Source organism: Filicampus tigris, chromosome 4, assembly GCF_054856515.1.
Source record: "Filicampus tigris isolate MCC_2025a chromosome 4, RoL_Ftig_1.0, whole genome shotgun sequence".
NCBI classification, from domain to species: domain Eukaryota; kingdom Metazoa; phylum Chordata; class Actinopteri; order Syngnathiformes; family Syngnathidae; genus Filicampus; species Filicampus tigris.
This window is the reverse complement of record NC_141220.1, coordinates 28030982-28260519: the sequence shown is the minus strand read 5'-3', so window position 1 is coordinate 28260519 and position 229538 is coordinate 28030982. Positions and strand designations below refer to the sequence as shown.

At 44.0% G+C, this 229538-nt stretch overlaps 11 protein-coding genes and 2 long non-coding RNA genes across 31 annotated transcripts; 10 read left to right on the top strand and 3 right to left on the bottom strand.

The window, feature by feature from the left end:
- Positions 1-2624: 2624 nt before the first annotated feature.
- Positions 2625-17324, top strand: phf21ab (PHD finger protein 21Ab). Of its 8 annotated transcripts, none has more exons than XM_086028125.1 (18): positions 2625-3078; positions 4446-4485; positions 5376-5427; positions 5571-5660; positions 7398-7430; positions 7516-7581; positions 9015-9167; positions 9881-10117; positions 10813-11145; positions 11234-11344; positions 11416-11467; positions 11578-11657; positions 11765-11825; positions 12385-12626; positions 12847-13002; positions 13245-13320; positions 13408-13511; positions 14685-17324. In XM_086028125.1, exons 3-18 carry the CDS (start codon positions 5386-5388, stop codon positions 15318-15320), a joined length of 2472 nt encoding a protein of 823 aa, XP_085884251.1. In that variant the 5' UTR covers positions 2625-3078; positions 4446-4485; positions 5376-5385; the 3' UTR covers positions 15321-17324. The 8 variants fall into 8 exon arrangements, with proteins under 8 accessions (XP_085884251.1, XP_085884250.1, XP_085884252.1 ...); XM_086028124.1 differs by having other exon boundaries at positions 2626-3078; positions 11231-11344; XM_086028126.1 differs by having other exon boundaries at positions 2628-3078; positions 10816-11145.
- A 1504-nt stretch (positions 17325-18828) lies between these two features.
- st8sia2 (ST8 alpha-N-acetyl-neuraminide alpha-2,8-sialyltransferase 2) lies at positions 18829-34948 on the top strand. 3 transcript variants are annotated; one of them, XR_015086464.1, is made up of 7 exons: positions 18829-19069; positions 22772-22819; positions 24057-24194; positions 24425-24682; positions 26991-27284; positions 30185-31929; positions 34368-34948. XR_015086464.1 is itself a non-coding variant. In XM_086028133.1 (6 exons), the coding sequence occupies exons 1-6, from the start codon at positions 18906-18908 to the stop codon at positions 30480-30482; spliced, it is 1200 nt and encodes a 399-aa protein (XP_085884259.1). In that variant the 5' UTR covers positions 18829-18905; the 3' UTR covers positions 30483-34948. The 3 variants fall into 3 exon arrangements, 1 of the variants encoding a protein (XP_085884259.1); XR_015086463.1 differs by having other exon boundaries at positions 32748-34948; XM_086028133.1 differs by having other exon boundaries at positions 30185-34948.
- On the bottom strand, positions 34341-39626 carry fam174b (family with sequence similarity 174 member B). Its single transcript, XM_086028134.1, has 3 exons — positions 39008-39626; positions 37109-37240; positions 34341-36120 (listed from the first exon to the last, which is right to left on the bottom strand). The coding sequence occupies exons 1-3, from the start codon at positions 39322-39324 to the stop codon at positions 36117-36119; spliced, it is 453 nt and encodes a 150-aa protein (XP_085884260.1). The 5' UTR covers positions 39325-39626; the 3' UTR covers positions 34341-36116.
- A 1153-nt stretch (positions 39627-40779) lies between these two features.
- On the top strand, positions 40780-50126 carry LOC147149264 (uncharacterized). 2 transcript variants are annotated; one of them, XM_086028135.1, is made up of 7 exons: positions 40783-40961; positions 41124-41166; positions 43274-43599; positions 44916-44981; positions 45102-45167; positions 48333-48389; positions 49858-50126. In XM_086028135.1, exons 1-4 carry the CDS (start codon positions 40955-40957, stop codon positions 44933-44935), a joined length of 396 nt encoding a protein of 131 aa, XP_085884261.1. In that variant the 5' UTR covers positions 40783-40954; the 3' UTR covers positions 44936-44981; positions 45102-45167; positions 48333-48389; positions 49858-50126. The 2 variants fall into 2 exon arrangements, with proteins under 2 accessions (XP_085884263.1, XP_085884261.1); XM_086028137.1 differs by lacking the exon at positions 48333-48389 and having other exon boundaries at positions 40780-40961.
- Positions 50127-50555: 429 nt separating this feature from the next.
- On the top strand, positions 50556-78885 carry chd2 (chromodomain helicase DNA binding protein 2). Of its 4 annotated transcripts, none has more exons than XM_086028123.1 (38): positions 50565-51729; positions 54766-55009; positions 55931-56063; positions 56227-56320; positions 56654-56767; positions 57923-58105; positions 58467-58606; positions 59583-59808; positions 60132-60232; positions 60304-60345; positions 60421-60596; positions 60681-60805; positions 61147-61363; positions 62019-62108; positions 62682-62872; positions 62985-63173; positions 63907-64069; positions 64148-64300; positions 65728-65799; positions 65949-66098; positions 67097-67245; positions 67314-67410; positions 67505-67597; positions 68869-69039; positions 69670-69842; positions 69920-69961; positions 70584-70723; positions 70808-70946; positions 71020-71170; positions 72115-72237; positions 72307-72426; positions 72559-72699; positions 73443-73559; positions 73647-73825; positions 73925-74024; positions 74105-74285; positions 75021-75264; positions 76031-78885. In XM_086028123.1, the coding sequence occupies exons 1-38, from the start codon at positions 51671-51673 to the stop codon at positions 76305-76307; spliced, it is 5499 nt and encodes a 1832-aa protein (XP_085884249.1). In that variant the 5' UTR covers positions 50565-51670; the 3' UTR covers positions 76308-78885. The 4 variants fall into 4 exon arrangements, with proteins under 4 accessions (XP_085884248.1, XP_085884249.1, XP_085884246.1 ...); XM_086028120.1 differs by having other exon boundaries at positions 50566-51729; positions 55931-56017; positions 56259-56320; XM_086028121.1 differs by lacking the exon at positions 56654-56767 and having other exon boundaries at positions 50566-51729; positions 55931-56017; positions 56259-56320.
- Positions 78886-80726: 1841 nt separating this feature from the next.
- Positions 80727-109385, bottom strand: rgma (repulsive guidance molecule BMP co-receptor a). Of its 2 annotated transcripts, XM_086028790.1 has the most exons (7): positions 109284-109385; positions 102712-102846; positions 99644-99786; positions 93158-93236; positions 89534-89649; positions 86747-87264; positions 80727-83217 (listed from the first exon to the last, which is right to left on the bottom strand). In XM_086028790.1, the coding sequence occupies exons 4-7, from the start codon at positions 93169-93171 to the stop codon at positions 82558-82560; spliced, it is 1308 nt and encodes a 435-aa protein (XP_085884916.1). In that variant the 5' UTR covers positions 93172-93236; positions 99644-99786; positions 102712-102846; positions 109284-109385; the 3' UTR covers positions 80727-82557. The 2 variants fall into 2 exon arrangements, with proteins under 2 accessions (XP_085884916.1, XP_085884915.1); XM_086028789.1 differs by lacking the exons at positions 99644-99786; positions 102712-102846; positions 109284-109385 and having other exon boundaries at positions 93158-94502.
- On the top strand, positions 89364-178028 carry LOC147149259 (uncharacterized). 2 transcript variants are annotated; one of them, XR_015086554.1, is made up of 4 exons: positions 89364-89750; positions 122393-122640; positions 122757-122900; positions 177169-178028. It is a non-coding gene; the product is annotated as an uncharacterized LOC147149259 (long non-coding RNA). The 2 variants fall into 2 exon arrangements; XR_015086555.1 differs by lacking the exon at positions 177169-178028 and adding an exon at positions 134557-135783.
- On the bottom strand, positions 148720-154106 carry LOC147149261 (uncharacterized). 2 transcript variants are annotated; one of them, XR_015086676.1, is made up of 3 exons: positions 153975-154106; positions 151536-151701; positions 148720-149230 (listed from the first exon to the last, which is right to left on the bottom strand). It is a non-coding gene; the product is annotated as an uncharacterized LOC147149261 (long non-coding RNA). The 2 variants fall into 2 exon arrangements; XR_015086675.1 differs by lacking the exon at positions 153975-154106 and adding an exon at positions 153750-153864.
- On the top strand, positions 171493-173083 carry c4h11orf96 (chromosome 4 C11orf96 homolog). Its single transcript, XM_086028661.1, has one exon. It carries the CDS (start codon positions 171688-171690, stop codon positions 172069-172071), a length of 384 nt encoding a protein of 127 aa, XP_085884787.1. The 5' UTR covers positions 171493-171687; the 3' UTR covers positions 172072-173083.
- A 448-nt stretch (positions 178029-178476) lies between the features above and the next one.
- On the top strand, positions 178477-193629 carry ticrr (TopBP1-interacting, checkpoint, and replication regulator). Of its 3 annotated transcripts, none has more exons than XM_086029339.1 (21): positions 178477-179668; positions 179862-180099; positions 180650-180882; positions 181256-181493; positions 181656-181797; positions 181914-182029; positions 182142-182345; positions 183218-183363; positions 183458-183591; positions 183696-183789; positions 183963-184045; positions 185445-185675; positions 185769-185856; positions 185999-186071; positions 187365-187496; positions 187585-187675; positions 187787-187845; positions 187919-188196; positions 189685-191662; positions 192013-192141; positions 193182-193629. In XM_086029339.1, exons 1-21 carry the CDS (start codon positions 179009-179011, stop codon positions 193268-193270), a joined length of 5436 nt encoding a protein of 1811 aa, XP_085885465.1. In that variant the 5' UTR covers positions 178477-179008; the 3' UTR covers positions 193271-193629. The 3 variants fall into 3 exon arrangements, with proteins under 3 accessions (XP_085885465.1, XP_085885464.1, XP_085885467.1); XM_086029338.1 differs by having other exon boundaries at positions 181914-182038; XM_086029341.1 differs by having other exon boundaries at positions 178478-179668; positions 181914-182038; positions 183458-183558.
- A 490-nt stretch (positions 193630-194119) lies between these two features.
- Positions 194120-205318, top strand: LOC147149257 (creatine kinase U-type, mitochondrial-like). Its single transcript, XM_086027792.1, has 12 exons — positions 194120-194377; positions 194673-194787; positions 195072-195128; positions 195217-195477; positions 198453-198651; positions 198803-198898; positions 199768-199989; positions 200106-200191; positions 201970-202093; positions 202680-202814; positions 202898-203023; positions 203569-205318. The coding sequence occupies exons 4-12, from the start codon at positions 195332-195334 to the stop codon at positions 203680-203682; spliced, it is 1248 nt and encodes a 415-aa protein (XP_085883918.1). The 5' UTR covers positions 194120-194377; positions 194673-194787; positions 195072-195128; positions 195217-195331; the 3' UTR covers positions 203683-205318.
- A 3179-nt stretch (positions 205319-208497) lies between these two features.
- pdia3 (protein disulfide isomerase family A, member 3) lies at positions 208498-215002 on the top strand. The gene is made up of 13 exons (XM_086027742.1): positions 208498-208818; positions 210140-210218; positions 210310-210427; positions 211100-211207; positions 211705-211834; positions 211922-212038; positions 212174-212299; positions 212538-212720; positions 212807-212915; positions 212993-213121; positions 213206-213285; positions 213403-213460; positions 214400-215002. Exons 1-13 carry the CDS (start codon positions 208685-208687, stop codon positions 214511-214513), a joined length of 1485 nt encoding a protein of 494 aa, XP_085883868.1. The 5' UTR covers positions 208498-208684; the 3' UTR covers positions 214514-215002.
- A 1223-nt stretch (positions 215003-216225) lies between these two features.
- ppib (peptidylprolyl isomerase B (cyclophilin B)) lies at positions 216226-219727 on the top strand. Its single transcript, XM_086027743.1, has 5 exons — positions 216226-216500; positions 217874-217987; positions 218803-218896; positions 218980-219164; positions 219343-219727. The coding sequence occupies exons 1-5, from the start codon at positions 216366-216368 to the stop codon at positions 219463-219465; spliced, it is 651 nt and encodes a 216-aa protein (XP_085883869.1). The 5' UTR covers positions 216226-216365; the 3' UTR covers positions 219466-219727.
- The last annotated feature ends 9811 nt before the right edge of the window (positions 219728-229538 follow it).

The window sequence follows — 229538 nt, the reverse complement described above, 5'->3', positions numbered from 1 at the left end:
GGCTCGACGCTGTTCCTTTTCTGTGCCGCTGATGCTGATTTGCAGCTTGAGCCTGGCGTGGTTCTTTTGAAAGGACCTGCAGGTGAGTTCACATCCATCCGATCGCAGATGGCACACGGAAAGCGTTTTTCTCACAGACCACGTTGCGGTCGCTTTCCCCTCGCCGACTGTAAAAAAAAGGCATCAAGTGTTTTCGTAAACTTAAAGCGGAAGTCAATGCAAAAATGTTTTTTTTTTTTTTTTTTTCAAGAATAGGTTCTATGCAAGTCCACTGGTTTAAACTGGGTATTCTGATAAACATTGCATTAGTGGAATAAGAGTTTACCCACTCGTTTTGGGCATCTACGGGGGCAGCCATTTTGTCTTCTGTTGACTGAAAATGGCATCACAACTGCTCGCGACGACCGATCGCGGCTCAAATTCAGAAAACAGGTCAGCCGCGATTGGTCGTTGTGAGCAGTTGTGAGGTCATTTTCAGTCGACAGAAGTGACAAAATGGCTGCCCCCACAGTGGGCTGAAAACGAGCGCATTTTGCTGCTTAACTTAGATTCCACAAAGGCCAAATTAATCAGAATGCCGTGTTTCAACTCGTGGGCCTGCTGGGAACATATTCTTGAAAAAAATCTGTTTGGATTGACTTCCTCTTAAAGGACAAAATGTGCTTTATGTAAATGGCAAATGGAAATTCAAAAATTGCACCTAACTATGTTTGGAAAACTGATTATTGAATATCAATGGCAGTACGTTACCATTTTATAGCCTTAAAAAGAAAAACAATCGCATACTAAATCTCACTCTTGAGGGGGGAAAAAAACATTGCTATTAAGTTGTTGGTTTTTTTCAAAGCGTTCATCCCTAGCGAGAAGAGGCCGTTACGAGATTGGAGACCATGTCACATTTCATACCTCAGAATGATCAAATATTGTCTGTCTTTATGCCCCATCTAGAATCGGAGCTCTACGTCAACTGACGAGAGAAGGGACCCAGAAGTGGAAGACGTTCCTTATCAAATAACATTTCCTTATTTTGCAATAAGTATTTTTTATTTCAAACTAACGCAATAAAAATGTAAAAGGTGCAACAAAACCCGAATTACATTGTGTTATTACGCATCATCATCATCATCATCACGACGGTAGTTGAGTACGGACCGGAAGAAAAAAGGTTCAAGTGCCCAGCTCTGGTCACATTCCTTCAATAATTGACCAACAAAAGCATTTAACACGTTCCAACCAACAAAAAAATCCTGTGTTTTACATAAACATAAAAATGATACAACATCTCCTTTACAAAATGCAGTGGTGCCTTCAGGTACAGGTTATAATTTGTTTCTTAACGCATTGGTATTTGACACACTCCTGCCCGTGCAATTATTCCGTCGCTGCCCCGCCCTTTTTAAACACGTTTCTTCATTTGCACACAACATTGGATTACTATATAAAAACACAGTCCAAATAATCTTGACTTGCACCTAATTTATTCTTCTGAATGATGCATTACCGCCATCAAGCGATATTCTTCTTCCCCTCGACGGTAAAAAAAAAAAAAAAAAAAAGGTGAATTGATGCGGGCCGGACGTTGTGAAGTTCGCTTCCGCCATCTAGTGGTGGGCTTTTGAATGGCTTTCACTTGCCCGCATCTCGCGCCCACGTTTGCCACTTGTTTCCCAAAGACACTACTCTCCATGGAATCGGGGGCGTAACGTGGCTAATGGGTGGGCCTGCAAAAAATCAGGGTGGGCCCGAATATTTCTCTTACTGAGCACAATCCTCCTCTCCCGACACATCGTATATTCAAATAAATTGACAAACTGAATAATACTGAAGTGCAGATCGTCCCTAGTCCACCACAATTATGCCTTTCTAAATCCTCAATAAAATAAAAGAAATCACAACGAAACACATTCAAAAATACTTTAATCGTAATTTACACTAAATTTGAAAGTCTATATATTTTTTCCATGAATCTCACTTGGGTGGGCCTGTGCCCACCCAGGCCCACCAATGGCTCCACTTTAATTGATCACTCCAAATTGCCCCTAGGTGTGATTGTGAGTGTGGATCTTTGTCTCCGTGTGCCCTGCGATTGCCTGGCAACCAGTCCAGAGTGAAGCCTGGCCGCCCGCCTCTCGCTCTAGTCGGCTCCAAGTCTGCTGCAAATCGGCTGGGACCACGGACGTGGCTGGGACAGGCTCCAGCTCACCCAGGCGACCTTCTTGGGCGAGGGAGGAGAAGCGATATAGAAAATGGATGTAAGGGTGTAGCGGCCCCTGCTGGAATAGGTGAAGAATAACAACGTGAGTAAAGTAGTGCTAGTCGTGTAATTACTAAAGACTCATGAGTGGCTCCACGTATGGAGAAGCACCCGATTTATCCCGAAGTGTTGAAGAGTACTTCGATCAAGCTTTTCGAGGATTTCTTCCAGTTAGAAGGCGACCGTACACCACTACCGTACAAAAACGGTTTGCAGATTAAATGCGCCCATGTTGTAATCGATACAATAAGTGAGGGCGGACGTGTGTGTTGCGTGCGCGTACGTGGAAACGCTCGCGCGCTCACGAGCACTTTCGGTAGTTTCACTGAGTTTACATCCGGGTCTTTTCCCTAGGCAATGGGAGTCGCAGCACCGCCGTTCCTTAGGCAAAGTGAAATAAATTCGCCGCACCGACACAAAAACTAGTGCGCTTCGGGAAGACATCTTTTAGCGGGCCGGCGGGGACGATCGAGGCCGTCGGACGAACTTTCGGAACCAGTGTCACCGATGTCGACGACTCGGCGGCGACCAAAGCGGCTTTATAAAGAAGGACAAGTAGTTTTACTGGGTCTTCGTGTAGCTCCTCGGCGGAGGGATATGAGCTGTGCGCAGGCTGAGCTGAATGAGATTGAACAAGAGTTCTTGTTTTGTAGCTTCAGTTTGTGTCTTTTCTCACGAATTTGCCCAAACTACGTCCAAAATTGAGCAACTAAGTCAAGGTGCTCGGGAAGGAGTGAGTGGGACTCTTTGTGGGCTCTTGTTCCATCGCGGATCGGCTACTTGGAGATATATATTGAATTAATCTGGAGGAGGACTGCTGCTGAGTAAGTGCACATCGAGCTTTTTCATTTGCTAACTTTAATGTCGTCCTCGCTCGCCCCGAGTTGACGCGCGTCTCGTCTCCGTGTGCGTGCTCGCGTGCGGCCTCCGGGCTCTTTTGGGGGGCCTCGTTGCGCTCTTTGCTGCCTCTTTGCGGCTTCTTGTCGGAGTTCCTGCGGAGGAGGAGGAGGAGGAGGACGAGGACGAGGACGAGGAAGAGGCCGACACAAGTTGGACAGCCAGAGGCGGCTCGTAGCCTGCCTAGCAGGGGTGGCCGCCTTTGAGCCACCTCGAAGGCGTCCTTTAGCCGCCCGTTGGCCGTCGTGCTCTCGGGCGGGCGTCGGAGCGCGCTCCAGCCGGCCTCCACCTCGGCTCTCCCGTCTCCTCTTCTTCATCTTTGAGGGAACTTAGCCGCGTTAGCTTGCCAGGCTAACGTGGCGCTAGCGTCAGCTAGTTAGCGAGCTAACGTTAACGTCCACTTGTTCTCCGACATTGGGCGCTACTGTCACTTTGGACCTTCTGGTCCGGGTGAGGCTTAGAGCGCCTGCCGGAACCGACGCCGGACGTCACGGCGGCGGCCCGGGCTGGTTCGGAGGGTTCGCAAGGAGAGCTGGAGCATCCAGCGGGCGGCCATGACTGAGACGCTTATAAAACATTTATTGGAGCACTTGACTCGAGTGCTTGGATCACAAAGTGAAACCTCCATTTTAACATCGTCCGTGTTGGCGGCCCGCGGCGGTTCCTTGACCGCTCGGTCCTCAGACCTGACGTCCCATCCCGGCTTCAATTACGCCAATTAACCCGGCGGCGGGCGGGCGCGCGCTCGCCCCCTACCTGCACTCACCTGTGTGCCCTCCAGGAGTGACGTGTGCAACTTTTCAACTTGGAAAGCTTTCATTGGGCAGGTTTACTTGCAAGTTACACAAAAAGTAGGGGGAACAAAGCCTTGTTTTTTAGTTCAAGGGAGTCTAAACTGATACAAAGAAATGCAGAGGGGGAAGGGGGGGGGGGGTGGCGTTTTAGGACTTCATCGGTAAATGATTTCTGCCTTTGCAAGTGTCATAGCTGGCCAATGCACAATGGTACAACTGTACCGCATCACACCCTTTCTAATAAATAGAACTTAAATGAAGTTGTGAACGTCTAGCAATATCGGACCAAACTGAAGCATATTTATGGGATTCATTTTCTCAAAGTTTTGTTTGTTTGTTTTTTACCAACCAATACACTCATCGTGGTCGATTTGACTTCTGGATCAACCTATTGACACGAGCTAACGTCAGTCTCCGGTGCCTGCTGGTGTATTGATGGTTTATTGATTAGATGTTGAATTAGTTGATTTAAATCGCTGTCGTGTGCGCTTGTTGTGCAGGGCAGGGCAGAGGGGCGGAGTCCAGTCCCACAGCCGGGTGGTGAGTCCCCATTTATTCCATCAAAGTGCAAGAACGACACTCAGTGCGTTTATGGATATTGTGTATTTACATGTAACATGAGGATAAGCGGTATCGATAATGGATGGATGTTGATTACCTAACGTTGCGCACAAGTGAAATGCCACAACTTTTGTCAATGTTTTCGTCAGAGCACAACACAAAAGCATGCATACGTGGCACATTCTGCACTGTCATGAGTTGTTCGATCGGGGCCCTTTGGCACATATCATTGGATAGGCGACTTGAGCTAGGCCGTTGTTTCGCTGTGAGCCCGCCGTCTCTCTCGCTACGGCCTTCCCCTATCGATGACACGCTTACTAGTTGAATCCAGTTAAGACCGCGGGAGTCACACATTGTTAACATGGGCTAAGATGATATGAGAACGAGAAAAGGCTCCATGGCTGGGTACACTTTTGGGCATCCATGAAATAGTTCAACTGAGTACTGTATATTGTCGCTGTCATGTGAAAAACACATCTCCATTTTGATTTTTTTTTTTTTTTTTTTTAGCTTCACACGAATGGTGTGACGTCGCGTTAATGTGAAAATGAGAAAAGTTTGCCAAACTGGAGAGAAGTGGTTTTCACAGGACAGCGACGATATGCAGTAGAGCTTTAAAGATGAAAGGACCGGCGGAAGTTCCCTCGGAACTTTTGTCAGTAAAATAGAAGGAGTTAAAAGGCGAACGGGAAACAACAACTCAGCTCTAGACCAGTTATGTGGGAATAGCCTCAGCTGTTAATTGATCACCACACACCATAAAGAGTTGTCAAATGAAAGGTCAAAAGCGCTCTTGACATGTAAACCAAAATGTCAATTTGGAATACTCGAGTATACAAATTTGGACCACTGTAATGTCTTTCTCACAGCAGCACGTTCATGCTTCAGTTGGATGCTTTTCCCACCGGAGACGGCGTTCAGGTACTGTGACCTCATTTGACCTTTTTTTTTTTTTTTTTTTTTTAGCTTTATGAGTAGGAAAAACATCATGTCTACATAGGTCACGTTGCTTTGGCAACACTCTGAAAACTGCTCATTTCTGCTTTGTGCGTTCAAACGTTCAGGCTGATCCATCAGCTGAAAGACTGACTGCGTCAATGATGGAATTACAGACGTTGCAGGAGGCTTTGAAGGTGGAGATCCAGATCCATCAGGTGCCACTCGTTTGTCCTTCACTGACTTTGCCCCATGACTTTTGCCACACTTGCTGCTCGAGGAACCGCTCCGAAAAGAAGAGTTTGTTCAGTTTTAGCAAGGGTGGTGAAAGAATTCCACGCAGCCTGTGGGCTATTTGCGGTCCAGACGATGATATTTTGCGGCCCTCTACTTGATATCAAAGTTGAATCTTCATGCGGGCCCCACCTTTTTTTTTTTTTTTTTTTTTTTTCTAATTGTTTCCCTGGATGTTTTTTTGAATCACTTATGGACTAGCATAGCTACGGTTGATGACAGTTTTTGTCGCAGCGTAATCCTGTAGGGACACAAAGTGGAAGGAAAACCAGTCCCAGTCGGGTCCCAGTCGGGTCTTTTTCAAAATGGTTGTGAACAAGAACTGCCAATTTCAAACAAAACAAGAGACGTTGTTGATGTGTTTTGAATGCACAGAGAAAGTTGGCGCTGCGCAAGCAAGCTGACGTCATGACTCAAGTAGACTTGCTGAGGAGGAGACAAAGTAGCGAAGAGATGAGAGAGGGCACCGGGTCACCGATCTTGTTCACAGTCTGAAGACCCGTTCATGTTCTGAATTCCTTTGAATAAAGATTGAGACAGTTGGAGGAGCTGTACCTATTTGGAAGACCCAAACCCCTTTTTGTGGAGTTCTTGATGCGGCTCAGACAAACTCAAGACTCAATCTACAGCGCCCCCTCCCCACATAAATTGGGTTAGGGACCCCTCTGATGAATAAATTCTTTATCTGGAAGATGTGTGATAATGACATAAATAAAAAAACTGGGCAAAATTTAGCATAAGAATACAATTTAAAATAAAATGAGATGTGCATATTTGAAAAGGAGTAAGAGCTAAAACTAAAAAAAAAAACTACTTGTTTATAGCCATCTATTTTTTTTTTGTGCTACTGAATACCTTAACTTTTTTCTCAGTAAGATTTAATGACAGTTTATTTTGATCAAAGCAACTCTACCTGCACTGAATATGTTAGTGTCGCCAGCAAATGTGACAAATTTCCCTAATTGATTTCTTGCATATGTCATTGATGTACATCATAAATCATTTTGGACCCAGCACTGACCCTTGTGGAACTCCACACATAGTGTCCATGCAAATGGATTGGTGCTCCCCTACTTATACAAATTGCTTCCCGTTTCTGAAGTTACTCGTAACTGCTCCACTGCGAGTCCCCAAATAGCATGTTGTTCTCATGGAAATGCGCATATTTCATGTATTATTGCATCCAATACTTTGTTTAGCTCAACGAATACCACAATAGCATACTGATGGCTAGCTTCAAGCAACTGATGACCGCTGTCGACTTCATGTCATGCAGGTCGCTCGCTACCGTAGCTTAAAGATGACCTACTTTTCTCTTCTTTTTTTAAATAACTTTTTTTTTTGTGGACGTGAGGCTGATAGGATGCGCAGGCTGTTGTGTACTCTAACACAAAATACTGGATCATAATGACACGCTTACGCACCCCAAAAACACCCGCTGCGCCCTTGCGGTCGACTTGACCGTCATCGTATTCAATTGAGTATTCTGTTTTTAAATTGAGCTTTTACACAAGGTCCCAACTTCATTGGAATTGGAGTTTTGTTTGTCCCGCCCATATGATGAAAAGTAATAGGTGTGGCCGTTTCTGTTTAATGCCAACCAGTGGTTGTGCTGACTTGTGTGTGTGTGTGTTTGTGTGTGTGCGTGTTGTTGCCCACAGAAACTGGTGGCTCAGATGAAGCAGGACCCTCAGGTGAACAAACTCGAACAAGCGGTCACGTCGCTTGTCACGTGACCGAACGCTTGCCTTTATTTGTATTTTTTTTGTTCCTCTCCAGAATGCTGATCTGAAGAAGCAACTTCATGAACTCCAGGCAAAGATCACTGCGCTGAGTGAGAAGCAGGTAGAGACACGTGCACACGTTCACGAATTGACGCCGTCATGCTAGGTTCGGACTCGACGGCAAATATCGCCCCGCGTGTCTCGCGTGCCTTTGTTTTCGGGCGAACGGCGGCGGTGGCCCGTCCCCAAAAAAGTTTGAATGTCGTTATGCAATCTTTGGTTGACAAACGCTATCTTGGTTGACAGTTGAACAGCTATAAACTAGGGAAAGAGCGATTAGCGGCCGGGCCGATTATTGGCGCCGATATTCTGCATTTTGATGAATATCGGTATCGGCCTTTTTGAAAAATTTGATGGCCGATAATAAATCCATTTAAAACTGTGTTAACTTCAAGGCACTATTTGTTGAAATGTTCAGTTCACTTTATTAGAGATTCTACTGACCCTGGGAACACTCTGCACCGTTTGGTTTTGTTTGAAATCGAAACAAAGATAAGTGACATTTTGAAATTTTGGAGGACTTTGTTCCGTCAAAAACTATAGGGAGCAATTGTTTCAGTTTTCATGTCACTTTTGAAGACATGCTGATGCCCCTGGGAGCGCCCTGAACTTTGTTAGAATTTGACTACAAAGATATGCATCTTTGTCAAAAATGTATAATAATAAAAAAGATCAACATTATGCAAATCTGAAAAAATGCTCAACAAACATGCGTAAAGGCATTTCAACAAAGGTTTTTAAGAGTTTGTTTTATTTTTTGATGCCAATATTTTCCTTTTTTACTGAAAATGAATATCGGCTCCAAATATCGGCTGTCGGCCTCCTTGACTACTGACAATCGGCATCGGCCCGGCAAAAAAAACATATCGGTCTATCGCTACTATAAACAAGTCAATCCACTCAGCAGATACACCAACGTCCTGGCCACATGCTTGACCGTCGACAATCGCGAGTCGGCAAACCCCGTCAGAATGGGCCAAGAAGCACATGTCGCCGCGCCGCATTCGGTCTGTCTGACCGCGTGAACTGCGTTGACGATATGCGGGAAACGCACCGGCAGGAACGCTGGACTCGCGTCGGGCCTGACCGCGGCGTGACATCTGTAGGATATGTTGTCTTTTCGAGCTCTTGCTATTTTGATTAGGCCTGCCACGTAGTAGCGCTTGACCGACACGACGCCGTACTTGAAAACACTTTGAGCTCTTTCCAGCGTGTCGTTCTCATCGCGCTGGTTTCCATGGAGACCAACACCGAGACAGGAGCATGGAAATTGCCGGGAAAGGTCACAAAGAGGTTGTGTTAACGTTGCGTGTGGAGGACAAACTCCGTCTTTGACATACCAACAACACGCTTGTGCTTCTGACGCGGTGGATGAGGTCCCTTGGAAGGTGGCCGGCGCCGCGGCTCGTATTTTCCAAACGCGCCGGAGCGTTTCACTTCAAATGAAGTGTGGACATGACGACTTGCGTTCGCCCGTCTCTTGTGTTCCGACAGAAAAAGGTGGTGGAGCAGCTGAGGAAAGAGCTGCTGGTCAAGCAGGAACCAGAAGCCAAAGTGCAGCTGCAGGTCCACGCGCCTCCTGTAGGGGGCGATGTCAAGCCCGCCAACCTGGTGCAGACCCAGCAGATTCCTGGAGGACTGCAGCAGGTTGCAAACACACACTCTTGAGTTTGATGGCATTTCGGCCATCATCCACGACGCCCCAAATGTCGCTCTTGGTCTTCGTCAGGAACAGAAGCGCTCTCTTCTGATCCTGAAGAATCCCAAAAAAGCAACTGTGCAAATTATTGGAGGAGCTAATAGTAATTTCCCCCCCCCCACAAGATTGTCATTGCCATTTAATATGCAATTATTTTGTCAAGGTCCTCGTCTCGTATATTTTTTTGGAACAAACTCAACTAATCGTGTATTCCAATAAACAATGCTGATTTATTATCCACAAATGGTTTGGTCCTATAGGCTAGACTCGGCTAAAATCAACTTGACCAAAGTGGAGCAAACTACGTGTGGCGTAAACAGAAGTCAAGAAGTCAGACGACGACAATCGTGCAAGCAAATGTGGCGTGATCGCGTCAACTTTTCGTGTTTCTTGAAACATTATTAGGGAAACATGTGGACTGCACTTCTTCTTAAGTACTGCACTTAATGAAATATAAAAATCAATCAATAAAGTATGCATATATAAAATAAAGCCTACCGACCGGCCGAATTGTACCCGAGGTTTTTGCGGATTTAGCTTTCTTCCAAATTGCACTTTCCTACTTTGCGATGCCGTTTGAATTAGATTTTTATTTGTTCAAGCGTAGTCGAGATGCACATTTCCAAGTTGTTTGACTTTGGTCTTTGTCCGACTTGGGCAGACGCTGACGGTTACGCCGGTCCTCACCACCAAGACGCTACCGCTGGTGCTGAAAGCTGCCGCCACGCCCTCGCTGCCCGGCTCCATTCTGCCGCAACGCCCGGCCACGGTCACCATGGTAACCACCGCCATCTCCAAACCCGACTCGCACAATGCCCCCATCAACCTGCAGGTGGCGGGCAAACTAAGCGCTCACAGCTTGGAACCGCTCAGGCTCGTTTCCAAGAACGCCATGCTGGTAAGTGTGTGTGTGTGTGTGTGTCTGCATGCGTGCGTACGCGTGAATGCCTTGACAAAAGGCTGTGCAGGTGGCCGCCATAATCAACAAAAACTGACATATGACACAGTGTTGCTTTAAAATAACTTTTTACAAATATTATCAAAAGGTCTTTGACTGTGTTGCGTGACATTTGTCATCTCCCGGAAACACAATTGTGTAAAAAATTGGAGCGTACCTAGACAACAAGAGGCAGACGATAGTTGAGATTGTCGCACGTCATCAATTAGTGATGTACAATTCATCGAAATTCAATTGTCATTATTACACGAAAACTACGATTAATATTCATTTATAGCCAACGCACTTTGTTCACACAATGAATTTATACATTTGCAGCTTTTTTTTTTTTTTTTCATAACTAATTTGATAAATTTGTCTTTATATTTTTTCTGTACGTTTAAACATTTGATTGTTTTGCACCAAAAAAATAAATGATCGTTTGAATAATCGTGATTTCAGTCACTCCCCCCAAATAACCGTGATTTCATATTTTTTTCGTAATCGATCAGCCCTGTCATCGAAACAGTCCCAACCTCGGTTTCGGAATGACCAAGTCGACGAACAATTTGGTTTGGGCGCGAAGCAAAAAAAAAAAAAAAAAAAGAGCCGGCTTGAGTGCCGCTGCCGTTTTCTGATGGGTTGCGGTTCGTCAGCAGGTCAGACCAAAGCCCGCCTTGCCCGCCAACGTCCCCATCGCCCCCGCCCCTCCCCCGCCCATGATGGCGGCGCCCCAGCTCCTGCAGCGGCCCGTCATGCTGGCCACCAAGCTGTCGCCGTCGCTGTCGTCGGCCGCGCCCATTCACCAGCTGCGCATCGTTAACGGACAGCCCTGCGTCAAGACGGGCTCCGCCCCATTGACGGGCATCGTCATCACCGCGCCCACCACGGCCGCCTGCCTCGCCAGCCCCGCCCGGGCGCCCGACCCCGCCACCGTCCCCGCCCCCGCCCAGCCCCTCCAGATCAGCGCCGTGACCGCCGAGCCCAAGGTAAGGCGACGCCGATGGCGCGGCTCACACCCCACCACCCCCCCCCCCCGGGCCGGTCGCGTGACCTCTCGCCGTCCTCTCTCAGCAGACTGTTAAATCGGGAGGCGCAGCCGAGCACAAGGTGGCGCTCACGTTCCCCTCTTCGTCGACTCCGCCCTTGTCTCCGCCTCCCAGGCCCAAGAAGGAGGAGAGCCCGGAGGTAGGCGACGGCCGAGGACGTCCCCGCGGCGTCCGTCGCGCTGCCTGTCTGATTGCGCGTCTTTCTTCTAGAAACTGGCCTTCATGGTGTCCTTGGGCCTCGTAACGCACGACCACTTGGAAGGTGAGCCTCCGCTCGGCGCCGCGGCAGCGCCAACACGTTGCGCCCGTCTCGGAGCGTCGGATTGGGCGACTGTCGCCCGCGCGCTCCCGACACATTGCCACTCTTTGCAGAGATTCAGAGCAAAAGGCAGGAGAGGAAGAGGAGAACGACGGCTAACCCGGTCTACAGCGGCGCCGTGTTTGAGCCTGAGGTAAAGGCATCGGTGTCGCGCCCGAGACGCGCCGCTTAACCTCGGCGCCGGCCCGACGCGCCACTTGGATTCGACGACAAACGTCGTGCTTGCCGTTTGTGTTTCAGAGGAAAAAGAGCGCTGTGAGTTACCTGAACAGCCCTCTGCACCTGGGGACCCGCAAGAGAGGTCGGTATAACCTGGCGACGGCGAGCCGTCTGCCCGGCGACAAAGTGCGCGACTGACGCCGCCGCGATCTTCTGCGAACTGGCAGTCAGCGGTCAAATAAGACTTAACAGCGAGTCGGGGCCGAGGTGTCCCCACGGGTTCGGACTTGTGCGTCCTGTCCCCCGTGTCTGTCTACGTGCCGCTATTAACACGCTTCCCGTCCTCGTCACCTTTTTCACTCACTTTTCACCACTAACCCGCTCGCCCAGCGTGCGGCCAGGCAAGTCGGGTCGCCCGAATCAATCGTCGAGCGCGCTTCCGGTCGCTCGAGGGGCGCGTCCGCGTATCGTAACCGTACGAGTCGCAGGTGCGATCGCCGCCTCTCGATTCCGTCGAGTGCCGGAGGAGCTTCTATCGAGTTGCGGCGGCGCGCGGCTCAGCGAGCATGATGGCGGCGTGCGCACTAACACTGTCTGTGCTTCTGACTCCTCCCCCTCCCCCCCCCCCCCCGACCCCGCCCCAACCCCTCCCTTCCCCACCCCCCCGCCTCACGCTAGCCAACGACGACTCCCTTTCCAAGGTATGTCACGCAGACTGTTGTTGTTCTTCCCCCCTCTCCATCTTTCTTTTTCTTTTCTTTTTTTTTTTTCCTTTTTTTTTTTTCTTTTTTTTTTCTTTTGTTTTCCGTCTTTGTCGTCTGTCTCATTTCACCCAGGTCGCCCACCCAAATACGGCGGCGTCCCGGAGCTGGGCTGCCTCACCCCGACCTCCCCCTCCAGCCCCGCCCACCCCCTCCCCCTGCCCAGCCCCAGCTCTGGGGATGTAAGTAACCGAGGGGGGGGCGGAAGGCCGCCGTCGGCTCACTAGTCTGTCAATCATCCACCCACATGTCATCAGTCTTACAAAGTGAACAGCCTCTCTGCCAAATTAACGCGCATCACCGCCAGCCCCCGACTAAAGCCGGCCGCTCCGCTGCCTGGTGGGCGGGCGGGCGGGCGGGCCAGCGGGCGGGGCGACTGATTGGTCCAATTCTTGCTCGCAGGGAGACATCCATGAGGACTTCTGCACTGTGTGCAGACGCAGTGGCCAGTTGCTCATGTGCGACACGTGTTCTCGTGTCTATCACCTGGACTGCCTGGAACCGCCCCTGAAAAGCATTCCTAAAGGCATGTGGATCTGTCCCAAATGCCAAGATCAGGTAACGGCCCGCTTTAGGACTGTTCAACCCTTTGTAAGCATCCACGCCGCACACTTGTCCCGTTCGTTGTGTCACGCATCCGCCCGCTCCATCGTGCCCGTCCGCGGCGTCGGCCTCGCCGCGCAGGCCACGGCCGTCGCCGCGCTCGCGCCCCCGCACCTCCCCCACCCCCCACCTCCCCGCTCCCCCGATTCCCGCCGCGTCTTCTCCCGTGCCTGACGAGCGTCAGCTTCTCTCGGCAGATCCTCAAGAAAGAAGAAGCCATTCCGTGGCCCGGGACGCTGGCCATCGTCCACTCGTACATCGCCTACAAAGAAGGTGAGCGGGCGAGCGGGCGCCAAGGCGCCAAGGCCCCAAGGCCCGCGCTTTAGCTCACAAATGTCGTCTTCCTGCTTGTTTGCGCAGCGAAAGAAGAAGAGAAGCAGAAGCTGATCAAGTGGAGTGCAGAGCTGCGGCTGGATCGCGAGCAGCTGGAGCAACAAGTCAAGCAGCTCAGCAACTCCATCACGGTAAATATCCATCCTTTCGTTTGTCATGCTAGGCCAAATTGAAGTTGGGAGCGAGCTCCGGATACGCCGCTGCTCGAGTCAAGTCAAGAGAAAAAAAAAGCGGAGAAGTTAAGGTAGTCATTGACACGCTCGTGGAGCGGTTTGTTCAATTTGAACCGGAAGACGCAAATCGCATCGCGGAAGACGATCTGCGTCGAGTATGAATTTACTACGTCGCACGCGCAGCCTTGTGAAATAATCCAACGTGGGACAAAATAATGCCCCCGCGAGCTAAAAAAAGCCAAAAAGGAGCAGGCGTGGAGAATGGGGCGGCAGGAAGTTGGCGTGCCTGCACTTGTTTACAGCTGCTGACCTGCCAACCAAGTTAGCATTAGCCAAAATTTGAGCGCAACCACCGGCCACCTGATCCACGAACAACGTTCAAACGTTTGTTTTTTCTGTCGGGCGGAGAAGGAAAAGCCGTTCCTCTTCGTGTTGTGGGGCAGCACGCCCTTTTCCTCCTTCTGATTGCTGTCTCGCAGTTGGCAGTGGTGCACCAGTTCTTACTGCAGCTCAAAATGTCACATCGTTATGGAATAACAGCAGAGACATTTCAATGACATAAATATTCCCAAAAATCAATGTAACTCTATACATATTTTTTTGTTCTATTATATACATATATATAAATATTGTCGTTATGTTTTGCAGAAGCCTGTATTTAGCAATTTAAAAGAGACGTTGTTCACAAACGCTGTCTATCCACAATTGGTCTGTGAAGCAAGTGCAGATTTAAAATATTTTTGGTAGAATATCGTCAAATTATCGTTATCGAGTTTCTTGAAAAAATATCAAGATTTTTTTTTTTTTTTTTTTTTGCCCAGATCGCCCTCCCCAACCTATATTTTTCTTGCTTAACCCAAAACCGGCGGTGTTATTTTTGGCGGTAGCTCAACTCATTTAAATCGGGGACAGCTGAAAAGACTTACCAGTACCAGTGTAGTCACAAAGCACATTCGACTTGTGTGTCAAGGTAGCCACTTTATCCTGAAAAAAAATACGATCCATTTGCTCCCAATTGTACTTAGTCAGTGTGAAAAGTGGGCCCGGTTATTGCTTTGTTTTTGTTGTCGAGCGGCGACGTGGGTAAGCGCTTCCTTGTTGACTCCTCCGCTCGTGTCTTTCCTCCGTCAGAAGTGCATGGAGACCAAGAACAGCATCCTGGCCCGCCAGAAGGAGATGCAGCTGTCCCTGGACAAGGTCAAACATCTGGTCCGCCTCATCCAGGCCTTCAACGTCAACCAGGTGGTGTCCGACCCCAACGGCAGGGACGTCCGAGTCCAAGACGCCGCCGCGGCGCCGCCCGAAGCCGAGTCGGCCTCATCACAAGTCGAGCCGACGCCGCCGGAGGTCGGGGCCGGCGACGCGGCGGAGAGCGACAAAGCTGCGGAGCGAGCGACGGAGAGGAGCGAGACCGCCGCCGGGGACGCCGACCGTCGCGCCGGCCTCACGCAGGGCCCGGATGATAGGGGAGGAGCTAAGACGGAAAGCGGCGTACGGGCGGAGGAGGGCGCGCCGGAGGCCGAGACTGCCGCGTCTCGGCAGGCGGACGCGGCCACTTCGTTGGAGGCGCCGACGCTCGCCACCGCCAACGGGACGGGCGCGCCGCCGCTGCACCCCTCCCCCCCTGCGGACGCCGCCGCCGCCGACTCTGAGAACAAGACGGCCGCCGCGAGCCCCCCGGAAACGGCGACGCGAGACAAACGGGACATCAGCGACAGCAACAGCAAAACCTCAGAACCCTCCCAGCATTGTGTGCCAGCCGAGTGAGCGTCGCCTTCGCGTGGAATACGATACCGGAAAAAAAAAAAGTTGCCAATGTGTGTAAATGTCGTTTGTTTGCGTCGTATCGTCAGCCTGTGTCGATGGTAGATAGCGGCCTGGTCGCGCGCTCGCGGCCACTTAGCCATAGACGTTGTCATGGGAACGCTCGAAAGGAGACCGAATCCATCACACCAGTGTGTGCCTGTCCCGGCGGTCGGGGGTTGGGGGGGGGCGCGGTCGCGGAGAGGCGAGGGGGGGGGGGGGGGGCGGTCGCCTCGGAAAGCGCTCCAATTGCGGTCGGCGGCGTCCCCCCCCCCCCCTCCCCGCGTCGGACCCCGCTTAAGGTCAGTGCTCTTCAAACAAAGAAGTGCTTCAAGCGGACAAGGAGCACGACATCATCGTCATCGTCTTCATCGTGGTCGTGATCCGACATGGCTGCCCGGGACCTCGCACCGAGAGCGCCGCCCGCCTAACTCGCTGACGCCGTCACTTCTTTGTTTGAAGCGTCCAGGCCCCTCCCCCACCTGCTCCAGAGACTGTAAGCCCCGCCCGCAAAGGCAGGCGCGGAGGAGGCGGAGCCAGAGCGGAGTTGTTGTTGTGAGTCGTCATTGGTGTGTCCGTGTGATGTGCTTTTGTTTTCCTAGGACAACGTGTTCACGTCTTCCTGGTGTTGGGAAATAAGTGCTTCGTGTTTTGCTCCGCCCCGCCGCCATCTTCAACTGCCAAACGCATCAAATGCGCCGGGGGCGGAGCCAAAGCTTCAGCTTAACGGCGACAAAAAAAAAGAAAAAAAAAAAAAAAAAAGCACAAGTTGGTTTCTTCTTCTGGTTCTGTAATGCCACCTGACTCCTCCCACTTTGGAGGAAGCACAAGAAGAGCCTGCAGGGGGCGCCGCTCACTTCCCGCTGCATCATTCATGGTGCCTCTTTTGTTTCTTTCTTTTTCTCCTCTTTTGAGGCCTCATGACTTGTGTCAGCCATTTAGTATATATCATGGTCACGACTCCGCCCCCCCCCCCCCCCCCCCCCAGTAGGTACCTTGAGTGCCTTCTTCGATTTGTCTCGACTTGCACTGTGACGCGTGGACCCGCCCCTTCACCTCATTGGCCGCTCAGTGTTTTGCTGCCTTAAATGTTTTTGTTTTTTTATTATTTTATTTAGTTTGATTTTTTTTTACCTGATCAACTCGCTCATTGAGGGGTCAAAGGTTGCCAAGTCTGCCAGGTTGTCATGATGACAAAGCCCAGGCGGTGATGCACTTTTTCACTTGAGCAGTATTATAACAAAATGTGTGACCCCGCCCCCCCAGCCTCCCCTTCATCAATGCATGCCTTCTTATGCAAATTTTCTACACAAGTTAATGATGCATTCCTGTTTGTTCATTTTGCATTTGGATTTTAATTTTTTGGGGTTGGTTTGGAATGGGCGGAGCCAGGAGTAGCGGTCATCTGAGTGGGCGGAGCAAAAAAAGGGTCCATTCATCCAAAGAACACAGATGACACGCCACTCATGGGAGGGAATTGCGGCGTTGCTCCAAGTCCGAAGTGTCCGTTTGCCAGCGTCCAGTCATGACTGTGGCCTTCGAGTGTTGTCCTCACGTGACCCTGTGATCCCCACACCTGACTTTTTTCTTTTTTTTTTTTTTTTTATCTTCCATGTGCTCAGACGCATTGTAGCGCTCCAAATAAAGAACAAGTGTACATTGGGAATCTTTGTATAATTGTTTGTATTTTTTCATAATTTTGGAAAGGAATGTGTTTATTTTTTTGGACTTGTGTTCCACATGTGTCTTCTGTTGGCCATGTTGGTGGGATTCTTACCTCTGTATTGAGCCTCCTCTTCTTGTGATGATGATAATGACGATTATGATGATGATGACGATGATGATGATGCAGTGTTTCACTAAATACTGTTGCTAGGTTACAGGATGGCACCAGCCACCACTAGGAGCATTTGATCAATTTCTATTTATTTATTTTATCAGTTTGCTAATAAATCCTCAAAACCATCACTCTTGGGTTGTTCTTTTCGCCTGACAACAACATTGACAATTGAAAGAAAAGAACTCAATACAACTTTATTCATATGGTGCATTTCACAACAGCTACAGCTGTAAGAAAGTACGTTACATACAACAACAAAATAGCAACAAGTGAAAGCAATAAATGAACACAAAATACTATATACGGTGGAGTAGACCCCGGGAAACAGAAAACTGTCCCTATTTTCAAACCAGAAGCCTACTTTTCAACCCTATTTTGAAAACCTAACTCTAATTTGGAACGCTAACCCTACTTTGAAACACCAACTTGAAACCCTACTTTGCAACCCTAACCTGACTTTACAACCCTACTTTGAAACTTTAACCCTGGTTTGAAATCCTACGTTTGAAACCGTAATACTAGTTTAAAATCCTACTTCGAAACCCTAACCTTAATTTGAAACCCTAGTTTGAAACTAACCCTAATTTGAAAGCCCAACCCTACTTTTAAGCACTACTTTGAATCTCTAATCCAACTGTGAAACCCTTCTTTGAAACCATAACCCTAATTTGTAACCTTAACCCTACTTTGCAAAGTATAGGGTTGGGGTTTCAAATTAAGAATTCAAATTCAGATTTCAAATTAGGGTTTCAAAGTAGGGTTAGGGTTGCAAATTAAGATTTCAAAGTAGGGTTAGGGTTGCAAACGGAGAATCGTTCCCCATCTGCCAAACTGCTTGGTGTCAAGTGAATTGAATTGAGTTCTGTATCTCAAATTTTGGCGAGTAAGTCCAAATTTAAAAAGAAAAAAAAATGGCCCAACGACGGCTCAATTGTATCTCGAAAAACTGGGTCACTCGTCGCTCAAAGCAGCACTGTCTGTGAAAATTTGAATGAAGCACTGTCATCAGGTACGGTGGACCCGTCACTAGTCCCAAAGCGGAGCATAGCGGCCAGCCGTATAGCCAACATCTGCGTATAATTGATTAAAAAAAAAAAAAACGTCAAAAAGACGCAAATAAACATGAGATAAACATAAACACAAAAAATGGAGTGAAACGGGGGAAAAATCCCCCCCAAAACAAAAATATCTCAATAAAATATTTATAATAATCTAAAAATGTGAATCCGCACGTGTTGAACTGCGAGTATGCGAGTATTTGTATTCCATTACATTACAATAGTAGTGAGAACTCCGCTTGACCAACTGAGCCACTGTTTTTTTTTTGTTTGTTTTTTTTTTCAATTAGCACGCTGCACCTTTAAGACAGCATGTGGTCCACATCATCATCATCCCCCCCCCCCCCCCCCTCCCGCCTGCTCCACATACATACACACGCCTCGCAATCCAACCCCCCCGCCGCCTCTGGAGGTGCCCGCTTTGAAAGTTGGACCGGGGAATTAGCACTTACACTGGAGACCACAGCGCGCGCGCGCACACACACAAGGCGGAGAACTCGAAGGAGGGGGTGGGCTCGTCCAGATTGGACTGCAGCATGTGTGGGAGGGGTTGGCCGATCACAACAAAGAGACACGCACACACGCACACACAGCGCGCGAGAGGACCGACGTAGACATGCGAAGGAGAAGAAGGTGAACGCAGAGGGGGGGATGCCTGCTGGCGGACTGGCGGCGGACCCCCGCATGCACCCACAAGCCCGGATCATGACGCCCACGTCACGCACGCTGCTCTTCCTTTTTGTCACACTACTGGTGCTTCTCCTCATCGTGGATGATATCTCACAAGTGGAACACGAAGGAGAACAAGAAGCCTCGTGAGTACACGCCACTCATTTTCCTTGTCGGGCTGTGTGTGCGCGTGTGTGTGGGGGGGTGCGTGTGGGTGTGTGTGGGTGTGTGTGTGTGTTCAACAGTCAGAGTTCCACAGGCTCGTGTGCACTTCTGAGTTTTAGAATACAGAAGCGCCTTGAGAGTTGAATTGGTCTCAAAACATCTTTCACAATTGAAATGAATGGCAATGCGATTAATCCGTTCCAGTACCCCCCCCCCCCGCCCCAAAACAGCAACATTCAATTTTGAACTCTTTGAGCGCCATTGACGTGAAACGTCGTCAACGAGAAATCCTAACGAGAAGCAATTGTTGTTATTATTTTGATGGAAATGGGCGGAGAAAAGTTTTGGCTAGCACTGATTTGATCATTAAGCCAGTAGAAAGTAAAATCTAAAGAAAAACAAAGCACTAACTATGGCCAGCAGATGATGGCACCATTGGGTCTCAATGTGGATGCTTGTGAACATGGCGGATGTCTGGGAATGCGACTGTTACAAGCAGCTTGTGATTGATCAAAGTGTTTGTCACGTTAAATTTACAACAAAGAGTGACAGAAAAGTTTATAAATAGAGGCAAAGATGTAATGTACATGCATACATACACCCACACATGCATGGCACAATACACACACACACACACTACTAAATACTACTACTTCTACTAAATAGCGTGCAAATAGTTTCGTTTTGTTAAATGTAAAATTGTTACACTATTTGTAAATACATTATGGTGCCAACAAAAGCACATCGTCATTCATCTTCAAGAAAAGTGACTGTTCAGATGTTTGAGGTGTCACCAAAGCAAAAATTCTTAGCATATTAGCACTTCTTATTATTAGCTTTAGCACCGTATAGCACTGTTATGTCTTCCCACCAAACGCTTGTTTACTTTTTGGTCCAAAATTGTACACATAACATGAAAAAAAATGGCGGATTTTTGCTCCTTTTCTGTCTGTTGCAAATTTGAACAAATTTCGTACAAAGCAAGCATTGTAAAAGACAGTCAAATGTTCTGCCCGCAATTAATATCTTTACTGCTGAATGCATTAAAGTAGCGTGAAGCGTTATTTTGTATTTTCTTAAATAATCGGCTGATGAATCCGTTGTGGGGAATCTTATTGGGAAAAACGTCGCAATCAGTCAAGCGTCGGCCTCAACAAAAGCCACATCTGTTGGTCCCGAACACTAAATGTGAAGTTGCATATTTGCGGCCGGTTTATTTGTACATCTGCCACAGCTGATACGGGAGCAGCCTATACGCCGGCCGTGTCCCCAAGGGCTCGCCTATTTGCCTTGCAGCAGCTTGCAAGTGGGATCGGGCTACAAAGCAAAGAGGGCAACAGACTGCAAAACAAAAGGCTGCTCTTTCATTCCTTTTTTTTACCCTGGAATTGAATTTTTAAGCAGTGCAGCGGAAATCACCCCAGTCACACACACACACACACACACGCACACACACGTTGAGAAGCGCCCCACTTGCATTTCGCACATGCAACAATTCTTAATTTAGCAGTGGTTGCCATTAGGATGCTCACATTTCCCTTTCAGTTTTTGGTTTGGAGTGCATAATGTGCTCGTACGGGCTTGTGATTTGTCACGGGAAAACAAGAAGATGAAGAAGAAGCACTTTGACCGCCGGCTGAATGCAGCTTAATACAATTACAACAATGGAGGTTGTGGAAAAAAAAGAGGGGGGGGGGCGGGGGGGGGGTGGATCGCTTTACCTCCACGTGACTCGGCTACAGAGCCTGTGCACACTAAAAAAGGTTTTGGTTGAATTGATTCAATTTTATTTTGTCAAGTGGTTGCGCAAAATAAAATCATTTGGATCCAGACACATTTTTTAAGTCGTATAGTCTATTTTAAACAGGTAGATTACATTTTTTAAGTAGATGTATAGTCTACTTAAAAAAAGGATCGGGGTCCAGATGATTTTATCTCGTGGAACCACTACGAAATAAAATAAATTCAGTAAATTCAACACATTTTTTTGGTGTGTTTTTTTTTAAAAAATTCGGTTAGTTTTAATTAGTTTTCGTTAGTTTAATTTTTTTCAAAAATGCATTGTTTTATTATGAGTTTTAGTATTAGTTTTATTTTTTAATACATGGCATACACTGAAAAAAATACAGTGCATCATTTACTCAATTTTATTTCGGCAAGTGTGGTTGTACAAAATAAAATCATCCGAATCCAAATCAATTTTTAAGTCGACTATACATCTACTTTAAAAATGTATCTGGATGCAGATTTAATTTGTGCAACTACCTGACAAAATATAATTGATTAAATTCACCCAGCATTTTTTCAGTGTATTTGTCAAGTGCAATAAAAAAGACCTCTAACTATTGTGTAATAAAGCAAACAACAATTCTCAAACAACTGTTTGACTTTTTTTCTTCTGTACAATGTACAGCGATACTGAAAATCAAAACAAACCCCAAAATGCTCCTGTATGATGTTCATTGACTAAGACAAAAATGAAGGACATTTTCACCATAATAATGACAGTTAGTTTTAATTCGTTTTATAAACGTATAACTGTAGTTTCACTCACTTTGTTTTTTGAAAGCCCTTTCATTTTACACAATTTCATGAACGAAAATGTTTGTTCAGTTCTTAGTTATTTCTTTAGTTTGTACTATAATAACCTTGGTCCAAAGTTTAGGCTTATTTCACACAAAAAAAGAAGCTAAAGAGCAAATTGTTCACTGCAAAGCAGAACTGGCTCACAGAATCGCACGTTGTGTAAAAGCTCAGGTGACGATTAATCAGGGCTCACCTGTTTTCTCAAGCTGAGCCGTGATTGGTCGGTAACTGAGCCTGGGTAGTTGTGATGTCATTTTCAATCGACCGAAGTGAGAAAATGGACGCCCCCTGAGATGGCTAAAAACGGGAGGATTAACTCTGATGCCACAAACGCAATATTCATCAGAATGCCTTGTTTCAACTAGTGCGGCTCCATAGAACATAATATTGTAAAGAAAAATGTTGGAATGACTTCCCCTTTTAGGGTAACTTTGAATTTTTGACATTTTGATTTGAAAATGGAATCATAGTTTGTGACATCGTTAGCCTAATCGCATAGTTGCCTCGCACATCTTTTCACGCAAACAAGTCCAGTTGCCTCGACTCAATCTACGCAGACCTAAGGAAAAAACAAGCCCATTGCTTATTTTTTTATCGATATTGTGGAAGTAAGTTAGAAATGACTTGTAGGCAATTATGCTATTTTGCTAACGCTCTATTTGGGGTTTAAACTATTAATAAAGGCAATTACTGTCCAAAAAGATTTGGAGGGATCAATTGCTCTTTTCCCCCCCCCCCACACTTTAATAGAAGAATAGCAAGCATTGACTGTCGCCTTAATATTTGCAGCTCTTTCATTGGACGTCATTCGATTGTTTGTGTGCATTCTTAATAAAGTGGCCCATAAAAGCACAAATGTGCATTGAGTGGATTGAATGTGTCTCCATTATGGTGACGTGTCTCCTCATTGCAGCAGCAAAAGAGCCCATGGTGGATGTGTCTAAAAATACCCGCTTAATGCCTGCCTTTCACCTTCACTCGTTCTCACAGGGCCGAAGACGCCTCCACAAGTGTGGATTAGTCACGGCGCGTGATTCCTTTTATTAGCATCCAAGACACAACTTATGAGGCTAATTGTTTTTGTTTTTCCTTCTTAGAAACCGCGACCGGTCAAAGATGAAGCGGCTCTTCCCGAAACCGCGCAGGTGCGTAACGCAATCCTCGGCGCATGCAGACACACACGCGCATGCTTAGGGTGTGATTGAAAGGCACCGCGGTGGCTGATTGCAGTTGCCAATTCCTTGACAGCCTTGAATAGCCAACGAGTGCTTCTCGTTGCGGATCTGCTAACGCTTGATTTGGAGGAGGCAGCTGTCGCGCCCGCCAAGACGTCGTATTGGCCGTCCGCAATATCCTGCAAGTGACGTCCAAGTTACTCTAATTAGCAGAGGTGGGCATTCGTCGGCGCTTTAGTCCGTCCGTCCGTCGGTCAGCTCTCGTCTGGATTTCAGGCCGGCCCAGTCAGCTCGAACGGCGTGGAGAACGGACTATCGCGTCACACGCATGACACGTAGCCAAATACAATAAACATAAAAAATCAACCAGTGTTATATACCTTTTGGTCTCACGTTGAGGCAGGGGCGTTACCGGGGAGGGGGGGGGTTGGGCAGTGCCCAGCCACGGACACTCTCCGCCCACCCAAAGATAACTGGATGTTGGATGTAGTTCTAAATATTTTTCCTAATATTTTTCCACCTGTATGTCCATAGTGTTCAGTTATGGACGTCTTCTAAGTCAAATGACATGAAATCAACTTTTATTTGTTTAGCCCAAATCACGACAACAGTTATCTCAATTAAGGAGAAAACAAAACATGTTTTAAGGTGCAGCCGCCCTACGCTGGATTTCGACCTACTTGAGCACTGTAGCACTTTTTTGCCCCCCCCCCCCCAGGTAAGACTAATGCCCACCCACACCTGGCATCCCGGTAACACCACTGCATTGAGGTGTCACATTGTGCGTGTGTGTGTTGTTTTTAATGTTTTTTTTTTTAATTCATTTGTCCCCTTGTGCCTGCGCGTGACGTGGAAATTATGTTCTCGACGCCGATTGGCTTTCGCCGACGAGCGACGGACTGGGACCGCCCGGGTCGGCCTGAAATACTGAGGAAAACGTAGTGACGGACTGACGATGCCCACCTCTGCTAATTCCGAAACTTCGCCTTTAGCAACCGCCCAAGAACTGCCGCTGATGAAAACGTTTCCGTCTCATTCTTGCATGCCGTTGCTTCTTTTCATAACATAATTGAATTCAATTGGTGGTTGAATTGAATTAATTAGTCTCTGGTAGTTTGACCGTTTACAACCCAATTCCTTTATACTGTGCTTAATGAGTAAAAAAAAAAAAAAAAAGAAATAAATGCGGTCTTGTGTTTGCATGTAGAAAGACGGCAAGACGCGTGGCAAGCACGTCATTGCCGAGACTGACGGCAATAAATTCCCTTCAGCCGGGCTCCAATAACAGCGCCAAGCTCGCATCGTCCGGCTGGAACTTCAACAGGACCCTCTCCAAGATCATCAGGTCATTCTTCTCGTTGCACTCGACAGCAATTCTTCCCCCAAAAAAAGAATGATAGAAAATGCCATAGATGGCCATTTATGTCGCTGTAGTTATAAAGCTGAACATAAACGATGGCTATTTGAACACGGTATCAGCAGATGTCGACAGACGGTGTTACAAGTAGAACGCACGCAGGCATATATTCTTTATCCTCTACACTAGTGCAAAGGTGGCTTGTTGTAATCTCGCAGGAAGAACGTGCTGAGATACCTGGACCCGGAGCGAGACATCTCCATCCTGAAAGGCTCGCTGAGACCCGGAGACGTGGTCCACTACGTCTTTGACCGCCGCAGCACCACCAACATCTCGGAGAATCTCCACCGTCTTTTGCCAAGCGTGTCGCCCATGAAGAACCGCCGCTACCGGCTGTGCGCCATCGTCGGCAACTCGGGCATCCTGCTCAACAGCAGCTGCGGCTCCCAGATCGACTCCCACGACTTTGTCATCAGGTACCGCTTGAACTCGGCGCCGCAACCGAAGGGCCCGTTGCCATTTTTTTTAAATTTTTTTTTTTTAAATTCAGTTCCCATTTCGTAAAGTCAAAGAACAAAACGAAAAAAAACAAAGCAATCTTTTGTGTCAACAACACGAGATTTGAGGTGCTTTTATTTATTTGCCTTTTTTTCCAAACTGTTTTTTAGCCGTTTTTTTTAACAGAAATTGTACAGCCATCCAAATCTATACGACAATATGAATAAAACACACGGGAAGACTCCCTTCGAACACAGAACGTACAACAAAACACTACCCCCCCAAAAAAAAACCAGCCTCCAATCGCTTCATTAATACAAGCAAATACAACCTTTTCAGATACAGGAAGTCAATGTCGTACCCATTGAATTAAATATGCCTCTCGCCCTTCTTTCTTCGGAGTAAACTTTGTTTGGACTCCAACTTGAAGAACTTTAACATGGGAGGTTCCACGTCATTCATGCGCGGTGCGCACGTTTCCACTTTGACTCGCTTGCGTGGCAACATGCAGGCTAAAGTGGGCCGTAATTGAACTGGGAAAAGCAAATTGGCTTTCGTTTTATCCCCTCCTGATTTAATTGGCATTGGCAAGAGAATCACTTTTAATTCGGGTTTGGAGTGCTTGCTCCCCACGTGGAAAAAGCAAGTTTGAAAGAGGCCGCTCAAGCTATTTTCATCATGAATTCAAGTTTGAAAGGCACCGTAATCAGACGGAGCGCAATTAAATGCACAATTATACGTCAAATTGGATCGTTTTTTTTTTTTTTGCCTGCTTTTTCAGATAATGCCGCGCACTCCCGGGGGTCCTGTTCTCATTTACTCTCGGTTTGCGTGTGAGCGCGAAAGCATCATCCGCCTCGGATTAGTGTTTGGCTTTAATCACAGGAATGGCAGATTGCGCTATTCATCACCATTTTTTTTTCCTGTCAATGGAGGGCAATAAATCTGTCAGCGGTGCTAATGTGATGGCAGACGTAAACAACAAGTGTCCCGCTTGGTATTCTGGGCCCCTGGCCCCACTCAAAGCGACAGGAGATGTAACATCTGGCGGATGTCAGCATTGGCATCCAGCTGATTGATTGCTTGCTGAAGAAGGGCCACAACCTTTTTTTTTATTAAGTTCTTCTTTTCAGATTTTTTTTTTGGTTGAATTCTACCACTGTATGCTGTCTTTTCTCTTGTCTTCTCCTGCATGCTGATGAGTCAAGGTCGTGACTCCCCAACACGTCCGGCATAATAATGACGCCAATGGCTTGTAACGGTTGGCTTGGCTGAAAGCAAACAAAAGGGACGGCGGAGCTTTTCTTTAATAAGCCCAAGAATTGACTGGGCTGGCCGCGTGTGTCACGCAGCCGGATCCACGGCGGCTGACTGTGTTCAGAGTCCGCATTGAGAGCATTGACAAATGGGCAGTGTGTGAGGTCCTTTTGAAATCTCCACACAAGAAATATCGAAATAGCTATCAAATAATGTATATACAACAACAACAAAAAAACATTTCTGATGGTTGCCTGGCAAATAGTGATGGGAACATGAAGCTTCAAATTTGCTCCATGAAATAGTTGTTGTATTTTTTTTTGAGTCCTCTAGATGGCACTCTCTGCTCGACATTGGGCTGAAAGCACACTGACTCGCCATTATTGTGTTTGTGGAATAGGAGTTCAAAAAGCAAAATCCAGCTGTTTTTAGCCATCTCGGAGGGCAGCCATTTTGTCACCCCCGTCGACTGAAAATGACATCACAGTTGCTCCTGAGCAGTTGTGATGTCATTTTCAGTCGACATCACTGAAAATGACATCACAGTTGCTCCTGAGCAGTTGTGATGTCATTTTCAGTCGACATCACTGAAAATGACATCACAGTTGCTCCTGAGCAGTTGTGATGTCATTTTCAGTCGACGGGGGGGTGACAAAAGTCCCTTTATTTCAGCCAACAGTGCCAACTAGAGGAGTCCAAAAATGCGACAACTGGTTCATGAAGCAAATGTTCATTTTCCCACCGCTACTTGCAGACAATTGACGAGGACTTACTACATACACTGAAAGTGTTGAGTCGGGTACAGAACGGGTGGAAATAAGCAACCGCAAATCCTCCACAAAGTCAGGAAAGGGAGCCGATTGCCCTCACCAGCGGCGACGCGACGATTTTGGCCGGAAGGCGGACGGAGCGAGGCGGTTGCCGATCGCAGCGCTGAGCGAACAACGAGTAGGAACTGAGAACACTTGTTTAAGATTCCGCCGCGTGCGTGGAAAGACTCAACGTAGCCTTGCTCTCCTCATTCCGAAGGTGCAACCTGGCACCAGTTGACGAATACTCCCCCGACGTGGGCCGTCGCACCAACTTGGTGACCATGAACCCGTCGGTGGTGCAGCGAGCCTTCCGGGACTTGGCGGACGACGAGTGGCGGCGGCGCTTCGTGCGGCGCCTCCAGAGCCTGAGCGGCAGCGTGCTGTGGATCCCGGCCTTCATGGCCAAAGGGGGGGAGGAGCGCGTGGAGTGGGCCCTGCGCCTCATCCTGCGGCACGCCGCCCACGTGCGCACCGCCTTCCCCTCGCTGCGCCTGCTGCATGCCGTCAGAGGGTAAGGCGCGACCAAGCGGGCGGCGGGCGAAGCCAAATCCGCCGGGCCGGCGCTTGTTTAGAATTTTGATCAGTCGGGCAAAACAACACCACACGGCCACTCTGATTCTGGGCACGAGCGAAGTGCGAGATTCCATTTTTCTAAATGTATTTCAGTAAAGCCAGGGGGAGGGGGGGGGTCGTGATCGAGCCCCGCCACGATCGACGGAGCTGTAGACAGCCGAATCGGATCGTAAAGCATCAACGCCGTGCGGCCAGCATAATCGTCGGCGCCGGGCGGAATCCTCATCACATCCCTTGTGAGGATTCCACCAGATTGTGCCAAAGTACTACTTTTAGTACTTGGCATAAACATGAAAACAAATGGACGGGATTTTTCACTGAATAGGTTCTAATAAAGTCCGTAGAGGGCAAGAATGACGGTTGGGCGGGATTAATACGCAGCGCTTGCCAGTATTGATGAAAACTGCTGCAATATTATCGTTGCCAGGGACGATGTTGTCTCGTTTGACGGAAGGCGGTCTTATCCTCTCAAGCTTCCTAAAATGCCAAGGTGATCCCTTTAATGAGGTCTTCAGAGTCCAACGGCGGTGACCTTTGACTGATCCGCAGTCAGCATTTCATTAATTCCCATCTGAGGAAAACGTGAATTTATTGAGACAAGAGGGGAGGGGGGGGGGGGAGTTATCGATTTTCCGTGCGTCGAAATGATTCTGCCCGACGCTGAGACTTTCTGAGCGGCACAACTAACGAGCAGGCTTTTTTCAGTCTGCTATTTTTATGTTACGTGTCTTGATTTTCGTTTCCAGCTGGTCGGAGATTTCGTTGAACGATTCCAATCCGCCGTCGCCTTGGGGCTGTTTATGAAAAGCCGCTGCTTTTTTTTTTCTTCTCTGCGTTTTTGTCATTACACTGCTGCTGCGGATCCTTGCTTCCTTCTTGCCCTCATTAAAAAAAAAAAGAATCACCTCTGGTCAGAGAGCAAACGATGGCGTTTGACATGAGCCAGCTAACAAGCGCGCCACAACTTTTGCCATTAACCGTCTGCGTGCTCAGCATTTTGACTCCCCTGAAACGTTCTTGCTGACGGACGCCAAGGCCTTTGTGCTTTTTTTTGTTTTTTTTTTGTTAGAAGGCTGCAAAATATATAAGTGCTTCCCCAATCTTGCCATTTTCCAGCAAGCGACGGCTATTATGTGCCCGGTGCACAAAATGCAACTAAATGCCGAGATTTTTCACAAATAAAACGGACCTACTATTGCATGCGCAATCCGCAGCTGAAAGGCCAACATCATTTTCAAATGCAAAATTGTCGGTGAGCTTGCTGACAAAAGTGGACAATGACAGGGTGGACATTTTCCCGCCAGCGCAAATCAGAAAAGGCGATGCGCAGCTGCGGGTTTGTCCGGCCGCAGGCGCGCATTCGGCGGTCAAGTCCAAGTTTTTGCGCCGCTACAAGCCACGTGCACACCAAGGTTGTTCCCATTTGCGAAAACTAAAATTGAAGAAACATTTTCGTTAATATGTGTGCATTTTTGGCCACTTCCTATAAGAAGTCCGCGTTTCATTACCCTGCAACGTTGTTTTTGCAAAACACCTGATGGGGGTAAAAACAATCGCCTTCTTTGGGGAGATAATTAAACCTTCTTCTCCGCTTGTTAGAATGCCAAATGACCTTTTGTGGTATTGGATTTTCAACGTGCGCATTTGCCCTTCACGCCACATGAACGCTTTGGAATAACACGCAAGCTCTGCGTCAACAACGTGACGGACGCACGACTTGGCTGCCCGCAGGTTCAGTCATGAACTGACAATAAAGAGGCCAATTGGCCATAAGTTTACATTTGTCATATAGCTTACTCTCCAAGAAGATTCACAGATTTTAAAAATGAAAAAAAAAAAGATTTCAAGCTCATGGTAGGAAAATGTATATAGGCCTACATCTGTAGAATTTGATAGTTTCTGCAAATAAATTCTCAGAAAAAAAAATCAGGCTGACCAATAAACTGAAAAGGGCACAAGAAAGTGGATGCAGAGGTAAACGATGTGCCTTCTGCCCTCTAGTGGAAGAGCATTTCATTGTGCCACCTGTCACTAGCATAGCTAGCTGGCACAGATAGATGAACAACAATATCATGTGTTGTCAATAAATTATTTTCAGACCAATTTAGTGAAATTGGATCATTTCCAGTGGCAATCTGGTCTATATGACAATGACAAACGTGTGTTTTGGCTCATAAGCGGAGAAAGCCCCAGAAACAAACAAGAACTGAAAGCTGCTGCAGTCAAGGCCTGGAAAAGCATTTGAAATGTAGATTGCAACAGTCTGGTGAAGGTTTGATGGACTTGTTGTGAAGTAAGGGTTACACCACCAAATGTTAAATGTTACTCACCAGAAGATAATGTAACTACGTCTGTTCCAATACTTTTGCTCACTTGAAAAATGGGTGGCTTCAAACAAAAGGTACTCTGTCCTGACTTGCTTATTAACACATCGAGACGTAAATACCATAAAAGAAAAACTGGACTTCTGAACTTTTGTCCCATTCATCTTTTGATCAGAAATCCAAATGTCTCCAGTGCACTACAAAATCGAAGTAAGTGACCGTGCCGTTCCCATACTTTTGAAGGGGACTGTATCTGCGTTCAGATTTTGAGATGCTCTGTGTAGGCTAATTAAAACATTTGGCTGTGAGGATTTTACTGATACTTTTTAAAAAAAAAAAAAAAAAAAATATATATATATATATATATACACACACACACACACACACACACACACACACACACACACACACACACACACACACACACACACACACACACACACACACACACACACACACACAGACCGGCTGGTTTTGGTGCCGTCCATTCATAACTTGCTGTCTTTGTTTCTAGGTACTGGCTGACCAACAAGGTCCACATCAAGCGTCCGACCACAGGGCTGCTCATGTATACCATGGCTACGCGCTTCTGCGAGGAGATCCATCTCTACGGCTTCTGGCCTTTCTCCCACGACGCGGCGGGCAAGGCGGTCAAGTACCACTACTACGACACGCTCAAATACGAGTACACTTCCAGCTCCAGTCCGCACACCATGCCTCTGGAGTTTAGGACGCTAAACGCGCTCCACCGACAGGGGGCGCTGCGGCTTCACACCGGCAGCTGCCATGCCGAGGAGCTCCTGAGCAACTAGCCGAGTGGAAGATCACCATGGAAACACTTCCGGGTCTGACCACGCAGGCTATTCTCACGTCAGCTTTCGTTTGTACAACGTATTTGCTGTTAAGTGCAAACGTTTTAAGGTTACGATTAGAAAGAAATGTTGACTAAAGCTGTGGCAACATGTGAAGACATATTACCCAAGACGCAATGGTTCTCAAAAATCAAACAAAATCAATCAAAGTAGCTCTCTAAGTACCACCATCATGACCAACATTCACTAGCAAAATAGGCCTCAGTGGTCATCAAAAATGAGGCAGGTTTAATTCCTAAAAAGTAAAATTATTTTAAGCCACAATAACTTTATGCACCGTTTGCTGTGCTCAAATATAGGGGGTGGACGGATTAACTGCGCTGTACAAAAGTTAACATTTTTTACATGTTTAAAAACAAGGAATTCTTAAAAGATTCAGTACAACTGAACTGTACTTGGGCTGTTTTTTCCCTTTGTACCACTAGAGGGAGCCCGTGTACCACTAGCTCACTCGCGTCTTAACTCATTGAACATAAATAGAGGGGTCCACTACAGTGCGTGATTCACAGTGGTGACATAACACGAATGTTGAAATCGGTTGTTGCACGAGTCATAAGTGAAGTAGTCATTTGTGTGGGGGGAAATAATTTAAAAAACAAACACTTGCAGGCCATATAGTCACTATGAAACAATCAAATGAAAACAGGGTAACCGAGTGAACTTTCTTGTGTTTCACGAACACGTCTTACGCCACTGCACAAATCATTGTGTTCCCTTCATAGCTTCGTAAATCGGGACTGTTGTAAAGCGAGGAGCCCGTGTATGCTTGTACAGCAGTGTCTTGAGGTACGATTTCAATTCATTCCGTGACCACGCCACTCAATACTCGTCTCTTTAATCGTCTGTCCCTTGTGAAATGAATGGAATCCATTGGAATGGGATGCCATTAATCCAATTCAGCCCCCCCCCCAAAAAAATAACCCCACAAATCATTTTGTAATGTTTTTTAAGAATGGCATTAATACTCTATTATACAGGGAGTCCATTTTACGAACGAGTTCCGTTCCTACACTGGCGATGTAACACGAATTTCCGCGTATGTCGGATTTAACCGTTTAAGTCGAAATTTACGTCAAAATACTTTGTATAAAAACCGAAAACACATTAAAATAAAAAGCAGAAGACGCAGTGGTTAGCATTACTGCTGAGAAGTGGATGGAGAAGGGCGAGAGGAGGGCGAAAAAGATACTGCCGGCGCGCAGACACGATCCAGACACTCGTGCGCATGCTCAACCGCGAGGAATGCTGGTCTTTGTACTACAGGAAGTGCTTGTATGCGGAAGTGCGTTGTTTGGCGCGAAACCCATCGCAAATACATAAGCAGAGGTAAACAAGCACAAAAGCACACTTTTGGAGCGAGGAGGAAACCGGCTGCTTGATTCATGTGGTGAGTGACATGAATATCAAGTGTTTTATTAACAGTTGAAAGTAACAAGCGAAAATGACGTTCATTTGAGTCATGATGCCATGTGTCGCCGTGCGCAGTGGGTTATTCAAATGCCGGAGCAATTCTGACCGCTCAATCATGTAAACGGGATATTCAGAATGGTTCACTAATCAGACTTTTGACTTTAACCCGAATATTGACTGCATGTAAACGTAGTCACTATGGTGCTGGGGACAAATGGAGGAGGATGCACGGGCGTCGTAAAGTCGAAACGTTGTAGGTCGCGTATGTCGTAATTCGAGGACAGCCTGTACTGAAGTCATAAAAACATACAGTAGAAACATAATTAGAATGTAAAATAACAAAATATTATTTTTGCCAAATTTGTTTTTCGCAGATGATAAAGAATATATCCCTGTGCATACTGTTAAAATAGGTTTTGATTTAAATGATGAATCATTCCCCTTTAAAATATATGAAGGTCGACATGCAATGGTCTTTTAGTGGAGAGATAAATACCTCATTTACAGTACTCATAAATTCATATGTACGTAAAATGACAGCAGAAAACTCTTTCCGTTACGCTCTTCAACTGAATCGTCAAAACAAAAACTCTTAAGTCGGGTCGCTCGTATCTCAAGGCACCACTGTCTTTCGAACGAAGGGTAGAGAGAATTCGCAATGCAGAGAATGAGCGGATGGGTTTCAAACTACATTTACAATTCTCCTGCAGCTTACCACCAGATGGCAGCACTAAAACCAGACTCGAAATCTAACAAGGAATCCCATTCATGGTGATCTCTGACTTTTCAAAACAGGGCCCTACTTTCACAACGTTATGCCGAACCAAAAACGTCTAAGGGATCATCTTGCATCACCCGGGGAGCCAAATGAAGAAAGGGCAGAATGTAGTAAAGCAAGTCGGAGTGTAGCAGCTGTCCACACAGCCCTGTTTGCACACTTTGCTAATAGTCAACTCAGTGAAGAGATTGTCACGAACACCAGCTCTTCCTCTTCACTGCAATGGCTAGAATGTAATGTTTTTTTTAAATGAATGTATAGGGACTATATTCTTAGAATTGAGTCCCTTAATGTGCTTTAAATCGACATGCAGTTTTTCTTCCGAATTGAGGTGATGAATAAATCACATAAGTGTTGTGTGGATGTGATTTTATGTGGGTGAATTAAAGCTGTTGTGCCTATAACCAATGTACAGTATTAACCGGGCAATGACGGGCAGTTCTGTCACAAACCAAGCAGTATTAGGGCCGCACTAAAAAGAAAATAATAGTACGATGAAAAGTGAAAGATATTTGTAAAGACACCAGTTAGCGAGGGGAAAAAAAAAAGGTTGCTTTTATAGAATAAACATTACAAAGTGTCATATTTTTATGATGAGGACCTATAGCGGAAAAGTAATGCGAGCATAAAGTGGTACTAAAAAAATTGGAGTAATTCTTCAGTTCAAATGAGGAAAACAGTAATTGAAGTGAAAAAAAGAAGTCGCAGTATTACAAGAAATGCTATCATATGATAAAGTATACGAAAAATATGTAATGTGATAATAGGGAATTAGAGAAAAAAAATTGAATTATATAACTTTTCAATGAAGTCAGAAAATAGAATGTTACTTATTTTACAATAGATCTGTAATAACAGACCATAGAAATATGGGAACAAAGGTGTTATTTTAGAGCCGTTAAGACAATATTTGAGGGAAGTCGGAATATTACAACAACTTTATCACAGTGACTATTCTCACATCATTGTTTCCGTGTGGTCCTAATACTCAATGTTTAAAAATTTTGCTTTTACTTTTTTTTTTTTTTTTCCAAGGGATAAAAGGGGATCCTGGAAAATTGTTAGACATTTGACTTGCCTGTCTAGAACTTCAAAATCTGAAAAAAAATTAGAACAATGTTCATTTTTCATGACGTAAACTTTTCCATTATTTTAGGGTTAACTTCCAAGCTTCTGTTCTTTAAATAAATTAGTGTTTTTGCTATAGCATTTAGCTTTTTTTTTTTTTTGCAAGGCAACTTATGTAAAGGTCGGGGAACCTTCAGTCTACCGGGGGCCCGATCAAATGATCAGCCAGGCCGTTAAGGTTCCCCGCCCCCCAGTTGTGATGCTTTGTGTACCGTACATAGAAGTTATTGTTGTGACAGGATGCGCCTCGCACCATTAACAATTAAGTTCAGAATAGACATGAAAGTCGCGCGGCAGATGTCAGCAATCTGGAGGCAAAGAATGCCACCGAACTAGTGGACAACAGATTCTAGATGTTCAACCACAACAATTGTATTAACATTTTATGGCTCTTATGTAAGTGTTCATTTATGACAACATGAATGTGTTTTTGTCACGCAAAAAAAAAAAAAAAAAAAAAAAAAAAGTCTTAAAGCGACAAAAACTTTAAAACGTGTTTTATTTCACAGATGGAAACAAAGGAGGCCACGTGGCGACATTTAAAACTCTTTGTTGGAAACCAAGCAGGGATGCCTTTCAACTCCATTCGTAGGTTTAACAAAATTAGCTCCACTCTTCAAAAAGTAAAACGGGTTGTTTTACATGAAGGATTATAAGGAGCAGATGATTCTGTTCAAAGAAAATGCCACAATAGATTCATTGGTTGAACTGTTTTTTTTTTTTGTTTTTTTTACAAAAGGGACAGGGTAGGATAGTTGGCCAAAGCCACTTCACATGTGCTGTACATTCAGATCGACGTTTTGCTACAACACAATACTGGAATGAATAGTGGTTGTGGATGGAAAAGAAAAACAACAGCAATAGAACAACAATAGAAAATGTGAATCATCAACTTTGTTTTGACATTCAACCCCGCACTCCTGTTTGTATGTTCGGCATAAATGACGCTGCATTTTGAACGGAATAAAGTTTTCAAGATACCGCTTTTTAAAGAACCAAATGGCTGAACAGAACACAGACTTTTTGCATCAATGTGAGTAATAGCTTGAACGACAACACAAGTTTCAGTTATTAAAATGATCTTCTCGGAGCTGACGCACTGGTTGATTATTTTGAGGCTTTGTACTTCAACATATTTCAGAAAGTGTTTCACATTGTTTCGTTTTTTTTAATCCATTTAAATTATTTTTATAACCATTTTGGGGACCGCATTTGCTGAAGTGAAGCAAATATCAGAAAAGGGCAATATCATATTTTTAAGTCTTCACTTTTAGATTAACAAAAACATATTGTTTGTGTAATAGCAGAGTTGCCTAAATCGACTTGAACTTTTTCAAAAATATGTGGGGAAAAAAACCCAGATTCAATTAAAAAATAATCCAGTTGCCTGTATTCAAATTTTGAAAAAGCCTGAGGAAAAAAAAATCTTCACAAGCACATTGGTATTTTTTTTAAAAATTGACATTGTGACAGTAAATTAAAAATGACTTGGGCAATGATGCTACAATGCTAACAACATTCAATTCAACTTTACAGCCAGTATTCTAAAGTAAACGGTTCCCCCAATCTAGTGATGAAACGTGACGCGAATCGTGGAACTGCTCCACAGTATGCAACGCACACATCCATGAGGGGAAATCCCATCACAAAACCGATTCTTGACATTTGAATGATTTTGCCTGAAAACGATACGGTTTATTTACCCAACGATACAATGACCGACCTTGAAAACAATTGTTAATGTTTGAAGACACTCAGTCTTGATTTGGTCAGCACTTGATTAAATATAACTGCAAAAAAAACAAAACGTGTATGGCATAAAGACCCAAATATATGATAGTCATAATAACCTTCTGATATGTAAGCTACAGCCAAGATAGCAGCAAAGTAGTTCACACACACGATGAAAAATATATATGCTTACCCTCTAGTAACAGTGAGCGTTATGTGCACTAGCGACTGGTTAGTCGACGTATTTGGCCCGGAAGTCGAGTCAAAATTGCACAACGTTGATAGTGTTTTGCACATACGAAGCTTCCGGCGGCTCTCTATTCACAGATATGACAACGTTGGTATCGGTGCGCGTGTGCACGAAAAAAATGCAGATGCTGAAAAACGACAGGTTGTTCCCATGTTAAGCGTAGTGAGACGATTCAACAAGTCACCAGTCAAGAGCCGTTGGGAGACCAAACACGAGACGTCACACGGGTTGATCCAAAGAGGAAAGAAGGTCGGGCCGATATCGGGCCGAGTTGGATTCACCTGCGAGAAAGCAGACAAGTGTGTCACTACCGTTCGTCTGATAGCAAAGTGAGTTCGACAGGAATGGCCGGTCAACAGGACGCCGTATCTTCCCTTGAGGAAGCGCTCATGCGGGAAGGAACAATAGAAAGGACGGAAGGGTGAAGCCTTATGTCAACGTCACATCTCAACTGCTTCTCGACAAACATGAGCGCTTTTTTTTTTTTTTTTTGTAGCACGAGGCAAAGTAGGTCAATTCAAACAACGCCACTTAAGTTGGCGCCTGACTTAAAAGACTCAAGGTTGAAAGTGTCTCTTATTACAACGCCGCCTCAGTTAAGTGATAAGTGACCCCAGAAGGACGAATAACGACGTACACGACTTGGTACTTGCTAGCTAAACTAAAAGGCCTTTTTAAGCAACACATGCTTTTGCAAGTCGTCCAAACAATTTTACAAGGTCTGAAAAACGCAGTGCTTTTCAAAGCACGCCGAGCTGGTATCGGAGCGGGATTTATAAGCTTAACAAGGCAGATTTGTCAAATTCTGTTCAACCAGCAAGATGAAGGAAGCTAACGCGGCACTTCCTGTTAGCGCTCTTATATTGAAATCTATTCACGCCACATCTGGTGCGCCACTCATCGGCCTGACGCTAACTTCATGAAAGCAACAGTAATGAAACGGAAGAAACTAACGGGCGGGCCGGAGTAGCGGCCCGAACGGCGTATATTGCAGCCGGGCCCAGCGGGAATTCGCCAGAACGTCCAAATTAGTCACTCGCCTGACGCCGAGCACGACTGAACTGGATGCTGGCCACTCGCGCCCTCGCACATATACCCAACCTAGCCGCAACAGAAAAGCCCCGATCCCCGGCGCAAGATTTTGAGGCGCCACATAAAGTATAAGGTACCCTACCGTTCGTCACTGCACCACAAGCAACACGGCGCCATCGTCAAAGAAGAAACGCACTGAAGGAAGACGACGACGACGCCACCTTTTGTAGAGCAAACCTGTAATTGACGTCAAACAGAGTGGAGTCGTCCTCGTCGTCATTTTCGTCGTTGAGGGGGGCCATCTCGACTCGCTCTCCGGGTGTCGTGATGATGTCATACTTCCGGGTTTTCCGGATTCTCCTCCCAGATCTGTCCCAAAAAAACAAACCAAAAAAAAGCATTACATTAAAAGACATTATTATGAATGACTGTACAGTTTAAAACTAACAATTGACAGTGAGGGAAATCATTATTTTAATCACCTGCTGAATTTGTGAGCTTGCTCACACAGAATCAAACTAAGAGGTCCTCGATGGTCATCTCCCAGACTTCGGCGATATAAATTTTAGGCCGTTAGGAAATTTCAATACACTTATTTGGATACGAATGAACGTTTTCTCACGTTTGACATTGTGGCCCACAGGACTGTGAGTCCGCCACGCTTATAAAACTGTCCAAAAACATGAGATGACTTCAAAGAATTCCGGTTAGGCCGTCACTGCTTGTCGCAAGATGAAAATACAGACCCTGACATTTGCTCCAAAATTCCCTCGCATCACATGGAGTCAACACAATCACATGCTCCAAATTCAGCCAAATGAGGCTTCACACAAACTCTTCAATCACGGGTGGCAAGCAAACGGCGCCGGTCACATTCTCATGCCATATTTTGTAAAACGATGGTTTGTTCATTATGAAGGTTCTCCTAAATTAATTGTGCTTTTTCGCATTAAGACTGGTCCAGCACCAGGGGCAGAAAACTGCCTGGGCCCCCCGAAAATGTCTTTAAAACTGATTATTATATCAATTCACAGCATTAAAAACACAGAAAAATTCTTAATCTACCTTAATAATTTCCCCTCCTCATGCAATGGACTATTCCATTTCACTGTGCTTGATTTGTAAAAAAAAAAACAACAACAAAAAACAGGCAGGTTTTTTTAAAAATCAAAAAAATAATAGGGGTGCAAGAAAACGTTATTTGAATCAGAATAGGTTTTGATTTAACAGTGTTCAAGTGCATCAAATCAAACTTTCCACTTTCAAGTATATCAAGATATGCAACACATGATCTTTTATTGGAGGGATACAAAGTTGGAGATATCTGAAATATTCTTTTGACTTGGCAAAAGTGAATTACGGGTATCCGCAACACACATCCAGTCCAGCTGTTAAACGTTAGACGGGGTGCTGGCCACACTAGCACTGCTGTCGGTGCCAGTCAAGCAAAGACGTAAGGAACGATATTAAATTCACATTTATGTTCTTACCAATTACTTTAAGTGCATTATGATAAGTCCCTTGTTAGATAATAATCATCAAAAAGGATTTTGAGGACTTTAATCCAGCTCAGGAAATTGAATTTTCTCAAGTTCTCACTCTTTAGTTAAAGATGAACATGAATAGTCAAAATATTTGCAGTATAAGGATGGAGTGGGCTCCCAAATGACTACCTACGTGATACTTGATTAAGGTCATTTCTAAAACCAGTCTCACTAAATGTTATTTTAGTAATTTCAGAAAGCCAGACACCGACGGCTCCAGGATTTTTTTTCTCTCCTGGGTCTAAAGGGGGGCTTGAGCGATACATACTCTAGGAGGGCTGAGAATATAATTTTGAAATGTAGAATACCAAATAAAAGAATGAAGAGGCTTGACTGGACCTAAACTTAGCCCCCACCTAGTTAATTTCTTCACTTTGTTTTTAAATCTTTTGTTTGTTAACGCGTTTGGATTTTGTCTGCTTTGCATTGCCGTTGAATGTCTTCAGCTGTTGTTTGTAAATGCTTTTCGGTGTTGTGCTTTTAGTTGTGTGAAGCACATGAAGCTGTCTTTTGTAAATGTGCTATATCAATAAAAATAAAAAAAAATCCCTTGCCTAAATACGGCCTAATAGACTCAGCGGGGGGTCCTTACCTGACCACTTTGAAGAGCAGGCAGGTGATGAGAGCCCCTGTCACCACGCAGGTGAAAATGACGATGATTTTGAGCGTGGGCAGATGCGTCATGAGGGAGGAAGTTGGGGATCCGACGGCCGCGTGGGTGCCGGTGCCGTTGCCGCCGCCGCCGCCGCCGCCGCCGCCGCCGTCATCATGTCGGAGGCTGACGGATGCCGAGGCGGCCGGGGTCGCGTTCGACAGCGAGACGGGAGAAGAAGACATACTTCGGGGCTCGCCGTCCACGCTCCAAAACGCCGCCACGATTAAAGTTAGAGCTAAATAAAATGTCGCCATTGAGCCGAAACGGAATACTGCAGGCAGTTCCTCCCCCCCAAAAAAAACGTCGCGTACGCAACGACAGCTGTCACATTATTGCGATTTACTTTTTGCTATTTTACATAACGAAGACACAAAATCACATCTCCGCTATAATCCAGATTTACACTTAATTTAAATATCTGTTTTTTAACTTGCATTTGATCCTGAAAAGTCGTTTCCTTAGAGCGAGTTAGAGGTAATACCTTCGTGCTCGTATTAGGAGATTGGGATTATCCACCTCCTCCGGAAACACTCAATGGACGGCCCTCTTGTTCCTTGCGTGTGACGTATGTACTCCGGTGACGCCTTCAGGGGAGACTCGGAATTGCCAACATCCAGGACTAACGTCACTGGTTCACGTAATCTTTTAAATGAAATGATGCCATTTGTGTAACTCTGCCCAAAATATCACGCGGAACACCATCAAACAAAAATGTTTCAGAAAGAATAATGATGTAGTCTCACAGACACATTATTTGTGATGAGTAAATAATTTAAAAACAAAAAAGTGACGTAGGATAGCCTCGGAATTGCCATTATCCCAAACTGACGTCACCGCTTAAAAGTCAGCATCAGAACGTCAAAATCAAGTAGTGGTCCTTTAATGATGTGTTGCAATTGGTTAACTGTAAAAGTATCATTAAAACTTTACTGCTTCTGTGACAAAAGCCCCCCATGAAAACAATAAACGGGATGAGAATCCTGTACCTAGAAAACACAACATGATGCACATCTAGTCGGACAGACACTTCATATTGTGGTGGTGTTTAGAGCCAAAAAGACGAGAATTATGTCGATGTCCCAATATTTATGATCTTGGCTGTATTTTCAACTCAATCTATCCTTGTTAAGGTAAACGATTTACGCTTGTAATTTCCCACAGAATATGAAAGCAACATTTGTTTATTAACTATTTGGCAGTGCAGAAACAGATGCGATTTCTCAGGGTAGCTTTGGGCGAATGCTTGAAAGTCCCAAGCAAAACTTTCGACAACACAGTTTACTCATTAACTAATGCACATCTTGTATTGCCAGGCAGTTTGCTCCTCAAATGAGGAGAGTCCTCTCGGTGTGCCTTCCCTTAGTATGTGTTCGGTTTCAGTTGAAGGAGTCCACCAGATGGCAGCACAAGACGTCATTTCCCCCCGTGCAATTTGATCAATGTTTTTCCATTGAGCCATACTTCTGGTGGTTACATATTCAATTGCAGTATTTTCGAAAATAATCTATTCTCAAAGGGACAAATTACTGGGCACGTTAACTGGGTTGCTGTTTTTTTTTGTGTTTTTTTTTCAAGCTTCTCTTTGGATATCATTTGCTGTAATAGGATGCAACCTTTGCATAAGGAGGAGCTACCGATAGGACAGTGTGACCTTTGTGCACAGTCACACTATCCCGTTTCAACATTCAAATCACTTTTGAAGACTGTTTAAACTCATTTAAGAAAACTTCCTTGTGTTTCATAATCCTCCAGTCATCCCGTAATGGCAGGACATTTGCATTATAATTGGTGGTTAAGACATGAGCTCTCTCTGTTGCTTTGAGCTAAATGAGATGACAAGTGTTCCATTTATTCTGTTAGACAAGTTGCAAAAGAACAGTTGGCATGCCAGGTAAGGTGTTGTGAAAACCGTCCAACCTGGATGGTAACGCGATGCATGGTAGGGAGTTTTTAGAAACCATTACACCAATGAATGTAATCCTGTTTGTGCTGATTTTGCAAGACACGCCTTCACACAACAGTATGTGTATTTACATGCTCTCTTTGCTTGCAGAATTTTTTACAACAACGCCTTTAATTTCGTGGACCAATATACGGTAAATACATAACGTCTACACAACCCAGCTCAAATGTCTTGTTTTTGTTATTTAAGTGTTATTTATTTAAGACTGAAAAAAAAAAATCGTTCTAGGAATGGATGTAAAAGTTGAAAAGTGGGCACACCCTCTTAACTGGGGGTGGCTATTTTCAAGACATATTCCAATCTTTCCAAACTCAGGATATTTTGTTCTCATGTGATACTAGGTTGAACTTTTTGTCCATAATTCCAAAAGGTCTGTTTGGCGCTGTGTTGGAGGCTGTTTTTCTTCAGCTAAAACTGGGGAGATGATATATGAACAGTTCCAAAATCCAAATATGTCAAACAAACAACAACAAATGTAGGGAAAAGTCTAATAGAACAGCTGAGATGAATTTTGGATTAATCCGAGGCCTTCCAAATGGTTGCAGGTGTGTGGTAACTCCCATTTAACATGAGTATGAATGTGATTGGTTAATTCTGAACACAGCCAGATCCCCAGTTCTAAGAGGGTGTGCACACTTCTGCAACCTTCTCTCAGTCATTTATTTCTACTCCCTCTGTTGAAAATATGTTTTTCCCTGAAATGAGTTGTACAATCCACTATATGTCGCAATGCATTGATACCTGACGCCTTTTGCGAGATAAGCACGTAGTTCCCCCTTCAAACCGGTTTTACTGGCCACAATGTTCTCTCATCTTACAATGGCTACATTTGGACAGCCCTTACAGGCTGCTGCTGTTGCCAGGCGGAAGGTCTTTTTTAAGAGCTCTTCCTCATGCAGTGGGCATGCGCGGCAGCGTGGAACATCTGATTGGTTAGCAATGCGGGTGGAGTGCATAGCAAAGCACAAGCTCCAACAAATGTTGCACTGACTCAGCAGCCAGTTAGCAAGGTTTGGATGGCACTGTTGAACTTAGTTACCATGCAACATTAGCTTCAAATGGTGAGGACTTGGGGAATAATATATTGGATTAGTAAAAGGGATTAAAAAAAAAAAAAAATCATCAATAACGCAGCTGGGTCTCTCTCCAATTTATCTTTACAACCATCGTTTTGCGTCCCAAAACAGTGAAACCAAACCAATCGTGCTATGTTTTTGTTTTGTTCAATAACAAATAACACAGTTTGTTTGTGGCACTTTCAAACCTGATTCGGGGATGCAGGTGAAAGTGTCGCCAACTATGTTTTTTCGCTACGGTCCACTTGAGTCGAGTTTGGCCGCATTGCTCAGAACATAGCGGTGGAACAGTCCAATTGCGATCGAGTCAATGCCCTGAGAATGCAGGCTGTTTCATAAGTCTATGTCACTTTATGTCTGTTATGATATGACAACCCAACTTCTATTTCCTGGAAGCCATTGATCTTAAGTTTTTGTCGCAGAAATTTGAGCACAAAAATTCAAGAAATTTGTTTTATTAAGATTTTCACAAATATTCAATAATATGCGAGCCCTTTTGCCAAATTCTATCTGAAATCTGCATTGAACACGTGTCCACGATTCATTGTTATCAAACTCTCCTTTGCAGTAAACAGCATTAAACAGTAATGAAATCAGTGCAAACCACGTTTTACACAAAAAGTAAAAACACTGATTGTGACTGTAACAATGGCCTGATGAGACCATTGCAGCAGAAAAGTTGAAGATGCCACCTTTCAAATGGGTTTTTGTAAAGTGACAGATTTATGAACCAGCCTGTATGATGACCTGGATGACAACAGGAATAAATTTATTAAGGTGACAATGACCCCCCCAAAAAATCTCTTATCCTACTGACAACACAAGTGGAGTACTTGACATGATAATGATAACTGACTGACGTTTAATCAACGTTAGGATATATATAATTTGAAGTTTGAAAATGAACCAAATAGCTCAAAATAAGTAAGTAAAAGTAAAATAAGTAAATAACGTATTTCTGCCAAATAAAGTGCTTGATAAAATTTTAAATAAAATGGCTTGGTGGTCATATCCAATAAAATAGCCATTTTCCTAAAAAAGATGTAATTTGCAGTTAAACATTTCTTTTAAGCCATCGCTTTTACTTTAGCTTCCCCTGAAGTCAGACAATATCTGCCTTTAATGAAATCTAAGTATAGACCATGTGTGTTCGTGGTTCTGTAGCGTCAGAAAACAACAAGACAACGATGTTAGCAGCCTTCGCTACGTTAGCGGCCATTGCTCTCGCTACCAACCACCAGGCAGGAGAGGAAGTGGAGCCTCGCTTACGTCGCTGCGAGGCGAAAAGTGGGCAGAGCCGGCGAACGATATGAGCTCGTCGGGAGGCGGAGAGGAAGGACACACGCAACACAGCAGCCAAGCGAACAACATCGAGAGGGGAGCTCAGCCCAGCCATGCCGCTCAAATGGTCACCAAAACGACGAAAATGGCCAGAAAACAGCACGCCGAGCGGGGCAGACGACGGCGGATAATCGCAGCCGAGGATGTTGGTAAGAAAACTTCCAACAATTACACGTTAAAAGGCGGGAAAGCGCGTCGACCGGGTGGACGAGACAAGATGGTGGAAAAGGGCTACTGGTAGACGCAGTGTTGTAAAAGAAAATGGCCATGGGGTGCTGGCTGAATTAAAGTCAACCAGTTAGACGACGAAATTTGCTCGATATTGAGTGGTTTTGCGTGTAAAACAACGTATTTGCTTGCCCTAGATTGTATTTACATGGATGCTATTTGAAGAAGGGTCCTTTTCTCGAGGTTTCTTGTCGTCTTTCAACCTACGCATTTAAAATTGGCTTTGTCCTTGAAGGGACAAATGCCCTTGTGTGGTTTTTGTCGAATAAAAGCAAATTATTCGGCAAATGTTTCCCATTTAAACCGTGTGCACGTGCTTTGTGACAAATCCTTAATGAATATGTGTGTTTTGATGGTTTTCCCTTTTATAATCATTTTTAAGGGTTTTCGTCGAATTGTAAATTTCATTAAATGGCAAAAAATGACATGTTTTGATACCATATGATCGAATATGCAGTTGAAGATGCATTGTTAAGAGATTTTCCTATATCTTACACGATTTAATTTGTTTTAAATATTTTTTTAAATCTTTAAAAAAATTATTAATACTATCTAAATAGATTTACAACAAATGACGAACTGGGTACTCCCACAATGCGTTGCAATTGGTATGTTCATCAAATAAAGCCCCTACATGTTAAAATACTTTGTATATCTGGAAATACAAAATAGGGTGTTGGCTTTTAACCCTTAAAGGGACTGCATGGAGATTTAATTTCAATTTTCCCTTACATATTGCATCTCTTTGTTACATTAAATCTGCAAGAAAACCTTTAGGCACCATTTTGGAGAACACAAACACAGATTTATGTTGAGTTAACTTGAAATATTGTACTAAAATGGGGAAAAAGACAAAATGTCCTTTAAAACCACAATCCCATGTACAAGACTGTTGGTTTGTGACACTTGTAGACAATTACAACTTGATGAAATACTTAACCTTAAGTGAATCTCAAACTATATATTGTTGGATTTAAGAATTACTCCACATTGGGGGGGAAAAAATGTCTTCGCTCACAGATTCCCTATAGGATTCTACTGTAGAGAGCAAAAAATAATAAGCCCCCAAGAGATATTAAGCATTTACCCACTAACAAAGCACATTGCCATGACAATTAAACAAATTTTAATTGCATTACCTAAAACGTTGGGAATGTTATTGAAAATACCTTAAAACAAAATGCCTTTTTAAAAAATGATAGTACTTATAAAACTGCAACCATTTTGTATTTCAAAGGGATTCCATTTGGCCGATAACACGGTGCGGTATAGAAGGACCACATCGCCTGACCCAAAGAAAATGGTATGTGTTTTTTTGTCCTTTTCCATGTTTAGTATCTTATTTACTGCCAGTTACATGCAGCCACTAGGGTGTGCTATTGGCTTGTTTCATCTCGTAACTCAAACCTTTTGTATTTTAAAGGGTTGACGTCAAGGCTACGAAGACGTTAAGGATGGATTTGTACGATTTTCTCTCCAGAGTAGAATTGTAAGTGTTTTTTCAAAGACTCAAAACATCTTTTCAAAATACTCTTTGGCAATGAGCTGTAAGTTGAACACTTTAAACAAGCGAGAACGGAATTTGAAGAGTCCGCTAATAGAGTAGAGTTTTTTTACTAATGTACAATTCCGTAACTACAATGTTGCTAAAACATGTTTCCCGTTATAACATCTGTGCTACGATTTCTTGCATTTAGGTAATAATGAAATATGTTAACGTTCCATTAGTTGTTACATAATCTTTGTGACTGATGTTAAATTACTGTAATTTCCGAACTACAAAACGTACCCGATTAAAAGCCCCAACATCTAAATGTAGCCAGAAAACAAATTTGTGTTTGCATTGTCCGCTTTCCTCTACGTTATTACAAGGGGTATTTGCAAAGAAAGACGTCTCGCAGATGCGTTTTTATTTAGAAAAAAATTGTATTTACTTAAAACGCCGGTAGATGCTTATGTTTCCTCAAACAATGCTAAATGCAGCTAATTACACAGTAAAGTGCTGTGCTTTGGTAACCAGTTTGTTAGACTTCTAATACTAGCCTGTGAGGGGATGTCGCACTACAGCCGAACTTGCTGTCCTGCCGTCCGTTTCCAGCGATGCTGGGAGTCGGTCACCAAATAAACAACAGAGATGGTCGCACTGCAGAGTTGGCTGCATTTATGGCACTCGTTCCCTATACTCATTAAGCTCGACTCAAGATGCTTATTTTCACTCTCAATTGCTCCTTAAATAGCCACGCACTGCTACACATACAACCTTTCGCATTACTCTCTCTAGGCAGCTTGCTCCGCATGCGTGCGCACTCCAAGCATGAATGGCTAAAGAATATTCAGTATGAGGCCGTACTCAGACAATTTTATTGGTCCACTGTGACATGTTCGCGAGACTCTGGGTAAATCTATTGACGGCTAGAAGATCGTCAATTAAAATTAACAAGTTAACCGCATCACATTAAAACCTGCAGCGTTCAGAGAGCGGGGGGAGGGGGAGTAGCATCTTATTGTCAGGAAAATACGGCAGTTGTGGCTTCATCCTTTGACGTTTTCGCTAGTTACCTAAAAATGCTCAACAAGTTCTAATTATTCCGAAAATGGACAGTGTTTCCCTTGTTACCAAATGCAATTGACAACGATCTCATTGTCATTTAAACACGTTCAGAGCAATGCCAAAAAAAAACCTTTGTGAATTTTTGGTATTCATTATGCCATCACTTTTAATCCAAGTGGAGTTAAAAATGATGGCAGTTTTCCGATAAGGGCATTTTGTCTACCAAATAGAATTTTGGCTCAGGATGACGTTTTATTATTGATTTCAACGGAAGTCAGTATCACTTCAACAAGATTATGGAATCCTTTTTGACATTGTCAGTGATGGTGGGTGATAAGAGTGCACTGATCAAAAATTTCTGGCTGATTACCAATCTTTAAAAAGCCTGACCTGCTGATGCGATCTTTGCCGATCTTATTTTTTTTCTCCCATAACCAACAAACACCAATGTTCTAATCTTTATTATTATTTTTTTTATTGTAAAACATTGAACATTACCTGTGAAACAATACAAATGGGTTGTTTTCACTGCACATGAAGTAGCTCTCAAATAAAAATGAAAAGCCCATCTCAAAGCAGAAGACAGTTGCTGACTTTACAGATCTATGCGGAGGGAGATGAGGTCATTGGACAAGATCGGATTTGTTTGAAAGGATCAGCCGAGTACAGATTTCCCCCCAAATTGAAGGACATGTGCGACAATCCTGATTCCGTCTGATGGATTGGTGCACCCCTAGTGGATGGGCCATTGAAGATTATTACAAATCTCACAATGCGAAAATAAAACAGAAGCAACATCACCTGAACGCAAACTACACAAGGTACCGATATGGCCTGAGCCAAGCCGTCATCAAGCCAGTGGTACGGTTTTCACCGACGTTTGGGCGGCATACAGCAGTAGCCGTCTAACTAGCATACCAACGGGACACGGTGCAACCTGCAGATTATTCACCCACGAAGCAGACAGTTGAAACCATTCTGGAATCACAAATGACCTAGTAGCCAATCAAATTACCGAATTATTCCGGTGAATATTCTTTTCCGTTGTCTTAGGCAACCAGAACAGTCCAATTGCGATCACGTTCCCTGAGACATGAACTGGCCCAACGATGGAGGAATGTGCACGGTTGTGGAGATTACCAAATGGTCCCAATGGCTCACTCTAGTCAATAGGCCCAATAATTCTCAGTGATGGCTAATCAGAAACGAGGCACTGAGTGCAATGGCTGTTAGCATGAGACGCTTTTAGCTTTAGAACCTTCTTGGCAAATACGTCTTAAGATTCTTCTCGCTTATACCTTCAAATCTTAAGTCTTCATGTTCCCAACTCAAGGAACGATTCAGGACCCTTGAAGACTTTTGACTACACTTGACTGAATCGCTTTGAAAAGAAGTTTGACTTTGCCAGCACATAAATGTCATACCCGTTAATCCCAGTAGTTATACAGCAAAGTATCTCTTGAGCAATGCATACACTGTTATTTTTGGACACTTGGACAGACACAACCTTACAAAACCAAAATGTCTCCTGCCCTACAAATGTCTAATTTTGAAGGAAAGCGCACAAGTATACAAAATATACAAATATACCAAATTTGAGAAAAATAAGTTTAGTATATAATGTATTTAAGAAAGAGTCTGAAGCTTTCCCAGTCCATAGAAATTGTAAAATGTTACTTCAGAACCTTGATTGCAGACATCCGGATCTTGACTTTATAACCATGGACTTGATGCACAACGGATGGATGATAGACAACTCGGTATTAGTTCTGAAAAACTATGCAGCACTACTTTGGAAATTATAAAAGCTTTCTAAAAGCAATGCCTCCACAATGGGCCACGAATGTTTTTTCTAAAAAATAAAATAAAAAAAATAGTTTCCAAAGCTGCCGGTCAAGGCCTATAAGTCTGATATCGGATAATGTTTAATACCTGATCAGGTTCTGTCTAGAAATGTATTTTGTCAGTCAACACAATTGTTGAAACCTCATTAAGCACAGTGGTGAATTCAAAGCTTCCAAGACGGCCAACTTAAGTAGTTATTTTATATCGGCTCATTCTAATTTTGGATATCACTCATTGTTGTCCTCATCTCTTCCACAGAGAAGACATGGACTGGTATGAGGATTTTTCATATTGGGATCTATAGAAGACAGCTCTGTAAGTTTTTTGTTTGTGTGTTTTTTTTTTCCTCTTATTATATTTTGGGTTTGCAAAAGGCGATCATTTTAAATGGAATCATGAGATTTCTTTTTTAAGACGATGCTTTACATTAGCCGACAATACATCCAAATGACGTTTACTTTCAATTCTAAAGACTGGCAACAGCCTTGGCTAGTTTGCAGCATAAAAATTCTACGATAAGCGTCATTTCAACGAAACGTGTGCGGTTCAGTTCAGTTTTGGCAGAAAATCACAAACTGACCCACTCTTCAGCACACTTTTGTCGGGGCTGGTTGAATTGGCGGTGGGGCCAGGCACTGCTGTCTCTTGATTGGTCAAGAGAGAATTGGCCACCATTGGGAAGAAAATACAACATACCATTAGAAGAGAAAATACAAATTCCAAGATTTTTCTGTTCCCTTTTCATTAGTGCCCTTGGCCCATGTGACTGCACGTTTGGTTTAAGAATTTTTGTTTACTTGGTGAATTCCGCCATGTGCATCTGAACCGTACCACTTGCCGGATGTGAGTAGATTTACCTTTCCCTCTGAATGAAATGTTATTTGCCGCTGTCAATTTTTTAAAAACAATGCTGGATTCTGAACACTACTGGTTTTGCAAAATAGTAATTGTAATAACAGAAGGAATAGTTGCGAGTTGATGATTATAAAATATCTCACTCGGTCTACTTTTATTACGAGCGTCGGTAGTAACGTAGTTCGGCGCAGCAAATCAAACACAAAGTCAAATTCTTTTGTTTTTGTAAACTTTGCAAATTTTATGTTGTCGTCCACCCACCAACGGCATCCCATCCTTTTCTGCATCAGCTTTATATTAGCCTGAATTTCAAAGTGGATAAATACGTGGACTAACCAAAACAACCTGGTGGTCAACTTTCGCTATCTCAATTTGAGAGGCTAACTAATCAGGATTAAACAGTTTATTTGAAAATCTTAATTGGCATGAAATAATTCTAATAATCAATCCTTTATCCAAATGAAATGCAAACCGGAGGTTTTGCTCTTAGGTCAAAAAGCTCTGAACCCCAAAATTAATTGGCAACTTAAATTCTTTTGTGATTTGTATTCACGCAATTACTGAAACTCGTAACCCATGAAAAATGTCTTTGAATCTGATGTGCGCTGTTGCTAAACTGTCGACTTCCTTGACTGTCGAGAGTCGCTTGCCTATGTTTTTCCATTTTTATGTTGATTGTCTTTTTCTGGCATGAGTGGGTACTGCTGTTGAACAGTATTACAATGGGCAACATGAAATTTTGTCTTGGCCATACATGTCAAACCTCTAGTGGTCAATTGTCGAATTGCTTTTTTGAATAGTTATTAACATTTCACCACATCAATAGTCTACTTGAGCTTTCGATTTTTGCTAACCGCGGGACAGTGAGTGATCATTTGACATGTACTGTGGGCTTACGAAATGTTTCCTTCTTTTTTGTCTCATCAAGACCCCATTCAACTGGATTTCGCTGACAATGGAGACAGCGTTAAAACGTGAAGATAGCGTTGTTTAACGTGAAGATGGCAATTTTTGACAAGCGGAAACCTTTTTTGATGACATTTTCTATGGATTTTTGAAAAGATTTTACAACACCGTGGACATTGGAACAAAGTTGCTAGTTGTGTTGTGGACTTACATTTTCACTGTTTTTGAGAAACACAAAATTGGCAATTGTACATTGGTATTCATGCTGTTTTGAATAAAGTGTGTTCTGTATTTTTCGTGGCTTTGTCTTCTTAGATAATCTGCTGTTTTGGCACAGTATTTTGAATTTGATGACATCCCGAAGCTTTAAAATGTGTATTTCAGATGGCTGCGGCAGTTATTTTCAAATAACTTGGTAATTATAACAATGAAGTTGGAGGTGAATGATCACAGTTATATAGTAATTGCTCTTTCAAACATTAGTGTTCTGTATTTATGATAAAAGCTGTAAAATTTGTTATGGTGTCATTATTCCTAGTGGTTACTCAAAATAAGATGTTGCCAATTGAATAAAACAGTGAAACAAAGGCTCTGAAATAGTTAAACAGCATTTCGTGAGAAATGAAATGGATTCCTACAGCTCTCTAAAATGGCTTCTGGCTTTTCTTCTTCCTGTTCATGCAGGAAGTGATGCAATTGCTGCAAAAGGGGGAAAAAATAATGTCCACTCTTCGTTATTCTTTGTCCACTTAAGTGAGCCGAACACTTTCACTTTCGGCCGGTGCTCGTTACATTGCGATGAACATACTTCGACGTTTCTATAAACGAAAAGTTAAAGATGAAGGGGAGGGACTTCCACATCACCTGAGTGTTGGCTCAATGAAAATAACGTCAATCAAAGGCTTTCAGAGCTAGGAAGGAGCTCTAGATGGCGGATGATCCTTAGGAAGGCTGCTATGGGCTGTCGTCATTCCGTTTTTCTTGCACCCCTGTGTCGACTGAGGCGACGTCCTGCTATGTCCAAGTGATGCCTCGGCTCACTCGCTCGACGTTTTGACGGGTTTGACGCCGTTTTCGCTGGGCTTTTGTGGCCGTTTTTGCGCGTCGACGGAGCCGTCTGCCGTGGGAGTGCTCGCCGTTGTTTTCCATGCAGGGCTCCGGCAGCCATGGCGCGCCTCCATTTTTAGAGTGCTGCTCGCCTCTTGTCTCGCTGGCGCTTGACAGCAGAGCACGTTCGGAGAGGCCTACGATGTATTTAAAACGTGATTCTTTTTGTATTTAATTACAAATAATTTACTTTTTTGGGGCTGCCTGTGCTGATTTGACGTTTTATTTAATTTTGCTACCGCGGCGAGTCGAAACGAAATAGTTAATCTATCGATACTACCTCGCTATGGGATTGCTCTGTTTACATTGTTTTCTTTATTAATCCCACATTTTCTTCATGTATAACTATTTGTAATGGTGGCATTTTTTCTGATGACGCAGTTAGAATTAATTGATGCGATTCGGCACTTGGACAAATAGCTGGCATATGTGGGCTAATGGAGTAGCATATGTCTTGAGCAAGTATATTTCGTGTATATATAATATATATATATACATGTATATATAATGATCAATCATTTGTATTTAATTCCACTTTCCCTTCTCACGTCGCATCGCTTGGGATTTAAAGTGCATGCAGTGGGGCGAAGGCAATCTTGAGGGACTTGTGTGCTACTTTATGCCTCCTGGAACTTTTTGACACGAATACCAGGACACAGGATCATCCCTCCCAAAGGATATATACACATATACACACATTTAAAACATAAACACATTCTTCTTCAACAATGAAGAACAGAAATAAAACGCAAGGGGATGAAGGATCGACGCAAAGCAATGCTTCCAGGTATGCAACTCTATTTTTTTTTTTTTTAAATACACTCTGCTGAACTTGTTTACCTTGTCAAGCATGGTCGATCACCTGTGTGTGTGGGGGGGTGGGGGGTCATGGGCATTTGCATATGCGTGCCCCTGACGAAGTGCACTACTGTCACCAATGACCTTGCTATTGTTTAATAGCCACACCCCGATGTTCGTAGCATTTGTTAGTGTCGTGAGCTTGCAAGGCCCCAGCGTTGGAAGATTTACCTTGGAGATGAATGCGATCGAACCTCCGTCCATCCGAATGCATTGCATGCTTTGTGTTGTTTCAAATCATTTCTTCACCTTGCTTTATTTACCTTACAACAACACGGCCTTGTATTTCTCCTTTGGGCTGCATTGCGCCATTTTATCAACGTTATTTGACCCTAAAGAACGTTTTGGATTGTAACATGTATTTTAATGCAACTTTGTTCAACATTGCTCCACGTTTATGCAAATGAACGTGGATCTACACTCCAAATGGTAAAACTTTTTTTGTATTTACTAATTCTGGATTTCCGGAGATAGATGGATGAACTAATTTCAAATGAACTTGTCAGACATTTAAAACTTTTTACAAGTGTGGATGCACTTTTCAAGTTGTGTTGAATCGAAACTCATTACCATCAAACAAAAGCACACCGAGTGTCTAAAGTGATTTGCATGATCGCCACTCACCGTTTAGCCTTTTTATTGATTTTAATGAGCCTATAGTTCTTGTCATGTTTTTGCTTCATTAACTTGTAGACTTCAAATCAGGTCTGGATGACTTTCATATCAGCAAGAATGTATTTCAACTTAAAACTTAGCTATAGTATTGTGTGGATATTTTTCTTCTTGTGACTTTACACGTTTAATCAAGAATATATCAGTGTAACTTTTGAGCTAAGGTACATTGTGTGGATACTTTTTTGTGACTTAACACTTTGATTCACATTTAAATTATATAGCCAGTAGGCCTATTCTAGTGTTGACATCTTCCCCAACTTTTCTCAATAAAGAAACTAATCACATCATTTGCACAATTTGTTTCATTTGAAAATTTACTTAAAAAAAGGTAAATTGAGGTGTTTATGTTCCATGCTTCTTTAAATGTAATATTTGCAGAAACATTTAAATATTTACCATCATAATGTCTGCTGTGTGCTGAAGACATTCATTTTTTACATAAACTACTGAATACACTCGAGCACACTAACTGTCCATTCTCACTCGTGTGTATTGTGCACTCGTGGCAGCCATTTTATGTGGTTAAACATTTAACTGATCTTATTCCTGTTTGGCATCAAACGGCCTCTTCTTTACACATTAACATTGTGGGAACGCAGCAGGAAAACTAACCTGAAATGCAAAAAAAAAAATTAAACCTCTCGGAATGAGTAAGTCACATTTAGTTAAATATTGTTTTAAAATCTCCAAATGGCCCTCGCTCTCCCTGCTGTGCTGAGTTCGTTCACTGACTGCATGTGGGGCTCAGGAACCGGAAGTGCTCCTTCCCGCAGTCTAAACAGAGCAAATGCGATTGGCTGAACTTGTCACGTAGCAACGCATTGACCAATGGAAACTCGAGATTCCATCAGCCGTCCCACCCTCATTGTGAGTCACTCAAAGCGGAAGTCGCGTTCTTCCGTGCGAGGTCATCGCAAGAGGTCGTGGAGTGTTGCTACTACAGTCATAGCCCTTACCGTTTTTTAAATGGCCAGATAAACAATTTTAAGAATTATTTGAGTGCTCAAATTCTGATTAAGTCACAACACTTTCATATTAGGGATTTTAATTTATTGTTGAATGGCGCCCTCATGTGTTCGCGTGCGGAATGACAGTAGACAGATGTGACAGGGTTCTTTGGTCCCCCCCCCCAGTACCCATAAACATCGATTTAATGGTGTAATGTGACTGCCATTCCCAAAATACATCTAGAGTCAGTTCTCATTTATATTTCTGTGATAGATATTTCAAGATGGTTGATTGTGTCGATACATTACTCAGTCAATTCGGTGTTCACGTCATTAATGATGGTACAGTATAATGAATAAAATTAAGTGTTAGATGAGAACTTGACAGGCCCAGTTTTCAGTCTTTTAATCTCCCAATTTACTTATAGAAAAAGCAAATGACAATGCACCACTGAGTGCAAAACACCTTTTGCCTTTTTGAGACTTTCCTTTTGACACCAAACAAGCTTAGAACTGTAGAACATTTTCATTAAAAAAAAAAAAATCAGCATTAACTTGTATCAACTCCCACAGATAAAAGAGACATATGTGTGTGTATATATATACTGTATATGTGGCTCAAAACTACTAGTGGCGACTTCCTTGTGTGCCTTTAATATCCTTTGCCAAAGATCATTCTGATTCTGAATTGAACAGTTTTCAATTTTTGTGCGATGGCACACAGTGAAAAAGGCCTTGACAGGGCTTGCTAATAGCACAATTGCACTTTTCACTTTCTTGGGAGCCACACAGAGGGCTAGTAATCAGGAAAAAAGTGCGAGTGACCTTCACGATGTGTAACTGAGCATTCCAAGTGGATGCCAAGAAGCACAGGTAGCAAATTTGTCAGAAAATTCTCTTTGTTCCATTTGAATTAGTCCAATTTTTTCGCTTTACTTGAGTGACGGCTTATCTGAAGCTTGCTCGTCCCTCAAAATTTATCTCGCAACACACAAAGAAAAAAAAAATCAAGAAAGTGAGGGCGTGTTCCTCCAAAAGCTCTTTTTTGGGGCACTCACAAGTCAAGGTACCACGGTAATTCGAAAATATTTGCAAAAATGTCCCTTTTGTCCACGTGTACAGGGTCCAAACAGTCATTCAAATGTTCAACAATTGAACAGAATAAAATGGCTCCACCCTGTTGGACGCCATTTGCTGGTACAAGTAAAAGTGAAAAAAATGGAACTGACAAATCAACTCCAAATGTTTGATGAATCTGCCGTTATGACTTGCACGCGCATCAAATGCAGAAGACCAGCGTGTGAAGACGCAGCTTGAAACGGGCCGTGTTCTTGTCCCCGCAGCAATTCGGCCTCGGAAGAATCCAACCGCTCGGCGTCGGAGTCGGGCAGTCAGTCCGAGAGCGAGCGCGGCAGCGATCGCGGCAGCGAGAGGCGGCGGCCGCGCCTGTCCGAGTCCAACAGCTCCTCGGCGTCGGAGAGCCGCTCGGGGAGCGGGAGCGAGTCGGCCGAGTCCAAGAGGCAAGCAAGCAGCGATCTCAAAGACAAGCCGGTTAAGAAGAAGGAGCGTCTCGCTGATGTCAAGAAGGTAAAAGGAGCACCTGCCGCTCGTATCTTTGTACTCTACAAATACGGTGAACGGTATGTCAAAACAAAAACTACACAGCCCTGCCCAAGTGCTCGGTTTTTATGATATTCAAAAAATGCAAGCGGCTTGACTTCAACATATTGACGAGGTCATTTGTACTTGACAAAAACAATTCCGTATTGATGAATTACGTGTTCAACATGCAGGAATGAGTAGGCACGAAGCTACGGTGATCATTTTTTTATCCGTTGATATTTAGTAGTTGAATATCTACAGTTTTTAAATCATGGTTTTTATTAATTGTGATTTCAATATTCATAAAAAATAATCAGGATTTTTTTTTTTTTTCCTATAATTGCCCAACCCTAATATGGACCTATTCTTGATTAAAACGGAAGTCAACCCAAGCATTTTTTTTTCCAAGAAAATGTTCCCAGCAGGCCCACTAGTTGACAAAAAGTCATTCTGATAAATATTGCGTTTGTGGAATGAGAGTTAATCCAACCGTTTTTAGACATCTCGGGGCGGCCATTTTGTCACTTCTGTGGACTGAAAATGACATCACAACTACTCAGAGCTCAAGTAACGACCAATCACGGCTGACCTGTTTACTGAAGCTGAGCTATGATTGGTTGTTATCTGAGCCCTGAGGGTCTGTGATGTCATTTTCAGTCGACAGAAGTGACAAAATGGCCGCCCCCACAGATGGGTGCATTAACTCTCATTCCACAAATGCAATATTCATCAGAGTGGCTTTTTTTCAACTAGTGGGCTTGCAGAAAACATATTCTTGAAAAAGAAAATGTGCTTGGGTTGATTTCCGCTTAAAGGTCATGAAGGAAATGATGATTTTGCCTGAATTTTGTTAGCTTTCAAAAGTCTAACCTGTACATTACTAGTCATTCTTATTTTTATTTCCAGATGTGGGAGGAGCATCCGGACATGTACGGAGTCAGACGGTCAAATCGCAGTAGACAAGAACCATCTCGCCTGAACATCGGCGCTGGGGTAAACGCAAGAAATGCATACGAACGCTGCAGGCGCTCATCGCTCTGTTTTTGACGGACTTGATGTTCTTTCGGCTGCAAGTCATGCGACACTTGTCGGCCATGAGTGTAAAACAAAGCAAATAGTGAGAATGGCAGCGTGGGACAAGCTCATCTAACGCCGCTGCGCAAAGTACACTTTTTTTTTTTTTTTTTTTTTTCCGGAGACAGGGTACTTCAAACCTATGTCAATGTTTTTGCAGGGTAGCAGCGACTCCGAAAGTGAAAGTCCAAAACGGAAAAGCTCTCGCGTCAAAAAGAAGGAGTGAGTATTGGCGAACGTCTCATATACCGCATGAGTCGCTCAAAGCATTTCATTCCAGTCACAATGTCATCGATTACATTTGCACAGCCTTTTGACTTAGTGCTCATATTTTATTGATCTTCATCATGTCTTCTCATTTGCAACTGGGTGTCTGTTGGCCAAGTTAAGTGCAGTCAGCCGGGTGATGATGTCATCGCCATTCTGATCATTTTCCAATTGTGTGAACCCAAAAAAAAAAAAAAAAAAAAAAAATGACAAGCTTGCAATTCGTTAAAAGTCAAACAGCGGTGACGGGCCGTGTGGGTGAACTTGTGGCATCTCTTTGTTGTAAAGTATCTGGAATGATGATGATGATGATGATGATGATGACGAGGAGGAAGCTTCCGGCAGTACAGACAGTGAGCAGGAAGAGAAAAAAGTTAGATCCAGACGACTTCCTGCGAGAAGGTAAGAGCTTAGCGAGGCCTGGCCGTCAGACAGCTGGTCATCTTCATTCCATGTCGTTTTTTTTTTTTTTTTTCCTTTTCTGTCTGTTACGTGGGTGACTTGAAGCAGGAGTGGGAACATTTAAAAACCCATCAAAAAATAAAATAAAATAACTACAACAAACCTCAGAGGCAAAACTCCCAAAACACATCATTGTCATAATAATCTCATTTGCGAGTTTGTTGCGTGATACAAAACGTTCTATTATTACATACTTTATTATATACTACATATCATTATGTACTTTATGTATTTGATCGAGATGGTAAATGGAGTGCACGCACTTCCGTTATCTAGCGCTTTATATACGCCGTACGTTCATATTCATTTCATTTGGCAACTTTTTGGGCTGTGCCCCGAGTTGAGTTGCAAACGAAGGCCAAAGCTGAATTTTTGGGGTCGGAAAGCATATTGTCGTCGCACAAGAAACATTTGGATGGCGCTCGCTTCTACGTATGTGTGACGTGACTGCGTGGGGAGTGCGCATATGCGAACTACGTAGTGATGTAGTCGCATGTTATCGGAGCTTTACTAAAAAAAAACGCATCTTAGACCAGCACTGCCAAAGCAACACCAACATGCCGTTGTAGTCGGGGTGTGAATCTCTCCACAAAAGACGATTTGATACGATTCTCGAAATGTCACGAAACGACTCAAGGACGGTTCGATTTGAAAATGGAGCGATTCGGTTCGGACTCAATAAGATAGATTATGATTTGATTCGATGTAGTTTTGGCTCAGTTCGATAGTGTATGATTCAATTACGTTTTTGTTGTTATTTTATACGCATTTGAATGAATTTGTCAGTACTGTAAATGTGCCACATTCCTCTATCCCTCCAATAAAAGACGATTCGATGCATATCTCGATACGTTTCAAAGTGGAACGATTTGGTTCGATTCGCACCTTTTAAATTAAAAAACGTTTTTCCGGTTCAAAGCGGTTTTTGCTCCACCCCTATGTTGTTGCCCTGCTGGTAGCTGGTGACACCAGCAAGAAAAAAGTTCCTCACTCTTGCTTTAAAGAAGACATTTCAAATTGTCTTTTTAATTTTGCTTTGGTCGCCAAAGTGGATCAACCCTTTTCCTTTCCTTTCTGCTGCTTGCTCTGTTACAGACCTCAGACGAAATCATCAAACAAAAAACTGTCCCAAAAAGCTCGAAAATCCAGGAAACAGGAATCCTCTCCAGAGGATGAGGATGACGAGGAGGACGACGATGATGACGATGACGAGGATGATGACGATGATGACACTCCAAAGAGACAAACTCGTCGAAGAGGGGCAACTAAAGTCAAAAGGTGTTTTTTTGTTTGTGTGTTTGTTTTCTAAGGCTGGGGGCAACATTGCTGCAAACATGCCGATGATCCAGCATTGTCACCTTTTTACCTTGCTACAGCCATAATCGGCCATTAATTGACAGGCTCACAAAAAGGCTCCTCCCCTCAGTTCAGCATTGGTGCCAATATGCCACCTTATGGTACCGATGTAAAATATTGATATTAGACATGGATTGGCCTGAGCAAAAAAAACAGTCAATAGGTGAAGTGCCAGCAAATGGCAAAGGATAGGAACAACCGCCCCCCCCCAAAAAAACAGGCAAAAGTCAAATTTTATGCGGGGGGGTCGCCATATATCATACGTGCTGTTTCCTTAACGTAGCTATAAAGAAGATCAACATGACTTTGAAACGGACTCTGACGATCTGATCGAGATGACGGGCGACGCGTGCGAGGAGCAGCAGGATGACGACAGCGAGACCATCGAGAAAGTCATGGACACCAGGATCGGCAAAAAAGGAGGTGCTTACAAACGTACTGCAAATAATGCGTAGCGGTACATCAACGAGTGAGCCGATTTCAGAGTTTTCAAAATATCAGCCATCGTTTTTGCGTGAGTTGCGAGAGTTTGCTAGCTTAATGCTAACACGCAATGCACAACGCCATACATGGGCTAACGACGAATATTACAGCAGCTTACTGAGGAGGTGTGACCATCTTCTTGGTGGATATTACTCGCTTTTATAAAGCACAATACTGTAGAGTGAAATATTTCGTATAAAAAACATTTTGCAAAATCTTTTTGTGGTGTTTTATGGGGTACTGGAACGGATTAAAGGCGTTTGCATTCATTTCAATAGTGAAAGTTGATTTGTAGAGGTGCAACAATTAATCAATTAATGGACAACCGACTGACTATCAGATGAATCGATAATTATTTCATGCTGATCGAGTAATCGTTTAGAGACCTTGTTTAAACAATCTGTAGAATGTTGTGATTTTTCAATGCTCGTTCATTAAAAAAAAAAACGCTATTAATTTCAGTAATGTGCAAAAAAAATGTTCTATCACATCGGCATATATTTTTTTAATACAATCGTAGGTGAAATCATCTCAAATTATATTGGGGCTCGGGTCCCCTACAGGATCGCTGGCATGTCTCGCCGCCATCTTTGCGCTACTGAAGGAGACAAACTTAGCAAACGTAGTTCCTAAGCATCATGACTACAGCCATGTGTAACAAATGATTGCATTTGTTCTGTAATTTGTGTAATTCCATTTCTTAATGCTCTTAATTTGTCGTTTGCGTGTCTCTGAGGCACCGAAGTGCGTTAAAATGAATTTGAAATTCCAAGTAAATAAAGTCCAACAACACGACTTCAACCATTTTGGGTTCTCGCTTCTTGCTATGCCATCTAGCTCCTCACCTGTAACTGTTCAATTTCGTGCAAAATGAGACTCACTGGTCAACGTGATTTCTGTTCTTTGCCATTGGTAGCCACGGGCGCTCCCACGACCATGTACGCCGTGGAGGAGAACGGCGACCCGTGCGAAGGCTTTGACCCCAACAGCGACGAAGGGGAAACGCAGTATCTGGTCAAGTGGAAGGGCTGGTCTTACATCCACAACACGTGGGAGAGCGTCGACTCGCTGACGCAGCAGAAGGTCAAGGGCTTGAAGAAGCTGGACAACTTCAAAAAGAAAAATGACGAGCTCAACGCATGGTGAAAATGATTTGTCTCCTTACCAGGGATGTAACGATTCACTGAAGCCCCGATGCGATTTTCACTTCCCGATTTCCGATTCGATGTTTAAAACATCACTACCGTGCTCGTCATGCCACGTCTCTCATTTGTTAGGTGTTGCTGTATAGGGCTTGTGAGCGCTCAGATGTTCGGGTTCGATTCGTCTCGATCCGAAACGATTATTCGATTCATCGGTTTGAATGGATTTTTAATCGATTTTCGATCAATCGTTACACCCCTAGTCTCTACCCATCAAATAGTAGGTGAGTTGTTTTAAAAGTGAACCAATTCAAATGATTTAGGTTGAAGAAGGCGTCCCCTGAGGATGTTGAGTTCCACAACTGCCAGCTGGAGCTCATTGCAGACTTGAACAAGCAGTTCCAGTTTGTGGAGCGCGTCATCGGTAAGAGCCCGACCGGTCACGGCGCAGGTGTTTGCGTACGAGTCCATATTCATTGGATTTGTCCTCACCAGCCACCAAAACGGGAAAAACACACGGATCCTCCGACTTCCCGTGTAAGCGAACGCGCGTCGGAACAACGGAAGCCAACGCAAGACGCCACCCTCACTTGAGCGTCTTTGCCCTTCCAGCTCACAGTCACAAGTCGTCGTCCAACGAACCCGAGTACCTCTGCAAGTGGATGGGCCTCCCGTACTCGGAGTGCAGCTGGGAAGACGGGGCGCTGGTCATGAAGAAGTTTCAGCGCTGCATCGACGGCTTCTTGAACCGCAACTCCAGCAAAACGGTCCCCTCCAAGGACTGCAAAGTACGAGGCCAGCCGCCGCTCGCGTTTTGCTCTGGAGCCGACAAACTGCGCTTCATATTCCCTTTCGTTCCCGCGCTTTCGTAGGTGTTGAAACAAAGGCCGAGGTTTGTTGCTCTGAAAAAACAGCCCGCGTATATTGGGGACGAGAACCTGGAGCTGAGAGACTATCAGCTGGCTGGGCTCAACTGGCTGGCTCACTCCTGGTGCAGGTACCGTTTGTTCGAAAAAAATCGTGTGATGTCAAAAACTACCAAACTTATCTTGGAGCATATTGCTTGTCATGTACACAACACTCTCAGCAAAAATGTGCCAAAAAGAAGAAATCAGCGGTTGAGTTCTTAAACGCACCCAAAGCACCTGCACGTGAGGCCCGCCAGCAGCATTAGCTTGCCCCGTCGTAGCCTCAATAACACGCTGCGCACAAACTCGTGTGACGTCGCACGCGGGCAAACAAATCAACCGTGTTGACTTTTGATCCCGATCGCTCTGGAATGGTGTCCACCTTTAAAGGAGGCGTGTCAGAAAGGATCCCTCTCGTCCTCATCTTCAGGTGCAACAGCGTCATTCTGGCCGACGAGATGGGCCTGGGAAAGACCATCCAGACCATCTCCTTCCTGTCCTACCTCTTCCACCAGCATCAGCTCTACGGGCCCTTCTTAGTGGTGGTGCCGCTGTCCACGCTCACCTCCTGGCAGAGGGAGTTCAACACCTGGGCCCCCGACATGAACGTCGTGGTCTACCTCGGTGATGTCATGAGCAGGAAAACGGTAGGCCATCGCAAACACTTTACAACACATGTCACTGACGAGAAAAAGAACTTCTGATATATTTCAAGGGACATTTGTCGTCACTTTGAAAAGGGTAAAGGTAGACCCCCCCCCCAAAAATCTGGAAATGAGCCTTTTCATTTGGGTTGTAGATTTTCATTTCAGCCTGGCAGTCGATAATTTGCCAAACCAGTTTAAGAATATGTTCCCAGCAGGCCCACTAGTTGAAACACGGCATTCGGATTAATTTTGCGTTTGTGGAATATAAATTAAGCGGCAAAACGCACTCGTTTTTAGCCATCCGTGGGGGCGGCCATTTTGTCGTCTGTCGACTGAAAATGACATCACAACAGCTCACGACGACCAATCGCGGCTGACCTGTTTTTGGAATCTGATCCGCGATTGGTTGTCGTGAGCAGTTGTGATGTCATTTTCAGTCGACAGACGACAAAATGGCCGCCCCCACGGATAGCTAAAAACGAGTGCATTTTGCTGCTTAGCTTAGATTCCACAAACGCAAAATGAATCGGAAATATGTTTGTGTTGACTTCCGCTTTAAGGAGGGTTGTGATCAGAAAAATTTTGGTTACATTTTTGTGTTGAATGAGTCGGGAATGGCTGATCATCCGTGTCTCGTTGCTTCTTCTCCAAATAGATCCGCGACTACGAATGGGTGAACCACCAAACCAAAAGAATCCGTTTCAATGCACTCTTAACCACTTACGAAATTCTCCTCAAAGACAAGGTGGGTGCTTGTTTCGACTGTTTTCCTTTAAATTCCCTTTCACAAAGACGGCAGTTTTTTGTTGTTGTTTTGTTTAAATTGATTTGAATGGTTTCTGTGTCATTTTGGGCTGCCGAGTCAGAAAAATCACAGCCTTTGACTTGGCTGTTGTTTTTCACATTGATATATTTTGGACGATTAATTAATGTCCTTTTGGCCATTTACGAAATGCGCTTTGACCGTTACGAAAAGTAGTGTTTGTGTTTTTGCGTGACAAAAATCTGTTGTTTGCACATTGTATTTTTCCTCAATTGTCACATGAAACATGATTTGCATGTCGAATGCTCTCTGCGATAAGGATTGCCGCCTGAAACATGCTTGAAACGACAAATTCAGCCTCATCAAAGTTGTCGCATGAAGTGAAAATGTCCAAACTTGCGTATTCTGAGCACTTGCGCAAAAATACGGACTATCCGTTCCCCCAAAACCAAGGTCATTTTGGGATTCTGCGCCATGAAAATAGCCTCAAACGTCCTTGCCACCAAAATGTGTGTTGACGGGTGCAATGGGTGACAATGACAGTTTTTCCTCCAGGGGGTCCTAGGAAACATCAACTGGGCGTTCCTTGGTGTCGACGAGGCTCACCGGCTCAAGAACGACGATTCCCTCTTGTACAAAACCTTGATGGAGTTCAGGTCCAACCACAGGCTCCTCATCACCGGCACGCCGCTGCAGAACTCGCTCAAAGAACTCTGGTCGCTGCTGCACTTCCTCATGCCGGACAAGTGCGTTCCCCTTCCACGACGTCTTTGAAATCCCGCAAACGAGGCGTGCGCACGTTCCAAAAAGACTGTTGATATTTATCTTTTTTTTTTTTTCAATCTGCCGTGCGCTCAGGTTCGACTCGTGGGAAGATTTCGAGGACGACCACGGCAAAGGAAGAGAGAACGGTTACCAGAGTCTTCACAAAGTGCTCGAGCCCTTCCTGCTCCGGCGTGTCAAAAAGGACGTGGAGAAATCACTTCCCGCCAAAGTGGAGCAGATTCTCCGCGTTGACATGAGTGCGCAGCAGAAACAATTTTACAAGTACGATTCTGTGTCTCTTTCGATTGTGACCTGCATTGTAGACACCCGTTTTTAGCTAGCTAAATGGGGGCGGCCATTTTGTCACTTCTGTCGACTGAACTCACAACTGCTCACGACGACCAATCACGGCTCAGAAAACAGGTCAGTCGTGATTAGTCGTCGTGAGCGGTTGTGATGTCATTTTCAGTCGACAGAAGACAAAATGGCCGCCCCCAGGGATGGCTAAAAACGACTGCATTTTGCTGCTTAACTTGTATTCCACAAGCGCAAAATGAATCCGAATGCCGTGTTTCAACTAGTGGGCCTGCTTTAAAGCGGAAGTCAACCCAAACATATTTTTTTCAAGAATATGTTCTATCCAAGCCCACTAGTTGAAACACGGCGTTCTGATGAATATTGCGGTCCACCCGTTTTTGGACATCTCTGTGGGCGGCCATTTTGTCCCTTCTGTCGTCTTAAAATGACATCACAACTGCTCAGGTAACCACCAATCACGGCTGACCTGTTTTCTGAAGCTGAGCCGCAATATTAATCAGAATGCTGCCGTGTTTCTGTTTTTTTATGCCAGCTGGGGATATATATTCTTTGAGAAAAAAAATGTGCTTGGTTTGATTTCCGCCAGGCCGCTCTTTTCCCCACCACTGCTTTCGATAGGCACGTCCCCCAAAACAGGAGTTGAACTTTTCTGACGTTTCCAGAATACCCGAAGTAAGTTTTCTTCTTTGACCCGCAGGTGGATTTTAACCCGCAATTACAAAGCTCTTTCCAAAGGCACCCGAGGCAGCTCCTCGGGCTTCCTGAACATTGTTATGGAGCTGAAGAAGTGCTGCAACCACGGCTTCCTCATCAAGCAGCCCGAGGAGGGAGAGCCCGAGTCGCCGCAGGAACACCTGCAGGTAGGCGTTGCCGATGGGGCCCTTTGCAAGCGCGTGTCGCGTCGCCCGCCAAAGGCCGTGGTGTGGTTTGTGTGCTAGGCGCTGGTGCGGGGCAGCGGGAAGCTGGTGCTGCTGGACAAACTGCTCACCCGCCTCAGGGAGCGAGGCAACAGAGTGCTGATTTTCTCGCAGATGGTTCGCATGTTGGACATCCTGGCTGAATACCTTGCCAAGAAACGCTACCCCTTCCAGGTAGGCTTCACCTTTTGCCGTATAAGAAGTACGGCGAGAGAGAAATGGAAACTCGTATGTTGTGAAGCGTGGAAAATTCCAACGGAAAGGGAACTGGACAAAAAAAAAAAGAAACTGAAAATGTTGAGATTTTTTTCAAAATATATTGTTGGCCTACTAGCATGATTGCCCAAGTTATTTTTAGCCTAATGTCACAATCTCAATTAAAAATCCGAATGTGCTTTTGAAAAATGCCGTTTTTTTTATGTCTGTAGATTTCCAGTCATCCGGCTCATGGCAATCTAGAAAGGTTGAATTGACACAACCAGATTCTTGTTGCAGTTTATGAAAAACATCACCGATGGCAAATGTGGCAACGGTGCGTTTAGGCTCGCAATAATGATTTGATATATCGCCCCCCTCGCCGTGAAACGTCTCCTCGGGATGCTCTGCTAAAATCGGCTGCATCTTTACTTAAACACATCTTTCAACTCTACGCCTGCAATGAAATTATGAATACATATAAGATCATCAGAACATGGTTTAGATTGTCATGTTTTTCTGAAAAAATAACATTATTATTATTTGAACCCATTAAGGCCTCAAGAGCTGTTGCGTTTTTCTCCCTTTAAAGCCGGGAGAGCGTATACGTCATTTTCTTTTTTTTTTTAATCCAGTTCTCGGTCTCTTAGCCAATGAAATGCATCAGAATATACATGTGATGTTGTCGGAGGATATCCGTAATTTTTTTCGAGGAGTAATGAAACCACAGTCGATAGCGGGAGCTCTGATATAAGTCACAGCAGCGATATAGACGACACGCTCGCGGACTTTAAAGCCGTGAAACCATCCAAACGTGTTGTATGCTTAAGATATACGTTCGTAGTCAATGACGATTTCAACGTCTTTGTAAGAGAATACAAAATGGTAATCACCACTCGATTCCTTTAATTAAAATAGTGCTTCACTTACATCTTCCATTGAAACAGTAAAAATGAATAAACTCGGGCCTGTGTGAAAGCCACATGCCGAATCTCTCCAATTCTTTTGGTCTGATGTTTCTATCTTCTACGGGGGCTGAGATATGAATTATTTTGGAGGTGGCGAACATGTCAAACTGTAAAACTTGTGAACAGGAGATACATTTTTTTTTTTTGTGGTTATGATGTAAATCTCATAAAACCGCTATAAAAACACTCGCGTTCATCTGCGTTCATGCTGACTTAATGCGTTAATGTTGACACGGATCAAATATCAACCTTGTGGCACACATACTTGGCCAGTTGGCGAGTTCATGTGGTTATTTATACCAGCGACTCGTTTTAAATGGAAGCGCCGGCAGGACGCTCGGCTTCATCCGCGTTAGCTGGAAGAAGCTTTTGTTGCGATCGAGCCGTGGTTCAACATTGAGCGAACTCTGGTGTTATTTGTCTCGTCCCCTTTTTTAGCGGTTGGACGGCTCCATCAAGGGAGAAATTCGAAAGCAAGCACTGGACCACTTTAACGCCGAAGGCTCAGAGGTATGTTGAAGTCTTGAGCGCCGTTTGCCAGTAGTTTCAAAACTTTGTGACCTTGTATGAATGATGCAAAAATGATGCCCGACTACTTTGAATTCTGTTGCCTGTCCCCGGAGGTTTTGTTTGCTCACGGAGCACCGTATGTCTTCCAGGACTTTTGCTTTCTCTTGTCCACGAGAGCCGGAGGCTTGGGGATAAACTTGGCCTCGGCCGACACCGTCGTCATCTTCGACTCGGACTGGAACCCTCAGAATGACCTGCAGGCACAAGCCAGGGCTCATAGGATCGGCCAAAAGAAGCAGGTATGCCGCGGACGGGAAATTCGCGCGTCTTTGGCATCACGTGAATAGAATTAATGATGGCCCTCCCGGAATTGCTGTGTAAATTATGAGTCTCCTCAACCTTATTCATAGAGCACTTTCAAAACAACTCCCAACTGCATAAAAAGACTCCAAAGTTTTGAAAATGGACCGAGAGGGGGGCCTCCCTAACATTTAGCGGGAGAGGTCAAAGAGAGGAACCGGCAACGGAAAACGTTTGATGTCCTCTGAGGCGCCCGCTTAGTTCTCGGTACCTCCAGTAGCAAATAAAAGAATCTTGAAATGAACAGAAATGCCAGAATTGGTGTTATGTGCTCGATCTTCCGAGCTCCAGTTAGTAGGCGGGCAGCAGCATTTTGGAGACGCTTGAGGGAGGACTGGCTGACTCCAAAATAAAATGCATGACAGTAATCCAGCCGAGATGTAACGAAGGCATTGACTGTTTCTAAGCGATGTCGGGAAAGGAGAGGCCCAAATGCCTACGATTGAAATTTGAAAAAATAAAAAATTGGATTCAACAACAGATGTTGTGTGTAATTTGCCCCTCCAATTTAAATTCCCCGGCACGATTTAGAAGGTCCACTTGGACCAAACACCGTAACTTCTGTTTTCTTTTCTTGAAATTGAACAAGTTCAGTGCTCTTTTGCTTGGACAGAGATGTGACAGCGAAAGTCAATACCATGCTTTCTCAAGATGGAAGCCAGCAAACAGCACGGGCCTCAAAATTGAACCCTGTGGAACACCAAACGACTGGCGAAGCCTACACAATGTCATATACAGTCAAAGTTGAAAACAGTGTTAGGAAAGTCGAGTCAAGACTCAGTTCATCAATGATGTCATTGATATTTTTTTTCAGCACAGTTCCCCAACTTGACCAATCGCCTAGTTTGTGATAGTGTGTTCAATCACTTCTTCTTCACCCTGAAGCCGTCTGGTGGGATCCATTTGGCCTTTATTTGTGCTTTTGTCCCGGCCGTAGGTGAATATATATCGACTGGTCACCAAGGGAACAGTTGAGGAGGACATCATCGAGAGGGCCAAGAAGAAGATGGTTTTGGACCATCTGGTCATCCAGCGAATGGACACCACCGGCCGAACCGTACTGGACAGCAACTCGGGCACAACCAAGTAGGACCTCTTGGGAGTCACGTCAATGTGTCGATGGCCGACGATCACACAAATGTCCTTCCTTCCAGTTCGAACCCGTTTAACAAGGAGGAGCTGACCGCTATCCTCAAGTTTGGTGCAGAAGAACTCTTCAAAGAGGCAGAAGGCGAAGAGTCTGAACCTCAGGTAAAGTTATTCATCGCCAGTGCGCGGAAAGCGCGCGGCTGATCATTTGAGAAATCAAAGTTGTCGTTGTCGTTGTCGTTGTCGTTTTGTGCAGGAAATGGACATTGACGAGATCCTCAGGCTGGCCGAAACGAGAGAAAGTGACCAGGGCCAAAGCGCCACCGATGAGCTGCTGTCACAGTTCAAGGTGCCGACACCTTCATTGTCTCGTTTTCTTTCGCTTCGCAAATGTTGTCATATATTCTTGATTATAAATGGAAAGTCGGGCCACAAATTTGATCTGTTCCTTGACTCCGTAGTTTATGCTTGGCTCAATAGTTTGTTTCACGTTTGCTGATCGATTATGAAGAAAATAGTCATCTTGATTATTTTGGTAATAATTTCAATTACAATTATTCAAATGATTTTTTGGTACAAAACAAGAACATTTTTAACACTATAATTATGGAAGTTACTTTTGGACCAATCAAAATTTATAAAATTAGCTGTTATTTAAAAAAAAAAAAATGTATAAATTCAAGTATTATTTCCTTGTGTAAACAAACATATCGTCGCTGTCCTGTGAAGAACTCTTATCTCCAATTTTGGAACCTTTTTTAAAATGTTCACATTACTTTGTCTGTAACGTGGAAACGCCATTCATGTAAAAAGAAGAAAAATGAAAAAAAGGTAGGAAATAAGTGTTTTTCACGGGACAGCGACGATATATTAATAATAGTTTTTTTACGAGTATGCCAATTTTGTAATGGTGTAGTGTAATAATCGTAATTGTAATTGCATTTCGATGAATTGCACAGCCCTAGGAAATGCAATCTGTTCCCGACCCAGAACAAAGTCCTAAAAAGTAGATACAAAAAAATAAAAAGATACCAAAAATATTTGTAATTGTTATTCGTGCTAAAAATGAACACCGTGCAATCGAGAAAGAAATGAAAATAGGAGTTTGTGAAGAAATAGCACTTTGTATTTGCGAGCAGATCGGCGTACACGCTCGTAGCCTTTTGCCATGCTGTCCCATTTACTTTCACCACGGATGCCACGGGCCCAAAAATTGCATCGTGGGAAGAGGCGGCCATTTTGGGCCGACGGTATCCACGGTGACAATAAACAGGGCTGTGTAGTCACGCAGAATTAAAGTCACCATGTTAGAATGCACGAAGCGGAAGGCCATTTCCGACACTTGGACCAGCGAGCTCTTGCGCTGTGGCCGCAGGGCAAAGCCGGACGCACTTTGACCTCTCTCGGCGTGCGGCGTCCACCGAGGATGAAGGTGGTTTTTTTTCTTTTGCTCCGCTTGTCGCTTTCCGTGCATCTACACAAATTTGATGATTATTGCGATCGTGCTGACGGTAGCCGCACCGAGGGATGATTTAGAGCACAATTGAGCTTTTCCACGCTCATGTTCACGAAATAATGCGTCAACCGAGATTATCTGTTTCCGTTTTCTTTCTTCTACAGGTGGCCAATTTTTCCAGCATGGAGGAGAGCGCTCCCGACCTCGAGGAGAGGCCATCTCGGGAATGGGACGACATCATCCCCGAGGAGCAGCGGCGTAAAGTCGAGGAGGAGGAAAAGCAGCGGGAAATGGATCTCTTCATGCTGCCCAGAAGCAGGAGCTCCAACAAGCGGGTAGCGAGAGACCCATTGTCGGCCGGGCCGATTATCGGTGCTGCTATCGTCCTTTTTGGAAAAATCTCATGGCCGAGAATCAATTCGTTTAAAGCTGTGTTGACTATTTATGTAAAATTTCAGCTAACGTCATAGATTGTACTGACCCTGGCAACGTTCTGCACCTTTGTGCTTTTGTTTGAAATCAAAACAAAGATAAGTGCAATTTAAACATTTGTGTCATTTTGTAATTTGGCAGAACTTTCTTTACTTTCAAAAATATAGGGAGCTGTTGTTTAAGCATTTAAACAAAGTTAAGAGTTGTCTTTTTTTTTTTTCAATTTTGACGCCAATATATTCCTTTTTGCTGAAAATGAATATCAGCTCCAAAGATCGGCGATCGGGCCTCCTTGACTACTAATAATCGGTATCGGCCCTGAAAAAAAACACATCGGTTCATCTCCGCAAGCGGGTCAGCGTCCGATCAAGCGATCTAGCCTCGACGCACGCATTTGATCCGTTTAAAGCCGACCTCGAACCTCCGCAAAAACAACGCAGACTTCATCGGTTTTAATAACGTGGCCGTTCGTACCCCGGGCACCGATCAAGAAGTGAAAGTGACTTCCCCCCCTCCCCCGTCTGTGGCGTCAGGCTCAGGCCAATGACAGCGACAGCGACGTGGGCTCCAAGCTCAAGCAGCACTCCTCCGCCGGCTCCGACAGCGAGACGGACGACAGCGACGAAGATAAGAAGCCAAAGAAGAGAGGTCGGCCCCGAGCCCGCAAGAACAACGTGGAGGGCTTCAACGATGCCGAGATACGCAGGTCGGACGTTAATAACGCCGCTTCGGGTGCGGTCCAGCGCCGCTCGTCTTGACTCGTCATGTTCTTCGTCAATGCAGGTTCATCAAGGCTTACAAGAAGTTTGGAGCCCCGCTTGAAAGGCAAGTGCACAGTTGCAAACAACAACAACAACAACAACAGCCCTCCATTTGAAAAAACACCGTGTCGCAATGAATTGCTGGGTCACAAATAAGCACCTCACCTCAAATAAAGGCCTCGTTTTTTTTTTTTTTTACCTCTCGAAAAAGATCAATTTAATTGACTTCATTTAAATACTAACGATTTTCAGATTGAGACGCCCGGTACTCTCTGCAGTTGAGCGGTCGACTATAGAATCACAACACACACCACCAGCGGGCCACGCGTGGCATCTGTAAAGCCGACATTTCACATTATTAGGATCTGACTCGGCATCACCGTTATTGGTGGGGGGAAAAAAAAATACACACAATTAAGTTGTCTCAGATTACAGCAACTCAAAATAAAAAGGTTAAGGTCATGCAGGGAGCGGTTACGCAATGGAAGGACAGCAGACATTCATGACTTATTCTTGTTGTTCGTCAAGTTCATGTAGTTGGGAACATTATGAAACAAACGAATGAATTCAATTGTACAAATAACAGCTGGCTCAGAAATATCGGCGCGAGCATGTTGTTGAAATGTAAGCGGGCTTTAGCGGCAAAGGCGCCGCACCTCCAGTAAGGCATGTTTTGGCGCGGGCAGGTTGGAAGCCATCGCGCGGGACTCTGAGCTGGTGGACAAATCCATCGCCGACCTGAAGCGACTGGGCGAACTCATTCACGGCAGCTGCGCGGCGGCCGTGCAAGAGCACGAGGACAACCTGAAAGAGAACCCGGTGGAAGGTAAGCGGACGCACTTGCTGCAAGCGACGCTTTTTTTTTTTTTGATTTGGGGAGGGGCGGAGCTGAAAAACGTTGCCGTTGCAGCCAAAGGTCCCGGCAAACGGCGGGGAATCAACATCAAGATCTCAGGGGTGCAGGTCAACGCCAAGTCCATCGTCCAGCACGAGGAGGAGTTTGAGCCCTTGCACAAAGCGGTGCCGTGCGATCCGGCCCAGCGCAACGCGTAAGCCGGCCGCCGGGCCGTCGGGCCGTCGCGCTGCCACGCGGCGGATTGACTTTGCTCGGCCGGCCCGCAGGTTCAAGCTGGCGTGCAGGGTCAAGGTGGCCCACTTCGACGTCGACTGGAACGTGGACGACGACGCTCAGCTCCTGCTCGGAATTTATGAGCACGGATTCAGCAACTGGGATCTGATCAAGACCGATCCCGACCTCAAGCTGGCCCAAAAGGCAAGTGCAGTAAAACGGGCCGCGACGCAAATAGCGAAAATAGCCGAGTCGTTGAGCCCCTGTCGTCTGCTAAAAAAAAAAAAAAAACAGCGGTAAAAAGTGGGGATGGACCGATTATCGGTTGAATCGATTATGCGCGCCAAAAAGTCAGATACCGATATTCATCAAAAATCGGACTTTTTTTTAAACATCTGATGACCGATAATAAATCAACTTAAAACTGCGTTAACTTCAAAGAGCTATTTGTTGAAATGTTCAGTTCACTTTATTAGAGATTCTAACTGACCCTGGGAACACTCCGCACCTTTCGGTGTTGTTTGAAATCAAAATAAAAGATGAGTGGAATTTGAACATTTCTGTCATTTTGACGTTTTGGACAACTTTATTGACTGTCGAAAGCCATAGGGAGCGATTGTTTCAGTTTTCATGTCGCTTTTGAAGACATGCCGATGGCACTGGGCGCTCGCTGAACTTTGTTAGAATTTGACTACAAAGATATGGCTCTTTGTCAAAAATGTATAATAGTAAAAAACATCAACATTATGTCAATCTGAAAAAAATGTTAAAAAAACATGCGTACAGGCTAAGCTAAGAGTTTTCATGTTTCATTTTTTGATGCCAATATTTTCCTTTTTACTGCAAATATGGGCTCCAAATTATATGTCAATTGTACATAGTGTTTTAAGTCAATTTATCGGTTTCATTATTGATATTTTCTTTATATCTATATATTATTTATGTCTATATTTACTTCTACATGTATCACAGCCTTTTATAGTTTTTTGTTCTATTTATTGTATTGTTTGTAAAGTACTTTGTTACAGCTCTAGCTGCTATGAAATGCGCTCTATAAATAAAATTGTATTGTATTGTAATGTGTAATAATCGGCATTGGTATCGTCCCTGATGAAAATTCCAATTGCATCTCCGTTTTGCCCGTCCAGATCCTGCCGGACGATCCGGGCAAGAAGCCGCAGGCCAAGCAGCTGCAGGCGAGGGCCGAGTATCTCCTCAAGCTGCTCAAAAAGGAGCAAGACAGCGCCGACGTGTCGAAAACGGGCGACGAGGTGAGCCGCCGACGGCGACGACGACGGCTCGTCGCCGCCGCTCACCTCTCCCGCCTTCTTCGCCGACAGGTCAAAGTGAGGAAGAGGAAGCCCCGGGTGAGGAAGGACAAGGTGGTCAAGGAGGAGCAGGGCAACAGCGTCTCGTCGCCGCGCTTGTCCGACAATCCGTCGGAAGAAGGCGAGCTCAAGGTCGGCGAAACCTTTCTGGCACATTTGCAGGAAATGTCCAAGTGAATGCGGTTGCGGAAAATATGTCGGCTTAGGCCACCCCCGCCACCGCCCCATTGTAAATAACCCCCAAACAACTTTGCATTTGAGCAGGAGGAAGGAGCAGAGAAGTCCCCCACCAAGAAAAGACAGAAGAAGAAGGACAACAAGGAGAACAAAGAAAAGCAGGGAACCCCCAAGAAGGAGAAGGAAGGCGACAAAGACAAGAAGGGCAACAAGGCCCGAAAAGACAAGGTCGGTCATTCACTTTTCGGCCTCGAATACCTTGGCACGTTTGCCAGTCGGATTTCAAAACAAAAAACAAAAAACAAAACATTTGGATGAAGTCTTTGTGCTGCACTCGCTCGCTCACACATTCCAAGTTGTGCATCCTAAACAGCAATACCTTGATGGGCACTTGAAGCGAAATCAAACAGCGAACATAAATACGCAGGAGAAGAAGTCAAACAATAATTAAAAAAAAAAAAAGAAGAACCGCAGCTTGTAGCAACCTGTTTTTCACTTTATCTTATTCCATCATCAAGATTATTTATATGACCATGTATGGGGAAAAAAGATGTCGCAATCAGTTTTTCAATTGTATTTTGTTTTATTATTAACGACACGACCTGTTTTCGCAGTTGCAATCTGTTTCATCGCTAATTAATTCATTGTATTTTTTTTTGTTCTTATTATTGAAACCACTGTTGGTATATTTGCAACACAACATTGTCTTTCATTTGCTGAACAAGGGGTAGAGGAGATTTACAAGTTCGTCAAACTTCAACCTACTCCTTTTGAGTTTCAATTGTGATTTTATTTTGTTTTAAGCATGCTCACATGCTGAGAGGGAGGGGGGACCCCGCCCCCCCCCCCCAAAAAAAAAAGCACACGGCTTTGCTTTGAAAGAGAAACATTCCGAAAAGCTTTATGTGTGCGGAAAGTCTCATGCTTTTGAACTGCTGCTTGTTTGAATGCTGTAGTTTGCCTGTTTTTAGGCTAAAGCAGCCAAAGGGAGGAAAAGCCAAGGGCCGGTTCACATCACGGCAGGCGCCGACCCGGTTCCCATCGAAGGAAAGGAGGACGACGAACTGGACCAGGAGACGTTCAGCATTGTGAGTTTTCAAACGAAAGCGGCCCACTGGTCTTTTTGGGGTGGCGCTCGTCCCATGGGAACCGTCTCCGTCCGTCCGTGCGTCCAGTGCAAGGAGCGCATGAGGCCGGTGAAGAAGGCCCTGAAGCAGCTGGACAAACCCGACGAGGGCTTGTCGGACCAGGACCAGCTCCAGCACACGCGCACGTGCCTGCTGAAGATCGGAGACCGCATCACCGAGTGCCTTAAAGCCTACGGCGACCCCGAGCACGTCAAAACGTGGCGACGGTAAGGCGGCCGCGCCTTTGCAACGGGGCGGCAAATGCCCTCGCCTTCTCTTCCAAGAGGTCGTGACCCAATGGTTGGCCGTTGTCATGTTTTGCACAGCAACCTCTGGATTTTCGTGTCCAAGTTTACGGAGTTCGGCGCCCGCAAGTTGCACAGGCTCTACAAAATGGCCCAGAAGAAACGCTCCCACGAGGAAGAGGCAAGTGGCTGGCCAACGCGCGCTCCTCACCCTGCGCGGCGCCTCGCCTCGCCTCGCGCTGACCTTTGGCTCCGTTGCAGAAGGAGCACAAGAAGAAGGACGAGCCCTCCGGGAGAGGGAAAGCTTTCCGGCCGGACGCTTCGGCGTCCAGTCGCGACTCCGCGGGTCCGCAGTCGGCTTCGTCCCACTCCATGCAGTCGGGCCCGCACGGACACCACAGAGAGTACAACATGGGCGCCAAACGGCACTTCCCCAACGATGGTAAGACGCGCTTAGAGGTTGCCTTCAATTGAACTGAACTGCACTTAACAAATCTACTGTCCTGGATTTAAAAAAAAAAAAAAAAAACAAACAACCAAAAATAATCCCCCGTAACATTGTACCATTCAAACATTAAAGCAGCACTGGGCAAGAATTCGACCTTAATAAATAAATGTTCACAACATATAAAACATTGACTTACAAGTAGTTGAATGGGACTTTTGTCATGCTCTGGATCGTTTTTACTGCCACTAAGCAACTTCAATACAAATGTCTTGAATTGCTTTACGGCATATTCACTTCCTCCTTTCGCTACAAGGATGGAAACCGATTCGAACGTCGACGCGCTATTACTGGTGTCATGGCACGAGCCCCAAAACAAACAAAAAAAACAAAGTACATGAATGACCTCATCGCTATTCATCTTTCACACAGCCGCCGGAAATAGAAATGTCATTCAGTCCAACTTGCTCACAGTCCAGAGGGACAGGTTTCCAATCGGGGCGCCGGCCTTCCTGGGTGGACTTTGCCCTTATGTGTGTGTCTATCTTTTATGAACCTTGGGTTGGACTAGTTGAATTTTGGAGCGGCTGGGTGTAAATTACTCGTGTTTTTGTCTCAGCGCTCCTCATTGGGGACGATTAGCGCGCATAACCGATAGGATGGGATCTTGACTTCTCAGCCGTATCGGTTTGAACGGAGTGAGCCCACCTGGCCGTAATTGTGCTCACACAGACCGGGGCGACTGGCAGAGGGAGCGCAAGTACAATCACCCGGGCAACCAGTCGTGGCAAGGCGAGCGCCATCACCCGTACGACGGCCACCGCTACAAGGACCACTACGGCGACCGGCACGCCCACGGCGACTCGTACCGCAGCGGCGGCGGCGGCTACCGCAACAACAGCTCGCCGCGCAAGAGGCCCTACGACCAGTACGGCAACGACCGCGACCACCGGCCGCACCGGCCCTACTACGACAGGTAAAGACAAGCAGCATATTCATTCAAAATAAAGAAAAAATCATAATAAGCACAGGTGCTAAATGTACTGAAGTAGGACTTATTTTTCCTATTTGTGTTTAAAAAAACAACAAAAAACTTGTCAAATAAGCACTGACTCAACTAAAAATTTTTGAAAAAGGTAACAACTCTGAAATTAAATCAGTCCATTATTTTGTTCATTAGACAATCAGATTTAAAAAAAAAAAAAAAAAAATCATTTTCTTATTTACATCCCTTTAATCAAAATGGACAGTACAGGAAATGCACAACCAAAAATGAATTGTGATTCGGTTTTGGTTCATGTCAGAAAATCAGCAGAAACGTTGATGATCGTTTTCCAAAAGTACATTAAATAAACTGTCAAAGCACAATTGCCAATCGATAAATTGTGAAAAAATATACCCCAAAAAACGACTAAAATATCTAAGCCACTTGGGAAAAAAAAAATTGTTGGCCATTGTTATCAGTCTCGTGTATTGTACATAAGTTAAGTAAAAAATGATACCTATAAACAAACCGTTGTACAAATTAAATACAACTGAAGCGTACTTCAACCAAATATACTGTAGTGGATAAAAACAACGATGGGACAGTTTGAAAGTTGAGTTCATTGATTCACGCGCCACTAGAGGGAGCCAATGAAACGCTAAGTGAAATGTGTTGCCACACTTTAGCCAAAAGATTAGCCTACTAGCTTGAAATTTAGCGTGAATCAACGCGGGCCCCCTTTTTTTTTTTTCTTCAGGCACCAGGACTCCAAAAGAAGGCGTTCGGACGACTTCCGCTCCAACTACCACCACCAGGGCCGCGACGGCCCCTCTCAGGACTTCCGCCGGATGCCCGAGCACCGAGCCGGCCCTCCGCCGGGCCAAGACCACTACAGCAGACCTTTCCTCTTGGACAAGCCCCCGCTGCCGGACCCGCGGTCCCCGCAGGCCCAGAAGTCCCCGCATGACTCTCGCTCTTCCCCAACGGAGCCCAACGCCCCGCCCGAGCCCACCTGGAACAACAGGAAGACATAAAACCTTTGTAGTGGACCAGTCATAAGCTTGATGCGAGCAGACAGTGTTGGCCTCAAAGGCAGACAACAACCATCTTCAGTGAAGTGACCGGACAATGTGGAATGGATGCTTAGTCCCATGGACTACTTTCTTAGGGTGGCTTTAGGACGCAGTGAACTGTTGACTGACCTTAAAGTGCCTGATTTTTCCTTTTTTTTTTTTTTTTTTTTTGGAAAGCACGACAAGGAGGAATTTTTGCTGATTTCTGCGTGTTAGCTTTAAATGTCATTGGTCAATGTGAGTACAAAATGGTGTCATCGCATGCCCTTTTCTTTTTTCCTTTCTCGGAGCAGCATTTCTTAGGGTTGCAGAGTGGAAGATTTCCCATAAATTTCAAATGGGCAGTCTTGGAACTATTCCAGATTAGAAGATTTGCATGGGAATTAATTGGGAGGTTATCTTAATAGAAATGTGTCATGTTTAGGCATCACTGTAAACAATCATTTTGTTTTGTCATAAGCAGAAATCTATTCAGAATAAGAGAGCTCTCCTCGTGAGGACATTGTTCATATTCAGTCCCCCCTCCACCCTTTTTCCACAATTATGTGTGAATCAAAAAAAAAAAAGAAAGCAAAAGGATGAACCGAGCACTCTCAAGACAAGGTAGAAAAATGGTTGCTTTAATACGGATTATGCTAAATCAACTTTCCACATATGTTTAAGTTCCGTGTTTAAGAGTCAGTCTTCCATTTTGAAAAATCTTGGTTTATTTCATAAAATTTCCATGGAAAGTTTCCAACTTTCCAGAGTCGGCGTCAGCACAGAAGCACACGCTGCTGCTCAGTAGGTTTGATAGTGTTACGTTTTCTGTCAACAATTCACTATTCCATGTATTATGTTACTCACTTGCACATTTAATTCCCATGGAAAGTTCCACCATGAAAAAAAAAAAATCACTTCATTTTGCAACTGTGGCATTTGTTGCAAAATGGTGGCCAGAGCCAGCAGTCAGGGAAGAGTCAATAATGCCGCTACTTGTCCTCCAAAGTGGCGTTTCCCCCAACCTTTCATTTTCGGAACATTGTTGACAAAAAAAAAAATCCAAGGAAAAATGTCGCAAAAAGTACTGAAATCATTTTCAGTTTCCTCACAAATGTTCTTGTTTGCACTCAAAGCTGTTGTTACTCTGTTGTATTCATGGCAAAACATAGTTTAGGGTTCCATCCTGCCATCTAGTGGCTGACCGTCGAATTGTTCTGCTTGACAGCGCAGTACAGTATTTGCAGTAACAAAAAAACTTTCGCATCAATTAAGGGGCGAATTTCACACCGTGGTTAGGAGTCGCGCACAGGAACGCATTTTTTTTTCTTTAAAGCTACCGAGGAAGGCCCCCGTGAAACTGAAATGGAAGAAGCAGTATTTATTGCATCATCACACTCTGATGACCGTGTGTCCCCTCACAGTATTGTTGAATGAATGTGTGTTTGTGTTTGTATGCTCTTCGTGGATTGTGCGCCATTTCAAGGACACTTAACTCCCAGTGCCAAATGCGGCCCTCCATTTTATGTTCCCCCTTTCCTCACATGTATCCCGTTTGTGCCTTTATCATTGGGCGCTGCAGTAGAGGGGTCCTTGCACACGACTGTGGGGGAGGGAGGCTTGCTGTTGAGTATTTAAAGCCGATGGGAGGTATTTTCGTGTGCGAGGGTATAATTCAGCTTGCTGTGCAAAAAAAAAAAAAAAAAAAAAAAATGTTCATCAGGGGCAAAAGTCACACTTTGACTGTGCATGTGTTAGTGTACTTGGTTCAAATTTTGTGTCGCAAAGGAATGGAAATTTCCTTGGAAAGTTAAGGAGGTAAATTTGGAAATAATAAGCATAAATTCTGTTGAATTCCCATGGAAAGTTTTCCAATTTTAAAAATTTCCAGGATTTTGCAACCCTAATCGAATTTGTCAGCAATCCGACCAAATCTTTTGAATGAGTTCATCTTTGAAGGAACGCTGGGAAATGGCCACACCGACCCTAAAATGGCCGCCTTCTTCGTCTTTTCGGGCGTGGCTTCTTGAGACTGTTTGGTGGGTCTGCTCTTGGTAGACATGCCTACCAAATTTCATGTGGCTCAGTCTAACTGGCTTCATAGGATGAATTCTCTTAATGAGACTATGAATTATATGTAAATTTTCACAAGTACAGAGAATTTGAGTGTAGAAAGTCGCTGAAAATTCAAAGTGGATTTTTGCACTGTTAGATAAAACAAATCCCAACAAATGTCCTAGAAATGCTCCTAATATATAAGAAACGTGTAATAAAACATTGAAGGACATTGCATGGAATGGCTCAGCGAAGTGAAAACTGGCGAAGGGACCGTGTATCGAAGTGGTGATCATCATGTATTGTACTGTATGTGGTAGAAGTACAAAAAATGTGTTTGCTCCTCTTCTTCTTCTTCCTCCACCACGTCAAGCCTGCGCCAGTCCTTGTATGATATGTTCTCAAAGAAAAAGTCTAAATAATTTATATTTGTGACAACCACTCTTGATGAGAAATGCTCTTGTACATAAGTTTGGACATATGTAATAAACTTTGTTACACTGAAGGACATCGAGTTGGAGTCCATTTGCGACTAATACTGGGGGCGGGGGGGGGGGGGTAGGGGCATTTGTGTTGTGTGTAATTGCACATCCACTACAGTGTGTGGACAGGGAGTATAAACAATGTTAGTTATTCAGCAGATTTGAATGTAAATATTAACGAGGATGCAATGATATGCAGAGAGGTGTATTTATAACAATTGTTATAGACAAATATTTATTGTCGCGGTGGAGAGTTGGGGGTCGTGGAATATTTTCCTCTTCCTGGGGGTGTTGGTAAAAGAAAATAATTGAGACGCACTGGACAAATATAAATGAATGACAAATAAAACATGTAATACATACATATCAAATATATAAGTAAATATATTATAAGATCAGAATATGTGAGGCGCGGTGTGCGCGCCTTGGCCACCAGGGGGCATTGTAATACTAAAACGTGTCTACACGGAGACGATGACAACAGAGTAAGCCACAGAGATGAGAAGTAACAAAGTACAAATACTTCGTTACTGTACTTGAGTAGTTTCCACAGTACGTTTGACTTTTTTTTTTTACTAAACTATTTATTTTTTTGATTACCTTTCACTTCTATCCGTTACATTTTAACACGAGTATCTATCTTACTAGACTGTGATTGGCTCCATGTCAAGCTGCGACATGACTTGCAATTGGCTAGAACAACCCGGAAGCGTGACGCAATACTGGCCGCCACTCCAGAGGCTAATTTGAACGTGAGAAAAAATATATACATTGAACGTGGGAAGCACAACCCTGCCGGGTAACAATATGAAAGAAGGTTCCATTTCTTGTCTGCGAGTGGACTGAGGAATTCAACAGTGTATGTACTCGACGCTGGACGAGCCAGTGGCTCAACTGGCCGATGTGCACGCACATGTCCAAAAATGGCAATTGTTGTGAACTGTTGAGGAGATTTTGGCAGAGCTGGGCGTCGTCCCTCCGTCCCCGTCCTTCATATCTAAATGCTTACATCCTTTTTTTTTGGTAACATAATAGTCACTGACTACATGAAACCCCCATCGAAAGGATCAAATCCCGCTGCGCACAGGTGAGACCCAGTCTCAGTTTTCACACAAGGACGACTTCTTTTCCTGCATCAAGCATGGTAAGTGCATGACAAAATCTTTCACAGCAGTATGCCACTATAATCTGCCTCAGCTGCATGTGGGAGTTGTTATTGCTATTATTATTAGTAGTAGTAGTAGTAAGCACGGCAGGACTGATTTTCCGCCCGAGAAGGGCACACATGGGGTTCAAAGAACATTGAGAAGCAGTTTCTGCTAATACTGAAAATTGTAATTGTAACAAAATAATGACAACATAAAAAAACAAACATCTGCAGCGTTAAGAGGAACCTGTATATGTGTGATTGTTTGTCTATTAGAATGTTGGAGTGAGATAGTTTTAAACTTTTAAAATGTTAATTGAGTGATTATTTGAATGAGTACTTTTACTTTTTTTACACCAGTAATTGTACTTTTAGTCAAGTACAGAATGTCAGTACTTTTGCCATCTCTGATATGCGAGGACTCCAGACTAACTTTTTCACGACAAGCACAATGGTCCCTAACCTAAAAAAAAAATGTAGAAAATGAAGGTCGATTTACCAAGTAAATATTCACGCCAGTAATTCTCACTGCATTACTGATAAACGGGCTTAAGTGGAATTGAAGTTTTTCAGCAACCAAAAGTGTTAAAAAAATATTCTTTTTTTCCCCAACCAGCAGATTTACTAGCGCTGTCTCAAATTTGAGTGTCTCCTTACATCCAGTAGGGGGCAGTAGAAGACTGACACACAGTATGCAAAGTCACCTCAGAGACAAAGTTCACTAACATGACGTTTTCTTTTATTCAATAAATAATTGACATTATAAACGGCTGGTGTGTGTGTGGCACCACTTTTTTTTTTTTTTTTACATACAGCTTGATCTATTTGGGCATTTCCCAGCTGTTATTATTATTATTAATTCCTTTTGAAGTCCAAACAACATCAACAACAACAACAACACGAGAGCTGGATAAAAAACATAAAGTGCGTTCATTTGGCAATCATGAGCAGCGCAAAACACAAACGTTTAAGATTGTGTTGTGCGCTGTCCATGTCTCTGCAAAAAAAAAAAAAAATCTCTTAAAATGATATTTCACATTCACAGTAAGTCAAATCAATACAACTCACACACACACACACACACACACACTTTATGTACAATCTCACATCAGCTACTATAAAAGTCACAATACAAACCACATCTACAAACACAAGATTCAGATTCCACAATACAATCACTTAAATCGCGTCACTGCTCTCGTCAAAGCACCCAAAAACAAAAAAGGCGGGCAGCAGTAACAAATACTTCAGTGTTAACATCAAAGATGAATAAGAGCACAGCGGAGCGCTCCTGTTGAAATCGGGACTAAATGCTTTCTTGAACGAGAGTGTCGCTCTCAAAATGCTCTACGTACAGTCGCAAAGACGTTGGCACGGAAGCTTGTTTCTCTTGCAAAGACTCAAGCCCTCAAATCACTTCTACGTGAATTATTACGCTACTTGCTGCATTTCCTCAAAGTGCGACCTCTGTCCGATACATGCCGTGTTTCCATTGAGCCCCGGCTAAAAAAAAAAAAAAGACATTAATTGTATATTTGTGCTCTAAACGAAAGGGTGTCAAACTCAAAGCCCTGGGGGACACCACATCATTTTACGTAGCCCACAAAAGCAAATTAAGTCTACTTAATGATTCTTGACAGCTGGATTTGTTTTCATTTTGACGGAGAATCTGTACAGAAATTGCCATTTTTCTTCACTTGGAACTTTTTGGGAGTTTTCAGTATACAGGCAAGTCTGAATTTAGAGTTGCACACCTCCAGTGTAGTACACCACATTGTGTCGCAACGTGCCCGGCACAAATAAAGTCAACTGGAGGAGATTCGGTTTAATGAAGTTATTAAATATGTTGTGGTGGCTACTTTGCCCTTGAAAGTCGGCCGAAGTTTGCAGTCGGAATCGCTAACGGACGCTCTGGATCAAAGACGAGATCGGTCTAACAAAAAACGAGTTTTTTATTTCCCCCCCCCCCGTACAAAAATTGTTATACGGGCGTACACAATTTGAAATGATCAAAAAATGTATCAAATACGGGGAGGGGAAAAGGTACAAGTTGACAGGTATGAATATATTTAATGATTGTGGGAGGGGTAAAACAATTTCGAGATTGATTTTTTTTTATATGGTCTTTCTATACCACGGTTTTCTCCGGATCGAGTGTGGGTCTGTAACGCATCCCCTTGATAAAAGGGCGTTCACCGTATGTTTAGGATGAGGCCATTATACCTTGCTGTGGTTTCGCAGTCGTAGCGGTCCTCTGAGGTGAAACCATAACGGCAAAAAAACGACTTTGACACCGTTTTCCTTCTCCGGGCTTGGGTTCGACGGAGGATGCGCAGAAATCCATCAACCGTCCCGCCGACTCCAGCGGATGTAAATCCCGGGTGGGCGTTGGCAAGTCTGGTGAGGGTAAAACAAGAGCGTTGGGCTAGAGTTGCAAAATTCCGGCAATTGGCGGGAAATCCTGCGTGAAATCCGCCGTAAAGCGGCCGCCCCTTTCGCAAGCCGACAAAGCGCCAGCGCTGGCGGACGGAGGACCGTGTTCAAGTGGCTATTGCGCAAGCGTGCAGCACAAGAGGACGGCGAGGAGGTTGAGCAGGAAGCGTTGGGCCGGTCCGTGCGACGCGGCGCGGCTGGCGAAGGCGTCCTTCGCAAAGATGTGATAGCGCTTGCTATCGGAGTGCAGCGTCTTCACGTCCTCCAGGGCGTAGTAGGCGGCCATGGTGAAGTTGATGTCGCCGGACGACAGGAGGTCGAAGACGCACGAGTGGAAGTAGAGATCCTCCACGGGCAGACGCTCCTTACACTTGGCCTTGGCCGACTGGTAGGTGAACCTCCGGGGGGGCCCGCCGGCGGCCTGGCCGCGCACCTTTTTGAAATCGATGCGCTGGTTGGCGGGGCAGCCGTGCAGACACAGATACAAGTCCTGGTCGTCGTCCTCCTCCACCGAGCGCACCACCTCCTCGGGCATGCGCACGGCGAACGTCAAGTAGCGGCCCACCTGCCGCACCACCACCACCGTGCCGATGTAGCGGGCCTGAATCTCCACGTGCTGGCCGGGCACCTTCTCCACCACGCGGAGGGCGTTGGCGCCGTGGCGCTCGCCGCCGTTCTTGGAGCCGTCGGCGAAGGCGGCGGGCAGCTCGTCCGTCTCGGCGTGATACATCTTCTGGTCCACGCACTCCTGGAAGTTCTTGAAGATGATTGTCAGCTGCAGAAGGTGACCGGGGGGGGGGGGGGGGGGGGGAAACCACACGGTTACTCGCTGGAGTTTCTCTGCAGAAGTCTTGCGATACTTCCGCATTGGACGATAGAGATACCAGGTATCGGGCTGATATCAGCCTTAATTTAAGATATCGGGTGTTCGTGGAGGCTGCCGATATCAGCCACCAATACTTAACGCGGAAGTCAACGCAAACATATTTTTTTCAAGAATATGTTTTATGCAAGCCCACTAGTTGAAACAGGGCATTCTGATAAATATTGCGTTTGTGGAATAAGAATGAATGCGCTCATTTTAGCCATCTCTGGGGGCGGCCGTTTTGTCTTCTGTCGACCGAAAATGACATCACAACTGCTCACAAGCACCAATCACGGCTCAGATTCAGACAACGGGTCAGCCGTGATTGGTCGTTGTGAGCAGTTGTGATGTCATTTTCGGTCGACAGAAGACAAAATGGCCGCCCCCGGAGATGGCTAAAAACCAAGTGCATTTTGCTACTTAATTTATAATCCACAAACGCAAAATTAATCAGCTGTGTTTCAACTAGTGGGCCTGCTGGGAACATATTCTTGAAAAAAAAATGTTAGGGTTGATTTTGGAAGTACTCCAAATTGGAAACTTTCGATGGGAATCATGAAAATGGATTGGAATTAACTGGGATCTTTTTTCTTCTTTTGTTAATTTTAATTAAATCGACCAAGTGACAACTCAACTCAAAGAACTCATTGTTGGGGCATTTCTACGTCAAGGGACCGACGGGCTTCGATCAAGTTGTTTTAGTCACGATTATGATCACATCTATTTCCCTCAATTATATTTCAGTTCCCCAGTAAGAGCCAACCATTAATTTTGTAAATTCCGCTTTTGTTCTTGTTAAAGTTCAAGTCAACCCCCGTAATTTCTTTCCGGTAATATGCTCTACGCAGCCACACGATTCTGAACTTGATATTCCGATTCATATTGTGTGTGTGGAATATGAATTAAGCGGCAAAATGCGCCCGCCTTTATCCATCTCAGGGGAGCGGCCATTTTGTCTCTTGCTGTCGACTGAAAACGACATCGCAGTTGCTCGGCCAACGACCAATCGCAGCTCACCTGTTTTCTGAAGCTGAGCCGTGATTGGTCTTGACCAACTGCGACGTCAGCAGCAAGTGACAAAATGGCCGCCCCCTGAGATGGATACAAACGTGTGGATTTTGCTTCTTAACTCATATTCCACAAACACAATTGTAATCAAAATGCTGCGTTTGGACTAGCGGGGGTGCATATGACAGAACATTTTGGGGTTGGCATCCCCTTTAAGTGCCATTAATTGTTGGATTTTTTTTTTTTTTTTTATCACATAAATTAGTGATAAACTACGGCACGTTTCAACTTCCAAAGGTTTTACAGTAGCGACAAATGTGCCTGTTTCCTCCAAATGTCGTTATTTTCGACCGGAAATGCTGATTCCGAATCAAACAATATTCAACTGTGGCGATTTCCCCTGAAAAAAATGAGCGCTTCGGCGAAAGGAAAGTCCTTCAAGGTCCACCCAGCTTCAGGGTCACATTTCAGCTAGCTCCGCCGGGGCGGGGGTTGGGGTGGGGCGGGCCAGTGAGGGTGAGGCCAAGGTAAACGCCCCCCCCCAAAAAAAAAAAAAAAAAAAAAAAAAAGAAGCCAGCAGTCTGAGCAGTGTGTAAAAATCAGGCCTCAGTGTGCAGACACAAAGACGAGCCATTCATAGCGTGGCAAAAGCCGCGCGCGCGCTGCAGCTAATTAATGAAGCCAGACTGGTGGGCATGTTGGGCGCGGGGACCCCGACGACCGGTGGCGATAGCGTGGTGCGGATTTGCCGCGCTTCAGGGATTGCGGTCGGAAAAGCGGCGCAAGTGACTCTTATTGCACTGGAGCCAGCCAGACACTTTTTATGCGCGCTACGTTGCTTGGCTAGTGCTGATCTCTTAGCAGATTGTTTGCACAGGTGCCTTTGGCCCGCCGCCTTGTTTTCTCTTTGTCCACACTCGAGTGTCTGCTTTGCTTCCAAGTAGTGCACGGGGGGGGAGAAAGGAGGAAAGAAAAAAAAAAAAAAAAAAACAGAGGAATGACTTCAAAAGCTAAAAAAGAGAAGCCTAAAAGCCCAATCGAGCATCATTAACAAACTTTTGATGAGTGAAAACGATTCCACCGCACACGTGATTGAGGCAAGTTGTGTTATGACAAACTGCAAAGTAAACAAAGCGGGCAACGATGGCGGTGAGAATCGCGAGCAGCGCCGCGGCATTCGTCTCGGGGACCTTTTCTCATGCGGCTATTAAATGCTACGGAAATGATTACGAGCTCAAAGACGAAAGATTGAGCTTGGCCAGAAGACACGCCGGGCAAAACATTGTGTTCGCTGAGGACTTCATGCCAAGGGAAAAAGTCAAAACGCTTCAAGATTTAATACAGCACACAAAGCAAGAAGGCTCATAAAAGAGCTAAGAGGCTTTTTCTGTGCTGGGCTGTTGCATGAACAGCAACACATTTTGTACGTTCTCCATCCGTCCACTTTCGAAAGCGATTGTCCTCGTCAGGGTCACTTTTTATGGACATGTCTCGTCGATCGGAAAAAAATATGCGCTTGATCGCTGACCAATATTTTTTTTGCAGGGCCGATACGGACTATCAGTAGTCAAAGAGGCCGATAACCGCTATTTGGAGCTGACATTCATTTTCAGTGAAAGGGAAAATAATGGCGTCCCCCCAAAATTAAATAAATAAATAAATAAATACAAACCCCAGCTCTTATCTTCGTTAAAATGTTCTCTTAGGCAATAGGCATCTTTGTTTCACAATTCTCACCAAAGGTTCAGGGTGCTCCCTGGGTCATCATCATGTTTTAAAAAGTTAAGTGAAAACTGAGGCAATAGCTCCCTAGACTTTTCTTCGGTAAACAAAGTGTTCCCAAATTTCAACAAAACTGACATGTTAAACTGTTAAAATGTTAAACTTGCACACACACTCACAAAGATAAGTGCAAGTTTAATTTGAAACAAAAAAAAAAAAAGGTGCCGAGAGTTCCCTGGGGTCAGCAGCATCTCTAAGAAAGTTAACCCAAAATTATATAGAATAACACAGTTTTAAAGCAGTCAGATGAAAAAAAAACTAAAAAATTTTTTTTTTAAAAAAGCCATGTCTATGTTTGTCAAAATGCTGAGTATTAGCGTTGCTATTGACCTATCTTAAATGTGTTTAAAGTGCACGGGGGCATTAAAATGATAACACATCCGCTTTTACTTTGGAAAACAACAATCAACATTTTTGCCTATTCTTGAACATGTTAAATGTCAATTTGAAGTAATGGCCTGTTTTTTGAAGAAAGGGATCAAAATTAAAACACGTTTTTAAAAAAAATCCGATTTATCGATTAAAATCGACACAATAACCGATTATTAAAATAATCATTTGTTGCAGCCCCAGCTGCTAACTTGCCGACCAAAAGTCCGATAGTGAGAAAATGGCCCCCCCAAATGGGATCAACGAAAACCCAGCTCACCTTGCTTGTGGCCGTGGCCGAAGATCCGGGCAGCACCGGGGTGTTGGTCACCTGGACCGACAGGTATTTGTTGTGGATGAGCGGCCAGGCGCCCTCCACCTTACACGTCTGGAAGTCATCCCCAAAAGTTCTCAGGTGGGGGTCTCCGAAGAAGCCGCAATGCGTGAAGTTGGGCTGCGCGGCGTTGCGCGGGAAGCTGCGCTCGTAGTGGCAAACCTCCGGGCCGTCCGAGCGCTCCTGGCTGTCGGGCGGCGCCGGCGCCGCCGCGGGCGGCGGCGTGCGGCCGCCGCGCGGCTGCGACGTGGGTCCCTCCTTGGAGCAGTTGTGTTGGCTCATCAGGTCTTCGATGCCATGCTGGGCCGAGTGGTAGGCCAGGTCGCCGCGGCAGGTGCGGGCGGTGCGCCGCACGCAGCCGTTGTACGCGCGCAGCGCCGTGCAGAACTCCTCCTCCGGCCCCGAGTTGGTCGTGGAGGCCCAAAAGTCGGAGTTGCACTTGAGGATCTTGCACTGCAGACTCACTGTTCGGGAAGAATGACACGATATGACGCACGCTTCCTAAAGTTGCCCTCAACTGACACAAGAATCGGTTATTTTCTATCGGTAAATCCATCTATTTAATCGGCCAAAAATTTCATTTGCATTAAAGTTTTACAAAATATTTTTCTCCCCCGATGACTGTTTATCAGTCAATTATTGTTGATTTGATATTGTTTCATGATTAAACAAAACCAAATAAACAAAAAATAAGCAATATCACGCGAGTGATGTCTTCAGTTAACTTTTTAAACTCTGAGCTATTTCTCAAGGACTGATCCTAAGTTATTATAGTCAACGAAAACTAGCAAAATAACTAAAATGGAAAAAACTTTTTTTTTATTGACAAAATAAAATAAATGAATGGAAATGCTAACAAAAAAAACTGAGCTAACTATAACTGCCTTTTTGAGGATTTTTTCGGTGTGATGTCGCCTTTAGAAAATCTGTTAAAAAACACTTACAAATTAGATTAAAACGGTAAAACTTCATTATTTCTCAATGTTCTCCTTGCTAATTTTGTTTCGTCTTCTACTCAAGGAACCCCCTTCTCTGATTGGCTGACAAGTTTCAGTTAAAAATATCCACAGGTTTTTTTTAGGCAGGCCAAAATTCAGAGATGCCGACCGACACTTGCCCTAAAAGCTCAAATTAACGACCACAGATGGAAATGTATTGGTGAGAAAAGCGGTGTGGGCAGGAGAATTGTTCGTAAACGTAAGCAGTCAATTGTTTCTCAGGTGAATTTATTTGTCATGGAGAGAGCCAGTCGACGTACGCGTTCCATGTTTTTGTTTTTTGGAAAATTCCACCAAGATGGCGGCCACTTGTCACGTTGCTACTTATACCGAATACTTTGTTCAGTTCCAAGAGGATTTAAAGGAAGTGGCCGCTTAACATTGTATGTTTTGTACTTACATTTACGTGCAAAGTGTAACTTTTTTTTTTTTTACACTTGCATGACAGTTACCAAGTACAAGTCTGAAAGGTTTCGTGCTTTTCCCTTTGACAGTAGTCAACTTCTATTTACACTTGACTGTTGCCTCCCGTGTCAATGAAGGTTTTACAATGGTTTCTATTTAGTTCTGTCTCCTTTTTGCGAACACTTAGGTCTACTGTGCAAACTACTTTTAACCTGGTACTATGTGTAAAACCTTTGAGAGCCACTGCACTGATCTATACTTTTATTTGAGTATTGACCCAAGTCAATTAAAACCATCCAGGCAGCCCTTCACGCAAATGTTCTTCAAACATTGCGACACAGCTTTTGACGTGACGCTTTTAGGATGGTAGGGTGCATAAAAACCACCATTAAGACCCACTTTTAAAGACTATGCACGCTTAGAGACTCAGCACCGTCTCCAAATCCTAACAGGTGACAACGAAGCAATCTAATCATCTCGGCTATCGGCACGCTATCACCTTGTTGTTGGATGGTGAGTGACCTAAGAGGGAATAGTGATAAGGGTTTGGCAAACATTGAGAGCTCTGCGAAGACGGGTGAAAGTGTCCCAGTGCTGTCATTCACTTTATCTGAGTTACAAATGTGCTTTTATTAACATACTTTCTGCCATAGTCACTTTAAACCAGTCAGTGCCAAGTTTTTCTATAAAGGAACGCCCCCCACCAAAAGGCTGACTTCAGTACCAAATTCCCCACTCTCTCTCACACACTTTTTAAATTATTTTTAGAGACAGCAATAAAAAAAACAGCTCAACATTGAGGCATCTTCTTTGGTATGAGCAAATGCAAGGGGGGGGGAGGAAGTATTAACTTTCCATGAGCTACTGTTTAAAAACCAAAAGCGCCCCCCCCCCCCCATCCCCCAAACAAAACAAAATAGCGAAAACATCTCCGTTACTCTCTTGACTTGACAAATCCAACAACAGTGATTTAAAAGACTCAAAACTAATGTGGAAATACATTTCCTCTGTATTAAATTATGCAGTCCCCCCCCCCTGATATTTCCACAACGTCACAAGAGCGATTCGTCTCCAATCCGGCGCCCCCCCCCCCACGCCATTTGTCACCTCTGATTGTTGCTAATTGCCGAACAAGTTAGCGTTTAGCATTAAGCTTTTACGACACTTTTGCCAATTTACAACACGTTCTGCGGCGCCAAATATTACATGTTCAAACGCAACAAAAATGGTGGAAAGTTCCCCCGTTTGGTCAAAGGCTGCTCAATTAGTTGAAATTGTATTGATTATAATATTGAAAAAACAACAACAACAACAAAACCTTTGGACCTACCTGAGGGCAAAAGCGATAAGAAGAGGGCGAGGACTCTGCACACTTCAAGCGCCGAGGGTCTGCCACTCTTCCCCATAACCATCCATCCAGCTCGGGGTCGCCCTTCACTCCTCTGCCTGGTGGAAAGGGCGACACGGCGGGGGACAAGTTGAGAAAAGTCCGGAAAACGAGTCTCAAGTCGGGCCCGTCCGCTCTCATCACTTCCCCTCCCCGTCCGGTAAGTGGACCGAAAGTTAGCTTAGTCAGCCGCGGTTGGAAAGGCAGCGAGCGAGAGCAGGTCGTTTCTTTCCTTCGCGGGAGGGAGGGCGGTAGGGTAGCCGCAAACGTGTGCATGCCAGCCGGGGAGAGAGCGAGCGAGAGAGAGGGGAGACCCGGCGAACCAATCGCTGTGTGCCCCCCCCCCCCCCCCCCCCCGTTCTTGCACGAGCCCCCCCACTCCACGCGGTTCGAATTACACCTCAATGCGCAGACTTGTTCCACGATGAGCAGCTGAAGCGCTCACCAAGCACGATGAATTCAAGCAACTCACTCGTCACATTCACTTTGAAACTAGATTGAAGGTGACTGTGCATCACGACAGAGTCATAAATCCGTCCTCAAATTTGAAAGGACGACATTTTGAACATGTACTCAGATGAAACTACAGTAACTACAATGCTACTAGAGGTGTGCAAAATCTGTTTTTTTAGAAAAATTTTTTTTTTACTCGTGCTTTTCCCCACCGTGATGGGAATTTCTTGTACAAATGAGCAGGGATGGATGGATGCTTAGCTAGATCGATGGATATAAACAAACTGGTAGTAAAGACATACCAACAATGCTCGACATGTCTTATTTGCTCAGTATGTCTTCACCTGAATAAAAATGTAGTATATAATGTTAAGGGATAGATAGATAAATAGCCAGACAGACAGATATAACATGACTTATTGGCTTCTTTGTTTTATATTTATTTTTATCATAATAAAAATGTATTGTAAAACTATAGATAAACAGTAGGGGTGTAACAAACACTGATAAGAATCGGAAAATGTCATCGTCTCTTACCCCGTGTCTCGAGATTCGTATTGAATTGTCTTTTATGAGAGTTGTACCTCACATAGATATCCGGTTTGACCATGTTGATGATTTGTTGTTTCTTTGAATTGGATGAACTTGGGTAGTTTAGGCTTGGGAGACCTTTTTTAAATTTTGTGTATTCATAAACATGACAAAAGCTACAACCGTACCATATCGATTCAAACCATAAGCATACTGAATCGAACCAGATCGAATCGGGACATTTTACAATCGTTACATCCTTGAATCGTATTGAGAATCGAATCAAATTGTCTTTTCTGGAGAGATGCTCTATAAATAGAGTTGAGTTTTAACTAATATGAAAACGTTTTTTTTTTTTTTAATTCAAACGCCCCAATTAATTGTTTTTTCCTCTATATTTGTCTTAATATATTAATGAAAATATACAGTACTATACAAATGGACATAGATGACTAGATGAGAAAAAAGAAGACATTGCACTTGTAGCAAAGCCACGCAGAACCACCAAAACGTGCTTTGTATGAGATTGTGCTTCCAGCATAATAATAAGAATAATAGTAGTAGTAATTGATAGATAGGTCGGAGAGTTGGGGTCTCACCACAGTGGAAGAAATGACAACGGAAAAACACTCATTGTCAATGATTGGTGAGTGTGTTTGTTGTAAAGCGAGCCACGAGGCGCATTCCAGCAGTTACAAGAACCCCAAAGCGTGACAAACAAGAAGCAGCTTTTTTTGCACGATAACTGACACGCGGGAGGGCGCCATCGGGAGGACGCAAGGTGGCCCAAATCGCTGGTCACTCTTATTGGGTTGCCAATTTTCTGTAAAAAAAAAAAAAAAAAAAAATCACCCCCAAAAATCAATGTCTTTTAATTAGGTTTATTACATGTTGATATTATGGCAAGACAAGATACATTTGATGACCTTTGTGTTCCAGGGAGGAATCCTTTTTTAAAAAAAAAAATGTCTAAGTATGGGAAACCTTGAAATGCAACGGTAACGATGATGCAAGGAGATGAAACGTATGGTTTGAATGTGCGCCAACACTCCGTCAAAAGCCTTTTTGTGTCTCTTCTGTTGTACAAATGCCGCTTGAGGTGCGCTTCGGCTGCGGCCGGACGCACTTTTTCCTACAGAGTGTCTTTGCAATCCTCACACGTATTTGACCTTGTACAAACTGGGCTGAGCCTTTGCACGTTTGCAACGAGGGTGGCCCTGCGCCGACGCATTTCCAGCAAATCGGTGGATTGTTCGGGCCTTCGGATGAAGACACGTTTTTGCAGACTCTGTCTCGGCACGTGGCTATGAATCATTTTGAGTGACACTCAACAAAGCAACGGTTAGGACAACCTCAAGATAATCATGTGTAAGTAGAAAATTATAAGCCTCAATGTATGTTTACGTTACGTGTACCACAGTGAACAGCTATCGAAAATTCCAGAGACACAAAGCCACACATAATTCATATGACAGCCCTCGTCACCGATGTCATCTGACGAAGCCTATGGCTCTGAAATCCGACTGGAGCTTGGTACGATGTTAAATCCTTGCATGTTTTGATTGACGAATTGAGAGGGAAAAGAGTCATTGCGACACAATCCCAATGACACCACCCCGCAGCGTTAATTAGTCATTTTTTTTATCAGCCCAAAAGCTTTTAACTCGCTGTCAAAATATGAATAAAATGACCGATGTGCATGGCTTGCTTGCTTAAAAAAAACCATGTTTTTTTCTTTCTGTTTCTCTAGATTCTCAGTAATCCACGTCAGGTTGAGTCAAGGCAACGAGATTCTTCATTTCTTGAATCTTTGCCTTTTTCCAAAGATAACGTTGGAAATTTCACGATGATGCTAAACACTTTGTATATGGATCCATATTAGCATGTGTTTCACACCACTTATAGGTACTGTATGATATACAGTACCTGGATGACGTCATAGCTGGACGTTTTATATACAGTGTGTGTATAAAACGTCCAGCTATGACGTCATCCATTTTCCTTTTATGGAGCACGGCGTTTACATCCGATTCCGCCTTGCAAAAATTGGTGAGACGTTTCATATATTGACTACCGTTACCCAAATTTTGTACGTGAACCTGTGCATGTCGACTCAGACCGACTAATCCCCCTTGTTCCAACAGATGGCGCTTGTAAAACAAACCGGACCTCCTGAGACCCCGAAAACAAAACGCACACGGCGTTACGAGGACAGCCAAACCTGCCATTAAACTCCAACCTTATTGGACAGCTCGGTTATTGCTAATTGCAGCTGTCATGCAATTAGGCTTTTATACGAACATGAAAATGTGCACTTGAGTCAGACAGGCAGGTAGGGGGTGAGCTGCGCGGAGGGGGGGGGGGGGGGGCTGTCGTGGGTGATTTCACTGCTTCCCCTGATTGGCTTTAGACGTGATGGATGGTCAAGAAATAAAACGCTGCTCCACAGGTTTGCATTCGCGTTTTCCTGCCAGCAACAGTTGAAATATTTGACGTTGCGGGAACGTCACTCATTTTGCACAAGCACATATTTTTACCATATTGAGTTGTAGAAAGGCAAAAAAAACAAATGCACGAACCAACCTTTGCGACTGCATGGAGTCCTGCAGGAACCCGAAGGACGGCGGAGCAGACGCCGACGCCGCCTGGGAGCGGGAACCCCCTTTTTCCTCAAGAAAACAAACACGTCCAGTGTCAGTGTAATCCCAATTCAGACGCACTCGGCGGCTCTGTGCGCGTCAAATGCGCCAACGTGCACATGACGTCCAGCGTGCAAAACCCTAAAAAAAAAAAAGTGCTTTCTCGGAGTTGAGGTTGATCCAAAGCGACGCGAATCACTTCTGCCCTTCGCAAGTGAGCGCCAGTCGATCGGCCAAGAGACAGAAAGTGAACATCAAGTCGCACCACTGGCCACATCTGCAGTCTTTAATCCAAATAGTTTGCCTTGGCCGCAATTTTCGGAGGAGAAGATGAATTTGAGAGCGGCGGCTGCGCTGCGCTGCGCCGCTGCGTGGCGAGCTCCGTCGTGTGGATGTTGTGAAATGGCTCGTTAGAAAGTGTGAGGGAGACAATGATCGGCACCGCGTGACGCCCAGCCTCAGCTGTGAAGCCCTCCTCGTTGCTATCAGACAAGCGCCGAAAAGGAGGCAGGCAGCAGTCAACTCGGCACCCACTCGAACGATTGCAACTAAAGGCATTGTCAGCATTTTTTTTTTAATTGGGGTAGATTAATATCGCCTTCCCTCTTCCAAGACATTTCATTTACACTCAAATAGCCCGCGGGAAGTCGTTTTTAAGCCTTAACAGAATCCATCGACAGTGATGAGGCGCTTTGAGATGCAAGTGACACGATTGGCGCGTTTTTCGAGATAAGAACCGTCACTCGGGTGAACGTTTGCCTTGACTTGCAAGCAGAGGTTTTAAATCCGAACACGCTACGGCGGCAGTGAACGCGATTCAGTTGACTTCGCAGGCGGCAGTTGGACAGATACTCAGCTATTATTTTTGAAAAAAGACTCTTTATTTCCCACTCCCAGTTGGATCTGACTGTGTAAAAGTCAACAAAGAGAATTACACGTTGTGTGTTTAAAACAACCACATCGCTTTGCCTGAGGAACGTCTCTTTCGTTAATGCTAGCAGACAATGCAAATATGCCATAGACACGCCAACGAATGGCACCGGTGTTGTGGTGGTATAAAGCTTTAAGCAACGGCATTCTGAACAAACAGTGGCGCAACGTACTGTATGCAGACAGATGATATGACGCTCGCGGGTATACTGTATATTATTTATCCTCTGTGAAGAATGACTGTTACGGCTCCGAGTACAGCCTTCCGTTTGTTTGTATTATACTGCCCGAGGTTGTCAAGGTGTGCAAAAGGAGCAGCACATCGAAGTGGGGAAAAAAATCTGGTAAAAACTGTTGACTTCTTTGCATCCTATTTAATTAGGGGATTTGAGTTGCACGTCCTTTTGAGTTACGAGCAGGGAACAAATGAAAGGTGTACCTATCTCAAGGCGCCCCTGTATGTGGATTTATTCAGTTGTGGTCAATATTGGGCGGGGGGGGGGGAAACCCCCAAGCCCAGCAGTCTAGAAGAAGACAAAGTCAGCATAATGAGAATTTAATGGAGATCGGCACATAGCAGCAGGGTGGGAGGGGGTCAGATTGGGGAGGGCTGCACCTGTGTTTTGGGATCAGGCTGCAGGCCGGAAAATACCACTGCAAGCCACCCCCCCCCCCCCCCCCCTTTTGCTACTCTCCAGCCTGAACTCCTGCCCGCTCGGGTGCCTCTCCCGGCTCCGGTTTCCCCTCCTCCGATCAGAAAAAAAATTCATTACGCCAGAGTGTGTGTGTGTGGAGATTTCCCAGCCAGCTCGCCCTGCCAAGATGCAAAACAAGATGCAGGAGCAAAGTGGTTTGCTGTTGGGCCTTTGTTGCCTTCTGCCAGGTACAACGCAGGAGATGCTACATTAGTATGCAGCCGCCGGACTGAGCTTTCGCGTGACATCACCCTTTTGTGCGTCTGGCGAGAAAGAGAGCTCGGTTATTGGTTGATCTTCGCCGCGGACCTGCTTGGCCTCTCCAGATGGCCGTTGAGAGGCAGCATATTTTACATCGATGTAAGGGAACAACATGAAAGGCTGACACCCTCGTGTGAAAAGGACGGCTTTAGAGGCGCCGGATGCTAGCCGCCCTCTCAAACACAGCTGCCGCGCACGCCGCCTTGCCCAAGTTTTGCGATCGGGGCAACGCAACCGATCTGCTTTGCGTATGACGATACGTCTCTGCTTGGAATTTGAAAGAAAACATGCTTCGAAATGTCCTCATAAAATGTTGAAGAGAGTCTGATGGCAAACTTGAGATGCGAAAAAAAACTAGTGCTGTCAAAAGATTAATCGCGATTAATCGCAAATACGGACTTTTACGTAGTTTTACCTTAAAAAGTTATGACGGCTCATTGGAGAAATCCAAAATAATTTGCACATTTTGCACAGCCAAATTCAAATACCATATTTGCTGTACATCTTTGGTGTATCGTTCAACTGTTGTATTTGACAGGAAAAGAATCGTATTCAAGGGTCAAAGAAAGCTATTAGAACAGTCTTTGAATTGAAATATACTTTTTTTACACATTAATTCCTCGATTTTACGCAAAGTAAATAACTGTTCAAAGCTTCGTAAAAAAATGTAGTTGAAAAATGCCCGATGAATCTTTTGACAGCACTAGAAAAAACACTTCAAACGGGAAGTCAACCCCCAAATTTTCCTGACAATATGTTTTATGCGACTCCCCTAGTCTAAACATGGCATTCTGATTAAGATTGCATTTGCGGTGTCCTTTTCAGTCAACAGCAAGAGACAAAATGGCCGCCCCCTGAGATGGACAAAAACGTGTGGATTTTGCTGCTCAACGCATATACCACAAACCGGATATCAATCTGAATACCGTGTTTTAGACTAGTGTGGCTAGAACATATTGTTCTAACATGATTTTTTTTTGGGGGGGGGGTTGACTCCCCCCCCTTTAATGCTTGGACTTGCTCAGAAAATAAAACGGCCAGCCGCTAATTGTGATTGTCCAACTTTGAGGCGGCCAACAGGCCCTGCGCTTCATGGACACGACCATATAAAGACATCCCTGACAGCTGGACATGAAACCAGAAACCGAGCGCTTGTGAAGCTTCGGATCCTTGCGCCAACATTGCACGTATACACGTTTACCTCACGATTAGCCCTGTTAGGGAGGTTATGTTTTCAGTACAGTTTGCTCGTCCTATTTGCGTGTTGGCAAAACCGCACAAACACATCACAGATTGTCGTGCTATTTTGTGGAGGAGTTGGGCATGCGGCCAAGGAAAGGAGGAACCTGATACATCATGACTCAGATCTGAAGCAGAAGCCGATAGCAGAAATGATGACTCCTTTTTTTATTTATTTATTTATTTTTATTTTTTTTTCAAACCCATGATAAAACAGAATTCCTAAGAATCACTGGACCTTGGACCTTACGTGTGAGCCTAATTCTGCCAACTCATCTTACGTCTTTATTATGGATAGAAGCGATTTTTGAATTAATGGCAATATTAGCAAATACCGTATACATGTATTAACTTGTAAAGATGCCCGAGCACATGCACGTAGCCAAAGATGGAGATGATGTAGTTTGTATCTCCCATAAGTGTTAATCAGAAGGGAGCCGTGCATCCAGCGGTATGCTTTTTGATAATGAGCTGTGAGGATGAATTCAAAAACTCCATTAAGAGGGGCTAGGTGGAGCTCTGCAGAGACGCTGTGTGGAATTATTGCCACACTCAATAACTGCATGAATGCAGGACGCTTGCAAATTGCTCTGTTCGTGCCCACGGAGGAGTGAGCTTGAATACGTAAACCCTCATTACACAATCTCCTTTCTCCTTCTGCGGCTGAAAGGTGAGTCTTTTGAAAAGCCAGACCGCAATGCACTCAAGGGAACCCCCCCCCCACAAAAAAAACGTTCAGTTTAATTCCGGATGTGGACTGCAGTGGACAGAGTGTGTAAAGATGTCAAGACAAATAACTAGCGATGCTGCAACGCGTTGCTGACCTCAATGAAAGACGTCAAGACACATTCGGAAACGTTCATGAACGCATAATAGTTTTTGGACAATGAACGGTCCTCACAATGTCACACCTGGCACAATGTTATTTTACGTGAGTAAGTGGCCAAAGCCGCATAAGAATGCGAGATGCCTTAAATGAAAGCTTATCTCCGTATGACAGCTGTCTTTTTAATTTATTGCTTCTCATATTCCTAGACAACGGGTAAGCGTCTGTACATTTTCCATTTATTGCCTGGATATTGCATTTGTCAATGTACACCAAAGCAATTCTTTATACATCTGAGCATGAATCTTCTTCTCAATGGCGACGTAAATTATTAATTTGTAAATTATATTAGAGCGAGACTAAAGATGGCATTGAGCTGCCAAGTATAGCGTGCCGTTATTACACTGAGAACATGTGGACTACTACAAAAAAAACCCACCACGATATGCAGGGGGTTGAACAGATTAGTCAACTACTCAGCATCGCCGTTTAAAGCATGGAGTCGTATCTCTTATCACGTGTTTCCGACATCTCGTCTGGACTTTTGATTCACCCGATTGTTGCCGTCGCCGGACTACCGTATAATGCTCCTTGGAGCAGTGAAATGTAACAAGCCCTCATATGTTTGCGCAGGGCAAAGAATGACCGTAGCAGTTAGCCTCGCTAGCGCCGACTGTTTTCGTCGTTAAAATATTCATACCAGTGGGACCGCGAGGCGGGCGTCGAGTGCAAACTGCACGCCAATGACGATTTCCCATCCTTATAACCAATATGCTATAGAGCAGTAGTCTGAACGAGTCAATGAAGAATACCAAACGGATTCGTCAACAAATGTAAGTGGCTTGAGAGCGTCACACTTGGTGGCTAATCGCATGGCTAAGGCTAAAAAGGCATTCAATATTGGCAAAAAACCAAAACAAAACAGTGGATTAGCGTTTATTCTTGTAGCGTTGCTGGTCCACGAATGGTATTGACTTGAATCAACCGGTCCACGGCGGAAACAAGGTTGGGGACCACTGCTGTCAAGTATGGAACACAGGATTTTTATCATTTTATTTGTATTGTTTTCTATACTGGTCTGTCAAAATATTCCGGTCGCTCTACTGCACTGGAAAAATACACAACTCGATTAATTGACTTTGACTCAACTTCCATCACATCATAGTCGGCTGCAATAAATCTTAAGTCGTTCAATCTTTGTAACATGCCGATAAAAGCAAATGCTACCAGTTTGTGGGTGGTTAAAAATAATCAGGCCAAATTCTTGTGAGCTCTTGCTTCTTATGTGTGGTTGTTGAACTTTACTGTGCCCCGTCGAGTTGTCCTGTATGCACAGCTGCAGCGGCTACATCCTGCCCTTCCTTTTGTCCCGTCTTGTCACAATAGATGCAGTGAAAAGCTCAAGTTTTTGCAGGTGCCAGCAAACTATCGGCCACCCAAAGTCGCTTGCTCTGGACATAGTGAATCACCATTTTCACAGCCTTCATAGTAATAAAAATAATGTGTTTACTGTTGTTTTCCCCACAAGCCGTCATTGTGGACGTTAGGGAAAGAAACGTTCTAAATTGAGTCCATTCCGCAGCCGAGTAAATCTGCTGCATTGTTGGCTCACAAGTTATTCATAGATCACCTTGAACTGACCACCCGCACTGAACTTTTTCAGTTTCCCGGCCAAGCGTGCTTCGAGCTGCTCCTTTCCACTCCATTTTATACTTATCACACTATTAGCAAATGTAGCAAATGAGTGCATTTTAAAGGTGGGACCCAATCTTGGCATTGTCTGCGCCAAGAGGCTCTCATTTGCAATTTAAACTGGCAATCGTTTCTTCCTTTATTAGCATGGGTCACTTGCCTAATAAGCTCATCTGTGAGCATAATTTTAGCCCTCTGCCGGCGAAGGGAAATTAATTTGCAATTCTAGCTCTTTGTTGAGGATCATTTCCATGCTGAAATATTGATGGTCCCCCGAAAAGTGTTAGAGTGGAATTCAGTGGTAGCTGGAGACGGGATTCAGTCCAAAGTCATTCTCGTGTACGGCATTTCAAGTTCCCATTTGGACGCCCGCAAACATTTGAAAATAAGGACGTCGTCAATCGTGTCTCAATGCAGGATCAGAAGACGTTTGCAATGCCAGTGCAGTTTTTGTCGACGTCTTCATCGGAGAGTTGTCGAAATTCCAGCGCTTTGGAGCAACATTAACTGAAGTCCAAAGATGTCTAATGACAGGAAAAGACTCGGCGCTATCTGCGTCCCTCTGAGATGGTCGACGTCTCCCTCGGGCTAAGCCAGGCTTTCAAGTCATACTGTCATTTGCCCCGCTGAAATAGAAACACTGGCGTTGAATAGGACCCCAAAAATAGGGAAAATAGCCACATATCGATTGTGGAATGCGCTGTGCTGACTATGACGTGACGAGCGGACGTCTACAAGCGGACCGTGCCCTCATAGCTGAAGTCGTACGACAAGGACGAGATGTCACCTTGTGTTTAGTCAGGTGTTTGTCGAGCAGCGCGATGATGATGGAGCCTGTTGACTCTAACTGACGGCTATGCGCATCAACACCTCACGCGGTGTCAGTCTTGAAAAGTTGTGGAACAGGAAGAGACTTGACCCCCCTTCCCCCTAAAAAAAGAAAAAAAAAAAATTCAATTGCTAGAGACAAAATAACATCGGTGAGTCATAGTTGCCTTCAGGCCAAGTTGATCTTTTCTGTCTCAACTTGCAGGCTGGTCGGCTCACCAGTGAGTTTAATTAAAGCAAGGCTGGAAATAATTGACAGTTATTTCATCTGATTGTAAAGATTATTCATGACTGCACAGTTTAGAAATCCTAAACAATACATTTAAGACACAGACTCATTTTGTAGTGATGTGCAATCGTGTCATATTTTGTTCAGTTGACTTCACATTCCAAAGGAGATGCTGCCAACATTTCATACAACCGAAAATATCGATGGTTCGTGATCCCTCCCTTTCAAGTGGAAGTGTTTCAACTTGCCGCGCTACGATCTAACTTAACATCAAAGCGCGACTGAGATGTAAACCTAGAAATTTGTTATTGGGCCGTTATCCCGAAAGCCTTTTGCATCTTTTTTTCTGTTATATAAATGCAAATACAAATGAGGCTAATCAACGATGCAAATCACATTCGCGTCAGGCCTTTGTCATCCGCCAGTCAAATGAAGGGCGTTTTTTTGTTTTGTTTTGTTTTCGGTTTTAATAATTAACCTCGAGGACATTCTACGGCTGGATTTAAATGGGCTCAACATCGATGTCGTTTTTCCTGCGATAATCAAACGACACCTGCTTGAGCTCCAGTCCACGAATAACCGCGTTCCACACCCGTGGGGCTCCTTTTGCTCTGACTGTAAGCAGTGGCTAAAAAAAAAAAAAAAAAAAAATGCTAGCTTCCTCATTCATTTTAATGGTAGCACTGCCCTGGAAGAAAGAGCGGCAGAGTCAGAGAAATCGCCTCTGGCAACAACCGCTTAACAGCTCCATTTAAAAGTTGGTTTGGGCTCAGCATTTTTGCCATTCTGCGAAACGGCACTACTAGCATGGCGGGATGAAAATAGCGAGTCAAATATCTCACTTCAAGAGACGTTATGCTTCTTCTGCCTCGTTTGTTCAGCATTCACCGATTCAAGTATGAACATTTTCAGCTCCTCTTTGAATCCTGCAGCCACGCCGATGATCATCAATAGATAGCATTCAAGGTTCATCAAATGAAAAGGGCAATGTTTCTTCTCATCTGCAGCATAAAAACGGGGCGCAAATCTTTGATGATAAACTCAAAATGACTCCTTTGTGTCAGGACTCGGGGGTCGAGAATGCATACAGTTTCGGGAGGGATTTCCAGATGGCTCGCACATGTTCGCTGTCTTTCCAGCTGTGATGGATGTTTTTTTTGTTATTTTTTTCACAGTAAGGTGAGCTGCACTCGTGATCTTCGCTACATCTTTGCAGCAAATTCCACCCTAACATCACTGGCCAACACTCGCCAGACTAATTAGGTCATAACGCGTTTAAATGGGAATGGTCTTAACACAAAACTAGAGTTCATTTTATTTGTCTTCAAATATGGCCCACTTTGGACACATCCGGGATGCTGGTTGACCTCCAATTTGTAGATTTCGGAGAGTCCACCGGTCACTCGTGATTTTATCTGCCAAACTGTTTCTGCTGCAATGCATCTCAGCGCCGAGAATTCTGCTCCTCACCGTTCTTTGCTCTGCTCGCTTGCATTTTCGAAATATTATAGCAGTAAAAATGGAGGACGTGAGCAATCAAGCATCGCTTTTACAATCCCCCTTTATACACTGGCCTAATATAGCTCTCGCAAGTCTTCAGCTGTGGCCAACACAAAGCCCGTAATGTGGCGTTAACCTTTCCCTAGCGCTTTATTGATCTGTCTCTTGTAGTCATTCGAATCTATGCGCGCCCTTGCATGTATACATTTCCTGCATTATTCATAGTGCTACTATTAATCCAAGGCCTCCTCTAGTTGCGCCTGCGACTCTCCCCGGAAGCAACCGTCAACTGCCTGTAAGGTTTTAACACAATGGAGGCTGCAAACATCTTTTAAGGCATCCATTTGGGATCTGCAGCGGGAGACAGCTGAACTGCGACCTGGCAGGGAAAGCCACGACGGATGCAGAAAGCATGAGGGCCGACTCAAAAGAGAACCGGACGATCCGGGGATGAGACCTCAGACCTCAGACTGACCTGCCGCACCATTGCACCATATCCAGCGTCTCGATTCTTTGCCAAAGTAAATAGGCCGGAGTGAACGGTGCAGCTGAGTTTTGACATTACAGTTATTCTTATCGACAGCCAATGCTGCTGAAAGTCAACAATAACAAATAGTCCTCCAAATATGAATCGTCAACTCCCTTGGCGGAGGTAATGAAAAGGCCCGCAATCTGACCATTCATAGGCCATTCATCCGTTCCCGCTGCTTCAAGTTGTCTGACTCAGAGCCTCCACGTTGGGAGGCGTACAAAGTGACCGATGCCGATTGGACTCGATGGCCCTTGCTGTTCTTTGGTTGCAAAACAGTCAAGAGACGACCGGTCATGCTTTGCGATGTTCCGTGAGCTCAGCAATGAAACCCTCAAGTCGCCTGGCTATTTGAAATGAAAGACATCCGACTTTGTTTGCCCATAACACTCTGGATTATGGGTTCAACCGTTTGCCTCCTGGCCACTGGCTAATTCCACGTTAAAATTTCACTTCGGATGCCGACAGATCGGGCGCGCTCAGCGCCGCTCGTGGCGCGATCTTGTGCAGCGCGTCCGGCCTGAATTTCCCGGACGCTTCAAACCGTTTTAAATTGGCGAGAAAATGGATGCGACGAGTTTGAGAGTCTCTCGCTGTGGCTGCGATGTTTCTGCCTCTTCTAATCCTCGACACAAAGCCTGGATGAGCATCATCGTCGGCGTGTGTCAAAATGGCAGGCTTAAGAAAGAAGCAGGCCCTGGCTTGCGTGTGTGTTGCCTTTTGCCGCAGCGATGGAAACTTGGCAGACTATGACAGTTGACTTACTTACAGTAACATGGAGGAGTAGAGCTGCTAGGTTCTGTGTGGGAGCTTGTCTCAAACAAAGGAACCACCCATTCTTGGGTGCTTTCACCATCGGATTGTTCAATTTTCAGGAAATGTGTTCCGCTTCGATGCTCCCCTTCTAGAGAGTAGAATGGAGAGAAAAAACAAAAAGAGAATGTCACATAATTCATCACATGACATCATAATGAGCCGGAGATTTATTATTTGTTGCGGAGTGTTCCGGTCGTTTGGGGCAGAAAATTTGAATAGAAGATCAAACAAAAGTATTGTGGACTTTTGGAACCAAGAGGCTAATAAAACCGCTGGAACGGAGAGTGCGGGTGGTGGTATGCATGGTGAGCAGAGAGCGGTGATAGGGCGAGGTCTTGCCAATTCTTGTTTTATCGATATTTTGTTTTGTGATGATTTATGCAAGTAGGTGTGTTGTCTCAGAGGTTTTGGTCACACTTGGCTGCCTGGGTTTTCAACTGAAAGATTTCCTTGTCTATTTCAAAACATGGCGGCAAAAACTCTTACTATGGCTGTGCAAACTGGTTTTCATCATGCTTCGGCACTCAAACACAAGCACAGGCAGGGCTTTTGTGATACTTACAACTGCTTTACCCCAAAAACGTATTCAGTACTGTACACTGTCAGCAAAAACACTTGCTCCGTTTCAATTTTAAATACAAGTGTTTTGTGATCAACTTTCTTAGAACATATTAATGTTGATTTTTACATTTTCATTGACACCGCGTTACGATTTTGCCTGTAAATGGTGCGGGGGGGGAAAAAAAACTCAACATTTCCAATCCGGTCATCTGAAAATGAAATATCCAACCATAAATTTCCGTGGCACCTTCTTGACTTTACTTGACGTAGGATACAATATGGTGTGCAAGGCATTTAGATGCTGCCGTTTGCATTAACTCGGCCGCGCTTCCACTGGAGCTCCCAAAGGCGAACTAATTCTGGCAGCATGCTGCTGGATCACTCCGAGCACCTGTCATCTTACTTCTGCACATGGCCTCGTCTGTCAAACACTTGCTCAAATTCCTGCCTGTACCCCACACATCACCTGCGATTGGCCGCCTTGCTGCCATCGCAGCTGTCAAGCTCAGCGTCGGTGTTAATTAAAGCCATGGACCTCCCAAAAAGCTGTTTATTTCAACCGCTCGCTGTTTCAGTTAAGCGCACTGTGGCCAAAAATGACATGTGCAAAGAGCCCGAGCGTTCCACGCGTTGAGACGTATTCGCGGCTTCAGAAACAAGCTCGACGTCACGTAGTGTACCCATAATGGACTCTTTGAAGTCCTCCGCCTTTATTTGGAGCTTGTTAAAAGGTCTCTCGTTACTTGACGCGCCTTGCTTTTAGATCTTACGTGACATTCCGGCGACCTGTCAAAGCGCCACTCGCACGGGCGCGGATCAGCCGCAGCAGACCGAGTCAAACACAAGTGTGCAGTGTTTGTGCCCAATTGGATTTTTGTCAACTTCACCCCCGGGGGACTTTTGTTCCCCCCCCCCCCCCCCCCCCCTCAAAGCTGGGATGCATCTGCTGCTGCGCATTGATCCGATCCATCAAGGCACTAGAAGTTTGTAAAGCCTCCCAGTCATTCCCAAATAATACCAAATGCTCTTATCAGACCTCTGAAAATCTGTCAATGACCTATCAAGTTAAAGCTGCTACCCAGATCTCGTCTGTACTCCACATGACCGTTGTTGCTGCATTTCTATCATGACGCGGTGGAGTAATTGCTATTCTTTGATCAATTTCATTGTGACTAATCGTTAAACGTATCTGTGGTGTCGGGCCAAGTCCTCACGAGTCACATTTTGGTGAATTTCATATTTTTTTCAAAAATCGATACCAGGTGGTCAGTTCGCACGCGTGGGTGTTACTTTTACATATTATTGAGCAATCACAAGCGTTGAAATGGCTTGCTCTCTTTCGCCACGCAATGCTAATGGTTGAGCAAACTTGCCATTTTTTGGGGTCTCCTGAAACGTGACAATTTCGGAGGGACGAGGTCTTGGCCCGCCACCGGCGACGTGTGTACCTAAATGTAGAAAAATCTCAAATCCACCAAAGGAATAATGTGCACTGTGACTCTGGTTAGCCTCCGATGCGTTCGAATTGTAAAACAAACGTTCCCATTGATCAACCAATTCATTTAACGCAGACTGTTTTAGAGCTTCATTGAGCGTCCACCGTGTGTATCATTTCTGAAGAACCTTTGGAAAAATACTCTTGACTCTAAAGAGACTAGAATGTCTTTGTTATTCTCTTGAATATCTTCCCGAGATTCGACTCCTGCCAGACGGACTTTTGATGTTGCTGGAATGTCTCATGTCTTAGTCTGGTTGTCGTTGTGGCTCCGATTTTTCTTTTCATGCTCAAACACCAGGAGCTAAGCGGAGCCTTGACTTTGGCTCAAACATCTGATCCCAAGTCAGGCCTCCACCATATTTACCAACAGGGTTCTGACACTCTTTCAAATTAGCCAGCAATGAAGCGCTATTTGCCTTGAATAGTCTTTGTCCCTCTGACTGAAGGAGTTCCTGAAAAGAAAAGAAAAAAAACCCGTCCGGTTCTCTAAAAGCCCCCATTCAGGCCGAACGAAAAGATTTTTCCCATGCCCAGTGTTCTCACACTGGTGCTCGCATCTCAAATAAACCTCCTATGGATTCCAAACTTGAGAGAATGGGCTTTGGGGGAGGGCAGCAGCAGGTTGAAGGACCAAAGAGAGGGGAAGGGGGATGTGTGCCCAATAGAGCGTTTTATAGAGATGCTGATTTCTCATTCACTGGCCCTCTGTAAAGACACAAACCCAGTGGAATGCACATTGAGTGCTACGATTCTCATTCAGGGACCATCGTGCATCAGTGTATGAATTGAAAGAGAGTTCCCCTGGTGGGAACATTGTGACCCCGAAGAACTTGATGAAAAAATTGCCGCGGTTCCATGATTGGGGTGTATTGTTGAGGGGAACTCCGCTTCTCACCTGCACGGAAAAACAGAAAAAGCCAGCCCTCTTGAGGTGTTTACACTAAGCCCTCTTCTGCCTTTCCAGTGGAGCAAAGAAAGAACACCAATGTTGCCTGAAAGTGCGGAAATGCACCGTACAATCGAGATCTTAATCAGGCCCTTCTCTAGAAAGATGGATGCCATATCGCATATGTTTTCCCTTTCTTTTTTTTAAAATTTGCGGTAGATCCCAATGAACACACTATTAGTTTGAGGATTGTCACAACAGAAAGCCGTCAAAGCACACCTGACAAAACCACCACCCATTTGCATGAAGTTGGATTTAGTGCACAGTGCATACTTTTTGTATTTGCGTGTTTGACTGTTTGTTCCATCCAATAACCTTTACTTCCATTTTACTATCTGAAGTGTCTGAAGCTGTCAAATCTGGATTTGGAACACAGAGCAAATAATCAACCATGTATCAACCTGCTTGTGATAAAAAATGTAACTTGGGGCACCCTTAAGTCAAGGTACCGTTTTACTGTATTATGTGGAAACTAAAGCTTGTAAAGTTGCTCCAATGTTTTTGTTTCGGGGGCTCCAAAAGCTGCCAAAAAGACATTTTTCCAGCTAACGTAATCTTTACTTTTAATCTCGCGGATTGGCTACTACAGCGTGCCTCGTCTTATTCTTCCTTGACTGACTCGTGCACGTTTTGGAAGCGCTGGGAGACTACACAGAGTTCCAGTTGACGAGACTGTTAAACACATGTTGAATTGAAGGCAGATATTCAGCGAGGAGCGGCGCCAAAAATAACAACGGTTTAAAGGGGGAAAAAAAATGGCCTAATGGGTGCATGGCATTCGGGTTTAGTCCATGCGAGCTGCTATAGGAAAGTGCCGCGTATGCGTTTCACGTACGAACAAGCCTGGGAGTCCAGCGAACGCATCGTTAAAGCTAGCTGGAGATTGCAGCCAGTGACAGCTCACTGGCTCGCGCTCAGTCAAAAGGGGTTTCCTGGGTGATATGACTATTTGTGCCGCTTGGCGTGGGGCGTTCGCATTAGTGATGCTCTTTTATACAAAGTGCAATGAGTCCGCAGACTGAGGACTGCTTTGTAGGCAGACAAAGGTTAGGGTTTTTCTTCCGCACCCCCCCGCCCCGCTTGCTGAGTCCTTGTGGTCCACTTGCCTTTGAGAAGAAGACTCAATGTAGTTTATTCACGTCTGGTTTTATTATAATTGTTCGTTGTCTTTAAGTTGGATAGCGAGGGGTTAACCAGATGCATATTTGCGCTGTGAATCTTTGAGTGACTCATGATTTGCCAATGATGGCGTTACACAAAATGTGTGGTACTGGATATGTTTGTATATTCCCTAAGGCATATTTGAATATTTTTGTAAAACAAGAAAAAATTCTAAATCCAAGGACAAGAGTCCAATTGCCCTGATTCCAATTTTGCGTATTACCACAATCTGCATGACTTTGAACCAAAATGGACATCAACATTTTTTTTAAATTAAAACTAAGCACGCTGGTGGTTTTTTTTTCAACTGATATTGTGAAATGTAGTAAAAAATTATTTGGGCAATTACGCTATTAGGCTAACCAAAAGTCATTGTGGTGTTGTTCAGATCTCAAACTTCTTCAACTAAGACTGTCCATCTCATTTTACGTTAGCATAGATCAACTTGTTGACATAACAATTAGCTGGATTGCTCACGCTTCTTATCACACCACTTTAAAAATTCAAAACTTCGCCCCCATGCAATTTGCGTCTAATACATAAGGTGTTGTCAAATTGCAATTCAAGCATCACCGTCAACATGTTCGGAAACCACCCCGGGTGTCACCTTTGAGCTGTTTATCCTAGCGGCGTTCAATTTGATGTGTTGGCAACACAGAGAAAAGATCATTTTCATCTAACGCGCAAGCTAACCACACAGCCTTAAATCATAATAGACGATGAGCAGATAATGAATGTAGAGGCAACCAAAGTGAATTAGTAGTGTTTAGTGTCTCAGGGTGATGCGCCGAAGCACCGCTAATGATTTTAACGCACATGGCTGCAGCCTGGCAACTGGCTTCCCAAAACACTGAGCAGAAAATTAGCCCCCAGGGTGGTCTCAGCGCTCTAATTGGACCCTCACCAGGGTATAACCTTGGCTAGCATGGCACACTGGACACAATCGCGCGCACACACACTTAAAGCCGGAGCGAGAAAGTTTATCATTAAAAAGGGGCTAAATGAAAGGAGGGCTCTGTTTGGAGATCAGACAACATTATTTGCGGCAAACTCTTGAAGACGCATCCGCTCCCTGCCGAGGTGCGCGGTTGGCGTTCAGATTGACAGCAGTTGCTTTGTTGAGGCGCTTTTAATCGTGTGGAAAAAAAAAATCATGCTCTGTTTCCATGTACTCATAATTGGCATACAACAATGCACAGGGATGTCAAAGCTTTAAAAGGAACGGTTCTGTTACAATGAAGAATGAATTGAAATTTCACCTTAATTTATTTGGACGGATGTAACGTTATGAGAAATCAAATATTGTTCGAATAAAGTAGAATAAAGAGATCGTCGTAATTGTAGCGACTGTATGTCAAACTTTCCGCACACTACCAGGGTAAGTCAAATCAAAAATTGCCTTCTGATGAATATTGCGTTTGTACAATATGAATTAAGCAGCAAAATCCACCCGTTTTTATCCATCTGAGGGGGTAGCCCGGCAGCCATTTGGCACTTGCTGCCTACTGAAACCGACATCACAGTGCTCAAGGGCTCAACTTGCCAACGTCACATGAGCAAACTCAAAAACAGTTGAGCCGTGACGGTTGTGACCTGAAAATTCCCTAGACACTCCCACAAGAGTGTGTTGATTTCATCTTCATGAAATGTTCACTGGCTCGGTCCAGTCATCGTCCGCAAGTTATGCGGTGGCCCGACACGGGGCCACCGAGCCACCGTTAATGTCGGGACCTGCATAAACCGACTCCTAAAAAGATTTCATTAGATCCGATGTTTGTTGCTTTTTTTTAATGTCTTTACAGTAGGTGTCAACTCAGCACAGCATTCACATACAAAATTCAGTCTGCTAAAGTATAATTTTTACACAGCAGGCTTTGAGCCCTGCCGTGCTGGGCTTCGACCTCCCAGATTAAACTCTTGTGGTCATTAGTCAACATGTTTGTGTTATTTTTGTAAAGTGACACAGCTGAACATACGGGACGCTGACGCGCACGCCAAAGAATTTCCTAACAAACAAAAGAGGTCAAATCTGCGCTAGCAGCAACACAACCTGACAAATGTCATCGTGGCAATCACACGCTCTCTACTTCAATTATTGATTCTTCATCTGAAATCCACAGCAGATTGCCCCTCCCCCCCCCTTCTACCTCAGCCGTATCAAAAACATTATCTGTCGTATTATAAAATAGAATGCACCGCTGCAGGTCTTGTTGCTTTCACTTTGAAAACAAAAGACATGGTTTTCTGTCCGACTCTTTTAAAAATGCTGTTTTATCAAGCCAAAATACGTGATTAGAAAATCATATTTTATACGGACATTTATACGTGCTTTATAAGGACTTTCCGGGCAGTAGCTCACTTAGTCTGATGTTGAGTCAGTCGGTTTTGACGAAGCCAAAGGCGCACGAGGAGGAGGCGGCGGCGGCGGCGGCGGCGGTCCGCAGGCGCTGGCCTCAGGTGTGAACAGGTGTTTGGGTTCACTGCCATGTTGGAATGGGAGCTGTTCCAGGTGCACAGCTGCAGGGTGTGGCTCTCACTCATAGCACCGAGCATTCCCTGCCCGTGTTGAAATAGTGCAACTGAGACGGGCGGAAGAAGCAGGCTGGCTGAAATATGTACATGAGTGTAATCTTGCATTGTCATAATCTAAAACAGGGGTGGGGTAGCAAAATCTCTTGTGAAAAAGGGACGAGCATTTCAAAGCCATTTCGGGCGCGCGCGTCTGTATCGTCACACAGCTTTCACGCAAGCTGAGGGTCTATTTCCGGGTACGGTATGCACCGTGTCAGGTACATGTCAAGTCGTGGATTTGATCCCAGTTGGTCTCTTTATTCTTGTTCACGTCCTATTTCAAGTGTCATTTTCTTGCCATGGTGCAGTCCAAGCTGGGTTCGAATGCATCACGCAGTGTACAGCAGGCATTCGTGTTCTTGAGAAGTACGTTTTGTCTTTGTTGCTCGTGCAGTTTGTATTATTCGTCCGTTATTTGTAAATGTCATACCTTTATTTAAATGTTGTTTGATTCTATTTGCCAAAGTTTATTTATTGAAAAATAAATGTTATTTATATTTTTTAGGTTCTACCATTAAAACTACCATAATATAATCATAGACACACATGTAAATGTTCCAACATATGTTGCGGGCGATACCGGTACAGATTCTTAGGTAGCAGGTATCGGCACTGTACCGGATCAAATGTGAAAGGCACCCGTTCCTATAACCGCTCTTGTTGAAAGATCTCATTGAACTCCTTTCAAACATGTCTCACTTGTGGCTCGGTTTGGTTGAGAGCAAGTCGGCAGGTGTACAATCTGCAAGTCTTCAATCAATGGTCAGAGCGGTTGAGTGCCGGCGCGCAGCTTTGGTTCTGTGTTTTAACGAAGAAATGGATCCGTGTCACTTGCGCTGGAAGCCCGCGCGTGCCGTCAGGGGACATTGATGCCAGGACGCCATCGCGAGTTGGTCGAATGGATTTCCCATTCGGTAGCGGTCATTCACAATTCGTATACACTCTAGTCCCACCGGTCCAATTGACTGCGCGACAAGTATGCCAGACGAGCCGTCTGACCTTTCATGTCCTTGCGAGACTTGATGCTGTGTTATGTATTTTGCGGTTGATTGTTTTTTTTTTTTTTTCCCTTTTTTTTCCCCCTATTCCATTGAATTTGAACAAGTTCCTTCTCTCCAATAACACCGTTTCAATGTGTGTTCTTGCTCTGTTGGATAGCATTCCCCCTATAACCTCTCAGAGCTACTTTCGCCACATGTCCTGTTGAGAAACAAAGCTTCGAGGCGCTGTCAGAGTTGAAATAGGCACAGGGAATGTCAATTTCCGCCAGCGGACTCGGGACATTTTCTTTCCTGCAGGGGGAGATTAGACGGATGTCAAATCTCAGTTCCAGTGTGCTCAGGACAAACTATGCTGAATGAGAATGGAATGTAGTATAGTGAATCGTAGTCACAGATATCACAAATGCCAAATTACGGTCCTCACTATGCTGACGTGGTTCACTCTTTATGGCAAGGTCTATTCCTCTCTGGACCAAATCGGCGCAAAAATAATGCCAAAGGATAGCAGCACTGCGCATCAGAATGCGTTACTTGCTCGCTACCAAGCGACTCCAGGGTCGATTTAAAAGACATCGCCAAGCGGCAGCACACATCATTATGCTCATAACAACTCATTTGGAGAGTCAGGGCGAGGGCAGCGGCAAGTATTGCAAAGCAGCCTGGCAGGCTTAAGTAAACGGCATCTTGGACAGCTCGTCGTTACGGGACTGCGGGAGAAGGAAGGTTCACGTTGGTGATGGTGGCGGGGTTTGAATCGCGTTTATCTTGTTCACACACTCTTAGATTTCTTCCTTGACTTTATTTGCCCTTGCTCATTAGCATTTTTTTTTTTTTGTGTCCGCCTTGCCCCATGGCACATCAAATAACTCTCTGCTTAGGCAAGATAAGACATGTTGGCGTTCTAGAAATCTGATATTCTGCACTCGATCAACTCACAAGAGCACTTTGACACAATGTTTGAAACAACTTGCAATACTGTGTTCGCATCAGAAAATCAGTATCGCTTTGATCGATTTGTTTCCTAGCGCCACATAATTGCTTGGAACAAATCACTGAGCGGGAATCAATGCCGGTTTGGCTCTACGAAATTTCTACGACGATACGACCGGTATCCTTCCATCAAACCGATGCGAATCAAAAGCAACTTTGAGTTTAAATTCAAAAGATTTTCTTGGTTCATTTCTCGTGGAACAAAGGGTTAAACATGTTCGACAACCAAGAAGTCCAGTTAGGGGGGGATTTGTGAATTCCCATGATCGGGATGACTGAGAATCTAGACGAACATTCATCCGATACTATTGTCATTGTTGTCTGCGAAGATTCCAAAGTAACTATTCCAATCTTCTGTCTCCTTTGTTTGAAACAGAGCTGGGGGGGAGGGGTGGGGGGGTCGGATCACGGCGGCTTTCCAGGGGTTCACCCACCAGCTACTCCTTTAAAGCCTTGAGCACCTGTTAAAGGCCATGCAACCTCTGCATCTAATAAACAGCCCAAACTTGTTGATCCTCTTGAATGGCGTTGAGGTCACTTTTCATCTTGCACATCTGTGCTTTCCTGAACATTTCCCCAAAAATCCCCTCGGCAGTTCAATGATCTTCCTCAGCTGTCAGCATGCCCTCGGGCCAGGGCAGCCCGGCTATGTGCTCCAGCTGCAGGCTTTGCTATGGCCCCGGGGCCCCACTGAAGGGCACTATTGTCCATTCATGGGGTTCACTGTGTGAGAGGTCAAATTTGGGGAGAGTCTGCGCAGAGGGCTGACAGGAAATGAAGGTTCACTTGCAGCGCGGGCAATCGCGTGTGAGATTTGAACCGAGACAAATAAGATATTCCATGAATATCTTGAGTAAGTTGTTGTGTGGTTTTTTTAATTTTATTTTTTATTCATATGGACTTCGTGAATGAGCTGAAACTGAATGCAGAGATGACATTATCCTTATAACGTTTCAAAATCCGCCTTCGTCGGCATATGCTGATCTGTTTGCCGCGGGACCTTAAGACGCAGTGTGACTGGGAACGCTGAGCGCCTCACAGATGTGAAGATAAATCTTCATTTCTCACCCCGTTGAACAATTCACTCGGCTTAAGAGGCAACATTTCAGCCAAAGGCACCTTCCAGGATCCCACGAAGCTGCAGAACAAATTGGAGAACAAACAGTCTCCCCGGGTCATTCCCATTATCCTTCACCAGAAGTCGAAGACCTTCGGAGGTGGGCTGCCCGTACCCAACGATGCACAATAACATAAGTTGCCACGCTGACATTTGTCGAATCGTGTTTGTTCGTTTTTTTCTTAACCGCCAGTTAAATGGCAGTACTAGTTAAAAGGCTTTGAACGTCGTTAAGGTCGTTGCCTGCAACTGTGAGGATCCTTGTTCAAAACCATCCGTCCCCAACATCTCACAAAAAAACGTGTCCTTGAGCAAGACACCGATACCCCAAACTGCTCCCCGGGCACCTCTGTAGCCCCCTCCTCCAGTGTGTGTCGCTCAATCATGGTGTGTGTTTGCTGTGTCCACCACTGTGATGGCTCGAATGCACAAGTCAAATTTCATGTATGTCTGTTTGTTCTTGACAAATAAAGATGATTCTTCTTCTCTTGAAATGAGTCTATGAATATCAGCTTAGCCTCAGAAAGATTTTTCAAAGACAAATTTGACTTCACAACCAAATCCAAAGTTTTAGTTACAATACCCATTCTTACATGTATTTGAATTGGGAAACGCTCAATCAGTGAATAACATTGATACCGTACGTTTAATACATTTTACCTTTAGGGGAAGCATTCTCCTGATATGGTCAACATCCAATTAAGGCGGTTAATTGAGCTCGTTTTTTTTTTTTTTTTTTGTGGTTCCCCAAGGAAATCTCCACTTACTCTCCTTTTCAGTTTCCAAACAAAAGCTTGAATTAAGAAAAAAAAAAAAAACACTGCGCCTTGAGGGAATTTTTCAAAAGCACTTACGAAGCTTAACGGAAATAAGAAAGCGGAACTCAGCAGTTGCTTTCAAGCAGGAAACCATTCATGATTTGTTTTTTGTTTTTTTCAACTGGTATCAGACAAGGTCACTTTCTTTCTGTCGAAGACAGTCAGGGGACTAGAGCTAGGACCATGGAAGATTGCGTTGTGACATTAGGCAGTGTTTCTTTTGAATAACAATTAAGACTGAGACATTAACGTTCGGCAGCAGTGATTCGGAGGGAAGTCGGAGGGGAGGCGACTGCACAGACACTGGCTGTTGAGGGATTAATTGGCCAAAAAGGGTCTGAAAGGCAGAGCAAATGACCTTTTCTCTCCGCAGCACTGGCAACTGATAATCAGGCCCAATTAAGCAGGACCCTTGGACACTAATCCTGCTGTGAGTGAGGGAGCCAAACGTTATGGCACACTGCAATGCGCCCTACTCCTCGTGGAGCTAAACCACGAAGCCAAGAGCGGACCAAGCCGCCAGTATTACCTAGCTTGGATCACGAAGAACCACGTGTTTGTATTCCCTCGCATCCAATTGGGTTGCGTCAAGTATTAACATAATGTACCAATCGTCCTTTACCACGATTCGAACGGTCCAATTCGATACATTCAAAAAATATTTGGCGAGCTAAACGGCACCGCCACTGAAGCTGCAAACACAAAGGGTCTCGGTACTAATCCAAGCAGTAACATTTATTTCAATAGTATCGGGGCCGCTTACCAGAGCGTTTTCCGCCTTTAATACTTGGTGACGTTAAATGGTAATGGAGCATCCGAATGTTTAATGTTAATTTAACACACTTGATTACTCGCTAAATGGTGAATTAATTGGCGCCGGTCTAGGTTTTGACATTTGCTGGTTAATGTAGTGCAGAAAGTGCAGCCGTTTAGCATTTTTGACAGAAATTAACATAATGCGAAAAAGGAAAATGTTAGTCTTGCGCATAAAAAGTATTACAAATTGTTCTGTTGTCATTTTTGTGCAAATTATAGCTAACGATTTGCCTGTTTGGATTCTAAATAGTTCTCTGCTTCTACTTCAGTTTGACAACATAATTTCGATAACACGCTGTTGATTTGAGCATTTATGCAAATGGTATTTGTAGTGGAAGTTTAACATTTGTTGCATTTTTGAAACAAATGGCCATTTCTGGTAACGGAATACTGCAAGTGAAACAATGTTGTTGTCTACACGACTAAGCTGTACTTTTGCGGCAACATTGAGTTGTCACCCATGCTGGAAATAACCCACACTTCGAAATGATCATCCGTCAGTTAAAATGAATAGCAGCGTATTAAATGTCAGTCGAGCTGTGGCAGTGTACATGCATCATGTTCAGCTCTGCAAAATCAACATGCCCACCCACAGTTCATTTACCTGTTCCCATGAGTGACTTTTCAATGAAATAGAAATTGCAATCTATCATTATGTGGCAAGGAGAAAGCCTCTGGGGCCAGGCGGGCTGAGCCTTGGAAGTAATGGAACACGTCAAGCAGTAAAGTACAGAAAGAAACCATTGTTTGCATAGTGAAATTCTGTCTGGTCGAGTTTCCGTCTAATAGATGAACTTCATCTGATGTCGGTAAGGCACGCTTGGACGAATCCCGAGAATGAGTTTGAAACATTTGAATCTAGTAACAGTCGGGACAATTTTCACGATCACGATCAGTCATAAATATTTCTGACAACTCACATTTGCAGTTCAGTTTACAAAAGTGAAAGTTGGGTGGCTCTTGGATGTTGATCTAACAAAACTGCGTTTCTACCAAGTGGTTCAGTTTCGTAAAAGTGGCACTGTGGGGGTGTCAAGCTCCACCCTGCACAATCGAACCATACCCCACTACTGCAATCACTAGCACAGCGAAATGGTGCTAAAAAGTCAAAAGAGTTCTGATTAGCTCGGTACGATTTAATAATCAACCGGCGAAAATGCTGAATGCTGACTCGAAGGGAACCAGACTGGTTGCATCGCCTCAAGAATAGACAACAAAAGTATATCATCTTGACTCACTGTGGCATTCAACCAGATGTTCTTCTCCTTAGCGCAAGCTACTGCACCGCTAATGTGATTTTGAAGCTTTTATTTTAAAGCAGAATGACTACATATTGGTGATTTACCAAGACATCTGGTTTTAGAGGAAGCAGTATATTCTAGTTTTGTTCTTTCCTTGACAACGTTACTACAGGGCAGTTCCTGTGATGGCAACCAGCCCAGCGTACAGTATTCTTGAGGCTTTGCTTTTCCCCCTCGTAAGCAAGAGGCAACGCAATGACAGCCGCTCCACGTTTTCTCACATCGTGTAGCAGCACTTTCTAAAAACGCTGGTGTTTGAATTCTTGAACTACTTCACGAGTGCAGTGACCTCTTCCCGATGGGCGGTAAGAATGATTGAAGTAAAACAAGAAATATTCAGTGAGAGAAAGATCAACTGAATGGATCAGTTTGTCGGGACTCGGCAAAGAGTTCAACCTCTTCCTGTTTAGCAACATCTCTTGTTTCCATCAAAGGTCTTTGAGGGTTAAAAGAATAAGAGACGCCGATGCAACGGATGCATCTAACATGACCAAAAAGTGCTCCCCTGAGCAAGCAAGGCAAGAGCAGAGGGAGTACAGGCCGAGGGCAGCCGTCCTCTCAGTGCTCACGACTTTCGGCAGAACTCGATCATCTACACAAAATTGTAAGAGTGTTGAAGCTCAAACGGTTACAAGAGTCGTCCTTCCTTGCCTCGTCTTCCCGTCTTCACTTTATCTGTCTGTTGATCATACTCGACGTTTACACCTGCCAGTGTTCAGCGCAAATTGACTGTAATGAATTTACGCGAACCATTCCGACAAAAGCATCAGGAGCATCCGTATCATTACACCTTTGGGAAATCAGGTTTTTTTTTTTGTTTTTGTTTTACTTTCTAGCTCTCAAAGAGTATCTCCGATGAACTGAATGCGAGCGTTGTGGTTATCAGATGATTGCAGGGATGGCCCTGTGAGGATTTCCAGTCAACTGGCTCCTAATGAGAAAAATCTGCCATGCGAGAAGAAAGTTGGGAATCATGCCGCTTGGATTCAGTGCATCACTTCAGCAAATGTCATTCTTAACCTGTTCAGTCAGAAGTCAAACACCAATTTATTCATATTTTAACGTTTTGTTTCGTGGCTTTAGAAGGTTGATTTATTTATTTATTTATTTATTTATTTTTTGGCGTCACTTGCTGTTGTTGAAAAAGCAAACAGCAGAGAGCGCTTTGAGATTCACTATTTAAGGTCGAGCTGAAATGCGTATGAAGGTCAAGCCCTTTTTTCCTTTGTGGTCACACAAAGGTGGCGACCTCAAGTCAGGAAGCGCTAAATCAATATTCGTTGACATTTGTCGTAAGGTGCAAGGCAGCAGGCGTCAGACAGCAGTGGAGTACGTACAAAGCCGGCGCTTTGGAGAAGACTGACAGGCCCCGGAGTGACCATTAGACCCCACAGTGCTTGAAGAGTGAACAGTTGGAGACGAGCTGCATGCTTTTCATGTAGAATACACGACAGGAAATCCAGTTGAATAAACCAGTCAGAGAACAAAGGATAATGGCGAGCTTTAGCGTACAATACAGAATTGAATGGGCACACATGTGACCAGAATAGAGGGAAAAGAACCATATTTTCCAACTCTATTTATGCAGATACACATTGTTGGGGCTGAATATAAACGCACAAGGTAATAAATTTGCCCATGTTTTGGCATGAAGTTCATTGGATGTGGAAACAAAGACTGAAGATTTAATGTAGAAAATGTCACATGTGATCATAAAACAAAGCCCATGCAAATGAATAGCGCCAGGAAAAAAGAAGCCTCTCTCTTGTTCACATGAAGGTTGTTTTAACTTTTGTGTTGACGGATGGATTTTTGGCACAGTGTCGTGAAGCACAAAAGCCTGCCGTTGCTTATCTGTTCACCCCAGAAAATAATGTCAGGCCTCCACCGCCTTTGCATTTAGACAAAAAGCTAGCAAAGAGTGCGCTACAGTCAGATACTTGTCACTATTTGTGAAACAACCATAATGACACGGCTAATCTTGAAGAACCTGTAAAGTGTATTCAGAGATTTGTTTACAAATACATTATACATGTTTATAGATAACTGCAGAAAACACGTGCAAAGACTGAGAACTATGTAGTACTCGGTTGTGAAGATATAGCATTAAGCTTAATTGCGACGGGCAGATAACTAGCTAGCCAGCTATGCCCACGCGGATAGTCCGCTGGCAAAGCCGCTCGCTATTGGCCGTGAGTGTGTCCTCGTCACGCGGAGAAAGGCGGAAGGGCGTGGGGGAAACAGTCCATGTCCGACTTGACAGTCAGCGTGTGGACACGGGCTTCGAGATGTGGGATATATTCCTGCCACCCCAGGCCTTAAACTGAGACGTTTTGGGGACTTAAATATGTAAATATCTCCGAGACATCGGAAAGATGCTAGACAAAGTAGCGTCCATTTTTCCAGGTCATAGAAGTGGTATCTGATTGACAGTTGAGCGGGCGGGGTTTCAGTGCATTCAGCGGACACGCCCACTGCATTCAAGAGCCGAGAGAATGGCTGGAGATTTCCCCAATCTGACGCACAATTTTTCATGATTGCTAATTTTTTTTTTTTTTATTATTCAAACATGGCAGGATTCTTGACAAAACTCTCGTCTGTGCTGTGTCAAATTAAGAAGACATTTATTTTCACTTTGCAAGGACTTTAACATGAAAAGCTAAAGGTTCGGGCATTGAAGTCAAGATGTCCTTTTAAAACGGGGTTTGCAGTATAAATCCTGAATTCATTTTCTTCCCATACTTACAGTGTCAAACCTGAGAAAATGGCAAAAGAAGCTTGTGGCTCAGAATATACATTCTAGCTATACAAGGCCTTCAACAGCTTTATCATGCACGACGGGTCTCTCTGAGTCTGAACTGAGAGCCGTTATGTTATTAAGACCCTGCAAGCCTCGTCAGTGCTGTCTGCTAACAACTCTAATGAAATGGTGATTCATGCAAGCAGACTGATCATTAATGACCGCTGCATTAAGATGTCTCTGTCCGGAAGCAACACGTGGAATATTTACATTTACAATCCATGGTATTAGATTCAGTTTCAGGCTGTGGAACTTATAGTATGTTTGCCATCAATTCAGAGAGCAAAATGAAAAGATCGAAGGTGTATTTTGTATCGCTTTTCACAAATTGTTGTCGAATAGATCCAACTCTCTGTGTGTGAGACAGTCCAGGCTGCCATTTTTCTCTCTCGCCGGTGAAACCTAGGACCAAATCAATACAACACACCAAACAATAGAACACAATGATTTGAGTTTAATACCCTCGACCCGAGAATCGCTAATGTTCCAGTTGCAGACGATCGATCGCAACGCTCGCTTGTCTTTAACTGAAACACACTGTTCGGAGTAATGAGGAATTAAAGTGCATCAAACACTGCTTCGCGCTCTGTGATGCCTGCATTTGACCTAAGCACACAGCCTGTCTACCCGCTAATGTGATTTACAATAACATCAGTCGTAATATGACCGATCCAGGCAACTAGAATCAATCAAAACCGACAGATAAACCTCTATGAATTCGGTCTCACCACCTGTTACCTGCTTGGTAAACCAAAATACGTCTCGACAAGCTTTTTGGGATCAATATCTTTGCTCACTGGTCAACAGCAGGTGCAGCAGGGTATGGCAAAGTAAGAGAAACAGTGCTACTATCATCCATCATCCATTCATCCATTTTCTATAGCAGGTGTCGTCATTAGGTTCCAACTGACTTTGAGCGAGAGGTGCTGTACACTCTGGACTCGTCGCCAGCCAGTCGCAGGGCACGTAAAGACAACGAACGATTTGACACACATTCACACCTACGGACAAGTTAGTCTTCAATGAACCTAACATGCATGCTTTTGTAATGCGGTAGGAAGCCGGAGTATCCTGAGAAATGCCACATAAGCGCAGGGAGAACATGTAAACTTCACAACGGAAAGCCCGAGCTGAAATCCCAGGACTGTGAGGTGCTGCCCTAGCTTTAGCATATGAACAGTCAACCAGGCTACAGCTCACCAGCAAGTAGCCTGGTGTGCTTTAAAGGAGACAGACAACGTCACAAGGCAGGAACTTGATTGGAACCCACATGGAAAGAGGAACGTGGGGAGGCTAAGACGCATTTGGAGAAGATTAGTTAAGATAAAGCCAAGAGAACTGGGCAAACACCTAAAGAAAATTGCTCAAAACCGAATTTGGGTTTGGTTGATGCCTGATGTTCCACACTTAGCATTCGAAAGGAACAACAAGCAGAAGAAGACGACTTTAAAGGGACATGCTGAGTTTAAATTATGACAGGCTAAACATTCAAATTGCTTGCAGGCCGAACTGAAAATGTTTTCTGTTGGCCAACGGTCTCCAGACCACACCAAAACACTAATATTTGATTTGGTCTGCACCTAGTTGGAAAGAGAAAACTGGTAGAGTTTGATTAAAAACGGACAAAAGTATGCTTCAAACAGACTGAGGTAGCGTCTGAATCACCTGACTAATATGTTTACTTTAATAATGCCACAAGGAGAGCTTCTGGCCGTTTGAAACATGCAGAACGCCGTCTTTCGATCCATTCTGTACTTTCATAATTCTTTCAGATGAATACAGTTTTAACGCCGCGCTAATGTGGAAAAGTTTGCTCAGGGCCTGCAGTGTAGCAGCCAACACGTAATTAATTAACCATGTCCTCGGGGTAAAAAAATGACAGCCGCGTTTTAGAGCTTCTATTACAGGGTGTTGAGTTGCAGGCCTTGAGGGGACGTGCCAAATCTCCCCTGCCCCCCTCCCCCGTCAAATCAGATACTTGATAAATATTCAATGACACGTGGGCTTATGGGCAACAGCGGGCTCCGTTTTCCTTGAACACGATGGAAGAATGGCGTGAAGAAGCAACGTAATACAGCAACTCGAGCCAAAGCACAGGTCTGTATCAACACCCCCTCGAGATTGTCCCTGTGATCTCCCAGGCCGTAGACACCAGTGAGAGCAAATGATCACTCCTCGGCCTACGGGTCAACAGTGGGTGCATTCAACATTTCAACTCATTCGTGTGAACCTATCAAAGATACGACGAGGTACCCTTCACGTTTTGGAATCATACCCTTCATATTCTACCCGCCTCCCTGACCTGAGAGTAAAATGTCAATTTTGTCAGTTTGCAGTCACTCAACCCCTGACCCGATGACGGGATCAATAGAGCCGACGACTTCACGCTGTCTGCCATAATCTCTCTCTACCACTGTTGCAATGAGGATCACCAAATGCTTTGGGTCATGTTTACATGAACGGCATCGCACGCTAATCCTTTTGGGTGTTATGAGCAATCAACTAAGCATTATTCGAGGTTCCTCTAGCACGGCTTGATCTGATGATTTGTGTCAAGCTCTGAATAATGGATTCATAGCAAGCCATTGAACGAAGAGATACAGTATGTTAATGCAAAAGATGACCGTCAAACTGTGCTATCAGCTTATGACCTTAATTAATTCATCAGCTAGAGCTACTTGACCTGCGGTCAGGATGCTCTGACTGCAGCACAATAAGCGCTCTGTGAACATTTTTCCTCTCCAATTCTATGGTGCACACAGTTTTCGCGTGTGTCCATATTACCGTTTTTGCATGGTGGCTCCTGTCTCCGTCATTTCAACCTGAGGGATGCTTTCATGAACATTAAAATGCAAAGTCTTGTCTTGTCTTGAGGTCACTGGTGACAATAACATTAAATCTCACCTCAACTTTAATGAGTTCAGGTCTTACATTCTTGCTTTAATTAATCAATTACGTGTTGTTTTTTCTGCTGCCGGTGTAGAGCAAAACGCAACGCTTCCTGCTGGAGAGGTGACATAGTGGCAGTCTGCATACATGATGTTTAACTTACCATAGCTAACATCATGTTGTTCTTCTTGAGAGCTACTTGAGACTGAATCAAAGGTTTTCTCTGCTGATTGGGGCAAGTCGAACATTCCATTTAGCCTCAGTCGCTTCAAGGCATGATTAACCGAACAGTCAATTCCACGCAGTCCACAAAATAACAACTTGGACGTGTTATAGACTTGTAAAGCCATTGCTGCTTTAATTAGAAGTCTAGTATTGTGCAATCATTCCAGTTATCACTCATCCATACCAATAAGCCACATTACAATAATTATATGTCTGTGCACAATAACAGGAATATGTCTTCAAACCGAAGCCTTACACTACTAGATGCTTGTTGAACAGCCTTAGTCACCAAAGAGCCCAACGTATGTACAGTATATGAGATCCGGTGTCTGTTTTTCCCCCATGGCGGATTGACAATGAAAGCCTACCGTCCCATCATATCATCACCGTTTCCAAAGATTTTGGAGACATCATTTCAGAAACGATTTTACAATTACTTGGATAAACAAATGTTTTGTGTGAACAGCAACATGGCGTCAGACCTGACAGCGCCAACACCTTAGCGCCGGTCGATCTTGTAGACGGCATATCCGACGCAATAGACTAGCAGTAGAAACATTTCTGCAGCGGTAGCCGCACTCATTCCCACTGGTCGGGCATTTCAGAGTACTGCAACCTGCTGACTTCTTTTTGATTCTCGTCGTCAGGCTGACGGCTCACGGGTTTGGTTTACCAGCAGCATTTTTTTGTTGCTCCTTTACTTCAATGTACACCATATTAATGAAAGCCCAACAACACGACAAACATCCGGCGTATACCTTGCAGAGCACAAATGACTCCAATTAGCTTTCACGGCGGTGAAAAAGGTGAACACGATTTGATGGCGTCCAACTAAGAGATGATATTTGAAACTCTGTCCCTGTCATTGTTGGATGTGTAAATGGCAACATATTAAGTTAAAAGGTGTTTCAGTGCCAGTGTTGTGTTTCCCCCTTCACAGGATCACAGCAGGGAAAAGGTTGCGGTTACATGCAACACAAAGACTCTCACCTAACAGGTGTGTGACATGAATGGAACTTCCATCTACTGCATGACAGCGGCATTTGCTCCGCCCTCACCTACAGTACCACACTACGGTGTATTCTCGCAAACTGCTGGGCAAACTGCTGCCTACTTTGGCGCTGACTGTTGGCCGCACCAAGCATTGGAACACTGCACAGTATTTCATGAAAAGGATATTCATCTCAGGTAGATTGTTTTTTTTTTTTTTTTTTTTTAAATTCCCCGCCTGACCGCAAATTAGTATTTGCAGAGGGCTGACGTGCACTTTGCACAAACTCAATTTCGTTTTTAATTTCCCACAGACCGATTGCCGGAATACAGGTGTAGCGATACGTTGAAGGGAAACGGTGTTGATGATGAAATAACCCCCGGCAGAGTCTTCCAAGTTGATGAGCGGCCTACGATTCCATTGGCTTCCGGGATCGTGCCTCAGGATTCTGCCAAAGGTTTGGAGCGCAAAAAATTGTAGCTTTCACACTCAGAGCTCCGTGATTTACACATCTTAATTGTGCGGAAATGGATCACTTACATACTCGAAGACCGGCCATTGGCGATACATGGCACATTCATTGCCTCAGAGTAAGACAAATGACCCCGAAGTTACTTAACACGGTATAAATTTCACAGTATCGATAGGCCCAGAGAAAGCGACGAGGGCGGTGCTGTGTCTCAAGTGAGACATTTGACAAAGGGAAATGGGATACTTGAACACTTTATGGGCTTTGGGTGCAGAGTACCACAAGTACAGAAACCTGTTCGGACTGCTGGAAATGGTTTATGTCCCAGGAGGGGCGGCAATTATAGAGAGAAAGATGCACTTTTTTTTGCCTGTGACATCTTGACAGGAATATTACAGCTTGTAAGTCTTTCTGCTCCTCAGTACAGTGACGTTGATAAATCGCTGTGTGATCTCGGTAGCCACCCGTGTCTCAAGAAGTGTGGTTTGGATGTGTGTGATGCATCCTGAGCATTAACTCTTGACATAAGCCTACAAGGAAATTGGGTTTGAACTGAATCCTCCTAAAAAATGCTGCTGTAATATTCAAACAAGGAGCTGAGTAGTACGCACAAAGTTACCTTGTTGTGCAGACAAATCAAGTGAAACTTGTCAGTGGAGCTTGTCCGCTCAGCTGCGATTTTGAACCCTAATTAATATCGGGAGAGTAATGCTTTGGAGCTGCAGCAGTGAACTGTGTTAATGAGTTCAAGCTCCTCATCTAGAAAGGCTTCAACACTCGATTTCATTTTACAATTGAATAAGGTAGCTATGAGCCTGACAACTTGGATTTTTATAATGATACCATGTAATAATGCGAGTGAAACTCATACTAGCACAAATCACCCGATCTTTCTTAATCAGTTGTCAAGGTGAATTTAAGGCCCCGTCACTGAACTATGCCGTGAAATAGATCATTTCACACTTAAGTGAATATACCTCCCACAAGCTCAGCTTTACACTTTCATATGCAGAGGGAGGATTCATCCTGTAAGCGACATCCTATGGAGCATTGTTCACAGGTAACGTAAGTCTTACAATAGCTTTGAAAACAAGACCTAATTTTGTTCACCAAAGACGTGTCAAACTTGTAAAAACTTGGCCATGGAGAAGACTACTTTTGTAAGTCTGACATTTGCTTGGAAAGCTTGTTAAGGCACATTTAGTAGGGTCGAGCTGCTCAATCTGCCATCATTGGATAAGAACAGTTCCACTACATTAATAAGACGCTTACGGCCAGAAAGACGTTGACTGTTTATGACACAGGAATCTCACACAATTGGGGAAATCAAACGACTCATATGAGCGTCGCAACATTCACCAAAGTTTGGTTGGGTTCCAATGTGATGGCCGAATTAGGCTAAGAAGTCGTGGCCCCATGATTAGCTGAAGATACTCGAAAGAGCAGACTTTTCCATCGATGGAGTTCCTTCCCTGAGGGTCTGGCTGTATTCCAAGATGACAGGGCCAATTTGTTCAGCAATCCTGAGACAACATTTTCACACATGGATTGGCCCACACAGAGTCCAGAATTTAACCTCATTGGGGAGTCTTTGGGATGTTTGCGTAGCTGTCTGCTTTGGCCATCTGAAGATTCGTGTGAAAAACATGAATGCAACTTTGGACTAATGTATCAAAAATGACATTTCTGTGGATGCTTACCATCATTAACAAAACATTTGAATGTCAGTTTTTGACACAAAAGTTTCATTGGAATAGTTTTGTTCAGTATGTCACCTTAAACTACTGAACATCAAAATTCAGAGCCACTCCATGAGATGAGTTGATCACTTTTCTGGATATGGTAGCCGAATGATTGAGTGCAAACGCGCAGGTGCTCTCCGAGATTGAAGACCTTTCGCGTTACACTCAGCGAAGCATCAAATGGATCTCAGTGTGCGAGAAAGAGAGCACTCAGTGGAGCTGAATGTAGATCATCTCAAATGTCAGTGGTGTTTATTGGCTCAGTTTTAAATAAGATATTGTAGTGCAGAGACTCAAAATCCTGCCCGGTTGTGAGTCGTCATAACAACTGTAACCGTCAGGGGTGAGTAATTCCGATCCTGGAGCACCGCTGTCCCGCCTGTTTTCATTGTTTCTCTCGTCCAACACACCTGATTCAAATGGGAGGCAGGTCTGGACTGCTGGCAGGCTAGTCTGGTACTCGCACTTTGTTACTACTAAGCCACGCTGTTGTAACACGTCCATGTTCTTTAGTTTGAACGTGAAACGTCTTGTCTTTGTAGTGTATTGAATATAGTTTGAAAAGGATTTGCAAATCTTTGTATTCTGCCGTTAATTTACACTTAAAGAACGTCCCACCTTAATCGCAATTGGGGTTTGCGTTTCACTCTTGGAGATGGCGCTTTATCGCCAAGCCACATTCAACATGTCAAACAGTGTGCAGACCCATGCATTTGGAGCATGCGGCAAACTTTTGTTGAGTTCTTTTCTGTATATATGTAGCAAATACTGATCTGCAACTCTACTTTCTTTTGGGCTTTGCCATCGTAATGTTTCCGTGTAGTCTAGCGACTATGGCGTAAATATGATATATAGTCTTCACAATGTCTCCTTTGAAGGCAATGTACTGTAGTGCTGTAATGCCTCCGGGGTTAAGAGTCGAGTGCGCTAACCAGCCGGCTGAAAGTCTGGGCTACTAACCCATCAGTTAACGCTACTATTAAGGCACTCTATGATATTGAGAGATCCTGTTGTATCCGTGAGTCTTTTGGGTCAGACTCGCGTTCAAAATGATATGGCTCAACTGCTGTTCCTCCCAGGATTCAGTCTCGGTAGTCGTCATGGAAACGCAAAGCCATACTCTGCTTGGCGCGCCCTGCCGTAGAGGAAGGCCAGGCGTGCGGTGGCTCATTTCCACCTCGAGTGTATCAGTAATGTAAAAATACGCACCCTCAACAAAATAATCGTGAAAGACCGTAAACCCTTGTTTTCAGTTATAATGCGCGGCACAACACCGAAGTTAGGATTTATTTTTCTTCTGACGTACACACATGGCATTTCATTCTTAGTTTACACTTTCTATGGCACGCCATACTACGTCAGAAAGTCCTTTTCCCTGCGATTGTTGAACGCTGTGGAATGAAACGCACGAAAGCAGGAAAGTCTCTGCAGCTGTTTTGCGCCTTATTGCAGAGGGTTCATCCATCATCCAAAATGTAAATCCAGATTCGGCTGTGATGAACCGCATACCACATGACTTTTCATACCTTCCAAATGCGGCCTATAAATCCTGACTCTTTTGCAATTTTAATGAGGAAATAGCCAGTCTGTCCTTGGCTTTGATAAGGACGGGTGAGAAAGCTCAAGAAGAGAATTTAGGAGCAAATGTATTACCTTGTAAATCTTCAAATGTAGACTACACGAATTGCCCTCTCGCCCGTGCTTATAAAGTGGGGAAGACGTCTCTTCCCGCACAAAACAATACTCGGACTGTTTTTCAGATGTAGGTGGGATCCACTCGTTGTCCTCCTGTATTTTTAGATCAATAGCGTTGCTGGGTTATACAGCTGTCTTATCTGCAAGCCTTTCAGATGAAGATAAATGGCTCCGTTTCAAAAGTAATTAGCCAAGCCAGAGTGTGTGTTTGTATCGGGAGTATCTCGCCTTTATCATGGCGACAGGCAAACCTGCAATCAAGTTCTCTTTTCACAATCGTTCATTAGCATAAAGGCTGGGGTGGACAACAAGAGCGAGTCTTTGCAGAGCTGGGATACATTCAGGCGTGAGTGAGTAAGAAACCCTTAAAAGCCAAAGCGGTACAAATGGATGTTTTTGAAGTGACGCACAGACAGAATGTGTTCTACACAATCGCATCGAGGCTTTGAAAACTGGAGGCGGATTTATTGCCAAGGAGTATCAAAGGGAAGCTTTGGAGATAAATATCCCGTACCCCTCTCAGACTGATAAGAAGCAAAGTTTTTGAGCCTTGTCTAGCAGCTCAGCGTTTCCGCCATTTCAATTACGCTTTTCCAATACCTTTCTTTTCTCCCCATTCTTCTTTCATTCATGCAATTAAGATCAGCAAGATCACCGTGACAACTTCAACGCATGTGGAATGCTACAAATCTCCGCAACGTTGAATATTCTTCTGAAAGTGACCCTTGTTAGAGGTGCCAAACAATAGTGGGGGCGGGGGGGAATTTCCCACTCGTCGTCTATTTTGTCAATAGTGCACCAAACCGCCGTCCTTTCACAGGGGAATAGGGGCGCGGTTTATGCAGATTGGCGATGGCGGGCCCGAGACGGTCGATTCAAATGACTTCTGATTCACTGTCATTTGCGTGGCGGTGAGAAGAAAATTGGCTGATGCACACGTGTCATAAATCCGACAGTGATTTCGCATCTACACTGAACTCCTGCACAGAGTAAGAACATTTCTATGCATATATTAGTGAGTTCACTGGTAATTTTGCTCGACATAATTTGCCTACGAATGAATAAAGCAGAAGATTAAAATTCAGACCACATTTCGTACATGAACTCAGTAGCGGTAAATTTAGCAAGGATCAATTAACTGTGCAATTTGTGTCTCGTTTTTGTTTTGAATCAGAATAAAACTTAATAACAGAGGTTAACTTCTTTATAGACTTGTTTGTGAGGTATTCATGATAAAACGATACCTAAATTGCAAACATTGACCGTTGATTATTTATGTGGTTCAAAATCCAAACAGATCTGGGGATCTCTGCACTGATTATGTTCCACCTTAGAGGTTTTGCTGTATTTTAATAGAGATGAATGAATTATACAACGGCAGCAGCATTTTTTTTTTTTAATAACATTCACAGATAATTCATCAGATATGTTACAATCTCCCCACATCTGTTTTTCCACGTATTACGTTCCTTTTCCATCACGGGTGAGCCCCCGCGAAACATCCTGCGGCTTTTTCACCTAAGCTGAGCTTCATAGCAGGAAATGGATTCCTCTCGGACATTATTCTCGCGCAGCGTCTGAGGCGGGGCGACGCTGTCATTTGTCAGGTGTCTGTGCAGGACGCTTCACGCGCTTTCTGACTCGTCGCATCCGGGCCAGCCGCAGAGGAGATAGGCTGCTAAACAAATGGTTGCTGTCACACAAGGGGGAGGCGACGTTTAATGAGCCTGTCGTCACCATTGGCACACTTCAAACCAGGCGCAGGAAAATCGGCTCTAAAGCTGTTTTTTTTTTTTTTTTTCCCCCCCTCCAAAGAATCTTTAAATCTTCACTTGGTCTGCCTCTGCAGTCAATATTCATTACTAGAATGTCAAGTGCAGAATTTTAGCCTTGCACTAAACTGCCTTGTTTTTCTTTTCTTTGTATTTATTTATTTATTTTTTAGGACTCCACAACAAATGAATACACCGTTTTAGAACAACACTTCTCCACTTCATGTCAAGGTGAAAAGGATTTTTAATTTTTTTTTTTGTTGTGGTCGCTTTTATCTGGTATACGCTTCAGTCAGTGGCAAAAGCCATTGTCGAAGGCTGTGTGTCTTTCACGTCATTTATAGCTGTCTCCCTCCGGCTGTATCGAGTGTCTTCTGTTCAGGATGTGGCGCAACAATTAATCCTCGGATTGATTCACTTCCTATTGAATTGCCCCCAAACTCCAGATGTAATTCAACCTGTCCTTGTTAATCCCGGACCTCACTTCAAGCAACTCGGAAAAGGATTCAGGCATGTGGCATCTGTTTGTCTATTCGTTTCCGTATGTCGTTTGAAATTGGGATGAGCATAAAAATTGATCGGTGATGGTTAAGAATTCTGCTCCATTGTGTGGAATTGATTGTTGAACAATCTTGTCTGAAAGCAATTGAAGCAAAGTGAAGTGCGCTACGACTACTCATGGCAATTTTGTCCCCCATTGGAAGGATACGCAGTGCTTTCGGGCAATGCCATGACATCATTGACATATCTTTTATTTTCCGTCCATAAGCTCAACGTTGGTGAACATGCAGAAAAAAAATCTCTTGGTTGATTGTAGAGCACATAAAGTACATTTTCTTACTACCTTGAGTAATTGAATTTTACTGAGCGGTACCAGTTTATTTTGAACCAAAACCTTTTATTACTCAAATACACCTTACATCAATCCATCTCAACCAACCAACAAACAAAGGAACCTGTGTTTATGTGTGCCCCAGTTTTTGTAAAATTCGATTTTTTGACCACTAGTTTTTGTCCAGCTGCTCTCTTTTTTGTGCAGTTGAAAGTGGTCTTTAGCGAACGCCTCAATAAGTTACCATGGGGCCAGAGAAAGTTGCAATTGGCAGCACTTTGATGAAGAAGGCAAGAACCAGAGTAACGTTCAAGAACGAACTCGTAGCATACGCGTGGCCGATCTGGCCAGGATGTATCGGAAGTCAACACGTTTCAGCGTGGCTCCACAGACTTGCGAGCTGCTTTGAAAAAGACCACAAGAAAATGTGTCGCAAAGTCTGGAAATGGTGGATTACCCTTCCAACCAATAACTCGCCTTTCCCTCTTTGCCGTCTTTCATACTCCATCAAGAGTCTTCAAGGAAGATAATAAGAATAGTGTGCTCATTTATCCATTCCATTAGACATTCATGTTTATTTCAGATTGTTTTATATCCGTTACGGTATAAATATTCTCTACAAAATGTATTTTTGTTGATTGAGTAATGAGGGGCTTTTCAAAATAAGCTTGGGCCTGTTATGCTAGTACGGCGTTTTTTGCAAAACCAGATCTTGTTGGCAGTGAGACTCTTTTACAGTCTGCCTTCGATGATGTTCAGGCCCATCTGCAAAGACCAAAGCTGATTTTGACAAAGATGCTGTTTTCCAGGGCTACTTTGCTTTCAAATTGAACTCGCCGGAGCGCGGCCATTGAGCGGGTGTCTATTTCACAAAGCAGGTTGATCAAACTCTGAGTCTCATCCTGAAATCTGAGTTGACCTACTCCGAGATAGGAAACTCTGAGTTTCCACTTCCAGAACAGCTCGTTTGAATCCGTTCACTCAACTCGGGAGTAACTTCAACTGGAGTTAAGCGCAGTAAGTAAAATCAAATGCGGTTGACTGCGCAAATGCTTTGTAACTTAATTGACAAGGTGACTGATTTAGTAGCTCGTTATGGGATAAACATAATTCGGAGTGTCTTCATCGAACTTTTCTGAAGGTTATCCTTTTTAGTTGCTTTTTTGTCTGTGACTTTTCCAGCCTGTCTTTCACCTTGTGGGTTGTCTTGGAAACATATTCCCAGCGTGGCAGTGCTCCCTCCTTTGATTGACAGTCTTGATCCTGATACTGCCGTTGACCTTGGCTGCTGTTTGTCTGCCTCAGCCCTAAGCGCTTGTCCTTAGTTGCCTGTTTTGCGCTTTATAAAAGATCTCAATCCACCACCACGGTCGGTTCCCTCGGGTTCCCGTTTGGAGAATTATGGGACAAAGAAACAAGATAATGCCATCTAGGTAAAATCACATGGCCGCGATTGCTGCCGGTTTGAAATGGTGCAACAGATCAAATTCTATGTAGTGGATATAGAAACGTTTTGTTCAGTATGAGATTTCATAGCATGTTTGAGAGATAATATACATATTTAAAAGCTTCTTGATGCAATCGACCTTCCCTGGGGGACATGAAGAAGACGCCGAAATAAGTGTTGTCAGCAGGAGCTTTTTACGGCCGCCGAGTCCTGTTCGTCATGACTCCCGTTGGCGTTCCAGGGCTTTGATTGCGAAGGAACATATTGCACGGGATCCCTTGCCCGGTGCGCAGTCAACGGCGTAGTCCAAACGGCTCGCTTGTGCCGACGCTGTGTTTTGACCATCATTGTGAAACGTGAGCCTGTAACGGTGGCCATCGGCTTCAAAGGCAACGTCACAAGTGAAGAGCTGAGTGAGAAAGTGCCACAGGGACAACCGGGAGGATGCACTTTGATCTCGCCATGACTGTCACTTTTGATGAAAAGAAAAGAAAAAAAAAGCAAATGGGAATAAAATTGTCACTCAAGAGGCCAACTCGACTTTCATATCAGCTACTAGAGCAAAGGCCGTGTCTTACTGTGTAGCGTGCACTGATCTATCCCAGCTATTTTCTTTTTGTTGTCTTTTTTTCATTTCATAATCCCCCTTTAGACCTTTGACAGCATCTTTTAATCAATTTTCTCACACTTTTCTATGGGACTAAAAGCATTTGTTTTTCACTGCTCTTTGCTTGGGGCCAGCACGGTAGGTTCGTGGTTTGCCATTTTTTTCGGAGGTTCCGGGTTTGAATGTCAGTTCCTTCTTGTATGGAGCTTGCACGTTCTCCCTGGGCTTGCGTGGATTTTCCCCTTGTTCACATTCCAAAAACATATCGTACATGTTCGCTTTAATTAAAGACGCAACATTGGAATGGGGCCCAATACAAGAGCCGTATCAAAAACTCTGCTTTCACGATCATGATAAGGCTCAGTTTGGATTGACGCGGACTGAAAAGTACTGAATTGAGACTTCCCTTCATTGTATTGTTTTTGAGACTCTTACATTTTTCTTGATTACTGTATCGAAATGATCTCATTTAGCTACGAGAGATGAGATGTCCTATTTAGATTCAACAACCTTACTGGATACATGCCAACGCTCAAGTGCAGAATTTGAATTTTAAAATCTCAGCCGGCCCAGATGTATCTGGTTCTCATCGTCTCTTCGGTGTTCCGTTCGATTTTCGAAACGCTGTCGTCAGGAAAATAGGAAAAAGGAAAATAGGGAAAAGTTTCAGCAAACAAAAGGCTCTACTTCTGAGTATTGATGTGCGGCTTTGTGTCGGATTTCTCGCTGGTGAGGAGATTCGTCGACAACTTTAGCATAAAACCTAACACTGCGTAGACGGCACTTTACGAAAAGAGGACGTATGCGAGCCAGTATTGGACCGAGGAACACGGACAGAACACAGCACGCGTGTGGCCAGAACGCTGCCTTCGTGGACCTCGATCACGCCGTGGGTCTTGATTGTTGTTGACCTGGTGCTAGATCCAAAGCGCAGTTGCCCGAAAGGAAGCTAGACGGCACATTGAGAACCTGACGTTGAAGTCAAAGCTCGTTACTTTGCATCCTGGGATTAAAATGTTGGCATAGCGCAGAGATTAGTTTCTGGACTTGGAAGAGGTACCACGTTCTGAATATAATTTGACACATACGTCTTGAAGCCTTTGTCCTTCTTGGCAGCTTACGTGAATCAATTTGCTTGAATGATGCAACTGAAGCTGTTCAGCAAAATGTTCAGTCCATCAGACTTGGAGCCAAGTCAAGAATGCTCTGATTTTGCTCGCAAATAGTCTGAGCGCAAGACCTCCAGCGGGCTGAGTCCGTGCAAATGAAATGTGTGGCATATACCATCTAGTCGAATTGAATTGCTATTTGGGTTTTCTCGGGTACGGTGACTTCCTGAGTTCATGAAAGGCTCTAAATTATCCGTAGACTGTGATTTTGAGGGATTTCTTTTTGTCTCTATGTGACAGTCCAGGGTGGCTCGCCCGGAGTCAACAGGGATAGGCTCCAGCTCACCCGCAACCCTTTGCCGGGAATCATTTCTGTTGATATCAAATGAGGAGGTCGGCATTCTTCTTTGCACCTCCATGACTTGTCTTGGCTTTAACTGCTCAAACTATATCGGTCTGCGTTTTTACATTTTCTCGCTAGCAAAATGTGAACGGAGCAGTCAAGTATACGAAAGAGCACTCGGGCCAATGTTTATAAATGCCAATAGAAGACTTGATTAAAATATTGAAACCGTGCCAGCCGAGTCTTTTCCTTGTGGCATGGAGACGTTGAGAGTTGTGGTATGTCACCCTGTGGAAGCCCGAAGGCAAACATAATTAAACCACCACCGGCGCTGTTCTATCTTGTTTGACACCGAGGCGGCGGGGGTACTCAATGCTGGGTCCGCATGTGAGCGGGAACGCCAAAAAAATGCGGGATTGCTCACTATAAGTTAGGTCACGCTGACATTTCAGTGAAAAGTAGTCCGAACATCTTTTTGAAATCATAGCAATAAGCAACTTGTTGGAAAGGGAAGATAATCGCTTTAAGCCGTTCTCCGAGCTTTTCCGGATGATTTGAGACAGCGTATTCATAGATTCTCATTTCTGAGTATAATTTGGAATCATATCCTGCTGCTGTTTTGTCTCCAACTCGTTTTCAAGAGCGACTGGAAATTGGAATCCAAGGTGAACGGCGCCGCTTTCATCGCAAAAGAGGACCACCTCCAAGCTGTACCGCTTCAGTACATGTACAGTACATCATGCTCTACAATAATGCTTAACTATATTTATAATTTTACCCCTACCTGTGGCTAAAAAGCAAAGCGTGGAGAGTCTCTGTTGCCGTCATGCACAACTGCAGTCAGTGAATGCGGCTATCATTGCCAACAGCCTCTCACATATCTACTCTTAACTTTATTCTTGCCCATTTCCTCTATTTGTATCATTATAATATGAATACAACAGCCGGGGAAATCCGCCCCTTTCTTCAGAATCCTGCCGTGTTTGTGGTTCAATTAAAAAAAAAAAAAAAAAAAAAAATGTTGTTTCTTAACAAGTTGTGGCAAAAACGGAGCGTTGCGGCCGACGTTGAACTCGGTGCCGCTCGTGTAAGACTGATGGGGAGCCCGTCGGACACGGCTAACTGTGAACATGAGACGCATTGCTCTCTCTGATCAATAACGAGCTCACGACAGTGATGGACTGCAATAAACGAGGAGAAATTGGAGAGACAAAATATTCCAGAGCTCGCCGCACCGAGCTGCTTTCAAGGTCATCGTCCGACTGACGTGGCGCATAAACATGTCGTCGCTGTACAGCTTTGTTACAAGGTGGGCAAAATCAATAGATGGGTCGGATGAGGTCATCAAAAAAAACAACAGCTAAACCTGAGCTTTGTATGTAAAGTACTTCATTTTCATACTCAATTCTTTTGGAATTAATATTTTACGTAATTATTTATTGTTAATTTGATTATGATTAGTAAACTCATTATTTTGAGAAAAAAGCATTTGTAAAATAACTTAATTTACCACAGCTCAGTCAGCCAACTTTTTAATGAGATAAATGAATAAAAAGAAATGTTTGTTTTTTTAATTAACCAATTAGGATTTTTTTTTTTATAGACAAAAACTCCTAACAAATATCACAAGACTCTTGATAATGTATATAAGTGATTCTCAGGCGTGCCGCGGGAATTTATCCAGTTTCACTCGATTGGTCTGCAAATTGTGAATTTTCCTTCACATAATCACATTCATTTTTAATTCATCTTTCTACACTTGCGAAATATATCGGTGCGCAAAACTATTCAGCGCTGTTCCACTAAATGGCAGAAGATACATTCCAAATGATCATGCGTTTATATGTTCAATCAATCAATCAACCAGCGGAGCCACTTTTTCGGGACATTTTTGTTCCCCGGCGGGATGCGATTATATTTCTATCTTCTTTGTAATGTACAATACGTGCCTTGGCTTGATAACATTTTGCAAACACTGAACATGCTTTTTTCCTGTTTGTGAGCAAATACTTTCGAATGCTTGTCGTTTCGAATCGTGGTTGCCTCAACGTTATTGTGGATGTGGCCCGGGTAATGTTTGGACCTTTCCTTTCACAGGCTTTTATGACCTCTCCTGTGTTGTGGCTAGTAAATGACATTACAAATGAGCAGGCTTGAGGCCAACGCAGAGGCAAGTCGCAGCCTCGACAGCCGGGTTCAGCCTTTTTTTTTTTTTTTTTTTTTGTCGCAAACCTCCTCGAAAATGACGTCCCTTTGAAAATGGGGATCAAGGCCATTTCCTTTTATGTCCTTCCTACTCGGGCACTCTCCATTAGCCAGGATACCCGCGCACACAACGACATCCCCGATTTCCACCGAAATTCTGAAAGAGTGGGACCTGAAAGATCAAGCAATGCTGAGAGCTTGGGAATAAACTTTAAAGGCGTTCTGCATTCCATTCTTGTATTAGCGTTGTGCACTCAGTTGCCAACAAGGGACTGTGTGGCAAATGTGAAAAAGGCCGATGGGCGGACGGGCCGCATTCCTTGTTGATTCCGTCTCAACTAGTGCGGAGCGTCAAGAAGAATGTGACATAAGCCGTCAGGCATCGAACGAAAACCACTCGGGCTCAGTAGAATGCCGGCAACAAAAGGCAATCCAATCAACCGAACGGCAGCGCGTAACCTGACGAAAACAAAACAAAACATTTGGGCCGCTCATCCGACATCATTTGAAATCTGAATAGCTGAGTCATTAGATTACATGCGCATGTAGACTTGAGCAAACAAAATCAAAATTCTATCAGCGTTTTGAAACAGATGTAGATTTTGTCAGCGGTTGCTCGAAGCGTCACAAGTGTTCAGTACGCGCCGCCGCCGCCGCCGCCGCCATTTTCCTTGCCGCCTTCGTCTTTGAATGGTTTTGTCCAAATGTTCTTTCCACGTGGTGTGTTTTTGTTGATTTTCACTCTTTGTCGACTGTTTTTGAGCTTTTTGGAATGCGCGACCTGCCTTTCCTTTGCTAGTGAAGATCGTTCTTTAGCCTGCCAAAAAGAAAAAACAACACAACAAAACAACGCCAACTCCTTTTTCCCCTCTGCCACCAGGCAAACCACAGTCAAATTTGTTATGTTGATGTATTCATGTTTGTGTATTTGTATTTAGTTTTGTGATGTTTTTGTTCTGTAATGTTTGTTTTATGCTTATGTTTTCATATGTGTTTGTTTTATGTTATGTTTTGTGTCGATGTGATCTGATATTCGCTACTTTGGCCTGCTGTCCATGTTCATTGATTGTCTCTGGCAGAGTGCCTGAATGTCTGTTTGTGCTTGCAGTTTTATCTTATCCAACCGGGATAAATATTTGTTTGAATCTTGATTCTTGAACATGTTTTTTTTTTTTTTTTTTTTTTTACGCATCTTGCTCAAATTTGAGCTCACGTGAGTGTGACTCGTTGCGATTATTGGACCACAAACTACAGGTTGTTGACATCTTTAGGAGCGCCCTGGATAATATTGAGAATGTCCACACTTTAAAATTTGTAACTGCCCTTGTTTTCGATACATGGCGATTATCGTTCGACTCTCGTCGTGTCACGTCCAGGCAGTCGAGAAGGCGCAGAGAACACAACGGTGGCTCGAGGATGAAAAAACAAGAACGGTCGGGTAGGAAATCAATACCGACGACGCTCCCATTACGCTGCCGTCTAATGTTCAGTCAGGCTTGCTCCCCAAGTAGTTCAAACCTCGCCTACACGGAAATAAACGTGCGACTGATTCTCGGAGGGAGGCCGCAATAACGCTTGAGATGATGTTTGCTACTTCAATGAAAATGTTTTTGCTCTCACCGCCGCAGCCTGAAAGCCATAAAGCGCATTTAATGTCATGTTGGATTTAAAGTGCTCCTTCGGGTCTTAAATCAAGATGCAAAGATACAAAGACAAAATTCATGCAAGCAGCCAAAAGAAGAAAAATCAGCTCGTGATGCTGTGACACCATGAAATTTATATGCTTGGTGACAATAACGATGACGCCAGGAGCGGAAGTTGCGACCCAAGAATCATCCAGTAGAAGATTGCATCAGAAAGACACGTTGAGGCTTTCTTTCAGCTCGCTGGGTGATCGAGCATTCAAAAGTTGGCGGGTGCGACGGCGCTCCAGCGAGCCCACTTTTACAGTTTGAGCAAACGAATCCAAATGTGAGGCTGCGCCACACACATAGAGCTCCTCCGATTTCCCCACCAAACGAAAACTATTCCAGCTCTGCTGCAGCTTGGCGCCCTGTTTAAAACAAGTTGGGGGAGGGGGGTGGGGGGTAGGGGGAAGGCTGGAAAAAAATTTTTAAAAAAAAGAAAAAAAAAGCCACTGTCGGAGCTTTTCAAATAATGCATACCGCTAGTCATCGCGGAGCGTCGAGCCTGCGAGGAGTCATAAATATACCGCACACACGTCAAGTGTGCCACATTGCAGACGGGGGTGGGGGGGGGGGGCACTGTAACAACACGCGCACGTCACTCTGCGCCGTTTCACAGCTTCATGCCGTGTCCATTTGTTGAGAACAGCATGTTTGAAAAAGACATGACACTAAACGAAAATAGCAGCCCAACACTTTTGTTTGTGCATGACCTGAACTCAAAAGATCGCCGACTTATTCGATGTACGCAAAAGGCCAATGTCTCTCAAATATTGCTCACAAATCTACAATGTAAATAATAACAATAAAATACATTCAGCTGTAATATATGTTCTCTTTCGAAAGCACTCATATATATGTTGTCACCCCATCTCTTAATTGTCTACGCAGCCTCTGGAAAAGAGAAGACAGCAGCCTCTTGTTACTTCTAGGCTGGCATCACTTACAGTCACACAATGTGATAAAATCTTCAATTTCAGCCCAGAAAAAATGTCAGGCAAAAAAAAAAAAATATATATATATATATATATATATATATATTTATTTTTTTTTACAAAGCCCAAATTTCTTCAGTTAATGCTGATAAACATTCATTACATACAGTGCGTTTGCTACGGAGAAGTGGGGGAAATTCCCCCCCCCCCCCCCAAAAAAAAACGGGAAAATACGCCAAATTCACTTATCTGGCCTGGCACCTGGGGGGCAATGCATAACTCAGGGGGGCCTGGACACCCCCCACCCCCACCCAAGACCCCATGTGATGTCATATTTTGCCAGACCGGCATAGAAAAAAGGCAAAAGGAGCGATTAAAAAATGAAAGTCGCCATTACGCCGAATGTTGTTGTCGACTAGCCCGATACAGCAAAAGCTGCACATTTTTGAACGACCTTTTATTGTGGGCAGCCAATCAAATGTGCTGCACCTTTGGAATAAATGCGCTGTCCAACTAACTCTCATCTTGATCATCTGGGCAATGACAAAGTGCTGCCCAACACCAACGGTCTTCAAGAGAAAATGGCCTTTTAGTGTGCAAGGTCTTCCAAGTCTTCGAGACGTTGATCTTTGAAAGATCTTTTGACTTCATCTGATGAAAATGCCGTTTGTATTTTCACTCGGTATACGCTAGTTCTTTTCTTGACAGGATTCCGGTGAGAAGTTCAAAACCGCAAAGTCACATGGGGCTAACCAAACACGCACGCCATGATAAAAGCAAGCTTTTGTCCGCAAGTATTCAAGTCCCGTCATTACGGTGAGCCTACTTGTGCTGTTCATTTTCACTCTTGGCGCCTGTGACTTTCCTGACCGTTTTCTTGCGTGCGGGACGATCAAGTGGACCGCGCTGGACTTGCGAGTCTTGACACAGTCAGCAAACCCCCAGCGCGGCTTGTTTCCTTGGAAACCTGCCCTATTTGCTTTTTGCCTCAGCCTCATCTTTGAATCTCTTCCCGAGCGGCATTACTGCTCTTGTTGTGATGCGCGCTCGACAGAAGTCTATTAAGGAAAAAAAAATACAAAAAAAAAAAAAAAATACAAAACAGTCCGGTTCCTCATTTCCTGTAACAATCCATCTCATTGTCTGTTTTGAAGAAGACAACAAGGCTTCTGAGCGTTGCCTCTTTTTTTGCCCCTTTCCAATTGCACTCATCACTTTTAGCCGCAAGTTGAGATGAACTAATCAGCGCCGTGCAAATGCAGCATTACGGCGCACTGTGCGCTAATTGTAGTCATTCATTTGTAAATGTCACCGGAGGTACGCTACAACTGCAAAATTTCGTTCATTTCGTTTGAGCGCGGCTTCCTTGGCCCGGCGCGGTCGACGTTGAATGATTTTGTCGGCTTTTCAATGTTGCGACCTAACTTGCAGACTAGCGTACCGTTTATGCGGCTGGATCCTATCAGCGTTCCCAGTTCCTGCTTGCTCTACTTGATGAAAAGTCTACAGCATTTCAAATTGGCTCAGGCTCATTCTGTTGCGTCGCGCTCCTCCTCCTCCTCCTGCTCGCTCGCTCGCTCGCTCGCTCGCGCGTTCTTCGTTGGCTTGCTGGCCACGTTCCTGTCAAGTCCGAATGCTTGTCATGAAAGTCTGGTCTTCGCACTTGGCCGACTGCAGTTTCAATGATTGCGGCGGCTTTTGTTACCCCCCCCCCCCAGAGCGGCTCTGTTAATCTCTTACAAACGCCTTTTCTCTACGATTCATTTTTCCTTATAACATATCATCTGTGAACCCTGAGTAACTCTTGTCCGTCTCCTCAAATAAACTTGGGAAAAGTCCCCTTGACGGCTCGCTTAGTGTTGCCACAAAACAGGCAGTCCACTCGCACAAAACGGCGTTTTTCTCATACCTCAACGTGCCCGCTGCCGCTGGCATACGCAAACCAAACAAAACCGGCAAGTCATACGTGTGGTTCTGTGAGCAATAATTGATTGATTGAGTCAAAAGTTGAACATACAGTCCACACCCTCACAGCCAAAGTCAGCTGGGAAAGGCTCACGTTGCCAGCCAGCATGTGCCATGCATCCGTCCATGTTGCCACAACGTCTCTTCCTGCTTTTCCGTGCTCCATTTTCACTATCGAATATCCGTAGGAGTATTAAATGAAATCTATGCTATGTCAACAGTGGTGGGAGGTGAAGTATAATTACTTTACTATACTTCAGTCGATTTTTTTTTTTCTAGTTATTTGTTAGGGGTGTAACCCAAAATCATTTGAATCGGAAAATCGTTTTCGATTTTTTTTTTTTAATTCGCGCAAGTGCATCAAATCGAACCGAATCGAATCATTCCGCTTTAAAATATATCGAGACGCCTATCGAATCATCTTTGGCCAGCTATAGCTTGGAGGGAAATGCCACATTTACGGTACTGACGAGTTCTTTCTTGTGTATGTAAAATGACAAGAAGAAACTCATTGCCTCATACCGTCTCGAATCGTTCCACTTTAAATTTGAACCGGCCTTCATTTGTATCGCACCTCGTGTATCGAGATAGGTATCGACTCGTAGAGATGCAGAGTCATCGTATCCGTACTGCGGTTATAGAGAAAAGTAGCACGATGCCTTATACTGTCAAAAATGCAACGATAACCCGTGTTGTTAGTGCCGTTACTTTGAAGGGCAGCTCGCCTGCCACAACGTAAAGTTTGGCAGCTAGAGAACGATTCTCCAATTATGAGGCAAAACCTGTTGGATTCAAGCTGTTCATTTGTCACACCAAGATGAAGTTTTACAGTAAAACTGACATAAAACGCACACAAATAATGAAAATCTAGAAATCAGATGACCCCCCCCCCCCCAAAAAAAAATTGTGAATAAGCTCGGCGTTGGTTTAAAGAGATTTTTCGTGAAAAGCGGGCTATTGGTGAAAAAAAAAAAAATTGTGTGAATATGTGCCTGTCCGCAACAATGCAAAACGCTATCGACAATATATCATTGACAATAAAACGAATTGCTACTTTTCATACATTTACGTAGGAGTCGAATCAATACTCTTCCCAGACATCATAGCTCCAAATCAAAGTCCTTTGGTTACAAAAAAGTTGGCAAATGCCATCTGAGAGTCGCAACCTACCAAAATGAAACCAGGAAGTTTTGTGAAGTTTGACCTTGACCTTTTTCTTCTTTGACCACTTGTTGAGGCTTATCCTGCGTTTGAAGTGAGCGTCGGGGAAAAGCCAAACTCGCGTCGAGGTGATCCTTTGACGCTTGATGGACTGGACCTGTCCAGTGCACTGAGGTTGCGGGCGATTTGCTAATCTGTTCGTCTCGGAAGAATCTGAGAAAAAGATTTGCCCTTGATGAAATGTCGCCACCGCAGTTTTCATTCCGTTAACGTGACTTTTTTGCCCCATTCTCACATCAATTTGCCATTCATATGATGTCACTTTTCGAGGTTCCTTTTTCTGCGGGCCCAAAACTATTACAAAACCGTTTTTTTTTTTTGTTGTTTTTTTTTTTTAGTAGTTCTTGTACTATGTGATCTACAGTGTGGTACGATCTGACTTGTAGCCTTTCCTAATGTGAAACATGTTTCCACTTCTGGCGAGCCGCTAACTGCTTTAGCTGTTTACAACTACGTCAGTGCTGTCATAACAAAAGCCAGATGCTGCATTTCTAACAGTGCAGCACCTCTTAAGCGCGCAACCTTTTTTTTTTTTTTTTTTTGATGTGCGATGGAGTAAAATAACAACAAACCCTCTCTTAAAAAACAAACGGTAGAAAGTGTCGCAGTCCAATGAATCATTACGTGTTGAATGGGGTACTAACGAGGTTTTGGATTATGTGACAAGGCGACTTTACTCTGACTGAAATCATTGAGAGAGAGTGTGTGTGTGTGTGTGTGGGGGGGGGGGGGGGGTGTGGGTGTGTGTGCGTGTGTGTATCGCAGGAGCGTTGCTCACACCCTGCTGCGCGCCTTGCTCTGGCTCTTCGCCTTTGGATGTGTCCCAAACAAGAGGCTTCTCCAAATAAGATCAATGTGTTTGCGCTTCTCTTCGACCCCCAACCACAGCTGCAGATCGGGCCAATGAGAGAATACATTTTGGAGGCATTGTTTGCCCGCCGCTGCGGACGTTGGCGCGTCCGCCTCACGGCTCCGATCTGCTGCGTTTGAATCTCGGCTTTTGTGTTCCAACCATAAAATAACAACACTTGACTCTCCCATTCCCGCCATAAGGACCAACATTAAAATGCGGTAGTGTAGTAAGCCCAAGTGTTCACCAAAAACAAGGCAAAGGTTTTATTCCTAAAAAGGTAGATCGCATTTTATTTTATTGTATTATTTGCGTGTATAATAATACTGCAGCCACTGTAACATTAATGCACAGTTTGAACATGAACATTGCACATAAATATAAGGGGGGAGTGTACTTAAATATGATTTATTTTTGAATGTATTTAACTTAAAAAATAAATAAAAGTGGTACTTTGGTACTTAAATGAATGTTTATAAATGCTCATCCGTTTTTTGGGCTTGGTCACATGACTTTGGCAAGGTGAGCCCTGGGCACTGTGACGTTAATTTTGGCAGTCGAGGACAAAATGGCAGTCCCCTGAGAAGGATCAAATCAAATGGATTTTTCTGCTGAATTCATTTTACACAATGGCAATAAACAGCTTGAAGTGCCTTTTTTTGGGAAGAATTGTTCACTATCTACCAAATTGCTGCTTGTTTTGACACAAGTTGCCTTGAGTTCACAAATTTTGGCTCACAAGTCGAAGGAAAAAATTGGCAGAGCGACAACTGGTATCTGTAAAAAAACCCAAAAAACGATTAAATTAATTCTGTCATATCTCAGGATGGAAGTTTGAGCCCCTGGTAAACATGCGCAGGTTGAATATTTAATGCAGTGATTCTTTTGCATACCACTAGAGGGAGCAAAAAATGCATTTTGTTCCAGGAATAAAGATACACCAACCATTTTCATGCAAAATCTTTTTTTAACACAATTTTAAGCCAAATTTCACGCCGGTCATTGCATTTGAGTATTCTACGGCAAATTTTTGTGGAAAGCCCAAAGTTCGCTGGGACAGGCTCCAGCCTAGCCAGATCCAAATGATGACAAGCGCCACAGAAAACAGAAGGACGTTTGCGTAAAATCACACTCTGGAGCCGTTTCATTTCCAAAGTCCGTGCGCTGTCATCGACTCAAATGAAACTGCTGGCCAGTCTGAAATTCCCACCTGTGATTTATTTCGTGTTGTCTCTTACGTGAAAATCAAAGCCACAGCATGTGGTTACAACGCAGAGCTTCCAGCCTGCCTCTGCGGCTTGATGGCCCACGTAATTGTATCACGGGGGGGGGGGGGGGCAAAGCTGTATAATAAGAAAGCAGCGTAATGAGCCATTATACAACGGGTGGAGAGCATCAGTCCATGAAGCACCTATTGGGTTTGCTCGGTGCTCTGCTCGTAAAAACACATAATAGCTTAATGGCGGGACAATTTGGGAGCAGCTGGAGGCGAAGCAGCGCAGGCGGCTGTTTCAATTCCGACCCCGAGCCTTAACACCGCAGCCAGAACATCAAATTAGCATAAAAGTCGTTTGGGTGCGCAGGCATCCTCACGTGGAAGACCAAACATCATCATTCTCATTGCAACCTCTGAGGTCGCACACAACCCAGCGCATATTTATTCCCTCGACGAAAATCATAACAAAATAAGTCAAAGTGCAATTGAAAAAAACATTTTCGTGAAACGAATAAGAGGAAAATGACATTTTGTAAAGACTATTTTATATGCACCTCCACTAGTCTAAACACGGCATTGTTGATTCGTATTGCGTTTGTGGAATATGAGTTCAGCAGCAAAATGCAGCCGTTTTTGTCCATCTCAGGGGGCGGCCATTTTGTCACTTGCTGTCGACTGAAAATGACATCACAGTTGCTCGGGGCTCAGGTAACCACCGATCGTGGCTCAGCTTCAGAAAACACTTGAGCCATGATTGGGCTCGAACAAATTGATCTTACGTTTCTAAAACTAACTATAGTAATAGTGAAAATGTCCTTTGTTTTCATCTTTGTCAATTAACATCAATTTATTTCGGCATTGCTGTGCATCCTGAGCTCCTGAAGCCAGGTCCGTTGTTGGACAATTGTTGTTTACTTTACTTTACTGCCCAATTCCTCGTGGCCATTTTTTATTTTGCAAACTGAAACCAATACTGAAATTTCAAAAATAAATTGAAAAGAAGCATTTTTGACAAATAAAACTAAAAAAAACTTGCTCCGAAATGTAACTGAATTCAAAAACAGAAATCCGAAGCAAATAAGAAGGAACGAGAATGACAAATCCAAAACTTTAATAACCCTGCGCCATCATAAACCTTTTAAGAGTTTCCAGCACACAAGCGTGCGCCCATCCGTCCGTTTTCTATCGCGGCGATTCCCAGTTAACTGTGAGCGGTGTGCAGGAAATGACCTCGTTTCACTTAATCGTTCCCAAAATGACTCTATATTTACTACAAAGGAAGCATCTTAGTCCATGGCAGGCAGATGCCGGCGACAAGCAAACGTCCTCGATAACCAATCGGTTTCATTTTGCACTGAAATCTGCGGCATTATGTTGACGATTGTAGAAGTTGTAGCGCCTCAGTAGAGCGTCCTCAACTGGCAGCGAGCGCGACTCGGGCCTGTGGTTGCAAAAGGTCTCAAAAAAGAAAAAAACAAAAGCCCTCGACTGCCATGGGCTTGCCCACAAGCCCGACAACTGTAATTTTGCGGCTTGGTCAAAGTGTTTCGCTTGGATAGGTTGACTGCCCCGACCGCTTGTCGGCTCCTCCGCACCGCTCTGTCTTGTTTGTCGGCTTTTGGCCGCAACGAGACAATGTTATTTAGTGCTTGACTTGGGGAGCGAAGCATTTGTGTGTTTGCTCAAATTGCGGCCTCTGAGGATTAGACGACGACTGCCTTGCGACGGAGCCATTTGGCTTGAGGCCGCCCCGGCGCTTCTGTCCGAGCGTGCGTCGATAAACGGCTGCCGCGGTGCTCAAGTGAAGCATCTAGCCTGGCCACGGAGCAGAGATTGTGCGCGGCGCTGACCTCTTTTCTTTTGGACACCTGTGCAAACACGGGCGGATAGCACCTATTTGGAATGCAAGCGCTCTGGACAAAAGGGGGGTACTGTCATTGTGAAGGGAGAGGGAATGAGACACTTCAATTATTTGTGGTGAGACATTCAACCTCCCGCAGAATGCAAATGAAACAATCTCATTAGCCACAGCTAGCCTCATGCAGAGATTTTGGGGTTTCATATGAACAAGACGGGAAAATTGTTGTCATGTACGAAACAGTCGGTACTTGCCAGAAATTCCTGTAGCTCCTTGTATATATGTATTTACCGTACACTGAATGTATGTATATATATATATATATGTGTGTGTGTGTATGTATATGTATATCTACGTATATATGTATACAGTGTATATATGTATACATATGCTTATATATATATATATATATATATATATATATATGTATGCATATATTTATATATGTATACATATATTTATATATGTATGAATATATATATATATAAATATATATGAATATATATTAGTGCTGTCAAACGATTAAAATTTTTAAACTAATTAATCGCAACATTTTCCATAATTAATCGCGATTAATTGTATTTTTCAGCTGCAATTTTTTTTTCGAAGCTTGGAACCGGTGTTTACTTGAATAAAATCTTGGAATTAATGTGGAAAAAAAATCAAAGTATATTTCAATTCAAAGACTGCTCTATTAGCTTTCTTGGATCCTTGAATACGATTCTTTTCCAGTAAAGTACAACAGTTGAACACCAAAGACGTACAACTGATATGTTATTTGAATTTGGCAATGCAAAGTGTGCAAATTATTTTGGATTTCTCCAATGAGCCGTCAAGCAACTTTTTAAAAGTAAAACTACGTAAAAGTCCGTGTTTGCGACAGTGACTCTCCTCTAAGTTTGGCTGCACAGTGAGCAGAGGTATTTTCGTTTTGTGGTACCTTACCTCTTGGTGCGAATCATGTTCGCCTATTTCCTAAAGCCCCTTTGACAATTGGCAACACAACACGTCCGTTCGAACGGCATCAAACACATACTGCGAGACACCCGAGATATAGCACCCCCAAAAAAAGACACATGACAGGGCAATATTTACCGTCTTCTGCTCCGGCAGATAAATGTTGGATCCGCCCCCATCACAACAAGGCACACTGGATGAACAAATAGATGCGGCGCGGAGAGGCAAACAACGGCATTGATTCGCTTTTGGGAAACCAAGTCAACACAAACTCTCGCTGCCTGCCTGCCTGCAGAGCTTCCACTTCATTTTACAAGCCTTGAAAAAACAAATACAATGCACAACCCCCGACATGCGAAGGTGACAAATAGGACGCAGACTGCGCTTGCAGCTGTGGCCAATTTCAAACAGTGAAAGGAATTCCTCCATGGATGCTCTCAGGAATGTGCAGCGCTGCCCTTTGTCCTCTGAACAAATTGGCATGTAAGACTCCTAGAGAGGAAGTAATCGGCTGTATTTCACATTGAAAAGCAGATTTTTCACTTTAGGCCAAACCGGGCATCCATTAAACAGTTGGTACGTGTTAATGAGCTTCACATGGCTATCTGCAAAATCACGACTTTTCAGGAAATTCCAAAAATAAAAACGCCATCATACTTGAGTTACCAAACCGCTCCTTTAGTTAAATCGGTCCAAAACAGGCCGACCGAGCAGAAAGCCTTCACAAAAGCAGACGACTGCGGGTGCGTCGTCTTCCCAAGCTGTTTTCAACGAGCCACGTGTGATAAGGAGCCGCCATTAGCCGACTAAGCGGCGCTATGGGGCAAATTCATCCGGATGCAGCGTACTTTTGTGGCTGACTGCTTTCCTCTGCATCAAAGCATTCTCTATCCATTTTTAACAACGCAGGCGGGCTCGAATGTATCGAATCAAAGTGTTTTCACACGGTATTGTCTTTGGAAAAAAAAAAAAAAAAAGGCTCGACCTTGAAGTGACAAAGAACAAAAGGAAGAGGCGGAGTCTTATAACTCTTCATTAATGATTTTTTTAGACAAGCAAAAGTCAGACATACAAATGCATACATGATTTCTTGTTAATACCAATTAAACAACACTCGATTAACAATTTTTTCACACAGGTACAAGTCAGATATCATTATTCCTTGTTAATGGCAGTCAAGGGACAAAAAACGAGAGCTAATGAGCTTGAATGACTTTCAAAACGAAGAACTAAAGCAAACCAATGCGGCAATCATTGTAAAATTAATTTTAAAAAATGACAGCAAAATAAAGCCAGAATTTATTGTTCAAAAATTCATGAAAATCTTACTCATGGGCAGATGTGCTGATGTTTGTCATTTGCATATCCTGTCCATAATGCTTGTAATAGAAAAAAAAAAAAGGTGAAAAAAGACAACGCAATAATCAAAACGCATCATCAAGTTCATCATTCATCAAGTATCCGAACTCTTTTTAATAAAAAAGAAAAAAAAAAGCCAAATATCTGCAGGTGTACAACCTTTTTTTTCCGGTGTCCAAAGCCGCCCAAAAAAGAAGTCAAGGTCCTCTCCGTTGCAGGCTGACAAGTTTAAACAAAGCAATTTCAGGCCCAACCGCACCTGCATTAGTGGTATGCCTCGCGTCGACACTGCCTCGGTGGAAGTCAACAATTTGTCTCGTTAGGCCGCTGAAACGACTTCGTTCAGTCTGCTTGCTGTTGGCTCAGGTCAAAGGGACACACAGGAGCACACGTCACAAAATGACGACCGCTCATTCGGAACATGACAATAATCGACAGTATTTGCTGACGTGTATTCCAGATCGGTTCCTATATTCTCACCTACATACAATATGTATATATATATATATATATATATATAGATAGATAGATAGATAGATAGATATAGATATTTCTTTCTTTCTTTCTCTACTTATTAATTTATAAAATATATTTATTTATTTTATATATATATATTTCTTTCTTTCTTTCTTTCTCTACTTATTAATTTATAAAATATATTTATTTATTATATATATATATATATATATATATATATATATATATATATATATATATATATATATATATATATATATATATATAAATTTCTCTTCATAACCCCGGATTAAGAAAAAAGATTTAATAACAAAAGTCACAATAACAAAACATTTCATTGTGTATTTCCACGAGCGAAAACGGCTTCGTCCTTGAAAAATGTCCGACAAAGGCAAGAGTCTTTTTCCATATCAGGGCTTCTTGTGCTTTCTTTAGGATCACTTTTCAATTCCTTCAGTGGGCCTGAGGGCTGAGGTTGCTAAGCAATGGCGGCTCTCTCCCTGCTGACGTGACCACGCGCTCCCAGGCCTGATTTTCTCTCATCACCTCTACAGGGAGACGCAGCCCCCCCCACACACACACACCCAAAGCCACCCCGTAGGACCGCTTCCATGCGGAGGCCTTTGGCTCTTATCTTGGGGACGTCTGTTGTCACTCAGCGCTCGATGCGCGGCGATGGTTTGACCCGATGAGGTTCGGACAAACGCCTCTCGGGTGTCGAGGGGAATCGGATGGTGACAAGGACGCCGCCCTGCAAACGGCGGCGGCTGTGGTCACGGTACAGATGATTCATGATAGCCTTGACCGGTGTTTGAGATTCTACATTGAGGTTCCAAAGGACTTTGACTTGCCCGTCACAAAGCTTCGGCTCGTTCTCGAATGAATACAGCCGACGCGATAGATAGACGGATAAGCCCTATTTCCTCCGACGCCGGGGTAAATGTGAATAAAAGATACGAATCTACAGCAGCGCAGTTTAAGGGTTACTCTTACTTTCAATACATTCTCCTGTGAGTACAAGTAGAAAATTGAAGAAATGTTTGTTTGCGTAAGCATGCCTGAGCCGCGAAGCAAAAACTGAAGAATAGCCCTGCCCGTACAGAGACACGGCGTCAATTCAACTAAATAACAATAATACATACAATCAAATTCAAGAAAAACATCATCTAAATTCAAACCACACCCTTTAAGAAAAAAAAAAAAAAAAAAATTTTACCTCCAATACTTAAAGAGGAAGTTAACCCAACCATATTTTTTTCAAGAATATGTTCTATGCAGGCCCATAGTTGAAACATATGAGTTAATCCACCCGTTTTTAGCCATCGCAGGGGGCGGCCATTTTGTCACTTCTGTCGACTGAAAGTGACATCACAGTTGTTCAGGGCTCAGGTAACGTCCAATCGCGGCTCACTTGTTTTCTGAAGCTGAGCCATGATTGGTCGTTACCTGAGCCCTGGGCGGTTGTGATGTCATTTTCAGTCGACAGACGTGACAAAATGGCCGCCCCCTGCGATGGCTAAAAACGGGTGGATTAACTCATATTCCACAAATTAATCAGAATGCCGTGTTTCGAAAGAATCACTCAATTACATTTTCTAAATTTGCCTGATTTTTATTTTTTTCATCCAGTACATTACATTTATTTTGTAAAGTTAACTTTGAAGTACACTACATTGAATCTTCTCCAGCTGGTTGTTTTCCTAAGGTACAACTTTCATTTAACTTTGCCATCCTTTTTTTTTTTTTTTTCTTCAAACAACATTCTTCTTCTTGTCAGTTGTCGCCTTTTGAACGAATCTGAATTTTAAAAATAGCTCGGAAAAAAAATAACACAGCCATGCCTGACTGAGTGACAATCGAGCGGCAGCTGCAGCTCCCGGCCAAAAGTAGACATGCGGCACCTTGCGGCTTTCAAATGGCTTACGGCAATGTCATCGCTTGGACACGCACGCGCGTGCATTCGACAATGTGTGGCGTTGCGCTGAGAGCATGCAAAGGAATCCTGTTTGGATCCGGGCCCCCTCCGCTCCTTGTGCGCTGCAGCTGTATCCATGGGAGCACAAGTCAGGTCACAACACGAGACCGGGCACATCATCATCATCATCATCATCGTCATCGTCATCGTCAGTGTTGTGTTACCTTCTCACCAACTCCGGTCCTCCAGGGCGCCTGTCCTGCAGGTTTTCAATCTCTCCCTGCTGCAACACACCTGATTGGATTCGGCTCGTCGGCAAGCTCTTGAGAAGCCTGATAACGATCCTGATCTTTGGAACAGGTGTGGTTGCGGCAGGGAGAGATTGAAGACCTGCAGGACAGGCGCCCTGGAGGACCGGAGTTGGTGACCCCTTGCTATAGACTATTCGTACTCAAATAGAAAATGTTGAGCCCTGCATGCATGTTTTGGGAATGTGGGAGGAAGCCCCGAGTACCTGGAGAAAGCACACGCTAAGGCGTGGGAAGGACACGCGAGCCGCACACAGGAAGGGCCCGGCTGAGAATGCAGATTCCACAACCTCGGAATTGGGAGACGGACATGCTAGCCACTAGCAAGCATGCTGCCTGTTTGAAACGCGAGGGAGCTCAAAACGCCGCTTCGAATAATCGCATCACTTTGAGTGAGCGCGTATTGACATTGGAAATAAAAAAAATCTTACAGGAATGTCGCCAAAATATATATTTATTGACATAATAATGGTGAATGTGTGAGTGCACGAATAAGAATAAGTATAATGAGCATGTCGCCTTTCCTCACAAATGGACTTTCGGTCCGTTTAGTTAATTTAAAGCTATTTATTCTGTTGCATCGCCGGTAACGGGTACCGCAAATTCATCAGTTAACTGTACTGTACCTTTTGCCATCTTCTGCCGTTAGGGTTCAATAGTCAACCTTTTCATTTGTTCATACGTTACTTTGCTATTTGCTAGCGTTGTTTGGCAGGACATCTAAACGGACAAAATTCACACAAGCAGTGGGAACAACAATTCATTTTTAGCTAAGCGCCGTGAAATGATGACAAATGTTTAACGCCGGCCAAGAATGCTTCACTCGCTGGATGTTAGAAAATATTTTTTTTGTCAATTTGTCGTGGACGTGCTTCAATGTTATGTGATTGGGAGCCTTTCAATTGCGTTTAGTTTTTTTTTTTAAAGGGACAGTACATGCAATTGAGGTGGTTACGCTACTTCGGCTCGCTTATGTAACACCATCGGTGAACTTATTTATCGTTTTTTTTTTTTTGTTTTTTTTTTCGTACATACAGTTATCGTCCCCCGAGGACGACGTGAGCTGTCTTTGGTCTCGAGGCACATGTGCTTCGCTCATTTGACGGAAGTGTCTCTAGAGCATTCGAACGGAATCGGCATGAAATGCAGGACAGATATTCCAGGTTTCTGCCAATTGGATTCTTTTGAACTGACGGAATCTGCCTGATTTAATACGGCGTACGAAGCACGCACATACTGTTGCCTTCTAACTACAGGCCGTCAAAACGGACCACGTTTGCCCTTTTACATTGTCCAACTTGCATTTTGGTCATGGGAATTGTGATTTTTTTTTTAATTTTTTTTTTTTTTTTATTACTATTTGCATTTATGTTCCTTTGGTGACATTTAAATGTTATTGAATAACTTTCCGAGGTTCACAAGTAGATGCCTTGCAACCCACGGGGCCACGTAGCATCCGTCTGGTTGTTATGCCAACACGTAGCTGACATAAGGATTCAGATTGTTTTCACATATATGAACGTAATATGCTCGGCACGGCTTCATACTCGTCCACAGAGATGGGATATGTCACACAAAGCCTTGATGTAGCAAACATAGACACAAATGTAAATATGTATACAGTACATTGTTTTTTTTGGTTGTTGTTTTTTTGCTTTGCTGCAATTTTTTTTATATTGTAATTTTCCAGATGTTTAATTTTTCAAGTAAATAAGCCCTTTTTTTTTTTTTTTTTTTTTTTTACAATGAAGTATTTATTTTCCAGATGAAAGTAATTAAAAAAAAAAAAGTATTCTATACACCATAAGAATAAAGTTCTTTTTTATGAATAAATGCGTATTTTTGCAACGATAATGTTTTGTTTTTTTCCCCATATTAGTCACACAAAGTTAGTTGCACTTTTTGGAAATGGTGTATTTTTGGTCCTACTTTTTCCAAAACACTTTTTGTGCTCATACTGCCCACTGCAAGAGTCCGTTAATTAAAACGGTGGAATCACTTGACTACTTGCGATGTTTTACAAATCGGTATTTTGTAGAATCGGAGGAAAAAGTCAACCTGGTCATTATCCCCTGTCGCAGCTAGTCTCGATAGTACATCCAAATCATGGACATGTGACACTCACGTCTCCCACCGTGGTGTCCAAAGCGAGCGTTGCCTCCCACCCGACGTGTTGCGGCGCCGATTGCCGGATGCCGACACGCAGTTGCGACGATATCCCTCCCGATCTCTCGCCTACTGTTACGCCTCCGATGTGGCAATGGTGCAGTTCCTCCGTTTTGGAAGGGAATCTTAAAAAAAAAAAAAAAAAAAAAAAAAAAAGCAAGACTCACAAGAGGAAGGTCACGGAATCCATCTCCGCCCCGGCGAGATTGGATTTGAGCAGCTCGCTTTCTGAAGCCCAGGCGACTCCTACTTGATAGCATCGTCGCCCCGGCTTTCATTTCGCATTCGGGACGGAAACCAATATATTCTCGCTAGTAAATAGACCTGACTTCTGATGCTGACATCATCTGAAGGATTCTTGTCCAAATGAACCGTTCACCATAACGTGCCGTGATTTCATGCGACGCTTGCGTGTCACGCAGATTTCAGGGGTGCAACTCTCCAGGCCGCTCTTCTAATTGTTCGCGCCTTCTCTTTATCCGGCCTGCCACCGTCATGAGGCCTTGTTACCAAGAACTTGGCCAACAACAAAAAAAAAAAAAAACGCACGGCAGCTTTGTGTGCCATACGCTGAGGCCTTGTCTTTGTTTGATGCGACGACGACGCCTGCACTTGATTATTTCTGTCAGTAAAATGCACCTGAAGGGTGACGAGATGAAAGGTCCATCAAGTGCATTTGCCATTGATTCGATGCCCTGAGAATGAAATGACCTGGATGAATGAGAATATTCACAGGCATCCATCCAGTGAATGGTGGTTTTTTGGGGGGGTTTTTTTCAGCCCTTTATGGGGCAACCAACCATATTTGGCTCATTCCAGAGGATGACATTTTCTGTCCTCCTTCCCATGAAATGTCAAATAATCCTTGCACAAAATACTGAAAGAATACACTTGATGTGTATGTTATAATTGTTCAGAGACAAAATGTTACTGTAGCTGCAGTAAAAGTTGCTTTAGCCTAATTCTGACCAACAATGCAAAACATTGTATACGTGCTAATTATTAGCATTAGGGTCACAGTGTTATTAACCTTTTAAGCTACGGATATTTGAACACAAATAGTGTAGTGACACCTGCACAGAGAATATACCTGTAATAATAATCACAGGCATATATTCTTTATCCTCTGTGAAGAAAGGCTCATTTTACCGTGGCTTACTGAGCAGTCTCCATTAGACTGCCCCCCAGATGGCCAAGGCGTGCACGCCAGAAGGAGCAGCACCATCTCTATTGAAATGAACCAAAATATGGGCCGAAAACGGTTTCATTATTTCCATTGTATCTGCAGTCCATTTAGCTGAAGTAGCTCGTACGTTAACGTCCTGTCGAAGGCGCCATGTTTTTGGCTCGTTGGATAGCAACTTTTCCATGAACATGTGAGCAACATCAAACATGAAGCGCGTTGCCAGTCCTTTCGAAAGATCCCCCTCCAACAACAGCTACGCAGCAACATCTGGCAGGAAATTTCGCATCTTTCAGTGTCATGTGCTCGAGTTCAGAGGGACGAGCCCGGCACTGAGCGTGGCCGCCTCCGAAACCTCACACGATTTATCGAGTCCTGGCAGCAAGTTGGTTTTTTTGGGTCGCCATTCGCCATGTCGCGATTACTCTGATATTACATTTTCAGATAAATCAGATGGCCAATTCCATCAGATGGATGATTTAATCGGCTGATTATAACTCTTAAAATCAGCAAAAATCTGATGATTTTGTTGTTGTTGTTCACTTTTTCCGATTGTCTAAATTGATACTGTACAGTAACGCATTATAACTTTAGACAAAAACGACCCTGGGCTCCTATAAAATATGCCAACCAAAAAATCGGCACATTTTTGGCCATTTTTTTCTCTGATGTCAAATACTAAAGGACAAAGTATTGAAGAGCAAATGTCAAATGTTCTGCCTGTAATTCATACCTTTATTGTTGAAACCATTATGGGACCAAGTAAATTATTTATTCATTATATATTTTCTAAAGTAATCGGTCCATAAATTGGTTATTAGCCTTTTAATTTAGCCAAATATCGAAATCTGCATCCTCCTAAAAAAAAATCCACATCGGTCTGGCCATAGTAATATTATTGTAAACCAGTGTAGAATTTTGCACAGCTGTCGCGTGCGGCCCGCGGGCTTCCAGTTGCTTATCTCTGAACGAGTTTGCGGTCACGCTCACCTGGCATCTTCTCGGTAATATCCTATAAATCGCGCCCGAGACGGAAGAAATAAGCCGACAACGTCTGATGCTGCTTCCCGCTCGGTTCTACGTCCCTCCGATCAGATGTTCTTCTTGCCTGCGTGCTATGATAATGCTTTAGATGCAAAAAAAAAAAAAAAAAAAAAAACACCCCAAAAATGGGGGGTTTGTATTGTGGGGGATGATGTCTTACGGCAATCATACCAGAAAGGAGTGGAAGCTGAAGACAGGGCGGCGAAATACTTAGGACAGCCATTGAGCCGATGCTGAGAAGGAAGAAAATGAGCTTGCTCTGGAAGCTCCAATCAGATACTGAAGGGGAAGATAGCGAAAAGGGCCATCTTGTTTGTGGCGAGCAGGTGGTGGGCTGCGTCGCATGCCGCGATTTGGAGCCGCATGTCCAAGCCATTATCCTCTCTTTAGACATGCCTGTCTCCCTGGATTCTTTCCTGCTGCCAACGCTTTCCATTGCGGCCTCCCCAAAACCGCAAACCTGCTCCCCCGTCCCTCATTAACGCGCTCCGCGCAAACTGCCAGACAGAGGATATCGGAAAATGGAGACTTGAGATTCTTGAGAATATTTACATTCATTTTTGAGGACATTTGAAAAAAAAAAAAAAAAAAAGAGAGAAAGTTAAGAGAACTTTTAGGAGAAAATATAGGGACAACTTTGAGATCACGTCTGAGGAAAAGGTCACATTATCGACAGCTGCAAAAAATATCGGAAAAATATTCAATCATAAATAGTCACTGTTGAGAAGTTGAAATTTTGAACATTTGCGCCATTTCAAGAATGGAAAAAAAATTTCAATGATTAATTATTATAAACAATTACCAATTAATTTGATAATCCGTTAGTTGTCAATCGAGTCATGGCACCTGTCATTTAGTGAAATTTTGTTAAAAAAACAAAAAACAAAAGTAGATCGCATTTCATAAGAAGCATCGTTCATGAAAATGTTTGAAAACATTTATCACTTGCAATAAGATCAGTTCAAAAAGAATGTCTGAGCATTATCACATTTTTTAGATAATTCGAGAACGTTTTACAAAACCTAAAATGGGAATTTGAAAGAATTTTCAGATTGTTTTTGGAGCAAATGTAGAGAATCATTTGTAAGTAAATGTTTGGCAACATCTGCACTTGAAACCAGTTTCATCTGTTGTGACTTGTACGAGTGTGTACTCTTCAACTAGCCCTTAAAAAAAAAACAACAACAAAAAGCAATGGTTATTTAAATCATACAGGTAAAGTAAATGTGCACGCTCCAATTTGTTGAAATGGGTCAATGAGACAATTCTACTTGAAAGGTCACTTCTATTTTTGACCAGCAAAGACATTTTCCATTTGAGCTGTCGGACGGACGGAGGGAAACCCGTCTCGTTCTCGTCGTCTGTGTAAGCGTGAAGCAGAAGCATATTGTTTGGAGCCGAGCCCCGCCCCCGCCCCCGCCCCCGTCCACCTCTTTGCGGAATGTAAAACAGGTGCTGCGCAATTGCTTCCTCGGTGGAATGGGAAGACAAACAGACGCCTCCGCTGGAACATGACAGCCCCAGCGTCACATTCTCCGGCCGCATGCGTCACGTGCGCACACACGACTTCGCAAATCCGCAAATTCATCCGGGCTCTTCCCCTCTTCACACACAATTTCTCCTCTCTCGAGTAGACGGCAGTTTTGTTTATGTTTTGTTTTGTTTTTCAATACGCTGAGACTTAAGACGCAATCAATGCAGTCCAAACAACGAAAAGACTCCTAGCTTCTCCTGCTGACACCTTGTGAGTTGGTTCAGTGAGCGCTGCCGCAACATCTGGCTTGGATTTGACCATCCGAACTCTGGCTTTGGATTCAAAGCGTTTTGTATTTTTTTTTTTTTGTATTTTTTTTTTTTTAATCAAATCCACTCCCAAGTCTGCGAGACTGAAATGTGCTCGGGCCAGAATGCTCGCGTTGCTTACGTGACCTCTGACACGGATTGTTAATGCTTGATGGCCTTTTTTTAATCCCCGCGTCAATCACGGCCACCGAATTGCTCGACTTTCCAAATGCTGAGAGTGGCTAGCACGTGTGTGTCGCGCTTGTGAGGCTCTGCGTTTGATTCAGTTGTCATTTTCGCCCTGCCCCTCCACGTACATTTTAGGCCGCTGAACACTGAGCGATGCGATGCATATTATGTATACGTATAAGTACAGTATGCGTATGTATACGTGTGTGTACGTATGCGTATGTGTACCTACGTATATGTACATACAAGTGTGTGTACGTATGTATACGTATGTGTACGTATGTATACGTATGTGTACGTATATGTATATGTATGTATGTGTACGTATATGTATATGTACGTACATACACGTGTACGTATGTATATGTACATACAAGTGTGTGTACGTATGTATACGTATACGTATGTGTACGTATATGTATATGTACGTACATATACGTGTACGTATGTATATGTATGTGTACGTACATATACGTGTACGTATGTGTATATATTAGTAGCTAAATAAATGTTTGAAAACAAACAAATTGCAAATGTAGGCCTATTGTACGTGAAATGAATGAAACATTTCATTCAGTGAGTCATTTATCGAGAGAGAGAGAGAGGGAGAGCCCACCATCCCACTGCAGCACTTTCGGAATCTAAACTGAAATCTATGTTGTCCCCGGGAGTGAGTGAGAACGGTTGCTTGTGCTCTACGATTGGCCGAGGATGAGCCCCAGCTCAGCCGTGACCCTTCTAAAGACGGGCGCTGTAGGAAGTTCAGCTGCCTGACAGTAGCGATCGTAAATATTGAACCTGCTTCACATTTACGATCGTCGGCCCTGACTGTTTTCAGAGCAGTCCGCGAGAGGGGAAAAAAAAAAAAACAACCTCTTAACAAAGCCCATACCACAGAATAATCACTCAGATGAATCTTTGAGCGATTTCCAGGACGATTTTGATGGGAAAGGTGGAACAATTCTGCCGGTATGTGTGCGCTCTGCTTTTGTGGCGACTTCATTGAACGGACTACAAATCCAAACAAAAAAAAACAAACAACAAACATGAACACCAAGTGGTTTCAAATCTGCCTCCCTTCCGGCGGTCCAGCTCCGACCACGGCACGTACCGCCGCCCCGACAACACACACAGCAAATTGCTTGTCTCCTTCCCCACCACGCCCTTGCCGCCTTTCTCAGCCACCTGCAAAACAAAAGTGAGCTGGAAATTTCACTACAAATTAGCCTGTGTCTGCCAAGCCCTCCGGGAGCCGAGGAAATCAAAACCCTGGATCTCCCCGCAAACCGGCCCCACCCCTCAGCTCCCCCGGCAAGCCACCCACCCGCTCGGGGGGGCCTCAGTCTCGCTCACACACAAAATGTCTTCATTGGCTCTCACTTTAACAGCAAGGACCGCAAATTTCTGCATTGCGTTGCCTAAAAGTACCGACACTGTACTTCAGTCAATGTACAAAATGGATTGAACTCCTGTACTTGAGTAGTACTTTTTATTTGTTTTTTTTGTTTTTTTTTTACTGTCAATTATACACAGTGGATATAAAAAGTCCACACACAGCCTTGTTGAAATGCCGGGTTTTGCCAGGCGATATCAAAAATTGACACAAAGATTCGAAAACATTCGACATGAATTCGACCCATATGTGCTTACATCATTTTGTTTGAATCTTTTAGCAGTCAAAATAAACCACTAAACTACAACTGAAATATAATATAACTTATAACTAGGGATGGCTGTTAGCGTACCACTTTTTTTTCCGAACCAATACCAGTACGAGGACTCACTCTCTGAGTACTCACCAATAGCAAGTACAGATAGCTGTACTACTTTGGATATATACAATTTCATTGAATGCAATGACAAAAAAAAAAAAAAAAAAAAAATGCAGAGAAGGTCTTCATTACCCTGATTCTTTTTTGTATCTATGGCTGTATCGGCAGCCTCCACAAGTACCCGATACCTTAAAAAAAGGCCCGTATCGGCTCAATGGGATAACTGGTATCGGTACTCGCCCATCCCTTCTTGGAACTGAATTAACCGATTGCACACCACCGTTTCAAGTGTCTGATAAACCCAAATAAAGTTCAGCTTTTCTTGCACGCTTTTCCAATTTTTTCTTTCTGCTTTCAAGCGGATTCCTGAAGCTTTTCTGCTATTTGGAACGGTTTATAATTGCCTCCACCGGAAGTCAAACGACACAAACACATTTCACTGCTTGGGAGATATTTTTATAGTCCCAAGTAAGGAGTAGAAAGCCCGGATATCTCTTTTTAAATGCAGGGAGTAAAAGTGAAAAGAAAAATCACCACTCAAGCACAGACACTTGACAAATGCTGCGTTCTGTAAAACTGAGCAAACCCACAATGACAATATATCAAACGCCAACGCTGATATGCATCAGAATATTTTCAAGGCGTAATCCAGAAAGGGCAAATGGAAGTCCAGTTCCAACGGAAGAGCAGTTTTCTCATCGTACATCTTACGGGGGGGGCTCCGGGTCAACGTGACATTGAGAAACCGAGCGTGCATTCCTGCAGAGGAAGCAAGAAAACTGAGACCTGTTTGGCTTCGGGGGGGGGAATCAAAGGGAAGCACATAGTTGAGCAGTGAATAATGATCCCAGCTGCACCCACCTGCTTCGAGGGGGCACACTGCCTCCTGGTGATCACTCTAAAAGGCAGGCAGGAAAGCCTTTAGCGTAGCCTAGCGTGTAGCGTAGCCTAGCGTGTAGCGTAGCGCTGGCTGGACGTGCGCCGGGATGAGTGTTGAAAGCTGCTTGGGAAAAAGGATTAGGCCTGTTTACGTTGGCCAAGTGGACCGTTGCCAGCTGCTCAGTGGTGCAAACGTCTCCAAGCTGCGCGGCTTCGGGCCCGTCATGAATCTTTTCACTCCTCCGCCTAGTCAGCGTGGAGGCTGGAGGCTGGAGGCCTCATGAAGGCCCCCGGGAAAGCCCCCCCCACCCCCACCCCCCACCCCCATTGCCCACTTTCACATTGGCAAAATAGTTCTCCCGTTACAAATAGGCATGGGGGTGGGGAAAAGGAATGGGCACCTTGCGATACGAGCTGACGTTGTTCCGCGACCATGCTCACAAGTCAAAACACTTGCGTGTCAAATCATCATGCGTCCGCCCGGAAACAACCAGCAAATGTCATGTTTTTTTTTAATAATAGCTCTACATTATAATATTGTACTTAATAAAAGCATACAGGAATGACATAATTCAACAGAGTGTAAGAAATTAACCGTCCCTCCCCCCACACACATTTTTTTTTTAACTTATATTGAATGGACATTGTGCTGCTCAATGTGTGAATCCTTCTTTGTCTGTATGGCGTGCCCGTATGGTATCAACACTGGGATACATAAGGCCCAAAGACAGAGTTGTGATGTGATGCCAGAGTTTTACTGCGGCCTGGAGCAACATCAGAGGTTAAAGTTCGGGGCGGGGGGCAATTAGGGGGTAGGGGTGCTGGAGTCATGAAATAGTGAAAAAGGCAAAGTAATGCCTTTTTATTTTTCCGTTGCGTTTTGTTTCACCGTTTCATTTTTCGGTGATGCTTTGAACGTTGGTTTGCCTTCACTTACAGTGACTAAAGTGGCGAGGACAAATTGATCTAAAATGACTGGCTTCACTCGTTTCATTCCAAAACGAAATCCCCCCCCCCCCCCCCCCACTCAATATGGACGGCAGCATTGAAAACACGTCCATTTGCTTATGCTGCCACCTCTTGGTTCAAGTTGGATACTGCATTTACATTTTGAGGCGAGGCAAGACTGAGTTATTCGAGCTTTCTGTAGACACTAGATGGCTGTATACACTGCATGTAATAATAATAATAACCGTTATGATGATGATGATGATAATAATAAGTGGGTGCAAGCTAGCCTGGTTTAATGCAAGAACCTTATTGTTTAAAAAAAATGCAGTACAGTACAAATGTACAAATACGGTACTTTCTACTTTTATTTTTCATCATCATCTTTATTATAATTTGTATTATAATTTATACATTTGCTAATATTAATAGTCCTAGTCAAAACTTGGTATTTCCTTATAAGATTTCCTATCTCTGTTATACTAAAAAAAAATGTTTAAATGTTGACTTTATTCATTCATTTATCCATTTTAATGAGAGTAAAATAGATTTCTTTTAATATAATTAATTGTAATAATGTATTTAACGTATATTTATCAAATATGTTTTTGCTGCACTTATTTGTAATGATCATCAATTTTGCATTTTTGTGTGCATGTGACATTTTGGGAATGTTCTCACCGAATGTGAGGCGGTTTTCTTTAAATAAATTCTATTAAATGATATTGCACGTAAAAGTTAGATAAAAGTCATACCTAAAACAAACAAGCAAGTTCTTAAGGATTAACTGCAAATATATTGAACTTCAAAGTTCAATTCAACTGAACTTTACTTGGGCAGGGATTCTTTCCCATACCACCAGAGGGAGCCCGTGCGCCACCACAATTTGAGAATTTCCGGGATAAAATAATGGCTAATCTTTATTATTTATATTACACTGGTCTACACATTGTTACAATTGTTTTTAATCAGAGGTATACCTTTCTTGATTTTTTTGTTTTGTTGTTGCACTGATTCCAATATTTTTTCTCTAGCATATCAGGTTTACACAATAATAATAATAATAATAATAATAATATGGGCTATAGTAATATTTTTTATTTATTTTAGCAACAAGTGGAGTTATCTATAAATAACAAATTAATGCTATTATACAGTGTATATATATATATAATTATATTATATTATATTATTATATGCATATTATAACAAATCTGTACTGCGCAAGCTCTTATAGGTCAAAGTCAAACTTAAAAGCAAAGAATGAAAATATGGCAAACACACGAAATGTGCTCGAAAAAGGTCAAAACCTTTTTTAAATGAGCGTCAAAAATTTGTCCAGGGACACATGAAGCCACCTCTGATTAAATCTTGCTTCTGACCAACGTTCTTTGAGTGGCACTGTTGTTCAAAGAATCCCTCAGTGATCGTGTCAATCACAAGCGAGGGCTGCGATCTTTGCGACCTCACTTGGCTTTTCTCTTGATTGTTTTTCTCCTGTCTTTGTTCGGAAGAGGTCCCCCAAAAATTGCGGTAATGAAGTCGATTTGTCAACTCTGATTGCGCAGGCAGGTTACATAACGCCGTGACTTTTCACTAAAAGGGGAACTCAAGAGGAAAACAACAGTTAAATCTTCACCGGCTGTCTGTCGTTGACCCCGCTCGGCTTTTTGTACAAGCTTCTCCACAACGCTGACTCGATTTTTCCAACGTGTGTTAATCGGGAGCCGGCTTTTCACTTGTGATGGCGTGTTTTTATGGACGCTGATAAACCGCCGCAAATATTTCAAAGTATTATCTTAAGAGGCCTGGATTGAGTGCAGTAAAAATGTGCGGGCTGCCTTGAAGACTTTGTTTGGGTTCCTTCGCGTTCTTAATATACGCGCCGGCTGGCCAAAGTACACCCGAGGTGGAGAAATGCTTCTTGGAAGACTTCCCGCTCGTTCCCACTTGTTCCCGGTTGACTAGACGCACTTTTAAAAGACTGCCTGGTGGGAGAAAGACAAGACTTTGATTGATGGCTTTCTCCTAAAATGGACACTGAATCAGGCCTGTTGTTCTCAGAGCCGATGAGCAACTAAATTAAGCAGCAACGTTCCGAGACCCACAAGCAAGAAGTCGCCCTAAACAACAACAAAAAAACAGGATCAGCAAAGAGAGATTTGATTAAATAATTGACATATAAAATCAATCCGAGCAGCTGAAATAAGCTAAGCTAACAAGCGGTTAGCAAATCCGCCTCACGGTTCCCTTTCTCGCACATTCCAAAAACACTCATGCTAGGTTAGACTCGAGATCAGGATGAGCAACTGGCGGCCCGAGGGCTGCGTGTGGCCCTCGACCACATTCCGAGGGGCCTCTTCATTCATTTTTAAAAAATTAAAAATGACAGCTGAGATAGGCACCAGCACGCCTGCGACCCTTGCGAGGATAAGCGGCTTGGATAATGGATGGGAAAAAAACACATTTTGGTGCATCATTTATTTTACAAAACCAAAACACTCTTCAAAAAACTGTCAATAAATGTAAGTTCATCCATGGAATGGGGGATGAGGAAATTCTGGAAGAAAAACAAAAATATTCAACAAAAACCAGGGTGCATCGACTGTAGTTTTAAGTTGCAATACCACTTATCACCTCTAGATGACAGACATGTCTTAGTTGTACTTATATTGCATCATACTACAATGTGGGTAGGCCTAATCATTGTTTGTGGGCTTGGAATGATATGCGCGACAAACAGAGTATCTCAATCATTTTCCAATTTTCAGTGAGTTGACTTTAGTCAGGAAAAAAAAAAAAAAAAAGCACAAAATGCTCACTCGTCAAATCACGGCTATAAATCGTACCGCTGTATATTGTTGCTTTTCTCATGGTATATATATTTTTTTCAAATGCACCTTTGTATTTTTCCAGGCCTGCTTGTGTTCTAGCGGCTCTATAAAAGCAGCCCATTCATTTGGAATGTGTATCGCGAGGCAGCATTTTATTTCCCTTCCCAGTGTGGACCCACACACACACACACACACTCACACACACACACGGTCGGATTTGCACACAGCGCTGCCACAATATATTGTGTTTAATATTAAAGCAAGCAAGCGTGGGTGGGAACGAAGAGCGTTGCTCTTTGCCAGCGTCCAAAAGAGAGAAAAGCAGAAGGTCACAGGTGTTTTATGGTCCGCCTCCCCCGGCGCCGCCACAAAAGCTCGGGCCTGACGTCTGGCCAAGAGTGGGCGGGGCCACGCGCTCCATCAATCGGGGCTCACAAAAGACACCTGGGTCAGCCGCCCATGCTGACAAGCCGCCACTTTGTGTTTCGGACGCTTTGCGACGCTCCTCGGCCTCCTTTGCGCTGCGGGCAAAAGTATTGGGACGCACCTCTTCATCCACAGGTGCCAAATATATATCTATATTTTTTTCTAATCATACCAAACACTCTTTTAAAATGAGTTGAACCACAGTTGATTGGATTTTCAAATCAATCCGTTGCATGTAGAGTGAACAGAAAGAGGCTCCAGCCTGTTTAATGTTGTTCCCACGTGAAGTTTACCGTCAAACTAGACAAAGAGAATTACAATTTGCGTTTTTCAAACAACCACGTAGCTTTGTGCCATTTAATCTCGAGTAGAAGACAAGCGTGTGTGTTGACTGTCTCTCGTGTGTGTGTGTGTGTGTTTGCGCGCGCGTGCGCAACATCAGCCAGTCAACCGTCAACATATTTGTTTATACTGCTGGTCTCCATTCTTTTTGGCAACTCTTTTGTTTGTTTTGCAGTCTCAGGATGACATTTGGCACTTGGCAGGATGTTAAAGGTTTGATTTTTCAACACTGCCTTTCAAGAGACTAGCTTTTTTTTTTTTTTTTTTTTTTTTCCTCCCTCAAAACAGTTCTCAGACAAACCGCACAGCGACGGCTCAAATCTCACCAAAGACTTGTAAGTCAAGGTACCGCTACGAAACGTTTTCCGTCATGGAGGCAGCGGTCGTGTGTGTGTATGCGGCGTATTGCCACAGAGCAAAAACTCAATGCAGCTCTGCTTACCTTTTGACTTTGACCTGTATTCAGATTTCCGATGCGAGCCAGGTGTGTGCAGGCTGATGTTTTTTGTAAACACGACAAGGGCTTCCAACAGCCGACGGAGGTGTGCTACGCAAATATTTGCTCCGGGTGAATACGTAGCGCGGTCGGCTTCTATTGAAGGACTAAAGGCCCAACGAAACTCAGCATATCCAACACAACAGTTCAAATGGCGGATGCTGCAATCTGCGCGTCCTGTTTGCACAATAGACGTGCATCTGTTTGGCCATCGGCGCCACGCGTGATGTTACGTCACCGTTTGTTGCAAGTCAAGCTAAGTCAAGCTCTAATACGGTTGTCTGACACGGGTCATATTTATGTTGCTTCATGAAAGTCTTATGCTACCCTTCCGATGCATTTGATGTGTTTTAAAATACGACCGTAAGTTTATTTGAAATGGCATTCTTCCAGCCCAACCGTCTTTTTCTTCTTTTCGTAGCGTTTCTCTTGCTTGCTTGCTACATGGGGATGTTTTTCGGTGGATATTTTTGCCCAATCGGATTTCAGCCTCTGTGTTGCCATGTCAATTTAATCTACCCGAGGCCTTCAGAATCAGCAGTGCCGGTCCGTGTAACTTCAAATATGTTAGTGAAGGGAATGTTTCTTGATCCAATCAGATTTCAAATGAAATGTTTTTTTGGGGCTACTTTACATCCTACTGGCCCCACAAGTATGAATTTGAGTGCGAATGGTTGTCTGACTCTGTATGTACAAAGACTAGGGATGTAACGATTCATCGAAAATCGATTTAAACTGCTTAAAATATGCATCGATGTAAGAAAAAAATAAATAAAAGAATCAATATTGAAATTTTGATCACAAAAGGATTTGTAATGATAACATTCAAATCTATTGTACATTTATCTTCATGTTTAGTTCTGGCACAAACAAAACACCGATAACACAAAAATGGAGTTGAACAATCAAAATGATTTGTTCATTTTCAATTGTTTTTGCACAGTGGCAAAAAGTTGCTGTTTGTGACAAAACAAAAACAAAAAACAAAAAAGGACAAAATGCAGATGTTAAAATAAAAACATATTTTGGTTTTGAAATGGGTCATTCATTTTGTTAAAAAAAAAAAAAAAGAAAAAGATATTTTAAAAAATCAACTCGAAACCGGGAACGGAAAATCAAAAATCGCTTGAGTGAATCGTTGCATCCCTAATAAAAGTGATGTGAAAAAGTCTACACACCCCTGTTCAAATGCCACATTTTACGATGTCATCTCCCAAGCAGGCGGCACGGTGGTCGACTGGTTAGCACGTCCGCCTCACAGTTCAGAGGTCGTGGGTTCGATCCCGGCTCCGGCCTCCCTGTGTGGAGTTTGCATGTTCTCCCCGTGCCTGCGTGGGTTTTCTCCGGGTACTCCGGTTTCCTCCCACATTCCAAAAACATGCGTGGTAAGTTGATTGGATACTCTAAATTGCCCCTAGGTGTGATTGTGAGTGCGGATGTTTGTCTCTGTGTGCCCTGCGATTGGCTGGCAACCAATTCAGGGTGTCCCCCGCCTACTGCCCAAAGACAGCTGGGATAGGCTCCAGCACGCCCCGCGACCCTTGTGAGGAGAAGCGGTACAGATAATGGATGGATGGATCTCCCAAGCACACGTTGGAAACTGTGTTACGGTCCGATGGAACCGAGGTTGAACTTTGTGGCCCTAATTCCTGGCCACACTGCTCATCACTGAAAGAAGAGCATGACGAGATTGACGCGCGCTGGTGGCGGCATGGTGCTTTCGGCAAGTTTGCCTTCATGAGTCCTTGAGTCATGGTGGAAGGAATTATGACCAGTTCCAAATTGCGGTCAGGGCAAGCACAAAATCTTCAGGCTTTTCCTAGAAAGTGAGAAAAAGCCTCTTAGAACATCTGAACTTTATTTGTGGCAAGCGAAGGGGGCACCTAAAATGCTGGCTGACCATCTGTGCTGACTCGGGTCATTTTGAACACACATCATTTCAGTTTATTTTTACCTCCACGCTCCCAAAAAGCTTTTTTTTTCTTTTTTTTTTTTTTTTTCCCAGAGATGATTCTTCTTGGTCCCGTTTTTTTTTAATATCACAAAAAAAAAATGCCATTTGATCCAATTAATCGATATACCCCGCGATTGATTAGTGAGCGGTCGTAAAATCAGCCGGGATAAGATCCAGCTCCCGTTCTCAGAAACGGATGATTCTGAGCAAAACGGTGAACAAATCCTTCGGGCAACAGCAACAATCCAGGTTGATATGTCAACAATCGGCGGTGTGTTTTGGAAAAAAAAAAAGGATCAAGCAAGCTTCCCGGCAGCCAAAGACGTGGTTCCAGAAGCCGACAGCTGACGTGCAGAAGCGGACGAGCCGCAATTTACGGGAGCTCCTCTCTGCCCGCCGTCGGGACCCCAATTAGCCTCTAATGCGGGAACGTTGCCGTCCGCTTCCTTTGAGCGTTTTGCCATCTGTTGTGCAAGCGGACATGTGACAGGATGGCATCCCCCATTAATGCTGTGGGACTACCAACAACATACTCCAGCAGGGATGTTGCTGGATCATGTTTCCCATCGTTTGGTTTTTATAACCTCCCACGAGGATAAATACGTTAGCAGAAGACTTTAAAAACGTGTCAAGAATTTCAAAGTAAAGTCAAGAAATGAAAGTTGCTTCCTAAAATGACTAAGAGACGGCACTGTGAAATGTGCGGGAAAAGGTTCGTTTTTTAAACTGGATTTAAAAGCATTTCGATCCAGGGCTGACTTGACTTCCAGCTGGCGCACGGCATAACAGCATAACAGCTCAATGCCTCTGCACCATGTTTGGTAAAAGTCGGCAAATGTCAGGGTGAAAAAGGACATTGAGTGGAGTTTTATCGCTGCCGTCAAATGTCAAAATGCGTCAGGGTTAAACGTGCATGGCAGGTCACAAGGTGACCCCCCCCCCCCCCCCCCCCCCCCGGGCCTCTTCTTTTCTTCTTTCTAGAAATACATGTAGACTTTACAAGACACTTTGTAATGGTTGTTAAACTCTCAGTTTCAATGCGTGCAAATGTGCTTACATGCGTGTGAGATAAACAGACAGCCGTCATATGAGCATTTTTGTTTTTGTTCTTTGTTTACTTCGGTGAGTTTTAAGTGGTGTGTCAAGTCATGCTGTGTTTTGCTGGGAACTTTCTCTGAGAAAGAGCTGACCCATTGCGACCGGCACTACACCCGTGGGATTCAAGCCACCGGCCCCCACCTTCATCCAAAATACCCCCCCCCCCTCCTCCCCCCTCTCCTCCCCCCCCGTGTCGGTCTTGCATTGCTGCATGTCTTCTAGTTGGAACAAATCATTTCCATTCGGTCAAGCCTACTTGGATTGTTTGTTTTTTTTGTGCATGGCTTTGGAATTTCATGCGGGGGATGACTTATGTTCAGTGCATCATGCGACCACTCTTGCTATTTTTAAAGATCAATTTGGGTTTGAAAGTAGCATCGTAGTGCATTTCACGTGTAACCCTGGCGTCTATTTGGGGTGCTCCCGCTTTGCTAATTTTGGAATAAGAGAAAACATGACCTCAGCCACAGCGTTTCCGACATCGGCCCCGGCCGGGCCAAGAGGCGGGCGGCACCTGCCGCTCGCTAACGTGACACGTCATCAGGCCACGTTGAGGAAAAGTGGGATTGTAAACATGCTGATTGACACTCAGGCCAAAATCTCTCCGATGTTGTCACTCAATCAAAAGGGAGCTTTTTCGAAGCCGCTTTTGTTCAAACAACCGCCTCGCTGGACTTTGCCCATTGATTGGCACGCAATAGTGAAAGTTGTTTTGCATACTTCCCGCTCTACAAGTTTATAAATAACCCGTGTCTCCCTGTGGTGTCTTGCTGACGCGAGGGGGGGGGGGGGTTTATGGGGTTATGGGGAAGCAGGTTAACCCCAGAAGAAGACTCATCTCTTTGTTTACACCAGAACTGCCTTCAAAGTATTTCCAAGCAGAAGTGACGCCACATCATTCAGCAAATCTCTTAACACTTTGTGCGGGAACACCGTAAAAAAGCAGCGGCGGAAAAAAGTCACAAGTACGGCCCCCAGGCTACGCCAGGCTCGCTCCGTCCTTTAATCCGGCCCACCGACTATTTATATTATTGAGAGTATTTAATTATGTTTTAATCATTATTAGATTCTGACGGTATGATAACCGTCGCAACAATATTGCTGTGTCACGGTATTAAAATTACAGCTCTCAAATGAACTTTTTTTAAAAAAATACTTGGGTGAATAAAACATTGGGTTTGCACGGAACACAATCTATTTTATTTTTTAAACAAAATATGGAATAATGGGTGCAAATGAAACATGTACCATGTTAAGTTCAAATAAATGTTAACATTCATTCTTCTGTTGTAATTCTTAGTAAGTCACAGTGTCCCATCACTGGTGAGCTATTTTTTAGAACAGCCCAGTGGAGCTACTCATGTTGTCCTTGGGTCTAACTAGTACTCGCTGGCACCATTCTTTTTTTTTGAGGACATTGCAAGTTAATCAGAGCAAAAAAGGCATCCGCGTTTGCAGTGCCTCTGTCGTCTTGTTCACTCCTCCCTCCTCCACCTCCGTGCGTAACTGCTCACCCCTTCCCTCTCTGCTCGCCAGGAAGGAGAAATAAAAGCGAATTGGCGGCAAACACGTTTCAGTCATCAGTTTCAATTCAAGTCAACCTTAGGCATTGTTTCACCTGGAAGCGCGCTGGTGCCTATTGGTTACGAACCCAAAAGGTCCACCAGGGCGAGATTGGAACTCTGCGCATGTGAGGCAGACATGCTAACCGCTAACCCGCCGTGCTTTGACGAAACACGGCATTATGAATAAGCGTGCAATGAGGTTCTGAAGATTTGTGACTTCCTGACTCGGGTCCCCTAACTCCCCTCGCCTCTCCCCGCCCTCCTCTTGACATTTTGGTTGCCGTGGCGACCGAGGCGTTCCCCCCCCCCCCCGCCCGGTGGGTACATTGTGCTCCGCTGTGGGGAATGTGGCCCGCGCTGCGTTCCTCACCGTGCGCCCCGGCAAACCTGCATGGAAGCCTTTGTCAAGGCTGAAGCGAGCCGGATTACAACAAAAATGTTTGTGGGGAACGCACCGCGCACCCGCCTTCCGGTTTTTGTGCATTCGCTTACCGGTATTTAGCTTGCCGCGGTGTGCCGTCCGCGCCGATGTTTCGTCTTGTGCGAATGCGTCCTCGCGCTGTAATTCAACACGGCGGCATGTATGCGCACACATGCGTGCACATAGCATCAAGTGGAGAACATCTATCACTTGCACTCGCAAACCTTTTGGACGCCCTCGTTTCATAACCATCACTACTAGCGGACTACAACTCAGCACCGAGCGAAGGTCTGCATGTGGTCACTTGATGAAAAGCTTACATGGATGGAACGTCTAAAATAAACACGGAGGATTTTAGTGGCGCCTCCACTTACGAGCGACACAACTTACCGGTTTGTCGGCATGACAGCGGTCACTCGGCTCACTTTATTATTTATTTCTTTTCGGCTTGCATTAAGTGCAAAAAGTTCTCAGCCGAGGTTAACTTGGCAACGAGCAGACTTTTGGCAAATGGTGACCAAATCTTGGAAAAAGATGCGCCGGGCTGTTTATTGCCTCACTCAGTTGACGTTTACTGTCAAACTAAACATAAAATAAGGAGAATTACGGACATTAACGTTGTCCTTTAGCTTCATGCTAACACTCAAGTACTCCTGTAAATACCATTGGACGAGCTAACAAAACTAGCATTGATGTTGCAGTAATTATACACTTTTAAACAAGTTATATTTGAACACAAACGTTGGCTAAGTGCAGATGCATGCATATATTCTTTATCCTCTGCGACAAAGGACTAATATTATTGCGGCTTATTAGAGATGGTTTTAATCATCAAATCTACGCGCACACCATAATGAGCAGCAAAATGTCCATTGAATTATAATTCCGTTCAATTATATAAATACTGTGTGTGGTTTTCATCATGTACAATACTGTAGAGTTAGAATTTCCTTCATAAAAACAAGTTTAGAAAAAGCTTTTGTGATGTTTTGGGTGGCATTTTCCAAAGCATGATCACATCTGAACTTGACAGCTTCATCTTCCCACTGACGTTCGTTGTGTCGAGACTCTGTGTCCAGATTGTTTTGTCGAATGTGCTCGGACTACGCCAATTAATTCATGTTTCTCAAAATGTGCGGGTCGGTGTTTAAAAAAGAAAATTGTGAAGAAAAATTATAATAATAATAATAACCTTACTCTGTCTGCGTCGCCAAAATTGATTGGAACAACATTTTTGGGGAACAGAGCTCTTGCCATACAAGATTGTGAATGATAAGCATGCTCAAACATGTCATGTGATGTCACATGACTTGGCAGCTGCTGCAACCTTGGATGGACTTAAAATAGATGGAGAAGCCGTATTAAAGTGCGCATCAGTGTGACTTGCAACTAAAGAAGTAGCGATTATAAAGCCGTCACGCCATTCCCAAAGACCGCGACGGTGCGCGAGGTCACCCGTTGACTCTCACGTCGGTGCGAGTGACCCTCACCCTTTGTCCACTCGGCAATTTTCATCATGGGAGCGAGGGAGGGGGGCAAATGAAATTCTGCGTTGGCGTGACAGTACGATAACGGCGAGCAAATATGTTGCGGTTTCACGGTCTCACAGTGTTGCCATTTCATCTCGAAAATGTATTCTTTTGACATGTTTAAGTGTCTTAAAGGCACTGGATAGGTACACGCTCCAATCAGATCGCCAGTAGACTTGATTATTTATTGCAATGGTTTTTTTGACCGGACTCCCTCAAACGTCAAAGTCAAGCCAAATTTATTTGTTTAGCCTTTAATCACAGGAACGTCTCAAAGGGCTTCACATACGCAGCACCAGATCATACACACCACATCCCCTGATTTTAACGGGCAAAAGAGCATTATTAGTCCAGTCCAAAAGCTGTAGAATAGATTTTCAAATTCTGCTTCTGGTCTATAAATGACTGAATGGTTTGGGTCCTGACTACATTAAAGAGATGCTAAAGAAATGCTAATTAGCTGTTATGCTGCACGCAAATGGAATAAGCTGCCAACAGGAGGGACATCAGAAATATAAATGCTTTTAAATCCATGTTAAAAACTTTGTTTTTTTTCCCTTCGTACCTTTGTTAAGGTCTTCTAAACATTTTGAAATCAATCTCACAATACGGTGTTTGAGTAATTTTAGAAACCTTTTTGTTTTTTGTTCATGCGTGTCCTATATGTTCTCGTCGTCATTTTGGCAAGCGACTTTTGTTTTCTCTGCTTTGCTTGTGAATGTCGGTAGCTGTTGTTTGTAAAGGCGTTGAGGTGTTACGTCTTCGCTTGTGTGACGCACATTGAGTTGCCTTGCGTATGAAACGTGTTGTATACATAAAGTTGCCTTGCCGTGAGTAAACATAAGAGAAAACTCCCAAAAATCAAAACAGAGCACAACAGTCAAAGTACTCATTTTACAGAAATGGAGTAGCTTCTTCTCTGCTTTGTGAAATAACATCAGAGCAGAAATGAACTGATGCTAGCCATGCTAGTTAGCTAGTTCTCTGCCTTGGTAAGTCTTAGGTAAGTCTCAGTCTTTATTTTTTATTTTTTTTCACCAATGGAAGACTAACTTACTAGATGATTCTCGTAGCTAGTTGCATTTCAAAACGGTGTTATATTAACATTAGCGAGAGAAATGGATGGCGCTCTCCTAACTGCGATCATATCCGAAAAACAAAACAACTCCTCAAAGAGCTGATGGAAAGTTTTAGCAGATTTGGAACCTGGATGGTTAAAAAGTCAGGAGAAAAAATCAATTCAGATACTGTACGGCCTGAAAGATCGGCTCGAGTACAATTTGTACTTGATTACATCCCTCCACTGTTATTTTGAGGTGAGTGACTGAATCCTACAGAGGCGCGGACCCATGACCAGTCAGGAAGGGAGAGGTGGGGGAGTAGGTTGGACCGGACCAGCGGCAAATATGGAGAGCGAGAGAGGAAGGGGGCGGGCCGACGTGTTATAAAAGAGAGAGCTGGCGTTGAGGGCCGCAAGACTTCAGCAGAGAAGGAAAACAAGCCGGCGCATTCGAGCCACTCCAGGCTGACTTGTGTTGCTGACCTTCTGCGTGCTAGACTTTCAAAGCGGGTCGCCCCGCTTGCTTTTTCTAGTTCCGAGGAAAAAAGAACCCCAAAGAAAATCCCAAAGTTCCCTCCTGTCTCGGCCTATGGCTGCCGTGCGTCCGATGCCGACGGAGGCGACCGGCTTCCACGTCCTCCCGGCCCACCTGATGGCCTCGGCCATGGAGGAGTTCCCGCAACAGCTGCCCGTCCCCAAGGGCCCGTCCAGGGGCAAGAGCCGCTCCCGGCGACCGCGCGAGGCCCGCTTCAAAACCCAGCCGGTCACGTTCGCCGAGATCGCCGAGGTGGTGGAGGAGGAGGGCTCGTCGCCTCTGGAGGAGGAGAGGGCGCGCCGCTCCTTCCTGCAGTCCCTGGAGAACCTGAGGAGGAGCACCCAGACCCTGCACTGCTCGCCGGGCGCCCGCCGTCAGTGCGCCCCGTCGCCCACGCAGGCCAGCATGGACTCCAGTGACTCCGACTCCACCCAGTGAAGGTCGACAAGCCCTCGCGGCCCTTCTTGATGGAGCGCGGTTCAAGTGACCCAAACTGCGGCAAAGTCTCCTTTTTAATACCCACTAACATATCAACGTGCGGCATCGACCGTGCCGATGCATCGGGCGGCTCGCGCTGCGTAGTGGCAGGTGGCGCTCTTTTCAACCTGTCTGCAAATGTACGCTCTTTAAGTTTCTTTGTACAGCGGCGTAGGAAGATGTGAGTTTGCCTTGCGTCAGTGGCTCTCAAAATGTGCCGTGTGGGCGCCCTCTTGTGGTTCACTAAAGAATCACTTATTGAAAGTGCATAACGTCACAGGTACTTTTAATCCAGCATTGTTTAAGTTCAGTTGTGTCTAACAAATTTGGATTTAACCAGTTAGAATGGTTTGTTTTCAAACGCTTTTTATTTATTTTTTTTTATGTGCAATGTATTTTAATTTAATCAATATTAAGAGTTCTTTTTTATATAATCAAGTGCAATGTTAGGCACATACAAAGAAACCTAAATAGCATACTTTCAACAAAGACAAAGTATAAACTCTGCTATGTGTTTTCAAATGTATTCCTTTTCTACTGTAGACTTGAAAGATGGTCCATTGGGCTCTTTTTTTTAAAGACACACCAGTGATTTTTTTTTTTTTTTTTTGGTATTGATTTTTCTACTTCTAGAAAAACAAAAATCAACAGCTACTAGCCACACCACTAATGTTGTAAATAGCACGACGAAGCGACACAGTGGCCTGGTTCGTCACTGAAGCTTTCAGAGGAGTTCCCGCTCTTGGCAGTGAACAGAAATGAATGAAGAAAAGATTCCTTTCTAAAAAGAACAAGTTTATTTATTCTCTTCTTTTGCTCATAACCAAATGTGGACTTTTACTGCGCTTCTGACCTGTGAAGTCGCCTCGACTTTCAAAGAAAACTGTAAAACGTTCCACTGTGCTTTACATTGAATATACTTTATATTAAATACCATGTTTGTCATAAGTATTTTAATAAATATTTTCAAGTATTTCGAGTTATCTGACTTGTTCCTTGAATCCTGGAAGTACAAGTGTGCGAGCGAAATACCTCAATCGACCTTTATTGAGCAAATCACATTTTTTACATTACAACATTGAGTATTTAATTATTCTGCCTGTCACTAGTCATCGCTGGCATAGATAGTGAGCAAAAATGATCAAACGTGCGTACTACTTATCCTGTTCACCGTGCAGTGCTCTAAATGGTCGCTGAAAAACGGAACATTGAACCACGACACCAAAAAAAGACAAATGTTTATCCCGCTTTAATTCTTAAAACTACTACGATGATGTGTAATGGATACATTTGGGTCCTTTCAAAATTGGAGGAATTTTTATCACAGACGTCATTTAAATAGTAGTAACAAAGCTCTGACGTCGTCTGTCAACATAAATGCAACCTTGTTCGTAAACCTTTTAGCCATCTAGAGGTAGAAGGGGGGAAAAAAATGAGCTCCATGACTTAGCAGAAACGTCAATAAGATGGTTGGTCTGACCATGGACAGACCTTAAGTCCACTCTTCTATTTTTTTATTTTTCCCCCCAATAATTTCAGCTGTAATGGAGGGTCATGCAACCCTGTTACAAATATTATTTATAAAAAAAAAAAGACATTTATACCAACATGTTTCTTTTTCTAATCACACACTGTATTTGTTTTTGGCCAGTTAGCATAGCAGCTAACACAGCTAGCGAGATAGGTAGACAGATGAGAATAAGCTCAAAGAGGAAAGTGAAAGTTAATGTGTGTACAGTACACGTGCAAGGTTGTTGTTAGCGTCAACTGCTGCACGATGCGTGTGCAAACGTTGACCTGTTGACCGGCGGTGCCTCAGCCAAGGCTGCTGACGCGCCGCCCGTCACTTCGGTAAGTGTCATTGAGAGTTCTCTGCTGGCACAACAAGCAGCCGCTTACAGACGACACAGCACTTAGTAGATTTTAGGTGACATTTTGCCAAACTTTTGTATGTTTCATCGGTTCCATTTTGAGTTTTTGTGGTCGCGGTTGTTTATCCATTCTTTGTTTTTCTGTCAATACAAACTGACGGGCTTAACAGTTGGGTTTTCGCTTACACTGAACTTGGTGTCTTATGAAAGCAAATATTGACCGTATGCCAAATGAAGTGATAAAAGGGATTTTTACCCATACTGCAACTAGAATATGACTATACTGTTGCTCCATATACAGAATGAATATTCCAGGGGATGCGTAATTCCAGAAATGAATAAAAGACACCTAAATCCATTTGATAGTTTTATCATTAACTTAATCTTTAATATAAATCGTAACCAGCATACTTAAAAAGAAGTTTGTGTGTGTATTTTACTGTTGTTACACATTAACCTGTTACACTCTGCGTTACATTGTATTACGTTACGTTGAGTTCTGTCGCATTGCGTCAGGCTACATTACGTCATATACTTTTTCAGTCATATGGCCCAACCCCAGTCACGTGTTACATTTGGCGGTGTTACGCCACGCTGTGTTACGTTGCGCCATGTTGTCCGATTGTGTTACGTTACACTACGTTGCACAGTGTTACATGCGTCGATGGGGCACAACGCATCACATTATTTTGTGTTTTGTTACGCCACATTACGCTACATTGCGTCACTTTGCCTTGTGTTACATTTTGTTGTGCTTCATAACGTTATGTTGCAGTGCATTACATGATGTTGTGCTATGTTATGTCGCGAAATGCATGACATTATTTTTGCGTTGTGTTGCGGCGCGTTGTATGACGCGACATTCCTCCCTTTCATTGTATTTTCTTATATTGCGATGCGTGATGTTGGAATACGTTACATCGCTTTCCACTGTGTTAAAGTTCGTGATTATCCAAATCCGGATCCGCGTTTGCTTCGCATCGTTCGCATTGCTACTCACCCTGTGCACCAAGCATATGCCACTGACCTCTCACAGGCAAGAGATGAAAACGTTGTGAGGTAGCACAAGAGTGCCCCCGAGATGACGTCGGCATGACAAACCGTTGCAGTCGACTGAAGGTGCGTCATCACTGGAAGTTGGAACAATCTGTACAAACATTATCCTCTACTAACAGACTGAAGGGCTGCAAAGCATTGAAAGTGACTCTGCCGTAAATACTTGACTTTCTTTTACTGCCTCTTATTTCCGTGCTGCAAATGGGCAACATGAGTGAGCGACTACTGAAGTTTCTGACGCTTGAGAAAAACAAAGAACATATGTCACCTAGTTACAATTAAGAATGCAAATTGTCAACCAATTTTGAGACTTTTTTTTTTTTTTTCAATATACAAAAGACAACTAATACTGCAAAGACCCATCTATAAATGATTTGCGTTAAATCATTACAAATATATTTCAAATGTGACTTCTTGTGGTAAGGCATCAAAGTACCCCTGAACCGCTTGGAAACGACTTTGTGAGCTCCCCATTACAGCGCAAAGTGAGCAAAAAGAGGGCGGAAGTGTGTTCCATGCCTTGTTTTGTTTGCAGATGTAATGATTGTAGGGACTGCAGGACATTCTGCTCCAGCCAGGGATTTATTTTTGCTCCATAATCATAACAGACGTCACTTGCCTTTTTTTCATTTTCATGTCATTACCGAGTTTGACGCGTCATGTAAAGAATAATATCCCTGAGTACAATGTTTGCTTTGAAAGGAGCTGATTAGTGATTCTTCTTGCTGAATGCAGAACAAAAAGGTGACACACTCACCTCCTAATCGCATTTTAATGACTGCATAATTCATATACACGTGACTGTCTAATTTGTGTCCATTAAGATGTGCATAAAAGCTCAATATCAACCAAATGTATCCATCTAGGCCAGATTTTATACTCCAACAAATGTCTACAAAGCAAATCAAATATCCTTTTAACCATTGTGGGGAAAAATAGGTCCGAATACAGCAATCAACATCAAATTAAAAAAAAACAACAACAATAACTATATACATATAGCCAAAGCTGGGAATTTTACCCCAAAATTTGCGCTCCGTTTATCGCCTTCCGCCATCCGTTTATCTGCCATTTTGTCTGGCCGGACCAAATAGTAATCTCCTCCAGGCCGGTCCAACTATCATTTTAAACGGGCTTCCGTTAGCGTTTCCGACTACCAACTACCAAAATATGTGACTGGGAGCACTGTTATATTGTAGACCACAGTTTGTATAGTTCATCGGTGGCCAAAAGCCTGATAATGAGTCTGATGATTTGAATCAGGTGTGTTGCCGTAGGGATGAACCTAAAACAGGCTGGATTGTGGCTCTTGAGGACCGGACTTGGCCGCTCCTGGTATAGTTCATGAAAACTAATGAAATAACTCAAACTGAACTTGGAAAAAAAAAAAGCAAAACGAAAAATAACTGCAACTACATCTTACATTAATAAACCTGACTAAAACTAATTACAGTATAGCCAAAATGTCCTTGTTTTTCGTCTTTGTCAATTAATGTCATACATGAGCTTTGAGGGTCGTTTTAAATCTATTTTGGTATCGTTGTACATCCGTAGCTACAGAAGAAGGAAGGTCAGTTGTTTGAGAATTGCAGTTTACTTTACTTTATTTCACAATACTTAATGACGTTATTTTATTATGCACTCGACAAATACTGCATGTATTTTTTTTTGTTAAAAACGACTTCTAAAACTAATAAAAACACAACTAAAACAAAGCATTTTCGAAACAAAAACTGATAAAAAAACTTACAAACTTTCAGTAAAAAGTAATTAAAACTAACTGATATAAAAAAGTCAAACCAAAATAAAACTAACTATGTTAAAAAATCCCAAACTATTATAACACTGATGTTGACGACGCATGTAGACAGACTGCCTTCATGTGGTGCTGCACTGTTTGTATTCAAATATCCGTTGCTTAAAAGGTTTTAAAAGAGCCACAAAGAAGTAATGATTATTGTTGCGCTGCTCACTGTTATCGACACAATATGAAAAAGCCGCTCTGGGTCATGATTTATTGTAACTGTCCGAGATGTTTCTGCACATATACAGACATACAGTGTCTGTGTGTGTTGTTTTTGTTGCTGCTTCTAAAGCATCGCTGACCTACATCCTGTTGCCATGTTTTCAGGGAAAGGCCTGGTGAGAATCAGCAAGCCGAGAAAAACATTGGACAGCTCTTCCTTTCACCCTTTTTTTTATGTCTCTTCTTTCCTAAGCTCGTCATCCCCCCCTGCTGCTGAAGAAAAAAAATGCAAATCAGTGCCGGGGCTGCTCCAACTTCTCCCTGTGCGGCTTTTCATAAATAGGCAGATAAAAGATTCACTTGGTTGTTCGAGTTCACACTTGATGAGCGGTAAGCACTCCACAGACACAGCTATTTGTTTGCAAACCATGAAAAAGTCAATGCAGCATAATTTGTTACCTTTAAAATGCGGTGAAAATGCTCACTAGGCTATTTGTGTGATCCGAAGAGTGATACGCTGACTTTATTGTATAATTTATTGCTTCTTTTTTTAGATGACTTCAAATATCCAAATTAACAGTGAACAATGTCCATGTCCCTTTTTGCATCCGTCTATTTTTCTGTATGTGGTTCTGCATAAAAGGTTTTGTCCTACATGCACTGTACTGCAGTCACGTGTACACATAAGCCCCAAGTGGTGCTCTAACACCTGCCGTTTTCCCTGGATGAAAAAAGTGCCCTTTCTGCTGTTTTTTTTCTTTAAAATGCAAAGTAAAATCAAATATTTACCCTCTCCGTCATCCATTCCAATCCATTGAATGTGATTTGATTTCTTAATTCTGAACACAGCAACATCCCCATTTATAAGTCGGTGTGTGCAATTGTGCAATCATGTTATCCAACTTGTTTTTACTTCCCCACTTTTTTTTTAAATTGGGTTTTACAGGCTGGAGATTAACTAAAAAATGTTTCAGTGATTTATTTTGGTCTAATCTTTTTATACGGCAAGAAACAATAAAGCAACCCCTGCCAATTAAACAAGGGTGTGTCGACTTTTTTTTTTTTTTTTTAAATCCTCACTACAACTTCCCTTCATCCCCTTTGTTAATAGTTGGTTTTATTGAGTGTGTTGATTGTGTTTGAACGAAAAACTACGCAAGTTAAACATATAGGTTACTACTGTAGTATGAATAATTTTGGCGATCGGTGCCTTTCTTTTGGCTTGAGCACCTGCGCCCAATGTGTGTGCACATGCCTGATGTCCTGTACTCATAACATACCTAAATAACAATACATTGTTAAAATATTTTAAACTGAGCATTAAGAGTTCCACGAATGGGATTAAAATAAAAGTAATTTCAACAACTATAAATCGTAGTGTACAAGGGTAATCTGTTACGTCACATTGTTATGTATTTAAAAGTTAAAGACGTCCCGTAGCGTCATGCTAACGTGACAGATGGTAGATACAACCAATTAGACTTTGGCAGTTGACATCTGGCGAATCGATACGTAGTAACCTCCTAACTTTGGAGCAATGAGATTGTTGTTGTTAACAAATTTGACCAACCACCGTAGAGGAGGCGGGCTCTCATCCAAGAAGCGCGAACGGTTAAGAACCAACAAGGACGAGAAAATGGCGAACACCGAACAATTTCTATTGTAGAGTCTTACTTAACTTGGAATCGGTTTTTTTTGTGTCAGTAATGTAAATAAATTGCGATTATTTTCTACGGACTATGTTGTTTGTAAGAACGAAAAAGGTGGAAGACGTGTCCCTGTAACGGAAGGAAATGTATCGTTGTGTCAAAGTGAGTCGTGGTGACGAAGATGCTAGCTGGCTAGCATGAAGCGTCAACATGAGTTTCGCTAAAATATATTGTACGCGAAATGGCGGACAATGAATGGATTAAGTTTAGAAGTGACGGCTTGCTGGGTACGCTTGCATTGTGACTTGTTTTAATGGCGTGTCGTCGAAGATAATAGGCAGGCGCTGTTGGACGGAATGGCTTTACACAACCTAGCTTTTGTCGTCGACGTGGATTACGGAGATCAACAATCAAGCGATCGGCTACAAGTCAGGAATCACCTCTTGAAACGTGGCATTTTGCACATCTTGCTGCACTTCGGCTACAAGCATGGCTTCGACAAAGTGCGCTGGGGTTACAAATTCTTCCAATCCAAGACTGGCCGAGGTGCCAGCCTCATAACGAGGGGTTCGGACTTCAAGGAGCTTCGCCACAAAACATTTGAGGACTTCAATGTGGAATTCGATGCCAAGTTTGACGCAAGAGAGAAACTATGCGCGTCCCACCATTGTAGCCAGTCTACCTCCGTGCAAAACGCCCTCAAAGAAATTCTGCTCGACTATCAATGGGACCGACCAGACATCACTTCTCCCACCAAACTGTCCCTGAGGCCCAGGAGGACGAACCGAGCTGCGCATTTACCAGTGGAGGACCATCTTACAAACCAGGCCAAAAATGTGGTGTTTATTGTGGCAGAGTGTCCACGAAGCTGGACACAACTTGTGGACTACCTCTGCGTGAGGAACCTTGACAGGCATGCGGATGTGTCGGAGCACATTCTATCCAAAAGTATCCAGGACATGCTGGTTCAGAGGCAGGTTGTCCTACACTGGATAGACAGTACATCACATGAGAATGTAAGTAACCAGCCAACAGTGTATATAGAATAGGGTGTGCAAACGTTTTCTTCCAATGGTCGTATGCAGAAAAATGGATGTTCACTTTCTGGTCATTAGTTTGTGATTGGTGGCTTGACAGTTCAAGCATCTGAGCCTGGGCCGCTCCTTGTGATCCAGGGAACATGTCGTCATCATCATGTCTTCCTTACAGGTGGTGCAATGTGAGGACCACCTGGGCTTTGACAAGTTAGCCCAGGTCTTGGCACAAGCATGTGGCAAAGTCATCCCCGCAGTTGCGCTGCTGAACCGCCACTGCACCGGGAAGACGGACTGCAGCATCGGGAGTGAGAGTTTCCCATTCCAATCCAGTCTTGGATATTTGCTGTCTTCTGAAAGGCAGTACCGCCTTGCGTTTCCTGTCACGGAGGGCACTCTGCGACTGAACACAGGTAAGTGTGTTTTGTGATCCCGACTCTATTCGAGGAATATTGTCGTTGTTAAATACGGTGAGGATAGAACGTCAACTTATGCAAACCGGATTGGCACACAGTAGAACACAGACCTCTGCCTTGGCCAACAACAAGCCTAAACAACATTAGAAAATGTCTAGCAGCACCAAATTGTTCTCCTGGGCCCATGTAATACCCATACAGGCACTTTTGAGATGAACTATTTTGCAAACAGATGTAACAAATTAGAAAAGGTGAAAAAAAAACCTCCTTAGCTGTGTAAATTGACAAGTGCATCTATTCTTCATTTATTTAACCATGTCAAATAAAAATGAAAGATAAGGAACATTAATCAAACTTAGCAATTGTGAATTTAAAAGGGTTTTTCCAAAATGTTTTTTTAGCGAAGCTCAAAATGTCTGGTCGCTTACGACCGCAGTGTCCCATTTGACATTTGTCTGGAATTACTCATGTAGATGAACTAAAGTGTTCAAGTCCTTTTCAAAAAAAATAAAAAATGTTGACCTGTGTTTCTGCTGTCCTTTTTCAGGCGCCGTTGCCCAGAGCTGCGCTGTGACTCTCGAGCCGCTGTCCCGCAGACAGGCGCCTCTCGCCCCGGGCGTGGAGGTGTGTCTGAAGGGTGTGCTGCAGGGCTGGGATGCCTCGGCACTGTTGCACGCCTCCACGGAGTCATGGCTGCTTCAGTGCCCCAACGCCAGCCAGCGTGGTGCTGCTTCCTTCCAGCGCGCACTCTTGGAGTTGTCCACTCATTCGCTGCACACGGTGAGCAGTCGGACAGTTGATATGTTGCGGTCATTACACATACACAGGCAGAAAAGGTCTGTTCTCGTTTTCCTCTCTCTCTCAATTTAGTTGTTAACACTGTCTTCTGTAACTGGTCACGTACGGTAGTGTCAGTTGACAAGCGGCATTTAAAGAGCAAAATCGGGTACCAAAATTGTCCTTTGGGTTGGATGAAGCAAATTAACGACACCTGCTATTATTCTAAGAACATTTGGAAGACACTAATGGGCGCACCCATTTAGATCTTTATGTAATCAAGTTTGCACGTGCCAAACCTCATGTAAATAAGACCATGTTTCACTTTAAATATGATTGTCTAATCATTTCTGCTTTCCCCCCCCCCCCCGCCCAGTTTGCTGAGGTGTGCCACAGCGGCCGGTCGTGCTCGGCCGTCCTCTCCCCTTTGTCCAACTTTTCTGCTCTGCTCACCGTCCTCCAGCCCGCCGTCACTCAGCACCATCTCCTTCACAACACCGGCGTCACTTCCAACGAAAGCACAGCTGAAATCTCAGCAGACCTGCCGGAAGTGGTCAGCAGTGTGCTGGGCGTCGTATACGACATGATGGAGCAAGACAACGACTGCGCTGATGGTAAAGAATGGACGTTTCCTCCATTGCTGACTGATTTTTTTTTTTTTTTTTTTTTTTTTAAGCAGACTTTATCACACTGTATGCTACACGGAGGTTGAATGTTTCCCAAACAATGAAAAACCTGCTGCTGATTTAGTTTTCCCTTTTTGTGCTCTCCCTCAGAGCAGCCAAATGTCCCTTACGTGGTTCCCGAGTGGGCCCAGCAGGAACTCGGTCATTGCGCGCCGACAGTGGGATTGTGTGAGACTTGGTTTCCTCATTCAGATCACGCAGGAGTCACTTCCCATTTAATGGAGTCATTCAGGTAAGGAGAACAAAAGCACAAGTTGGAATCCTCTCATGCTGCATCCAATGTTCAAACCGTCAATAATGTTCCAGTGGCTCGAACGCTTTTGCCGTCTAACTTTCACTCTTTGTCAGGTTGCTTCATGCGGCGCCTGACCAAAGAGAGGAAGAGGAGCTTCTCTTCCAGACAGAGCTGATCGGCGATCTGGCAGATCTGTACCAGTCATCAAAGGCTGCCGATAACAAGCGGGGCAAGAAACGTAATCCATTGAGTTGATGCAATTGATTTGAGTCAGTTCACGTGCAAGCACAGCGGAACGTGACTTATCTTATTTATTTTATTTTTTTTCCTCTTCTCCACAGGAGGCACGCAGCGCACTCCGGTGAAGCAGAAGATGAAGAGCATGAGTCGCTCGTTGCAGATGCTCAACGTGGCGCGGCTCAACGTGAAGGCCCAGAAGAGCCAGACTGACGCACAGCCGGCCACGTCGGAGGGAAAAGCGACCGAGAGGCCGGCAAAGAGACGCACGGGCGACAAGAACAAAGCCGAAGGAGTCGACGTCATCAGTCAGTATCCCTGTCAATACGTGAGAGGAAGATACTGTATGTACTGTGTATGGCAGTTTGATTCAGTTGTAAAGGCGTTAGGGCTAGGCAATTACATTTATTTGTGAGGACAATTTTTTAACCTTTTTTTTTTTTTTTTTTTTAAATCACCTTGCATAAATCAAAAGTGCATCCATTGCTCTTCCACTAATGACAAGGCTGAGAACACAGAGGACCTAAGGTCACATAAGGACAATCAGGATTTTTTTCCAGCCCCTCTGGTGACTCTTTTTCTCCAGCGACTTTAATTCCCGCTGAAAAACAAAAAACACCATGCGAGTGGAATCATTTTCATGTCGCAGTTCGTATGGAGGCTGGTGGATGCCAATCACAAAGTCAATCAGGCTAAAAGCTTGGTCATATTTCCATTGCACAAGCAGAGGTTGGTCAACGCGTCGGAAACGTTTGACCCTACTTCCAAGCCTCAAATTTTTTGCAGACGTCGCCTTTGTGCTACGCTACGGTTGACATTTGAGAAAAGAGCGTGAGAAAGTTCAAGGGGGTGTAGTGTTACTCTTGGACAACAGATGCTGTATATGGCCCGGCTGGCAGCAAAGCACTACATGAAGCCCCTCAACTCACTTGAACATAGTTGCTTGGCTCCAAGATGCCACAATGTGGCGCCAAAGCAATACTTTTATATGAAACTGCTTTGGACGGCGCACAAAGCGATTTAAAATGCACGCTTTCATTTTGAGGCCTCATAGCCCAGACCTAGTTAAGGTTTTTATTATTTTTGTTATTATTTAAGGTAATGCAAGCGCGAGGCAGCAAATATGTGTACCACACAATCCCAACTCAAGTGAAGTAATGTGTCGGATTCCCTTTGTCAGCCTTCACCAGCAAAGCCGAGCTGCTGTCCCACGTGCAGTCCATCTATGAGAAGAGCATAGCGGAGAGAGACGCGTCTCTCCTGGCCGCTGGTCAACAGCTTTTGACCGCGGTCAAAACGTTCCTGGCGGCGAAATCCGAGCTGCGGGTGAGATGTGTTTTCATCTCTTTGACAGCGGGTGTGAGCGACGTGTCTCTTGGCTTGCTCTCGCATGATGAGTTCCCTCGTGACTCCCTCGCAGGTCAAGAGCGCTCCGTTTTGCCGGCAGCACCTTCTCAAGAGCAGCAGATCCATCAGGCAGGCCTACGGCTCCGCCGCGGATGTGGAGAGCAAAGTTCGAGAGTGCGTGTCTGCGGATTCGGCCACTTCAGCGGGGTCACGCAAGTTGCCTTGTTCAACAAACCTGATGTTGAACACTGAGCAAAAATCCATTAAAGGCTCATCTTTAAATTCTTGTCGTGCATATTTGTCTCCACTAGGTGTCAGCTCCAGGCGCTGCTCAGGTTGGAGTTATGCAGACTTTTCTCCCTGGAGGAGGCTGACGCTCTGGATGCTGAACAGATGGCAGAGGAGGTAGGGAGAATCGATTACGTAAACATCAAAGCCTCACAACCGGGCCCTTTTTTAAATTCCTAAAATAAAGTCATGGCTACCGCACTGAAAATGAGCACAATTTTCTTGCAGACTTCTCATGTCAATCAATCCGGTGATTGTATTTCCCCGTACAAAACCTGTTTTTCCTTCAGGTGGCCGAAATGCTCCGAATTATATCCCTAACAAAGGACCCGGCATGCCTCGCACGGTTCCTTCAAGATGAAGTCCTGCCAGCGTAAGTGTTTCAACAATCTTGTGATTGTCTTTTCCTCTCCATACGTCTACAATTCGGGCTTTGACAAACACTACCACATCTTGACTGTATCTAAAATAAGGTGGGTAATTTGATCAACAGTGGTGCCTAGACTTACGTGTTTGATTTGTTCTGTAGCTACTCTTGTGACTCAAGACGTCTTTGATCATTTTCCCCTGTTGAAATGAATGGAAATGCCTTTTTTTTTTTTTTCTGAGAATAATTTTCTAGCCTGTTAGACAAGTAGCACTCTGCAGTATTTTGCTTTATAAAAACAAACAGTAGTGTAGTGGTGGGCGATATGGCAAAAATATCATATCACGATTTTTAAAAAATAAAATCCCGATCATGATTTTATCATGATTCTTTTTTTACATCGTTTTTGTATCGACTAATTTGCGCTTTTTTGACCATTTTCCTCACGTTAAACATAAAACATTTAAAATGTATATAAAACTCTAAAAGAAAGACATTTTAAGCCAGTGCTTTCTGAACAGGTTTTAATTTGAATAGTGACAATTTTTAACAAAATGCGCAGTGAATGTAAACATAAAAGGTAACAATGTAAACATAAAAACCCAGCTCGTAACGCAGGTGTAGTACTTTGAAGAGTCTTTTAAAGCCCTCGTTTTCCACTGTTTGAATGGGAATCGTGTCTTGAGCGAGATAAGTCACTGCCTCAGTTACTTCTTTACACTGCTTGCTTGTTTTTTTCATATGGAGTGCCCTTGTGAAATGACTGCGTTTTCGTGGGTTGCGTTAGCTTGGAGCTAGCGGCCGCCTCTGGCTACCATGTCTGATCTCCGTTTGCTTTGGCTGTCGGCGTCGTTTTTTGGATGCTATCTCTGTCTCCGCAAGTGATTAAACAGGTTTGTCGTGTTGCCATCTGACGTCCGAAGCAAGTCTCTGCAAACTTTGCAAATAACTGGTTTGCCCCGTAGACGATCAAACGATCTTTCGGCTTTATGAGATCGTCAACACGTTAAACACCTCAACGATCTAATATCGTCATATTGCCCACCCCTACGGTAGTAACGTAATTGAATAGCGTTGTAACTTGTGCAACATGATTTCATGCTTCAGTGCCCATTGACATTGTGCTCATTCTGGTGTGCGCACCTTGGCCACCAGGGGGCAGTATAGTAGCCATTTTCGCAGAGGATAAAGAATGTATGGTTAGATTGTCCCTACATGCGTTGCTGCATCTTTTGTGTTCAAATATCCATCGCTTAAAGCGTTGTGACATCCGTGAGTTTGGTGAACCCGTTGCTGCCCTTGTGCATTGTCCACTAGCATTAAGCTAGCAAGCTTTCGTCAGTTCGGTGGTTAAATGAAGTACTCGATGGAGGAAATTATTTTGACCAGGCGTCTGTTATTGCAGGTTCCTGACAACCGTCCCGAGGGTCCTTGCCGACATTTACCACAGTCTGGGCACGCAGCTCCCCGAGGCCTTGCTGGCCGCCCTTCCCGCGGACTTCTTCAGCGACGAGTCGGTCGCCCAGGACAGCGTTTCGCCGTCGGCCTCTTCGCCCCGCCTTTCTGCGCACGGCTCGCTTTCCAACTGTAGCGATCGCCTGCAGGACCTGCGTAGTCGCTCCGCTAACAAGCGCAGGTCAGACGAGGCTAACCGACATTAAATGCAGCAGATGTTTTACATCCTGTAAGATTTGAAGCACTGTGCGATTTTATTTTGGGTTTTTTTTAGGAGCGGAATGCTGACCCGTCATCGCAGTATGACCGAATCCTCGCAGAGTCTACGCCAGATAGAGCTACCGAAGAAGACAACGCGGGCTGTAAGACCGACCGGGACAATTAATCATTGACGACTGCTGTCTCATTTGTGTTGCAATCAAACTTTCATGTGTAGAATCTGCTCCCGAGGATTTATTTCGTACATAATTTTAACTCGCCTCCATTTCATTCTGTTTCCTTTAGTCCAAATCAAAATCCTGTACAGCTGCGGAGAAGCCGGTCGCAGTACCACAACCTCAAAAGCAACAAACACACGGTATCATTTGCTTTCGAATTTGTCGAGACAAGTGTCTTACTGTCTTACAGGCGTGGGCGATATGACGATATTAGATCGTTAAGGACTTTACCGTGCTGACGATCCCATAAAGCCGAAAGATCGTTTGATCGTCTACAGGGCAAAGCAGTTATTTGCAAAGTTTGCAGGGACACTGTTCAGACGTCAGATGGCAACATGACAAACCTGTTTAATCACCCAAACAATCAACGCCGAGAGCCAAAGCAAACGGAGATCAGACACTTGGTAGCCAGAGGCAGCCGCTAGCTCCAAGCTAACGCAACCCACGGAAACGCAGTCATTTAACAAGGGCACTGCATATGAAAAAACAAACAAGCAAGCAGTGCAGAGAAGTAACTGAGGCAGTGACTTATTACCTTGCTGAAGACATGAGTCCCATTAACACATTAAGGCCTGAAGCGCCTGGCTCAACAGCTCCCCGAAACCTAAGGTCGCCTTTGGAATTACCCTTGAAAACCTGCGGTTTTCCCAGAAATTCAACACTTGGAAAATAATTAATGCCCTCAGCCCTTAATGCATGAGAATATACACGTGACGGTTTCGCCAGACCGCGGAGGGCGTCGTGGAATTTTTTCGAGCCGTAGATAGGCTAATGGCGGACGCCGTCGATCGCCGGGAGCTCCGATAAGTAACGGCAGTGCTATATAGACGACGCGCACGACCACTGGAACCAGTCAAACGTGATATGATATGATTTGGATTGTAGACAATGACGATATTGACATCTTTGTAACAGAATAGAGGATGGTAATCACCACTCAATTTAAAAAAAAATAAAAATAAAATAGTGCTGCCACGTTATTTTTACATCTTTGATTGAAACAGTAAATAATCATAAATTCTGCCTGTGTGAAAGCCACATGTCCAAGCTCTTTAATTCTTTTGGAATCATGTTTCTGTCTGTTACAGAGGCTGCGATATTAATCATTTTGTAAGTGTTGAATTTCTGGGAGAACTTTTCAAGGGGAATTCCAAAGGCGACCGCCGCTTTTGGGGAGCCGTTGAAAGGCACTTTAGGCCTTAATGGGTTAACATGAGGAAAATGGTCAAAAATTTGCAAATTGCAAAAAAAACAACAAAGTATATATAAATCATGATTGCGATTTTATTTTTTTTAAATCGTGATATGATATTTTTGCCATATCGCCCACCACTACTGTCTTATAATACTTGCTGAAATTTGGAACTGCCGTACACTTAACAAGGGAAGTTGTCCGATTGCTCACTGATCAGTCTGCTTCTGATTCGTCTCAGAAGTGACCAAGGTAAGAAGAAACCTGTTCAACCAAGACGATGTGTCTCCATCCAAGAAGAGCAAACTCCCACGCAGCCAGTCTGTGTCTGCGGTGGAGGGACTGAAACGCAAGCGATCGCACAAGTCCGACGGTAAAAATGCACCGCTCCGAGCAGTTAACGCCGATTTTGTTCCACCTCTATAATAACCAAGTGAATATTGTAATTGCTTCTACTTCAGAGAGGCACCGACTCATAACAAACAAAGTGTGTGAGACCCCGCACCACAAGCAGGTGTCCAATCGGCTCCTTTATCGGCAAAAAATGGGCCGGTATGTGCCATTAAACAATTTGCCTTATTTGGTTCAAAGTTGTACTTTTTGCATGAACCGGCTGCCCACTTCATCTGCTACCCTCGTTGTCATTTTGTGTCGTGTCCGTAGAAGCTCCGCCCTAAATGAGGATTGCATCGTGGAGGAGTCGCCCGTCAAACCAGCGGAAGGTATGAAATGAAGCACTTGTGCTCCACTGATGACGCATCGAAATACACACTTTGAATGTTACCGTTTTGCCAGAGGTCAGAAGGAGCCCGAGGATCAAGGAGTTTGCCAGGAGACACTCAAACTCCTTTTATTCAAGTTCCCAACCCCGTTCCCGCAACCTGGAGAGGGCGCTGTCCGCCTCCCAGCTCCCGCTCAGCGAAGGCCGGATCAGTGACGTTAACGTCCGGAAAGTTCGCTCGCCCCTCCGCCTTCTTTTCGGGGCCGCCGAGTCTCCCGCTGGTCCTTCCACTTCGACGGGGTCAACACGGGCCAGCAGGACTCGGCTGTCGACAGACTCCAGCGTCTTTGAGGTAAATATCTCATATCAGTTCAGATCTTAAAAAAATAATAATAATATCATTAGTAGCGTCACTTGAAAGTAGGGGTGGGCTATATGACGATATTAGATCGTTAAGGGGTTTAACGTGTTGACGATCTCGTAAAGCCGAAAGATCGTTTGATCGTCAACGGGGTACATTCTATACAGTTTAGCTCTACGGCGGCTCAAAGCCGCTGACGCATACCCGACCAACCAATCACAGCGCGCACAGTGCACCGCACGTGACACTCCCCGCCTCCCTGTTTGATTGTATAGCGGGAAGATATGGCGGAAAGTCACCACAAAGCAGAGTTGGTCCCGAAAAGAACCTCCACATCCACAGTGTCGATTTGGTTTGGCTTTTCCTCGGAGGAGAAAGCGCAAACCAGTTATTTGCAAAGTTTGCAGGGACTTGCTTCGGACGTCAGATGGCAACACGACAAACCTGTTTAATCACTTGCGGCGACAGAGATAGCATCCGAAAAAACGACGCCGACAGCCAAAGCAAACGGAGATCAGACACATGGTAGCCAGAGGCAGCCGCTAGCTCCAAGCTAACGCAACCCACGGAAACGCAGTCATTTAACAAGGGCACTCCAGATGAAAAAACAAGCAAGCAGTGTAAAGAAGTAACTGAGGCAGTGACTTATCTTGCTGAAGACACCATTCCCATTAAAACACTGGAAAACGAGGGCTTTAAAGCAGAAGTCAACCCAAACATATTTTTTTCAAGAATATGTTCCCAGCAGGCCCACTAGTTGAAAGAGGGCGTTCTGATAAATATTGCGTTTGTGGAATCAATGTTAATCCACTCGTTTTTCGCCATCTCTGGGGGCGGCCATTTTGCCTTCTGTCGACTGAAAATGACATCACAACTGTTCACAACGACCAATCACGGCTCAGATTCAGACAACAGGTCAGCCGTGATTGGTCGTGAGCATTTGTGATGTCATTTTCAGTCGACAGAAGACAAAATGGCCGCCCCCAGAGATGGCGAAAAACGAGTGGATTAACATTTATTCCACAAACGCAATATTTATCAGAACGCCCTCTTTCAACTAGTGGGCCTGCTGGGAACATATTCTTGAAAAAAATATGTTTGGGTTGACTTCTTCTTTAAAAGACTCTTCAAAGCACTACACCTGCGTTACGAGCTGTGTTTTTGTTAAATTACCTTTTATGTTTGCACATTTTGATCTAAATTGTCACTATTCAAATTAAAACCTGCTCAGAAAGCGCTGGCTTAAAATGTCAATATTTTTTCTTTTAAGAGTTTTATATACATTTTAAATGGTCAAAAATGTGCAAATTAGTTTAAAAAAACAATGTAAAAAAAGAACCATGATAAAATGATTGTGATTTTATTTTTTAAAAATCGTGATGTGATATTTTTGCCCTACTTGAAAGTCGAGGTACCACTGTCTAGAAAAAAAACCTTTGTAAAGGCTAACGTTTTACACCAATGTCTTCCCCTGTGTAGAGTCCCTTCAAGACACCGGAAAAGACACATGGAAAACGCGGTGGACCCAAATTTGGGAACACAACTTGCAGAACAGCAGCAACCCCCAAAACTCCGTCGTCTTCCAGGCTGTGTGGTCTCCCTGCTGCAGAGAGCCCCACCGGGCAACTTGCTGTGGCCCTGAGGGGCGGTCCTTTCACATCTCCTGCCAGAAAGACTTTTGTGCCGGAGACGCCCACCAAGCAAAGTCCTCTGACGAGCCCACTGAAGGGAATTCTCAGGACTCCTGTCAAGACTTTGGAAGCGGGTTCCTCTTCCTTCGGATTACATTCAACATCCAGGACTCCCAAAAAGATGGTCTCTTGGTCTCCGTCCCCCAAAAAATGGACCGCGGCAGATAATGCCATCACTTTCAAGACTCCCGAATCACCTTGCGTCGCGTCTCGTAGCTCACCCAGATTGTTGAAGACTCCTAACAAGTTGCACAGTCCCAGCAACAAATCGGAGACTTTCAAGACCCCCGAGAAGACGTGTACCTTTTCTTGTCAGGTGAGCCTACTGAGGATTTCGCCAAATGCAACGAGTGACTGGAGACCGGAGATGCTGCCTTTCCAGTTTTCACCATCTCGAGGAGACGGTGCCTTACCTGAAGCCACCAACAGACCTCACACCAGGATTCCCAGCCCGACTCACCAAATGGCCACTCGGTCCAGACGAACGTCTGATCAAAGTCCCGAGACGAAATCCCCCCGTGAGCAAGCTTTGGCAGCGTCAGTCGACCAGACAGTTACGTCTTCAGAAAGGTCGCGGACAAACGCGAGGTCGGGTCAAGTTGCTACAACCGCCCGTCAGAACTCAAGATCCCGGTTGGGTGAGGCTGTCGCTGCCGTGCCAAATAAAGAATCTGCTTTAATCCTGGAAAGCAAAATGCGATTAACAGAAGAGACAAAGGCAGAGAGTGCTCAGTCGTCTGAAATTGAGACGAGTTCTCAATCGCATTCGCAGCCGTTGGACTCATCGCAGCTCAACTCCACCACGGACGACAGTAATGACATTGTGGACGCGTCGGTGGTAAAGACGCAGTTTAGCGGAGGCCTCAAGATGAACATTAGCTTTTCCCGCAAGCCCTCCAAACCCGGCGACGACGTTCCCACCGAGGCCACCTCCACCAAGGAACCAGTTCAGGCCCAAGGGACGCCCAGTCGCAGCTACGGCTTCCGACAGACGCCCGACCGCCGGCAGCGCGAGGCGGCCGCTCGTCTGGGCTACTCCAATGAATTCCCGAGGTTCTCCACCCCCAGAGGCCACCGGCGGCAAAACGGCACGCCGACGCCCGAATCCGCTTCCTATCAAGTGGAAATGGAAATGCAAACGTCCGGGCTTCCCAAACTCAAGTTCAAACGTACGGACTCCATGAACGTAAACGACGTTCTCGCTGAGGATGGCCCTGGACTGCCGGCCCAGAGCGCTTTAGTGGCCGGGAAACTGTCTCACCTGGAAAGCCCCTCGCCGTTATTCCCTAAGCACAGAGATCCTGGCGGTGTCTCGCCATCCATCTGTAGTCACGCCACGCCCGCGAAAGGCGGAGTGGTTCAGACCCACATCTGCCAGTCCTACACCCCGACACGCCATCCCGCGGGGACCACGTCGCCCGTGGCCGTTGCGGACGGGATCCCCCTGTCCCCTTCCCCTCAGAGTGTCGGCAAGGTGACCCCGGACAACCTGAACAGCTGGCCCCGAAGGAAAAGAGCCCACGTCGGGGGCAGAGACCGCTGCCGGAAGGCCGACCCGATAGAGGAGGCGGAACTTGGAGTGAGCAGGTTGTCGGACGCGGAGGACGCCGATGAGCCCGGCGCTAAAGTTTGGACTTGGAAACAAGCAGGCTTGCCTGTCGACGGCGCGTCTCCTCGATGCCCCGACGGCGACCGGATGGCACCCGATCCTCACCGGGATGAAGAAGAAACGATGTGGACAGCCGCTGGGGAAGACGTGCCGTCCAGTAAGCCGATGATGAACCCTCGCCTACGCGCACTTTCATTAACAGCCAAACAACGCGACACTCTCATTGGCGCCCGCCTTTTTAAAGACACACACACACTCAAAGTCACACGCCTGATTCAGACACAAGTGCTTTCCCGCCATCTTGTGGCAGCCATGGGCAATTACAAACATTGTGTGTGTGTGGGGGGGGGGGGGGGGGGTCGATTTGTCCCAGTTAGTGACGTAGCTCGAGCCCTGTCCCCCGCGAATGACTGGCGTTCACTGTGTCGCAAAAATGATGTCCATTGGCTCTTAACGTTATTTGAAAGGAGAATCATTACGTTGCCGTTGTTGTTTCTATTTCGTCAGTGGCCACACCTCCCGGCTCAGTGGTGCGAAAACCGGTCACGGCCAGTGGGATTCTGGCCCTCACTCAGTCTCCGATGCTCTTCAAGGAAAAGCCCAATCCCGCAGGCAGGAGAACGCCTCGCTTTCAAGGTAAAGACCCGCCAACGTGGTACACAAAGTGTCAAGCAGCCGTGTTGTAACGCGGCCTTGCGTCTTGGCGTGACCGTGCGTCCACCTGCTCTTGCCACCATAGTGAAGAAAATTGGTCCAGAAAAATGGACGCATGGATAGCAAACGTTACAACACTGCGCTGTCGTGACCCATAGTCGTAATTAAAACTTGTTGGAATGCAAAGGGCCAATGCTCGTTGAAGTGTAGCTCTGGTGAGTGACATATTTAATCCATTTTTTTATTTTGGTCCTTGAAAATGTCTTTGGATGAAAATGACCATTAGCACCAAAATGTTTGGGGCCCTGCATTTATTTAAAAATGTGTGTGCGCGCAATGTGCAATTTTGAAAAGTCACTGCTACGTAAATAATTCAGAGTGACAGTAAAAGAGCTGTGCTGGAATGTTCCTGACGCCATTTTAAAAATAAGATAAATTGTTCAGGGAGGAAAGGAAGGGAAGAAAAGACTTCATTTTATTTTATACTTTGTGTTGTTTTAATGATTGTTGAATGTTTAAAAAAAAAAAAAAAAAAAGAGCCAGAGTCTTTTTTTAATTTAATTAAATTTGTATTTATTTATCCAAGATATTTCATTCTTTATTTCATTGCAAGTGTTACATATCCTTGAGAATTGAAAGATAATTGCACTTAAAAAGAATGTACTTGAATTATTTTGGCTGTAACATCATCAGTGTATCAGTGGCAGTTAGAAAAAAAAAAAAAAGTTTCTGACTAAATACATTTTTCCGGACAATATATTATCTTGCCTACCAATGTAAATGCAGTACAGAAACACCGCATAATGGATATAAAAAGTCTACACACCCCTGTTGAAAAGGTTTCTGTGATTTAAAAAAAAAAAAAAAAAAAAAAAAAAAAAAAAAATGAAACCAAGATAAATTTCAAAACTTTTCCACCATCACTGTGACCTACGACCTGTACAACTGGGGAGGGGAAGAGCGAAAGTAAAAACCTGCTCTGCTTTTTACCTGTGCATAATTCCCTCCACCTAAACAAACAGGAACAGGAACGATGGAAGCGGGCGCGGAAGTCTCGGCCTTCGGCCAGACCAGCAGACGCTCGTGCAGCAGGAAGAGGTTGCTTCACTGACGCGGCCACGCGTCCAACTCGTAACACTTCTTTCTCCCTTTGGATGATGTGAAGAATTTTTCAAGCCAACACTTCAAACGCGCAACGCGTGAATGTCCCTTTTATCCATCGTTAAGTTTTAATCACATTTTCTGTTTTTATGTATTTAAATTGAAATGTATTCATGGACCAATCGGGTTCCTTTTTCAAATTGCAACAAGTTAAATATCTGGAACTATTTTCTTTAGTCTCAGTCTCATTTTGTCAGTGTGTCCTATAAATCTTTATTTATTTGTTGGATTTTAAGTCAAGATTGATTGAAGCTTTTATTTGTCATGTAAATATTCTTCAGTCTTGTAAATAAATGCTGTATTTTGCAACCCATTTGCTCAGAATGTTTCCCTATTTAGCTGTACTTGTCTGATGCGCATATAATATCTTGTACAGGATTATATTCACCAGACATTCTGAGGTGACCCAATGATGATTCAGAATACCGTATTATAGCAGGTGTCACAAAATATATCACTTGTTTGTCTTCTCACTGCCATGAAATGTTGAGCACTTTCATTGAAGTTACACAATAGTGCATTCTAAAACCAGACCCCTAATAATGGACTTTGGTCTGGGTGCGGGTTCCGCTCACATTCAACATAGTCATGTTTAAATCACTTTTTAGAAATGTTTTTTTTATTTTTTTTATCACTATTCCAGTGTGATCAAATCTTGCTAATAGTGTACCTGTAGTCTTGTGCCCACGTAATCATGTTCACTTCCCTGCAGAATTACAAAGCTGAACCTTGATCTCGAGTCCCGATGGCTTGATAAGGAGCTCACGTCCTGAATGGGAAGGAGTGGCCTGCCGTTAGCAGCACTCTTGTGACTGGTGGCAGCACAAATCCACACATTTGATTACTCAGCTGACATGCTTGCCATTAACTGCAAATGGCTGGTCTCTTACAAATCCTTAGCCTAGTAGGATCATTGGCGACATATTTTTCATCTTATTGCCACTGTGTCAATGAAAAAGCCGAGCACTAGATTTCAAAATGTTTTTCTTTGTCTACGCATTCTTAATCACCCAGGCCATGGTATTCTTCGATGCTGGAAATGAGACAATTGGACTCGGTTTGTTGATGTCTTTTATTTTTTTCTTCTTTAAAGACAACTGCACTATTAGGTTAACAATATGACAAATGAGCATTTAGATGAATGATGAGCAATTAACGACAAGTAACTAGCCTGTGACAAATGACGATACAAAACTTTATGAACTGAAATTGTAATTGAAACAAATTGAAATTAGACCCATTTCTCCATATGTCAAATGACGTGTTCCAACAGCGATAATCTGATAACCTGTTATTTATTTTATGAACACCGCATATATTTTAAATGTCAATCGCCATTGTCTTTTCTTTAGGAAGGACTTGCCTCCCACCCTTGCAATGAAATGCAATTGTGACATTGCACGTCCATGAATCAAAAGCGTTGTGTAAGCCTGTAAGGACGTTGCAATTTGCAACAGTGCAAATCTGGTAAGCATTCTTTTATAATATGACTAATATTAGAGGGCGGTAACGGGATGAATATCCCGCATGTATGTTGAAGTTGAAGCGTCACTATTTTCTGCAGCATTTGAAACTGATGCCCTTCACAATTCACACCACGCACTTCAATTGTCACGTTAGTGCTGATCAGAAAAATGGTTTCCTGTCGCGACCTTTCACAATAAACCTCACTTAACAATTCGTCATCGTGCGCCTTTGTACAAGCAACGCGAATTGATTGCTTTTGCTCTCCTCCTTCTTCATTAACACAGGAATGCCACTACCTACATTGGAGCCATTTTGTAACCCACTTAAAGAAAAGTCTGGAGGTAACATCTCTATTTTGAAAGCACACATCCGGTGTCGCTCTTGTCCCTCCACGTGTAGCTTGACGTCATCTCTTTCGTTCCTTCACAGGCTCCATCATCACCATCGCTCATTCACCATCCACTTGCCCTTGTCGCCCTCCTCCTCCGTCGGTGTGTTAACAACAACTCATCTCGAAGTAGATCTCATTCCGTCTATTTGAAAGATGGCCAGCAGCTTCACCCGGGTCCTGTCCTCCAAACGCAATGTGGGCATCCTGTCGGTGGTCGGCGGCTCTCTGACGGCGGGATTTCTACTGCACCGGCAGCACGTCAACGCAGGAGCACCCGGTCGCAGGCTCTACCCAGCCAGGTAACTGCATTGACGGGCCTAGCCGGCCATTTGAAATAATAATGACAATAATAATAATAATAATAACTTCGTAGGTGTTTGTTGTCGTTTTATTCTTGTCTCCAAATTAGAAGTCTGCTCATATGAGCGAGAAAAAGTTGGCTACACCTTTTTTCATTCTGGTAGCTGTAGTAAGGCCTCTAACTACTAGATGTAGTAGTTAGAGGACTTGCTTTGATATCTACTACAGAAATCAGAATGAAAAAAGGTGTTTCACTTGATTTTTTTTATGAATATTTGTGTCAGTTTAGCACTATATTCATCCTTGAATTGGCTCCAACTTCTCCAAAATGACCTATATGACAAAAATTTGAGGTGTAGTAGTTAGATGCTTCCCTTTGCCACCTACTACAGCAATCAGAATGACAAAATGTTAATTAACTGATTTTTGGTGAATATTCTTGGTCTATTTATGACACCATAGAACATGAAATTTGTGGACGGTCCCTAACTAGTGAATATCGGACGTCGAATGTCACTGCTCAAGCGTGAGTATACGTGAAAAAGGCGCAAATCTTAACTTTAAGTAGCATTTCCATTTTTAAGAAGGTTCATTTAAATACAAAATAAAAACGAAATATGAACTGTATAGTTGAATTGAACACACTTTAAATACCTAATTGATTAATTTCTCCAGGAATTGCTATTCTTAGGCGTCACAATTAGCCGCGGGCTAACATTAGCATACTGAGATTATGCTGCGTATTTTATGTGTTGAATTCATTTCTTGTTGCTTGATTGATGTGAAAGAAATGAAGAAGACATTTTAACATGATTTTTTTTGCCACTTTTTAATGTTGCCATTCCTGTTAATATTGTGCGTTTAACTTTCTTTTAAGATACCTATTGAATTACTGTATAGTAAAATAATGTATTTATGCAGTGTAAATTTGTTTTTACTTCCTGCTTTCTGTCTGTCTGTCTATACAACAGTGGTTCTTCAACATTTTTACTCCAAGTACCACCGAAAAAATATACTTAGCTTTCCAAGGCCCAACACAATACAGTCGGGTCTAAGTAAGTACAGTAATGCTAGTAGGCCTAAGTGCTCATTAAAAGGAGACAAATGTTTAATTCTTAGAAAGTATATTTAATACAAGACACTGTAACAGTATGCACAGTTTGAATACAAACACTTTGCTTGAATATAACATTTAAAAAAACAACAACAACAACTGGGCATTGTGATTTGGGAATTGAACTGATCGCAACCGGTTAAATAAAAATTGTACTTAAAAAAAATGTTTGAAGATAAAATGCAGATACTTTTTAACTCAGATGTTGATTACAACTGAACTGTACTTAATCCTATCTATTGCAGTCTGCGTTCATGTGTCGACAATGACAAGTCTCAAAATCTCAAAATCTAGCTACGTAAATGAAATCACTTTTCCGTTTCACCGTGGTATGACCTTCTGCTGACACTCTATTGATAAATGTGTGCGTGGGTGTGTGTGTGTGTACGTGTCCAGAGGCACGTCTGCGTGCATTACAAAACTGCACATGTGACGGGATTAGGCAAATATCATCTCTCAGCCCTATATAAATACCTGCTCTATTAATACAACTCACATTAGACCCTTCCGCCGTGTGGTCGGTATACACAAACCCAAAACGTAATGATCGACGACTTACTCTGCTTGCTGTGCGTTTTGGATCGTTCGAATGTCACAACGCGAGCCAAGGACGCCTGCTACCTGGGCACCAAACACGTTTGAAAATCAATCGCCTCAGGCAAATATTGGACACAATAGGCCGGAAACTCCACAAGGGCATAAAATCGCCCTTAAATTAGCCTTTGGACGATAGACTTGACTGACTTTCTGTTAGTGTAATCTTGCACAGATAAGCCTCGGCAAATGTGGCAGCCGTTGCACTCGATTGATCTTGACGGGAAAATGACAATGTCGCTACACTTTTTTTTTTTTTGCTCAAATGAAAATGCTAAATCCATTTAGCGAGAAACACGACGTAGCCGCGCACTTGATTCGCTCCATAAAATGATAGCGGAGGGCCCGATCTGGCCCCCGGGCCTTGAGTTTGACACATGCTGTCGAGGATAAGCGGCGTATTAAATGAACGGCTGTATCAGCTCTCCTTAATACTAGACACGGTGGCAGCGAGCCATAAGCTGCTCATTCAAAGCTGCTTTCCTATTTCTAGACACGATTGCGATACTGCCTGATAACATACCAGCGTCAATAATTGCCAGTTATTTCAAGGGCAAGGCAACCCAAACATATTTTTTCCAAGAATATGTTCCATGCAGGCCCACCAGTTGAAACAAGGCAATATGTTATATTTAATATGAAATATGAATTAAGCAGCAAAATCCAGACCGGGGGGCAGCCATTTTGTCACTTTTGGGGACTGAAAATGTTATTGAAGTTGTTCAGGGCTCAGGTAAGGACCAATCAGGGCTGACCTGTTTTCTGAAGCTGAGCCATGATTGGTGGTTACCTGAGCCATCAGAAGTGACAAAATGGCCAACCCAACCCCCCTCCCGATGGTGAAGAACCAGTGGATTAACTCTCATTCCACAAACGCAACATTCATCAGAATGAATAGTGAACCTGCATCGATCATATTCTTGAAAAAAAATATGTTTGGGCCGATTTCCCCCTTTAAAACACAACCTCCTTATCAATAATGAAGTCTTATTTCTTTACTGAAGGAGAAAAAAAGCCGGCATTTATTTTGTTCAAGTTGACAAAGCGCGGGTCGATTGCAAGCACGCAAGCCTCTACTTGAGGGAATACGATCATTGAAAGCAGATAACGTAACCATGTGACTTTTTAATGTTTCTCTCCGAGCTGTTTGCTGGAGGGCGAGGCGCTTATTTTACCGCCGTGTGGATCCTGCACCCGGCGACAAATCGATGGCGCGGCGGCTTCCATTTGAACACGCGGCCCCGCCGTCCTCTTGTTTACGCACAGTGCGGAGTACCCCGACCTGCGCAAGCACAACAACTGCATGGCCAGCCACCTGACGCCCGCCATCTACGCCAAGCTGTGCGATAAGGCCACGCCCAGCGGCTACACGCTGGACCAGGCCATCCAGACGGGCGTGGACAACCCCGGGCACCCCTTCATCAAGACGGTCGGCATGGTGGCCGGAGACGAGGAGTCCTACGAGGTCTGACCTTTGTTACTTGGCAGTTTTTGCTGAGCGTGACATGAGCAAGTGGGCGAAAGGGAAAATACTTGGATCCAGCGGCACACCGACTCCACGTTGCACTTTGAGTGCCGCCGCCCGATGACAAACGCGGCTGATTCGTTGTTTGCAGGTCTTTGCGGACCTGCTGGACCCCATCATAAAAGAGAGGCACAACGGCTACGATGCCCAAAGCATGAAGCACCCCACCGACCTGGACGCCAGCAAGGTAGCGCTCGGCAACCACGCCATTATTCTCCATATGCCCGCTTTTCCGCCCTGCCCAGTCGCTTCTGTCTGGGTGAGCGGAACCTCCTGCAGACGACAAACGCATCTCCGCTCATCGTGGCGCACCGAATTAGTAGCCCCTCCTACCTCCACTGCGTTGACAACTTCACCAAGCCATCAAGTTAGTGCTGCTTAGCAGAAGCCGATGCTGATCGGTGCAAACAATAAAACTCAGTGCGGCTCTGCTTACCTTTTTGGCTCTGACGTGATATCGTTGTCATTTTGGGAGGTTTGAGTCTTTCTGAATCATCACACTGGCGCATGATCATTTTTTCTGTCAGTGTATTCCCGGCGGCTTGAAAGTGTCTCTGAATATTCACCCAGCCAAGCTGCCATGTCATGGGTGGAGAAACATGTACTTGCACAGAAGGGCAGACACATTTTCAAATATAGGCCGAGAAAAGATTTCCATGGTTTGTTTAATCGCACATTTGATGATATCTGGATACCACCCGCCTAGTTACAGTTCGCTATTGTCTTATTTGCCTGTTCTTGTTTTTTGTACTCTTTTTATAACGCCCTGAGGTGCCGCAAGATGTCACCAAAGCCCCGTCTAAAAGGAAAGTAGTAAATAGTGTCAAATGGTGGAAGCAGGTTGAAGCGGTGCATCTCGACCGAGAGACGGTCTTTGAATGTTGAGCGGAGCTAGGTTTAGCCTGGGTTGTTAGCGGAAGTTAGGCAGAGTCTTTGCCCTACGAAATAGTCATTTTTATTTTTCAGGATGAGTTTAAAATGATATTTTCTGGTTGGTAGTTTGCAGCCTACTCAGCGAAATCCTTTACTTGATCTGAAGTTTGCCGACGTTTTCAGCTCCAGTCGGGCCACTTTGACGAGCGCTACGTGCTGTCGTCCCGGGTGAGGACGGGCCGCAGCATCCGGGGGCTGAGCCTGCCGCCCGCCTGCACGCGGGCGGAGCGCAGGGAGGTGGAGCGCGTGGTGGTGGACGCCCTGGCCGGCCTCAAGGGCGATCTGGCCGGGAGGTACTACAGCCTGACGCACATGACGGACCAGGAGCAGCAGCAGCTCATCGACGTGAGGATCCAGTCAACAAAAGTCTTCGGAATGCGCACAAAGAGGAATTTGTCGTATTCCCTCTTGCCATCCAAAGTGCGGCCGCTTTGTAGTTAACGGCCTTTGTTTTCCGTCAGGACCACTTCCTGTTCGACAAGCCGGTGTCCCCGCTGCTGACGTGTGCGGGAATGGCCCGCGACTGGCCCGACGCTCGCGGCATTTGGTGAGTTCCAAGAATTCGCCATCAGTCGGCACTCGGCTGAGATCTACTCCCGATTTTTACAAAAGACTCGTTCGACCCTTCGGTTGCACCGACGCAACGACTCAATGCAAAGAAATTGTACTTAAACGTTACCATAGTGTACTTCTCAAACGCATTGGGAGTGGATGATTTGAACATTGAATTCAGTTATTCTTTTGCCGGCCACTAGAGGGAGCCCTTCTAACACCGGCGGTACGCATTCCAACACTTTTGAGAATCACGAGAGTGAGATATTTCACGCTCCCTCCAACGTGTATACTTTCCAACAGCCAAAAGTAGAAGTGCTCTGCATTCACTCACTTTCATTCGTAAATTGGGAATGTTGTCTTCATTTTGAAAGTCTTCATCTAAAGCACATCTCAGTTGTTTTAGTTCCAAAATTAAAAACAGCCCGTTTTGACCATTTCTGCCTTTACAACAAAAAAAAAAATCTGTTTTATTCATTTAAAGCAACACGGCGAAAGTATTCGAGCTAAATAATATCTGTTCATAAGTCTTCTGATGAAACATCGACTTACAACTGTTTGAATGGTGCCTTTGTCATGGCCTGAGGGGGTCTGCATCGCTTTTACTGGCACTAGGCAACTTTGAGGAGGAAACCACAAACCCTGCCACACAAAAAAAAAAAAAAAAAAAAAAAAACTACAAATGTGATGACTCATTTACGGCATATGTCACTTCCCCCCTTTTCCCATTTGTTACAAAGATAAAACATGGTAAAATTGCATTGTTTGGACACAGTTAGATTCACTAAATCATCACCGTTTATCCTTGACACAGCCACTAGAAACAGAAATGCAGGCGAACGAGAGCTCGAGATTTCACCACACTATGCGCTGGCACTGGGAAATGTAGTTGACTTCACTCAAAACACTACCGCTTTTGTCCACTTGGCGCCGCCATAATCAATAAAAACTTAAGGTGACATAGTGTTGCTTTAACAATATGTTTATGACTGCGGTTGTAGTTAGCGCCGGTGTAATTATTTTGATGACCTCATTAAGGGACGTGAAAGGCTCAAATAGTAGAAACGCCTTTGTCGTTGGGAGGCACTTTTAATTACAGTACTGCCACGTTAACAAACATTATTGCGATATTTTATGTACCTTATAACAGGGTCGATTTCTTTTCGTTCCTTGTGGAAAAAGCATATTTGAATGTATATCAGCTTTTTAAAAAAAAAAAAATTTTTTTTAACTTTTGGTTTTAAAAAAAGCCTTGGGATTGAAGATGCTGGAAAGTGAAGCCATCTAGTGGCGAACACTGTAATTACAGCTTCAAACTGCTCAGCTACAGTAAACATTTTTTGTTTTTATTAGAATGGAGGGCCTCTCCTAAGTCAAGTGTGAGAAAATGGCGGCCTCAGTTTCCCATCCCTGTCTTAATGTACACTTTACAATGTTATTACTTTAGCAAAAGCACAATTTCCGGCTCTGGTTAGGATCATGTACCTTTATCGAGTCGATTTTAACACTTTCTTTCCCGATGTGAACATTTTTTATCCTGGCATACTTGCAGCCGCGTTTCATTTGGTACCCATGACGAGCCCTCAAATAATTCAGCTGCTCGCCTTCCTCTTTCCTTTCCTTTGTGTCAGTAGTAAAGATTAAGACAGCCATGTGAGGACAGCATCAAGTAGCATCCTTTTTTTTTTTTTTTTTCGTTTTTTTTGTTGTTGTTGTTGTTATCGTTGACTCACAATAAATACACAAGCGTGTTGTTTTGTTTCTCCTGTGCAGGCACAACAACGACAAGACCTTCCTGATTTGGGTCAATGAGGAGGACCACACCAGGGTGATCTCCATGGAGAAAGGAGGCAACATGAAGCGAGTCTTTGAGAGGTTCTGCAGAGGCCTCAAGGAGGTTCGACTCAGTCTGGCTTTGCTTCCAGCGTGCGTGCGTGCGTGCGTGGGAGGGAGCGAGATGTTTAGACGAGAGGACAGAAATAGACCCGAGAGGAGGTGGGGGTTAGCAGATGAGCAAATTGTACACGGAAGTATATGGGCAGCCAGGGTTCGGGATTCAAATGAAGATATCAAACCAAAATTTGGGTGCAAAGAAGGGGGAAGGTGACCAATCGCGGCTGACCTGTTCTCTGAATCTGAGCCGTGATTGGTCCATGTGAGCAGTTGTGATGTCATTTTCAGTCGACAGAAGACAAAATGGCCGCCCCCAGGGATGGCTAAAAACGAGTGGATTAACACTAATTCCACAAACGCAATGTTTATCAGAATGCCCTGTTTCAACTAGTGGGCTTGTATAGAACATATTCTTGAAAAAAATAGGTTTGGGTTGACTTCCGCTTTAAAGGTTTCAAATTAGGTTAATTAATGTGAGTTGAAGTTTCAAAGTAGGTCTGAGACGAGAATATTCAATCAGGACGTCGCGTTCCTTCCACCGAGCGCGTCTGTCAGCGCTCACGCCAACCTCACAACGTTTCTCCGTGCAGGTGGAGCACCTGATCCAGGAGCGAGGTTGGGAGTTTATGTGGAACGAGAAGCTGGGTTACATCCTCACCTGCCCCTCCAACCTGGGCACCGGACTGCGGGCGGGCGTCCACGTCAAACTGCCCCTGCTGAGCAAGGTAACTGCTGCGCACCAGACAACACCGCCGTGGGGCTTTTCTCATTTTTTTATTTTTTTAAATATTCTTCGGACCCCCTCCAGGACCCTCGCTTCAGTAAGATCCTGGACAACCTGCGTCTGCAGAAGAGAGGGACGGGCGGCGTGGACACCGCCGCCGTGGGTGGAACCTTTGACATCTCCAACCTGGACCGCTTGGGACAGTCCGAGGTACAACACCTCACAAATCAACAACACAAATCAAATATTTTGCTTTCGACGAGTAGGTGAAAATAAGGAGTTCATTTTGTACACACATTACTTCCTCGCCAAAAAATCCCGGCAACATAATTGTTATCTTAAAAAATAAGATGACGGCGGTGCCGTTGGATGAGATTTTTTTCCCCATTGAAATGAAAATGGAAATGGTATTAATCCAATCCAGTCCCCCCAAAACACAACAAATATTCAAATGTTTTTTATTCAGATAACAAAATAAGACTATAATATGTACATTATAAAAACACACAGTAATGGCAATTAAATAGAATGTCGACTTTTTTTTTTTTTTTTCTATTCAATGGACATTGTGCTGCTCCTTCTGGTATGCGCACCGTGGCCACCTGGGGGCGGCATAAGACAGACGCCTAATTGTCCATGGTGACAGTCACAAGTTCCTCCTCAATCAAGCGCAGTAATATTGGTCGTTCTTGGCGGAGGATCAAGAATACATGTCTGTGAGTGTTGTTATAGCGAGTCCATGTTGCCGCTGGCAGGTGCAGTTGGTGCAGACGGTGGTGGACGGCGTCAACTACCTGGTGGAATGCGAGAAGAGGCTGGAGAAAGGCCAGGACATCAAGGTGCCCTCGCCCATCAAGTTATTCAAGTAGCACCCCCGCCCCCGCCCCACCGAGCACACTTGCGCCCGCCCCTCCTGACTCACACTTAACCTCCCGGCCACACGTGCGCACCGACAGCCACCAACTTGGGCCCATAGATAGACAAAAAAAATATCTATGTCAGTGTTTCATTTCGTGCTCCTTCATAACTAGTATAACCCCAACATCTCTTATTATATAATAATTATATTTAATACTCCCGATTAGGGTTGCAAACGGGTGGGGGGGTGGGGGGCGGGCGAGTTGAATTTCCACGGTAAATTAAGCTGGAGAATTTGGGAAATGATGCGCATAAATATAAGTCTTTATAGAGTCCATCCATGCAAAGTAATACAATTAAACACTTAGCATTTCAACAGGTGTTTTTGTAAGGACAACTTTTTGAAGTTTTAAATATTTGCGGGACTATTAAAGGATTATCCTGACTTAATGAACAAGTCATTGAAGAGCAAAAAACATTAGTTGTTCAATATAAACACGTCCCCTGATTCAACCCATTTCAAAATAGAATACTTTTTTTTTTTTTAAATGCAACGCCGTCCCAAAAAAATATCCAAATAGTCTTGTTCGAAATGCAAAAATCCAAAAGTTTCCTCCCTTAAGTCTCGCCTTTGCACTTTTGCGAAACAATTTCAGCAAATGGGCTCTCATTTGGAGCAGCAGCAAAACATGCGTCGGTTCCACCAACAACACCGGCTTCTGACCAAAAAGTGGAGAAAAGAAAACAAGCTTTTGGGCAAAACAAACATGCCAAGCTGGAGAGAGACTTTGTCACTAAGATTTTTTTTTGCTTTTATGACAACTTGCAGAATTATAATTTATTTACAGATAAACAACTATGAAATGTGATGTGAATGACTTTGACTCAAGTTGAACATCAGCAACTTTTTTTTTGGGCAGTTTCATGCATGAATTACCATCATGACACATACGTCCTATTACGACACACTGTCTAAAGTAGTCCGACTTTCCGACGTGTTGGCATTTGTCGCCATTCCAATCAACGTGACGTGAAAAGGCCCCACCTCCTCGTCTTGATCTTCTTCTCGAAAGCTGTGCCGATCCCAACTTGCGAGTGCTGCCGTGCCGCCGTCTAACGTGGATCGGTCAGTCGTAAGAGTGTTTTCAAAACGCAAATTTGACAGGCACGTTGGGCGAGACCCTCTTCCACCCCAGCGTAAAAATTCTGGGTTCGTTCCCGTGAGCATTTTTCCAACTTTGAAAGTTCCCGCAATTTTGCAACCCTACTCCCGAGTCCTGCCACTTCGGAGCCACACCAACACGGCGCTGGGCTTCAGTGGTATTCATTTTAACGATGTAAGTGGAACCCCAAAAGGTCCACAGGCAGCATGCGCAAAATGAAACATCTTCTATCACCGAATGCGAGCCGACCCGACCCGGTTTGGCTCTTGCCGCCCTTGCCCGCAGCATGCCACGCCCCCCTCACCCCCCACCCCCCACCCCCCTCATGCCATGGTGCTCATGCTACTCATCACTTGAAGTGGATTTGAATGTGACGCTGAAAATGTCAAAGCTAGTTGCGCTACTGTAAGCCGATATCACAGCTGCTCATCACTGAATGTCACGCGTGTGTCTTTTATTAAACGAATCATCGATTTAGCAGAAAGGAACGTCTCCTGCTTTTGTCTTTCTTCACTTTGGGAAGCGAACCATTGAAGTGAACTTGAAGCCTTTTCGCATTGAGGTTTATGGTTTCGACAAAGTTGAGGGACTCAAATTAGGGTTTCATAGTAGCCTAGGTTGGAGTTTTGAATGAAGGTTTCCTTCAGGCCAGAGTTTGGGTTTCAACCGTTTCAAATGAAGGTTTTAAGACTTGCGGCAATTTTGGAAAACAGCATTGACACAAAATGCAGGGATGTTTTGTTTTTTTCCTCCATCACACTCCGTCAGTTAGACGGACTACACCAAAAATTGCGAGAACTCTTTCAATTGCGCTGCTTGTTGCTTTCATTGATTGCAGCACAAATGCAATCCCTGCAATTTTTGGATGTTACAGTCTGCTTGCATTGGGGTGGCCAAGTTGTGCTGCCCCACCCCCCGCCCCCCCAGCAGATCCAACAAGCTGAAAACGTTGTCACGTCCTTTTCCTGTTTACAAACAGTAGCCGCCGAGCTTGGGAAAAATACTCCAACGTAGTCACGAATGTCTAAACACCCAAAGATTGCAGACGACCAGACAAAATGTCTCTTTGGAAAAGTACTTCATCTTCTGAGATCGTTGTTGAGCCTTGGCGGAGGTCTGCGCTTCACAGAGTAATCAACTATTGTTTCCAGTCATGTGGCGCACAACATGCTATTGTCTGGACATGGACAACAAAGCGCACAGTGTTTTTTTTTTTGTTTTTTTTTACCGAGGAGACGCGAAGTGTTGGAGGAGCTTTACGGCCAGCATGACATCAGCATCTTTCCCCTCCTCCTTGTTCCACATTATGATAATGGAGCAAGCGGGTTGCCGTGGCAACCACTTCTCCGGGCCTCCGATGGGGGCAGGAAAGAAACGAGAGAATGTATGGTGACAAAGAAGGAAAAAAAAAACGCAGAACACGTTGAAGGTCAGATTGCGTGGATTTAAAGACCGTTTCACTCCAGTTTGTCCTATTTTTGGACATTTGGCAGCAATAAAAATAAATCAATTAAAATATTATTATATGTTATTTTTTCACCCTGACATTTGCTGACTTTTCCTACAGTGACACAAAATACACAAAAATGAGGTGCTCCACACTGAGGCAATTCCGAATCAAATTTGACCATAGAAAAATAGGTTTTAGATTTACCAGGTTGTGTTCAATCTAGGGAAATTGTGATAATGGTAAAATATCTTCAACCTGTATATGCCATACACGTCAATATTTTTTTTTCAAGATTGAGCTCGAGACAATCCAGAGAACTGTCTGTGTTCCACCACATTTGCACAGAAAACCATAGAAACGTGCACCTGTCGGTCTGAAGGGTCTTGCAGGGGGATCTCAAAAAAGTGAAACAGCGCGAGAATGATCATCTGTACTAAACATAAGGAACAGAAGTAAACATCCTGCAATTTAACAAAATCATTTTTTTAAAAAAAACGAGTGAAAAAAAATCACTTTCCCTTTGCTTTGGGTTTAATTAATCATCCACGTCAGACAGGCTTTGCTTCCATTTTGAAAAAAAAAAATCCTATTGACAATTATTAAGGCAAGCAATAAAAATACAAAAAAACCCTAATTTGATCTTTTACGTTTACCCCTCATAAAAAAAAATCAACTGGAAATGAAGCTGGTGCAGTGATGCTTACAACGCATTCTAAGAGCGCCCTCTATTGGCTAGTTGCTGCACTTTCTGGTTAGTCACAACAGGAATCAAAAATATTGCTGAATGAATGCTTTACAATATTTTTATAAAGCAAGTACATTTTAAATTTGAATACCAATTAAATTGTAGTATTACTCTAACCACAGTAGCAGGGTTGCAAATCGATGGCAATGCTAATAATGTGAGTAAGGGCTGCATTGCTTCGAATGACACTCCTTACAGCTGTTAAAAAAAAAAAGCTTGATTTGATGTCATTTATTTTTTTCTCTTCCGCCTATATGGCTAAAAAGTAGAGGTGTAACAAAAACTGGTTTGAATCTGAAATTGTTTTTTGATTGAAAACATGTGAGTGCTTCAAATCGAACATTCCACTTTCAAATATATCGAGATACGTATCGAATCATCTTTTATAGGACAGATCCAGACCCAAAATCTCTTTGAAGGAAATGCCACATACTGATAATTTCAGTTATATTAAATAAACCGAATCGTTCCACTTCAAAATGGACCATCCTGGAATCATTCCACCCCATGTATCGAGATACGTATCAAATCGTTGTTTTTTGTTTTTGTTTTTTTGCAGAGATGCACACCCGAACTAAATGTTTGAATAGTAGGGTTGCGTGTATGATCGCAACTTCAGAGCATAATTACAACTATTTAACATGTTTGTAATAAAACAATTACAGAGAAAACAACAAAATGCACACACACAAAAACACGATTCACTGCAATTCATTGGTCATAAAGCGTGAAAGACAAGGGAAAAAAAAGCAGTTTTAGTGTGTACTCAAGAGCTGCTTGGTATTTTAATTAGGAATTACTTTCACTGCAGTTACATTTTGTCTCGGGACAACTACAATTTACACAGCAAGAGCATGTTTCTACAGATTGATCATATATTATGTTTAAGTCTTAAAGTGGCGCAATGATCTATCATCATACGTATAAAGCCTTTTTTTCTGAATAAAGGGTTTCATTTTCATGTATATGTCGACTGCTTTGGCGATTCCCCTTTTGAAATGCGTGCCTCCGGCGATGCTAAGCTAGGAGCAGGAGGGGCAAGGGCGTCAGATCGTTCGCTACATTGCGTTGCAAAATTGCGCGAAGGGAACTGCGAATAACATTTGTCAACAATTCGCTTTTTTTTATTATAAATGTTCTGTCTTAATAGCACACCTTCTGGCATTGACAAGAAAGTAAACCTCATACAAATTAGTTGAGAATTGTGCAAGCTACGACTTAATTTCACTGTCAATGTATTGACTTTGAGAGGAAGGGTGTCCCTCCCAACATGGCCGCCATGTAGGCACGTCGGTTTGCGGCCTGCTCCACTCCAGCGCGCTTATCTGTGGTTAAGGGTCTTCTATCCACAGAAGCAGTGAACGCTCATCATAATTACGTAGTCATGCTCTGATTGGCCGCCTCTCGGCGAAGCACCCGGATTGGCTGACACGCGTTGAGCGAGACAGCCGCTCGGCCAATAGCGGGCTGCCACAGTGTGATAAGGAGCGGCGCCGAGGCCTGTTCCAGCATCTTCCCCGTCTCCTCCGTCTTTTTTCTTTCGCCCGGAGCTAACCACCAGCACAAGAACCTCGACGTCTTTCTCCCTTTGCGCTCCTTTCGCGGTGTTGTTTGAAAGCCAGTTCCGAGGAGTTGTTGAGCCCGCCCCGAGTGCGATGCTGAGACTGATCTTCCTGGCTGCGCTCGCCGGGCTCTCCCGAGCCAGCGACGTGCTCGAATTAACCGACGACGACTTTGACAGCAGCACTAAGGACCAGGAGCTCATACTAGTGGAATTTTACGCGCCGTGGTGAGACATTGTTACGACATGGGTTAATTTTCCACATGTGAAAGAGCAAACTGCTTGGAAACGACGGTAACGACGACGCTAGCTTGTTGTTCGCGTTAAACGTCTTAACTGGTTAACGTGCAGCTTGTGTGCGTGGTTCCTAACTGTGTGTGTGGTTTAATGCACAAATTAGTTGAAATTGGTTTTCACACTGTTGTGTTACTGGCAAATGTGTTATTGTCAGAAAGAAACAACAGGCTCGTGATGAAGTGTTAGCATGCTAGCTACCAAGAGGCGAAAGTGTAACTGCAATAAAACCATGAAACCCCATTGGGGGATTTTCGTATATAACAAAATTCAGTAAAAATCGGGCGCTTTTTTGTTTTACAATACCCGAAACGAACGTCAAAGGCAGTTTTCGTGTCGCTTGCGTACTTTCAAAGCACCGTTAGCGTGCAGCCGTGCACTAGGAAGTTGGGGGCGTGCCCTCTTGCTGTTGTAACGCACCGATTGGATGGCGAAGTTTGGCTGGCTGCCTCTGATTGGTTGATACAAACTATGACGCGGTTTCATACAGTGAAACGTAAAATGCTTGTAAAAGTGAAACAAAATGTTCTCTTCCAAGAAACCTCAACCAAGAGCAGAAAGCACAAATCAAAACTTTTCAAAATGTGATTTACTTCATCCACAACAGTCTTTTGAGTATTGGGAACAAAAGTATACTGTGGGTCCTGCCCAGTCAGAAAACTGAACGATAACATAAACCTACCTACCCGTTGTTTCTCTTAATTTCAAGACATATAATTTGCATGACATTTCTACTCTGAATCTTTAGGTGGTAAAAACAAGTGTAGAATTAGCAATTTGCATTCATGCTCAAATGGTCAAGTATTACTCTTTCAAGACTATTACTTAAAAAAAAAACAACCTCAAGTTTGTATGTAAAAAGGAAGAAAAATAACGGGCTGCACTCTCTCATCTGTAAGGATTTGGACTTTGAGCTCGAGGGTCACGGTTTAGGTCAGACAAATGTAAAAATGGCAACTATTTGTTGGAGTCTAGTCTGGTTACAGAGAACCATGAAGGTGCCCTTGAGCAAGGCACGAACCCACCTCACCCAGCGCCTTGAAATCTTTGCCTGCATGCCGACATTTATGTGATGTGGCTTTGTGCGGTGCACTACACAGCAGTGTGAGAGTTGAGTCCTCTAATGTGCATTATAACGCCCTGTTAGAGACTTATCAACATTCCCGGCCGAGTAAACACTCCTCTCAAGTCGGTGGAGAGCAGATCACACGTTGTGTTTGTTTTTTTTTCTAATGTCTCCTCTGTCCTTTATTAGGTGTGGCCATTGTAAACGCCTCGCCCCGGAGTATGAGGCAGCGGCCACGCGTCTGAAGGGCATCGTCCCCCTCGCTAAGGTACTTGAAAGCGCAATTGGCTGCTTTGAACTTGTCTTGTGAACTCTTAGTCACATCATCCACAGAAAACCTCATTATTTTCCTCTCCCAGGTTGACTGCACAGCTCACAGCAAGACTTGTAGCAAATACGGAGTCAACGGCTACCCCACCCTGAAGATCTTCAGGGCCGGAGAAGTCTCTGGGCCCTACGAAGGCCCCAGATCTGCAGGTACAATTGCACCTTGATGTAACCGTAGGAGTTGCGTGAGTCAATGTTAAGATGTTGAAAATCTTGATTTAAAAAAAAAAAAAAAAAAAAAAAAAAAGGAATAATAAATACTTTTTTTTTTTTAATTAAAAAAATTAAAAAAAATTTTGCAGAGTACAGGAGTAACTTTTCATAAGATGAAAAGGAGGACAAGCGTTAGTCAATTGACAACTGCGACGAGCAGTGTACCGTTGCCCATAATCACGAGAATAACATTGAAGTACATCAAAACAAGCAGCAACCTTCCACGCGTTGATCGGACTTGCCAAAAGTTATTGACGTAAGGCTAATCGCTTTGCCCATCCACAGCCTGGACAGTGCGGGTCATAGCGTTTTTTAATTTTAATAGTCTTGGACATGTGCAGACGTAAGAGACCAGACCGGAGCGGCAACGCACCTTTAGCTGCTTGGGAGCTAACGGAACGGAGATGCCAAAAGTCACCATCCTAGATGGTGTGGATTCTTAACTGCTAATGCTTCAGAAATTCTTCAACTGGAAACTGTAACACAGTGGAAAGTACACTGTAATTACAATGAATCAAGGGAAAGAGCGGACGGCCTCAATTAGTAGTAACAATAATAATTAGCGTAACGCCCAACGTAACATTTTCTCGACTTTGCGCTGTCTCGTAGATGGGATTGTGAGTTTCCTGAAGAAGCAGGCCGGCCCCGCCTCCGTGGAGATCACCACTGAGGCGGAATTCAAGAATTTCATCTCAGATAAAGATGCCAGCGTAGTCGGTGAGTTGATGCGCAGCCATGAAACGCTGTCAAAATTGTTGTTTGCTCTTTTGCCCGACCATGATTTCTGCTGGACAAACGGGTCCATTTCAATTCAACGGCACCACTTTACAAAGGTTTATTTGAAGGCTCTCCACACAGCACGACACTCATAAATTGAGAGAAAACCAACTGAACCCCACACGAGCAAGCATCAGGGCAGAGAAAATAAGAGGGTCATCAATTGCAGGAAGTCGAGCAGAGTGTAAAGCACAGTTCCTCAAAATGTTCTAAAAGATTAAATGCAAATGTGTTTTACAGCTGAACTGTATTTAACAAATGTGCTCTACTGGATAAAAAAAAAAAAAAAAAAAGATTTATTATTATATGGGCCCCCCTGAATCCAAAGTTGCTCTTCTAACCACGCTAGCTCTGCTAACGCTAGCTGGCTTGAAAATGAAAGTGAAAGTTGGAAGCCATCTCATTCTGTATTCCCCGTTGGTAACTTTTCCCTCCAGGCTTCTTTGCCGACAGCGAGAGCTCAGCATACACTGAATTCCAGAAGGCCGCCAACGACCTGCGGGAGAACTACCGCTTCGCCCACACGACCGTTGAGGCGCTCCTCCAGAGCCAGGGCGTGGACGCGGAGTAAGCGCGACAGCGCCTTCGGTCCACTTTGCACGTCATCACAACCAACAGCGAGCTCCGACTACAACTTTGCATTTTTATTTCCAGGGGCGTCATCCTGTTCCGCCCACCCAGACTCGGCAACAAATTTGAAGATGGCTCGGTCAAATGTAACGAGGAGAAATTCACCAAAAGCAAAATCAAGACTTTTATCAAGGACAGCGTGTACGTTTTGTCTTTTTTTTTTTTTTTTTTTTTTTTTTTTTAAGTCTGTCCAGAATAACGCCTGAAACGTTATCTCAAGCATAAATATTGGACTTCCTCCTAAACTGATCAGCTCTCATGGTCTCCTCCTCTCAGCTTTGGAATCTGCCCCCACATGACTGACGACAACAAAGACCAGCTGAAGGGGAAAGACCTGCTGGTGGCCTACTACGACGTGGATTATGACAAAAATCCCAAAGGCTCCAACTACTGGAGGAATAGGTACAGTAGTACTGGTTTTCGAAAATACGCACTACATGCGTTCGCAGGAACGAATTGATGGCATTTCCATTCATTTCAATGGCGAGGGATGATTTGGGCCCTGAAATGTGTGCCATAGCTGCTACTAAGGTGGAAATTGGGCTTTTGTGTCTTTCTCTCCACTCGACTTTGATTTCCAAGCCGCCTTTACAGTGCCGCGGGAGCTTGTAAGACACGAGCCTCCTTTTTGTGTGTACAGGGTGATGAAGGTGGCAAAGAGCTTCTTGGACCAGGGCAAGCAGCTCAGCTTCGCCGTGGCCAGCAAGCAGTCGTTCAGCCACGACTTGTCCGAGTTTGGCCTGGATAGCGCCCAAGGAGAGCTCCCCCTGGTGGCCTTGCGCACCGCCAGTGGAGACAAATACATCATGACCGAGGAGTTTACGTAAGTCGGACGTGGCAAAACGTGGTCTGGGTTCTGCTTTCATGTTCGGCAGTTCACTTAAATGTGCTTTTTGTTCTCCCAAACAGTCGTGACGGGAAAGCTCTCGAGAGCTTCCTGCAGGACTACTTTGACGGCAAACTGAAGCGTTACCTCAAATCGGAGCCCATCCCGGAGAACAACGACGGACCCGTCAAGGTCAGAATGTGAAAAGGTCAACAAAAGCGCTGCTGTGAGCGCTGCTCACCGAATGGTGTGCCGGCGTGCCGTTTTAGATTTTGGTGGCGGAGAACTTCGATTCAATCGTCAATGACGACAGCAAAGATGTGCTCATCGAGTTCTACGCTCCGTGGTGCGGTCACTGCAAGAGCCTGGAGCCCAAATACACGGAGCTCGGCGAGAAGGTGCCACGCCCACGAAAGCCAACGCAAAATTGCATCCATTACATTTCACGAATGATTCTAAATTGCCCTGCCGTCTCTCGTCAGCTCGCCAACGATCCCAACGTGGTCATCGCCAAGATGGACGCCACGGCCAACGACGTCCCGTCGCCTTATGAAGTCAGCGGGTGAGTCGAAAGCAAAATTCCGGATGTGGTTTCTAACCGCGCTAAACACTATGTCAGGATGCTCCTAAACTGAAGAAGCGCTTATTGTAATAATAAACGAAACCTTTACTCCCTTAGATTCCCAACAATCTACTTTTCGCCAGCCGGCAGTAAGAAGCAACCAAAGAAATATGAGGTAAATATTGCCGACCACAACGAAACAATTCTTAAAGGGCAAGTCAACCCAAAAATGTTAACAATAAGTTCTGTGCGCTTCCACTAGTCTAAACGCGGCCTTCTGATGAATATTGCATTTGTGGAATATGAATTAAGTCGCAAAATCCACCTGTTTTTAGCCATTGTGTCACGTCTGTCGACTGAAAATGACATCACAACTGCTCGAGTAACGACCAATCACGGCTGACCAGTTTTCTGAAGCTGAGCCGTGATTGGTCGTGACCTGAGCGGTTGCTATGTCATTTTCAGTTTACAGAAGTGACAAAATGGCCGCCCCCTGAGATGGCTAAAAACGGCTGGATTAACTCGTTACTCCACAAATTTAATATTAATCTGAATGCTGTGTTTCAACTCGTGGGCCTGCATAGAACGTATCCTTAAAAAAATTTAGGGTTTATTTTCCTCTTGAAGGCAAAATCCTGACCAAAAGTGTTTTGATTTCCAGTCATGTAAGCCACAGATCTTCAAGAGAGTGTATACAATTTCAAGAAATCATTTTGTGTCTTTTGGGAGGTACTTTATTGGAAAAACTTAACCTATTCGGTTGACACCTGGTTGCATCATCCTAACAAGCAACCACGTTGAACTGAGCAGAGGAGCTTCAATTAGTCAGGCTATAGCGTGAAAGTGTTTTGGCGCCATCGTGTGGCCTTTATAAACCTTATTGTGTGGATGTCAAATTAGTCAGAGTAGTTCAGGACTAATTTGACTCCCCACGAAGGGGATTTGCATTTGCAGATGGCTGTAAAGCGCTTGAGAGTTTGATTTTTTTAAAACATCAACACCATGATGCTCCCACTACTAAGCAATTTCTAATCCTTGATTTGAGCAAGGCACTAATTGAGGTGACACTTACCGGGCTAAAAGCTAACGCTAGCGTTGTTTTGTGGCGTTTCAGGGAGGCCGTGAGGTGAGCGACTTTGTCTCCTACCTGAAGAGGGAGGCGTCCAACCCTTTGGTGATGCAGGAGGAGCCCAAGAAGAAGAAGAAGAAGCCGCATGATGATCTATAAAAGGAAAAAAAATCTCAAAAGCGGGAACGTGATGTCCCCGCCTCATCTTGAAGAGATTTTTTTTTTTTTTTAATTGTTTAGAGGGAATCAACAGGAGAGAAGTAAATTATATTCCACTGTCTTAGTGAACTACAAAATGCTCTGAAGCCAAGTTGATTGGGCCCTCTGCCAATACTGTGGAAGAAGTGGCGCTGTTTCTTTTTAGTAAGAGGGGGACCCCTTTTTCATAGATTTTTTTTTTTTTATTTGAAAAAAAAAATCCCATTTGTTTGTTTCAAAGAAAAAACCAAAACATCTTGTCTATTCCGCACCTCCGGCTGATGATGCACTTGGGCCACACAGCATTCGACATCACCTGCCGCTTTTTTTTGTTTTCTTGTCACGTGGGAGGGAGGGGGGGGTTAACATCAATAGTGAATGCCTTCTTTTTGCTCGTCTGTTTTTGTACATTTGAAAGGATTGTGAAATAAAAAGGCCCCAAAACCAAAATTGAACGTCATTATTTAAAGCACCAACACTGCCATGGAGAATTTATAAAAAAATATAATTTTTGACTTATGGCCTATATGGTACCAAATCAACCATGAAATGAATCATTACAATTTTTTTTATCAGTGTGGCGACTGAATCAATGGAGTGCATTTTTAAACTTTCAAGTCACTTTAGATAATGTATCAGGGTGTACCTATTCTGGATATTTGCCAAAATGCACTTCCTCTAAAAGGGAAGTCAACCCAAACTTATTTTTTTCAAGAATATGTTCTTTGCAGGCCCACTAGTTGAAACAAGGTTTGATCCTAAATGTTTGCCGTCAATGTTATACATTAATGGCCACATTATGCCGCCGTCCCTGTGTGACCTATATCTTTGCTGCTGTAACAATGAAAATTTCCCCACTGTGGGATCAATAAAGGCATTCTTATCTTATCTAACCTATGTAAATATACGCAGTAACATGTGTATATACACATGTATATACACACCAACATACGTCTACATAAAAAGTATTAGGAACACTCATTTTAGCCTGTACATAGTACAGAGGAAAAATAAAGTAAGTGATAGTGCTGTAGTGAAATGTAAGGAACAGCATTGGATGAAAATAAAACTAGGCTAACAGTAGTGGGGAATGTTGAGTATTGCACGGTATTACAGTAGTGGGGAATGTTGAGTATTGCACGGTATTACAGTCGTGGGGAATGTTGGGTATTGCACGATATGAGCTCAGGTGCAGGACTGCACAATTGCACTAATGTCCGCCAGTTTGTAGAGACTACACAATGTTCTTGTTAAAGAGTCTGACAGCAGCAGGCAAGAAGGAACGGCGGAATCTCTCCTTTGCACAGCGAGGGTGTAACAGTCTGTCACTGAAGGTGCTGTGGAGTGCTGTTAGGGTGCCCTGGAGGGGGTGGTCCGGGTTGCCCAGCATTGATGACAGCTTGGCCAACATCCTCCTGTCCGCCACCGAGTCCACAGAGTCCAGGGAGCAGCCCAGGAAAGAGCCGGCCCTCCTGACCAGTTCGTCCAGCCGCTTCTTGTCCCGGGCCGAGACGCCGCCTGCCCAGGTGACCACTCCCTGGAAGACGACCGATGCAACCACCGAGCCATAAAAGTTCCTGAGAATTGTAACGCAGTTTACGCGTCTGCATCTAGTTGGCTAAAAATGTATCCAATCAGAGTGTTGCGCGTCGCTACTTCCATCAGCCGCTGCAGCGCTTTGGAAAAGTGAGTGGCCGACCTGACGCAGTCCCCACCCCGGATATCGGACGTCTTCCCCGGTCTGCACTCGCCGAGTATAAAGCTGCCAGGCTTGTTTGTAGCTCGCTTTTCTGGCCACTTGGTTTTGACGTTGATGGTAAGACTCTGCGAGAGAAGGATGAAGTTCATCTTGGCTGCCACGGTCATCGTGGGCTCCGTGTTTTTCCTCGCCTTCCCTAGCGGCTCGTCGGCGGACGATAAGAAGAAGGGCCCCAAAGTGACGGCCAAGGTGAAGAGCTGCCTCGCCAAAAACGCAGAGCAGCGGAATGCTACGTCGGAGCTAATGCTAATTCAGCTAATGCTCACCACTTGCTAAGCCACGTCATACTCAGCCCAGCTCGCTAACATGCCTCCGGCGTAGAACACCAATCTGTTTGCTATGCTAGCATTACATTTCGGGGAAAAAAAATACACGCCCGCTGGCTAAACGTTGTGGGTTGTTATTATGATTATGATTATACTTGACACGTATTTTCTCCACATATTAGACACTCATTTTGTTAACATAGACGTACCTTTTTTCATCGTGTCAATTTTAGCATTGTGGGCTAGTCGGTGCTAGCGATGTAGCAGTCCCTAGCCTTTATTTTACTTTGAACGGTCATTTTGTCAACTGGGAACTTGAAATGAGTAAAACGCATCTCCTCCCATCCCACGATCAGAATATGGAACTATTTTTGCAATGTATTTAGGAGACACTCGGTCTGAGGTCCTTGTTTGGGTGCTGCGGGCTCTCCAGCATTAGTGTCCCACTGAAAGGAATTTAAAATGGAAGCTGGACTTGTGCGGTGTCTTCAAAAACGGTTTAAAGATTTGTTTTATTTTCAACAAGAGCCACTTGACTGGTATTTCAACCCTCACAGAACATTCAGTGACAATTTCATCACTGAACCTACCAAGAGAAATGTGGGAAGCTTTTTTTCCCCCCTAGCTATTTCTGCTCTTGAGTCATCAGCAGTAGAACATGGGTTGGTTTCACAAAAAGCGGACAAATTGAGGTTTTTGTGAAAAGAAACCTGTCAAGCAAAACAATGGCTGTGATTCGGGCTGCACAAAATATTGAAAAAAATATTGATAACGCGATAATGGCCTATGCATATCACAAAGACATGCAATAGTTTTCATCATTCCTTCTATGAACTGTGACCTTTTCTCACAATGATGACACAATTTCTACTGCATACTGCGACAGTCTGTTTACGTGTACTCTGTTCAAGTGTGAGGTACCTAAATAAAATAAAAAAGGATTTAGCATTGTATATTTAATCACCACAATGTTCAACCAAACCATCTGATTTAACGGATGTCGGCTATCTTAATGTTATACGAATTGCCGTGTAGGGCCTAAAGAAAATTAGCATTGGTTTTATCGCGATTATAAACCTTCCAAGAAAATGTCACTTTAACACACGGAGCAGTGGCACATGGAGAACGAACAGAAGCATTTACAAGCATGTATTCTCCTCCCTGCTCTGTGGGAGCGCCAACTGTAGCCCGGAATGTTGTAGGACAACGTGGTACGAGCCTAAGAACAGTCTTTGCGTGAATGCTAGGCAATGATCCTTGTAATTAAATAAAATGTTCACATCTTCTTGGCTACAGGTCTACTTTGATATGAAAATCGGAGAGGATGAAATTGGAAGGATTGTCATCGGGGTGTTCGGTAAGACTGTCCCCAAGACGGTTGACAACTTTGTGGCGTTGGCGACTGGAGAGGTAAAAGTGCTACTTTTTCAATTAGAGAATGATACGTTTTGATTTATTGTGGGCCAACACAGAGACTGAATATGAGGCCGATAACCGATACTTGGATAGATTAAAAAAAAAAAAAAAGGTATCGGTGCCGCTATGCGTCAAAGTGCTGAATATCGCCGCTTATTCAAGACAACAGAGTACAACTAAGAACATGAAAAAAATTACTGAATTAAGTGTTGGAAATGCATAATGCTGCACTGTTGTAAATTTTCTTTTTTTTTTCAAATCCAATACAGTTGTAGATTGCACGTTCAGTTTTATTTGAAATATGTTATGTCCATGCTGTCTTTTCAAGCTGTTTTTTAAATGTACAATTTTAATTGAAATGTTTGATTGAATCAAGTGCAGTTTATTTCCCAATATTCAAGCGCGATGCTCTTCTAAATGGTACTTGGTGTGAAATGTTTGGAACGACGCAAAGAGAACTTACTGAATGTGTTGGGTAATGTTAGGGTATAACAATGCAATTCGCACACAGGCATGGAGCTGATTTATTTGGACCAGACATGTATTTATAAAAACTCAGCAATACTATTAAGCGTTTTTATTTAGTCGTCTTGTCTTCATCAGGAAAAAAAAATGTTGAATTAACTAGGCGGAAAAAGTGGCACATTTGGGGACTTTTTTTTTTTTTTTTTTTTCCCGGCACTGTCAAATGACAACGAAAGGTTTGTTTACTATGAGAGTGCGTAATCCGGAAGTATGTGACAAGCTCTGTACAGCACGAATGTTTGTATGTTTGCGGCTGGTGACCAGCCTTTTGTGGCCACTCGCAGAAAGGCTTCGGCTACAAGGGCAGCAAATTCCATCGCGTCATCAATCAGTTCATGATCCAGGGAGGAGACTTCACCAAGGGAGACGGAACCGGAGGTAAGACGGCAGCCTCCACAGCGGTTACCATGCTAACTGTCATGGCGCATGCTAGTCAGCCGTCCGCGTTGTCTTCTGCGAAGGCAAGAGCATTTACGGCGACCGCTTCGCCGACGAGAACTTCAAGCTGAAGCACCACGGCCCCGGCTGGCTCAGCATGGCCAACGCCGGCAAAGACACCAACGGCTCGCAGTTCTTCATCACCACCGTGAAGACCAGCTGGCTGGACGGCAAGCACGTCATCTTCGGAAAAGTGCTGGAGGGAATGGTGAGCTTTTCCGCTTGACCTTGTCAGACCATATTTGGACATGAGTTGTCCGCCCGACAATGGGGGTCTTCATTTTGACATGAAAGAAACATTTTTTAAAAGTCTTTTGTTTGCTTTTCCGTCGTTTGTCTGAAGCGTTTTTCCATGCAACGTTGTTGTTGTTGTTGTTTTTGTGTAGGAAGTGGTGAAGGCGATCGAGAAGACAAAGACGGACAATCGCGACAAGCCCCTCAAAGACGTGGTCATCTACGAGTGCGGCGTGATTAAAGTGGACGAGCCCTTCGCCATAGCTAAGGAGTGAGGAAAAACTGCGGGGGAGGGGAACCACCATGAGGGGGAGGGGCTTTCATCGTGCGGGCCACACACACTGGCCATCCTGGAGGAGGAGGAGACGCTTCTTTGGCCCTCGAAGTAGTGCCGCTGGCGCAGGCGCGTCCACACCATGAAGCATTCCAAGGTGCACTACTTCAGTGGGAAACCTTTTTTTTCTTTTTTTTCCCATTTTTTTAAATAATTGTTAAAAAAAGGAATGCCTTGAAATAAAGCTTCCAGGTTTTGTTAAATCCTTGTGATATCTTTTTTTTTTTTATATATAAATATTTTGACGTTTTTGATCTATTTTACATATCACTTTAAAAGAAGGTATTCCAAGTTAGGGGTTACAGAAGTTGTGTAATTCTCCCTTTGACCACCTAGAGGGAGCCACTGTCCTATGAATAACTTTCCTATGGCTGGTATAAATTACAGCCACCAGGAGGCAGTATTGAGGCGTAATTATCGCAACGTGCTAGCTACTTAGCAGTTTTTTTAAAATTAATTTAATTAACAGTAGTCTTTGATTTCTAATTCTGCTCAGTAACAGCTTTTGTCAACATGCATACGCCACTTTGGCACTGGAAATTGCCATTTCTAGTCCTCCTTCACATAAAGAACATTTTTGTGGTGCTTTTTCATGACAGTTTAGGTAACAAAAGTGCTCGAGTGTGCTTATTCGTCCCGATAAAAGCAGCCACTAACGGAAAAAACGAACTTATTTTTCATCTTTCAGGCGTTTGCCATGCCTTCCTTTATGTCTCATCTTCCTGACGCTCCCTTGCAGCGTGTTTGAACACACTCTTGGCAGACGAGTTCCAGCCCAGCCTATGCGTGCTGTTGTTGTACATTCATAATTAATATCGGTTATTTTTTCACTTGGTTAAAAAAAACAAAAAAAAAACGGATGTGCGCCATACAAGCAGGCTAATGAGGTCCAACCAATGTCAGTTAAGTAGAACTGCACTGGACTGTTATTATTACAGTTGCGTCTAAAACTTTGTCACTTAAGAGTCAAATATGGGGGTAATGCCGATCAAAATAATGGAGACGCCTCATTTCAAATCTGTTGGTAACGCTCAAGGCTGTGCACTGATACCATACGTCTGTATTCTGAGAATTTATTAATTTTTGCGAGCAATCAAACCGTTGCGATACGAGCGCTGGATGGTCGCATTATTGCCAATCGTAGTTGAAGTTGACTGTCAAACTAAATAACAGTAATGACGTGTATTTCACCAAAATTAAAGCATGCTCGCATAATGCTAACATCATGGGAACCGCCGTCGATGTGCTAACGAATGGCAAGGATGAGGCAGTGGTATAACTCTTTAAGAACACATGTAGAAAGATGATATAACATGCGTTTATTGTTTTTTGTTGATGACTGAGTGGACACGACACAACTGCCCCCCCCCCCCCCTGAAATATAGATTGACATGTCGCAGTGACACCTAGTTGCCTGGAATACTAAATTTGGTATTCTTTTAGGGCATAGCCCACACCCAGTGGCCTGCATATCATTACAATGACAAAATATGAATCATGACCGCCTCAACTGTGTCCACGTAAATGAGACATGATGTCCTTTGACCTCCGTTAGCACCGGTTTTAGCACCTGCAAACCTTTTTGTACACCCGGCCCAAAGTGTACAAAGCGCTGCTACTGGCCAGAATTCTTTCGATGGCTTTCTAGCCATTCGGGGCTGCCGGGAAGGGTGGAGCGCTGTTTTGGCCAGGTCCAGTCAGGCATCCAATGACTCACCAGGACGGGGAAGAATATGGAAAGAATTCCCGGGAATCTTTAAAGCCTCTCTTGTTTGGACTGTGGCGATTGGGAGGATTGTGCGGCCAAACAGTGTTGTTGTTCACCTAGCGGCCTGCGCCGCGCAGGCCGGACATATCTGACATAGCTGTGCGCGCGAGCCTTTGTCACGTAGATTAAAAGAACATTGCAGAGAATCACCGCAAACAAGCAATGCCGGCGCATCCCGGCACGCTGTTCCCCTCGCCGAATCAACCTGTCATTTACACTTAGCGACGCTTTTTACTGTTATTGCTTTTGTGCCTTCGTAGACCACCACTATGCGTGAGGATTCGTTGGACCACACTGAAAGTGAGGGGGGAAAAAAAATGGAATTACACAACGAGAGTAAAATGATAGGCTTGGCGGAATAAAGTCGGACAGTCCCCTCCAAAAGCGGCAAGGTCAATTCCTTTGTTTTTGTTGAATGCTGAAGACATTTGAAGTTTCCGATCAAATGACGGATATCAGACATAAGTTGAGAATTCCAGCTTTGGTTTTATGGTATCTACATGTAGACATGTGAAACAAGTCAGGACAGAGCACCTTTTAGCTTGAAGCCGCACACTTTTCAAGTGAGCAAAAGTATTGGGACAGGCATTATTAATTGTGAATAACATTTCATATTTGCTGGCTGAACCCTTACTTGCAAAAAAAAAAAAACGCATCAAACCTGCGACTAATTGACTTCACCAGATTGTCGCATTCTTCACTTGAAATGCTTTTCCAGGCCTTTACTGCAGCCTCTTTCAGTTCTTGTTTGTTTCATGGCGGTTTCTCCCTTCAGTCTCCTCTTCAAGGGGGTAAAACGCATACTCTATTGGGTTAAGGTCCGGTGATTAACTTGGCCAGTCTAAGACCTTCCACTTTTTCTCCCCTAATGAATTCCTTTGAGTTGGCAGTGTGTTTTGGCCAGACACAATAGTTTTGTAGACTTGAGAATTCTTCCTGCCGTAAACCATCATGAGTTACATCATCAATAAAGATTCGTCAGCCTGTTCCAGAAGCAGTCACGGAGATGTAGAGTCAAAATGTAAAATCTTGAATTTAATCATGTCTGTCCCATTACTTTTGCTTGCTTGAAAAGTGTGTGCCTTCAAACAAGGTGCTCTGTCTACACGTCTTGTTTTACACGTCTACATGTAAATAGAGTAAAGTAAAAGCTGCAATTCTCACACTTTTTTTTTATATTCATCTTTTCATCTGAAACTAAAGTCTTTGGTATACAACAAAAACAAATGACAGGACCTGGCCGTTGTAATACTTTTGAGGGGGCTGTACATTCTATTTTCATAATCATATTGACCATTTTGTCCCTTAAAGTGAAAGTCAACGCAAACATTTTTCTCTTTCAAGAATATGTTCTATGCAAGCCCACTAGTTGAAACAGATCATTCTGATAAATATTGCGTTTGTGGAATAAGAATGAATGCGCTCATTTTAGCCATCTCTTGGGGCGGCCATTTTGTCTTCTGTCAACTGAAAATGACATCACAACTGCTCACAACGACCAATCACGGCTCAGATTCAGAAAACAGGTCAGCCGTGATTGGTCGTTGCGAGCATTTGTGATGTCATTTTTTACTTTTCTGCTTAATTGATATTCCACAAACGCAAAATTAATCCAAATGCTGTGTTTCAACTAGTCGGCCTGCATGGAACATATTCTTGAAAAAAATATCTTTGGGTTGACTTCCACTTTAAATAACATGGAATGATAGCAACTTAGTTCAGGTGTGAATGGAGCTTTTTGCCACGTGTATACGAAGCTCTTTCATCTACCTCTTGGAGGATCTGGTGTGCTGTAGTCACACAGGCAGCATCATGCAGTTGTTAAAATGCATATCTGGAGTTACAAAAAAAGAAAAAAAAAAAAAAAAAGGGTCACGTCCACAAAGATAAGCAGAGACAAACATTTGCAGGGGAAACGGCCTGACAAGAGAATATAAATATACAATACTCGGGGCGTAGCAGCGTGGGAAAGGTCAGCGTGGGAACTGGGCCTTGTTGTTTTGTCAATGACTTTGGGAAAGCGCGTCCGACTCCAAAGGCCCGGGCAGCGGCTACGCCGCTTCGTCATTGTTCTCCCGCTTCCTCCCGCCTGGCTCTTCGGACTCCTTCGCCGAGCGCTCGCTCACGTTTTTCCCTGGAAGGAGCGTCGGGCCGCACCGGGGGCGGTTCCCACGATCCGACCGGCCTTCCTGAGCGCCGCTTAGCGCTAGCGACGGCTAATTTAGGTTCGCTCCTGCTGGGCTCGGCCATTGTCTTGCGTGGGAACCGGCGAGGCTTTTCTCACACGCTCTTGTGGAGGTCGAGGTTAGAAGTTTCCATTAGAAGGCTGGAAACGCCGACCGCTTCCGCTATCAAAGCCACTCTAGCACCAAACGGGCTGCATCCAAAATCCTCGTGCGTCTTGTGTGTGACCATCAATATGGCACTTGGAGTGGATAGAAAAAATCTGCACACCCCTGTTCGAATGCCAGGTTGTTGTGATATACACTGTATGCATATATATATATATATATATATATATATATATATATATATATATATATATATATATATACTGTATATATATATATATATACTGTATATATATGAGACTTTTGCCGCCATTAGTGTGACCTATGACCTGTACAAGTGGAACAAAGTAACAAGTGAGATAATGTAGTTGCATAAATCTGCACACCCTCTTACAAGGATACGTGATATTGAACAGGAAGTTGCAGCAGCCATTTTGGGCCAATTGCAGAACTCGAACTTTGACAAATTCTCCACCTATCATTTTTTTGGTTTTTTTTTTTTGTTAATGACAAAGAAATTCACTCAGGAAGTTAATTAAAACTAAATGTATGAATGAAATCAAAACAAACTGTAATGAACAATTCAAAAAGCATCGTAACCCTAACATAGAACAAACAAGCATTAAATCTCACACAAAGTCGTCAATAACCCAAAGATGCATGTTTTTGCAATGCGGGAGAAAAAAAAGTCCATGCAGCATGAGGAGGACACGCAAACCCCACACAGAAAGGCCGGGGCAGAGATTCAAACTCCAAACCTCCAAACTGATGCATACATGCTAACCACTGATACACTGTGCTGCTGCCGTCTTGAAACATTCACACTGTTCAGTGACTGCAGGCCAACAGTAATGTCTTGTACTTCAATAAGCGAATAGCATGACTTGACTTTCATCACCCTACGCCAACCCCCCACCCCCCCAATCTATTTTTTCACTTGTGTAATCTCATGAATAATTGACCCACTGTAGTCTCTCAGTGGTTTCCTTTGAAGCCCACAAAATGAATAACACTGCATTTCGTCTCACTATTTGGCAGGCTTACATCATCCCCTTCACTCTTGTCCTTGGGGTGTGTTTAACAAGTCCAATCCCAGGACACAAACTCGACTTCATCCAAGTCATCTGCTAATTGGAGTCAGTTCCTGCATGCCCGCCACATCATTTTTTAATCCTTATAACTTTTTTTTTTTTTAATGATAATGGAAGCTGTTCTGCATATTCATGTGTGTCATTGTGAAGCTCCACTGCACTGAAGCAAGTGCAGTTGCAAGCTGCTTTTGAGGGGCTTGTGCAAGCGTATGAATGTTTACGTCGCCCCTGCCCCCGCCCCAAACATGAAACTGTTGTGTAAGAGACACACACACAAATATCAAACACCTGTCAAGCCTTTTAATAGGAATGTGTAACTCACATTGGGATGACAAAGACGATTTAGCGTTAGCATTAAGCTAGCTAGTCACGGCACTCGTATGTCAAGTACAGTAACCAAGCAGTTGACTTTGTCGCATCCCACCACAGTCTTTTTTTTTTTACACAGTTTTATGCTTACTTTAAATATAAACTAAAATCAAAGATAGACCTTAGTGATAATCACATCATATAAAGCACTAAAAAAAACTACTCTAAAAAACTAATGAAAACGAACTGAATTTAAAAACAAAAGTCAAAATAAAGTAAAATGGAACCATACTGAAAAATGCAAAACTATTCTAACCCCGGTCGGAACTGCATTTGGAAAAAAGCTTTCAGCTTTTGTGCCCCCGCAGCATGGAATGTAGACTAAAGTGGTGCTCTCTGAAGTTATTCCGCTTGGAGTTTTCCGTTGTGTCCTGAGGGACCGTAAGACCACTGAACTGAACAGTGTCTGTGTTTTCAGTCAGAAGTTATTCTTCATCGTTGTCTTGTTAATTGTGCACCTCTTATTGACCAAGACTATCACGCCTCAAACGTTGCCAATGTTTTTGCGCTACTATCATGTCATTGTTGCTTCTCTTATGACATGTCACGTGCTACTGGCCCGTTGGCCATGTCACCCTTGTGAAAGATAGACTGAGCTCAGTGAGGTTTTATCTGGTTGAATAAAGGCGAAAAGAGGACAAAAACATTTCTTTATTGAATGATTTGTGGCGAACGAATGCGTTATCCTAAAATCCCCCCCCAGCTTCTGAAAAATTCTGAAAAAAACACAAAATTGTTTTGAGTTGTTATCATGAGCTAATTTAGGAGTTTTTGTTCCTCACTTCACAACGTAAGCAAAACTATGGAAACACATTGTTTTGACAGACAAAAAAGTTGAGCCTAATGCTAGCTAGCTAGCTAGCTAGCTCTTGATTTAAAAATCAACATGTAACTTGTAATGTGATTTTTTTTTTTTTGCGGGGGGGTGTTCTCCGTACAAACACTATGTAAGTTAATAAGATGGCGAATACTACTCTGGAAGGTTCAGAGACTCAATGGTCGAATTGGGACCAAATGACAAAGTTCTGAAGGGCGAGACAGTTTTGGAACAGGCAGCTCTGTTGCCGCTTTTACGAGCATGACGCTAACAGATTAGCTGCTCGCTTTCCTCCACCAGATGACCTCAGAGGGTCACGTAGTCATTTGCGCATGAGCCAAGCGCTAACGGCGACGTATCTCTTTTTTCAAGCGGCTTCCTCGTTTGAGAGCGACGCCACCGAACGGCTACTTGGAAACAAAAGGATAGATAGCGAGAACATCATGGGAGGGTGGCCTGACCTCGCAGAGATTCGATAGACACCGTAAACACACAAACACTATATACATTTTATGAAACACTCATCCCCTTAGGATTATTAGTGGTTGACACAGATGACTTTCATGCTGCCTAAAGGCCTAGATAGACCAATCCGACGTTGGCCAACTGTGACGACGCTTACTCTCGCGTCGGGCCGGCTGTCGGCACGTCACGCTGGAAAAACAACACCGCAACGACACACGGCGACGCCACCCATTAAAGTACCTTCTGCGCGCGCGTGAGATGTAATACCCTTCCATACCAGCGGCGGCGGTAGTCACTACTTCTCATGGTTAGAAATATCCAACCGGAAAGCTATTGGCTGGGGGCTTATTATAAAAACGTAAACAATGCATTCAGCTATATTCTTCGCTCACAATGAACTCCCACGCGAAGTAAACCATCACGTTCTTGACACGATATTGTGGAATACTTAAATTGTCAACCCTTGCTCTTGTACTTGTAAGAAGATTACGGCAGCGAAGGTGTGCTCACTGTTTATCCGCACTTGTCACTTCCCGTTGGTGCTCCGAGCGCTGATTTGCTAGCTAACAGCCAATCAGAGTGACCAAATGTCACGACTGGCGACGCCGATTCAACATGCGTAAACGCCCACCAGACGCTTCCTGACGGGTTACGACGCTACGACGGTGGTCACTACACCAATCAGACGGCGCATTCATGCGCCACGACGCTTCACGACCTCTGACGTCGGATCGGTGTTTCTAGGCCTTAACATCTCTGTCTTCAACCACTCTGTGATGGACAGGCGATCAGTCCAGGATATAATCCGCCTTTCGCAACAAAGTGCTGGGCCATTGGTAATGTAGTGGTTCACAACAATGACTTTCACATAGCTTAATGAAAATAAAAACTCACTGTGAAAGACTGGGGATCTGTCCACGATGTAGTCAGCTTTTCGCCCTCAAAGGCTGAGCCACCGGTAGTGTAGTGTTTCACATAGTTTGAGCTGTGTGAAAACTGAACCATGTGAACCGCTAAACTAACAGTGGATCAGCCTTGAGTGGTCGAAAGGAAGGCCGCATCCTTCACAGATCACTGTGATTGTGGGTAGCATTATTAAGCTGTGTGAAAAGTCAGCTATGTGAACCACTACATTAGCAATGGCTGTGCACAAACAAAATGTGTTAGGCTGATTCCATCCTGTGTGGATCACTTGTCAATCACAAGGCAATTAAAATTTCATTTTGTGGTACCGAGTAACGAAGATGGTTTGGGTGAATGTATCGGAGTAAAAGTACACATTCTGACCATGAGATGTAGTTAAGAAAAAGTTCAAGTTGCCAGAAATATAATATCACAATCCTACTTGAGTAGTATGACAAACTATTCAGTGTTACATTACGATTGCTTAATGTCTCCCTTTTATTTCACAATTAAAGCCATGCTTAGTATGAAATGTAAAATGGCATTAATGTTACTCAAACTCCAAATTGATTGTTGCCAAGTTCCAAGTGGGCCTCTCTTGGTTATTTTCTTTCCCCGTCCTTTGAGCTTGTCACCAGAAAACAATAACTCAGTGTCATGTTAATGACCGAAATCCAGCACAAATAGGTCACTGGAGCAACTTTTCCTGCCATTATTAGTGACCTGGACCTCAGTGTTGATTACAGGCAAGCTTTGTGCTGGGAAAAGGCAAAGAAAAAAAAAAACTAGGTCTGTTTTCACACCACTTGACGCCATTCGCGTGTGAAGTAAGAGTATGATATAGATAACGCATGTCACAGGTCAAAAGTCACAACATTAGGTAGACCTGTGCCATCTAATGACATCCAATACAGTGGAACTTCCTCGAACGTCGAGCAAAGCTTGGAGCTCAAACCATTTTCACACAAATCTTGTAAACCACCTCTTAAATCTCTAAGTAGTTTTACTTCATTTTATCTGTATTTTTATGTACAGTGAACGCCCGCTATTTACGGGAGCTAGAGACTGAGGGTTAGGATTATGTGCGCTAGCTACTTTACGGTGGCCGCTAACTCCACAACAATCAGTAGTTTGCCACATTGTGAACTATTCTTCAAAAATCAGTCTTTAAGCTGTTTTTGTGCTATTCCCAGGTGAAGTTAACTGCAAAGTTAAACATGGAATTAAAATAATTACACATTTGACCAAACCACACAACTATGGCTTATAAAGGTCCACTAGGTTAATGCTAGCACATAATGGCAAACACCATCGACGGGCTAACAAAACAAGCGTCGATTTTGCGGTCGTTATGAACTTTTAAACAAATGGAATTTCAACACAAACACGAGCAACACGAGCAGACAGCGCATACAACAATACTCACATATTAGCACTTAGTTTGACTTTATTGACATGTCAAATATTTGAATATTTACCATCACAAGGGCAATTTGAAGTTTACCACACAAAAAGGTGAAAGAAACACCCCATAAAGCTACTTTCAGCTTATTAAGTGGGCACTCAAGACATTGAAATACATACCATTATAAAACAAAATAACCCCCCCCCCAAAAAACACAGACAGAGTAATACTTTGCAGAAGCCAAAACAAACAGGACATCCATCCCAATCACACAAATTGTCAGTGATTACGTTTTTAGTTTCCTCTTGAAAATAAGCAAACGTTTGAATTCTTTACATGCTATTTTATATTGCCGGTTCATCCAGAATTTTATAGTATTTATTTATATATTTCATAATATGTTTATACAAAGAGAATCACTGTCGTGGCACTTTTTTTTAAAAATGAAAAACACATTTAAAACATTTTTGTTGGTGGTTTTTGGGGGTGCTGGAACGGCCGCATCAAATGGCATTTGTAATCATTTTTGGAAATAAAATGAAAACCTGGGGATCAATAAAAGCTATCTTGTCTTATCTTTTCTCATCTTTCATCAATGTATCTCATCTTCTTGTTGACGCGCCTCCAAGGAGGTTTCATGAGCTGTTCCGTCACATCTCTGGAATATTCCTCAGTTCCCCTCAAATGCGCCCCCCTGCCATGACTGCCGTCACCTGCAGCCAGCTTCGTCTGGCAAGCAGCTCTGGCATCGCATCACTAACGTGCCAGGATCAAGTAGCCGGCCTTGCTATCTTGTTACTGATCGGATCATCTGTTTGGCACGAGCACTCTTTTCCGTTCCACCTTACATAACGCACGGCGCTGCTATGGTTGCTTGTTTGGGCCCCTGGACAATTTGTAATTTG

Coding starts and splice junctions, on each gene's coding strand:
- st8sia2 (XM_086028133.1), top strand. CDS start 18,906: ATGCCTGCTGGCGGACTGGCGGCGGACCCCCGCATGCACCCACAAGCC. Junction 24,195..24,424: donor ACCCTCTCCAAGATCATCAG/GTCATTCTTCTC, acceptor GTAATCTCGCAG/GAAGAACGTGCTGAGATACC. Junction 24,683..26,990: donor TCCCACGACTTTGTCATCAG/GTACCGCTTGAA, acceptor CTCATTCCGAAG/GTGCAACCTGGCACCAGTTG.
- pdia3 (XM_086027742.1), top strand. CDS start 208,685: ATGCTGAGACTGATCTTCCTGGCTGCGCTCGCCGGGCTCTCCCGAGCC. Junction 212,300..212,537: donor TCCAACTACTGGAGGAATAG/GTACAGTAGTAC, acceptor TTGTGTGTACAG/GGTGATGAAGGTGGCAAAGA. Junction 212,916..212,992: donor ACAACGACGGACCCGTCAAG/GTCAGAATGTGA, acceptor GTGCCGTTTTAG/ATTTTGGTGGCGGAGAACTT.
- LOC147149264 (XM_086028137.1), top strand. Junction 41,167..43,273: donor ATTTCGTGGACCAATATACG/GTAAATACATAA, acceptor GTGGTTCTGTAG/CGTCAGAAAACAACAAGACA. Junction 43,600..44,915: donor AATCGCAGCCGAGGATGTTG/GTAAGAAAACTT, acceptor TGTATTTCAAAG/GGATTCCATTTGGCCGATAA.
- LOC147149257 (XM_086027792.1), top strand. CDS start 195,332: ATGGCCAGCAGCTTCACCCGGGTCCTGTCCTCCAAACGCAATGTGGGC. Junction 200,192..201,969: donor CCCGACGCTCGCGGCATTTG/GTGAGTTCCAAG, acceptor TCTCCTGTGCAG/GCACAACAACGACAAGACCT. Junction 202,815..202,897: donor AACTGCCCCTGCTGAGCAAG/GTAACTGCTGCG, acceptor GACCCCCTCCAG/GACCCTCGCTTCAGTAAGAT.
- fam174b (XM_086028134.1), bottom strand. CDS start 39,324: ATGGCGACATTTTATTTAGCTCTAACTTTAATCGTGGCGGCGTTTTGG. Junction 37,241..39,007: donor CTGCTCTTCAAAGTGGTCAG/GTAAGGACCCCC, acceptor TTTTTGGGACAG/ATCTGGGAGGAGAATCCGGA.
- rgma (XM_086028790.1), bottom strand. Junction 87,265..89,533: donor CTTATCGCTTTTGCCCTCAG/GTAGGTCCAAAG, acceptor CTTCCCGAACAG/TGAGTCTGCAGTGCAAGATC. Junction 83,218..86,746: donor CGGCCACGGCCACAAGCAAG/GTGAGCTGGGTT, acceptor CACCTTCTGCAG/CTGACAATCATCTTCAAGAA.
- ticrr (XM_086029338.1), top strand. CDS start 179,009: ATGGCTTTACACAACCTAGCTTTTGTCGTCGACGTGGATTACGGAGAT. Junction 179,669..179,861: donor ACAGTACATCACATGAGAAT/GTAAGTAACCAG, acceptor TCTTCCTTACAG/GTGGTGCAATGTGAGGACCA. Junction 184,046..185,444: donor CAAGATGAAGTCCTGCCAGC/GTAAGTGTTTCA, acceptor CTGTTATTGCAG/GTTCCTGACAACCGTCCCGA.
- chd2 (XM_086028123.1), top strand. CDS start 51,671: ATGAAGAACAGAAATAAAACGCAAGGGGATGAAGGATCGACGCAAAGC. Junction 60,597..60,680: donor TCCCCTCCAAGGACTGCAAA/GTACGAGGCCAG, acceptor GCGCTTTCGTAG/GTGTTGAAACAAAGGCCGAG. Junction 64,301..65,727: donor AGAAACGCTACCCCTTCCAG/GTAGGCTTCACC, acceptor CCCCTTTTTTAG/CGGTTGGACGGCTCCATCAA.
- ppib (XM_086027743.1), top strand. CDS start 216,366: ATGGTAAGACTCTGCGAGAGAAGGATGAAGTTCATCTTGGCTGCCACG. Junction 216,501..217,873: donor GCCCCAAAGTGACGGCCAAG/GTGAAGAGCTGC, acceptor TCTTGGCTACAG/GTCTACTTTGATATGAAAAT. Junction 218,897..218,979: donor CAAGGGAGACGGAACCGGAG/GTAAGACGGCAG, acceptor TCTTCTGCGAAG/GCAAGAGCATTTACGGCGAC.
- phf21ab (XM_086028124.1), top strand. CDS start 5,386: ATGCTTCAGTTGGATGCTTTTCCCACCGGAGACGGCGTTCAG. Junction 10,118..10,812: donor TTTCCAAGAACGCCATGCTG/GTAAGTGTGTGT, acceptor GCGGTTCGTCAG/CAGGTCAGACCAAAGCCCGC. Junction 13,512..14,684: donor AGCTCAGCAACTCCATCACG/GTAAATATCCAT, acceptor TTCCTCCGTCAG/AAGTGCATGGAGACCAAGAA.
- c4h11orf96 (XM_086028661.1), top strand. CDS start 171,688: ATGGCTGCCGTGCGTCCGATGCCGACGGAGGCGACCGGCTTCCACGTC.